At 49.4% G+C, this 288,358-nt stretch overlaps 1 protein-coding gene across 1 annotated transcript; it reads right to left on the bottom strand.

Moving 5' to 3' along the window:
- Positions 1–53,794: 53,794 nt before the first annotated feature.
- LOC138514773 (NXPE family member 1-like) lies at positions 53,795–266,076 on the bottom strand. The gene is made up of 4 exons (XM_069630150.1): positions 265,642–266,076; positions 256,146–256,227; positions 203,133–203,351; positions 53,795–54,330 (listed from the first exon to the last, which is right to left on the bottom strand). Exons 1-4 carry the CDS (start codon positions 266,074–266,076, stop codon positions 53,795–53,797), a joined length of 1,272 nt encoding a protein of 423 aa, XP_069486251.1.
- Positions 266,077–288,358: the final 22,282 nt, after the last annotated feature.

The following is a 288,358-nucleotide window of genomic DNA, read 5'->3' as shown; positions in this document are numbered from 1 at the left end:
GCACAACCCGCTTATCAATTGGGGAACAGGACAGGTACATTTAGAATCCGACATCTGTCAAAATGATTGCCTCACAGTACCCGAGGGACTGGTAACACCATCACAGGCCTTAGGGGCTATTGCTCATGTTACGCTAAATGATGTTGAGGTGCCCGAACCAACCCCACATATGGTAGGCGCCATTGATGCCGGCATACCCGCAGTCTATCTCGATTAACGCAAGGTGTTCGATAAAGGAACTGATAAAGGAACTGCTGAAAGTCTACCTCCTCATCGGTTGTATGACTGTCCTATAGATCTCGTTCCCGACTCCACGATACCTAGTGGACGTATCTACTCCCTCTCTCACTCCGAAGATATCTTGGACACCTACGTCATCATCTATCTGGATGACATTCTCATATTTTCACACACACTAGAGGAACATGTGTCACACGTAAGAGAAGTGCTCCAAAATCCGAGCTGCCTTGGACTGGCCAGTACCAGTGAATCTCAAGCCCTGCAATCATTTCTTGGATTTGTCAATTTTTATAGGCGTTTCATCTTTAGTTTCTCTTCTATTGCTGCACCCCTTACAGCCTTGACTAGTCCTCTTGTCCCGTTTGTATGGTCGGCAGAGCACCAAAGAGCCTTTGAAGCACTTAAGTCCGCGTTTACCGCAGCCCCGGTCCTCCAGCATGCGGACCCAGAGCTACCATTCGTGGTGGAAGCAGATGCCTCCTCGTTTGCTTTAGGGGAGGTGTTATCTCAGGCGTGCCGGTCCTCTGGTCGTTTACATCCCGTGGCCTTTCATTCCTGCAAATTTACTATCACAGAATCACATTACACCGTCACAGAAAAGGAGCACCTGGTGGTAAAGGATGCTTTCCAAGTTTGGAGACACCATCTCTTAGGGGCTAAACATCAGACCACAGTGTTTACCGATCATTGTACTTGCAAGACCTGGCTTCTCTCAAATGCATCAATAGCCGACAGGTAAGATGGCACCTGTTTTTTGCTGCATAAGATTTCCAGATAAAACATAGACCAGGTGTAGCACATGGAAAGGCTGATGCACTGTCCCATTCCCCTGGGGGGGGGTTTCCTTCGGTTTTTCCTGAGACCTTACTAGAACAGAAGAATGTGGTTTGTCTTTGCACCCCTCCGTTGTCTTTGCTCGCCTCTATTCGTCTATGGGTTTCCCAACACCCAAACCACCTGTCAGATTGGGATCCTGTGTACCACGATGGCCTACCTTTCGTTCAAGATAGGTTGGTTTTGCCCACGATTGACTCACGTAACCTTGCACTAGAATGGTCCCATGATGCCCTATGACGAAGGTCATAAACCTTGTGGCGTAGCGCCTCTCGATACCTGCTGCTTGGCGCATACACCCGGTGTTCCATACCTCGTTGCTCAAGCCTTGTCCTGGTCCGACCCGTATTGTGACTCCTCCAGCTCCGTTCAGTGCAATCCTGGGGTCCCGTGTCTGTAGGGGTCGATTGCAATACCTGGTTGACTGGTCGGGGTATGGTCCTGAGCATAGGGCCTGTGTTCCCGCTGGTAATGTCCGTGCCCCTCGTCTTGTTTCACGTTTCCACCGTGATCACCCGTCCAGCCCACGGGGTCGTGGGCCTTTGGGGGGGTTCTGTCATTGTTAGGTAGAATTCTCATTCTATGGCTAATTTCCCTTACATATAGAGTACCCCAGCAGCTTTGCTGGATTTGAAGGGTTTGCTTTTTTCTCCTGCTAAGAGTGTGATTTTTGCTATGTGTGTTCTAGGCTAATTTTTGTGTTTAATGCCAATGGGGTTTCTTTCACCTCCATAGGAACCATCTTTATACACATGTGTTACACAGCACCCTCAGTGCAGGGACACAGGGGTGTCGTAGCGACCCCCAAACATAGACTCCAAACCCTGGGACTGACCACTGTCTCCCAGGGCATGTAAAGTCTCCATTGACTTAACTAGTCAATTTTTATGAACTAACCCAGTACAAACCATCTTACTATGGAGGTACTGGGAAGGGTTAATAGTTTTAACCTGGTGTTCATTTTCGAGAGGGTCCCGTACAGTCCCTATCTCAAAAGTTTCTTGCTGGTGGCAGTGGTTACTACCGTAAATATTTGACCGCAAATATTTCCCTATGGGATTTTCCCATTGTTCGAGGCTACCACTTTTACTGACAGCCTATAACATACCGCCAGTTTATTTTATTACTAACTTTACTCAGGTAGGTTTTATTTGCCATAACATTGATATAAATTCTTTCTCGTGTCTTTCTCTAAACTCCTAACCCTGGTCGGGGATCCTTTGTTCGTCCTTTTGGCGGGCTTCTGCCAAGAAGCCCTCCTTTCGGCACCACTGAGTCTGAGGTGGATCCGTTGTGGGGGAGAGGACCCCTGGACAGGGTTGCTGCAGCAACCCATGTCACACTCTAACCTGATATGCTGGAGGGTCACCCGCCAAGATGACCACTCCACTGTGTGAGTGACAGCTAGGCTGTATGAATGGGGATATTTTTGCATAAAAGCAGGGTCCTGAGGACTGGAAGAGCAAGACTTCGCCACTGGAACTAAGGAACTGAAGAGGAGAGAAGCCAAAGACATCTGCATTGACTGAACCACCGGTGAAGCCCTGCTGCAGTGTTTCACCACTTTTCTCCACACGACAAGAGGAGATCTTCATCTGAAAGAGCCTTCTTCCCTTGAGCTGGTGGGGCCAACCAGTTTGACCATTGCCTTCCCGGACTTGCCTTGGTCAAATCACCAGTGCCCTGCACTTGGAGGCTGGATAGCCAGGCAGCCATCCACCGGGGCCGCGATTTAAAGGAGCGTACCTTTTATTTCGTTTGGCAGCACCACGGCTGGTTTCATCCCTGGGTAGTGCAGTAACTCGAACCTTCCTCCACGGCGAGAGCCTCTCTTCCTCTGCTGGATCCCCCGAACTGCAGGAACTAACAGGAACAACCGCCACCGCAGGAGCCTCTTCTTCATTTTAAGGTACTTTGTTCCGCCAGGCCTCCCTTTTCGTGCGGTAGCGCTAAAGGTGTTTTACATCCTTTACCTACCTGTTGGGTTGGCCGCCCCTATAGTCTAACATTGTCTTTTGCCTCGCATCTACCTTTTCAAATCGTTAACCAAAGACTTGACTGCAGCTACAAGAAAATTTTGCTCCTAAACTCTTTGTCCTGTACCACTGACTCTGGCACAGACCTATTGATTCTGGCTGAATTTGTTAGAACAGCCTTCTCTAGATTGCTTCTCAACTAGAACTGTGTTGGTGCACCTAACTCTTATAACCACCTTTTCCTTCCCACTTTTAGAACTTGTGAAGTGCCATTTTGCTCCGTTTTCATTTAGTTATTCTATATGCTAAAGTACTGCCTTACCTAACTTGTTCACAAACTTATTGGGAAGTGTTGCTAGGGTGCCTAAGAATCAATTCCTGTATAACTTGTGTTTTCCCTCCCTTGTGAGAAATTGATAGAGTGCCATTTGTGTTGGTTTTCACTGTGCCGTTTTGCTCAGTTTTCACTCTTGCTCAAACTTGTCTACAATGTATCTAGTGTGTAAAATAAATATATATATCCTTTTTAATACAAAGCTTTGGTCAGCGTTTCCTTGTACCATAGTACTGTAGTCCTATTGTGTAAACCCTGAATACTGCTCATCTCCATCTTGAGATAAGTCTGACTGCTTAGAAACAGTTACCAACTAAATCCTTGTGGTACCAAAGGGGATTTATTGCTCATACCTGTAGTCTTAATCTTCTGTAGTGCTCCCTAAGGGGACTGCACAGGATTCTGCCTAACACTGGTGTACAGCGGTGAGGATAAAAGTATTGGATTTACATTTTAGTTTGCTGCTAGTACCTTGGTTCAATTAACCACAAAGCTAACAATCACAAAAAGTTTATTTTAGGCTAAGTCAAAGTATGGAAAGTTAAAGCCAGAAGGCCCTCCTTACTAATACTGCTGATTATTTACGCAATCTGTGTAGATAGAAAGGTCTTCCTGTTAAAGGCAAGAAATCAGAAATTATTGATAGACTGTTAGAAAAACAAAGTCTGGATAGTGGTGCTGTAGTGCCCACTACCCCAGCAATTGTAGCAAACATTGAGGATGATAATGTTGAAAATGTTATTGTAGAAGCAGATGAGGAAGAGGAGGATAACAATGTCACCCCCTCTGGAACTCTGCCTGCTCAGAGGCCTCAGCCTGTGGCTACTGGACCCTTATCAGGTCCCACCTTAAGTCCTGAATTTATCACTCTAGAAAAAATGAGACTTGAACTAGAATTCAAAAGAATTAGTGCCCAAACTGAACAGAGACATCAAGAACTAAGGCTCAAAGAATTAGAGCTCAATCACGAGCTTGAGATGAAGAAATTGTCTTTGGAAAATGCTTCTCTCCCCGAATCCTCTAGATCTTCCAGTCCAAAAAGACACTGGATGCCTAAAGAGATTGTGGGTATGTATGAACCTAAATTGGATGTGTTAGATTGGTTAGCTATGTTTGAATATAATCATGGGCTCCAGGATATCACAGGGAATCAGTTGATCCCCTGGTTATTCTCTAGGCTCCCCCCCGTTGCATCTGATGGGGTAATGGAGTTGGGGGAGGTGGATAGGATAGATTATGAATGTGTGAAGCTAGCTTTAATAGCTAGATTTGGCAAGACTCCTTCCAAGTACCTTAAGAGGTTTAGGACCCTCGAAAAGCATGATGGTACCCCTTCGGCTACTTGGGTGAATGAGTGTTTGAAAAACTTAGAGGGATGGATTATGTCATGATCTCTGCTTCCAAAAGATCAGGACTTGCCCGACTCCCTTGGAAGCAGACCCATAACCCCGGTTCCGAGTGCCAGCCAGTCCCAATTGGGACCTTTTGGACCCTGTCCTGGCGCCAGTGGCACCAGGCTCATAAAGATGCCCAGTCCCAGCGCTGGAAGCGCCGGGCTCATAATGCTTGGGTGGACTTCCCTGCAGCAGACCATGCTGCTTACTTACCTGCCAGTTGAACCCCTGATCCTCTTCTGTTTGGGACTACTTTTCCTGTTGGGTGGGGCAGGAGCCACTCCCTAGGTTCAGAACACTGGAACTCTTCTGGAAAGCAGGAACTCTTTTCTTACCTAGGCGTGGCTGTGGAAGGAGACACCTAAGCACTACAGGAGGCTATTTAAACCACACCCGATGGATGAATCTTGCTTTGTGTTATTCTGCATTCTCTGCAGCAGAAGGCTCATCGTGTCTTCTGCTTCTGATCCTGGGCCTAAGGGAACAAAGGCTTACCATCCTGGAATCCAGTCTTCAGCAGCACCTGTAAAGACAAAGAAAGAACAGGTTAGAACTACGGTGTTCAGTGGCAGCGCATCTCTTACCTGGTCCATCGGCTGTCACCAACGCCTCGCGCTGCATTCCGGCATCTGAAAGACAAAGGCTTACCTACTCTTTGCACGCTCCGGAGGCCTTCGGCGCTGCATCCCGCATCTGAAAGACAAAAGAAGGTGCGTTTAAAGACATTGGGCAACTTTATTACTCACGTGCCATTACTCCTTCCCACGCCGAATCCAGTGGGTATTCCAGCACCCTTCAGCTTCTCTAAAGCTCCGAACTTGTACCTGCAAGATAAAAGGGACAGTTAGTGCGCATCGTGAAGCAGGCTACAAGCGCTTACTTACGTGTTTCCAGGCGCTTCTATTCCTCACGCGGGTTCGATCCTCAACTCTCATCAGCCCGCCATCCGCCATCGCCGGAACCCTGCAAAACAAGAGATATCATTACAAAAGACTTTAAGACATTTGAAGTGCCCAGAACTTACCGTTCGTGCAGTTAACGACGGACAGCAGTCCTCTGAGGTCAAGAGGCCTGCACCCTTATCCAGTGAAGAAACTGGTTACGGCACCCTGCCCCGAGGCAGATGGAGAGCTCGGCGTTCACTTACCTAAGGTGAGGGCGTTAACCTTTGGGGTTCTACAGGAGAAGAGAAAGGGAAGAGGAGAGAGGCACCCAATAACCCCAGTTCATTAATCCCATATTTTCTATCTGCAGACATCTTACTCTTCAAGTCAGACATACAGTGCACAGAGGTCCAGCCCAAAGAGCCAACCGTGTGTTACACATCACCTTTGAAGATACGGCATTCACCCAGTCAAGACCGGCGCCTCTGCGGGAATCAGGTGAGCGTTACAGAACACAAAGCCTACCGCAAAACTCCCACCCAGGCGCTATGGAAACCTCGGATACCGACCAGCTAGCCCAGTTACATGGGGAACTAAGAGCAGAAGTGCATGCAGCCCGTCAGGAAACGAATGCTCTAAGAAGGGAACTGATTATTTCCAAGGAGCGAACAGACGATCTCGCTAGACAATTGCTACAGTCACAAGCCGGACAAACTCCGTTACCCGCATCAGGGGCAAATCTTCCTTCAACATCCTCTACGAACCCAGTGCAGATCAACCTACCTGGGAATGTACCTCTGGCTCCGCCCGAACGATTTTCTGGTGACCCAAAGAGGTTTGCAGTATTTATTAATCAGTGCCGGTTGCACTTCTTATGCCGGCCAGCAGCCTTTCCAACTGATCAAGCTAAGGTAGCTTTCGTGCTTTCGTACCTTAGTGGAAATGCGGCAGACTGGTCGATCCCTCTAGTTAATCAAGATGATCCGGTTCTCCATGATTTTCAAGCTTTTCAGCTCAGTATGGATAAACTGTTTGCAAGACATTCACAGGGGCAGGCCTTGGACAATGAGCTCCTTTCATTGCGACAGGGTAATCAAGACCTTTTGGCTTATATTGCGTCTTTCAACAGACTGATAGTGGAAACTCGATGGCCTGAGGACAAAAGGATTACGCTGTTTTATAGAGGTCTACGTGGAGAGCTCAAAGATGTGTTAGCCCAAGTAGTGAATCCCCCGCAAGACTGTTCGGACTATATTGACTTAGTCGTTCAAATTGACCACAGACTGCAGAACAGGAAGGCCGATCGTTCCAAGTTTGATGCTCGAGTATTTTCCAAACCACCAACTCCTACCAAAGGAGTAGACTCCGGGGAACCCATGCAAATAGGGGGCCTGAAAAGACCACTAACACAAAAGGAGCGGGAAAGGAGAAAACAGCTTGCTTCAATTATGCCTCTATTGCGGAAACTCGGGGCACTTTCTTCGAGACTGTCCGGTGAAACCAGCCAAGAAGGCAGTAGGAGCTGCAGTTACCAGGGTCACAAACTCTGAGCAGGGAAACGACCTCGCCCGACAAGAATAGAGGTCCTCTTGCCGAGCGTTAAAACCAGTTCAGTGACCTCGCATTTCGTGATACCTATGGTCCTCATTAGCCCTGAACATCCGGATCGATTACATGCGATTGAAGCTTACGTCGACAGCGGTGCCATCGGCAATTATGTGGATCATGAAATGGTTTTGAGGATGAATCTGACTCTTTGTCCAAAGGCTGTAAAGGACGTCATTACTACGGTGGATGGTACGGAGATAGCCTCCGGACCAGTAACGCATACCACCCAAGAAGTGACGCTAGTAAGTCAAGATGGACACCATGAGAAGATCGTGTTCGATGTGATCAAGGCCCCTCAGTTCCAGATTATTCTAGGAATCCCTTGGTTAGAGAAGCACAATCCTCAGATCGATTGGCGAGCAAGAACGGTTCAGTTTCCAGAATGTGTCTCTACTTGTCACCCTCGACCTGGTGTTGCACTGGCAGCAATTTCCTCGGAGGCTACCCAGTTACCTCCTGAATACCTAGAATTCCAAGATGTTTTCCGGAAGGATCAGGCTAACTCTCTACCTCCTCATAGGTCTTATGACTGCCAGATAGACCTGATACCTGGATCTACTCCTCCTTGTAGTAGAATTTATGCCCTCACCGAGCCTGAGAATCTTCACCTCCGACAATACCTGGATCAATACCTAGCGAATGGGTTTATTCGTCCTTCCAAGTCTCCTGCTTCCTCAGCTTTGTTCTTCGTTCCAAAAAAAGAAGGGGACCTTAGAACTTGTATAGATTATCGCGCCCTGAACCAGATCACCGTTAAGAATAGATATCCGTTACCTTTGATCCCTGAACTCCTGGACCAAGTCAGAAAAGCATGCATATATACAAAGCTGGATCATAGAGGAGCCTACCACTTGGTACGAGTAAAAGAGGGCGATGAATGGAAGACGGCCTTCCACACCAAGTATGGGCTATTTGAATATCAGATCATTCCCTTCGGACTTTGCAATGCCCCGGCCGCCTTTCAATATTTTATGAACGATGTCCTCAGAGAGCTCATAGATGTGTGTGTTGTTGTTTACATTGACGACATCCTCGTTTATTCTTCATCGGAAACTGAACATCAGAAACACGTGAAAATGGTCCTCGAGAGATTGCGTCAACACAAACTTTTCGCTAAGTTGGAAAAATGTGTTTTCAACGTGACTGAAGTTGAATTCTTGGGATTCATATTATCACCTAGCGGAGTGCGTATGGATTCAAAGAAGGTCGATGCAATTCTCAAATGGCCATCGCCATCCTCCGTAAAAAGTTTTTAAAGCATGTTAGGCTTCGCTAACTTTTACCGCAGGTTTATCCCCGAATTCTCTCGAATAGTCCAGCCCATCACCGCCTTGTTAAAGAAAAACAAACGTTTTGAATGGTCTACCGAGGCGGAACAAGCTTTCCAGAATTTGAAGACTAGATTTATCTCAGCACCGATCTTAAAACATCCTCGCCCAGAACTCCCCTACATCGTTGAAACTGATGCTTCGAGCCTTGCCATGGGGGCAGTTCTATCACAAAAGGACCCAGTAACCAATCAGTTGCATCCCGTGGCATTTTGGTCCCGCAAATTCTCGCCTCCTGAAATCAATTACACTATTACTGATAAGGAACTTCTAGCTATCTAGTCCGCCTTTAAGGCTTGGCGGCATTATCTTCTGGGGGCCCGACACACCGTTACTGTGATTACAGATCACCGAAACCTGCAATATTTGAAAACCGCAAAAGCTCAATCCTCTAGGCAACTCCGTTGGGCACTATTCTTTGCCGAGTTTGACTTCATAATTACCTATCGACCTGGTACAAAAAACGGTAAAGCTGATGCCCTTTCTCGGATGGGAGTGGAAGAACATTTGATCAATCCTAAACCTGTACCTATCATTCCCGAACAAAGAATCCTAGGTGTAATCGCCACACAATCCATAGAGGAAGTTAAGGATAAAGCCAGGCTACTGGTAACTCCAGCAGACATACAGAATTGGCATCTGCAGGGAAAGGACTTTACGGTGAAGGACAACCTATTATATTTCCAAGAACGGTTATACCTGCCCAGCACAGATTTACAGAAAAAGGTAATCTCTTGTTATCACGATTCTTTAATGGAAGGACATCCCGGTATGACCAAGACCTCGGAAAAGATCAAGCGCTACTTCTGGTGGCCGTCTTGGAAAAAAGATATCAGAGACTTTATAATGTCCTGTGGAGTATGCGCCCAAAACAAGAGTCAAAAGGAAAAACCAGCCGGCCTCTTACGCCCTATTGACATCCCGCCTCGCCCTTGGCATACGCTTTCTATGGACTTCATCACCGATCTACCTCCATGCTCCGGATACAATACGATCCTAGTAATCGTGGACCTATTCTCCAAGATGGCGCATTTCATTCCACTCAAAGGCTTACCAACAGCAGCAACTCTGGCCCGAGAATTTCTCGAAAACATCGTCCGACTGCACGGTTTTCCTTCAGTTCTAATTTCGGATCGAGGTAGTCAATTTATTTCTCATTTTTGGCGAAGTTGCTGTCGGTCGGCTCAAATTGATGTGAGACTTTCGACCAGCCACCACCCTCAAACCGACGGACAAACCGAGAGGACCAATCAAACTCTGGAACAGTATTTGCGCTGCATGCTACAACAAACTGAAAAAACTTGGAAAGATATCCTTTGGATAGCCGAATATGCCTACAATAACTCTGTCCACTCGGGAACTGGGAAGACCCCGTTTTTTCTTTTATACGGTAGTCACCCTCGAACCTCGGAGTTGGATCCACTCCAAGATCTTGGAACACCAGCAGTAGACCACCTGCATTCTACAATCACCCAAGCCTTTAAGGAAGCCGTTTCTCACCTTCAAAGGGCTAAAGAACAATACAAGAAAGGAGCAGACCAACATCGGAAGGAAGCCCCCCAATATCAAGAAGGAGATCAAGTCTGGTCCACCAAATATCTACCTCTAAAAGGACCATGCACATTCAACCGAAGATACCTTGGTCCCTATTCCATCACTACCATAGTAAATCCAGTAGCGGTCAAGTTGGACTTGCCCCCTCACATGAAGATACATCCGGTCTTCCACGTCTCTCTATTAAAACCCGTGCAACCTCAAACCCGACTAACTACATCTCCAAAACCTATTCTAGTTGATGGAGAACTCGAGTTTGAAGTCAAAAGCATCCTGGATTCCAAGATCTCCAAATCTAAACTATTTTACCTGATTGACTGGAAAGGCTACGGTCCCCAAGAAAGATCCTGGGAACCTGCAGAATAGGTCCACGCGCCTCGTCTAATCAAAAGATTTCATCGAATATTTCCTAACAAGCCCAAACCCCCGGAGAAGCCTGGTTTGGGAGGGGCCTTGAGGGGGGGTGCTGTCATGATCTCTGCTTCCAAAAGATCAGGACTTGCCCGACTCCCTTGGAAGCAGACCCATAACCCCGGTTCCCAGTGCCAGCCCTTTTGGACCCTGTCCTGGCGCCAGTGGCACCAGGCTCATAAAGATGCCCAGTCCCAGCGCTGGAAGCACCGGGCTCATAATGCTTGGGTGGACTTACCTGCAGCAGACCATGCTGCTTACTTACCTGCCAGTTGAACCCCTGATCCTCTTCTGTTTGGGACTACTTTTCCTGTTGGGTGGGGCAGGAGCCACTCCCTAGGTTCAGAACACTGGAACTCTTCTGGAAAGCAGGAACTCTTTTCTTACCTAGGCGTGGCTGTGGAAGGAGACACCTAAGCACTACAGGAGGCTATTTAAACCACACCCGATGGATGAATCTTGCTTTGTGTTATTCTGCATTCTCTGCAGCAGAACGCTCATCGTGTCTTCTGCTTCTGATCCTGGGCCTAAGGGAACAAAGGCTTACCATCCTGGAATCCAGTCTTCAGCAGCACCTGTAAAGACAAAGAAAGAACAGGTTAGCACTACGGTCTTCAGTGGCAGCGCATCTCTTACCTGGTCCATCGGGCTGTCACCAACGCTTCGCGCTGCATTCCGGCATCAGAAAGACAAAGGCTTACCTACTCTTCGCACGCTCCGGAGGCCTTCGGCGCTGCATCCCGCATCTGAAAGACAAAAGAAGGTGCGTTTAAAGACATTGGGCAACTTTATTACTCACGTGCCATTACTCCTTCCCACGCCGAATCCAGTGGGTATTCCAGCACCCTTCAGCTTCTCTAAAGCTCCGAACTTGTACCTGCAAGATAAAAGGGACAGTTAGTGCGCATCGTGAAGCAGGCTACAAGCGCTTACTTACGTGCTTCCAGGCGCTTCTATTCCTCACGCGGGTTCGATCCTCAACTCTCATCAGCCCGCCATCCGCCATCGCCGGAACCCTGCAAAACAAGAGATATCATTACAAAAGACTTTTAAGACATTTGAAGTGCCCAGAACTTACCGTTCGTGCAGTTAACGACGGACAGCAGTCCTCTGAGGTCAAGAGGCCTGCACCCTTATCCAGTGAAGAAACTGGTTACGGCACCCTGCCCCGAGGCAGATGGAGAGCTCGGCGTTCACTTACCTAAGGTGAGGGCGTTAACCTTTGGGGTTCTACAGGAGAAGAGAAAGGGAAGAGGAGAGAGGCACCCAATAACCCCAGTTCATTAATCCCATATTTTCTATCTGCAGACATCTTACTCTTCAAGTCAGACATACAGTGCACAGAGGTCCAGCCCAAAGAGCCAACCGTGTGTTACACATCACCTTTGAAGATACGGCATTCACCCAGTCAAGACCGGCGCCTCTGCGGGAATCAGGTGAGCGTTACAGATTAAGGGTTACAGAGTTAACACTTAAGAAGGAATGCGAAATCTTGTAATGTTGGAGTCTATCTATGATGCCTGCTCCCCTGAGCTCAGACAGCACTTGGTTGATTCAAAAGAACTAGATTCTAAGAAACTGGCTAAGGCTGCTGACGTGTGGGTTGCCAACAGGGCTACTCACAAGGATTCAGGGGTCACTCAGAAAAAGGATGAGGGAAAACAGCCTAAGAAAGACAACAAAGAGAATTCAAATAATTCCAATTCCAAAGAGGCCCCCAAACAAAATTCTAAGGGTAAGCCCCAAGGGAAACCTAATCAGGCTAGTGTACCTTCTGGTTCCAGACTCGAAGGAGGTCAGAACAAGCCACCATTCATAAAGACATTTGGGAAATGTTATGTTTGTGGCTCTACTGATCATGTGAAAGGGGATCCCAGATGTAAGGGTAAACCTTCAGTGGTCCACACTGTCTCCTTAGCCTTCGCTCCAGAGGAGGAAGTCCAAATGGCAAGTGGAAACTTTCAACTACTAGCTGAAGACCCCATCAGAGTCTCAGCTAGTGTATCTTTAGTATCCCTAGGGTTGTGAGAACAACAGAATTTAGATGTGTATAATTCTATCCCTCCTAATACTAAAGAGTATTATAAATACAGTGGGCCTCATTACACGGTAGGCGATAGGGATTTAACGTTACCGGTAATGGAATACCGGTAACATTAAATCCCCATGCCAATTACGACCCGGCTCACCGCTATTAGCGGACCCGCTAAGTGCGGTGCCACTAATAGCGGCCAGTCCGCGTGTGCGCGACCCTTCATCCCGTAAATAATGCCATGCCGCTAATAGCACACTATCACAAGCCAAGCGGACATGCCAATAGCGGCATGGTAAAGCCCCCAAAATCCCTAACCGCCATGGCGCTAATACCGGCATCGCGAACCACCCGTTAAGAGAACGAAGAAGTGTTCCCACCTGCCACAGGTGGACACAATCAGCACAGGTGGAGGTAATGGAGACTGTGGCAGCACAAAAGGAGCACACCACACCCCTTCACACACCCCTTCCCACACCAAGATGGTCCCAATACTAGCAGCGTTACATGGCTGGAGGACATGATTACAGTGCAGCAGCAACAACAACAGGCAGCATAGAGGAGACGCAGGAGGAGGAGGAGGAGGAGGGCAAGACAGGCACAGCAAGCACCACCACGGCACCTAGTCATACCACAGAGGCAGCCACCAATTCCCCGGATCAGAGCCAGTCCATTTAACCTAACACCTGAGCAGATACACACCTTGTACCGTCTGGACCGGGACACCATCACCAGCATCGTGGACATGATACATGATGACATTGTGAGCCTCATAGACATCAGAACTGCCATCCCCCCTCTACTGAAGGTGGTGACCGTGCTCCACTTCCTGGCCACAGGCACCTACAGTGGGGCACATGCATGGCATCTCACAACCAGTATTCTCCCGCAAGTTGAACCAGGTATTCGATGCCCTCCTGAGGCATGCACCTGAACACATATTCATGCCATGGACTGCCCAGGAGATTGTAAACACCAAATGTCGGAATTGAAACAATGTTATGCCTCCTATCGCAACAATTGTATGTGTATTGGCCTACGCCAAGTTGTCTAAACATCATATGCGAACAAACTCCATGGCAAGGTTTTGACCTTAGAGAAAGTAATGTAAGTCGCCATCTTGGATTAAACCGCCATTTTAGGTTCTCTTGTTATATGGAAGTCACCCTGAACATCAAAATGGAGGCCGAATGACATTCTGAGTAAGATTCTGGCCGTTGTGACCTCCGTACACACGAATAATTAATATGCCTGCAGGCCACTTGTCGGGGTCGCGAACTGAGACCTTGTCCTACTGTTGACCTATGTGTAAATGTACAACTATATCAGCGAAACTAATCAAAATGCATATATTATAGGATTGGCCTGGCAAGGAATCCATAGGCCCGACTCCTAGAATGGTTAACTCGCGAGAGGGTTGGCCAATGGCTGGATAAAGAGTATAAAAGACCCAAGTATTCCAATGTACGGTCTCTCTCACTAACGCATTGAACTCTCGTTGAAGTTCGATATGTTACTCTGAGAGCCGAATAGCAATCCGTTTGTCAATTGACTTTGGTAACTGTTGTAGATTTTAAATAAAGCACTTGTATGTACTTTGTAACCTGTGTTGGTGTGTTTCTTTCTGGGCTTCCCGGCCTCATATTATTATTATGTTTTCACAGTTGGCGCCCGAATAGGGACCCTCAAGATTGATGCCGGATCATTGAAGGTTGACGCAGACTATCGAACCGGGATCGGACGGTGTGATACTGCGGGCCCGACCGAACGAGACGCGATACCTCAGCAGCGCTGCACGATCCGATCCTTGGACGATAGTCATGTGGTCTGACACGGCATCTTGACCAGGGTCCATTTTTTCGAGGCGGGCAGATTTGTCGAAACCACCAAACACAGGGTAAAATTTGCTAGGTAAGTTCTTTGGTAAACCGTACGGTCCTCCTTAGGTTTGGTCAGGTGCAGTCGTGACCCGGCTCTTAATTTAACCCTGACAATTTGAATTTGGCGTATTTTATCTGCAGACACAATTACTGACCAGGTAACACCAATTTTTTGTGAAATGCCTGGGAAATTGTCTAGCTGCTTTAAGGCTCTGTTCCGCAGCGATCGACAATCTTTGGAATTTAGCTGCCCGGCACCACAGGAGGGGTCGCCGGCATGTACTATGTACTGTAAGTATGGCATTGGAAGTATAGTATTTAATGATATTTGGCACAGACAAACGAGACATGCCTCCGAATTTCAGTGGCCAATCAATGGTAGTTTCGAGATCCCCCGTATTGAATACCTAGAATCGGTCTTGCTAAAAAAGAAGGCCAGACCTGCAGCATTTGATGTTTTGCAGAATTGGAAAAAAGAAGCGTTGCAGCAGCTTAAAAGTAGGGATAAACATGCATGCCGTCATAAAACAAATGCCGAAAAGGCGTCGTTATATGATAAGGAAAAACATTCGGAGTCAGTTAAAAATATGGAAAGGGCTTTCTCACTCGGTATCCAGAAATGTATCCCTCTAAAGATTTCCATGTTTCTGAAGAATTTATTGAAAAATTGTTAAACGAACGCAGGCCTGGTGCCTCTGCGCCACCTCTGTATGATCCTCTCCCAGGTGCTCTGCCCATTCCTGCTGTTGTTCCTGCTGTTATTCCTGTTCCCCCTGTACAACCCATTGTTCCTATTCCTCTAGTTGTTGTTCCTCCACCTATCCCGCCACCCCTTCCTCTTGCGCCGATAGTTGCACCCTCATTGAATTTGCCCACACCTCCGCTCCCGAGTGGTTCTGTATTGACTGAAGTTGATTGGGGTGCGGGGTCAAAGATTGTCACTCGAAATACTGTTTCTGCAGACAAGAAACAGGAATTATTTGCATGGGCTAAGCACTGTATGGAGAAAGGTGATCAAGTCAACGTTTTTTTCCAAATTATCAAATATGGACAATTTTCCAGAGAAAAATGTTTTTATCGAAGATTTGGGGACTCATTTATGTGTAATGTTGGGTAGATTACATAATTCGGATCTCCCACAAGGGGTGAGGGATCTAAATACTTTAGCACTTTCGAGGGATACAGAGGAGAAAGTACATGGTCATGTTGAGAGATTGTTTGAGTATAGGAGGGACTTTGAAAAATTGCGGGATGAGGATGATGAAGACGACAGCATGTATGTGCAGAAACGGTTCCTTCCGTGTCATAGATCGGCACCTGAGGAAGTATGAATTTGTACCAAAGATGCGATTCGATGGATCTCGGATTCATCGATACCGCCAGATGAAGTATATGACACGTAGAGTCAGTATACAGTAGAAATGCAGAGGAAGGTGATTCAGGTAATGGTACAATACCTGCAGGAAGAATGTGTAAGGAGGAAGGTTAGTTGTCCTATAGAGTTATTGGGAATTTGTAAAAGGTCTTTTTCGCCCGATACTTCTTTGACTGCCTTAGCGCTCGACCTGGCTCTGTTGCTTGGTAAGCAGGCAGAGTTACCTATATCTCAGTTGCCTATGAGAGAGGTTCCTCCGACATTTGTCCCAAAGGTTGAGATTCCCGCTAACGCTGGGACTGGTGCACCCACTGTGGATATCCCTGCACATTATGTATCACAATTTGTTCACATCCCGTTTTCACAACAGGAAGTGAACACTATTAGACAATCAATTCCCGATATCAGTAAAAACCCGACAGGGTTTTACAAAGAGATAGAGTCCGTTTTGCAGTCCTCTGTGTTCACCTTAAGTGATATTGACTTGCTATTCCCTGTACTCCTGCCCGTAGATTTATGGAAGCAGGTTCAGACAATAGACGATGTGCCAGGGTTGGGAGATACGTGGGCTAACATGACTAGGTTTGATGGGGAAAGCCAGCTGGTGAGAAACCACCTCAGGTAATACTTACTTTGCCTGATAGAATTGTCGCAAAGTTGAAAACTATAATTCCAGAGAAAATAATTATTTGGGACAAGCTTACGGCCTGTGTTCAAGGAAAAACTGAAGGTGCCACTGAATTCTTTAATAGATTCAAACAGGTATTCTCTGACTTCAGTGGACAGGACTTGGGCACAGAGTCTGGGAAAAGGTTGTGGACAAATTTGTACGTGGATTGTTGCCCGACATACAGTCATGTCCTCTGAGATCACTTGGCAGGCGAAATCCCAATCTGAAGTTTTGCACATGGCTCAGTATTATGAGAACCGTGTTAATAATGAAAAAGAGAAAATAGAGAAGAGGAAAGGAGATTTGAAGACTAAAGTATTGTTACAACAAATTGTTAGAAATCCCAGAGGAGGTACTTCACAGATCAGAGGTCAGTATGTCCCAAAAGGAAACGCTCCTTTGGGTCCTGTGAATGTTAATCAATATGCCTATTGCCGCCAGGAAGGTCATTGGCGAGCACAGTGCCCCGTCCTTCGACAAAGGTCAAACAATGCGTTTGGGAGTATGGGTAGACGACCTAGAGGTCGCCCCGGAGTGGGGGGCCCTGATAGAGGTCAGTTCTCGCAAGATCCTCAGCAACCTTTTTCACTGGAAAATCAGACTTTAAGTGTGGACACGAGAAACATATTTGATCACCCTTCTGCTGCCTATCTTTCTGAAGAGCTCCCTTCCGATGACATTTTTTTTCGTTAGGACTGCCCGAAGCAGGGTTTGGAACCTTCACCTATTCCCGTTAATCAGAAAGGTCCCTACGTTGAATTGTTAGTGGGGAATAGGAAACATCAGTTTTTGATAGACACTGGAGCACAGAAGTGCTCCATTGATCATTCCCGGGTTCCAAACATTCCACTGGCAGGGCAAACAAATGTTTCTGTAGGGTTTTCTGGTATACCAATTGCTTGCCCGGTTTCTTCGCCGGTGTCTGTTTCTTTGGGTCCCTTCACGGACCAATGTCCCTTCCTCCTGACTTCGAACTGTGGAGAGAATTTGCTGGGGTTAAATTTGTTGAAGAAACTAAATGCAGTAATTCATTGTTCCTCTGATGGAGTACGACTGACGGTTTCACCACAGCAACTTCCCAATTCTTAGTTTTTGATTCGACCATTGCCTCCTGAGTTTAGTGTTGTTCCAGAATGTTTATGGGCGGTTGACGACAATGATGTCGGGGTGCTACAGATTGAGCCCGTTAAAATAGTTTTGAAGCATGGAGTTAAACTACCACGCATTCCGCAATATAAAATATCAGTTGAGGGCGAGCGGGCTTTGAAGTGCATTGTCTCCGATTTTGTGCATCGAGGGGTGATTGAAGAGATTGCAGGTAGTTTATGTAACAGCCCGATTTTGCCTGTATACAAGAAAGGCGACAATGCAATCCCATACCGTTTCATAATTGATCTTCGTGCTATTAACAAAGTTGTCGCCCCACAATTTCCAATTGTGCCTGATGTAACAACGATACTAACAATGATCCCTGCTACAGCTACGCACTTTAGTGTTGTGGATCTAAAGAATGCTTTCTTTAGTATTCCGATACACAAGGAGAGTAGATATTTGTTCGCGTTCACCTTAGGGGGACGTTCATTCACATTTACTCGTGCACCTCAAGGGTATACTGAAAGTCCAAGCATTTATAGTAGAGCTTTGAAAGAGCAGCTTGATACCCTTGAATTGCCACCTACTTGTACACTGCTCCAGTATGTCGATGACTTGCTTTTGGCCGCAGATTCTGAAAGTGCTTGTAAAGAAGGCACTGTACTGTTGCTTGTTCATCTAGCTAAAAATGGTCATAAAGCTTCGCTCAAAAAATTTCAATATTGTTGTCAGGAGGTCGCCTATTTAGGCGACCTCCTGTCAAAGGAGGGGAGAAGATTGACACCTGAAAGAATAAAACACATTTCTGGCATGTCTGTTCCAAATACACAGAAAGAAGTCAGAGCCTTAATAGGTATGGCTTCTTACTGTAGGTTGTGGATCCCGAACTTCTCACTAGAGATAAAACCGATGTTGGCTTTGACGAAGAAGGGCATTTCTTTGCCGCTGCCATGGAAATCAGAACATCAACGATCATTTGAGCTTCTCAAAACCGCGTTATGCTCTGCACCGGTTCTGGGTACTCCAAATTATGACAAGGCCTTTGTGTTGTGTGTGCATGAATGTGATGGATGTGCTTTGGCTGTGTTAACACAGGAACACGGAGGGAAGAATAGGCCGTGCGGCTACTACTCCTCCGCCCTTGATCCTGTAGCATGCGCTTTGCCAAGATGTTTGCGTAAAACAGAGTGAGGGAATGGTCCTAGGCCATGATTTAATTTTGATGGTACCTCACTCTGTAGATGTCCTATTGAACAAGACTCAAACGCAACACCTCACCTCTGCCCGGCTGACAAGGTATGAATTAATTCTGTTTGCCCCTCACATTCAAATTAAAAGGTGTTGTGTTCTTAATCCAGCTGAACTTCTACCTTTCCCGCAAAATACTGTTTGCGGTGACGAAGAATTGCATGACTGCCTGTATACCACTGAACAGGAAACGAAGGGCAGGATAGATCTTATAGATACTCCTTTGGGCAATGCAGAAGGGGAGCTGTTTTGTGATGGCTCCTGCTCCAAACTCCCAGATGGTACATCTACAGCTGCCTATGCAGTTACTACATTGAGTACGGTTGTTGAAACTAAGAGAATTCCGCATAACTCTGCGCAGGCCGCAGAGATTATAGCGTTGACCCGAGCTTGTGAACTCTCCGAAGAGCATACAGTAAACATATATACTGATAGCCAGTACGCCTTTGGGGTGGCTCACAACTTTGGGAGGCTCTGGTCGGAAAGAGGGTTCCTAACCTCACATGGGACCAAGATCCAGCATGGTCCCCTGATAGTGCAATTGCTTTCGGCACTCTCACTCCCTAGGCAGTTAGCGATCATGAAACGTGCAGCACATCGTAAGGTCATAGATGATGTGGGAAAAGGGAACGCTTTTGCTGACCAGATAGCCAGGCAAACGGCCACAGACCTTAGCGCAGACATGTATGCTCTAAGGGAAACAAAAGATGCCTATGTAATAGATGAGGGTATCGGGTCTGTGCGAGATATTCAAACTGATGCTACAATAGAAGAATCTAAAAGGTGGGCCGAAGGGATGGGGAAACTGGATGACGATGGGTGTTGGGTAAATACATCTGAAGGAAAATGGTTGCTCCCTGATTCATATGTGCTGGCAATGGTTACGATGGCACACGGTCCTATGCATGTGTGTGCTCAACAGATCACGAAAATGCTAGAACAAGTCTGGGTGAATGATAACATTTTGAAGACTGCACAGCGACATGTTCAGAATTGTATGATTTGTTTACAGCACAATGTGGGGAAGGGGACAGTAACTCCAAGGGGTAGCTTTGGGCCCCCTTCTGTTCCCTTCGAGGTCATCCACTTTGATTTTATTGAGATGGAACGGTGTAACAATCTAAAATATGTTCTTGTGATTATTTGTGCTTTTAGTAAATGGGTTGAGACTTTCCCCGTTAAGGATGCTACTGCCATGACCACTGCAAAGACTATGGTAAAAGAATTCTTTCCACGATTTGGGCTTCCAAGGGTAATTTGGTCCGACAATGGTCCCCATTTTGTTGCAGCAGTAATTTTGCAGATATGCACAGCGTTACACATTGAAAAGCGATTTCACTCGGCTAGACATCCTCAAAGTGCTGGGTTGGTAAAGAGACATAACGGTATCTTAATGAATAAGCTTGCAAAAACGTGTGCCGGCACCAAATTGAAATGGCCAGATGCCTTACCTATTGTTTTGTTAGCCATGCGTACCACACCTCAAACTAAGACTGGGCTTTCTCCATTTGAGGTAGTGATGGGGAGACCTGCTAACATTTGGGGTCTTCTGAAGCCTAAAGCATTGAGTGAGGTAGAAAATGTATTGCTTGTAGACTACTGTAACCAGTTGACTAAAAATCTGTATCTCATTTATCATCAGGTCCAATCAGCTTTACCTGTACGGTTTACGGGCCCAGGACACAATATTCAGCATGGAAGTTGGGTCCTAGTGAAGGCCTAGGAAAGGTCTTCCTGTCTCGCGCCTCGCTGGCGGGGACCCCACCAGGTACTGTTGGTCACCCAAACAGCAGTGCGGGTGGCTGGAAAGAAGCACTGGATCCACGCGACGCATGTCAAGAAACTTCCTCACCCGACGCCACACGTTACAGAAGAAGCAGAACCCCTCGCTGATGCTACAATCTCTGATCCTGGAGTAGCAAACAGTGCTGTGAGTGCGTCGGAGAATTTCTCTGAGCCCGTGGAGCTTGGGGAACAGTCCATTTCATCTCCGCACTCTTTGAAAAAGTCACTTCCGGAAAACACTGTTTCAAGTTCTGCGACTTCCGTCGCCTCCGATACGTTGCTTCCCTCAGGAAGTGACGGTACCTTATTTTCGGATCAAACAGCATTGGGTACCACCAGGTACGACCTTTGACGAAGAAAATAGAACTACGGCACGGGTTTTGCCTGTGCATCTGGAAAGAAAAAGTAATTGAGAGTTTTTTCTCTTGTAAAAGGAAGTTTTTGTTGAAAAAAGGGATTCTGCTGGCTAGGGTTGGGGAAGGACTAAGAAGTCACGCGACCGTAGTGTCGCCAGCAACGAACATTGGGGTCGTCGATTGAGAAACTACGATGCCTGCCACCTCCACCGCTGCTGTTCGCATTGGACTTGTAAATAAGGGGGTGACCAACTCGGACAACGAACAATGTGCCTGGGCCCCGAAAACGTATTGCTGTGTTGTGATAATAGTAATTGGAATTTGTATAGTTACTGCTGTGGGACTTTGGTACTTCGAAGAAATTTACCCTCTAAAACCTTTACTGCCAATTGAAATTGTACCTACTGCTTTGACTCCCTCTGTACACCTTCACACTCTGTCACCTAGAGACTGCCAGCATAGACGAAAGTACCATAATAACACTCTAATGATAATAATGAATTCGACGCATGCCATTTTTAATAAGAGTAATTGCTGGATTTGTACCCATTTACCGCAACATGGGAACAATGGGCTAGGATGGTATATTCACCCTTTACCTTTAACGACTGCTTGCTATGCCTCTCTTAGAGCACTATTCTTTGGCCGTTGGAATGCTAGCATCTCATGGAACTTTGATGGAACTAATTTAAATGATTTTGAAAAACGTGAATTGACTCCCCTGGGATGCTCTCTTTTTGCAAATAGAAGTAAACCTAATGTTGCTTCTATCAGGCCATCTGATAAACTATCTCTTCCTTTTCAAACTCTAATTTCCTTTAAAATGGCTCCGATAGGCAATAAGGACGCTGTGCCTCCTTCCTACTCTATTAATCATAGCCCTGATTCAGTCCCCTTCTGTGTACAAAGAAATGGCACTCGGTCAATGGGAGATTTTGAAGGTTGTGTGAACATTGTAAATTTGACCGGAGAGAACAGGCCTCTGTATGTAGGGGGGCCTTTCTATTTCGCTTGTGGTAGTTCAGCATTTCCCTGGTTGCCCAAGGATTGGCAGGGAACCTGTTATTTAGGAATCCTGTTACCTGGGGTATTTATAGCTAGTACATTGGAAGTTTCTAAGGCTCGCCCACGGCGGGACGAGAACGGAGATACCCCTGGGCAAATATTGGGAGATATAGCAAAATCAGTTGTGCCATTTTAGGGACAGATAGCAAATTCTGAAAATATGAGGGGACTAGCAAGGGTACTGGAGAGAACCATCAACCGGACCATGGATATACTCTACAATATGACACTAGAACAAAAAGCAATAAAATTGGTAGCGCTCCAAAATCGGATGGCATTAGATGTCATCCTGGCAGAACGTGGTGGAGTATGCAAATTAGTGGGGTCCGCTTGTTCTGTTTTCGTACCAGATTCCTCACCGACAATTTTCAAAGCAATACAGAACTTGCACATCCTTAGTTCTGAATTGCATGTCCCTGTGGGAGATTGGAATATTAGCGCCTGGTTCTGGGATTCTCTACGATCCTGGGGTTGGAAGGTGCTTTCTGTTATCCTGGTTATTTTGCGAATCCTGCTATTCCTTTGTTGCTGTTTCCAATGTCTACCGAGTGTATGTGCAATGCTAGGGGGATGTTGTGCTCAAGCAGTGAGCGCAGTAGGGCACAAAATGTATGCCCCAGATACAGCATCTAAAGAGTTTGTGTTAAAAGAAGTTCTGATGAACGACCTAATAGCTATAGACATTACAGATAATGATTCAGGATGTATGGACGACAATGCATGGAGTTATTTACAAAGATATTAGAAATGATATTAGCACTTGGCATAGGCCAAAAGGAGGGTTTGTCAAATTGAAACAATGTTATACCTCCTATCGCAACAATTGTATGTGTATTGGCCTACGCCAAGTTGTCTAAACATCATATGCGAGTAAACTCCATGGCAAGGTCTTGACCTTAGAGAAAGTAATGTAAGTCGCCATCTTGGATTAAACCGCCATTTTAGGTTCTCTTGTTATATGGAAGTCACCCTGAACATCAAAATGGAGGCCGAATGACATTCTGAGTAAGATTCTGGCCGTTGTGACCTCCGTACACACGAATAATTAATATGCCTGCAGGCCACTTGTCGGGGTCGCGAACTGAGACCTTGTCCTACTGTTGACCTATGTGTAAATGTACAACTATATCAGCGAAACTAATCAAAATGCATATATTATAGGATTGACCTGGCAAGGAACCCTTAGGCCCGACTCCTAGAATGGTTAACTCGAGAGAGGGTTGGCCAAGGGCTGGATAAAGAGTATAAAAGACCCAAGTATTCCAATGTACGGTCTCTCTCACTAACTCATTGAACTCTCGTTGAAGTTCGATATGTTACTCTGAGAGCCGAATAGCTATCCGTTTGTCAATTGACTTTGGTAACTGTTGTAGCTTTTAAATAAAGCACTTGTATGTACTTTGTAACCTGTGTTGGTGTGTTTCTTTCTGGGCTTCCCGGCCTTATATTATTTTTATGTTTTCACACAAAGTTGGCTTCTATTCACTGGCAGGCATCCCAAGTTGCATTGGGGCCATCGACTGTACCCATGTGGAATTGGTGGTCCCACATCACAATGAGGTTATCTACCAAAACAGGAAGCAATTCCATTCCATCAATGTCCAAATGGTATGTGACGCAAACAAGATAATCACACATTGTTGTGCCCGATTTCCCGGATCAACCCATGATTCCATGGTCCTGCGGAACTCAACCATCCCACGCTACATGGAGCGACAAACCGCACAACATTCGTGGCTACTTGGTGAGTAGCAGGGCAAGCACATGGCAGTGTGATTGGGGGAGGGAGATACATACTCCAACTGGGTGTGATTGGGGGGGAGATACATACTCCAACTGGGTGTGATTGGGGGGGAGAGATACATACTCCAACAGGGTGTGATTGTGGGGGGGAATACATACTCCAACTGGGTGTAGCTTGTCGTCCGTAGGACAAATGCACATACACATGTACGCCAATGTCCATCTGGGAAGGCCGCAATCTACCTGAGATGAACCGACATGCAAGTATAAGCTACACAACATAGTGAAAAATCTAGGTCTAGAAACATCAAACATCCATCCACATCCACATTGCACAACATTCAACACCACAAAATACACAAGTCTCCTACATGCCGTCGAGACAGTCATACAGAATCAGCGCTGCACAAACACAATGATGCAATGTGCCCTTGAGTGCATGCAAAGGGATCACCCCTACCCATAGCATTGTACCACACACCTATAGCACCACTGAAGTGATGCCTCTCAGCATGGCAACATAAATGTTTGAATGGCAGTACACTAGCAGCGTGGTACTAATTCTGCCTGGGATAAGGGACACGTAAGATCGGGCCTCACCCAGGACATGTTAATTACTTTAGGAGGCATCAATGGGGCATGTTAACTTGCAGAGTCAAGCTCAACCTTGCACATTGCAGTCACACAGATCGTCTGCATGCATGCTGTTAATTGTGGACTTCAATCACAATGCAAAGTCAATTTGTGTGATATGAACAGGCCGCTCTTGAGGTGAACAGTAACCAGACCCCATTCGTCCCCTCATACAGGTGATGCCGGCTATCCCCTGAAGAGGTGGCTGCTTACCCCTGTACGGAACCCACAGAACAGGCACGAAGAGGACTACAATCGTGCACATACCCGTACCCGCATCGTGATCGAGCAGACTTTTGGCCTTTTGAAAACACGGTTTAGGTGCATAAGCAGGTCTGGTGGCGCTCTCCTGTATGGCCATGAGAAGGTGGCCAAGATCACCATGGCATGTGTCATGCTGCACAATATGTGTATCAGACGGAATGTGCCACTGCCCCGTGACGTGGAAATGGAAGCACCTGATGAGGATGATGATGGTGATGAGGACGGAGTTGACGGGGATGCAGGTCATGCAAGATGGGATGGCCAGGAGGGACGTGCTCTGAGACAGTGTCTGATCAACCAAATATTCTGAGTTACATTTTTTCTTTTTTGTAGGAATGGATATGGGTAGTAATGCACTGGTGTCTGTTTGGAAGCGCACAATGGACCCTGTCGCCAATAAAGTACGCATACACAATGAAGAAGTCCAAGCCTGTGTATGGATCAAACACCAGTGTATTAAGAAATGTAAAGATGTAAGAGTGCATGTCCCCAAACATCCCACCACCCTCCCCCCCTCCCCCCACAACAACCCAAAAACACCCTTCCCCCCTCCCCCCACAACAGCCCAAAAACACCCTTCCCCCCACCCCCCACAACAGTTCCTTATGTGTCTGGGACAATGTTGTCGTCCAGCTATCCGTGTGAGGACCTCCCTAAGTTGCACAATCTCCCCACACAGCCTGTTTGTACAGGCCTCCATCACCTCCCTGGAGTGCCTGGCTGTCTCGGTAATCTCCGCCCTGAGACGGGCAGCCTCCTCCACATGCTGCCCAACCAGCACAGTTATGTCCTCTTGGCGCTGGCTGATGCTGGCCAGGTTGAGGGCACTCTTGCGTTCTGGTGGTGTGGCTGCTGCGCCTTCTGATGCAACCAGGACAACAGGTGAAGCCACCGGTGGGCTACTGAAACCTCCCATGTTGTCCTCGCCAGGGACACTGGACCCAGGTGTCTGCTGTGGCGATGGCTCGGGGGTTCCAGGGTTCCAGGGGGGGTTGGGGTGTGCATCTCCATGTGGAAATCTGTCGTATCCTCCACATCTGAGAGTGGTGCAGTGGCTGCCGCCTCTCCTGTGGAACTAGTTGCAGCTGAGGGTGGGCCCTCCGTGGCTGGGATCTGTGGTGGTGGGTTCACCTCAGGAGGTGGGGCTGTTGTTGGTGGTGTGGACAGTTGCATCTTGGCAGTGGCGCTCCACGGATGTTTGCCACTCTGCATGTGGACTCTTCTACCTTTGCCCCTTGATGTCGTGGGGGTGTCCTCTGTGTCCTGTGCCCTTGATTTTTACTCTCAGGGGGTGCCTGAGATGCAATGCCAGTATCCTCACTGTCTGTATGTGAGCCTGTTAGGGACAAAGAGGGGGATAGCATTGGTTACGGTTCTATGTACTTAATGCAGTATACGTTAATAATGCAGTTGTGGGCATTTGGACTTCATTGCTAAGGATGCAGGTGATGTGTCAGTTCAGTGGCTCATCCATTCATGGTTGTGTGTGGCACTTGTCTCTGGTGATGTGTGCATGTGTGTGTGTTTGGGTTTGACACTGACATGGCCAGGGTTGTATACATGTATGGATGTTTGGGCATCCATGAGGTGATTCTGGGCTCACATTTGGGGGGACCTGAAGATTCACAGTGCATACTTTCATGTGTACACTCATCTCAATCTGAAGTGGTTGCCACGCCGACCTCCATTCTCCCGACTCCCTCAATGGATTCCACTCCAAGGAGGTTGGCGCAGGTCTCTTCCCACTCCTTTAATTTAATGGGCAAATCAGATCCATCTGCTGTGGCAATGTTGTGGTTTGCAGACAGGATTCTTCTGACCCGGAGGCGGAGATCATCCCACCGCTTTCTGCACTCACGCACATTGCGGGTGGTGGTGCCCACAGCACTCACTTTCAAGGCAACCTCTACCCAGATTGCCTTCTTTCGTATAAGGGTCTCCTGACGCATGTCGATCGCAAAGACCACAGCGGCATTAGCAGCAAGGGTCTGTCTGAGCATTGTTAGCTCCTCCGTGGTAAACTTTTCCTTGCGCTGCCGGTCCGTGTTTTTTTTTAACAGCCTTAGGCATGTCGAGGGTGTCCCTGTGGATTTCCAATTGCAAACAACTCAAATCAGGTCCAGGGGGCAGAGGATGGCAATGGATTGTGTTTTTAAAGATGGCCGCCGTGCTCCTTCCCGTTCCTGTGCGATGACGCTATTTCCGGTTCCGCAATTTAACCATCACCGCTGATAGCGGTGACCGCTATTTGCATGTAGCGTGAGGGCGGGGGTGCTATCTGCACTTTCGTCGAAGCCGGTAAGGGACTTTTTGGGGACTTTAGCGGCATGGCGGTAGGGCCATTACCGGCATGGCGCTATGCTCGTGTCCGCGTACTTGTAATGGTACGCTATTAGCACCCTCTTGCAAGGGCGGACACGTTAATAGCGCCATGCCGGTAATTTGCGATTTTTACCGCACAACGTGTAATGAGGCCCAGTGTCCAAGGAAATGGTTAGGAGACCCCTGCCATTAGAGACACTGGGGCCAGCATAACTGTGGTGGATGAATCTTTTTTCAAGGTGGAGAATGTTGCTAGGGCACCCAAACACCTCACCAAGTTAGCTGGATGGTCTGTGCAGATGCTTCCCCAATTACCAGCTCTCATCCAGTGCAATGACATGACTGTGAGGATACCTGTTAGTGTGCAATCTGAAGTGCCTGGAAGGGTTTTTTTAGGTAATAACCTTAAGGAACTGGGGATAGTGTCAAGTATTCCCAGACCTCCGGGCAAAAGATTGCAGGAGCTCACCAGACCTGCAAGGGAGAGGACCTTGACGGGCTCTCCTGAGGAGATGATAGAAAAAGAAATCACTCCTACTCCACTGGAGTTACTAACTGCTATTTCAAAACAACCAGCAGCAAAGGGGAAACCCAAGACTTCCAAAAAGAAACCAGCAGAAAACACTCCAGTGCTTCCAACCAGGAAATCTCCTAGGTTATCAAAAATCACACCTGTGATTCCTCCTCCAGCTGAAGCTGAGAGTGCGGTACACCCCTGTGTGGTTGAACTAGAGCCTGAGGACTCAGATCTAGTAGAAGGCCAGGAACTCATTGGAGATCTTGACCCTGTGGACCATCCTGAGCTGCAGTCTTTACTGGCAGAAGGTGGCCCCAACAGGGCAGACTTCAGTAGGGGACAAATAGAATGTCTAACTCTGGAAGGTCTTCGCCACCAGGCAGCTTCTCAGCTTGAAGGGCAAGAGCCTGGGAAGTATAGGTTACACTGGGAAGATGGCCTCTTCTATAGTGAACCGACAGAGTCAATCCCTGGAGACTACAAAAGACTTGTAGTGCCCCAAGAAAACAGACTCCAATTCTTGCAACTAGACCATGAGATACCTTTGGGTGGTCACTTGAGTTTCAAGAAGACCAAGGAATGGCTCTCTCTACTTGTGTTGGCCTAAAATGGGGGCTGAGATAGATAAGTATTGCAAGAGTTGCCACAATTGCCAAACATCTGGTAAAAGTGGCTCCAAGAACGTGGCACCCCTAGTGCCTCTCCCTGTGGTGGGAGTCCCATTTGAGAGGGTAGGAATCCACCTTGTTGGTCCCCTTGATCCTCCAACATCTTCAGGCAACAGGTTTATCCTTGTTGTAGTAGACCATGCTACTAGGTACCCTGAAGCAATTGCTATGAGAACTGTTACAGCTCAGGCTGCAGCTAAGGCCCTCCTTGGTATTTTTACTAGGGTTGGGTTTCCCTAAGGAGTTAATATCCGACAGGGGGTCAAATTTTATGTCCCACTACATGAAGGCCATGTGGAAAAACTGTGGAATTACCTACAAGTTCTCAACAGCATACCACCCACAGACAAATGGATTGGTAGAAATGTTTAACAGGACCATGAAGAGCATGATAGGAGCTTTAGAGGATCCCCTTAAGAAAAAGTAGAATCTCCTACTGCCATGCCTTATCTTTGCATATGGAGAAGTCCCTCAGGAGGGAGTGGGTTACAGTCCCTTTGAAAACGTGGGATCTCCTACTGCCATGCCTTATCTTTGCATATGGAGAAGTCCCTCAGGAGGGAGTCGGTTACAGTCCCTTTGAACTTCTCTATTGCCATCTGGTCAGAGGTGCATTGGCCCTGATCAAGGAGGGGTTGGAGAGTGTTCCTTCCCCCAAACCAGTCAGAGTTACTGACTACATGATAGGACTCCGGAGGAGAATGTCACACATGATGCCTGAAAGCAGGTCAGGCTCTGGTGAAGCATTGGCATGACCAGAAGGCCAACATGGTTGAGTTTGCTCAAGACCAGCTAGTTCTTGTTATGGTACCAACAATGGGGCCCTTCAAGTTGTGGGAAAACCTGGAGAGGTGAACTATCTGGTGGATTTAGGCAACCCTAAGGAGGCTCCTAGAGTCTTTCACACCAACCATCTAAAAGCTTATGTCTCGAGACCAGAACTGGGAGCTTTGCTTCTAGCTTCAGCTCAGGAGGAGGAGAGTGAACCTCTACCTGACCTCCTCAGAGGCAAACATTTGGATGAGAAAGTAGAAGGAGTTAATCTCTCTTTTAATCTGACACCTGAGAAACAAGAGGTATGCAAAGTTTTGTTAAATCAATTTGCCCCTCTGTTTTCTCTAACACTAGGTTCGACCCCTTGGGGCCAGCATGATATCAATACTGGTGAACGTTTACCTGTCAAATGCAGGGGTTACAGGATGTCAGAGAATGTAAGAACTCACTTCAAAGGAGAGGTCAAAAAGATGCTTGATCTCGGGGTAATAGAGCCAACTACTAGTCCATGATCTAGCCCAGTTGTGCTAGTACCAAAAGCAGGATCCAAGGAGTTGAGATTCTGTGTGGACTATAGAGCTCTAAATGCAGTCACTAAGACTGATGCCCATCCTTTGCCAAGGACAGATGAGCCGGTGGATAGACTTGGTTCAGCCAAATTCCTCAGCACATTTCATCTCATGTCAGGCTATTGGCAAATAGCCCTGACAGACCATGCCAAGGAGAAAACTGCATTCTCTACCCCAGTTGGCTTGTACCAGTTTATGGTTATGCCTTTTGGACTAAAGAATGCACCTGCCACATTACAAAGGATGGTTAATCAGGTTCTGAATGGGATGGAGGACATCTGCATGGCATACTTGGATGACATTGCAGTGTTCAGCCCTACTTGGAAAGAACATGTTGACCACCTAGGATATGTTTTGCAGGATCTTGAACAGGCCCATCTGACCATAAAGGCAAGCAAATGTCAAATTGATTGGAGTAAAGTGGTCCACCTTTGGCATGAAGTAGGAGGAGGTGAAATAAAGCCTTTGCTCAGCAATATTTAAGATGTGCAAAATTGGACAACCCCTTCTACTCAAACCCAAGTGAGAGCCTTCCTAGGCCTCACTGGGTACTACAGGAATTTTATTGAGAACTATGGATCTATAGCTTCTCCTCTGAATCTAATCTCCTCTCCAAAATTCCCTAAAAAGGTCAAATGGAATGAAGAGTGCAATCAGGCCTTTGAAAGCCTGAAGAAAGCCCTTTGTCAAGCTCCCGTTCTCAGAGCTCCTGACTACCACCAACCCTTCATAGTGCAGACAGATGCTTCTAATATAGGTATAGGTGCAGTCCTCAGTCAACTGAATGAGAAAGGTAGGGAGCACCCCATTTGCTTCATCAGTAGGAAACTGAAGGAACCTGACACAAGGTGGGCAACTATTGAGAGAGAATGTTTTGCCATTCTGTGGTCTTTGAAGAAGTTTAGGCCATACATATATGGATATACTTTCATTATTCAAACAGACCACCAAACCTTGAGAAGGTTGATGCAAATGAAAGGGGAAAACCCAAAACTGCTAAGATGGTCAATCCGCCTCCAAGGGTTTGATTTTACCATTGAGCACAGATCAGGATATCACCACCAACATGTTGATGGTCTCTCTAGGATATTTATAACCGACTAGAGGTGAGAGACTCATCCAGGAGTGGATTAGATCCTCCTGTCCCTTAGTCTGGGGGGGGGCGAGTGTTAGGGAGAATTCTCATTCTATGGCTAATTTCTCTTACCTATACAGTCCCCCAGCAGCTTTGCTGGATTTGAAGTTTTTTTTTTTCTCCTGCTAAGTGTGTGACTCTTTTTCCCACTTGTAGGCATTTTTGCTACGTGTGTTCTAGGCTAATTTTTGTGTTTAATGTCTATGGGGTTTATCTCACCCTCATAGGAACCATCTTTATACATATGTGTTACACAGCACCCTCAGTGGAGTGACACAGGGGTGTCGTAGCGACCCACAAACATAGACTCCATACCCTGGGACTGACTACTGTCTCCCAGGGCATGTAAAGTCCCCATTGACTTTACTAGTCCATTTTTATGAACTAAACCAATACCAACCATCTTACTCTGGAGGTACTGGGAAGGGTTAATAGTTATTCCCTGGTGTTCATTTTCGAGAGGGTCCCGTACAGTCCCTCTCTCAAATGTGTCTGGCTGGTGGCAGTGGTTACTACCGTAAATATTCAACCACAAATATTTCCCTATGGGATTTTCTCATTGTTCGAGGCTACCACTTTTACTGACAGCCTCTAACATACCGCCGGTTTATTTTCTTACTAACTTTACTCCGGTAGGTTTTATTTGCCAGAACTTTAATATAAATTCTTTCTCGTGTCTTTGTCTGAACTCCTAACCAAAGTCGGGGATCCTTTGTTCGTCCTTTTGGCGGGCTTCTGCCAAGAAGCCCTCCTTTCGGCACCACTGAGTCTGGGGTGGATCCGTTGTGTGGGAGGGGGAGTAGGACCCCTGGACAGGGTTGCCACAGCAACCCATGTCGCACTCTAACCTGACAGGATGGAGGGTCTCCCGCCAAGATGCCCACTCCACTGTGTGAGTGACAGGTAGGCTGTATGAATGGGGATCTTTTTGCATAAAAGCAGGGTCCTGAGGACTGGAAGAGCAAGATGTCGTCACTGGAACTAAGGAACCGAAGAGGAGAGAAGCCAAAGACATCTGCAACGACTGAACCACCGGTGAAGCCCTGCTGCAGCGTCTCACCACTTTTCTCCACACGACGAGAGGAGATCTTCATCTGAAAGAGCCTTCTTCCCTTGAGCTGGTGGGGCCAACCAGTTTGCCAATTGCCTTCCCGGACCTGCCTTGGTCGAATCGCCAGTGCCCTGCACTTGGAGGCCGGATAGCCAGGCAGCCATCCACCCGGACTGCGATTTAAAGGTGTGTACCTTTTATTTTTTTTGGCAGCACCGCGGCTGGTTTCATCCCTGGGTAGTGCAGTAACTCGAACCTTCCTCCACGATGAGAGCCTCTCTTCCTCTGCTGGATCCCCCGAACAGCAGGAACTAACAGGAACAACCGCCACCGCAGGAGCCTCTTCTTCATTTTAAGGTACTTTGTTCCGCCAGGCCTCCCTTTTTGTGCGGTAGTGCTAAAGGTGTTTTAAATCCTTTGCCTACCTGTTGGGTTGGCCACCCGTATCGTTTAACATTGTCTTACACCTTCTGCATCCACCTTTTCAAATCGTTAACCAAAGACTTGACTGCAGCTACAAGAACAGTTTGCTACTGGGCTCTTTGCCCTGTTCCACTGACTCTGGCACAGGCCTATTGACTCTGGCTGAATTTGTTAGAACTGCCTTCTCTAGATTGCTTCTCAACTAGAACAGTGTTGGTGCACCTAATTCTTATAACCACCCTTTCCTTCCCATTTTTAAAACTTGTGAAGTGAAATTTTGCTCGTTTTTCATTTAAGTATTCTATATGCTAAAGTACTGCCTTGCCTAACTTGTTCACAAACTTATTGGGAAGTGTTGCTAGGGTGCCTAAGAATCTATTCCTGTATAACTTGTGCTTTCCCACCCTTGTGAGAAATTGCTAGAGTGCCATTTGTGTTTGGTTTTCACTGTGCCGTTTTGCTCAGTTTTCACTCTTGCTCAAACGTGTCTACAATTTAATTAGGGAGTTGTGAATACTTTTCTTGACTGATTTTAACTTGCTTTATTAACTGTGATTAATGTGTTGAACTAGAAGTGTGTAAGATAAATATATATATCCTTTTTAATACAAAGCTTTGGTCAGAATTTCCTTGTAGTCCTATTGTGTAAACCCTGAATACTGCTCATCTCCCTCTTGAGATAAGTCTGACTGCTTAGCCACAGATACCAACTAAATCTTTGTGGTACAGACTGATACCAACGGGGATTTATTGCTCATATATGTAGCCTGAATCTTCTGTAGTGCTCCCTAAGGGAACTGCACAGGATTCTGCCTAACAGTCATGCACTCCGTCCCTCCGTCTACTGTTGTCCCTGTTGCTCAGGGTGGTAGCAGTTTGGTGTCCGTTGGCCTCGTTCATGGACTGGTGACAGCCATCATCTGCGGAAATCACTTTCGCATCAGACAGGACATTTACATCTGTTTCTTTACTGGCAACTTCCCTCGCGTATTTTTTCAGGCAGGGTCAGGCATCCTGTTGCTAAGCAGCCACGTTCAATTACGAGTCACGTGACACGGAAGGCCCGCTCACGTGACGTTGTTCCCATGGCGACTCTTCGATCACGGACTACGAACTACGGACTTCCTTTTGCCTTACCTTTTGAATTGTTGCCTCATGAACTGATCTCCTGTTACCTCGACCCACAGATAACTTGGATTCCTTTGTACTCATATCCTCGGATTTGTTGTTGTCTTCTGCTTTACCCGGATTAATCCGATTTTGGATCTGTTGCACAGACTTCTACTGGCTCCTCCCTTTTACCACGGTACTTCAAGATCCTTCTTCCTCCTATTCCTGATTACAACTCAAAACAGCTACAGGTACTTCCAGTGTTTGGTACTTTCAAATCCAGAGTGGTGACCAATCATCTACATCCTTCTGCTGTCGCTCTTACCATACACTGAGGGTACTACCATTAACGCCTACCACAGTACTTGCCCCTGAGGCCCTGGTTTTGTCAAAGTTGCACCCCTCCCACAACTAGGTAAGCTATTTCATATTGGCCTGTATTCAGTTGTCCCTATTGGTATTCCCTTACATTGGTGTTCTGTGTTAACTGCTCGTTTGCCTTACAATGGCCTGGGGTTTCCAGCGTTCCAGGGTTTACGGCGTTCCAGTACCTGTCACCGGTGGACTCAAAGATTGCACAGGGAGTTGTTTGATACCTTCCTGTGTGGTACTTGGGGACGGAGGCCTTTATAATCTACACGACTATCAAGTCTTGACAGATATCTACTGTGCACATCCAGTGATGGTGCCTGGGCCACACAGGGATATCCAGGGATATCTACTCTGCACATCCAATGATGGTGCCTGAGCCACACAGGGATATCTACTCTGCACATCCAGTGATGGTGCCTGGTCCACACAGGGATATCCAAGGATATCTACCGTGCACATCCATTGATGGTGCCTTGGCCACACAGGGATATCCAGGTATATCTACTGTGCACATCCAGCGATGGTGCCTGAGCCACACAGGGATATCTACTCTGCACATCCAGTGATGGTGCCTGGTCCACACAGGGATATCCAGGGATATCTACTGTGCACATCCTGTGATGGTGCCTGGGCCACACATGGATATCCAGTGATATCTACCGTGCACATCCAGTGATGGCACCTGGGCCACACAGGGATATACATTGATATCGACTGTGGGATATCTACTGTGCACATCCAGTGATGGTGGCTGGGCCACACAGGGATATCCAGGGATATCTACTGTGCATATCCAGTGATGGCGCCTGGGCCACACAGGGATATCCAGGGATATCTATCGTGTACATCCAGTGATGGTGCCTGGGCCACACAGGGATATCCAGGGATATCTACTGTGCACATCCAGTGATGGTGGCTGGGCCACACAAGGATATCCAGGGGTATCTATTGTGCAAATCCAGTGATGGAGCCTGGGCCACACCGGGATATCCAGGGATATCTACCGTGCACATCCAGTGGTGGTGCCTGGGCCACACAGGGATATCTACTGTGCACATCCAGTGATGGTGACTGGGCCACACAGGGATATATACTGTGCACATCCAGTGATGGTGACTTGGCCACACAGGGATATCTACTGTGCACATCCAGTGATGGTGCCTGGGCCACACAAGGATATCCAGGGATATCTACCATGCATATCCAGTGATGGTGCCTGGGCCACACAGGGATATCCAGGGATACCTACTGTGGGATATCTACCGTGCACATCCAGTGATGGTGCCAGGGCCACGCAGGGATATCCAGAGATATCTACCGTGCACATCCAGCGATGGTGCCTGGGCCACACAGGGTGGTGCCTGGTCCACCCAGGGATATCCAGGGATATCTACCGTGCACATCTAGTGATGGTGCCTGGGCCACACAGGGATATCCAGGGATATTTACCGTGCACATCCAGTGATGGTGCCTGGGCCACACAGGGATATCCAGGGATATCTACCGTGCACATCCAGTGATGGTGTCTGGGCCTCACAGAGATATCCAGGGATATCTACCGTGCACATCCAGTGATAGTGCCTGGGCCACACAGGGATATCCAGGGATATCTACTGAGCACATCCAGTGGAGGTACCTGGGCCACAGAGGGATATCCAGGGATATCTACCGTGCACATCCAGTGATGGTGCCTGGGCCGAACAGGGATATCCAGGGGTATCTACCGTGCACATCCAGTGATGGAGCCTGGGCCACACTGGGATATCCAGGGGTATCTACTGTGCACATCCAGTGATGGAGCCTGGCCCACACAGGTATATCCAGGGATATCTACCGTGCACATCCAGTGATGGTGCCTGGGCCACACAGGGATATCCAGGGATATCTACCGTGCACATCCAGTGATGGTGGCTGGGCCACACAGTGATATCCAGGGGTATCTACTGTGCACATCCAGTGATGGAGCCTGGCCCACACAGGGATTTCTAGGGATATCTACAGTGCACATCCATTGATGGTGCCTGGGCCACACAGGGATATCTACCCTGCACATCCAGTGATGGTGCCTGGGCCACACAGGGATCTCCAGGGATATCTACCGAGCACATCCAGTGATGGTGCCTGGGCCACAAAGGTAAATTCAGGGATATCTACTGTGCACATCCAGTGATGGTGCCTGGGCCACACAGGGATATCCAGGGATCTCTACAGTGCACATCCAGTGATGGTGCCTGGGCCACATAGGGATATCCAGGGATATCTACCGAGCACATCCAGTGATGGTGCCTGGGCCACACAGGGATATCTACTGTGCACATCCAGTGATGGTGCCTGGGCCACACAGGGATATCCAGGGATATCTACCGAGCACATCCAGTGATGGTGCCTGGGCCACACAGGGATATCCAATGATATCTACCGTGCACATCCAGTGATGGTGCCTGGGCCATACAGGGATATATAGGGATATCTACTGTGCACATCCAGTGATGGTGCCTGGGCCACACAGGGACATCCAGGGATATCTACCGTGCACATCCAGTGATGGCGCCTCGGCCACACAGGGATATCCAGGGATATCTACTGTGCACATCCAGTGATGGTGACTGGGCCACACAGGGATATATACTGTGCACATCCAGTGATGGTGCCTTGGCCACACAGGGATATCTACTGTGCACATCCAGTGATGGTGCCTGGGCCACAGAAGGATATCCAGGGATATCTACCATGCATATCCAGTGATGGTGCCTGGGCCACACAGGGATATCCAGGGATACCTTCTGTGGGATGTTCTACCGTGCACATCCAGTGATGGTGCCTGGGCCACGCCGGGATATCCAGAGATATCTACCGTGCACATCCAGCGATGGTGCCTGGGCCACACAAGGTGGTGCCTGGTCCACCCAGGGATATCCAGGGATATCTACCATGCACATCTAGTGATGGTGCCTGGGCCACACAGGGATATCCAGGGATATTTACTGTGCACATCCAGTGATGGTGCCTGGGCCACACAGGGATATCCAGGGATATCTACTGTGCACATCCAGTGATGGTGCCTGGGCCACACAGAGATATCCAGGGATATCTACTGTGCACATCCAGTGATGGTGCCTGGGCCACACAGGGATATCAAGGAATATTTACTGCGCACATCCAGTGCTGGTTCCCGGGCCACGCAGGGATATCCAGGGATATCTTCTGAGCACATCCAGTGGAGGTACCTGGGCCACACAGGGATATCCAGGGATATCTACTGTGCACATCCAGTGATGGTGCCTGGACCACACAGGGATATCCAGGGGTATCTACTGTGCACATCCAGTGATGGAGCCTGGGCCACACAGGGATATCCAGGGGTATCTACTGTGCACATCCAGTGATGGAGCCTGGGCCACACAGGTATATCCAGGGATATCTACCGTGCACATCCAGTGATGGTGCCTGGGCCACACAGGGATATCCAGGGATATCTACCGTTCACATCCCATGATGGTGGCTGGGCCACACAGGGATATCCAGGGGTGTCTACTGTGCACATCCAGTGATGGAGCCTGGGCCACACAGGGATTTCCAGGGATATCTACCGTGCACATCCAGTGATGGTGCCTGGCCCACACAGGGATATCTACCGTGCACATCCAGTGTTGGTGCCTGGGCCACACAGGGATATCCAGGGATATCTACCGAGCACATCCAGTGATGGTGCCTGGGCCACCCAGGGATATTCAGGGATCTCTACAGTGCACATCCAGTTATGGTGCCTGGGCCACACAGGGACATCCAGGGATATCTACCGAGCACATCCAGTGATGGTGCCTGGGCCACACAGGGATATCTACTGTGCACATCCAGTGATGGTGCCTGGGCCACACAGGGATATCCAGGGATATCTACCGAGCGCATCCAGTGATGGTGCCTGGGCCACACAGGGATATCCAATGATGTCTACCGTGCACATCCAGTGATGGTGCCTGGGCCACACAGGGATATCTACTGTGCACATCCAGTGATGGTGCCTTGGCCACACAGGGATATCCAGGGATATCTACTGTGCACATCCAGTGATGGCGCCTGGGACACACAGCGATATCCAGGGATATCTACCGTGCACATCCAGTGATGGCACCTGGGCCACACAGGGATGGCGCCTGGGCCACACAGGGATATACAGGGATATCTAATGTGGGATATCTACTGTGCACATCCAGTGATGGTGGCTGAGCCACATAGGGATATACAGGGATATCTACCATGCACATCCAATGATGGCGCTTGGGCCACACAGGGATATCTACCGTGCACATCCAGTGATGGCGCCTGGGCCTCACAGGGATATACAGGGATATCTAATGTGGGATATCTACTGTGCACATCCAGTGATGGTGGCTGAGCCACATAGGGATATACAGGGATATCTACCATGCACATCCAGTGATGGTGCCTGGGCCACACAGGGATATCCAGGGATAGCTACTGTGCACATCCAGTGATGGTGGCTGGGCCACACAGGGATATCCAGGGGTATCTACTGTGCTCATCCAGTGATGGTCCTGGGCCACGCAGGGATATCTACTGTGCACATCCAGTGATGGTGGCTGGGCCACACAGGGATATCCAGGGGTATCTACTGTGGACATCCAGTGATGGTGCCTGGGCCACACAGGGATATCTACTGTGCACATCCAGTGATGGTGCCTAGGTCACACAGGGATTTCCAGGGATATCTACTGTGCACATCCAGTGATGGTGCCTGGGCCGTACACGGATATCTACTGTGCACATCCAGTGATGGTGCCTGGGCCACACAGGGATATCCAGGGATATTTACCATGCACATCCAGTGATGGTGCCTGGGCCACACAGGGATATCCAGGGATACCTACTGTGGCATATCTACTGTGCACATCCAGTGATGGCGCCTGGGCCACGCTGGGATATCCAGGGGTATCTACTGTGCACATCCAGTGATGGAGCCTGGGCCACACAGGTATATCCAGGGATATCTACCGTGCACATCCAGTGATGGTGCCTGGGCCACACAGGGATATCCAGGGATATCTACCGTGCACATCCAGTGATGGTGGCTGGGCCACACAGGGATATCCAGGGGTATCTACTGTGCACATCCAGTGATGGAGCCTGGGCCACACAGGGATATCCAGGGATATCTACTGTGCACATCCACTGATGGTGCCTGGGCCACACAGGGATATCCAGGGATATCTAGCCTGCACATCCAGTGATGGTGGCTGGGCCACACAGGGATATCCAGGGGTATCTACTGTGCACATCCAGTGATGGAGCCTGGGCCACACAGGGATTTCCAGGGATATCTACCGGGCACATCCAGTGATGGTGCCTGGGCCACAAAGGGATATTTACCGTGCACATCCAGTGATGGTGCCTGGGCCGCACAGGGATATCCAGGGATATCTACCGAGCACATCCAGTGATGGTGCCTGGGCCACACAGAGATATTCAGGGATATCTACTGTGCACATCCAGTGATGGTGCCTGGGCCACACAGGGATATCCAGGGATCTCTACAGTGCACATCCAGTGATGGTGCCTGGGCCACACAGGGACATCCAGGGATATCTACCGAGCACATCCAGTGATGGTGCCTGGGCCACACAGGGATATCTACTGTGCACATCCAGTGATGGTGCCTGGGCCACACAGGAATATCCAGGGATATCTACCGAGCGCATCCAGTGATGGTGCCTGGGCCACACAGGGATATCCAATGATATCTACCGTGCACATCCAGTGATGGTGCCTGGGCCACACAGGGATATATAGGGATATCTACTGTGCACATCCAGTGATGGTGCCTGAGCCACACAGGGATATCCAGGGATATCTACTGTACACATCCAGTGATGGCGCCTGGGAGACACAGCGATATCCAGGGATATCTACCGTGCACATCCAGTGATGGCGCCTGGGCCACACAGGGATGGCGCCTGGGCCACACAGGGATATACAGGGATATCTAATGTGGGATATCTACTGTGCACATCCAGTTATGGTGGCTGGGCCACACAGGGATATCCAGGGATATCTACCATGCACATCCAGTGAAGGCGCTTGGGCCACACAGGGATATCTACGATGCACATCCAGTGATGGAGCCTGGTCCACACAGGGATATCCAGGGATACCTACCGAGCACATCCAGTGGTGGTGCCTGGGCCACGCAGTTATATCTACTGTGCACATCCAGTGATGGTGGCTGGGACACACAGGGATATCCAGGGGTATCTACTGTGCACATCCAGTGATGGTGCCTGGGCCACACAGGGATACCCAGGGATAGCTACTGTGCACATCCAGTGATGGCGCCTGGGCCACACAGGGATATCTAGGAATATCTACTGTGCTCATCCAGTGGTGGTGCCTGGGCCACGCAGGGATATCTACTGTGCACATCCAGTGATGGTGGCTGGGACACACAGGGATATCCAGGGGTATCTACTGTGCACATCCAGTGATGGTGCCTGGGCCACACAGGGATACCCAGGGATATCTACCATGCACATCCAGTGATGGCGCCTGGGCCACACAGGGATATCTAGGGATATCTACTGTGCACATCCAGTGATGGTGCCTGGGCCACACAGGGATATCTACTGTGCACATCCAGTGATGGTGACTGGGCCACACAGGGATATCTACTGTGCACATCCAGTGATGGTGCCTAGGTCACACAGGGATTTCCAGGGATATCTACTGTGCACATCCAGTGATGGTGCCTGGGCCGTACAGGGATATCTACTGTGCACATCCAGTGATGGTGCCTGGGCCACACAGGGATATCCAGGGATATTTACCATGCACATCCAGTGATGGTGCCTGGGCCACACAGGGATATCCAGGGATACCTACTGTGGCATATCTACTGTGCACATCCAGTGATGGCGCCTGGGCCACACAGGGATATCCAGAGATATCTACCGTGCATATCCGGCGATGGTGCCTGGGCCACACAGGGTGGTGCCTGGTCCACACAGGGATATCCAGGGATATCTACGTGCACATCTAGTGATGGTGCCTGGGCCACACAGGGATATCCAGGGATATTTACAGTGCACATCCAGTGATCGTGCCTGGGCCACACAGGGATATCCAGAGATATCTACCGTGCACATCCAGTGATGGTGCCTGGGCCACACAGGGATATCCAGGGATATTTACCAAGCACATGCAGTGATGGTGCCCGGGACACACAGGGATATCCTTGGATATATACTGTGCACATGCAGTGATGGTGCCCGGGCCACACAGGGATATCCAGGGATATTTACTGCGCACATCCAGTGATGGTGCCCTGGCCACACAGGGATATCCAGGGATATCTACTGAGCACATCCTGTGATGGTGCCCGGGACACACAGGGATATCCAGGGATATCTACCAAGCACATGCAGTGATGGTGCCCGGGACACACAAGGATATCCTGGGATATATACTGTGCACATGCAGTGATGGTGCCCGGGCCACACAGGAATATCCAGGGATATTTACTGTGCACATCCAGTGATGGTGCCTGGGCCACACAGGGATATCCAGGGATATCTACCAAGCGCATCCAGTGATGGTGCCTGGGCCACACAGGGATATCCAATGATATCTACCGTGCACATCCAGTGATGGTGCCTGGGCCACACAGGGATATATAGGGATATCTACTGTGCAGATCCAGTGATGGTGCCTGAGCCACACAGGGATATCCAGGGATATCTACTGTACACATCCAGTGATGGCGCCTGGGACACACAGCGATATCCAGGGATATCTACCGTGCACATCCAGTGATGGCGCCTGGGCCACACAGGGATGGCGCCTGGGCCACACAGGGATATACAGGGATATCTAATGTGGGATATCTACTGTGCACATCCAGTTATGGTGGCTGGGCCACACAGGGATATCCAGGGATATCTACCATGCACATCCAGTGAAGGCGCTTGGGCCACACAGGGATATCTACCATGCACATTCAGTGATGGAGCCTGGTCCACACAGGGATATCCAGGGATACCTACCGAGCACATCCAGTGATGGTGCCTGGGCCACACAGGGATATCCAGGGATAGCTACTGTGCACATCCAGTGATGGTGGCTGGGCCACACAGGGATATCCAGGGGTATCTACTGTGCTCATCCAGTGGTGGTGCCTGGGCCACGCAGGAATATCTACTGTGCACATCCAGTGATGGTGGCTGGGACACACAGGGATATCCAGGGGTATCTACTGTGCACATCCAGTGATGGTGCCTGGGCCACACAGGGATACCCAGGGATATCTACCATGCACATCCAGTGATGGCGCCTGGGCCACACAGGGATATCTAGGGATATCTACTGTGCACATCCAGTGATGGTGCCTGGGCCACACAGGGATATCTACTGTGCACATCCAGTGATGGTGACTGGGCCACACAGGGATATCTACTGTGCGCATCCAGTGATGGTGCCTAGGTCACACAGGGATTTCCAGGGATATCTACTGTGCACATCCAGTGATGGTGCCTGGTCCACACAGGGATATCTACCGTGCACATCTAGTGATGGTGCCTGGGCCACACAGGGATATCCAGGGATATTTACAGTGCACATCCAGTGATCGTGCCTGGGCCACACAGGGATATCCAGAGATATCTACCGTGCACATCCAGTGATGGTGGCTGGGCCACACAGGGATATCCAGGGGTATCTACTGTGCACATCCAGTGATGGAGCCTGGGCCACACAGGGATATCCAGGGATATCTACCGTGCACATCCAGTGATGGTGCCTGGGCCACACAGGGATATCCAGGGATATCTACCCTGCACATCCAGTGATGGTGGCTGGGCCACACAGGGATATCCAGGGGTATCTACTGTGCACATCCAGTGATGGAGCCTGGGCCACACAGGGATATCCAGGGATATCTACCGTGCACATCCAGTGATGGTGCCTGGGCCACAAAGGGATATTTACCGTGCACATCCAGTGATGGTGCCTGGGCCGCACAGGGATATCCAGGGATATCTACCGAGCACATCCAGTGATGGTGCCTGGGCCACACAGGGATATTCAGGGATATCTACCGTGCACATCCAGTGATGGTGCCTGGGCCACACAGGGATATATAGGGATATCTACTGTGCACATCCAGTGATGGTGCCTGAGCCACACAGGGATATCCAGGGATATCTACTGTACACATCCAGTGATGGCGCCTGGGACACACAGCGATATCCAGGGATATCTACCGTGCACATCCAGTGATGGCACCTGGGCCACACAGGGATGGCGCCTGGGCCACACAGGGATATACAGGGATATCTAATGTGGGATATCTACTGTGCACATCCAGTTATGGTGGCTGGGCCACACAGGGATATCCAGGGATATCTACCATGCACATCCAGTGAAGGCGCTTGGGCCACACAGGGATATCTACCATGCACATCCAGTGATGGAGCCTGGTCCACACAGGGATATCCAGGGATACCTACCGATCACATCCAGTGGTGGTGCCTGGGCCACGCAGGGATATCTACTGTGCACATCCAGTGATGGTGGCTGGGACACACAGGGATATCCAGGGGTATCTACTGTGCACATCCAGTGATGGTGCCTGGGCCACACAGGGATACCCAGGGATAGCTACTGTGCACATCCAGTGATGGCGCCTGGGCCACACAGGGATATCTAGGGATATCTACTGTGCTCATCCAGTGGTGGTGCCTGGGCCACGCAGGGATATCTACTGTGCACATCCAGTGATGGTGGCTGGGACACACAGGGATATCCAGGGGTATCTACTGTGCACATCCAGTGATGGTGCCTGGGCCACACAGGGATACCCAGGGATATCTACCATGCACATCCAGTGATGGCGCCTGGGCCACACAGGGATATCTAGGGATATCTACTGTGCACATCCAGTGATGGTGCCTGGGCCACACAGGGATATCTACTGTGCACATCCAGTGATGGTGACTGGGCCACACAGGGATATCTACTGTGCACATCCAGTGATGGTGCCTAGGTCACACAAGGATTTCCAGGGATATCTACTGTGCACATCCAGTGATGGTGCCTGGGCCACACAGGGATATCCAGGGATATTTACCATGCACATCCAGTGATGGTGCCTGGGCCACACAGGGATATCCAGGGATACCTACTGTGGCACATCTACTGTGCACATCCAGTGATGGCGCCTGGGCCACACAGGGATATCCAGAGATATCTACCGTGCATATCCGGCGATGGTGCCTGGGCCACACAGGGTGGTGCCTGGTCCACACAGGGATATCCAGGGATATCTACCGTGCACATCTAGTGATGGTGCCTGGGCCACAAAGGGATATCCAGGGATATTTACAGTGCACATCCAGTGATCGTGCCTGGGCCACACAGGGATATCCAGAGACATCTACCGTGCACATCCAGTGATGGTGCCTGGGCCACACAGGGATATCCAGGGATATTTACCAAGCACATGCAGTGATGGTGCCCGGGACACACAGGGATATCCTTGGATATATACTGTGCACATGCAGTGATGGTGCCCGGGCCACACAGGGATATCCAGGGATATTTACTGCGCACATCCAGTGATGGTGCCCTGGCCACACAGGGATATCCAGGGAAATCTACTGAGCACATCCTGTGATGGTGCCCGGGACACACAGGGATATCCAGGGATATCTACCAAGCACATGCAGTGATGGTGCCCGGGACACACAAGGATATCCTGGGATATATACTGTGCACATGCAGTGATGGTGCCCGGGCCACACAGGGATATCCAGGGATATTTACTGTGCACATCCAGTGATGGTGCCTGGGCCACACAGGGATATCCAGGGATATCTACCGGGCGCATCCAGTGATGGTGCCTGGGCCACACAGGGATATATAGGGATATCTACTGTGCACATCCAGTGATGGTGCCTGAGCCACACAGGGATATCCAGGGATATCTACTGTACACATCCAGTGATGGCGCATGGGACACACAGCGATATCCAGGGATATCTACCGTGCACATCCAGTGATGGCGCCTGGGCCACACAGGGATGGCGCCTGGGCCACACAGGGATATACAGGGATATCTAATGTGGGATATCTACTGTGCACATCCAGTTATGGTGGCTGGGCCACACAGGGATATCCAGGGATATCTACCATGCACATCCAGTGAAGGCGCTTGGGCCACACAGGGATATCTACCATGCACATCCAGTGATGGAGCCTGGTCCACACAGGGATATCCAGGGATACCTACCGAGCACATCCAGTGGTGGTGCCTGGGCCACGCAGGGATATCTACTGTGCACATCCAGTGATGGTGGCTGGGACACACAGGGATATCCAGGGGTATCTACTGTGCACATCCAGTGATGGTGCCTGGGCCACACAGGGATACCCAGGGATAGCTACTGTGCACATCCAGTGATGGTGCCTGGGCCACACAGGGATATCTAGGGATATCTACTGTGCTCATCCAGTGGTGGTGCCTGGGCCACGCAGGGATATCTACTGTGCACATCCAGTGATGATGGCTGGGACACACAGGGATATCCAGGGGTATCTACTGTGCACATCCAGTGATGGTGCCTGGGCCACACAGGGATACCCAGGGATATCTATCATGCACATCCAGTGATGGCGCCTGGGCCACACAGGGATATCTAGGGATATCTACTGTGCACATCCAGTGATGGTGCCTGGGCCACACAGGGATATCTACTGTGCACATCCAGTGATGGTGACTGGGCCACACAGGGATATCTACTGTGCACATCCAGTGATGGTGCCTAGGTCACACAGGGATTTCCAGGGATATCTACTGTGCACATCCAGTGATGGTGCCTGGGCCGTACAGGGATATCTACTGTGCACATCCAGTGATGGTGCCTGGGCCACACAGGGATATCCAGGGATATTTACCATGCACATCCAGTGATGGTGCCTGGGCCACACAGGGATATCCAGGGATACCTACTGTGGCATATCTACTGTGCATATCCAGTGATGGCGCCTGGGCCACACAGGGATATCCAGAGATATCTACCGTGCATATCCGGCGATGGTGCCTGGGCCACACAGGGTGGTGCCTGGTCCACACAGGGATATCCAGGGATATCTACCGTGCACATCTAGTGATGGTGCCTGGGCCACACAGGGATATCCAGGGATATTTACAGTGCACATCCAGTGATCGTGCCTGGGCCACACAGGGATATCCAGAGATATCTACCGTGCACATCCAGTGATGGTGCCTGGGCCACACAGGTATATCCAGGGATATTTACCAAGCACATGCAGTGATGGTGCCCGGGACACACAGGGATATCCTTGGATATATACTGTGCACATGCAGTGATGGTGCCCGGGCCACACAGGGATATCCAGGGATATTTACTGCGCACATCCAGTGATGGTGCCCTGGCCACACAGGGATATCCAGGGATATCTACTGAGCACATCCTGTGATGGTGCCCGGGACACACAGAGATATCCAGGGATATCTACCAAGCACATGCAGTGATGGTGCCCGGGACACACAAGGATATCCTGGGATTTATACTGTGCACATGCAGTGATGGTGCCCGGGCCACACAGGGATATCCAGGGATATTTACTGTGCACATCCAGTGATGGTGCCTGGGCCACACAGGGATATCCAGGGATATCTACCGAGCGCATCCAGTGATGGTGACTGGGCCACACAGGGATATCCAATGATATCTACCGTGCACATCCAGTGATGGTGCCTGGGCCACACAGGGATATATAGGGATATCTACTGTGCACATCCAGTGATGGTGCCTGAGCAACACAGGGATATCCAGGGATATCTACTGTACACATCCAGTTATGGCGCCTGGGACACACAGCGATATCCAGGGATATCTACCGTGCACATCCAGTGATGGCGCCTGGGCCACACAGGGATGGCGCCTGGGCCACACAGGGATATACAGGGATATCTAATGTGGGATATCTACTGTGCACATCCAGTTATGGTGGCTGGGCCACACAGGGATATCCAGGGATATCTACCATGCACATCTAGTGAAGGCGCTTGGGCCACACAGGGATATCTACCAAGCACATCCAGCGATGGAGCCTGGTCCACACAGGGATATCCAGGGATACCTACCGAGCACATCCAGTGATGGTGCCTGGGCCACACAGGGATATCCAGGGATAGCTACTATGCACATCCAGTGATGGTGGCTGGGCCACACAGGGATATCCAGGGGTATCTACTGTGCTCATCCAGTGGTGGTGCCTGGGCCACGCAGGGATATCTACTGTGCACATCCAGTGATGGTGGCTGGGACACACAGGGATATCCAGGGGTATCTACTGTGCACATCCAGTGATGGTGCCTGGGCCACACAGGGATACCCAGGAATATCTACCATGCACATCCAGTGATGGCGCCTTGGCCACACAGGGATATCTAGGGATATCTACTGTGCACATCCAGTGATGGTGCCTGGGCCACACAGGGATATCGACTGTGCACATCCAGTGATGGTGACTAGGCCACACAGGGATATCTACTGTGCACATCCAGTGATGGTGCCTAGGTCACACAGGGATTTCCAGGGATATCTACTGTGCACATCCAGTGATGGTGCCTGGGCCGTACAGGGATATCTACTGTGCACATCCAGTGATGGTGCCAGGGCCACACAGGGATATCCAGGGATATTTACCATGCACATCCAGTGATGGTGCCTGGGCCACACAGGGATATCCAGGGATACATACTGTGGCATATCTACTGTGCACATCCAGTGATGGCGCCTGGGCCACACAGGGATATCCAGAGATATCTACCGTGCATATCCGGCGATGGTGCCTGGGCCACACAGGGTGGTGCCTGGTCCACACAGGGATATCCAGGGATACCTACTGTGGCATATCTACTGTGCACATCCAGTGATGGCGCCTGGGCCACACAGGGATATCCAGAGATATCTACCGTGCATATCCGGCGATGGTGCCTGGGCCACACAGGGTGGTGCCTGGTCCACACAGGGATATCCAGGGATATCTACCGTGCACATCTAGTGATGGTGCCTGGGCCACACAGGGATATCCAGGGATATTTACAGTGCACATCCAGTGATCGTGCCTGGGCCACACAGGGATATCCAGAGACATCTACCGTGCACATCCAGTGATGGTGCCTGGGCCACACAGGGATATCCAGGGATATTTACCAAGCACATGCAGTGATGGTGCCCGGGACACACAGGGATATCCTTGGATATATACTGTGCACATGCAGTGATGGTGCCCGGGCCACACAGGGATATCCAGGGATATTTACTGCGCACATCCAGTGATGGTGCCCTGGCCACACAGGGATATCCAGGGATATCTACTGAGCACATCCTGTGATGGTGCCCGGGACACACAGGGATATCCAGGGATATCTACCAAGCACATGCAGTGATGGTGCCTGGGACACACAAGGATATCCTGGGATATATACTGTGCACATGCAGTGATGGTGCCCGGGCCACACAGGGATATCCAGGGATATTTACTGTGCACATCCAGTGATGGTGCCTGGGCCACACAGGGATATCCAGGGATATCTACCGAGCGCATCCAGTGATGGTGCCTGGGCCACACAGGGATATATAGGGATATCTACTGTGCACATCCAGTGATGGTGCCTGAGCCACACAGGGATATCCAGGGATATCTACTGTACACATCCAGTGATGGCGCCTGGGACACACAGCGATATCCAGGGATATCTACCGTGCACATCCAGTGATGGCGCCTGGGCCACACAGGGATGGCGCCTGGGCCACACAGGGATATACAGGGATATCTAATGTGGGATATCTACTGTGCACATCCAGTTATGGTGGCTGGGCCACAAAGGGATATCCAGGGATATCTACCATGCACATCCAGTGAAGGCGCTTGGGCCACACAGGGATATCTACCATGCACATCCAGTGATGGAGCCTGGTCCACACAGGGATATCCAGGGATACCTACCGAGCACATCCAGTGATGGTGCCTGGGCCACACAGGGATATCCAGGGATAGCTACTGTGCACATCCAGTGATGGTGGCTGGGCCACACAGGGATATCCAGGGGTATCTACTGTGCTCATCCAGTGGTGGTGCCTGGGCCACGCAGGGATATCTACTGTGCACATCCAGTGATGGTGCCTGGGCCACACAGGGATATCCAGGGATATTTACAGTGCACATCCAGTGATCGTGCCTGGGCCACACAGGGATATCCAGAGACATCTACCGTGCACATCCAGTGATGGTGCCTGGGCCACACAGGGATATCCAGGGATATTTACCAAGCACATGCAGTGATGGTGCCCGGGACACACAGGGATATCCTTGGATATATACTGTGCACATGCAGTGATGGTGCCCGGGCCACACAGGGATATCCAGGGATATTTACTGCGCACATCCAGTGATGGTGCCCTGGCCACACAGGGATATCCAGGGATATCTACTGAGCACATCCTGTGATGGTGCCCGGGACACACAGGGATATCCAGGGATATCTACCAAGCACATGCAGTGATGGTGCACGGGACACACAAGGATATCCTGGGATAAATACTGTGCACATGCAGTGATGGTGCCCGGGCCACACAGGGATATCCAGGAATATTTACTGTGCACATCCAGTGATGGTGCCTGAGCCACACAGGGATATCCAGGGATATCTACTGTACACATCCAGTGATGGCGCCTGGGACACACAGCGATATCCAGGGATATCTACCGTGCACATCCAGTGATGGCGCCTGGGCCACACAGGGATGGCGCCTGGGCCACACAGGGATATACAGGGATATCTAATGTGGAAAATCTACTGTGCACATCCAGTTATGGTGGCTGGGCCACACAGGGATATCCAGGGATATCTACCATGCACATCCAGTGAAGGCGCTTGGGCCACACGGATATCTACCATGCACATCCAGTGATGGAGCCTGGTCCACACAGGGATATCCAGGGATACCTACCGAGCACATCCAGTGATGGTGCCTGGGCCACACAGGGATATCCAGGGATAGCTACTGTGCACATCCAGTGATGGTGGCTGGGCCACACAGGGATATCCAGGGGTATCTACTGTGCTCATCCAGTGGTGGTGCCTGGGCCACGCAGGGATATCTACTGTGCACATCCAGTGACGGTGGCTGGGACACACAGGGATATCCAGGGGTATCTACTGTGCACATCCAGTGATGGTGCCTGGGCCACACAGGGATACCCAGGGATATCTACCATGCACATCCAGTGATGGCGCCTGGGCCACACAGGGATATCTAGGGATATCTACTGTGCACATCCAGTGATGGTGCCTGGGCCACACAGGGATATCTACTGTGCACATCCAGTGATGGTGACTGGGCCACACAGGGATATCTACTGTGCACATCCAGTGATGGTGCCTAGGTCACACAGGGATTTCCAGGGATATCTACTGTGCACATCCAGTGATGGTGCCTGGGCCGTACAGGGATATCTACTGTGCACATCCAGTGATGGTGCCTGGGCCACACAGGGATATCCAGGGATATTTACCATGCACATCCAGTGATGGTGCCTGGGCCACACAGGGATATCCAGGGATACCTACTGTGGCATATCTACTGTGCACATCCAGTGATGGCGCCTGGGCCACACAGGGATATCCAGAGATATCTACCGTGCATATCCGGCGATGGTGCCTGGGCCACACAGGGTGGTGCCTGGTCCACACAGGGATATCCAGGGATATCTACCGTGCACATCCAGTGATGGTGCCCTGGCCACACAGGGATATCCAGGGATATCTACTGAGCACATCCTGTGATGGTACCCGGGACACACAGGGATATCCAGGGATATTTACCAAGCACATGCAGTGATGGTGCCCGGGACACACAAGGATATCCTGGGATATATACTGTGCACATGCAGTGATGGTGCCCGGGCCACACAGGGATATCCAGGGATATCTACTGAGCACATCCTGTGATGGTTCCCAGGACACACAGGGATATCCAGTGATATCTACCGTGCACATCCAGTGATTCTGCTCAAGGGATCTGAAGATCTGCTGCAATGTTACTGTTGGAAGAGCTTGTCTGGGCTACACTGGTTAAAATGCAGGAGGTTGAAGATGGTGAGTTGCACTCTTGTTTTTTTCTTAACAAGAAAGACTTAGAAGTAAGTGCCCTGCCCCCTCTTCAATGCAGGGGGCACCTCTAAAAATCTTGTGAATCATGGATTTTGTCCAGCAGCTCTGGCGTTACCCGCTAAATGATTATAGTGGAGGAAGGAGGGCATGCCTGGGAGTGGCACAGGATTCAGGCATGAATTTCTGCCTCTTGCTCAGGTAGGGGTCAGAGATCCCTTCCTCCTCATTAACGTGTGCTGTAGCCTTCTGCCGCTCCGGGAGAAAGGCAAATGTAAAGCCACATGCATCTGTGCCATTAGTAGAGCCAGGCTTTCAGGTCCATCACTTTACAGATGGCGTGGCTATGCTTAATGTCCTTTCCTAAAGGCACAGTAGTGGGGACCGCCAGGTTCTTATCCATCTGGAGGTTCTCAGCTATCGCAAAAGACTATGGTTGGAATGTGACACCCTGGAACTCATGTGACGTGACCATGATCTTATTGTGACTGTTCAAGAGGTTGACTTTCTCACATCCCAGCAGCATTCCTAAGTACAAATGAGTAGGGATGGTAGTTGGCTCAGACTTAGAGGATAAAACAAGGGGCACACTGCCTTGGAGACTACTGAGTCCTCCAGCTTCAGGCGCATCATTACCATCTTGCTGTCCATGATGGAGTGAATTCCTCATACATGGATAGGACTGCCCCATCCTACTCCTTGTAGCAGGTATCTGGATCTGTGTCCTGTCCATATCTCCTGTTGCCATAGAGACAGCAGTATCTGAAGCCTGTGGGTAGGAGTGGGGGGAGCAGAAGGATCCATAGCCGAAGGGACTGACCTCATGAATACTCGAGAGGTCAACCTCACTTCAATGATCACAGACAGGAGCTAGTTCATATGATCAGTGCTCATCACCCTCACCAAGGTCCCTTCCACCATGTTCTCTGGAGGGATAACCCATCAAACCCAGGGGCCACAGGGTTTGAGCACCCATATGTGCCAGCTGTACCTGGGAGCACACAGGGGCCGGAAGGAAGGAGGAACTCCCTGGAGTGGCCAATTAACAAACTGGAGTATCTTTCTATGATGGTGTGATGGAAGCCATGTAGGCGCATATAAAGCCTCTCACTCTAAAGATAGGGGGTACCCCCCATGCAAGTAGGCAGACAAGTATGTTTTCAGCAAAGACCCCAGAGTGGAGTGGCACTGCCACTGGACCGTCAACGATCATGTCTTGAGCAAGGCGTGTCTGCCCTGGAACTGTTTAGGGTCTACAGATCTGTAGCACTGCCAAAGGTTTCCTCCATATAATTGGCCTGAGCAAGCCAGGGGCCCCCTCCTCAAAACCCTCAGTGAACCTTACTTTCAAAGGAGCCAGAATGGAAGCCATTGAAGGACAACCCTCTGTGCTCGGCGACTTGGAAAACCTGGCTGAGGCTTGCCTCGTTCTCTTGGGAGGTCCTTTCACATGGTCTGATATTTGGGAATGAGCCTTTCACCTGTGGAGGAGACCATGTCTTGGAAGCACCTGACTAGCTGCTTCCTAGACTTGGTCCTCCTGCATTCACTTTAGCACCCACCTCCAAAGAAAAACATCCTTCAGTCCTCTGATCGGTATTGGGCCTGTTATGTCCTGTAACCTTAGGTCTATTGGCAGCATTCACACCTGCATGTGCAGGAAGTGAGGAAGGACCCTGGTGGGCCTCGGGAGGGATGCCCAGTCAGAGCTTGAGATCTTGGTAAATGTAGAAGAAGAGGCACGCGGTTCACATGCAACCTTCTAGAAATCACCAGATGACAGTTGTCAACTGAAGCCCGTACAGTCCTCCCTGGACTGATCCACAAACACTCAAATGCTAAAGGAACCTCAAATCCTATTTATAGATGGCACACCACACGGAATCCAGAGTTAACACAGGAACAAAGCCAGAAGTAGTGGTGTATGCTGATAAAACAGGCCACAGGGTCTTGGTGGGTTTGATGAAAGAAGTCTACTCACGTTCTGCATCTATTAACTTGAAGGCCAATGGGCCATTGTCATTGAAGACCGCCACATGACGGTGAAGACTAAACTTTAACCACTCAAACTAAATTGGAGTTCCAAAAGGCTATTGATGCTGGGAACATAACAAAGGGGACACAGATTGTGGTGTCTGCATCAGAAAATTCACTGGACACTATTGGAATTATTTTAAAGAATGGCTCTTGAGACAAACATTTAAAAATAGACCTGCAAGGGAATTAATAGACTTATGGGCAAAGAATACTCCCAATGAAGAGCCCCAGAACAATTTGGAAAAAAGCATGGTGTCTGATGAAATGCACATTCTGCAGGAAATGTCTGACCTGCTTATTAGTCAGAAGGGACTGGTAAATGGAAGTCAATATGTGCTTCCATACAGAGGATGGGACTGTGCACACGTGGTGTCGTGCAGACTCACAGACTTCCATTTCTTGAGTAACATGGCGCAAGCAGGGCTCCCATCGCTGTAGCGAGAGTACAAATATCCCAGGATTTGTCAAGCAGGAGGACAGGGCATACCCATCATGCAGGTGCACGTGGCAAGGCGAAGTGTCACGTAAAACATGTTACAGTGAACAGGAAACAAAGCACTATATCATGAAAATGGTTCTATGCGATTTCCTTGAAATCAATTGGTTGAGGGACATTGCGCCTAATTTTATTTTTTGTTTGCCCCATTTCAATGCAAATGTAGTAGGGAAAAAAAACCTGCATCACCCTCCCTACCCGCACCTTTACTATTAAACATACCCACCCTCACACATACACATATTTAACAAATTCTTCCTCGACCAATTCTGCTTTGGAAATACCTCCCTATCCCTTGAAAGCAATGGTTTTTATCACTGTGAATCAGGTGTGCCGGCACGCTATAAATGTGCTGTCAGAATTTACAAAACCTGCTAACTAGACTATAAATGCACCAGAGTTTCAACAGAGGAAGGTTAGCAAGAGGCTAATCTCATTTTCAATGACGATTGGCGATGGGTGCACATCGTTTGTAGCAGCGGCGGTGGTCATGTCCCAGGCATCGATGGTGGCAATGTTTAGGCCCTTCATCAGTGAGTTCATGACCAGGTACTGAAAGTAGCCGTGCAAGTCACTGACCGCCTCAATGTGATTTGCGTGCCAGGCAGTGTTTTCAGTTTTTAGAATGACTTTTGTCGCTGGGCTCCTCAAGAGCAGGCGTTGTATGGCTTTGCGGATATTGATCACGCGGCGGATATAGATGTGCAGAGGGAAACCTTTGAAGTGTGTGCCGGCGGTGAAGATGATCACCGTGTTCTGATGGCCCCCAATACGGTCAATCTGTTCCGGGATGGTTGGGTTCTCCATGATTGAGTGGAAGTCCATGCTAACAAATGGATCCCCATGTCTCTGGAATCGAATTTGGATGTTCCTGTCTACGTCCACCTTCAGCAGTGACTTACTCCATCCCAAGCCGTACAGGTTAAGATCCTTCAAAGCTGGAAAGAGAAACAGAGACAAGATTAGAGACGTGGGGTTCATGGCACCAAAAGCCACCTGATGAGATACTGGCTTTAAACATAACAAGCACTGGCAAAGTCAACAGTTACAGATTTTCCAACAGCGTTGAAAGGTATTTATCATGCACTCCCATCATATGCCCAGGTAGTGAAACCATGTGCTAGCTGATGACAAATTATGGCCAAGTAGTACATCACTGGCCCTATCTTGCCCTGATCATGCATGCTTGAACTTTCCCAAAAGAACTTCACAGACACACAAACAACTGTGAAACACAATCAAGTGGTGGAGAAACCTTCAAACACCTCCCCCAAGCCTCTATGTATCGCCATGCAGATCTCAAGCATTAACGGAATTTCTGGGTACCAGGAGAGGTTCACGATAGTTTGAGGTGGTAAAAGGGAGGTTTGATGCACACTGCAAGTCCCAGGTTGAAGAGTAGCATGAAGAGGCCTGCTGAGACAGCTAAGCATGTATTTATTTAATCATTTATAGCAGCACGTATTCCCATGCCATGGGCATCTAGGCGCTAGGTACAGTGCTACAGTACAGTTGTAAAGTGGGTTGGTGGAACAGTGACCAATTGACATGGTTAGTTGAAGAGACAGGTTTTAAGTTTCTTCCTAAACAGGTGGTAGAGGGTTTATTTCACAAGTGGGAGGTCAGGGTTTTTTCAGAGGGTTGTAGCAGACACTGGGAAGCTAAATCTGCGTGCCTTTTTACGTTTGAATCTAGGTGTGATGATACACTGCCTGTAGGCTGATCTTTGGGCCCTCGCTGAGGGGTATCTCTTAAGTTTTTGGGAAAGGTATGAGGGGGCATCAATCGAAAAGCAGCGGTGGACAATGGAAAGGATCTTGAAAATAATTCTGTCTTTGACCGGGAGCCAGTGGGCAGACCTTCTAGCATATGAGATGTTATCGTGCTTGCCTGTGTCCAGTGTAGCCCACAGGGTGTTATTCTGCATTATTTGTAGCTTATTGAAGTTTTTTCTGAGTAGTGCGTTACAATAGTCTAATTTGGAGCCAATAAGGACTTGTGCAACCTCGAGCCGGTTCTGAAATGGTTTACTAGTGTTGATGACCTTTGTGGCATAGCCTGACAAGGAGACAATATGGTTGATCTGTCATACCATGTTCAGTGATGAGTCTAGGTAAGCACCCAGTATTTTTACTAACATGGCAACAGGGAGTTTGTGATCGTCAATGATGAAGGCATTGTATGCTTTGTCCAATTTGGCCAGGCGGGATGGGTGCCGATGAGGAGTTACTCAGCTTTCTCGCCATTAAGACAGAGATGGTGTGAGACCATCCTGGATAGCTTTGTAGATGGTGTTCACATTACAAGTATCCTGTATGTGATCGCAGGAGAGGGGGATGGGAATTTGAATGTCGTCAGGGTAGTTAGTGTATGAGATGCCTAACAAGTCATTATGGCCGAACATGGGTTTTGTGTAAACATTGTATAGGGTAGACGAGACACAAGAGCCTTTGGGCTCTCTGCAGGGAATAGTCATAGGTCTAGGGACAGCATTGCCGGGAAAGACTTGCAAATTTCAGTTGGACAGGAAGGACGCGATCCATATGGCAGCATCTATGGAAAAGTGGATTGGCAATGTGAGGAATGGCAGAGCGTCTGATAGTTCACAAGGTCGATGGCCGCAGAGAGGACAAGAAGCAAGATGGGACAGATGCCCAAGGTCATTGCCATCATCTAGTTGATTCTTGAGCTCTAGAACAGCTATTTCCGCCCCTTGTTTTAGATGGACACCCAATTCTGAGTACTCAGAATGTAACAGGATTTGAGGAAGTACTGGATTTGGAGGTAGGCAACTCTGTCAATAATTTTCAAGAGGAAAGGGACAGTGGATATGGGCCGGTCGTTGGTCGGGATTGCTGGGTAAAGGGTGGGCTTTTTGATTAGTTGAGAGGTCCAAGATTCTTTGAGGGAGTAGGGACACAGCAGGTGGTGAAGGAGGAGTTGATGATGATGGAGATGAGTGGGAGGAAGGGTTCTATGCATTCCTTTACAATGGAGGCTGGGCAGATTTTGCCTTTACAGCATGATGGTTTGAGACCCTTGATGATGGTGGAGAGGTCAGATGTGCTGATGGGTTGGAAGTGAAAGAGCGGGATGTCCTTTGGTGCTCCAAGCTGGAGAACGGGAGGCGGGGTGGCTTGTGTGCAAGATTGTTTCACTTTTATTATTGCTTAAAGGTGTGTTATTTTACCTGTAAAGGTATCTTGGATATCACTGCACCAGAATATGTCTTTCTGGACTGTGGAAGTGGGCGGTGGGGGCCTATAACTCTTGGATGATAGTTAACAGTTTGCGTGAGCTAGAGGACAGGTTGATGATTCTTTTTTTGTAGGGGGCAGCATTGGTGATATGAATCGATTGTACAATTGGGAGATTTTGTCAAAGTGGGCTTTATTTGCTCTGGTGGGGTCTTTGTGCCAAGCAGTTTCGGGTGCCCTTTTGTTTGCTTGGGTGGCCCGGAGATCAGTGGTGAACTATGAGTTGTGGTGTGGAGTGTTTATGGCTTTCCAGACTTTGAGCAGGGCCAAGGAGTTGACTGCTTTACTTAGCATTGTGTTATATTGGACCACCGGGATGGCAGTGTCCTAGGTGTGGGGGGAAGGAGTGATTGAGTAAGGGGAGGATCCGGGCACTTGCCAGGGGAAGAATGGTAGGGTGGAGGGATTTCAAATCTATACTTCGCAAGTTCAAATATGGGCAGATCTTCTTATGTTTTTTGGAAGTTAGAGAAGTACAGAGTTTCGGCTCTGGCCTCTGTGTACAAAACTGATTTGTAAACATTGCACCAGGAACGTTTAACAGTAGTTGTAGGGGGTACCAGAGCCTTTCTGTCCCATGTTAAATTCTGACAGGTGGTCCAACCCCATTTTTGGTCTTAGACCCACCCCTTATCCCTAGTACCGCCCCTTTGATATACCTTTTATATACATTTGATAAGAATCCCAATACATTTTATATCAATTTGTTTGAACCCCGAAAATGTTGATATATATTTTATACACACATTTTATTTACATTTTATTTAGTTTTAATTTACATTTTGATTCACATGTTATAATCATTGTTATATCAATTTTAACATACATTTTAATATACATCGTATATAATGCTATACATTATTAATGTACTTTTTATATACATGTTATGCACTTTATGTACATTTCAATATTATTTTTACATCAATTTTGATATACATTTTATGTAGATTTTATATACATTGTGGGATACATTTTATATACATTGTATATATAGTAAAAATAGATGACAGGAGGCCCGCCCATCTGTTTGATTGCACCCTGAAATAACCCCATATATTTAAAAAAAGGTTATACGCAAAGTGTGTTTCCCACACCTATACAAAAGCCTGAGCTGTTGGCTTTGGCAATGCGTGTCCTTGAAGGAACGCCTGGTCACTTCAACACCGACTATGCATTTAAACTAGCTTGAAGCAGCCCACGCCATGAAGCTTTGCCCTGCGCACGCCTACACAAAGGCCCAAACTGTCAGCTTTGGCGGCAACGCTTGCTCCTTGAGGTTGGCCTACACTGCCTCCACCATGGTCCACGTCCCCACCCCCATCTCAATAACCCCTTTGCTTTCAAATGGAATAGTGCTCTCACGACTTTCGCCCAAAAGCCTCCCGACTCCAGGACCAGGCAATCATCACAGCAGTATTCGATTCCCAGCTTCTGCACTTAAACACAGAGTGTGATATTGCGCAAAAGCCCCTTATCTCCAGGGTACCGCCATTCTTATCTCTTTCAAAACACAGCGAGCTGACAAGCAGGCTGTAAACGACCCCTAGGGACTACATTAAGCTGGGGGAGGACGCATAAATATATATATGTATATATATATATTCAGTAAAAAAACTTTGTTAAAGGGACGTTATGGTTAAGTTGCTCTACTAAAAACCTTTGAAATTCAGTAAAAAAACATTGTTAAAAGGACGTTATGGTTCCAAGTAAAACTGAAAACCCCCTGAAATTCCCCAGTTATGGTAAACTAAGCAACCATAACTCGCGCCACCACCGTGCACTGCTAAGACTAACACCCAGGACATAAAAGATGACATCACAAATGTCATAGATGACATCACTGATGACATCATATGTCTGGCTCACACTTTTTTCCTTTACTGATATATCTAGGCCAGTAACAGTCAGGAACTAAAAATTCACTATACTATAGTACAAAGTACTATATTTGTAGACTTATACTTCAAATACGTTCTTACAGTAATTCACTTAGGGTCCACTCAAAGCATATGAAACATATACAAAGGTCAAAACACTGACTTGTAAGACAGCAATGCTTTCTATGTATGAAGATGATTAGTAAGGTTATCAACACTCTCTTATGGTCTGTTGTTTATTTATTACTGTACTTTCCCTGGATGTGCTCATATTTGGACACGTTGCACTTACACTACTTTTCTTAGGGTCTAGTCACAATATGTCATAGTTATATATAGGGGAAGTAGTAGCTTTGAAGCAGAGCAATCATTTCTGTGCATGAAGATAATCAGTTAGGTTATGAAGATTGTCTGGTACTACTGCTGTTTTTTTGTTTACTTCACTTTCCCTGTATATGCTCGATTTGTATGTGTTGTTGTCTGTTTGTGTTTTGTGTGCAGTAATGCAATAATGGATTAAGTGGGTTCGATTAGGTACTTAATAAATGTTTCACCGTATGCAAGACTCTAATAAGAAAGCATTTATAATTTCAGTATTTAACATGGCAAGGTTATTAATATTGCATCTCCATCATGTCTGCTGCACACTATGCCTATGTTACTACACGTGTACCTTAGTATATTGGAAAAAACGTCATAATACAATGCTATTTGGATTAATGCATTCCTTAATGCATTCCTTAATGCACTACGTACCTCATGATATTTATTCCAATGATCCTTGACACTTTTTTATTAACATTAAAATAAGAATCCCTTGTACAGAATTTTCATGAAAGGTAAATGCACATGTGATGTCATCAGTGATGTTATCAATGACATTTGTGATGTCTACTTTGATGTCCTGGGTGTTAGTCTTAGCAGTGCAGGGTGGTGGTACGAGTTATGGTTGCTTAGCTTACCATAACTGGCGAATTTCAGGGGTTTTTCGGATTTACTTGGAACCATAACGTCCTTTTAACAACGTTTTTTTACTAAATTTCATATGTTTTTAGTAGCGCAATTTAACCATAACGTCCCTTTAACAAAGCTTTTTTACTGAATTTCATAGGTTTTTAGTAGCACAACTTAACCATAAGTTCTCTTTAACACAGTTTTTTTACTAAATATACATTTTCATAGTGTAAATTTGATAGATGTTTACTAGGGTTCCCTTACTTTATATTCAAGTAACATAGAACATACCGAACACCCCGCTAATGATTTTGATGTCCGCGGACGGTCTCGGACAACATCAACACTACCCAAACACTCAGGGGTATCTAAAATTGTTCTATCATACCATATAAACACTACGCAAGTTCAAAAAGCAGTACATATACACATTATATATATTAATAAATAAGCAGTGGAACCTACATATTTAACACATCAACCATCCATTGAAGTGCGATATGTAATATAATGTATTATACCATAACAAAACAGATATACATCCAACATAATTACCTCACAGAAACTGCAGAGCTAGAAGCAACAGTAGACATACACAACACAACAAATACAACATACCAGAAACTAGTAAGTAAACTTCATTTTTATATATATTGCTCTACTTTTTGTATGAGGTACAGTATATTTTTGTTTTTCACACAGAAATGTGCAGTACTTTGGAGTGGCTGGAAGAACATTTTCCACATGAGGAAATGTCTGAAGACAGTGATAATAATGGTAGTGACTTGTCTATACAATGAAATTAATAATCATTACCTAATCTGTACTTAACATTTATATGTTTATTTTTTACAGACCGTACAAACATTGAAAATGTTACTCCAAAAGACATATTGGAAAAGACTCTCGAACGCATTGAACAGAAAGTAGACATGCTTAAGGAAAATGTCAATAGTATGAAACAGTTCGTCGAGGACCACATAAAAGAAAAAAATAAGTACCATTGTCCCACCTGTACCTGTGCCCCCTCTCCATGTCCTAGTGAACTATCCCCAAACGGTGAACAACAAGATAAACGTTTTGATGAGACTTCCATCCCTTTATCCCCTCTCATCCATCCTCTCCAAACCCCTAATTCCACAGTTTTTGTATCAGTTTCTGCTTCCCCCTCTCTTTCATAATTTGTGTATATGTATATTCACTATAAAAAAACTTTGTTGAGGGGACGTTATGGTTAAGTTGCCATACCAAGAACCCGTGCAGTTCACTAAAAAAAATTATTTCAACCTCCCCTTTATGGTTCACATTAAAACTGAAAACCCCCTGAAATTCGACATTTATGGTAACCTAAGCCCCCGAACCTGCCACCGCCCCTGTGCACTGCTAACACTAACACCCAGACCATAAAAGATGTCATCTCAAATATCACTGATGACATCACTGACGACATCACATATTTATTCCCTTTGTTTTCGTTCCCTCCCATACATATATATGTACATTCAGTAAAAAAACTTTGTTAAAGGAATGTTATACTTCACAGTGAAACCAAAAAACACTGCTCATTCCCCCATTATGGTAAGCTAAGCAACCATAACTCGCACCATCTACGCGCATTGCTAAGACTAACACCCAGGACATCAAAGATGACATCACACACATCATTGATGACATAACGTCATAAAAAAAGGATGCCTCCATCGTAATCACTTCACAGAAACTCAGCAGCCTGGAACGACAGTGGACGGATGCAGTAGGACGAAGGGAGATTACAGCAAAAGAGTGAGTGGAGGTCATTTTTTTGTATGTGTGTGTTTTCTTTGGTATGTGGTGCAGAAATAATAATTTCGTTCTGTTGTTTTGACTCAGAAATGGCTAGTACTTTGGAGTGGCTGGAGGAATATTTTCCGTATGGGGAAATGTCTGAAGACAGCGACAATAATGGTACACATTGCTCTGCATATGCAAAATAATGACCAGTATTTTATAGGCATTTAACATATGTATATTCTTTTTTAACAGACCAGGAAAGAAAAGAAGAAAGGGCAACAAACGAGACAGAAGAAGATAGGATAAAAAGGATTGAGCAGAAAATTGACATATTGAACGAGAATTTTAATAGTTTACGGGAGTTTGTGGAGGACTGTGTGAGAGGAAAAGTTCGGTACCATTGCCCCACCTGCACCTGCCCTGCTTCTCCATTCCGTAGTGAACCATCCCCAAACCTTGAAGAGGAAAATAGATGTTTTGACGAAATATCCATCCCTTCTTCCCCTCACAAATCTTCTCCTCATAGCCAGCCCGTGTTGAATCCTAATTCCCCCATATTTGTGCCAGTGTCCGCTTCCCCCGCTATTTCTTTGGAGTGAAGTGTGTGTGTGTGTGTTTGGAATGTTTTTGTACTGTAGTGTAGTGAAAGAGTGTGAGTAAACATTTTATTTTTTTAAAGTCTTAAAATGTTCGCGCGCGCCTGTTCGACCTATCTGTAAGGAATGGAATGTAGGTGCTGTAAAGGCAGTAAACCTACGCTTACTAATGTCAAGTAAGATGGACTTAATGTTTGACCGCACCATCTGTTGAAGTTGTGCGTACATAAACAGAAAGGGGCATCCTAAGGACATTATACCTCGCCGTACCGCTTGTAAATGAGAAACGTGTTCATAGAACACACCAGATGTCCGGGATGGCTGTAAATGAGCAAAATGGGAGTGTGTGAAGGACAGTATACCTGTCTGTTTCGGGCACAGCCAAAATGGCTGCGTCCATAGAACAGGCACGGTGGCCGCCAAGATCGTAGGCAAACAAAATGGAGTTGTCCTAAGGAGACTGGAACTGTCTGTACAGTGAACATATCATGTATGCACATGCGCCGTACAATCGTAAGTATAGCGAACATCGCGCCTGTCCCTAACTGTCTGTCTCACTTGTGTCCCACTTTGAATTAGTTTGAGAACCCGAACACTGTCCGTAGGACACTTGCGCGCATGCGCCCGTTTGGTACTGTGCATTTGCTGTCTAGCGGACTCCCATTTCTGGCGCAGATGTGTTCAGGATGTCATCTTGTGTGCTTCTGCAACAGTACAAAAGAACTTGTAGACACAAGGCAAAGTATTGTAGAGTGTAAAAATATAATTTCACATATCCCAGACAATAGCTGACCTGAGGACTTAGTGTGTAAAAATGTTGTACTGCTTTGCAGTGATGAAGACGGTCAAGAGGCGCACCCCTCCACCCCTACAAATGGCCACACCCCGAGCGCATCTTCATTGTCCTTCTAGCTACAGCAGATTGAGGTGTACTGCCTTTACTGCTGTAGTGACCAAAAGGAAACTAATCAGTATGGCTGCCATGGCTGCTGTTGGTTTATTAGCCTCTGCACCACCCACAAACCCGCCACCACCACCACCCCCCAAGGGCCTGCAGAGAGATATATGGGTGAGGATGTAGAGAGCGAGGAAGAAGAGGAGGAAGAGAATGAAGTGGAGGAACTCTGCACTAGGTGCACTCGGCGGGAGTCGTGGGTGTGGCGGTTGTTTTCCGTTTATGGGAACGTACCAAAAGCACATGCAAACCTGGTGAAGTGTAACCAGTGTGAGGTGGTACTGAGTCACGGGAGACTTGGTTCGCACAGCATTGGTACGACAACCATGAAGCAACACCTCACTTTGTTCCACACTGCGGACATTCGCAAGGTGGTGCCTTGTGAAGAGCGTAGTCGATTGAGTTCCTCCACAGCATCCTCCTTGTCCGATCCTCCCACCACAAGAGACACTCCTGTGGGGGAGCGCCTCCCTCTAGCTGCCTCACAAGCCATTTGCAATGCTGTTGACCCTTACCTTTCAAAGGTGACAATAGTGTGTACGTATGGTGATGCAGTACTCTGCAGGGGGGAGAGTTTTCAAAGTGGTCTTGAGGCTACGGTCACAGAGCACCAGAAGATCTGCTCCTTACCTAAATAAAACTCAACCTCTATCTTTCTCTGTTCACTCATGCCCTTTCTTATCCCCGTGGCTGGTGTCCCTTCCTTACCCTCCTTTGGCCTCTTCCCCTAGTGTGTCGTGTGCTGTGAAGCAATAAACGTGAAAACAACAAAAATTACAGAAAAGGCTCTTTTCAGAGCCACCTTTCTCAGTTTAAAGATAGAACTATGAAGTGATGGTCGTACACCCCCGTGGAGTGGTGGAAAAGTTAACGGACAGTCGTAGGGGAAAAAATGGAGGGTGTAAGCGGAGCTAACACAATGAAGTGTACGCTGGGAGAAAGTGGTGGCTCTGAAAAGAGCCTTTCGGTGGTGTGTTGTGTGGGTCAAAAACTGTGGATTGGAGAAAACGGATTGTCAGATAGGTTAGTGTGAATTCAAAAGAGGTCGCAATGCATTTTGTACATTGCAAAGAAAAATCTGATTGCCAGCATATATGAGGTGGACTCCATCTCTGCGGAAAATGAAAGAGCTTTGAAACAAAATGTTTTCATTGTGGAAGGAGGGAATGCCAACATCTCTTAAAAAGGCACAAACAGCCTTATTCACATTGCGTCTCGCTTGCTACGTTTGTGGACCAAAAGCAGAAGAATGCAGCCATATTTGTCTTTGTGTAATACGGGAAAAAAGTATTTGACAATTTGGAAACATGTCCATGAGCTTCGCAAGTCCTTCCTTCATTGCAAATTGCAAAGAAATTCCAGAGACATGGCCTAAACTGTTTCCTCTGAAATTAATTATAAGTATATCTCGAGGACGCTCTGTCAGTAAAGTAACACAGAGAGGTACCAAGTCCAGCCATCTCATGCCACGCACGCCATGCCAGTGCACATCCAAATGAGGAAATCCGAGATCTGCAGATAAACTGCAGCTTTCTGCATGCACCTTCAACCAATGTATCCATGAGTCTCCCAAAATCCAGATAATCTGTTTTCGAGCATGGAAAGCCATGGCTGTGTGGTGTCCTGTCAGGGAGAATATGGTATTACTAAAGTGCGTCGTTCAGAACCCACCTTATGAATTTTATGGACCAATCCCTAGCTCCGCTCATTCTCATTTACATGCATCTCCACCCCTGAATCCCCGTTGGTGATATGCGCTGGCTGCAAATTACCGCCATTTTCACAGACATGTATAGGATCAGAGCGTGACGACGGTACATTAAAGTGTTATTCCCCTTTTTCCCCTTTAAGGTGGACTCTGAAAAGAGCAGCTTATTTTTTATTTTTGGCCAGATACCGTAGAGACATCTGTTATTTTATTTATTTTTTTGTCCTTGCTTTACTCCTACAACCATTACAGAACCTTCTCTAAAGCAAGTCTTACGTTCCAAAAGAACATCGCATTTCCCAAAGAAGATAGCACAACACCATCTGCTTCAAAATAATCTGCATTGCTTGAAGCAATGTTATCATGGCTGCAGAAATACATACCAGCTCGTAACATGAATGCATGCATGCCGCGATTAATGATACACTTCCAATACTTTGATTTGGACGAAAAACAGAATTGTTGTCCCATTTTACTCTAGGAAGTAAAGCAGAAAAAATTACTTTAGTTGTTGGGAAGATGGTCATGCGTGCTTCAACCAACTGTCAAACCTGCCAACAAAGTACGTGAACTCACGTATCCCAAATGGGAAGCACCATAGTGCAAAATTACCACACAAGGAGTGGTCATTGTACGCATGTCTCTGCAAACTTGCAGAATTGCCGCAGCATTGGCATCAGTGTCATTGCTCCACACCAACTCAACTCCTCTCACATCGAAATGGTGTGCCACATGCCTACTGTCGGCTTAGTGTTGTAAGCCAAGCACAAAAATGTCTCCAAGCACCAAAACCCTGACCCTCTCCACCTCTGCCATATTCAGTGTACGCACCGTCTTTCAACATAAAAAAGTAATGTGAACATCTGATTGGCTGATACCTACAGTCCCATTTCCATGCAGGATTTGCTGTAGAAACCCGTATGTGACACGCCCTACCTGCGGACAAGCATTGCCTACGTGCGACACATAACTCTTACGCAGTCCTTCCACCCTTTCCACAGCGGTAGCAAGTGGAGTCCCTCTTTGGACACAACTAAGCAGTCACACAACCATCCACCAATCACATTGAACATCGCTAATTCTAACTCTGTCAACAACATTGCGCACTTCAAAATTACTGTCGATGATTCTGAATGGAAGTCGCATATCATTGCAAAGCACTTACTTCACAAGCTACTGTGCAAGTATTGTGAATTTCTACGTACAGCTCCATGCATGTGCACACACATGAGTATAGAATACAGGTATGTATATTGTAATCAGAGAACATGTGCAACCCTTATGATTTAATTTAGACAAATTAATGCCGCTAAATGTGCATAGGCAATACATACCAACGCTCCTCCTTTTAAGTGCAAGATGTTCGATTTATCAATGACAAACCACACGACTGCTTACTGTCTTCCGCATAACCTATACAAACGTTGCAAGGATGCCTATTTAGGGCGGAACTCAATTTTGTATGTGAAAATGTCGGAGTTGTGTACTGTGTACGGCCAACAGTAATGCTACTTGCAATGTAATCGTATGACAAATGTAAGTGCTCCTGGTGCTGTGGTGACATCCCCCTATGAGGGTCTCCCGATTTCTCAGCATCGTGCTTTTAATTTGCTAGTAGAACATTTTTCCCCATCTACTACTATGCCCTATCGCTTATAAACCTCTCTCCTATACATAGGAGACCGTGTAAAAAACAAGGCATTTCCATAAACTTAAAATTGTTAGCAATTTTGAAGGACTTTCAAGTACCATATTGCAAATACCATGCAAAGACTGCACAGAGTGAAGTGAAATGCATACATGCACACATGCACTGGGTTGAAATATGAAAGTAGAATGCTGTGACGAAAGAAGCACAAATAATGTCATCAGTGCTGTAAACACACAAAGTAATTGATTTTGTTTTTTTGCACCACAGACTACTCTCCTGAGAATTAACAGCATGTACACTGCAGACGGCATATCCGAAGAAACCTGGTTATTTTGAAAAAATAAGTAAGTACAGTACTACATTTATATTGTAACTACTCCTCAAAGAGGATGTGTGGGTTATTTGTTTAATTTGGGCACCAAAGCAAACATTGATTTCTAAACCATTCTACCTACAAATATCCATTTATTGAACAAAGAATAACAGGCAGAATGGCTCACAAATCCCTGTGTGTTTGGAACGTAATCCTTAGAAGGTTAGATTTAGAAAATAAGTTGCTGTTGCAAGTTTATGGTATTTTGTTTATTAATAATGGTTCTCGTCACAAGTAGCCCACTTTGAACTCTCATCTGAAGCACATTGTAGTAGTATACAAACAGTAAAGCAGCCTTACCAAATCATTGCAAGAGTCCAATGCACAATGACACACCATGACAAAGAGCTTCCCCATCAGACCAAAGTATACTTTTTTTTCAACAGACACCAAAGCATACCTACCAAAAAGCAACTCTGTAGAAAGGAACGCAAAAGTAGAGTAAATAAAAATAAAAGTGCCTAATGTAAGCATCCACCTGTGGTAGAGTTTGTAGAGAATGTTGGAACAAACCAGCTAATGCAGTTGGTTAACAAAACAAAGGAAGTCTCAACTACCGAAACTTTACATCCTCCATCAAAATGTGTCACAAAACACAAAAATGTTGTCAAAAAAATGACTACCAGTAAAGCTAGCAATGCTCCTAATAATCCTGATAGTGTAACAAGAACGCATAGTAAAAAAAAGTATTTTATCAAAAATGTTTCATCACAGAGTCCTGCAGAATCTACTAAGAAGAGGACCAAAATCATCCTCACCCCTTAAAACCTACCATAGAAAGTTAATCCTACAAGCTCTCGTGGACACTGCAATCCTTCTCAAAAGGAAGTTGTTTATATTAGTGTTAAATAGAATGAAAGCACTAACAAAACTAAGTACTAAACTACAAAAGAAACTCAGTAGTAAACGAAATGTGAACAAAAATAATTTCTTACATGTTTGTGGTGGTGAATGGAGTCACTCAACAACCACAAAACCATATTTTAATGAAGAAGCATACAAACAAAATCAAACAAACACAATTGCAATCCATAGCAGTGGACGAGAGTATGAGAAAATCAATACTACCATCATGGAACAAGAAACACTGCTTACAAATGTATTCCCTGAAAACTCAGAATTACCTCTCGATTCAGCAGAACCACACCGTCCAGTATACAAATGGCCGTGCACATCAATGTGTACCATTCCAAACAAAGCGTTCAAATCTTTACGTCAGTTCCTCAATCAATATGTAAAAGGTAAAGACAAAAGTAAAATGAAAGTGCTGCAAAATATGGATATTTGTCCAGTGCGGAAAGACACAGGACTAAAAGGACATTCATTAGCCTGCATTTCTGGGCCTATTTGCAAAAGCACCTTCCATTATATCAAAAGAATATCAATACATCATTCCAATGTAAGAAATCTAGTGTATAAAATATACTATGCAAAAAGTCCAGCTTCAGAATTAGGCAACTTAAATACCACTCTTCTGCATGGTACACCCAAATACTTACAAGAAGAAATTGACCGTATTCAGAGAAAGTATTTTGGAAGTAAGAGCCACTTACAAAATGCAACAGTTTTAGAACATAGTAGCATCAATTCTGCACATAGCAACCTTCTATTACACACATACAGAAAAGAAATAGAAAAGTTTGAAAGGTCATCAGCTGAAGTACCAAACCATGTGTGTGTGTGTTGCCGCAGAACGTTTTACAAAAGGAACACAAAAAATGAGGACATAGCATACAAAATAGAAGACAATGAAGATTCTAAATGGTTTGAATTAGCTCTCTACCTTTTAGCCGAAAACAAATATGAACTAACTGAACGCCTAATATGTTGCAGTTACTGTACTACAAACTTAGACAACAACCACACTCCTTCACGTGCTATTACAAATCATTTGGAATTGTTTCCATTACCAAAAATCCTGCAACATCTCAATTTGTACGAGAGCATAATAATTCAAATAGTTCACCCATTTCAAGCAATTATACGCCTTCATCCAAAAACAGCAAAATTACCTTCCTCTGAATTGGTGAAAGGCATTCGTGGCAAAGTAGTTTATTTGCCATTAGATCTAACGGAAAATGTACACACTCTAGGAGTGGAACGTTCAATAGAGCATTCTTTAATAGTCTACGTAAATGGAATACCAACAAAGGACAAAAAAATTTGGCAACCACTAGTGGACTTACACAAAGTTAGAAAAGCATTGCAATATCTAAAAGACAATAATGAGTACTACAAGGAAATACATATTGATGCAAGCTTAAAGCAAACAACTGAAATAATTCAAGAGCCATCAGAAACTGGACAATTCGAACTTCTGGATCCTGCTACAGTATCCGCTCTTTTGGACCATTACACAATTCATCCATTGCATTCCAATGAAAGCATAGATGATGCACTAGAAACTTACCAAATGCGACAAACCAAAGGGTCACCAATGAGTATATGGGAAAAAAGTATGGAAGCACATGCTTTTCCACTGCTATTTCCTACTGGCAAAGGTGGAAGATACGATGATTTACCCACTCAGATTTGGGCATCAGAATACCGTTCATTACAAATGTATTCGCAAGATCCCAGATTTAGACAAAATGTGGAATACATATTCCACCTACTCTATGAAAGTGAATTAGCAACACTATGTTACGGAGATGCACACATTCTTAAATCTGGTATCCACTTTCAAAATATGTCAGCTACGCAGTTAATACAAAAAGTACAGGAACAAGATAAGGTTTTACAATCAAGTATAACAAATTTGTTTACAAACTTGCATGGTACAAGGGTATACTGGTTCTGATGGCATGGAGACGTGCGTTGTATGATCAGAAACCTTGGACCACCGACTTGGTTTGTTACGCTAATTTGTGCCGAATATGCATGGGAAGATTTACATGAGTTCCTACGCATAGCAAACAGCAACAAAAACAACATAGATATATTAACACCTGGAGAACTTTGCTCTCTAGATCCAGTTAATGTGTCAAGATATTTCCATCATCGATTCATTGCCATGCTACACTTTATTAGCAATAAAACTGTTCCTCCCCTTGGAGAAGTCCAACACTTCTTTTGGAGAAAAGAATATCAAGCGAGAGGAGCACCACATATTCACATGCTGATATGGATCAAAGGTGCACCAAAATTTGGTCATGACAGTGACAGCACTGTTTTGCAGTTTATTCAAAAATATGTCACTTGTGAAATCCCTTCTCAACAGACACATAGTGAGCTGCATGGGCAGATTTTACAATTTCAAAGTCACAAATGTGGCAAATATTGTTGCCGCAAATACAAAAACAAAGGTAGATACTACACCAAATGCCACTTTGGTTTCCCCAGACCAGTTACAGAAAGAGGTGACGTAAACAACTTCATGTCTTCAGTTCGACATAGTGTTAAAGGTAAATCACCTAAGAACATGTATTACTAAAAAGAAGGGAAGAATCAAAATATATCAATGATTACAATGCAATCATTGCCCTCTTATGGAATGCAAACATAGATGTGCAGTACATTGCAGACAATTCAACTCCTGTTGCACGATATGTTACAGCCTACTTAACAAAAGCAGAAAAAAACAGAGCTTTAAGACCTCTGGGATGACCTAGCATCAGTCACAACATTGTCACAGAAATTGTACAGCCTAGGCATAAAAATGGTCTCTCATAGAGAATGTGGCGCCTATGAAGCAGCAGATCGTTTAACCGGTACTGCTTTGTATGGAAAATCAGACAACATAGTATGGCTCAGTCTTGGTCCTGCAAAATCTAGAAAAAGAGTGCTAAAATCATATGAGTACATAGAAACAATTGCCAGAAATGATCCCAACAGCCAAGACATTCTAAAAAGCAATTTACTGGACACATACTATCCAAACAGGAGTATCACTCTTGAAAGCATGTGTCTATACCACATAACTCAAAAGTATGCATAAAAAAATAATTTAAAACCCGATGAAAGCAAACGTGGATATAGAGTGACCGATTGTGAAGGGAGCTTAGTGAAACTTACCAAACAAAGCTTAATTAATCATATACAATTGTCATAAAAACTCCTCAACAGGAAGAACTATATTACATGTCTGTGCTACAACTTTTTAAACCATGGAGAAAAGAAGAAGAGATACTAAATAACTATAACTGCTATGAAGACACTTTCAAAGCAAATGAAAGCACTATCACCGATGTAAACTTTACGCAGTACAAAACAATGTTGCACAATGAACAGCAACACAAAAAAGAACTCCAGGCCCAACTAGATAAGGAAACTTCTGACAGTAGTCAACCTTCTGTAACAGGAAGCCAAGAACCACTAGGACAGCCACTAATAGCAAATGAGGCAGAATTAGCTATGACAGAAGTAGTGACACCATGTTTCACTATGAAGAAGATACAGAAGACTTAACTGTACTACAATCAAAACTTAACAAAGACCAGAGCACCATTTTTGAAGAAGTAACAAAAGAAATTGCACATGGTGTAGAACACGGAAATAAAGAATGTACTTGCCAAAAATACTAACCTATACTGCTATACGTCAGTGGTGAAGCTGGTTCAGGCAAAACATTCTTAATCAAAATCATCAGCAAGTTCCTTCAACAATTGACAAACAACAAACTGTCAGCTGTTGTAACTGCCCCCACAGGTTTAGCTGCCTACAACATAGGCGGTGTCACTTTACACCGATTACTACTCCTTCCAGTAGAACACCAAAACAAATTAGACTATTACAAACTTTCTTCAGAAGCTGCAATGGAACTACGCAGAGTATTAAAATGAATGAAAATGCTACTAATAAATGAAGTGAGCATGGTCTCCAACCTAATGTTGGCTTTGATTCACCTCAGATTGCAAGAAGTTCTTAAAACAAACTACGAAGAACTCTTTGGAGGAAAACACATTATTGTTTTCGGAGATCTTCTTCAATTGACACCAGTGAAAGGTGAACCTATTTGTAAAACCTTAGGACACAAACTCTGCCATAAAACTGTTGGCAGCATAGGAAATGTCAACCTTTGGCAACATTTCCAATACAGAGAATTAACAGAAAACATGTGGCAATCTGCAGACCTCACTTACACCAACATTTTAAAAAGTATTAGAGTTGGTGTACTATCTCAAGAAGCACAAGCAATATTAAAACCCGGCACTTCCATGCACTTTACGCGATAACTCATGTGCTACTGATGTTATGGAACAAGTAGCACAAGAAAATCTCAATTGTAAGTCCTTAAGGCCAACTCTTGCAAGCCGCTCCAAATTTAATGAAACAATGTTGAAAAAAGAAATGCAACCAATAATAGAAATTTGCTCCACAGACAAACTGGACGTACATGGTATGACACTACCCATGTGTCAACAAGCCACAGCAAGACTAAATACCTTAGAAAATTCTATCTCCAACACAGCTGGGTTGGAGAAAATATTAAAATTATCCTTAAACTGTAGAGTAATGCTTAAACGTAACTTTGACGTGGAGCAAGGACTAGTTAATGGAGCACTGAGTACAGTTGTTGGCTTTCAAACATACCCACATGACAACAACATTCAGTTTGTCAATATTCTCTTTGACAAAGTTTCAGAAGTAAAAACGATAGGGCGCTCAACAGCTCGATTCCTTCTCTTCAAAGACATGTATGTACGCAGAGAACAATTTTCTCGAACTCTTGCATATGCAGTCACCATTCATAAATCCCAAGGTCTTATCCTAGACAAAGCTTTAATAGATATTGGTAACACAGTCTTTAAAGAAGGCATGAGCTACTTAGCACTATAACGCTTACGTACACTTGAGGGTCTATTTCTAATCAACTTTGATGCAAGTAAAGTAAATGCTGATATTCCTTGCATTTTAGAATACAATAGATTATGTTCAATATACACCCCCCATCTAAAAACATATCCTGTTCCACAAAAAGGAAAACGTTGTAAAAGAAAACAAATTCAAACAGAAATGCAACAGGATCTGACTGCAAATCCTCCAAAGAAAGTAAAAGAAGCTAATACTTCATCAATTACAACAACCAAAGAAGAACCTATTACTCAAAGTAACTCAGCTACTTCTTCAAAAAAGCAACACACACTCCGAAAAAATGACTTGGACACAGAACTATCTGGTCCATTCAAATTTTCAAATATAACTGGTGTAACTTGCTACGCAAATGTAGCAATGAATATTCTATTTCAATTGCCACCAATTGTTGAGAACATTTACTTACACAGTACAGATCAATTGTGTTTGCAAATGTTAGTCCTTCATAGAAACGCAACAAACAATTATGACAACACGTATAGTGTTCACGGAATAAGACAAGAATTGGTCTACTGTGCTGGAATGGTGAAATTCACTATACACTCACAAGAAGATCCACAAGAATTTCTAATGTACTTACTACAAGTACTGGAAAACAAAAACATACTTATAAATGAAATCTTCCAGATTACATACATGTGGAAACATACATGCACTCTCTGCAACAATGTGGCACAGGAACAAATCCCCAATGAGCGCTTTGTGTATGTATCCATACCTAATTGTGAATCCGTTCCATTTCAGCAACTTGTACAAAACGCAAACCATGGCAGATTATGTACTACCTGCAATTCAGATAATCGTTCCACCTTACTAATACAAACACATAGTAACTATGTAATACTAAGGCTTCTACGTTAGAATGCAGAAAGTACCTAGAACAACTGCAAGCTGACTGGATTCACACACGGTCAAGTATCACTTGGTAAGAAAACCTTCACAACAATAGGTATAATCTACCACGCAGGAGCCACAACCAATGCAGGTCACTACACTGCATATCTTAAAAAGAAATGTGGATGGTTCGAATGTAATGATAGTACCATTACTCTAAAGCAGAGATTACCAGCAAATCTTACAAACGCTTATTTAAACTTCTTAAAACCAAAATTTTATAACTAATCTGTACTTCCACATTAACAAAAATTCAATTAAAAAACTATAAACAGTTAGAATACACCAACAGGTATCTAACTTGCCCAAGATTCTATAACAACCAAACAGATAAATGAGTACCACTAAATGATAACAAAAAATAGACAGTTAGAATGCGCTAACAGGTATCTAACCTGCTTCAAAAATCTGCAACAAGCCAAAAGTTAGAACATTAGCCAGAAACAACAAGTGAACACTGAAAACAAACAAACAAATTGTCAAAACCTTAAGGGATGATGGGGGATCGACCCCCTCTCCCGAACCACAGAAGCCGAATGGATCGACCCTCCCACTGTGGTTGGCACGGGCGTCTGAATATTATATCACAGAGAACCACGTGGCAGCCAATGGGGGGAAGATGGAGTTAGGGAAAGGGTGTGGATTGACAAAGGAAAGATGGGGAGACAACATACACTTCACAATTGTCTAACATAACAAACTACTAATACCACAAAGTCTGTACTCCTAATCCTGATCCCTAACCTATCTCAGACTTTTCATAGAATTCCCAAACCTCCTACCGAAACCTGATTTTGCATATCACATAGAACATGAATGATTAGCACAGATAGCAACAATGACATCACCCCACAATGACAGCAAGCTGGATGACACAAACAAGGAAGCTGCTTCCATTATGAATTGAACGTGAACACATGGCCCGTTGAGCTAGCAAAGCAACAAGCAACATGAAACATAGCAGAGACCGCGACAAGACTCTGCCCCTCTGCACAGGCATAGAGAAATAACATGAACTCCTGTACCACATCTCAAGATTACATAATTCTCATTATAATCATCACGGTTGTGTGGTTTCTCCGGGGAGTATTCAATTATACTCAACAATGTTCCTGCCCCTAGGGAGAGTCTTATTGCCACATCATTAACCAAAATGCCCAGAAAAGACGAGCGCGTGGCTCGTGTAACTTAATTCGCAAACTAGCTTCCATTCAGCCAGGCTCCAACAGAACGTAGACACCCTTGTGTCATATTAAACAACCATAAAGTAGGAACACACTTTCTGTGTGTCTCGTAAGCACACCCGGACCTCCCGGAATGACGCTGTCAGCCCGCCGTGTGCTGGACGCTCACCGCCGCGGCAGGAAGCGGGCTACAAAGCTCCAAAGTCACCGCTTGCCCAGTTCAGCTACTCGTTACAGCCGGCAAAGAATTCCCCAGTGCTGAATGCAGAGCAGCTCCGCTCACCGCTCGGAATGTTAAGTACCCGCCTGCATGCCTGCTTCCTCTCCTGCTGGCTCCTGAAGAAACGCGGTGGACGCCCGTGCTGCACAATCAACAATTATCAGCACCAGTGCATGGGCGACCAACGGTTTAGTACACACCTCAATTACCAGCAGCTGGTGAATGGCGCGAGGAGTTCTGAACTACCTCCCCGCCCCTCAGCCTACTGGGAAATGTAGTTTCCTTGCATTATTTCTTATGATACGGTCGCCGACACAAATAGACTGTACCATAACAAAAAAAGTTTTTTTTTTAATCCGACATGGGCCCAATGATTTGAAAAACAAACACAGAAACTGAGCAAAATGCACATACACTGGTTTGTAAACTAAATATGAGAGTCGAAAAAAAGCTGAAATGTCTATTATGCAATGTAATAAATCTTTATAAAATACAAACACTAACATGCTCTTTTCTTTTATCACAGAAATTGAAAAAGAATATTTCCTCCAGGTACCAAACTCATGTAAAAAATATATTGAATCTGAACAAATAAAACAGTAAGTATAATTTCAAACACTTGACAGATATTCGAATCTATAGGTGTGATCTATGGCTCTGATATAGTGCGGTGGTTGTGGCCAGGGCCTAGAGTCTTGGGTGTATAGCCTACGGCCTACGGCCTGTGGCCATGTACCCAAGACTCTAGGCCCTGGCCACAACCACTGCAGCATATCCCACCCATGGTGGCTTATAAGTCAGTATCACACCCATAGATTGAAACATTTTAACAACGGCATATACTCAATTTTAAAGTCTGCTGACACCACATGTGTCCTTAGAACAGTTTCAACTTGCCTGCGCACAGCACGGACGGGAATACTATCCTTGGCAACCCTCATTTTCAGTAATTACGAACATCCCAGACAGTGCAAGAATAGCTTATACATCAGTAGCACCTGCTGCCTAAACAAATACAGTATTTTACCCATCTCTTCCTCCCTAAACCTCCCCAAGCACTCTTGCACATCAAAACACTCCCCAAAACTGCATTTTGCCTCTGTTCACCACCGCGCTGTCAGCGGATCCAAGATGGCGGGCATAACAACCTGACGCACATCACACCTCACTCCAGCCAATCAGCGGTCACTGATGACATCACATGTGAAAATAATATTCCTAAAAAGTCCCTACCTACAAGGGGTTCTTTCTATTATGTTGGTAGCAAGATGTCAGGGGTGATTGTGTAATGTTACACATGTAATAACTAGCTCACAAATCTAGACTTAATACACACTTGTGCTACAACAAACAATACATATGACGACCCAATGCATATAACTGAGTGGAACATACAGGGAAACAGAAGTAGGGTAGAAGGAACTAGCAGCATCCGAAATTTATCTTTCTGTATACAAATTAATTGTGTGTTTGAGGCCTGCTATTGCCCATGCATGTGCATCATGAGCTGACACCAGACCCTAAGGAAAGTACTTTAAGAACACACGACAAGGGTAACGTTTTGCTATACAGCACCTTTTCAATTTTCATATTGCGCTGGTCAGTGAATAAAACCACCTAGCCTACATTTTTCAATGCACCAAAATAAGTGAGGCAAACATGAGATGTCATCAGTGATGTCATCAATGATATTTGTGATGTCATCTTTGATGTCCTGGGTGTTAGTCTTAGCAATGCACGTAGATGGTGCGAGTTATGGTTGCTTAGCTTACTATAATGGGGGAATGTGCAGTGGTGTTTGGTTGCACTGTGAACAATAGAACTATGAAGTGAAGGCCGTAGACCCCTGTCGAGTTCAGCAAAAGTTCACAGACAGTCGTACAGGGGAAAAAGGGAGGGTGCAAGCAGAGCAAACGCAATAAAGTGTACGTTGGGAGTAAGTGGCGGCTCTGAAAAGAGCCTTTTGGTGGTGTGTTGTGTGGGTCAAAAACAGTGGATTGGGGAAAACGGAGTGTCAGATAGGTTAGTGTGATTGCAAAAGAGGGCGCAATGCATTTTGTAAATTGTGAAGAAACATCTGATTGCCAGCATATGTGAGGTGGACTCCATCTCTGCGGAAAACGAAACTGCTATGAAACAAAATGTTTTCATTGTGGAAAGAGGACATGCCAACATCTCTTAAAAAGGCAAACACAGCCTTATTCACATTGCGTCTCGCTTTCTCAATTTGTGGATCAAATGCAGAAGAACGCAACCATACTTGTCTTTGGGCAATACGGGAAAAAAGTATTTGACAATTTGGAATGTTGACATGTTCATGAGCTTCGCGAGTCCTTCCTTAATGGCAAATTACAAAGAAATTCCAGATACATGGCCTAAACTGTTTCCTCCACAATGAATGATCAGTATATCTGGAGGACGCTCTGTCTGTAAAGTAACACAAAGAGATACCAAGTCCGGCCATCTCATGCCACGCACGCCATGCCAGTGCACTTCCGCATCTGGAAATACGAGATTTGTAGATAAACTGCAGCTTTCTGCATGCACCTTCAACCAATGTATCCATGAGTCTACCACAATCCAGATAATCTGTTTTTGAGCATGGAAAGCCATGGCTGTGTGGTGTCCTGTGAGGGAGAGGGCGGTCTTACTAAAGTATGTCGGTCAGAACACACCTACTGAACTTTATGGACCAATCCCTAGCTCCACTCATTCTCATTTACATGCGGCTCCACCCTTCAATCCCCGGTGGTGATATGTGCTGGCTGATAACTACCGCCATGTTCGCGGACATGTACAGGATCAGAGCATGACGACGGTACATTAAAGTACTATTCCCATTTTTCCCCTTTAAGGTAGGCTCTGAAAAGAGCCGTTTTTATTTTATTTTTGGCCACATATCGTACCACATGTGGTATTTTACGTATTTTTTTGTATTTTTTCTCCTTGCTTTACTCTTGCAAACATTACAGAACCTTCTCTAAAGTAAGCCTTATGTTCCAAAAGAACATTGCATTTCCCAAAGAATATAGCGCAACACCATCTCCTTCCAAGTAATGCGCATTGCTTGGAGCAATGTTATTGTGGCTACAAAAAAACATACCAACTCGTAGTATGAATGCGCGAATGATGATGCACCTCCTGATACTTTGATCTGGACAGAAAACAGAAGTGTTGTTCCATTGTACTCTCGGGGGTAAAGCAGAAAAAATTACTTTCGATGTTGGGAAGATGGTCATGAGTGCTTCAACCGACTGTGCCAAATCTGCCAACAAAGTACGTGAAGTCAGGTATCCCAAGTGGCAAGCACCGTAGTGCAAAATTACCACATGAGGAGTGGTCATTCTACGCATGTCTCTGCAACTTGCAGAATTGCCGCAGCATTGGCATCAGTGTCAGCGCTCCGCACCACCTCCACTCCTCGCACATCGAAATGGTGTGCCACAGAAACATGGTTACATGAAGCAGCAGGACCTTACCTCACTCTTGCTATTCCCGACAACTATTCCATTCTCAGAGTGGACAGACCTAATGCTCGCGGAGGTGGTGTAGCAATTATATTCAAATCCTCTCTCGACCTCAGACCGATCACTTCCCCATCGCTAAATTCTTGTGAGCACCTCACCATCAAAGTACAAACTACCCCTAAGAGTACAATTACTCTGCAACTAATATACAGGCCCCCAGGCCCCACAGGCTCCTTCGAGGAAGACATTACCACTCTCATAGCAGAGAATTCCAAGCCCCATTCCCAAAATATTATTCTAGGAGACTTTAATCTAGGGTATAATGACCCTAACGACACTCCAGCCGCCTCTTTGGCTAACACCCTATCCGAGCACAACTTCACTCAAATCATTACACTACCTACCCACCAGAAAGGTAGAACCATTGACTGGGTCGCAGCCCATAACTGCAATATCACCTGCAAAGCCCCACAACCTCTTGTATGGACTGACCACTCCCTCATAATATTCGACATCAACCTAAACAATCCTAACCCCAAGCAGCGCCCCCTCGCACCAGCCTGCCTGACTAGAAACAAACGCAACATCACTGCGGAGACCCTCACTCCTCTGATCCTCCTCCTCCTCAACACACTCCCAGCCACAGCTGACCTTAACCTTCGAGTCAACACTTACAATGATGCCCTAACTAGCGCCATTGATGCCGTTGCCCCACTAAAGCTACACAAAGGTAAACCTAGAGCCCATTTGAACCCTTGGTACACACCGGGACTCAAAACTCTTAGAAAAAAGAAAGCCAAGATGGAAACCCTATGGAAAACTAACCCCTCAGCAGAAAACAAATCCAACCTCATGACCATTTCCTCCCACTACAAGAAAGAGATAATCCGCACCAAAAAGGAAGCCTACAATGTTAGAATAAATAATGCCCAATCCTCTGCTAAAGAGCTATTCACCATCCTGAAGGAATTAGAAAATCCCAACCCTCTGACCGATACTTGTGTGAAGGACAAGCCATGGTGCACCAGCATCCAAAATGCCCTGGCTAACAAAATCACTGGTCTTCAAAACAAAATTGAGTCCAAAAGACTACGGGCCTCATTACGACCCAGGCGTTAAGGGTTTAACGGTGCCAACACCTTTTTACGAGGTCCCTTTGCGGGTTGTACTTTAATGCCTGCTTTAAGCAGGCGCTAAAAAATGAACCCGCAAAGGGACTTTGGAGGTAATTACGGCACCTTAATTTATGGTGCCGTAATTACCGCCTTCCCCATTCCCATTGAGCCCTATGGGCCAAAAATGGGAATGGGGAAAGGGCAATGGTGAATGGGGAATTACCGCCCGCCAACCTTGGAATGGGGCGGTAATCCCGCCATTGGAATGGCGGAATCCGGCATCGACCATGGTGCTAATAGCACCATGGTCGAGCGCCTGGGTCGTAATGAGGCCCTACAACTCTCAAACAGTAACGCCTTCATACCTAGCACACCCACCCTGACCAGCAACACTTCTGGCTTCACTTTCAAAATGATCACTATACCCGAAATTCATCTCCAAACTAGTAAACCTATCCTTCTCAACCAACTCTGTACCTAACAACTTGAAACAATCATGGGTTCTCCCCCTTCTAAAGAAATAATCTATCAACCCTGCCATTCCCACCAACTACAGGCCCATCACCACGGTCCCCTTCCTGCTAAAAATCCTCGACAGAGTTGCCTACCTGCAAATTCAAGATTATTTAGAGTCCAATCAACTGCTAGGCCTGCGTCAATCTGGCTTTCGTCCTCAACACGGAACAGAAACTGCCCTTGTTGACCTCAAAAGTCAGATTGATGACATCAAGGACAAAAACAAAGCAGCTATCCTACTCCTCCTAGACCTCTCAGCAGCCTTCGACTTGGTTGACCACAAAATACTCTGCAACTACCTCTCTTCTGCTGCCCACTTCTCCCCCTCAGCTGTCATGTGGATACAATCCTTCCTAGCCAACAGAACCATGAGAGTCTTCTCATCTGTGGCTGCAGCAGACCCCATCCCCTGCGGTGTCCTACAAGGGTCCTGCGTCTCCCCCACCCTCTATAACATCTTTACAAAACCTCTCTTTGATAAGATGGACCATCTGGGTGTCACCTACACCAACTACGCAGAAGACACCCAGATACTCCTCACCATCACTGGCAACTACAATACAGACGCCACCAGGATTAACTAAATCTTCGCCATCGTTCAGGCATGGATGGCCACACACGGCCTCTGCCTGAATGATGAGAAGACCGAGCTCCTTCTAGCCGGATCCCCTAATAACTTACAGAAACTTAGTCCTGATTACTCCAACTTTATCATAGATGGCAACATCATCCCAGTCGTGAAAAATGTGAAAACCCTAGGCTTCTACCTCGACGCCAATACCAACCTCTCCAAACAAGTTAATATGACCACCTCAGCCACCGCCTACACTGGAAAACTAATTAGGGCCTGCAGACCTTTTCTATCCACGAACAGCTGCCTCATTCTGGCTAGGGCCCTCATACATTAGAAGCTTGACTATTGCAATAACCTCTACCTTGCTAAATATTCCCAGGAGAGAGCACATCTCCCACATAAGAATATCCTGCAAATGGCTATCCGTTCAACAAAAAATCGACTTAAAAACCCTCTGCCTTACCTAAACTCACCTTAAAACCAAACACAAGAATCACTAGATCCTCTAATACTCTCTGCCTCACCGTGCCCAGATTCACCACCAAAAGAGCTGGGGGCTCGAGTTTCACTGTCCTTGCCCCTCAACTTTGGAACACCTTGCCGCTGAATATTAAATTGTCCAAAACCTTCCAATTGTTCAGAAAATTAGTCATTAGTTGGCTTCTGGAGAAGGCAACCCTCAGATAGACTAAGCCTATTACTAACTGTATATATTGTACATACCCTGAAATCTAACTACCTGCTTATGTACTGCATGTGGCATATTACCGCCACAATTGTATAATTGCAATCATTTTCTATATATACTGTAATACTGTAACCATGTAACCTGTCCTTAAGCGCCCATTTACCCCTGGGTCTGGAGCGCTATACTAAATAAAATAAACAAACAAACAAACAAACATGCCTACACTCGGCATAGTGTTGTAAGCCTTGCACAAAATGTCTCCAAGCAGCAAAACCCTGACCCTCTCCACCTCTGCCATGTTCAGTGTGCGCACCGTCTTTTGACACAAAAGAGTAATGTGAACATCTGATTGGCTGATGCCTACAGTCGTTTTTCCATGCAGGATTTGCTGTAGAAACCTGTATGTGACACGCCCTACCAGCGGACAAGCGTTGCCTACGTGCAGCATATAACCCTTACCCAGTCCTTCCACCCTTTCTACAGCGGTACCAAAGCGAGTCCCTCATTGGACACAACTAAGCGGGTGCACAATCATCCACCAATCACATAGAACATCGCTAATTTTAACTCTGTCATCAACATTGCGCACTTCAAAATTACTGTCGGTGATTCTGAATGGAAATCGCATACCATTCCAAAGCACCTACTTCACAAGCTACTGTGCAAGGATTGCGAATTTCTACGTACAGCTCCATACATGTCCACATGCATCAGTATAGAGTACAGGTATGTACATTTTATTCAGAGTACATGGGGAAGCCTTATGATTTAAAATAGACAAAATAATGCCGGTAAATGTCCATAGGGAACACATAACGCTCCCCCTTGTAAAGTGCAAGATTGCCTATTTGTCATTAACAAATCGCACGACTGCTTACTGTCTTCTGCATAACCTGTACATACGTTGCAAGCATGCCTATTTCGGCATAGCTCTCAACCATTTTTGTCTTAAAGGCGGGTGAAATCAGCCGATTTTGTTTTTGGCGGGTGAGAAGCCCATTGGAATGAATGGCCGTGCAGGAGGCTTGGCGGGTGAGTCTGCCCTTTACAAGGCGGGTGACAGCCGCCAAAAGCGTGTGAGTTGAGAAATATAATTTAGGGCAGACCTCAATTTTGTATGTGAAAATGTCGGAGTTGTGTACTCTGTACTGCCTACAGTAATGCTACTTGCAATGTGATCGTATGAGAATAGTAAGAACTCCCGATTCTGTGCTGACATGTCCTTAGGAGGGTCTCCCGATTTTTCGACATCATGCTTTTCATTAACAAGTACAAAATGTTTGCCCATCTAGTACTTTGCCCTATCGCTTAGATAACCTCTCTACTATGCATACTACACTTTGTAAAGAACAAGGCATTTGCAAACCCTTAAAAAATGTAGTTATTTTGAAGGACTTTCAAGTACCATATTGAAAGTAGTATGCAAAGACTGCACAGAGAGAAGTGCAATGTGCACGTGGACTGGGTTGAAATATGAAAGTTCAATCCTCTGACGAAAGAAGTACAAGTAAAGTCTGCAGTATCATGACCGCTGCAAACACACAAAGTAATTCATATCATTTTTTTAATTCGCAGTGAAGACTACTCTCCTGAGAATCAACAGCATCTACACTGCAGACGACATATCCGAAGAAACCTGGTCATCTTGCACAAAGAAGTAAGTACGGTACAACCTTCATATTGTAACTACTCCTCAAACAGGATGCATGGGTTATTTGTTTATTTTGGGCACCAAAGCAAGCATTCATTTGTAAACCATTCTACCTACAAATATCCATTTATTGAACAAAGAATAACAGGTAGAATGGCTGACAAATCCCTGTGTGTTTGGGAAAGATGAAGGAAACAGGATATAACAACGACACAAATGAATGAGTATCAAAAATCTGTAGGAACAAATGCACAGTTAGAATACAACTACAGGTATCTAACTGTTGTTAAAAATGGGCAGGAAGGCAACAAACATAACATTGATCAGAAAAATGAAGAAAACACTGAAAGGAAAAAATGAAGTACTTAGTTCCATAAGAAATTGAGTTGTTTTTTTAATCCGACAAGGATTTTTTTCCCCAGACCCAAGGACTAGAATAGCAAACACAGAAACTGAGCGCAATGCACAGTACACTGGTTTGTAAACTAAATATGAGGGTCTAAAAAAAAAAGTTAACTGTCTATTATCCAATGTGGTCAATTTGGAAAAACTGCAAACACTAACACACCTTTTTCTTTCATCACAGAAATGTAAAAAATGATACTTCCGCCAAGTACCATAACCACTTTAAAAAAAGTTTATGGATTTTGAACAAATTAAGGAGTAAGTATATTGGCAGACATTTTCTACACATGGGAATCTACTCGCCTAATCTATGGTACTAATATGCTGCAGTGCCTGTAGGCTGCCCTTTCATCTGCAGTGAGTAACCTACCACCTACGCCTTACAACCAAGTTTCAAGGAGTACAGTTCCTATCCACAACCATCGCTGCATATGTAAAACATGGTCCTTGTAAATTAGCTGCTTATAAATTTACTTTTCGGACCATCTTCTACAGCCATGAAGTGAAGACACTAGGGCATCAACACAACGACCACAATCCACCACACCCATATTAATTTGTAACTCCACTGCTTATGACTTCAGTCTTGCATGCATGGGCTTTAGCCATGCACTCAAGAGTGCAGGGTCTCCCCATAACCACCTCAGTGATGTGTGGTAGTGGGGGGTTTTCTATAGGTGTGTTATCCTTCAGTACCTCTGCCCAGAGGCTTCACTCCTAGGTGTAAGTCTGTAGATCTTACATGGGATGGGCGTGCAGTGTCATCCAAGTCTAGTACTTACCACTTTGTTCTTGACTGCACGCACTCCCCACAACTTTCCAATCAAAACGCAACACTACGGGTGTGTGCAGGGGAGGCACATGTGGTGGTGGTTGTGGCCAGTGCCTACAGTCTTGTAAGTAAGGCCATTGGTCTTCGGCCGACGGCCATGCATCCAAGACTCAAGGCCCTGGCCACAACCACCGTAGCATGTGCCACCAATGGCGGCGTACTAATGAATATAATGATAGCCATTAGAAAAAATAATGCTTTCATGGCATGTTATCAATTTCTCGGTTCCCTAACACCACACGTGTCCTTACAAATCTAACAGCTCCCCCTTGGCTGAAATACTGGCCTTATTGGACCCCTCATTTTCTGTGCGTACAAGGAGGCCACAGGACACACGTTATTAAGTAGGTATAAGTGCATTATTGGGTGCATGGCCTTCAGCCATGCACCCAAGAGTGCAGGATCTCCCCACAACCACCTCTTTGTTCTTGGGTGCATGGCCTTTGGCCATGCACCCAACACTGCACGCACTCTCCACAACTTGCCAACGAAAATGCAACACAAGGGGTGTATGCATGGGTGCCACATGCGGCGGTGGTTGTGGCCAGGGCCTACAGTCTTGGAAGTAAGGCCTTCTCACAGGCTCAATCTGCAAAACACTGACATCATTGCTGTCAATTGCCCATAAACTCTCTGGTACATCACTGAATTCTGGCGGCAAAGGTCTAGTCAAGAATTGAGAGACAGAAAGTTTCTGTGGTGAAATAGTCAAACGCACTCCGTCAGAAGAACAATGAATTACCGCATTTAATTATTTCAACAGATTCAACCCCAGCAAATTCTCTCCACAATCTAAAGTCAACAGAAAAGGACAGTGGTCCGTAAAGGGACCCAAAGAAATAGGTACCGGCAAAGAAACTGGACAGACAACTGGTGTGCCAGTAAACACTACAGAAACATTTGTTTGCCCTGACAGTGGAATGTTTGGAACCCGAGAATGATCAATGGAACACTTCTGTGCTCCAGTGTCTATCAAAAACTGATGATTCCTATTTCCCACTACTATTTCAACATAGGGACCTTTCTGATTAACGGGAATAGGTGTAGGTTCCAAACCCTGCTTCGGGCAATCCTAACGAAACAAAATATCATTAAAAGGAAGCTCTTCAGATAGATATGCAGCAGAAGGATGATCACATATGTTTCTAGTATCCACACTCAGAGTCTGATTATCCTGTGAAAAAGGTTGCTGAGAATCCTGCACAAACTGACCTTTACCAGAGCCCCCTACACCCAGGCGACCTCTGGATCGTCTACCCATATTTCCAAATGTGTTATTCGACCTTTGTCGAAGGACGGGGCATTGTGCACGCCAATGACCCTCTTGTCGACAATAGGCACACTGGTTAATGTTCACAGGACCCAAGGGCATATTCCCTTGTGGAACTTACTGACCTATAATCTGCGCACTACCCCCTATGGGGCCAGTAACAATTTGCTGTAATAATACTTTAGTCTTTAAATCACCTTTTCGCTTCTCAACTCTATCTTTTTCATTATTGACACAATTCTCGTAGTACTGAGCCATGTGCAGTACTGCTGATTGGGACTTCGCCTGCCAAGTGCTCTCAGAAGACATAATTTGTGTCTGGATGTCAGGTAGCAATCCACGCACAAATTTGTCCACAAATAATCTTTTCGCAGACTCTGTGCCTAAGTCTTGTCCGCTGAAAACTGAGAATACCTGTTCGAACCGATTAAAGAACTCGGTAGTACCCTCAGACTTCCCTTGGACACAGGCCGTAAACTTGTCCCAGATAATCCTCTTTTCTGGAATTATGGTTTTCAATTTTGCAATGATTCTATCAGGCAAAGTTAGTATCACCTGGGGTGGTCTCTCACCAGCTGGCCTTTCTCCATCGAGTCTAGTTATGTTAGCCTATCCTCACCCCTTGTTCCAGCATGCTGTTGCAGGGGCAGTGTAGAGCACCCCAGTTCAACCTTGCGCTTTGCACTTAAGAAACTACAGACTGGGCTCTATAACTCCCTGTAGCACCAGTTGTACGCAGAAACCTTGCACCCTGACCAAATTACCTACTTCGAGTCACAGTCACTCTAAACCTTCTCCAAACATCCTACCACACAGTTCCGAAGTTACGCCTATTAAGGGCGCGCTAATCAATGCAGATTTTATTAAGACCAAGACTTTGATTTTATCGTCATAACAGAGACCAGGCTCCACGCAGCCTCCGGACCACTCCTCTTGCTCTTCATACCAATGGATTACTCTATCACTCGATGTGACCGTAATACCTCTCAAGCTAGAGGGGGCAGAGTTGCCTTTATCCATAAAAATTCACTTGGTCTTAGAGCAATGCCAAGCCAAAAGCTTCCTTCATCTGAGATACTTTCAGTCAAGCTTCCTATCTCTCCTACATCTCATATACAGACCGCCTGGCCGACAACTTCCTTTGGGGAAGGTATCACATCCCTACTATTAGAGAATTCAAAAACTAAATCTTAAATTTCTTACTGGGCGACTTTAACTTGGGATTCCAAGATCCGAACAACCCTATTGCGGCTGATCTTGAGAACACTTTAACTGACCTGGGGTTAACTGACCACATTTTTTAACCTACCCACATCAAAGGGCGGATACTCGATTGGTTAGTCGACTCCATCTGCAACATTAGCCTTCAGACCAATGTACCATGCACGTGGTCAGACCATAATACTGTTATCTTCAACATAGAAGCTATTCAATGCCCCAAACAATCTATTGCTCCGGCCATGCCTACTAGAAATAAAATGGATATAACAAGAGACAAACTTCCACTGATTCTTCCCTCCCTGAGCAAAGCAGCGCTTCATGCTCTGACCCCTCAATGATTCTTGCAAAAACATATAATCATGTTATGCTCACAGCACTGAACTCAATCGCCCCAATCAAACTTTGGAAATCTAAACCCCGTGCACACCTGAACGCATGGTTCACACCACTTCTGAGAGTGCTCAAGAAATAAAAACGTAATGCCGAAGCCCGGTGGAAAAGTCATCCTTAGGATGCCCATAAGGATGGTTTCATCATAGCTTCCATTAACTACAAAGAGGTCATCTTCCAGGCCAAAAAAGACATCTTCAACAAACGTATAACACAAGCAGAATCTAACACTAAAGAATTATTTAAGATTCTGAAGGAACTTGAATCACCTGCTACCCCCCCTGATTCCTGCATTAAAGACAGCAAATGGTGCTCTAACATACAGAAAGCACTTTTGGACAAAATTGCCAACCTCCAAACTAAAATCAAAGCTAAGCAAAATTGTCTACAGACTGACAGGGTAATTCATAGAAATTCGCACAAAAGTGGCGCACGCGACTGGTACGTGTATTTCAGGGGTGCGCATGAAGTTCCACACGCGATTCCATCAGGGTACATGTATTTCAGGGGTGCGCGGGAAGTTCCACACGCGATTGGCCCCGTGTGAGAAGGGTACGTGTATTGCAGGGGTGCGTGGGAAGTTCCACACGCGATATCATGTCCAACTCATGTCCCCCTGCACCCCCACACCCCAGCAGTGCAGGGGCAGCCTCCACCAGGCCCCCACTCATGTCTACCACCACCCCCACCCCCCAGCCAACAGGGGCAGCCTCCACCAGGCCCCCACTCATGTCCCCCTGTACCCCCACCCCCCAGCAGTGCAGGGGCAGCCTCCACCAGGCCCCCGCTCATGTCCCCCTGCACCCCCACCCCCCAGCAGTGCAGGGGCAGCCTCCACCAGGCCCCCACTCATGTCCCCCTGCACCCCCACCCCCCAGCAGTGCAGGGGCAGCCTCCACCAGGCCCCCACTCATGTCTACCACCACCCCCACCCCCCAGCCACCAGGGGCAGCCTCCACCAGGCCCCCACTCATGTCCCCCTGCACCCCCACCCCCCAGCAGTGCAGGGGCAGCCTCCACCAGGCCCCCACCCATGTCCCCCTGCACCCCCACCCCCCAGCAGTGCAGGGGCAGCCTCCACCAGGCCCCCACCCATGTCTACCACCACCCCCACCCCCAGCCACCAGGGGCAGCCTCCACTAGGCCCCCACCCATGTCTACCACCACCCCCACCCCCCAGCAGTGCAGGGGCAGCCTCCACCAGGCCCCTCCCATGTCCCCCTGCACCCCCACCCCCCAGCAGTGCAGGGGCAGCCTCCACCAGGCCCCCACCCATGTCTACCACCACCCCACCCCCCAGCCACCAGGGGCAGCCTCCACCAGGCCCCCACCCATGTCTACCACCACCCCACCCCCCAGCACTGTGGGGCACCTGCCAGCAGGCCCCCACCCATGTTCAACTCATGTTCCCCAGCCAACATGTCATCACAATCTAGATCCTTGGTCCCTATGGTCAGCCTCCAAATGCAAAACACCCACCCGAGTATTGCATCCACCCACTCATAATTGGCAATTACATGACAGAACACCAATTGCAAGTTCCGAAACAAACACATTTCCCTCACATACACCCAATGGGTGTCAGTGAATCTCAAAAGCCGTATCATGATATGCATTAAACCAATGAGATGATACTACACATTGAAGTTTGATAAAAAAATATGTATTGAAGGAAACATAAATAGAATCAAAAATAAAGAAACAGAGATGGGAATGTACAAAAATGAAAAGAAGCATGTCCGTGAAAAAAAGCAAAACCAAAAATCAAAATCCAAAGTAATGGTGTCCAAAGTCACTGTCCAGAAAACAAAATCCAATGGGAAATAAAATAGAAAGCCATTGCTCCATGGTTAAAATGTGAAAGAAAAATACAATCCAACAGTGAACTATGTACATACGAACAAGCCAGGGTCCATTATCCCAACAAAAGAAAGGAAACCTATCTAACTACACTAACTAATAAAATAAACTATATACAAAAATGTGGCCAATGTCCGAAAGGTCCAAAATAAATCCTAAAAAAATGAAACCTAACACTACCTACATAACTATGTACAAGGGCAGCGGGCTAGTTTGACGGCTCACTTGTGGATGTCCCGGGCCAGGGCATCATCGAACTCCTGCTCAATGTCCCGGAGGCGGTCCTCCTCCATGGCCCTGAGGGTCCGCAGGGCCGTCGACGTGTCCACCTACAAACCCCTGCAGATTGCCTTGAGGCACTCGGCCCGCCTCAGGGCCCTCCGCATGGAATTCTCCACCCTGACCATTGTGAGCCGTGCCTCTTCCGCCCGCTGCCGCTCCGCATCTATGGCGTGGCCCAACCGCTGCCACACGGAAGACACTCTCTGTTCTGGGTCCTCCTGCCCTCCAGCCGATGCCTGCCCCTCCGATGTTGAAGGCCCCGAGCCTTCATGGCTCCCAGCACGTTGCTGCTGCTGCTGTGCCTCTGCCCGTGCACTGCCTCCTGCTGCCTGCACATCCTCCGCCGGCTGGGGTGCAGTCGTTGATGTGGCCGCCCCTGCTGGACGTCCGACTCCCGACTGTGGCAGGGATGCCTCCTCCACCAGCCTGGCCACACCGTCAGAGGCAGCTCCACAGGGCACCCAGGTGACTGATGGGTGGGAAGATGGCACGCAGGACGACTGGCACGTAGGGGGTTCAGTTGAGGAGGGGGTCGTAGCAAGCCCCATCATACGGAGGAATCCGGCCTGGGTGACCTATCCCAGAAGGCTGACGTGGTCAATGAGCCATTCGAGATGACGTGCAGTCTCCTCATGAAAAGACTGCAGGTCACCTCTCATGGCCCGTTGACGCAACGCCACACCACTCAGAACAGGCTCAACCCGGACCCGGATAGCCACGTCCGCAGGCAGAGGAAGGCCAGTTGTCGTGAGCTCATCCCCTGCCTGAAAATGGGTCTGGACGTAGGCATCCCTGCTGGTGCAAGATGATGCAGGGACAGGATCAGGGACAGGATTGCACACAGGCACCTCCGCGGCGGTCTGTGCTGCCTCCTGTCCCTGGTCCTGCACTGCACCACTAGCACCAGTGGCATCCCCACCTCCAGACCCCGTCTCTGTTGCTTGCGCGGCCTCCTCCTCCACCAAACCCCCCACCAACCTGGATGACTCCGTGCCATCTTCCCCCGTTGGGCCCTGTGGGGTCCCAGCTGCCCCTTCTGCTGCCGAGGAGTCCAACTCCAACCTCCGCCTCTTGGACCTCCCCCCGGCAGCTGCGGCCTGGGACGCAGCACCGGACTCCTCACTCCCCGACGAGATGGCAACATGGGAGGGGAGCCGGGCCTTGCGTCTCCGGTTGGCGGTGGGATCCCCGCCGCTGTGCTCCACAGCACCTTCTCCGCCCTCTTCATCAGTTGACGCTGCAGACAGGGAGAAATAAAACACAGGCATCAGGGCACTGTACAATGGACACATACACACATGACAGTTGCACATGAGTGGCATTGGCAAACCTCAGACATGTCATCACAATCCCCAACACACACGTCATTTCAACTCGCACACATGAACCATATCACAGCCATATCGCAACTGCCAGCACCATCCATACACATACGACAGCATGAGCAGGCAAAGGTGAGCCAGACATCACATGCAACACAGGAAGTGCACCACACATGTACACACACCACCACACTTGCATGCATGTGTACACCTCTGCCAAGTGTCGCAGTGTTCAGATGGGCATCCATGTCACATCTGCCCATCAGGCTTCCACATACCACTGTCACATGCATCCATGTTGCATCACTGTTGCACCCTTGTCAAATACACACACATGCACATGTACACAGTGCTGATACATGCAGCTGAAAACAACATACATGTGTGACATCACGGACATGTCTACTTACATACACATTCATCCAAACATGTGTGCCCACACAACTGCATTTGGCATGCAAGCCTACACACACAAGCACCATCCATGTCTCACACATTCCAGCCCTCGCATGTGTTAGCCCCACGGCCCTGTACACCCCCACCCATACTCGACCACATACAAACAGATGTGCAACCTGCACACTACTGAAAAATCACCACACGCACAGCTCACAATCAGGATGCATGTACACTTACCGCTCGACTCCAGACGGGTCTGCCTCTCAAGGACCTGGACGTGGAGCGCTGGGGATATGGGTTCCAGGACCCTCATCTGTTCTTCCGACAAGTGGCCCCGGCGCCCCTTGGCATCCGCTGCCTTCAAGAGGCGCCGGGCCATGTTCAGGGTCCTGGACCTGAAGTCCTCCCAGCGCTTCTTGACATGTTGGAAGTCGCGGACTGCCACCCCCTCCGCGTTGATGGCAGTCACAATGTCAGTCCAGATCCGAGTCCGTCCTTCCTTGTCGGCGCGGGAACTTCCGTAGAGGGCATCATACTGCCCCAGGACTTGCTCCACCAGGACACCAACTTCGGTGGCACTGAAGCTGGTGCCCCTCTTCCTCTCTGGCCGGGGGTTGTCAGTGGTCTCAGATGGTGTTTGCCCCGACATGGCAACCCCAGAGGCAGGAGTGGGTGGGCAACTGGGTCCTGGGGCTGGGCTGTGGAGCGATGGAATCCCAGTCGGGAGTCTTCGGTTCCAGCAGGGGTGGTCACAGCAACAGCACCCCTGGCTGATGTGCAGGCAGCAAATGGCAGGGCACGTGGGCAGAAGGCAGTCAGGCAGCAGCAGATGGCAGGTGGGAGCGTGCTCGGGGCTCTGGGGGGCAGTAGTTCGGCCTTCTGGGCAGGAGCGTGGTCTTCCGTGTGCTTACGCGTGGCCAGCTTGATACGGAGTGATTTGGCATGTGAAAATCCTGCACGTCTGCGTGTAAATCGAGGAAAGGCCCTTAGCGCGTATGCACGTCAGCACGCATGTGCGATTTCATTGGACCAAAGGCCCTTAGCGCGTGAGCGCGTCTGTGACGTGAGGCGCGCGGGTGTTTCCCTCATTACACGTGATGACAGAGCACACGTGGATTTCCACCAATCGCGTGTGGAACTTCCTGCGCACCCCAGAAATACACGTACCCAGGCCAATCGCGTGTACGCTCACTTCCCTCCGATTACACGCGATGACACTCGAACGTGCAGTTTTAGCACGTGTGCTCGCATATGCGATTTCATTGGCCCGAAGGCCACCATGCGCAGCTGTGACGTCACGCGCATGGCTGTAGAGAATGGCGCGTGTAAAAATGAAGAGATACACGTCCGAGTGTCAAAGCGCGTAGTTGGTGGAAATGGCCTCATTGCATATGCGCGTCTGTGACGTGTGTATAAAAGGTACGTGTAGAACGCCATTTCCTTGTACGTGTTTTTCGTGGAGAGCGAGTAGGTGAAATCTGTACTTCTTGTCGGTTCACACGCGATTTACTTCACGGCGTTTCCAGTTCGTACTCCCTGTTACCTCTGACAGCTTTTTCTCTTTTCCTCTTTTTCCTGGGCCTGTTTCCTCAAACAGCTTCCCTACTACTGTTGTCCTGTCTCCTCAGACAGCATACAATTCTTCTTTTGGCGGGGGTGTTGCCAACGCGCACACGCGCATATTTTTCACGCTTTTGTTCCTGGCGGACGGTGAGTCGCGCATGTATCTAACATCTGCGCTTGCCCCGTGTGTCGCGTACCCCTTCAGAGGTCATTCTAGGCTGCGTGTGATGCGCATACGTTCATTCTTGTGTTCCTGGGTGCCACAGCGTAGTGCAGGTTTATTTTTCCACGCACGTGGTCTAGGAGGGGTTGCGTGCACCTTACTTCGCTTTTTTGGGGTGCCTGTGCGTTGCGTGACCCGTCATCTTTCCCCAGGGGTGACATACAGCCTTGCTAGAGCACTAGGGTATGATTACCATCTGGTACCCAACCCCTTTGACCCCCAATTGCCCAGGACAATAGTTCACATCGACTCCCATACGCACAATGACATCAGTGCCGTGGCTGGGAGGCGAACAAGCCGTAAGGGTGGCAAAGGTGGCCGAGCCCCAAGTGGTGGCCGTGGTGGATCCGATAGGGGACGTGGCCATGACTTGCAGGGTGCCCCTAGCCCCCCATGTGTGGAGGAGCAGTCAGGGACACCCATGCCCCCCCCTGGTTGAGGTTACCGTGGCTGACACCATCCATGCTCAGCCCTTGTTGGACCAGCCCACTGTGGAACCAGCCCTGGCACAGGGTGACTCCATGGCTGACTTCCAGGTCAGCAGGTCTAGGCTACGTGCGCCGGTGAACGTTGGTGTCATCAGGCCACGTGGATCAGGGGCAGCTAGGTCATCTGCTGCCCCGCGTAGGCAGGCTGGGGAGGCTGCAGGGGCAGCTGCGGCTCCATCCACCCCACCTCTCACACACCCATCCAGGACAGTTTCGGTCCAAGTCCATTATGCTGACATTCCCCCTGACACCATCACACTTGAGATAATGCCTGCACCAACTCCCATGCTGAGTGTGCAATCCCACACTCCTGCCCCTAGTGTCCAGAGCGGCGCAGGACACTCCGGATCCCCACCACCTTCCAAGCGGAAGAGGAAGAGTGCTCGTCCAGTAGAGGCTGATGCCCCAGACACGGCTACACAGTCCGGCCCGTCAAGGAAGCCCAGCTTCAATGAGGCCGAACTGAATGCACTTGTAGAGTATGTGTCCGCACATGACCGCGAAATGGTGATTGTTGCAGGATCCAAGACCACACCTGCACAACGTAAGGCACACTGGCAGACCATTGCGGACATCATAAGTGCCCTTGGAATCGTGAGGTGCACAGCTAATGAATACTACAAGCACTGGAATGACCTGAAGCGCAGGGCAAAGAATAAGCTGGCCGCAAGTCATGCCGCAACTCTAGTGTCTGGAGGTGGGTCTCCAGCAGACGACATAGAACTCACTCCACATGAGCAGGTTGCTTGGACCTACGTCACGGAGGAACAGATCCAAGGCGTGGGAGAAGTGGCAGATTACGAGGCATTGGCCCTCATTACGACCCTGGCGGTAAGGGGTTTGCGCCAGCGTTAGCTGCGCCGACCCCTTACCGCCAACTACGAGTTCCCAAAGCGCCATGGTCATTTTTCCGCCCGTTTTTTGCGGGCGGAGAAATCCATGGCGCTATGGGACCTTGGTGTTAATTACGCCACCGTAATTTACGGTGGCGTAATTAACTCCTTCCCCACTCCCATTATACCCTATGGGGCCGAAATGGGAATGGGGAAGGGTAAATGGGTCAATGGGGACTTACCGCCCCGCCCACCTCGGAATGGGGCGGTAAGTCCACCATCCGCCATGGCGTAAACGGACTTTACGCCATGGCCGGAAAGTCCGTCGATGGCGGAAAAAATCCGCCAGGGTCGTAATGAGGGCCATTGTCCGGTGAGTGCACATGCATGTGTGTGTCATCCATGTGCATGGTGTGTGTGGGAGGGCTTCTGTTTGGGTGCCAGGGGAGGGTGTGTGTGCCTGAGTGGATCGGCTCACCCATGTGCCTCTTCCTAAACATTCTTGGCAACAGCATTTGGGTATAGCAGCATCCCTTTGGCCAACATTAGACATCCAGCCCAACACCACGCCAGTTGCCCTTGGAGTGTCATCTTGCCACTACACTGTTGCTTATTTACCTCTGTTTATTCAGGCAGATTGTTTGCATACCACCACTTTTACTCGGGATTTCTCAGTCCTATTGTCACATGTCTGACATGGCTATGGTACAGTGGACTGGCTCAGTTTCGTGGACATGATTAGTTTGGACATGTCCCTGTGCTATAGGACCATTTTTGACTGGCAGCTGCATGTTAAACATTTGAACCATTACAATGAAAATAATCAATCATATGAACAAACTGGACTGAATGAACAATTGGTGACCTCCTCTCCCTCTTCACTTCATGGCTAGGGTACATGCCATCTGTGTGATGGCATGTGTATTTGACCTGCCAATCACTGGCCAATGTGTGATGCCACTGCTAGGCAGCATGCAGCAAATGTGTTCATCTTCCATCTTGGTGTCATCAATGTGTGCCATCTGCCTCCCCATCACACGCAGTGACGGTGCATGCATGGGAGTGTTTTAGTCATGTGGGACATGTCAATCAAGTACTGTTTCTGTAGCCTCTCAGCCCTCATTGTGTGCCATAGTGCTAATGCCTGTTTCCATTTGTTTTCTTTTATGTCTTTGCAGGGGAAGACGCACCTGATACTGCTGGGGTTGTGGAGATGGTGCAGACCCAGGAGGGGTCTGAGGGTCGACCGACCACCAGTGAGGGACGTGGTGTGGTGGTGGGTGAGAACCCACAACTGCTGCAGGTCGTGCTCTCAAGGGGTGTCTCTGGCTGCACCACCCCCGAGCTGTACTCAGGTGTTGATTCGGATGATGAGACCTACGTGCCGTCGCAGGTGAGTGTTCCTGGGAGGGATTCTGTTCTGTCCGACCCACCTGCACCAGGGTTAGAACCCTCAATGGGGATGTCAGTGTTGGCAGGTACGCCTTTGGTGGTTACGAATGCAGGGTCACACTCCGCGACATCTGATCCTGTTCCTGGGCCAGCAGATCAGAGGGGGAATGCAGTCCTGCAGCCTCAGGCAGTGCCGGCACAGCATGGCGCAGTTCGCCTTGCCCCAGACAGGTGTGGTGCCCGCCGACGTGGTGGCCGTACGCCACCTGGCAATACCGCATGGGAGCAATCCATTTACGGTATGGCAACCCAACAGGCAGCATCATCAGAGATGATGGCTCAGGCCATGGATAGGGTGGCCACTTCCATTGTCCCCCCCGAAAGGCTGATGGAGCGACTACAGCAGGCAACCGACTCCATCTGCCAGTCACACAGGGAGGACATGTTGGCGTCCGACAGGGACAGGCGGGCGGCACTGGCGACTCTGCAGGAAGCCATCTCCATAGAGTCCCAGGGCCACAGGGAAGCCCTGAGGCTGGAACTCCTTCACCTCAGGACGACTCTTGTTGAGTTTGAGGCTTCAACAAACCGAAGGACAGAACATCAGCTGCAGCGTCTCACCCGTACGCTCTCAGCTGAGATGCAGGCAACTAGGGCGGAGGTCCGGGCATCCCGTGAGTTGTTGCATGGGGACCTCCGCACACTCATCCTCCAGAACGAGACCTACCACACCCGCATGCTTGCAGCCATGGAGGAACAGACTAGGGCTTTGCGTGGGCTGCCTCCCATAGTGCCACCACCTCCGGATGCAGCTGCAGAGGGTGAGGATAGCGACAGCAGTGATACTCCCACAATAGGGTAGCCGTGTAGGCCATGAGCCCATGGAGGTGTTTTTTTTTCGCAAGATCCACACAGGTGGGTTTTGGTGTGCACCCTGTCCTCGGACCTCCTGGGTGGCCTCCCCAACCCCCCCGGGCCCATTAATGGCCATTTTTGATTTTTATTTGTTCTTTTTTTCTTGGGACAGTGTGTTGCCTTGTGTGGCTCCCGTGGGCATACGCTGCATTGTGGCTGGGCACATGCAGGCTTGTCATGGATTTGGTTCAGATGCTTGGGTTTTTGTCACACACACCCCTCCTGCTTCCCGTTTCCATGGGCTTGCAAAGGGTGTGCCCAAGTGACATTGACGTACATGGTGACATTGGACTCCCATGAGCTGTGTGGGCAGTCTGTAGTCAATACTGTGTATACATTCATAGTGCATATTGTTGTTGTATTGTACACTGCGTGGTATATTGATATGTGCCTCTGCATCCATCTCATCCTCCATATTTTCAGGTCCATTCCTCATGTCTTCACAATGCGGTCCACCTTGGAACTGGAGTCCATGTTGTAAGCAGTGCACCTACACTCTTGCGTGGCGCTAACACTGTATACATGCAAGTGTTCGGAGGGCTGTCATCATCAGGTGGTGAGGCTAGCTAATTTTTAAGTCTGTAATGTCATGTTTATTGTAGGTTGGAGGTTGTGTAGGTGATTGGTATTCTTGGTAAGTATTTGGTAATGTGGGTTGTAGGTCCTGCATTACTGTGAGCATTTCATGTGTGGACATGTTTCCATTAGGGACACTGTAGCTGCTGACACTTGGGGCATGTTGTGGGGATTCATTTCTTTCCTCTCACATTGCATGATATGCCATGGTGTGTTGTGTGGCCGTGCCAGGGAGGGAGTGGGTGACATGGCACTGTTTTCATGTAGTATTTTGCAAGTGGGTATTCATTTCTGCAGCATGGAAGTGTCTTTTCATGACACTGCATTGGTGGTGTTTGTGTAGGTAGGGATGCACACATTGTGACACTTCCACATGAACAATCTCAGGCTACTATGGTTCTGACAGTTGACAGTCCCTTTGTTCGTCTTAATTGTCAGGTCGAGTCATCATTGCTTATCAGATGGTATGTGCCAGGCCTGTGTGCACTCTACTGGGGTGTGATTTCTATGTGAAGTAATTAGCCACCAGCTGCGTACGGGCTGCCTCACCCCGTGCCCTCTCCCCTCCCATGCGCAGTGGGCGTGCATGTGGTTGGGGATGTGGGGGCACCACCATATCCACGGCCAGGCCCCGGCATGTTGCAACATTGTGCAGGACACATTCTGCCACTATGATCCTGCGCACTACTGGGGGCGCATATAACAGCTGCCCGCCAGAACGGTCAAGGGAGCGAAAGCGTGACTTGAGCACTCCGAATGTGCGCTCCACTATGCCCCGGGTTGCAATATGGGCTGTGTTGTATCTTACCTCTGGAGGCGTGATGGGGTTCCGAATTGGCGTCATCATGTGGGTGATCAGAGGGTAGGCACTGTCCCCTGGTGAGGAGGTGATGGGTATCATTAGTGGGGTAGTGACATAACTCTGCATCTGACATGCATGCATGTGCAGTGGCATTCATACTCACCAAGCAGCCATGAATCGCCATGCCTCCCAGCTTCTAGCTCCCGGCTTAGGGTAGACATTCGGTAAATGAAGCTGTCGTGGGTGGACCCTGGATAGTTGGCATATACTGAGGTGATGATTCCCTTGCCATCACATACTACCTGCACGTTGATGGAATGCCAGTGCTTGCGGTTCCTATAGATGTGCTCAGATGCCCTGGGGGGACGTAGTGCCACATGGGTGCAGTCAATGGCACCTAGCACTTTTGGAAATTGCGCCACACCGTAGAAATCGAGGGTGGCAGCCTGCCTTTCTGCAGGTGTCCTGGGCAGGTATATGTGCCTACGGACTGATGGGCGTGCAGTGATGATGTTCAAGACCTGGTGTAGGCAGCGTGACTGCGTGGCCTGTGACACCCCACCCACTATGTCACTTGTCAGCTGAAATGATCCTGTGGCCAAGAAGTGCAGTACATTGAGGACCTTCTCCAGGGGGCTGAGTGCTTGGGAGCACAGGGTGGGTGATGTGAGGTCATCCTCCCACTCACTGACCAGGTCCAGTATTATGTGTGGGGGAAACCTGTACCTCCCATATACCTGGTCATCAGGCATCCCAAAAAGGCTGGTTCTGGCAGTGAAAATTCGGGCCCTCACTATCCTCCTCCTTCTTTGGTAACCCACGGCCACTGCTGCTAGGAATGGTATATTCATCCTGGCGTATGAGCTTGTTTGTTGTTTGCGCGCACTTTTATGCTGCGTGGGTCGACGTACGCCTGTTTCATGCTGGCGTACGTGTCTCAGGATTGGACCATTTTTCTGCACGTCGTAGGCGAACGTGTGAATCTTCCCACCCACCCCAGGAATACACGTAGCACGCTCTCACAGGCACAGTCGCGGGTAAATATTCCCGCCCACCCCTGGAATACATGTAACCCACTCTCACAGGCCCAATCGCGTGTGGAAGTTCATGCACACCCCGAAGTACACGTACCCAGGCCAATCGCGTGTGGGACTTCCCGCGCACCCCGAAGTACACGTACAATCGCGTGTGGAACTTCCCGCGCACCCCATAGTACATGTACCCAGGCAAATCGCGTGTGGAAGTTCACGCGCACCCCGAAGTACACGTACCCAGGCTAATCGCGTGTGGAACTTCCCGCGCAGCCCGAGGTACACATACCCAGGCCAATCGCGTGTGGAACTTCCCGCGCACCCCGAAGTACACATACCCAGGCAAATCGCACTGCTGGGGGGTGGGGGTGGTGGGAGACATGAGTGGGGGCCTGGTGGAGGCTGCCCCTGCACTGCTGGGGGGTGGGGGTAATAGGGGACATGAGTGGGGGCCTGGTGGAGGCTGCCCCTGCACTGCTGGGGGGTGGGGGTGGTGGGAGACATGAGTGGGGGCCTGGTGGAGGCTGCCCCTGGTGGCTGTGGGATGGGGGTGGTGGGAGACATGAGTGGGGGCCTGGTGGAGGCTGCCCCTGCACTGCTGGGGGGTGGGGGTGGTGGGAGACATGAGTGGGGGCCTGGTGGAGGCTGCCCCTGGTGGCTGGGGGGTGGGGTGGTGGGAAACATGAGTGGGGGCCTGGTGGAGGCTGCCCCTGGTGGCTGGGGGGTGGGGGTGGTGGGAGACATGAGTGGGGGCCTGGTGGAGGCTGCCCCTGCACTGCTGGGGGGTGGGGGTGGTGGGAGACATGAGTGGGGGCCTGGTGGAGGCTGCCCCTGGTGGCTGGGGGGTGGGGGTGGTGGGAGACATGAGTGGGGGCCTGGTGGAGGCTGCCTCTGGTGGCTGGGGGGTGGGGGTGGTGGGAGACATGGTTGGGGGCTTGGTGGAGGCTGCCCCTGCACTGCTGGGGGGTGGGGGTGGTGGGAGACATGAGTGGGGGCCTGGTGGAGGCTGCCCCTGGTGGCTGGGGGCTGGGGGTGGTGGGAGACATGAGTGGGGGCCTGGTGGAGGCTGCCCCTGCACTGCTGGGGGGTGGGGGTGGTGGGAGACATGAGTGGGGGCTTGGTGGAGGCTGCCCCTGGTGGCTGGGGGGTGGGGGTGGTGGGAGACATGAGTGGGGGCCTGGTGGAGGCTGCCTCTGGTGGCTGGGGGGTGGGGGTGGTGGGAGACATGGTTGGGGGCCTGGTGGAGGCTGCCCCTGCACTGCTGGGGGGTGGGGGTGGTGGGAGACATGAGTGGGGGCCTGGTGGAGGCTGCCCCTGGTGGCTGGGGGGTGGGGTGGTGGGAAACATGAGTGGGGGCTTGGTGGAGGCTGCCCCTGGTGGCTGGGGTGTGAGGGTGGTGGGAGACATGAGTTAGACATGAGTGGGGGCCTGGTGGAGGCTGCCCCTGGTGGCTGGGGGGTGGGGGTGGTGGTAGACATGGGTGGGGGCCTGGTGGAGGCTGCTCGTGGGGTTTGGACAAACTATGGAACTTATAGGCGCTGGTAGGGTATGGTAGTCCTATATCCGTTGGTTAAGTAGAAATTATTGGTGAAGGATGAGGCAGATTAGTTTTGAATTTCGCACGTGATTTGTTTTATTTCTATTCGTTGAACCGCACTAATACAATTCTTAGTCAGTTTCAACACATGGATAGCTTTACACAGCCACAGCCGACGCGCGTTTCAACCTTAGTCTTTATCAAGGCCTTTGAGTTGTATCATATGCTTCAAGAGAATGGTGTGCTGGTCCTACCCATGCTGGGGTGCCAGAGGACTGGATAGTCGAGCTGTGCCGGCTGGCATGAATCAGCTATCTCGTCACGTTCGCTATCCTGGTGGAGGCTGCCCCTGCACTGCTGGGGAGTGGGGGTAATAGGGGACATGAGTGGGGGCCTGGTGGAGGCTGCCCTGGTGGCTGTGGGATGGGGGTGGTGGGAGACATGGTTGGGGGCCTGGTGGAGGCTGCCCCTGCACTGCTGGGGGGTGGGGGTGGTGGGAGACATGAGTGGGGGCCTGGTGGAGGCTGCCCCTGGTGGCTGTGGGATGGGGGTGGTGGGAGACATGAGTGGGGGCCTGGTGCATGCTGCCCCTGTACTGCTGGGGGGTGGGGGTGGTGGGAGACATGAGTGGGGGCCTGGTGGAGGCTGCCCCTGGTGGCTGGGGGGTGGGGGTGGTGGGAGACATGAGTGGGGGCCTGGTTGAGGCTGCCCCTGGTGGCTGGGGGGTGGGGGTGGTGGGAGACATGAGTGGGGGCCTGGTGGAGGCTGCCCCTGCACTGCTGGGGGGTGGGGGTGGTGGGAGACATGAGTGGGGGCCTGGTGGAGGCTGCCCCTGGTGGCTGGGGGGTGGGGGTGGTGGGAGACATGAGTGGGGGCCTGGTGGAGGCTGCCCCTGCACTGCTGGGGGGTGGGGGTGGTGGGAGACATGAGTGGGGGCTTGGTGGAGGCTGCCCCTGGTGTCTGGGGGGTGAGGGTGGTGGGAGACATGAGTTGGACATGAGTGGGGGCCTGGTGGAGGCTGCCCCTGGTGGCTGGGGGTGGGGGTGGTGGTAGACATGAGTGGGGGCCTGGTGGAGGCTGCCCCTGCACTGCTGGGGGGGTGGGGGTGGTGGGAGACATGAGTGGGGGCCTGGTGGAGGGTGCCCCTGGTGGCTGGGGGGTGGGGGTGGTGGGAGACATGAGTGGGGGCTTGGTGGAGGCTGCCCCTGGTGGCTGGGGGGTGAGGGTGGTGGGAGACATGAGTGGGGGCCTGGTGGAGGCTGCCCCTGCACTGCTGGGGGGTGGGGTGGTGGGAGACATGAGTGGGGGCCTGGTGGAGGCTGCCCCTGGTGGCTGTGGGATGGGGTGGTGGGAGACATGAGTGGGGGCCTGGTGGATGCTGCCCCTGTACTGCTGGGGGGTGGGGGTGGTGGGAGACATGAGTGGGGGCCTGGTGGAGGGTGCCCCTGGTGGCTGGGGGGTGGGGGTGGTGGGAGACATGAGTGGGGGCTTGGTGGAGGCTGCCCTTGGTGGCTGGGGGGTGAGGGTGGTGGGAGACATGAGTGGGGGCCTGGTGGAGGCTGCCCCTGCACTGCTGGGGAGTGGGGGTAATAGGGGACATGAGTGGGGGCCTGGTGGAGGCTGCCCCTGGTGGCTGTGGGATGGGGGTGGTGGGAGACATGAGTGGGGGCCTGGTGGAGGCTGCCCCTGCACTGCTGGGGGGTGGGGGTGGTGGGAGACATGAGTGGGGGCCTGGTGGAGGCTGCCCCTGGTGGCTGTGGGATGGGGGTGGTGGGAGACATGAGTGGGGGCCTGGTGGATGCTGCCCCTGTACTGCTGGGGGGTGGGGGTGGTGGGAGACATGAGTGGGGGCCTGGTGGAGGCTGCCCCTGGTGGCTGGGGGGTGGGGGTGGTGGGAGACATGAGTGGGGGCCTGGTTGAGGCTGCCCCTGGTGGCTGGGGGGTGGGGGTGGTGGGAGACATGAGTGGGGGCCTGGTGGAGGCTGCCCCTGCACTGCTGGGGGGTGGGGGTGGTGGGAGACATGAGTGGGGGCCTGGTGGAGGCTGCCCCTGGTGGCTGGGGGGTGGGGGTGGTGGGAGACATGAGTGGGGGCCTGGTGGAGGCTGCCCCTGCACTGCTGGGGGGTGGGGGTGGTGGGAGACATGAGTGGGGGCTTGGTGGAGGCTGCCCCTGGTGTCTGGGGGGTGAGGGTGGTGGGAGACATGAGTTGGACATGAGTGGGGGCCTGGTGGAGGCTGCCCCTGGTGGCTGGGGGTGGGGGTGGTGGTAGACATGAGTGTGGGCCTGGTGGAGGCTGCCCCTGCACTGCTGGGGGGGTGGGGGTGGTGGGAGACATGAGTGGGGGCCTGGTGGAGGGTGCCCCTGGTGGCTGGGGGGTGGGGGTGGTGGGAGACATGAGTGGGGGCTTGGTGGAGGCTGCCCCTGGTGGCTGGGGGGTGAGGGTGGTGGGAGACATGAGTTGGACATGAGAGGGGGCCTGGTGGAGGCTGCCCCTGGTGGCTGGGGGTGGGGGTGGTGGTAGACATGAGTGGGGGCCTGGTGCAGGCTGCCCCTGCACTGCGGGGGGGGTGGGGGTAATAGGGGACATGAGTGGGGGCCTGGTGGAGGCTGCCCCTGCACTGCTGGGGGGTGGGGGTGGTGGGAGACATGAGTGGGGGCCTGGTGGAGGCTGCCCCTGGTGGCTGTGGGATGGGGGTGGTGGGAGACATGAGTGGGGGCCTGGTGGAGGCTGCCCCTGCACTGCTGGGGGGTGGGGGTGGTGGGAGACATGAGTGGGGGCCTGGTGGTGGCTTCCCCTGGTGGCTGGGGGGTGGGGGTGGTGGGAGACATGAGTGGGGGCCTGGTGGAGGCTGCCCCTGCACTGCTGGGGGTCGGGGGTGGTGGTAGACATGAGTGGGGGCCTGGTGGAGGCTGCCCCTGGTGGCTGGGGGGTGGGGGTGGTGGGAGACATGAGTGGGGGCCTGGTGGAGGCTGCCCCTGCACTGCTGGGGGGTGGGGGTGGTGGGAGACATGAGTGGGTGCCTGGTGGAGGCTGCCCCTGCACTGCGGGGGGATGGGGGTAATAGGGGACATGAGTGGGGGCCTGGTGGAGGCTGCCCCTGCACTGCTGGTGGGTGGGGGTGTTGGGAGACATGAGTGGGGGCCTGGTGGAGGCTGCCCCTGGTGGCTGTGGGATGGGGGTGGTGGGAGACATGAGTGGGGGCCTGGTGGAGGCTTCCCCTGCACTGCTGGGGGGTGGGGGTGGTGGGAGACATGAGTGGGGGCCTGGTGGTGGCTTCCCCTGGTGGCTGGGGGGTGGGGGTGGTGGGAGACATGAGTGGGGCCTGGTGGAGGCTGCCCCTGCACTGCTGGGGGGTGGGGGTGGTGGGAGACATGAGTGGGGGCCTGGTGGTGGCTGCCCCTGCACTGCGGGGCGGTGGGGGTAATAGGGGACATGAGTGGGGGCCTGGTGGAGGCTGCCCCTGCACTGCTGGGGAGTGGGGGTGGTGGGAGACACGAGTGGGGGCCTGGTGGAGGCTGCCCCTGCACTGCGGTGGGATGGGGGTGGTGGGAGACATGAGTGGGAGCCTGGTGGAGGCTGCCCCTGCGCTGCTGGGGGGTGGGGGTGGTGGGAGACATGAGTGGGGGCCTGGTGGAGGCTGCCCCTGGTGGCTGGGGGGTGGGGGTGGTGGGAGACATGAGTGGGGGCCTGGTGGAGGCTGCCCCTGCACTGCTGGGGGGTGGGGGTGGTGGGAGACATGAGTGGGGGCTTGGTGGAGGCTGCCCCTGGTGTCTGGGGGGTGAGGGTGGTGGGAGACATGAGTTGGACATGAGTGGGGGCCTGGTGGAGGCTGCCCCTGGTGGCTGGGGGTGGGGGTGGTGGTAGACATGAGTGTGGGCCTGGTGGAGGCTGCCCCTGCACTGCTGGGGGGGTGGGGGTGGTGGGAGACATGAGTGGGGGCCTGGTGGAGGGTGCCCCTGGTGGCTGGGGGGTGGGGGTGGTGGGAGACATGAGTGGGGGCCTGGTGGAGGCTGCCCCTGCACTGCTGGGGGGTGGGGGTGGTGGGAGACATGAGTGGGGGCTTGGTGGAGGCTGCCCCTGGTGTCTGGGGGGTGAGGGTGGTGGGAGACATGAGTTGGACATGAGTGGGGGCCTGGTGGAGGCTGCCCCTGGTGGCTGGGGGTGGGGGTGGTGGTAGACATGAGTGTGGGCCTGGTGGAGGCTGCCCCTGCACTGCTGGGGGGGTGGGGGTGGTGGGAGACATGAGTGGGGGCCTGGTGGAGGGTGCCCCTGGTGGCTGGGGGGTGGGGGTGGTGGGAGACATGAGTGGGGGCTTGGTGGAGGCTGCCCCTGGTGGCTGGGGGGTGAGGGTGGTGGGAGACATGAGTTGGACATGAGAGGGGGCCTGGTGGAGGCTGCCCCTGGTGGCTGGGGGTGGGGGTGGTGGTAGACATGAGTGGGGGCCTGGTGCAGGCTGCCCCTGCACTGCGGGGGGGGTGGGGGTAATAGGGGACATGAGTGGGGGCCTGGTGGAGGCTGCCCCTGCACTGCTGGGGGGTGGGGGTGGTGGGAGACATGAGTGGGGGCCTGGTGGAGGCTGCCCCTGGTGGCTGTGGGATGGGGGTGGTGGGAGACATGAGTGGGGGCCTGGTGGAGGCTGCCCCTGCACTGCTGGGGGGTGGGGGTGGTGGGAGACATGAGTGGGGGCCTGGTGGTGGCTTCCCCTGGTGGCTGGGGGGTGGGGGTGGTGGGAGACATGAGTGGGGGCCTGGTGGAGGCTGCCCCTGCACTGCTGGGGGTCGGGGGTGGTGGTAGACATGAGTGGGGGCCTGGTGGAGGCTGCCCCTGGTGGCTGGGGGGTGGGGGTGGTGGGAGACATGAGTGGGGGCCTGGTGGAGGCTGCCCCTGCGCTGCTGGGGGGTGGGGGTGGTGGGAGACATGAGTGGGGGCTTGGTGGAGGCTGCCCCTGGTGTCTGGGGGGTGAGGGTGGTGGGAGACATGAGTTGGACATGAGTGGGGGCCTGGTGGAGGCTGCCCCTGGTGGCTGGGGGTGGGGGTGGTGGTAGACATGAGTGTGGGCCTGGTGGAGGCTGCCCCTGCACTGCTGGGGGGCTGGGGGTGGTGGGAGACATGAGTGGGGGCCTGGTGGAGGGTGCCCCTGGTGGCTGGGGGGTGGGGGTGGTGGGAGACATGAGTGGGGGCCTGGTGGAGGCTGCCCCTGCACTGCTGGGGGGTGGGGGTGGTGGGAGACATGAGTGGGGGCTTGGTGGAGGCTGCCCCTGGTGTCTGGGGGGTGAGGGTGGTGGGAGACATGAGTTGGACATGAGTGGGGGCCTGGTGGAGGCTGCCCCTGGTGGCTGGGGGTGGGGGTGGTGGTAGACATGAGTGTGGGCCTGGTGGAGGCTGCCCCTGCACTGCTGGGGGGGTGGGGGTGGTGGGAGACATGAGTGGGGGCCTGGTGGAGGGTGCCCCTGGTGGCTGGGGGGTGGGGGTGGTGGGAGACATGAGTGGGGGCTTGGTGGAGGCTGCCCCTGGTGGCTGGGGGGTGAGGGTGGTGGGAGACATGAGTTGGACATGAGAGGGGGCCTGGTGGAGGCTGCCCCTGGTGGCTGGGGGTGGGGGTGGTGGTAGACATGAGTGGGGGCCTGGTGCAGGCTGCCCCTGCACTGCGGGGGGGGTGGGGGTAATAGGGGACATGAGTGGGGGCCTGGTGGAGGCTGCCCCTGCACTGCTGGGGGGTGGGGGTGGTGGGAGACATGAGTGGGGGCCTGGTGGAGGCTGCCCCTGGTGGCTGTGGGATGGGGGTGGTGGGAGACATGAGTGGGGGCCTGGTGGAGGCTGCCCCTGCACTGCTGGGGGGTGGTGGGAGACATGAGTGGGGGCCTGGTGGTGGCTTCCCCTGGTGGCTGGGGGGTGGGGGTGGTGGGAGACATGAGTGGGGGCCTGGTGGAGGCTGCCCCTGCACTGCTGGGGGTCGGGGGTGGTGGTAGACATGAGTGGGGGCCTGGTGGAGGCTGCCCCTGGTGGCTGGGGGGTGGGGGTGGTGGGAGACATGAGTGGGGGCCTGGTGGAGGCTGCCCCTGCACTGCTGGGGGGTGGGGGTGGTGGGAGACATGAGTGGGTGCCTGGTGGAGGCTGCCCCTGCACTGCGGGGGGATGGGGGTAATAGGGGACATGAGTGGGGGCCTGGTGGAGGCTGCCCCTGCACTGCTGGTGGGTGGGGGTGTTGGGAGACATGAGTGGGGGCCTGGTGGAGGCTGCCCCTGGTGGCTGTGGGATGGGGGTGGTGGGAGACATGAGTGGGGGCCTGGTGGAGGCTTCCCCTGCACTGCTGGGGGTGGGGGTGGTGGGAGACATGAGTGGGGGCCTGGTGGTGGCTTCCCCTGGTGGCTGGGGGGTGGGGGTGGTGGGAGACATGAGTGGGGCCTGGTGGAGGCTGCCCCTGCACTGCTGGGGGGTGGGGGTGGTGGGAGACATGAGTGGGGGCCTGGTGGTGGCTGCCCCTGCACTGCGGGGCGGTGGGGGTAATAGGGGACATGAGTGGGGGCCTGGTGGAGGCTGCCCCTGCACTGCTGGGGAGTGGGGGTGGTGGGAGACACGAGTGGGGGCCTGGTGGAGGCTGCCCCTGCACTGCGGTGGGATGGGGGTGGTGGGAGACATGAGTGGGAGCCTGGTGGAGGCTGCCCCTGCGCTGCTGGGGGGTGGGGGTGGTGGGAGACATGAGTGGGGGCCTGGTGGAGGCTGCCCCTGGTGGCTGTGGGATGGGGTGGTGGGAGACATGAGTGGGGGCCTGGTGGAGGCTGCCCCTGCACTGCTGGCGGGTGGGGGTGGTGGGAGACATGAGTGGGGGCCTGGTGGAGGCTGCCCCTGGTGGCTGGGGGGTGGGGGTTGTGGGAGACATGAGTGGGGGCCTAGTGGAGGCTGCCCCTGCACTGCTGGGGGGTGGGGGTGGTGGGAGACATGAGTGGGGGCCTGGTGGAGGCTGCCCCTGGTGGCTGTGGGGTGGGGGTGGTGGGAGACATGAGTGGGGGCCTGGTGGAGGCTGCCCCTGCACTGCTGGCGGGTGGGGGTGGTGGGAGACATGAGTGGGGGCCTGGTGGAGGCTGCCCCTGCACTGCTGGGGGGTGGGGGTAATAGGGGACATGAGTGGGGGCCTGGTAGAGGCTGCCCCTGGTTGCTGGGGGGTGGGGGTGGTGGTAGACATGAGTGGGGGCCTGGTGGAGTCTGCCCCTGCACTGCTGGGGGGTGGGGGTGGTGGGAGACATGAGTGGGGGCCTGGTGGAGGCTGCCCCTGGTGCTGTGGGATGGGGGTGGTGGGAGACATGAGTGGGGGCCTGGTGGAGGCTGCCCCTGCACTGCTGGTGGGTGGGGGTTTTAGGGGACATGAGTGGGGGCCTGGTGGAGGCTGCCCCTGGTGGCTGGGGGGTGGGAGTGGTGGTAGACATGAGTGGGGGCCTGGTGGAGGCTGCCCCTGCACTGCTGGGGGGATGGGGGTAATAGGGGACATGAGTGGGGGCCTGGTGGAGGCTGCCCCTGCACTGCTGGGGGGGTGGGGGTGGTGGGAGACATGAGTGGGGGCCTGGTGGAGGGTGCCCCTGGTGGCTGGGGGGTGGGGGTGGTGGGAGACATGAGTGGGGGCTTGGTGGAGGCTGCCCCTGGTGGCTGGGGGGTGAGGGTGGTGGGAGACATGAGTTGGACATGAGAGGGGGCCTGGTGGAGGCTGCCCCTGGTGGCTGGGGGGTGGGGGTGGTGGTAGACATGAGTGGGGGCCTGGTGCAGGCTGCCCCTGCACTGCGGGGGGGGTGGGGGTAATAGGGGACATGAGTGGGGGCCTGGTGGAGGCTGCCCCTGCACTGCTGGGGGGTGGGGGTGGTGGGAGACATGAGTGGGGGCCTGGTGGAGGCTGCCCCTGGTGGCTGTGGGATGGGGGTGGTGGGAGACATGAGTGGGGGCCTGGTGGAGGCTGCCCCTGCACTGCTGGGGGGTGGGGGTGGTGGGAGACATGAGTGGGGGCCTGGTGGTGGCTTCCCCTGGTGGCTGGGGGGTGGGGGTGGTGGGTGACATGAGTGGGGGCCTGGTGGAGGCTGCCCCTGCACTGCTGGGGGTCGGGGGTGGTGGTAGACATGAGTGGGGGCCTGGTGGAGGCTGCCCCTGGTGGCTGGGGGGTGGGGGTGGTGGGAGACATGAGTGGGGGCCTGGTGGAGGCTGCCCCTGCACTGCTGGGGGGTGGGGGTGGTGGGAGACATGAGTGGGTGCCTGGTGGAGGCTGCCCCTGCACTGCGGGGGGATGGGGGTAATAGGGGACATGAGTGGGGGCCTGGTGGAGGCTGCCCCTGCACTGCTGGTGGGTGGGGGTGGTGGGAGACATGAGTGGGGGCCTGGTGGAGGCTGCCCCTGGTGGCTGTGGGATGGGGGTGGTGGGAGACATGAGTGGGGGCCTGGTGGAGGCTTCCCCTGCACTGCTGGGGGGTGGGGGTGGTGGGAGACATGAGTGGGGGCCTGGTGGTGGCTTCCCCTGGTGGCTGGGGGGTGGGGGTGGTGGGAGACATGAGTGGGGGCCTGGTGGAGGCTGCCCCTGCACTGCTGGGGGGTGGGGGTGGTGGGAGACATGAGTGGGGGCCTTGTGGTGGCTGCCCCTGCACTGCGGGGCGGTGGGGGTAATAGGGGACATGAGTGGGGGCCTGGTGGAGGCTGCCCCTGCACTGCTGGGGAGTGGGGGTGGTGGGAGACATGAGTGGGGGCCTGGTGGAGGCTGCCCCTGCACTGCGGTGGGATGGGGGTGGTGGGAGACATGAGTGGGAGCCTGGTGGAGGCTGCCCCTGCGCTGCTGGGGGGTGGGGGTGGTGGGAGACATGAGTGGGGGCCTGGTGGAGGCTGCCCCTGGTGGCTGTGGGATGGGGGTGGTGGGAGACATGAGTGGGGTCCTGGTGGAGGCTGCCCCTGCACTGCTGGGGGGTGGGGGTGGTGGGAGACATGAGTGGGGGCCTGGTGGAGGCTGCCCCTGGTGGATGGGGGGTGGGGGTTGTGGGAGACATGAGTGGGGGCCTAGTGGAGGCTGCCCCTGCACTGCTGGGGGGTGGGGGTGGTGGGAGACATGAGTGGGGGCCTGGTGGAGGCTGCCCCTGGTGGCTGTGGGGTGGGGGTGGTGGGAGACATGAGTGGGGGCCTGGTGGAGGCTGCCCCTGCACTGCTGGCGGGTGGGGGTGGTGGGAGACATGAGTGGGGGCCTGGTGGAGGCTGCCCCTGCACTGCTGGGGGGTGGGGGTAATAGGGGACATGAGTGGGGGCCTGGTAGAGGGTGCCCCTGGTTGCTGGGGGGTGGGGGTGGTGGTAGACATGAGTGGGGGCCTGGTGGAGGCTGCCCCTGCACTGCTGGGGGGTGGGGGTGGTGGGAGACATGAGTGGGGGCCTGGTGGAGGCTGCCCCTGGTGCTGTGGGATGGGGGTGGTGGGAGACATGAGTGGGGGCCTGGTGGAGGCTGCCCCTGCACTGCTGGTGGGTGGGGGTTTTAGGGGACATGAGTGGGGGCCTGGTGGAGGCTGCCCCTGGTGGCTGGGGGGTGGGAGTGGTGGTAGACATGAGTGGGGGCCTGGTGGAGGCTGCCCCTGCACTGCTGGGGGGTGGGGGTGGTGGGAGACATGAGTGGGGGCCTGGTGGAGGCTGCCCCTAGTGGCTGTGGGATGGGGGTGGTGGGAGACATGAGTGGGGGCCTGGTGGAGGCTGCCCCTGCACTGCTGGGGGGTGGGGGTAATAGGGGACATGAGTGGGGGCCTGGTGGAGGCTGCCCCTGGTGGCTGGGGGGTGCGGGTGGTGGGAGACATGTGTTGGTGATCACTAGTGCAAGGTGACATGTGGGTTGGCTGGTGGGCATGGCCATGGTGGATGGGTTGCCTGTGGGACATGAGCAGGGGTGCAGGGTAGTACCCTGTGGTGTGGGCTGCCTGTAGGGGCCGTGGAGGGTGTAGAGGGAACACCTGGGGGGACCCACATGGCCAAATCACGTGTAGCATTCCCCGGCACCACCGAAATACACGTACCCTGCAGAAATCGCGTGTGAATCTTCCGCGCACATCGGAATACACGTACCCAGGCCAATCGCGTGTGGAACTTCCCGCGCACCCCCACCTACCCAGGCCAATCGCGTGTGGAACTTCCCGCGCACCCCGAAGTACACGTACCCAGGCTAATCGCGTGTGGAACTTCCCGCGCACCCAGGAACACACGCACACGCTATTTTTCACACAGCGGGTGCCCGTGTTTGTCGGGGCCCCTTTGCACCTCATTTGTCCGAGAGGGCCACTGTATGGGCCATTCATCATGGCTGTATATGGGTGCTTTTTGTTAGCGCACATTTTGGCGCACATTTTTTTCAGTCGCAGGGGCGCTACCGCCTGCTTTCTTGTGGCGTACTTGTTAGGCCCTGTGCGCGTCTTTGACCGTGCGCTGGTTTGCCCTATTCGATTCCATGAATATGGGTTGTAGGCGAGCGTGTGGGCGTTCCGCGCACTTGCCTCCTGTACTTCCCCCGTGACGCCCATATTTTCACGCGTTGTTCCCCATTCCGAGTGTTACGCCCCGTGTTCCGCCTACTTTTGTGATGTGCGCCGCGCTATGTGCGATTTCACAGTGGCCGTGGCGCACGCTGTTGGATGACCTGTGCGCCGGCGTGGCGGGGCACATTTTTAGCGCACATCCAATGTTTTTCTCGCGCACGGACTTCCATGAATCGCTGTGCGCTGGTTTTCCTGCGATTTTTGCACTTGCACTGCGATTTTCGCACTTTTCCTGCAATTCGCACGTTTTGGCACCTCTGGGCGGGAATTTTCGGCGCACATTAATTCCATGAATCAACCCCTGAAAAGCAACTCAATACTTCTACGTCTGTAATCCCAGAGGCCACTCCTAGCATCAAACCTTTCAGCTTCTCCTGACTCTCTATCTCTGAAGTTGAATGTATCATTAATAAAATCAAACCTTCTAATTGTCAAGGCGATTCGTGCCCAGCCCCCATTATCGAGGAGGTCTCCCACGAGCTAGCCCCATTCATTACTGCCTTCATAAATTCATCCTTCAAAACAGGTATAGTAATGGACAACCTTAAAGAAGGCTGGGTCATCCCTCTGCTTAAAAAAACCCTCCCTTTATCCCAGCTTAACTACCAACTACAGGCCTATTACCACCGTCCCATTCATGCTCAAAATATTGGACCGTGCAGCCTACCTTCAGATCCAGGACTATCTGGAAGCTAACAATCTTCTTGGTCTAAGGCAATCTGGCTTCCGTCCCAGGCATGGGACGGAAACCACCCTTATAGCACTAAAAACACAGATTGAGGTATTGAAAGACAATGGGAAAATAGCCTTGCTATTACTACTTGATCTTTCAGCTGCCTTTGATTTGGTGAATCACCACATCCTTTGCCAGCACCTCATATCAGCTGCTCACTTTTCAGATACTGCCACCGCCTGGATTAGATCCTTCTTAAGCAACAGATCCATGTGGGTTTTCTCTCCGTCAGCATCCGCTTAGCCTGCCCCCATTAACTGTGGCATTCCTCAAGGGTCCTGTGTGTCGCCAACACTTTATAATGTATTTACCAAACCTTTGTTTGATGCTCTTGACTATCTGGGTGTCTCGTACACCAACTATGCAGACGACACCCAGATACTCATCCCCATCACGGGTGACCACGCAGTGGACACCAAAGCCCTGCATGACGTCTACTAGGTTATTCAGGCTTGGATGGCGCAACATGAGCTTTGCCTCAATGATGACAAGACGGAACTACTTATTCTGGGTTCACAACAACGTCTCAATAAACTTGATCCTTGCTTCAAGTCCTTCATCAGTGATGGCAACGTCATCAAGGTCTCTAAGGACACCAAAACCTTAGGAATCTACCTCGATTCTACACTTTCACTATGCAGACAAACGAATGCTGTCAGTTCAGAATCTGCATATACATGTAAACTTATCGCTGCATGTAGACCATTTTAGACTACCCCAAACTGCATTACTTTGGCTAGAACAGTTGTCATGTTCAAGATTGAATATGGTAGCGCTCTTTACCTAGGGACTAGTCAATCTAACCTCAACAAACTGCAAGTCATTCAGAATAACGCCATTAGAGCAGCAGTAAACGTATCTAGAACTCATCATATTTCAAACCACAAGCGCCATCTACATTGGCTCCCTGTTAAGCATAGAATATCCTTGAAAACACTTGCCCCGGCTTACAAGTGTCTCACCTACCAGGCATCCATTACTTAGCCAACCGAATCACACCACACACTTCCACCCACCCATGAGAGCTGGCCAAGCCCACAGTTTACACCTCCCTAGGTTTAAACTACAAAAAGCGGGTGGCGCCAGCTTCCCGGTCCTTGCCTCTAAGCTATGGAATACTCTTCCTAATGCTATTAGAGCCGAGCCTTCCTTCCAAGCCTTCAACAATAAAACTAAAGGATGGCTCACAGCACAAAACATCTGAGTCATTTGATGTCACACTACGGCCTCTGCCTCTCTGTCTTTCACCTTAGAACGCTTCTGTATATAGATAACGCGTGTACTCCTCTTTGCATCCTCACCTTGTATGTAAATAATTTAACTTCTTGTGCATATTTTCTTGTTGGAACATTCTGTATTCCAATGCCCTATTGACTAGAGGAACTATTTGCATAACCCTTGTGCCTGTACATGCAGCATAATGTTCTATACTGTATATATTTGTGTCCTACCAGAGCTTTACCTACTCGCATGTCTATTGTAAGCTGGCAGAGTCTCCTTCTCCATGTATGTAATTGTAACATTGCCTCCTCTGATATGCGGCCAGATGCCCTCGGGCCCGGTGCAATATAAAAATAAACAAAATACAAATAGAAATACAGTTCCTATCCCCACCCCTTGTTCCAGCATGCTGTTACAGTGGCAGTGGAGAGCGACCCAGTTCCTATCCCCAGCCCTTGTTCCAGCATGTTGTTACAGTGGCAGTGGAGAGTGCCCCAGTTCCTATCCCCACCCCTTGTTCCAGCATGTTGTTACAGTGGCAGTGGAGAGTGCCCCAGTTCCTATCCCCACCCCTTGTTCCAGCATGCTGTTACAGCGGCAGTGGAGTGCGCCCCAGTTCCTATCCCCACCCCTTGTTCCAGCATGTTGTTACAGTGGCAGTGGAGAGTGCCCCAGTTCCTATCCCCACCCCTTGTTCCAGTATGCTGTTGCAGGGGCAGTGGAGAGCACCCCAGTTCCTATCCCCACCCCTTGCACCAGCATGCTGTTCGGTGGCAGTGGAGAGCAGCCCAGTTCCTATCCCCACCCCTTCCACCAGCATGCTGTTACGGTGGCAGTGGAGAGCACCCCAGTTCCAATCCCCACCCCTTGTTCCAGCATGCTGATACAGTGGCAGTGGAGAATGCTCCAGTTCCCATCCCCACCTCTTGCGCCAGCATGCTGTTACGTTGGCAGTGGAGAGCACCCCAGTTCCTTTCTCAGCCCCTTGTTCCAGCATGCTGTTACAGTGGCAGTGGAGTGCGCCCCAGTTCCTATCCCCACCCCTTGTTCCAGCATGCTGTTACAGTGGCAGTGGAGTGCGCCCCAGTTCCTATCCCCAGCCCTTGCGCCAGAATGCTGTTACAGTGGCAGTGGAGAGTGCCCCAGTTCCTATCCCCACCCCTTGTGCCAACATTCTGTTGCAGGGGCAGTCGAGAGCACCCCTGTTCCTATCCCCACCCCTTTTTCCAGAATGCTGTTACGGTGGCAGTGGAGAGCGACCCAGTTCCTATCCCCACCCCTTGTTCCAACATTCTGTTGCAGGGGCAGTCGAGAGCACCCCTGTTCCTATCCCCACCCCTTTTTCCAGAATGCTGTTACGGTGGCAGTGGAGAGCGACCCAGTTCCTATCCCCACCCCTTGTTCCAACATTCTGTTGCAGGGGCAGTCGAGAGCACCCCTGTTCCTATCCCCACCCCTTTTTCCAGAATGCTGTTACGGTGGCAGTGAAGAGCGCCCCAGTTCCTATCCCCACCCCTTGTTCCAGCATGTTGTTACAGTGGCAGTGGAGAGTGCCCCAGTTCCTATCCCCACCCCTTGTTCCAGTATGCTGTTGCAGGGGCAGTGGAGAGCACCCCAGTTCCTATCCCCAAACCTTGTTCCAGCATGCTGTTACAGTGGCAGTGGAGAGTGCCCCAGTTCCTATCCCCACCCCTTGATCCAGTATGCTGTTGCAGGAGCAGTGGAGAGCACCCCAGTTCCTATCCCCACCCCTTGCACCAGCATGCTGTTACGGTGGCAGTGGAGAGCACCCAAGTTCCAATCCCCACCCCTTGTTCCAGCATGCTGATACAGTGGCAGTGGAGAGCGCCGCAGTTCCTATCCTCACCCCTTGTTCCAGGATACTGTTACAGTGGCAGTGGAGAATGCTCCAGTTCCCATCCCCACCTCTTGCGCCAGCATGCTGTTACGTTGGCAGTGGAGAGCACCCCAGTTCCTTTCTCAGCCCCTTGTTCCAGCATGTTGTTACAGTGGCAGTGGAGAGCACCCCAGTACCAGTCCCCACCCCTTGTTCCAGCATGCTGATACAGTGGCAATGGAGAGCGCCGCAGTTCCTATCCTCACCCCTCGTTCCAGGATACTGTTACGGTGGCAGTGGAGAGCGCCCCAGGTCCTATCCCCACCCCTTGTTCCAGCATGCTGTTGCAGGGGCAGTGGAGAGCACCCCAGTTCCTATCATAACCCCTTGTTCCAGCATGCTGTTATAGTGGCAGTGGACAGCACTCCATTTCCTATCCTCACCCACTGTTCCAGCATGCTGTTAAGGTGGCAGTGGAGAGTGCCTCAGTTTCTATCCCAACCCCTTGCTCGAGAATGCTGTTACAGTGGAAGTGGAGAGCACCCTAGTTCCAATCCCCACCCCTTGTTCCAGCATGCTGATACAGTGGCAGTGGAGAGCACCCCAGTTTCTATCCACACCCCTTGTTCCAGCATGTTGTTACAGTGGCAGTGTAGAGCACCCCAGTTCCTATCCCCACCCCTTGTTCCAACATTCTGTTACAGGGGCAGTGGAGAGCACCCCTGTTAGTATCCCCACCCCTTGTTCCAGCATGTGGTTATGGTGGCAGTGGAGAGCTCCCCAGTTCCAATCCCCACCCCTTGTTCCAGCATGCTGATACAGTGGCAGTGGAGACCACCCAGTTCCTATCCTCACCCCTTGTTCCAGTATGCTGTTACAGTGGCAGTGGAGAATGCGCCAGTTCCTATCACCACCATTTGCGCCAGCATGCTGTTACGGTGGCAGTTGAGAGCACCCCAGTTCCTATCCCAGCCCCTTGTTCCAGCATGTTGTTACAGTGGCAGTAGAGAGCACCCTAGTTCCTATCCCAATCCCTTGCTCCAGCATGCTGTTGCAGGGGCAGTGGAGAGCACCCCAGTTCCTATCCCAACCCCTTGTTCCAGCATGTTGTTACGGTGGCAGCGTAGAGCACCCCAGTTCCTATCCCCACCCCTTGCACCAGCATGCTGTTACAGTGGCAGTGGAGAGCGCCCCAGTTCCTATCCCCACCCCTTGTTCCAGCATGCTGTTAAAGTGGCATTGGAGAGTGCCCCAGTTCCTATCCCCCTGTCATGATGCCTACCCCCGGGGAACCAGACCAGGTCCAGCAACCCCGGAAGCAGGCATCAAGTTATTTTGAGCAAGCCCAAAAACCCCTGTTAGGGGCTGTTTGGGTGCGGTCCTGGCGCATATGGCACCAGGCTCATATGGCGAGTCAGTTCTGGCGCCATAGGGGCCAGGCTCATAGAGTAGAACTTACCTGATGCAGACCATGCTGCAAACTTACCTGATGCAGACCATGCCGCAGAGCTCCAAGCCAAATGAGGCTTGGGAGGGACTGTTAGGAAATATTTCGTAATTGTGGGTAATGTTCCTTCCATGTGGCAACCCCTAAACTTTTTGCTGTTGTTTTCACCATGATCTAGACTTTGCCAGAGAAGTGCACCCTTCTGCCGCACTCCTCTGGGCTTTCGCTCCATTCTTACGGGGAAACTGACATGCCCTTAAGACAGTCAGTACCGGGAATCGCAGTTTTCCGTAGTTTCTTTATCATGTTGCGGCTTTCGTGCAACATGACACAAGAGGGCACTGTAAGCTAAGTTACTGCTCTCTTGGGTCTCTAGCCTTCTACAGGCCCTAGATACTCTTTTTGGATTGTAACTGATCAGTGCAAGTGAATCACGGACGGGAATGGTGGCAGCGATCGTTTCTTGTGTTTTGAGCTCCTTTTGGCGTTTTAAGCGCGTTTCTCGCGCTTAGCCCAAAATGGTGGCCTGGCTCCCAAAATGGCCAGACCACGAGGCTCCTTTGTCCTGTCCGCTGACCGTCTTGCTCCCTTCACCTTCCCCAGGTCGAGCCGACCCGGGGCCTTCCTTATTTGGGCATGTACTTTCCCGCGAAACACAGATGCTTTCGCGGGCTTCTACAGGCCTTGTGTGTGCCTCCAGGATGTGAGCTGGGATGTCTGGTTCCAATACACATCCTGGGTGCCAGAGAGTCTAGGGTGGTGTGAATGCCTGGGACCACCGTGGTCCGTGATAGGTCCACGTATGGTGTGAGTGTTGATGAGCGGATCTCCCATTGGGTCCCCTCCGTTTTGGCGCGAAGGGAACCGTGGATAAGAGGGGGCTGTAAACGCCACGACCATGTCGATCTCCTGAGTTCTCACGAACAAAGGAATACAGGAGCCAAGTATCCTGCAACCACGAGGCTGAACCGAGGAATCGCTGGTGACCCGCTGAAGGACTGCTCCTCTGCACTGCTGTCGCCTTGTGAAACCCTTTTTACCTCTGATCGAACCAGAAGGCCTGTACTGGTACTTCGACCCTTGGAATAGCGGGGACAGCTATTCTCGGCATCTTCACCATCTCCTGCACGTAAGCCTTCGGAAGTGTCTCTGGGCCATCCAGCAGACTGACCAGCCTACACAGGATTCTTGCTCTGTAACCGCCGCCAGGTTGTGTTGTATATCGAGTCCTTGTCACTCTCACACGATTCGTACACTTGGCATTCCCAGGTCTGAAGGGAGTAGTGTACATTTGGCTGAGATACACACGGCCGCTCCATTGCCCTGCTGGTAACAAACTGTGCGGGTTCACTTCGTTTGGGACATCTTTAACTCAACTCTGCTGCTGCAGAATCGACACAACGACGAGACGTCCCCTGCTCTTCTGAACCTGCCAGCACTGAAACTGACGCGGAGAAGCCTGGGTCTGCTTGCATCGGGGACCGGTGAGTAGCATAGCTAGGAACTGGTCGCCCTCCTGCAGGAGCCCATAGCTTTTCCCTGCTGTGTCAAAACAGCACGCCTTTCCGTACTCGCGCTCTGCTTCTGCCCACAGTGGAGGCTGTGCTTGAGTCGCGGAACTCTGTTCTTCTTCATTTGTGCACCAAACTGAACTGCCTGATTCCCTCGAAGAGACTCCCCTTTTTGCCCGTTGGCACCAGCGTGTGCAGGTACTTTTGAGCACAAGGCTCCACTCTTCGTAGGGCTTGGACTTCCTTTTAGTTAGGTGCCTCTGAAGGCGGACTGGGCCTAATCATTATTTTGCACTGCCTGTTTTCCTCCCCTTCTAGGTGGACTACACATTTCGTGCATCTAACGCTTTAGACTCGTTTGTATTTGTATATATATTGTATTGGTTTGGTATGTGTTGGTTTACTAGAGTTGTATTGTGATTTCTCACTACGGTCATTGTTTTAAAGGCCTTGGAATAAATGTGTATATATTTTTAATATAACACCTGTTTGGAGTAGTTTGTAAGTGTCCTTGCTTTGTGTGCTCATTGCGGGCTTTCAGTCACCCTCACCCCTCTTGAGACCTAGTCTTGACCGCCGCGATCGCTACCCTGATTGGTCTGGCTTGTCCAGAGGTTACCCTGTTCCAATTAATTAGGTTGGCCTTCTGAACTTCTGCGCCACCAGGACAGAGTTCAGAAATCCGTCTTAACAGGGACTATTTTACCTAGGGACTATTTTTTACTCGGGTGGGGCTGCGGAGGAATACTTACCTGGGACTACTTTGGTGGCTATTTAAACCACGCCCGAAGAGCAGCACACGCTTCGCGTTATTCTGCATCCAGCAGTGCAACGCTCACCGTGTCTGCAAGCCTGCATCCAGTCTTCTGCCACGCCCGCCTCGAGTCTGCAGCTCCTAGAAAAAGAGAGGAACAGAAGGAGAAGAGATTAGAATAAGAGTAAAACCTTTGATCCTTACCTGAATTCCAGATCCACCGCGCCTTCGAGCTGGAAGAAAGAAGCATTTTACGCGCGCCAACTCGCCTACTGCAGCGCCGCGCTGAACTCCCCGGTCTTCGCAGCATCCTCACGATTCACCGCATCCTTCTGCACGTTCCCGCCGCACTCTGGCACCTACGGGGCACACAAGAACAGCAAAGGTGAGCCAAGGGAATAGAAAAGCAGAAAGGATATGTGCAGAGAATATATATTTGAAAAAATGTATCAATATGTATTTAAAGTGATACCAACAATTTGGGCCATGGTGAATCAATCGCAAATAATTAAACACTAAACATTTTAATACAACAAAACAGCAGCAACCATATGCCTAAAATTGACTAAAACACTCATTCAAACACAACTCATCATACCGTGACATGCATCCAAAAAGCTAAAAAACGAAGGAATCATGCTAAAAACCTATGAGGACATGCATGTCACGGTATGATGAGTTGTGTTTGAATGAGTGCACTATGAATGGCAAGTATGTGTGACGTTGTTTTAGCCAATTTTAGGCATATGGTTGCTGCTGTATTGTTGTATTAAAATGTTTAGTGTTTAATTATTTGTGATTTATTCACCAATGCCCAAATTGTTGGTATCACTTTAAATAAATTTTGATACATTTTTTCAAATATATATTCTCTGGACATATCCTTTCTGCTTTTCTATGTCATTATAATACTCTGGTCCAGAGGCTAGAGTTTTCCTGCTCTCTTCAGTTTTTTGACCCAAGGGAATAAACAGAGGCAATAGTAACTACCCCCATGGACTTACCTGATTACCGCCGGGGGTACTATTCCTCTTCACGGGTCAGCGCAGTCTCTATTGCATCCTTGCCGTACCCCGGCCCCTAAGGGGAACAAAAGGACAACAAGGTGAGATAAAGGGACAAACAAGGGGAACTCTTCTCACCACAATAGACATACCTAATTGTACCACCGGAGGCATTATTCTCCGAACTTCATATTTTCTCTCCACACCCGAATAAGGGAGCAAGCCACAGGTTACACTCTGGCCTTATTTTATTGAACTGTGTAGGATAAGCCAAATCCTTACCTGAACTTCGTCAGCTACCACGAGGAACTCTTCGCTGGGGTCAAGCTGCAAACTGCAAGGAATCGGACAAGAGTGAATGTCAGAAATGTGAACTCTTACGAACTACATACTTTTCGGAGTCAATATTGTTCTGGAACTCACCAATTCCTTCGAGCCAGTGAAGCAACTGGTTATCAACGCACCCCTGCACTCAATGCAGGATGGAGAGCTCATCTTTTCAAACCATCAGGTGAGACTATAAGAGGGGACATCAAAGGTGATCTGTGGGGAGAACAGCGGGGATGGGGGGATTTACGCTCAACTCCACGGGTGGTTAATTCCCTTTCTCCATTTGCAGAACAATATTCCTTTGGGCCAAGCAAACGAAGCTAGGTGGGCCAGTCCAGTCCGTCATCTCGGCCCTACGCGTCACATTGGTGGAGACCACAGCTGTCCAGTTCAGATCGACGCCTCTGTGGGAGCCAGGTGAGCGTAACAGAACGCGAAGCCTACCCACAAATTCCTACCTGGGCCTTATGGATACCTCAGAGACTGACCAATTATCCCAATAACTAGGGGAACTGAGGGCTGAAGTGCATTCCGCCCGTCAAGAAACCAATGCTCTTAGGAGAGAACTGATTTTGTTAAAGGAGCAAACTGATGACCTTGCTAGGCAACTATTGCAAAGCCAGGCTGGACAAGCACCCCTACCTGGTTCCGGGGGAAATCCAGCTCCTGTGTTATCGAGTAACCCTGTGCAAATAAACCTACCAGGAAATATTCCATCAGCTCCACCCGAACGCTTTGCCGGAGATCCCAAAAGGTTTGCCGTGTTTTTGAACCAATGCCGCTTGCACTTTTTATGCAGACCTGGAGCCTTCCCAAACGATCAAGCCAAGGTAGCCTTTGTATTGTCATATCTCAGCGGCAGTGCAGCTGATTGGTCAATTCCACTAGTTACTCAGGATGACCCAATTTTTCGGGATTTTCAGGGCTTTCAAACTAGCATGGAAAGACTATTTGCCCGGCACTCCCAAGGACAGGCCCTGGATAACGAACTTTTGTTCCTACGACAGGGTAACCAGGACCTTCTATCCTACATCGCGACCTTTAATAGGTTGATAGTGGAAACTGGATGGCCTGAGGTAAAACGAATCACGTTATTTCATCGAGGGCTTTGAGGAGAACTCTAGGATGTCTTGGCTCAAGTCGTGAACCCACCTCAAGACTGCGCTGAATATATAGGCTTAGTGGTCTAGTTAGATCACAGACTTCAGAACAGAAAGGATAATCGAGCTAAATTGGAGAATCGGGTATTGGTCAAAACCAACGCTAAGCCCAAAGGAGCAGATGCTTCAGAACCCATGCAAATCGGAGGGGTTAAAGGACCCTTAACCCAGAAGGAAAGAGAAAGGAGACAGCAAATGCAATTGTGTCTATATTGTGGAACTTCTGGGCATTTTCTACAGGATTGCCCTGTAAAACAACCCAAGAAGGTGGTAGGAGCTGCTGATAAAAGCCATATGGAGTCAGACTCGGGAAACGACCACGCCCGACAAGCGTAGAGATCCGCTTGCCGAGCTTGAAGAAGGATACTCAGACCTCGCATTTCATCATACCAATGGTCCTCGTAGATCCAGGGCAGCCATCACGTATGCACGCAGTAAGGGCATACATTGATAGCGGGGCCATAGGAAACTATGTGGACTATGAATTGGCTTCCAGGATGAATCTACCTCTCTTCCGAAAAAACCACTTCAGATGTCATCACCACAGTCGATGGAACTGAAATTGCCTCTGGGCCTGTAACTCATTCCACCGCAGAGATGACACTATTGGGTCAATATGGGCATCGAGAGACTATTGTGTTTGATCTAATCAAAGCCCCACAGTTCCAAATAATACTGGGGATACCTTGGTTGGAAACACATAATCCTTGTGTTGATTGGCGAGAGAAGAGAATAACCTTCCCGGATTGTGCACAAACCTGTTACCCAAAGAAAAATCAGGGCGCAGGCCTGGCCACAGTAACCACAGCAGTCATGCCACTACCTCCAGAATACCAAGAATTCCAGGATGTCTTCCAAAAGGAACAGGAAAACACCTTACCTCCTCACAGATCGTACGATTGTCAAATCAATCTCATACCCAGTGCACAACCCCCTTGTAGCAGGATTTATGCCCTTACGAAACCTGAGAACCTTCACCTACGACAATACTTAGACCAGTACCTTGCCAATGGCTTTATTCGCCCATCCAAGTCCCCTGCATCTTCAGCTTTGTTCTTCGTGCCCAAAAAGGAAGGTGACCTCAGAACGTGCATAGACTACCGCACATTGAACCAGATAACTGTTAAGAACCGATACCCATTGCCTCTGATCCCTGAACTACTAGACCAAGTGAAGGACGCTTGTATATACACTAAATTAGATTTACGGGGGGCATACCATCTGGTACGTGTAAAAGAGGGCGACGAATGGAAGACTGCTTTCCGCACTAAGTATGGGTTATTTGAATACCAGGTGATGCCTTTCGGGTTGTGCAATGCACCAGCAGCCTTCCAATACTTCATGAACGATGTCCTTCGTGAACTCATTGACGTTTGTGTTGTCGTGTATATCGATGATATTCTAGTATACTCCTCTTCAGAATCTGACCATGTGAAGCACGTCCGAGCAGTCCTTGAGAAATTGCGCCAGCACAAACTATATGCAAAACTAGAAAAATGCGTTTTTCAAGCCACAGAAGTTGAATTCCTTGGGTTTATCCTGACCCCAAAGGGAGTCCGAATGGACTCACGAAAGGTGGACGCAATCCTTAAGTGGCCATCACCAAGTTCAGTTAAAGCAGTACAAAGCATGCTCGGCTTTGCCAATGTCTACCGCAGATTCATCCCAGATTTTTCACATGTCGTACATCCCATCACAGCACTCTTGCGAAAAAATAAACGCTTTATGTGGACTGAAGAAGCTGAAAATGCCTTCCAAGAGATGAAAGCGAAATTCATGTCTGCACCTGTGTTAAAGCACCCGCGCCCTGAACTTCCATACATAGTGGAAACTGATGCATCCAGTCTAGCCATGGGAGCTGTCCTGTCTCAAAAGGACCCTGAAACTGGCCAGCTTCACCCAGTAGCATTTTGGTCCAGAAAGTTCTTGGCATTAGCCATTAAATCTGCCTTCAAGGCTTGGTGGCACTATCTTCTCAGTGCCAGGCATACCATTACTGTGATCACCGATCACCAGAACTTACAGTATTTAAAAACAGCCAAGGCCCAATCGTCACGTCAACTCCGATGGACATTGTTCTTTGCCGAGTTCGATTTCGTGATAACCTATCGACCAGGTTGTAAGAATGGTAAAGCAGAAGCCTTATTCCGAATAGGGATGGGAGAGGCAGAAGTGAACCCAGAACCAGTACCTATAATTTCAGAACAAAGGATTCTTGGCATGACTACTCTACAGACACTAGAGGACATTCAGGTAAAGATCCAGCAAGTCTTTGATCCTACAGCCCTGCAGAACTGGGTAAAGAAATGCCCGGACTACTCTGTCACGAATGATCTGCCTTCTTACCAAGGACGGCTATTTCTGGCACACAAGGAACTACAAGAGCTAGTCATTTCCCGTTATCATGATACCCTAATGGAGGGGCACCCAGGTATTGCAAAAACTGAAGCTAAAATTAAAAGACAATTCTGGTGGGCCACCTGGCGAAAGGATATTAAATCATTGTGATGTCTTGTGACATTTGCGCCCAAAACAAAAGTCAAAAGAAAAAACCAGCTGGACTCTTACAACCTTTATACATTCCGCCTACACCATGGCACACCTTATCGTTAGACTTTATTACCGATCTACCTCCTTGTAATGGGTTTAACACCATTCTAGTTATTTTGGATCTTTTTTCCAAGATGGCCCACTTTATTCCTTTAAAAGGACTACCTTCAGCCTCAATCCTGGCCAAAGAATTCCTCGAAAACATTGTTCGCATACATGGATTTCCGTCCGTGTTGGTCTCTGACCGGGGCAGTCAATTCATTTCACATTTTTGGAAGAAATGTTGTCAATTGGTGCAAATCGACGTGAGATTATCAACCAGTCACCACCCCCAGACCGATGGTCAAACGGAGAGGACCAACCAGACTCTTGAACAATACCTGCGTTGTATGTTACATCAGATAGAGAGTAATTGGAAGGACATTCTTTGGATCGCCGAATATGCATACAATAATTCAGTAAATTCTGGAACTGGACAAAGCCCCTTTTATACCCTATATGGGCACCACCCTCGGACCTCAAACCTTGACTCACCCCAACACTTAGAAATGCCCGCAGTGGACCATCTACACGCTACGATTACACAAGCCTTTAAGGAGGCAACTGCAAATTTAAAACAGGCGAAGGAGAAATACAAGAAAGATGCTGATCGGCATAGAAGTGATACTCCACAGTACCAGATAGGGGAACAAGTATGGTTGGCCACAAAACACATACCTCTCAAGGGAACGCGGACCTTTAACCCTAGATATTTGGGACCTTACTCTATTAAGGCCATTATCAACCCGGTGGCCGTCAAGTTGGACTTACCTGCCAATATGCGAATTCACCTCGTCTTTCATGTGTCACTTTTGAAGCCAGTGCAACCAGGAACAAGACTAACCAAGCCACCAGACCCCAACTTTATAAACGGGGAACCCGAATTTGAAGTTAAGAACATCCTGGACTCCAAGATAGTGAAGTCAAAACTTTTTTATTTAATCGACAGGAAAGGTTACGGACCACAGGAAAGGTCTTGGGAACCTAGTGACCACGTGCATGCACCTCGATTGGTGAAAAGATTCCACCGAAATTTCCCAGACAAACCAAAACCACGGGGAAGAACGACTTTAGGAGGGGCCTTGGGGGGGAGTGCTGTCATGATGCCTACCCCCGGGGAACCAGACGAGGTCCAGCAACCCCGGAAGCAGGCATCAAGTTATTTTGAGCAAGCCCAAAAACCCCTGTTAGGGGCTGTTTGGGTGTGGTCCTGGCGCCTATGGCGCCAGGCTCATAGAGTAGAACTTACCTGATGCAGACCATGCTGCAAGCTTACCTGATGCAGACCATGCTGCAGAGCTCCAAGCCAAATGAGGCTTGGAAGGGACTATTTTACCTAGGGACTATTTTTTACTCGGGTGGGGCTGGGGAGGAATACTTACCTGGGACTACTTTGGTGGCTATTTAAACCACGCCCGAAGAGCAGCACATGCTTCGCGTTATTCTGCATCCACTAACGTAACGCTCACCGTGTCTGCAAGCCTGCATCCAGTCTTCTGCCACGCCCGCCTCGAGTCTGCAGCTCCTAGAAAAAGAGAAGAACAGAAAGAGAAGAGATTAGAATAAGAGTAAAACCTTCGATCCTTACCTGAATTCCAGATCCACCGCGCCTTCGAGCTGGAAGAAAGAAGCATTTTACGCGTGCCGCTTCGCCTGCTGCAGCGCCGCGCTGAACTCACTGGCCTTTGCAGCATCCTCACGATCCACCGCATCCTTCTGCACGTTCCCGCCGCACTCTGGCACCTACGGGGAACACAAGAACAGCAAAGGTGAGCCAAGGGAATAAACAGAGGCAATAGTAACTACCCCCATAGACTTACCTGATTACCACCGGGGGTACTATTCCTCTTCACGGGTCGGCGCAGTCTCCATTGCATCCTCGCCGTACCCCGACCCCTAAGGGGAACAAAAGGACAACAAGGTGAGATAAAGGGACAAACAAGGGGAACTCTTCTCACCACAATAGACTTACCTAATTTTACCGCCGGAGGCATTATTCTCCGAACTTCATATTTTCTCTCAACACCTGAATAAGGGAGCAAGCAACAGGTTACATTCTGGCCTTATTTTATTGAACTGTGTAGGATAAGCCAAATCCTTACCTGAACTTCGTCAGCTACCACGAGGAACTCTTCGCTGGGGTCAAGCTGCAAACTGCAAGGAATCGGACAAGAGTGAAAGTCAGACATGTGAACTCTTACGAACTACATACTTTTCGGAGTCAATATTGTTCTGGAACTCACCAATTCCTTCGAGCCAGTGAAGCAACTGGTTATCAACGCGCCCCTGCGCTCAATGCAGGATGGAGAGCTCATCTTTTCAAACCATCAGGTGAGACTATAAGAGGGGACATCAAAGGTGATCTGTGGGGAGAACAGCAGGGGTGGGGGGATTTACGCTCAACTCCACGGGTGGTTAATTCCCTTTCTCCATTTGCAGAATATTCCTACGGGCCAAGCAAACGAAGCTAGGTGGGCCAGTCCCGTCTGTCATCTCGGCCATACGCGTCACATTGGTGGAGACCGCAGCTGTCCAGTTCAGATCAACGCCTCTGTGGGAGCCAGGTGAGCGTACCACCCCCGCCCCCTTGTTCCAGCATGCTGTTACGTTGGCAGTGGAGAGCGCCCAGATCCTATCCCCACCCCTTGTTCCAGCATCCAGTTACGGTGGCAGTGTAGAGTGCCCCAGTTCCTACCCCCCTTGTTCCAGCATGCTGTTACAGTGGCAGTGGAGAGCGCCCCAGTTCCTATCCCCACCCCTTGTTCCAGCATGCTGTTACAGTGGCAGTGGAGAGTGCCCCAGTTCCTATTCCCACCCACTTGTTCTAGCATGCTGTTATAGTGGCAGTGGACAGCACTCCAGTTCCTATCCTCACCCACTGTTCCAGCATGTTGTTACAGTGGCAGTGGAGATTGCCTCAGTTACTATCGCCACCGCTTGATAGAGAATGCTGTTACAATGGCAGTGGAGAGCACCCGAGTTCCAATCCCCACCCCTTGTTCCAGCATGCTGATACAGTGGTAGTGGAGAGCACCCCAGTTCCTATCCACACCCCTTGTTCCAGCATGTTGTTACAGTGGCAGTGTAGAGCACCCCAGTTCCTATCCCCACCCCTTGTTCCAACATTCTGTTGCAGGGGCAGTGGAGAGCACCCCTGTTCCTATCCCCACCCCTTGTTCCAGCATGCTGTTATGGTGGCAGTGGAGAGCGCCCAGTTCCTATCCCCAGCCCTTGTGCCAGCATGCTGTTACGGTGGCAGTGGAGAGTGTCCCAGTTCTTATCCCCACCCCTTGTTCCAGTATGCTGTTGCAGGAGCAGTGGAGAGCACCCCAGTTCCTATCCCCACCCCTTGCACCATCATGCTGTTACGGTGGCAATGGAGAGCGCCCTAGTTCCTATCCCCACCCCTTGCACCAGCATGCTGTTACAGTGGAAGTGGAGAACACCCCAGTTCCTATCCCCACCCCTTCTTTCAGCATGCTGTTATGGTGGCAGTGGAGAGCGCCCCAGTTCCAATCCCCACCCCTTGTTCCAGCATGCTGATACAGTGGCAGTGGAGAGCGCCCAGTTCCTATCCTCACCCATTGTTCCAGGATGCTGTTACAGTGGCAGTGGAGAATGCGCCAGTTCCTATCCCCACCATTTGTGCCAGCATGCTGTTACGGTGGCAGTGGAGAGCACACCAGTTCCTATCCCAGCACCTTGTTCCAGCATGTTGTTACAGTGGCAGTGGAGAGCACCCCAGTTCCTATCCCCACCCCTTGTGCCAGCATGCTGTTACGGTGGCAGAGTAGAGCACCCCAGTTCCTATCCCCACCCCTTGCACCAGCATGCTGTTATGGTTCTAGTGGAGAACGCCCCAGTTCCTATCCCCGACCCTTGTTCCAGCATGCTGTTACAGGGGCAGTGGAGAGTGCCCCAGTTCCTATCACCACCCCTTGCACCAGCATGCTGTTACGGTGGCAGTGGAGAGCGCCCCTGTTCCTATCCCCACCCCTTGTTACAGCAGGTTGTTACAGTGGCAGTGGAGAGCACCCCAGTTCCTATCCCCACCCCTTGCACCAGCATCCTGTTACAGTGGCAGTGGAGAGCGCCCCAGTTCCTATCCCCACCCCTTGTTCCAGCATGCTGTTACAGTGCCAGTGGAGAGTGCCCCAGTTCCTATCCCCACCCCCTTGTTCTAGCATGCTGTTATAGTGGCAGTGGACAGCACTACAGTTCCTATCCTCACCCACTGTTCCAGCATGTTGTTACAGTGGCAGTGGAGAGTGCCTCAGTTGCTATCGCCACCCCTTGATAGAGAATGCTGTCACAATGGCAGTGGAGAGCACCCTAGTTCCAATCCCCACCCCTTGTTCCAGCATGCTGATACAGTGGCAGTGGAGAGCACCCCAGTTCCTATCCACACCCCTTGTTCCAGCATGTTGTTACAGTGGCAGTGTAGAGCACCCCAGTTCCTATCCCCACCCCTTGTTCCAACATTCTGTTGCAGGGGCAGTGGAGAGCACCCCTGTACCTATCCCCACCCCTTGTTCCAGCATGCTGTTATGGTGGCAGTGGAGAGTGCCCAGTTCCTATCACCAGCCCTTGTGCCAGCATGCTGTTCCGGTGGCAGTGGAGAGTTCCCAGTTCCTATCCCCACCCCTTGTTCCAGTATGCTGTTGCAGGGGCAGTGGAGAGCACCCCAGTTCCTATCCCCACCCCTTGCACCATCATGCTGTTACAGTGGCAGTGGAGAGCGCCCTAGTTCCTATCCCCACCCCTTGTGCCAGCATGCTGTTACAGTGGGAGTGGAGAGCACCCCAGTTCCTATCCCCACCCCTTCTTTCAGCATGCTGTTATGGTGGCAGTGGAGAGTGCCCCAGTTCCAATCCCCACCCCTTGTTCCAGCATGCTGATACAGTGGTAGTGGAGAGCGCCCAGTTCCTATCCTCACCCCTTGTTCCAGGATGCTGTTACAGTAGCAGTGGAGAATGCGCCAGTTCCTATCCCCACCAATTGCGCCAGCATGCTTTTACGGTGGCAGTGGAGAGCACACCAGTTCCTATCCCAGCACCTTGTTGCAGCATGTTGTTACAGTGGCAGTGGAGAGCACCCCAGTTCCTATCGCCACCCCTTGTGCCAGCATGCTGTTACGGTGGCAGAGTAGAGCACCCCAGTTCCTATCCCCACCCCTTGCACCAGCATGCTGTTACGGTTGTAGTGGAGAACGCCCCAGTTCCTATCCCCGACCCTTGTTCCAGCATGCTGTTACAGGGGCAGTGGAGAGTGCCCCAGTTCCTATCCCCACCCCTTGTTCCAGCATGCTGTTGCAGGGGCAGTGAAGAGCACCCCAGTTACTATCCCCATCCCATGTTCCAGCATGCTGTGGCAGGGGCAGTGGAGAGCACCCTTCTTCCTATCACCACCCCTTGCACCAGCATGCTGTTACGGTGGCAGTGGAGAGCGCCCCTGTTCCTATCCCCACCCCTTGTTCCAGCATGCTGTTAAAGTGACATTGTAGAGTGCCCCAGTTCCTATCCCCACCCCTTGTTTCAGCATGTTGTTACAGTGGCAGTGGAGAGCACCCCAGTTCCTATCCCCGACCCTTGTTCCAGCATGCTGTTACAGGGGCAGTGGAGAGTGCCCCAGTTCCTATCACCACCCCTTGCACCAGCATGCTGTTACGGTGGCAGTGGAGAGCGCCCCTGTTCCTATCCCCACCCCTTGTTACAGCAGGTTGTTACAGTGGCAGTGGAGAGCACCCCAGTTCCTATCCCCACCCCTTGCACCAGCATCCTGTTACGGTGGCAGTGGAGAGCGCCCCAGTTCCTATCCCCACCCCTTGTTCCAGCATGCTGTTACAGTGCCAGTGGTTAGTGCCCCAGTTCCTATCCCCACCCCCTTGTTCTAGCATGCTGTTATAGTGGCAGTGGACAGCACTACAGTTCCTATCCTCACCCACTGTTCCAGCATGTTGTTACAGTGGCAGTGGAGAGTGCCTCAGTTGCTATCGCCACCCCTTGATAGAGAATGCTGTCACAATGGCAGTGGAGAGCACCCTAGTTCCAATCCCCACCCCTTGTTCCAGCATGCTGATACAGTGGCAGTGGAGAGCACCCCAGTTCCTATCCACACCCCTTGTTCCAGCATGTTGTTACAGTGGCAGTGTAGAGCACCCCAGTTCCTATCCCCACCCCTTGTTCCAACATTCTGTTGCAGGGGCAGTGGAGAGCACCCCTGTACCTATCCCCACCCCTTGTTCCAGCATGCTGTTATGGTGGCAGTGGAGAGTGCCCAGTTCCTATCACCAGCCCTTGTGCCAGCATGCTGTTCCGGTGGCAGTGGAGAGTTCCCAGTTCCTATCCCCACCCCTTGTTCCAGTATGCTGTTGCAGGGGCAGTGGAGAGCACCCCAGTTCCTATCCCCACCCCTTGCACCATCATGGTGTTACAGTGGCAGTGGAGAGCGCCCTAGTTCCTATCCCCACCCCTTGTGCCAGCATGCTGTTACAGTGGGAGTGGAGAGCACCCCAGTTCCTATCCCCACCCCTTCTTTCAGCATGCTGTTATGGTGGCAGTGGAGAGAGCCCCAGTTCCAATCCCCACCCCTTGTTCCAGCATGCTGATACAGTGGCAGTGGAGAGCGCCCAGTTCCTATCCTCACCCCTTGTTCCAGGATGCTGTTACAGTAGCAGTGGAGAATGCGCCAGTTCCTATCCCCACCAATTGCGCCAGCATGCTTTTACGGTGGCAGTGGAGAGCACACCAGTTCCTATCCCAGCACCTTGTTGCAGCATGTTGTTACAGTGGCAGTGGAGAGCACCCCAGTTCCTATCGCCACCCCTTGTGCCAGCATGCTGTTACGGTGGCAGAGTAGAGCACCCCAGTTCCTATCCCCACCCCTTGCACCAGCATGCTGTTACGGTTGTAGTGGAGAACGCCCCAGTTCCTATCCCCGACCCTTGTTCCAGCATGCTGTTACAGGGGCAGTGGAGAGTGCCCCAGTTCCTATCCCCACCCCTTGTTCCAGCATGCTGTTGCAGGGGCAGTGAAGAGCACCCCAGTTACTATCCCCATCCCATGTTCCAGCATGCTGTGGCAGGGGCAGTGGAGAGCACCCTTCTTCCTATCACCACCCCTTGCACCAGCATGCTGTTACGGTGGCAGTGGAGAGCGCCCCTGTTCCTATCCCCACCCCTTGTTCCAGCATGCTGTTAAAGTGACATTGTAGAGTGCCCCAGTTCCTATCCCCACCCCTTGTTTCAGCATGTTGTTACAGTGGCAGTGGAGAGCACCCCAGTTCCTATCCCCACCCATGGCACCAGCATCCTGTTACGGTGGCAGTGGATAGCGCCCCAGTTCCTATCCCCGCCCCTTGTTCCAGCATGCTGTTACAGTGGCAGTGGAGAGTGCCCCAGTTCCTATCCCCTCCCCCTTGTTCTAGCATGCTGTTATAGTGGCAGTGGACAGCACTGCAATTCCTATCCTCACCCACTGTTCCAGCATGTTGTTACAGTGACAGTGGAGAGTGCCTCAGTTGCTATCGCCACCCCTTGATAGAGAATGCTGTTACAATGGCAGTGGAGAGCACCCTAGTTCCAATCCCCACCCCTTGTTCCAGCATGCTGTTATGGTGGCAGTGAAGAGAGCCCTTGCCCTATCTCCACCGCTTGTTCCAGCATGCTGTTACAGTGGAAGAGGAGAGTGCCCCAGTTCCTATCCCAACCCCCTTGTTCCAGCATGCTGTTATAGTGGCAGTGGAGAGCACTCCAGTTCCTATCCTCACCCACTATTCCAGCATGCTGTTATGGTGGCAGTGGCGAGTGCCTCAGTTGCTATCCCCACCCCTTGCTCGAGAATGCTGTTACAGTGGCAGTGGAGAGCACCCTAGTTCCAGTCCCCACCCCTTGTTCCAGCATGCTGATACAGTGGCAGTGTAGAGCTCCCCTGTTCCTATCCCCACCCCTTGTTCCAACATTCTGTTGCAGGGGCAGTGGAAGCACCCCTGTTTCTATCCCCACCCCTTGTTCCAGTATGCTGTTACAGTGGCAGTGGAGTGCGCCCCAGTTCCTATCCCCAGCCCTTGCGCCAGCATGCTGTTACGGTGACAGTGGAGAGCGCCCCAGTTCCTATCCCCACCCCTTGTTCCAGCATGCTGTTACAGTGGCAGTGGAGAGTGCCCCAGTTCCTATACCCACCCCTTGTTCCAGTATGCTGTTGCAGCGGCAGTGGAGAGCACCCCAGTTCTGATCCCCACTCCTTGCACCATCATGCTGGTACAGTGGCAGTGGAGAGCACCCTAGTTCCTACCCCAACCCTTGCCAGCATGCTGCAACAGTGGCAGTGGAGAGCACCCCAGTTCCTATCCCCACCCCTTGTTCCAGCATGCTGATACAGTGGCAGTGGAGAGCGGCTCAGTTCTTATCCTCACCCCTTGTTCCAGGATGCTGTTACAGTGGCAGTGGAGAATGCGTCAGTTCCTATACCCACCTCTTGCGCAAGCATGCTGTTACTGTGGCAGTGGAGAGCACCCCAGTTCCTATCCCAGCCCCTTGTTCCAGCATGTTATTACAGTGGCAGTGGAGAGCACCCCAGTTCCTATCCCCACCCCTTGCGCTGGCATGCTGTAATGGTGGCAGTGTAGAGCACCCCAGTTCCTATGCCCACCACTTGTACCAGCATGCTGTTACGGTGGCAGTGGAGAGCGCCCCAGTTCCTATCTCCAACCCTTGTTCCAGCATGCTGTTACAGTGGCAGTGGAGAGTGCCCCAATTCCTATCCCCACCCCTTGTTCCAGCATGCTGTTGCAGGGGCAGTGGAGAGCACCCCAGTTCCTATCCCAACCCCTTGTTCAAGCATGTTGTTACAGTGGCAGTGTAAAACACCCCAGTTCCTATCCCCACCCCTTGTTCAAACATTCTCTTGCAGGGGCAGTGGAGAGCTCCTCTCTTCCTATCCCCACCCCATGTTCCAGCATGCTGTTACGGTGGCAGTGGAAAGCACCCAAGTTCCTATCCCCAGCACTTGCGCCAGCATGCTGTTACGGCGGCAGTGGAGAGCACCCCAGTTCCTATCCCCACCCCTTGTTCAAGCGTGCTGTTACAGTGGCAGTGGAGCTTGCCCCAGTTCCTATCCCCACCCCTTGTTCCATTATGCTGGTACGGTGGCAGTGGAGAGCGCCCTAGTTCCTATCCCCCCCCTTGCGCCAACATGCTGTTACAGTGGCAGTGGAGAGCACCCCAGTTCCTATCCCCACCCCTAATTTCAGCATGCTGTTATGGTGGCAGTGGAGGGCGCCCCAGTTCCATTCCCCACCCCTTGTTCCAGCATGCTGATACAGTGGTAGTGGAGAGCGCCCAGTTCCTATCCTCACCCCTTGTTCCAGGATGCTGATACAGTGGCAGTGGAGAATGCACCAGTTCCTATCCCCACCTCTTGTGCCAGCATGTTGTTACGGTGGCAGTGGAGAGCGCCCCTGTTCCTATCCCCACTCCTTGTTGCAGCAGATTGTTACAGTGGCAGTGGAGAGCACCCCAGTTCCTATCCCCACCCCTTGCACCAGCATCCTTTTACGGTGGCAGTGGAGAGCGCCCCAGTTCCTATCCCCACCCCTTGTTCCAGCATGCTGTTACAGTGGCAGTGGAGAGTGCCTCAGTTGCTATCGCCACCCCTTGATAGAGAATGCTGTCACAATGGCAGTGGAGAGCACCCTAGTTCCAATCCCCACCCCTTGTTCCAGCATGCTGATACAGTGGCAGTGGAGAGCACCCCAGTTCCTATCCACACCCCTTGTTCCAGCATGTTGTTACAGTGGCAGTGTAGAGCACCCCAGTTCCTATCCCCACCCCTTGTTCCAACATTCTGTTGCAGGGGCAGTGGAGAGCACCCCTGTACCTATCCCCACCCTTTGTTCCAGCATGCTGTTATGGTGGCAGTGGAGAGTGCCCAGTTCCTATCACCAGCCCTTGTGCCTGCATGCTGTTCCGGTGGCAGTGGAGAGTTCCCAGTTCCTATCCCCACCCCTTGTTCCAGTATGCTGTTGCAGGGGCAGTGGAGAGCACCCCAGTTCCTATCCCCACCCCTTGCACCATCATGCTGTTACAGTGGCAGTGGAGAGCGCCCTAGTTCCTATCCCCACCCCTTGTGCCAGCATGCTGTTACAGTGGGAGTGGAGAGCACCCCAGTTCCTATCCCCACCCCTTCTTTCAGCATGCTGTTATGGTGGCAGTGGAGAGCGCCCCAGTTCCAATCCCCGGCCCTTGTTCCAGCATGCTGATACAGTGGCAGTGGAGAGCGCCCAGTTCCTATCCTCACCCCTTGTTTCAGGATGCTGTTACAGTAGCAGTGGAGAATGCGCCAGTTCCTATCCCCACCAATTGCGCCAGCATGCTTTTACGGTGGCAGTGGAGAGCACACCAGTTCCTATCCCAGCACCTTGTTGCAGCATGTTGTTACAGTGGCAGTGGAGAGCACCCCAGTTCCTATCGCCACCCCTTGTGCCAGCATGCTGTTACGGTGGCAGAGTAGAGCACCCCAGTTCCTATCCCCACCCCTTGCACCAGCATGCTGTTACGGTTGTAGTGGAGAACGCCCCAGTTCCTATCCCCGACCCTTGTTCCAGCATGCTGTTACAGGGGCAGTGGAGAGTGCCCCAGTTCCTATCCCCACCCCTTGTTCCAGCATGCTGTTGTAGGGGCAGTGGAGAGCACCCCAGTTCCAATCCCCATCCCATGTTCCAGCATGCTGTGGCAGGGGCAGTGGAGAGCACCCTTCTTCCTATCACCACCCCTTGCACCAGCATGCTGTTACGGTGGCAGTGGAGAGCGCCCCTGTTCCTATCCCCACCCCTTGTTCCAGCATGCTGTTAAAGTGACATTGTAGAGTGCCCCAGTTCCTATCCCCACCCCTTGTTTCAGCATGTTGTTACAGTGGCAGTGGAGAGCACCCCAGTTCCTATCCCCACCCATGGCACCAGCATCTTGTTACGGTGGCAGTGGATAGCGCCCCAGTTCCTATCCCCGCCCCTTGTTCCAGCATGCTGTTACAGTGGCAGTGGAGAGTGCCCCAGTTCCTATCCCCTCCCCCTTGTTCTAGCATGCTGTTATAGTGGCAGTGGACAGCACTGCAGTTCCTATCCTCACCCACTGTTCCAGCATGTTGTTACAGTGACAGTGGAGAGTGCCTCAGTTGCTATCGCCACCCCTTGATAGAGAATGCTGTTACAATGGCAGTGGAGAGCACCCTAGTTCCAATCCCCACCCCTTGTTCCAGCATGCTGTTATGGTGGCAGTGAAGAGAGCCCTTGCCCTATCTCCACCGCTTGTTCCAGCATGCTGTTACAGTGGAAGAGGAGAGTGCCCCAGTTCCTATCCCAACCCCCTTGTTCCAGCATGCTGTTATAGTGGCAGTGGAGAGCACTCCAGTTCCTATCCTCACCCACTATTCCAGCATGCTGTTATGGTGGCAGTGGCGAGTGCCTCAGTTGCTATCCCCACCCCTTGCTCGAGAATGCTGTTACAGTGGCAGTGGAGAGCACCCTAGTTCCAGTCCCCACCCCTTGTTCCCGCATGCTGATACAGTGGCAGTGTAGAGCTCCCCTGTTCCTATCCCCACCCCTTGTTCCAACATTCTGTTGCAGGGGCAGTGGAAGCACCCCTGTTTCTATCCCCACCCCTTGTTCCAGTATGCTGTTACAGTGGCAGTGGAGTGCGCCCCAGTTCCTATCCCCAGCCGTTGCGCCAGCATGCTGTTACGGTGACAGTGGAGAGCGCCCCAGTTCCTATCCCCACCCCTTGTTCTGTTCCAGCATGCTGTTACAGTGGCAGTGGAGAGTGCCCCAGTTCCTATACCCACCCCTTGTTCCAGTATGCTGTTGCAGCGGCAGTGGAGAGCACCCCAGTTCTGATCCCCACTCCTTGCACCATCATGCTGGTACAGTGGCAGTGGAGAGCACCCTAGTTCCTACCCCAACCCTTGCCAGCATGCTGCAACAGTGGCAGTGGAGAGCACCCCAGTTCCTATCCCCACCCCTTGTTCCAGCATGCTGATACAGTGGCAGTGGAGAGCGGCTCAGTTCTTATCCTCACCCCTTGTTCCAGGATGCTGTTACAGTGGCAGTGGAGAATGCGTCAGTTCCTATACCCACCTCTTGCGCCAGCATGCTGTTACTGTGGCAGTGGAGAGCACCCCAGTTCCTATCCCAGCCCCTTGTTCCAGCATGTTATTACAGTGGCAGTGGAGAGCACCCCAGTTCCTATCCCCACCCCTTGCGCTGGCATGCTGTAATGGTGGCAGTGTAGAGCACCCCAGTTCCTATGCCCACCACTTGTACCAGCATGCTGTTACGGTGGCAGTGGAGAGCGCCCCAGTTCCTATCTCCAACCCTTGTTCCAGCATGCTGTTACAGTGGCAGTGGAGAGTGCCCCAATTCCTATCCGCACCCCTTGTTCCAGCATGCTGTTGCAGGGGCAGTGGAGAGCACCCCAGTTCCTATCCCAACTCCTTGTTCAAGCATGTTGTTACAGTGGAAGTGTAAAACACCCCAGTTCCTATCCCCACCCCTTGTTCAAACATTCTCTTGCAGGGGCAGTGGAGAGCTCCTCTCTTCCTATCCCCAGCACTTGCGCCAGCATGCTGTTACGGTGGCAGTGGAGAGCACCCCAGTTCCTATCCCCACCCCTTGTTCAAGCGTGCTGTTACAGTGGCAGTGGAGCTTGCCCCAGTTCCTATCCCCACCCCTTGTTCCATTATGCTGGTACGGTGGCAGTGGAGAGCGCCCTAGTTCCTATCCCCCCCTTGCGCCAACATGCTGTTACAGTGGCAGTGGAGAGCACCCCAGTTCCTATCCCCACCCCTAATTTCAGCATGCTGTTATGGTGGCAGTGGAGGGCGCCCCAGTTCCATTCCCCACCCCTTGTTCCAGCATGCTGATACAGTGGTAGTGGAGAGCGCCCAGTTCCTATCCTCACCCCTTGTTCCAGGATGCTGATACAGTGGCAGTGGAGAATGCACCAGTTCCTATCCCCACCTCTTGTGCCAGCATGTTGTTACGGTGGCAGTGGAGAGCGCCCCTGTTCCTATCCCCACCCCTTGTTGCAGCAGGTTGTTACAGTGGCAGTGGAGAGCACCCCAGTTCCTATCCCCACCCCTTGTACCAGCATCCTGTTACGGTGGCAGTGGAGAGCGCCCCAGTTCCTATCCCCACCCCTTGTTCCAGCATGCTGTTACAGTGGCAGTGGAGAGTGCCCCAGTTCCTATCCCCACCCCCTTGTTCTAGCATGCTGTTATAGTGGCAGTGGACAGCACTACAGTTCCTATCCTCACCCACTGTTCCAGCATGTTGTTACAGTGACAGTGGAGAGTGCCTCAGTTGCTATCGCCACCCCTTGATAGAGAATGCTGTTACAATGGCAGTGGAGAGCACCCTAGTTCCAATCCCCACCCCTTGTTCCAGCATGCTGTTATGGTGGCAGTGAAGAGAGCCCTTGCCCTATCTCCACCGCTTGTTCCAGCATGCTGTTACAGTGGAAGAGGAGAGTGCCCCAGTTCCTATCCCAACCCCCTTGTTCCAGCATGCTGTTATAGTGGCAGTGGAGAGCACTCCAGTTCCTATCCTCACCCACTATTCCAGCATGCTGTTATGGTGGCAGTGGCGAGTGCCTCAGTTGCTATCCCCACCCCTTGCTCGAGAATGCTGTTACAGTGGCAGTGGAGAGCACCCTAGTTCCAGTCCCCACCCCTTGTTCCCGCATGCTGATACAGTGGCAGTGTAGAGCTCCCCTGTTCCTATCCCCACCCCTTGTTCCAACATTCTGTTGCAGGGGCAGTGGAAGCACCCCTGTTTCTATCCCCACCCCTTGTTCCAGTATGCTGTTACAGTGGCAGTGGAGTGCGCCCCAGTTCCTATCCCCAGCCCTTGCGCCAGCATGCTGTTACGGTGACAGTGGAGAGCGCCCCAGTTCCTATCCCCACCCCTTGTTCTGTTCCAGCATGCTGTTACAGTGGCAGTGGAGAGTGCCCCAGTTCCTATACCCACCCCTTGTTCCAGTATGCTGTTGCAGCGGCAGTGGAGAGCACCCCAGTTCTGATCCCCACTCCTTGCACCATCATGCTGGTACAGTGGCAGTGGAGAGCACCCTAGTTCCTACCCCAACCCTTGCCAGCATGCTGCAACAGTGGCAGTGGAGAGCACCCCAGTTCCTATCCCCACCCCTTGTTCCAGCATGCTGATACAGTGGCAGTGGAGAGCGGCTCAGTTCTTATCCTCACCCCTTGTTCCAGGATGCTGTTACAGTGGCAGTGGAGAATGCGTCAGTTCCTATACCCACCTCTTGCGCCAGCATGCTGTTACTGTGGCAGTGGAGAGCACCCCAGTTCCTATCCCAGCCCCTTGTTCCAGCATGTTATTACAGTGGCAGTGGAGAGCACCCCAGTTCCTATCCCCACCCCTTGCGCTGGCATGCTGTAATGGTGGCAGTGTAGAGCACCCCAGTTCCTATGCCCACCACTTGTACCAGCATGCTGTTACGGTGGCAGTGGAGAGCGCCCCAGTTCCTATCTCCAACCCTTGTTCCAGCATGCTGTTACAGTGGCAGTGGAGAGTGCCCCAATTCCTATCCCCACCCCTTGTTCCAGCATGCTGTTGCAGGGGCAGTGGAGAGCACCCCAGTTCCTATCCCAACTCCTTGTTCAAGCATGTTGTTACAGTGGAAGTGTAAAACACCCCAGTTCCTATCCCCACCCCTTGTTCAAACATTCTCTTGCAGGGGCAGTGGAGAGCTCCTCTCTTCCTATCCCCAGCACTTGCGCCAGCATGCTGTTACGGTGGCAGTGGAGAGCACCCCAGTTCCTATCCCCACCCCTTGTTCAAGCGTGCTGTTACAGTGGCAGTGGAGCTTGCCCCAGTTCCTATCCCCACCCCTTGTTCCATTATGCTGGTACGGTGGCAGTGGAGAGCGCCCTAGTTCCTATCCCCCCCTTGCGCCAACATGCTGTTATAGTGGCAGTGGAGAGCACCCCAGTTCCTATCCCCACCCCTAATTTCAGCATGCTGTTATGGTGGCAGGGGAGGGCGCCCCAGTTCCATTCCCCACCCCTTGTTCCAGCATGCTGATACAGTGGTAGTGGAGAGCGCCCAGTTCCTATCCTCACCCCTTGTTCCAGGATGCTGATACAGTGGCAGTGGAGAATGCACCAGTTCCTATCCCCACCTCTTGTGCCAGCATGTTGTTACGGTGGCAGTGGAGAGCGCCCCTGTTCCTATCCCCACCCCTTGTTGCAGCAGGTTGTTACAGTGGCAGTGGAGAGCACCCCAGTTCCTATCCCCAACCCTTGTACCAGCATCCTGTTACGGTGGCAGTGGAGAGCGCCCCAGTTCCTATCCCCACCCCTTGTTCCAGCATGCTGTTACAGTGGCAGTGGAGAGTGCCCCAGTTCCTATCCCCACCCCCTTGTTCTAGCATGCTGTTATAGTGGCAGTGGACAGCACTACAGTTCCTATCCTCACCCACTGTTCCAGCATGTTGTTACAGTGGCAGTGGAGAGTGCCTCAGTTGCTATCGCCACCCCTTGATAGAGAATGCTGTCACAATGGCAGTGGAGAGCACCCTAGTTCCAATCCCCACCCCTTGTTCCAGCATGCTGATACAGTGGCAGTGGAGAGCACCCCAGTTCCTATCCACACCCCTTGTTCCAGCATGTTGTTACAGTGGCAGTGTAGAGCACCCCAGTTCCTATCCCCACCCCTTGTTCCAACATTCTGTTGCAGGGGCAGTGGAGAGCACCCCTGTACCTATCCCCAACCCTTGTTCCAGCATGCTGTTATGGTGGCAGCAGAGAGTGCCCAGTTCCTATCACCAGCCCTTGTGCCAGCATGCTGTTCCGGTGGCAGTGGAGAGTTCCCAGTTCCTATCCCCACCCCTTGTTCCAGTATGCTGTTGCAGGGGCAGTGGAGAGCACCCCAGTTCCTATCCCCACCCCTTGCACCATCATGCTGTTACAGTGGCAGTGGAGAGCGCCCTAGTTCCTATCCCCACCCCTTGTGCCAGCATGCTGTTACAGTGGGAGTGGAGAGCACCCCAGTTCCTATCCCCACCCCTTCTTTCAGCATGCTGTTATGGTGGCAGTGGAGAGCGCCCCAGTTCCAATCCCCGGCCCTTGTTCCAGCATGCTGATACAGTGGCAGTGGAGAGCGCCCAGTTCCTATCCTCACCCCTTGTTCCAGGATGCTGTTACAGTAGCAGTGGAGAATGCGCCAGTTCCTATCCCCACCAATTGCGCCAGCATGCTTTTACGGTGGCAGTGGAGAGCACACCAGTTCCTATCCCAGCACCTTGTTGCAGCATGTTGTTACAGTGGCAGTGGAGAGCACCCCAGTTCCTATCGCCACCCCTTGTGCCAGCATGCTGTTACGGTGGCAGAGTAGAGCACCCCAGTTCCTATCCCTACCCCTTGCACCAGCATGCTGTTACGGTTGTAGTGGAGAACGCCCCAGTTCCTATCCCCGACCCTTGTTCCAGCATGCTGTTACAGGGGCAGTGGAGAGTGCCCCAGTTCCTATACCCACCCCTTGTTCCAGCATGCTGTTGCAGGGGCAGTGGAGAGCACCCCAGTTCCTATCCCCATCCCATGTTGCAGCAGGTTGTTACAGTGGCAGTGGAGAGCACCCCAGTTCCTATCCCCACCCCTTGTACCAGCATCCTGTTACAGTGGCAGTGGAGAGCGCCCCAGTTCCTATCCCCACCCCTTGTTCCAGCATGCTGTTACAGTGGCAGTGGAGAGTGCCCCAGTTCCTATCCCCACCCCCTTGTTCTAGCATGCTGTTATAGTGGCAGTGGACAGCACTACAGTTCCTATCCTCACCCACTGTTCCAGCATGTTGTTACAGTGGCAGTGGAGAGTGCCTCAGTTGCTATCGCCACCCCTTGATAGAGAATGCTGTCACAATGGCAGTGGAGAGCACCCTAGTTCCAATCCCCACCCCTTGTTCCAGCATGCTGATACAGTGGCAGTGGAGAGCACCCCAGTTCCTATCCACACCCCTTGTTCCAGCATGTTGTTACAGTGGCAGTGTAGAGCACCCCAGTTCCTATCCCCACCCCTTGTTCCAACATTCTGTTGCAGGGGCAGTGGAGAGCACCCCTGTACCTATCCCCAACCCTTGTTCCAGCATGCTGTTATGGTGGCAGCGGAGAGTGCCCAGTTCCTATCACCAGCCCTTGTGCCAGCATGCTGTTCCGGTGGCAGTGGAGAGTTCCCAGTTCCTATCCCCACCCCTTGTTCCAGTATGCTGTTGCAGGGGCAGTGGAGAGCACCCCAGTTCCTATCCCCACCCCTTGCACCATCATGCTGTTACAGTGGCAGTGGAGAGCGCCCTAGTTCCTATCCCCACCCCTTGTGCCAGCATGCTGTTACAGTGGGAGTGGAGAGCACCCCAGTTCCTATCCCCACCCCTTCTTTCAGCATGCTGTTATGGTGGCAGTGGAGAGCGCCCCAGTTCCAATCCCCGGCCCTTGTTCCAGCATGCTGATACAGTGGCAGTGGAGAGCGCCCAGTTCCTATCCTCACCCCTTGTTCCAGGATGCTGTTACAGTAGCAGTGGAGAATGCGCCAGTTCCTATCCCCACCAATTGCGCCAGCATGCTTTTACGGTGGCAGTGGAGAGCACACCAGTTCCTATCCCAGCACCTTGTTGCAGCATGTTGTTACAGTGGCAGTGGAGAGCACCCCAGTTCCTATCGCCACCCCTTGTGCCAGCATGCTGTTACGGTGGCAGAGTAGAGCACCCCAGTTCCTATCCCTACCCCTTGCACCAGCATGCTGTTACGGTTGTAGTGGAGAACGCCCCAGTTCCTATCCCCGACCCTTGTTCCAGCATGCTGTTACAGGGGCAGTGGAGAGTGCCCCAGTTCCTATCCCCACCCCTTGTTCCAGCATGCTGTTGCAGGGGCAGTGGAGAGCACCCCAGTTCCTATCCCCATCCCATGTTCCAGCATGCTGTGGCAGGGGCAGTGGAGAGCACCCTTCTTCCTATCACCACCCCTTGCACCAGCATGCTGTTACAGTGGCAGTGGAGAGCGCCCCTGTTCCTATCCCCACCCCTTGTTCCAGCATGCTGTTAAAGTGACATTGTAGAGTGCCCCAGTTCCTATCCCCACCCCTTGTTTCAGCATGTTGTTACAGTGGCAGTGGAGAGCACCCCAGTTCTTATCCCCACCCATGGCACCAGCATCCTGTTACGGTGGCAGTGGATAGCGCCCCAGTTCCTATCCCCGCCCCTTGTTCCAGCATGCTGTTATAGTGGCAGTGGACAGCACTGCAGTTCCTATCCTCACCCACTGTTCCAGCATGTTGTTACAGTGACAGTGGAGAGTGCCTCAGTTGCTATCGCCACCCCTTGATAGAGAATGCTGTTACAATGGCAGTGGAGAGCACCCTAGTTCCAATCCCCACCCCTTGTTCCAGCATGCTGTTATGGTGGCAGTGAAGAGAGCCCTTGCCCTATCTCCACCGCTTGTTCCAGCATGCTGTTACAGTGGAAGAGGAGAGTGCCCCAGTTCCTATCCCAACCCCCTTGTTCCAGCATGCTGTTATAGTGGCAGTGGAGAGCACTCCAGTTCCTATCCTCACCCACTATTCCAGCATGCTGTTATGGTGGCAGTGGCGAGTGCCTCAGTTGCTATCCCCACCCCTTGCTCGAGAATGCTGTTACAGTGGCAGTGGAGAGCACCCTAGTTCCAGTCCCCAACCCTTGTTCCAGCATGCTGATACAGTGGCAGTGTAGAGCTCCCCTGTTCCTATCCCCACCCCTTGTTCCAACATTCTGTTGCAGGGGCAGTGGAAGCACCCCTGTTTCTATCCCCACCCCTTGTTCCAGTATGCTGTTACAGTGGCAGTGGAGTGCGCCCCAGTTCCTATCCCCAGCCCTTGCACCAGCATGCTGTTACGGTGACAGTGGAGAGCGCCCCAGTTCCTATCCCCACCCCTTGTTCCAGCATGCTGTTACAGTGGCAGTGGAGAGTGCCCCAGTTCCTATACCCACCCCTTGTTCCAGTATGCTGTTGCAGCGGCAGTGGAGAGCACCCCAGTTCTGATCCCCACTCCTTGCACCATCATGCTGGTACAGTGGCAGTGGAGAGCACCCTAGTTCCTACCCCAACCCTTGCCAGCATGCTGCAACAGTGGCAGTGGAGAGCACCCCAGTTCCTATCCCCACCCCTTGTTCCAGCATGCTGATACAGTGGTAGTGGAGAGCGGCTCAGTTCTTATCCTCACCCCTTGTTCCAGGATGCTGTTACAGTGGCAGTGGAGAATGTGTCAGTTCCTATACCCACCTCTTGCGCCAGCATGCTGTTACTGTGGCAGTGGAGAGCACCCCAGTTCCTATCCCAGCCCCTTGTTCCAGCATGTTATTACAGTGGCAGTGGAGAGCACCCCAGTTCCTAATCCCACCCCTTGCGCTGGCATGCTGTAATGGTGGCAGTGTAGAGCACCCCAGTTCCTATCCCCACCACTTGTACCAGCATGCTGTTACGGTGGCAGTGGAGAGCGCCCCAGTTCCTATCTCCAACCCTTGTTCCAGCATGCTGTTACAGTGGCAGTGGAGAGTGCCCCAATTCCTATCCCCACCCCTTGTTCCAGCATGCTGTTGCAGGGGCAGTGGAGAGCACCCCAGTTCCTATCCCAACCCCTTGTTCAAGCATGTTGTTACAGTGGCAGTGTAAAACACCCCAGTTCCTATCCCCACCCCTTGTTCAAACATTCTCTTGCAGGGGCAGTGGAGAGCTCCTCTCTTCCTATCCCCACCCCATGTTCCAGCATGCTGTTACGGTGGCAGTGGAAAGCACCCAAGTTCCTATCCCCAGCACTTGCGCCAGCATGCTGTTACGGTGGCAGTGGAGAGCACCCCAGTTCCTAGCCCCACCCCTTGTTCAAGCGTGCTGTAACAGTGGCAGTGGAGCTTGCCCCAGTTCCTATCCCCACCCCTTGTTCCATCATGCTGGTACGGTGGCAGTGGAGAGCGCCCTAGTTCCTATCCCCCCCTTGCGCCAACATGCTGTTACAGTGGCAGTGGAGAGCACCCTAGTTCCTATCCCCACCCCTAATTTCAGCATGATGTTATGGTGGCAGTGGAGGGCGCCCCAGTTCCATTCCCCACCCCTTGTTCCAGCATGCTGATACAGTGGTAGTGGAGAGCGCCCAGTTCCTATCCTCACCCCTTGTTCCAGGATGCTGATACAGTGGCAGTGGAGAATGCACCAGTTCCTATCCCCACCTCTTGTGCCAGCATGTTGTTACGGTGGCAGTGGAGAGCACCCCAGCTCCTATCTCAGCCCCTTGTTCCAGCATGTTATTACAGTGGCAGTGGAGAGCACCCCAGTTCCTATGCCCACCCCTTGCGCCAGCATGCTGTTATGGTGGCAGTGTAGAGCACCCCAGTTCCTATCCCCACCCCTTGCACCAGCATGATGTTACGGTGGCAGTGGAGAGCGCTCCAGTTCCTATTCCCAACCCTTGTTCCAGCATGCTGTTACATTGGCAGTGGAGAGTGCCCCAGTTCCTATCCCCACCCCTTGTTTCAGCATGCTGTTGCAGGGGCAGTGGAGAGCACCCCATTTCCTATCCCCACCCCTTGTTCTAGCATGCTGTTGCAGGGGCAGTGGAGAGCACCCCAGTTCCTATCCCCACCCCATGTTCCAGCATTTTGTTACGGTGGCAGTGTAGAGCACCCAGTTCCTATCCCCACCCCTTGCACCAGCTTGCTGTTATGGTGGCAGTCGAGAGCGCCCCAGTTCCTATTCCCACCCCTTGCTCGAGAATGCTTTTACAGTGGCAGTGGAGAGTGCCCCAGTTCCTATCCCCATCCTTTGTTCTACCATGCTGTTACAGTGGCAGTGGAGAGTGCAACAGTTCCTATCCCCACCCCTTATTCCAGCATGATGTTACAGGGTCAGTGAAGAGCTCCTCAATTCCTATCCCCACCCCTTGTTCCAGCATTCTGTCAAGGTGGCAGTGGAGAGTGCCCCAGTTCCTATCCCCACCCCTTGTTCCAGCATGCTGTCGTGGTGGCAGTGGAGAGTGCCCAGTTCCTATCCCCACCCCTTCCAGTATGCTGTTGCGGTGGCAGTGGAGAGTGCCCCAGATCCTATCCACACCCCTTGTTCCAGCATGCTGTTACATTGGCAGTAGAGAGTGCCTCAGTTTCTATCCCCACCCCTTGTTCCAGCATTCTGTCAAGGTGGCAGTGGAGAGTGCCCCAGTTCCTATCCCCACCCCTTGTTCCAGCATGCTGTCGTGGTGGCAGTGGAGAGTGCCCAGTTCCTATCCCCACCCCTTCCAGTATGCTGTTGCGGTGGCAGTGGAAAGTGCCCCAGATCCTATCCACACCCCTTGTTCCAGCATACTGTTACATTGGCAGTAGAGAGTGCCTCAGTTCCTATACCCATCCTTTGTTCCACCAAGATAGGGCAGCCCTCCAGCGCCACACGGTCCACATCCTATCATGTGAAAGTAACCCTCTGTCATCCAGCGGGGGAGAGGGAAGCAGCATATCAGCAACTGCACAGCTGCGTGAGAAGCCATTGTTAGGCGGAAACCTGTGCAGTTCCCTCTGGGACCACTGCAAAAGATTTAGGACTACAGGTGTTTGGCGGTGAACCCACTTGGTAGCAGTCTGTACCACACAGATTCACTTGGTAGCTGTGGCTGAGCAGTCAGACTTCCCTCAAGAAGAGTTGAGCAGTATGTGGAGTATACAAAATAGGGCAATTCTTCCCCGCAAGACAAGCAAACACGCAACAAGGCTTAGTGTAAAGATATTAAGGTATTTATTTATAACGGAACATCTATGAAAAACTCTATGGCACTTTCACGGCAAACAAATCAAACACAATTACTCTACGAAACGATCAATCCCCCTAGCAATATTTCGACAAGTCTAGGTTCTACCGGCACCACTTATTTACAGACAGAGGTGGATACCTCAACCTAGATGACACTCTAATATTGGTTAGGACGGGAGAGAAAAAGATAGGCAGGTTATGAAATCAACACAGTTCAATACTTCACGGGCAAGATGTACGGTAAGAAGGCAAGAACCACAATAGATCGTAAAGTTCAGAGGCCAGGCCCACTCGGAGAGAGGCAAGGCGATATGTCCCAAAAAGTCTCTAGTGGAGATGCATTAAAGTCTTTGTAGCAAATTGTTATCGGCAGATTGAACCAGTTCAGAACAATGAATGAGAAAAGCTTGGAGGCGACCCAACGGAACGGAGAGGATTAAGACACCTCACTCGAACCGATCGAAAGGGAAGCCAGGCGGACACGGTACCTTGTTGTGGAGGGCAGCTCCGGCAGGGGCAGTTGTTCCTGGTGGTGGATGCACATCGGGTCTTTGCCAAGAGTAGAGAGGTTCTCGTCGTCGAAGAAAAGTGAAGTCCGGTGCACCACCAGGGAAGAGACCAGCCGCGGAGTGCTCCGTCACAAGGCACCACCTTTTGGTCGCGGTACAGGGGTAGTGGCTATCCGGTTGCCGGGGTGCGTTGCACGGGCAATTCGACCACTGCGTCCTGAGGTGAAAAAAGCAAAGGGGACTGGTTGTTCCCACCAGTCCAGGGAAGAGACTCTCCGGCAGGGAGATCTCCTCTGTCGTCGGGAAGTGGTGAGTCGGTTCCGAAGGGCTCCACCGGAGGTGTCGTCGTGCAGGTCGGCTCAGCGTCACCCTCGTCGGATTCTTAGGTCCTGTGGCGACTTCTGAAGATCCAGTCCCAAAAGCCCTGCTTTTATGCAGAAAACCCCCATTCATTCAGCCTAGCTATCAATCAACACATGCTAAGTGGTGAGCGGGAAGGCTCACCACTTGGGCCAATCACTCCAGTGTGCGACCGGAGTTGGCAAGGCAACTCGGTCCAGGGTGCCTAAACCCCCTCCCACACCCTGTGGTAACCCAGACAGAATGGCACCACTTTGGAGGGTCTCTGTACAGAGCCCGCCAAAAGTGGAACAAAGGGCTCAACCTTTGGTTTACGAGTCACAGAGACGAACACAGACGCCATTTTAAAAACCGAGTTCTGGCAGAAAATACCAATCGATAAACTTATTTACGATAAGTAGACCGGTGGTACGTTAGAGATTAACGAGAAAAAGTATCAATCTCCAACAATGGGACGAATCCCATAGGGTTAGGTTCGGGGTCGAACATAACAAGTAGTTTCCACTGCCACCAGCCAAAACTCGACGAGGGGGGACGGGACAGTGCCCCCTCGAGTAACAGATCCAGGAGTAATCGAATTACCACTACTAGGACGTCCAAAATAAGGTGGTTTGTACTAGTTCTGTTAGTAAATTTAGGTCTAGTAAAGCCAATGGTGACTTTACATGCCCGGGGAGACAGTAGTCAGTCCCCGGGTATGGAGTCTATGGTGGAGGTCCGCTAGGACGCCCCAGTGCTACGGCACATAGGGTGAGGTGTAACACATATAGAAAAACATATGAGACCCTATGGAGTAAAAGACCCCATAGCCCATAGAACACATTGACATTCAAAGGAATTACACACATACATGTCCAAGAGTGGGAGAAAAAGAGGCTCACTCTTGGCAGGATGGAAAAAAAAAAACTCCCGAAATCCAGCAAAGCTGCTGGGGGACTCACTAGGTTAGGAAATTCAGCCTAAACAGAGAATTCTCCCTAACACTCGCACCCCCCAGACTAAGGGACAGGAGGATTTAATCCACTCCTGGATGAATCTCATACCTCTAGTCGATGACATACATCCTAGAGAGACCATCAGCATTTTGGTGGTGACATCCTGACCTGTGCTCAATGGTGAAATCAAACCCTTGCCGGAAGATCGACCATCTCAATAGTTTTGGGTTTTCCCCTTTCATTTGCATTAACCATCTCAAGGGTTGGTGGTCAGTCTGAATGACAAAAGTAGAACCATACAAGTATGGCCTAAACTTCTTCAGAGCCCACACGATAGCAAAGCACTCTCTTTCGATTGTTGCCCACCTTGTTTCAGGATCCTTCAGCTTGCGGCTGATGAAGCAAACGGGGTGCTCCCTACCTTTCCCATCCAGTTGACTGAGTACGGCACCTATTCCTACATTTGAAGCATCTGTCTGCACAATGAAGTGTTGGCGGTAATCAGGAGCTCTGAGTACTGGGGCTTGGCAAAGAGCCTTTTTCAGGTTTTCAAAAGCCTGATTGCACTCCTCGTTCCATCTAACCTTTTTAGGAAATTTGGGCGAGGAGATGACATTCAGTGGAGAAGCTATGGTCCCATAGTTCTCTATGAAGTTCCTGTAATACCCAGTGAGGCCTAGGAAGGCTCTCACCTGGGTTTGAGTAGTCGGTGTTGTCCAATTTTGCACAGCTTCAATTTTACTGAGCAAAGGCCTTATTTCTCCACCGCCTACCTCATGCCCAAGATAGACTACCTTACTCTGTCCAATTTGGCATTTGCTCGCCTTTATGGTCAGATTGGCTCGTCCAAGAGCCTGAAAAACATCTCTCAGGTGGGTTACATGTTCTTCCCAGGAATTGCTGAACACTGCAATGTCATCCAAGTATGCCATGCAGAAGTCCTCCATCCCATTCAGAACCTGGTTTACCATCCGTTGAAACATAGCAGGTGCATTCTTCAATCCGAAAGGCATTACCTTAAACTGGTATAAGCCAACGGGGGTAGAAAATGCAGTTTTCTCCTTGGCATGGTCTGTCAGGGCTATTTGCCAATAGCCTGACGTCAAGTCAAATGTGCTGAGGAACTTGGCGGCGCCAAGTTTATCCACCAACTCATCTGTTCTTGGCAAAGGGTGGGCATCAGTCTTGTTGACTGCATTAAGAGCTCTATAATCTACGCAGAATCTAAGTTCTTTAGATCCGGCCTTTGGTACTAACATAACTGGGCTAGACCATGGACTAGTAGAGGGCTCTATTACCCTGAGATCAAGCATCTTGCTGACCTCACCTTTGATGTGGGTTCGTACGTTTTCTGACATGCGGTATCCTCTGCTTTTGACTGGCAGACAGTCACCAGTGAGTATGTCGTGCTGGCCCCAAGGGGTCAAGCCTGGTGAAAGCGAGAACAGAGAGGCAAACTGATTCAACATAGATTTGCACTCTTCTTGTTGCTCAGGTGTCAGATTGGAGGAGAGATTTACTCCTTCAATTTTTTCATCTAAAGGTAAGCCTCTGAGGAGATCCGGAAGAGCTTCACTCTCTTCTTCTTCCTCGGATGACGCTAGAAGCAACGCTCCTACATCAGGTCGCGAGACATACGCTTTGAGTCGGTTGGTGTGAAAGACTGTCGGAGCCTCCTTGGGATTGCCCAAGTCCACCAGATAGTTAACCTCTCCGAGCTTACCCACGACTCGGAAGGGTCCCATCCACTTATCTTGCAAGGCCCTCTGCCTTGTTGGGATCATAACGAGAACGAGCTGGTCTTGAGCAAACTCAACCATGTTAGCTTTTTGATCGTGCCAGTGCTTGACCAATGCTTGTCCAGCTTTCAAGTTATCGCTTGCTTCCGTCATCATGTGTGACATTCTCCTCCGGAGACCGATCACGTAGTCAGTCACTCTGACTGGCTTGGGGGAAGGAGCACTCTCCAACCCCTCCTTAATCAAGGCCGATGGACCTCTGACGGGATGACCATAGAGTAGTTCGAAGGGCAAGCAACCTACACCCTCCTGAGGGACTTCTCTATAAGCAAAGAGAAGGCATGGCAGTAGAAGATCCCACTTACGCTTAAGGGGTTCCTCTAAAGCACCTATCATGCTCTTCATGGTTCGGTTGAACCGTTCTACCAACCCATTGGTTTGTGTGTGGTAAGCTGTTGAGAACTTGTAAGTAACTCCACAGGTTTTCCACATGGCTTTCATGTAGTTGGACATAAAGTTTGACCCCCTGTCAGAGATTACTTCCTTAGGAAACCCGACCCTAGTAAAAATACCAAGGAGGGCCTTAGCCAGAGCCAGAGCTGTAACAGTCCTCATAGGAATTGCATCAGGATACCTAGTAGCATAGTCTACTACAACAAGTATAAACCCGTTGGCTGAGGAGGTTAGAGGATCAAGGGGACCAACAATGTCAATCCCTACTCTCTCAAATGGGACTCCCACAACTGGGAGAGGCACTAAAGGTGCCACATTCTTGGAGCCAACCTTACCAGAGATCTGGCAGGTGTGGCAGCTCCTGCAGTGTTTTTCTACTTCGGCCCCCATCTTTGGCCAATAGAAGTAGAGAGAGAGCCTTTCCTTAGTCTTCTTGAAACTCAAGTGACCAGCCAAAGGAATCTCGTGGGCTAACTGCAAGAACTGTGGTCTTTTCTCTTGGGGTACTACAAGTCGTTTGTAGTCTCCAGGTGCAGACTCGGTCCGTTCACTGTAGAAGAGGCCATCTTCCCAGTGCAATCTGTATTTCCCAGGCTCTTGCCCTTCAGCCTGATCTTCTGCTTGGTGGCGAAGACCTTCCAGAGTTGGACATTCTCTCTGTCCCTTACTGAAGTCTGCCCTGCTGGGTCCACCTTCTGCCAGTAACGACTGCAGCTCAGGATGGTCAACAGGATCCAAATCTCCAATGAGTTCCTGGCCCTCCATTAGCTCTTCCTCAGAGTCTAATTCTACCACACAGGGTTGTACCTCCCTCTCAGCCTCGGCTGGAGGTGGAGTTACGGGTGTAACTTTGGACAACCGCGGGGAAGTCCGTGTTAGCTGCACTGGAATGCTGGCTGCTGGTTTCGGGATAGAAGCCTTAGGATTCCCTTTCGCTTCTGATTTCTTGGAGACAGCGGCCGACAATTCCAGTGGAGCAGGAGTGATTTCTTTCTTCATCATCTCCTGGAGAGTACCGCGCATGGTCCTCTCTCTTGCAGGTCTGGTTAGCTCCTGTAACCGTTTACTAAGAGGTCTGGGAGTATGCGATACAACTCTGAGAGTTTTCAAATCGTTACCCAACAGTATGCATCCTGGTACCTCACTCTGTATGCTGAGAGGTATCTTCACAGTCATGTCGTTACACTGGATGAGAACTGGTGATTGGGGAAGCATCTGCACAGGCCCTCCAGCTAACTTGGTGGGGCGTTTGGGTGCCTTAGCAACATCCTCAGCCTGAAAAAACGATTTATCCACCACAGTTATGCTGGCCCCAGTGTCCCTAATGGCAGGAGTCTCCTGACCATTCACCTGGACACTGTCCTTATAATACTCTTTAGTATTATCGGGGATAGAATTATAGACGTCTAAATTCTGTTGTTCCCACAACCCGAGAGATACTAAAGAAACGCTGGCTGAGACTCCAATGGGTTCGTCAGCCAGCAGTAGAAAGTTTCCACTTGCCATTTGGACTTCCTCCTCTGGAGCGAAGGCTAAGGAGACAAGCTGGACCCCTGAAGGTTTACCCTTACATCTGGGATCTCCTTTCACGTGATCAGTCGAGCCACAAACAAAGCATTTACCGAATGCTTTCTGGAATGGTGGCTTGTTCTGACCTCCTTCCGGTTTGGCACCAGAAGGCACACTATTCTGCTGTGGTTTTCCTTGTGGCTTACCCTTCTGGTTTTGTTTGGAGCCCTCTTTGGAATGTGAGTTATTAGAATTCTCTTTTGAGTCTTTTTTAGGCTGTTTTCCCTCATCCTTTTTCTGAGTTGCCCCAGAATCCTTATGAGTAGCCCGGTTGGCAACCCATAAGTCAGCAGCCTTAGCTAGCTCCCGGGAATCCAATTCCTTCGAATCAGCCAAGTGCTGTCTGAGCTCAGGAGAACAGCCATCATAAATCGACTCCAACATAAAAAGATTCCTCATACCCTCATAAGTGTTCACTTTGTAACCCTTAATCCATCCCTCTAAGTTCTTCAACCCTTCACTCACCCAAGTAGCCCAAGGGGTACCATCATGCTTTTTGAGGGTTCTAAACCTCCTAAGATACTGGGAAGGGGTCTTCCCGAATCTAGCTATTAAAGCTAGTTTCACACTTTCGTAGTCCGTCTTATCCGCCTCCCCCAACTCCATTACCACATCAGTCGCAACAGGAGGGAGCCTAGAGAACAACCAGGGAAGTAAAGCATTCCCGGTGATGTCCTGGAGCCCATGATTGTATTCTAACAGTTTCAGCCAATCCAACACATCCAATCTCGGTTCATACATACCCACTAATTCCTTCGGCATCCGGGGTCTTTTGGGACTGGAGCTCCTAGAGGAACCATAGGAGAGAGAAGCATTTTCCATAGACAACTTTTTCATCTCTAACTCGTGATTAAGTTCTATTTCCCTGAGTCTTAACTCAGCTTGCTTCTGCTCAGCCTGGGCATTCATCCGTCTGAACTCGAGCTCTTGGTTTCGTTCAGATTGAGCCAAGAACCGTTTTTATTCTAATTCGAGCTTCATTTTTTCAAGTTCAAAATAAGCAGGGTTACTCGTGGGACCTGGTATGGGCCCTGTAGGCACAGCTGGTAAGGCGGGTAGAGGAGCAGGGGAGACATTTTCGTTAGCCTCGCCGTCCTCGTCAGCCTCTTCATCGCTATCATTAGAATTATGATTTAGATCAACACCATTACTGTTATCTACATTTGATGGAGAGTTTGGTTCCTCTGAACCAGTACCCAGACTTTGGTTCGCCAGCAATCTCTCGATTAGTTCTAACTTCTTGCCTCTTACAGAAAGATTCTCTTGCCTACAGAGAGCTCGCAATATCTCAGTATTTTCACCTGACAAGGACTCTTGACCGTAAGTTTCCATCATAGACAAGTTTTTTGAAAGTTGCTTTTTGTGCAAAGTTTTGTGGTTACTCGATACAAATCCCACCGCTGTACACCAGTGTAAGGCGGAAACCTGTGCAGTTCCCTCTGGGACCACTGCAAAAGATTTAGGACTACAGGTGTTTGGCGGTGAACCCACTTGGTAGCAGTGTGTACCACACAGATTCACTTGGTAGCTGTGGCTGAGCAGTCAGACTTCCCTCAAGAAGAGTTGAGCAGTATGTGGAGTATACAAAATAGGGCAATTCTTCCCCGCAAGACAAGCAAACACGCAACAAGGCTTAGTGTAAAGATATTAAGGTATTTATTTATAACGGAACATCTATGAAAAACACTATGGCACTTTCACGGCAAACAAATCAAACACAATTACTCTACGAAACGATCAATCCCCCTAGCAATATTTCGACAAGTCTAGGTTCTACCGGCACCACTTATTTACAGACAGAGGTGGATACCTCAACCTAGATGACACTCTAATATTGGTTAGGACGGGAGAGAAAAAGATAGGCAGGTTATGAAATCAACACAGTTCAATACTTCACGGGCAAGATGTACGGTAAGAAGGAAAGAACCACAATAGATCGTAAAGTTCAGAGGCCAGGCCCACTCGGAGAGAGGCAAGGCGATATGTCCCAAAAAGTCTCTAGTGGAGATGCATTCAAGTCTTTGTAGCAAATTGTTATCGGCAGATTGAACCAGTTCAGAACAATGAATGAGAAAAGCTTGGAGGCGACCCAACGGAACAGAGAGGATTAAGACACCTCACTCGAACCGATCGAAAGGGAAGCCAGGCGGACACGGTACCTTGTTGTGGAGGGCAGCTCCGGCGGGGGCAGTTGTTCCTGGTGGTGGATGCACGTCGGGTCTTTGCCAAGAGTAGAGAGGTTCTCGTCGTCGAAGGAAAGTGAAGTCCGGAGCACCACCAGGGAAGAGACCAGCCGCGGAGTGCTCCGTCACAAGGCACCACCTTTTGGTCGCGGTACAGGGGTAGTGGCTATCCGGTTGCCGGGGTGCGTTGCACGGGCAATTCGACCACTGCGTCCTGAGGCGAAAAAAGCAAAGGGGACTGGTTGTTCCCACCAGTCAGGGGAAGAGACTCTCCGGCAGGGAGATCTCCTCTGTCGTCGGGAAGTGGTGAGTCGGTTCCGCAGGGCTCCACCGGAGGTGTCGTCGTGCAGGTCGGCTCAGCGTTACCCTCGTCGGATTCTTAGGTCCTGTGGCGACTTCTGAAGATCCAGTCCCAAAAGCCCTGCTTTTATGCAGAAAACCCCCATTCATTCAGCCTAGCTGTCAATCAACACATGCTAAGTGGTGAGCGGGAAGGCTCACCACTTGGGCCAATCACTCCAGAGTGCGACCGGAGTTGGCAAGGCAACTCGGTCCAGGGTGCCTAAACCCCCTCCCACACCCCTGTGGTAACCCAGACAGAATGGCACCACTTTGGAGGGTCTCTGTACAGAGCCCGCCAAAAGTGGAACAAAGGGCTCAACCTTTGGTTTAGGAGTCACAGAGACGAACACAGACGCCATTTTAAAAACCGAGTTCTGGCAGAAAATACCATCCGATAAACTTATTCACGATAAGTAGACCGGTGGTACGTTAGAGATTAACGAGAAAAAGTATCAATCTCCAACAATGGGACGAATCCCATAGGGTTAGGTTCGGGGTCGAACATAACAAGTAGTTTCCACTGCCACCAGCCAAAACTCGACGAGGGGGGACGGGACAGTGCCCCCTCGAGTAACAGATCCAGGAGTAATCGAATTACCCCTACTTGGACGTCCACAATAAGGTGGTTTGTACTAGTTCTGTTAGTAAATTTAGGTCTAGTAAAGCCAATGGTGACTTTACATGCCCGGGGAGACAGTAGTCAGTCCCCGGGTATGGAGTCTATGGTGGAGGTCCGCTAGGATGCCCCAGTGCTACGGCACATAGGGTGAGGTGTAACACACATAGAAAAACATATGAGACCCTATGGAGTAAAAGACCCCATAGCCCATAGAACACATTGACATTCAAAGGAATTACACACATACATGTCCAAGAGTGAGAGAAAAAGAGGCTCACTATTGGCAGGATGGAAAGAAAAATACTCCCGAAATCCAGCAAAGCTGCTGGGGGACTCACTAGGTTAGGAAATTCAGCCTAAACAGAGAATTCTCCCTAACACTCGCACCCCCCAGACTAAGGGACAGGAGGATTTAATCCACTCCTGGATGAATCTCATACCTCTAGTCGATGACATACATCCTAGAGAGACCATCAGCATTTTGGTGGTGACATCCTGACCTGTGCTCAATGGTGAAATCAAACCCTTGCCGGCAGATCGACCATCTCAATAGTTTTGGGTTTTCCCCTTTCATTTGCATTAACCATCTCAAGGGTTGGTGGTCAGTCTGAATGACAAAAGTAGAACCATACAAGTATGGCCTAAACTTCTTCAGAGCCCACACGATAGCAAAGCACTCTCTTTCGATTGTTGCCCACCTTGTTTCAGGATCCTTCAGCTTGCGGCTGATGAAGCAAACGGGGTGCTCCCTACCTTTCCCATCCAGTTGACTGAGTACTGCACCTATTCCTACATTTGAAGCATCTGTCTGCACAATGAAGTGTTGGCGGTAATCAGGAGCTCTGAGTACTGGGGCTTGGCAAAGAGCCTTTTTCAGGTTTTCAAAAGCCTGATTGCACTCCTCGTTCCATCTAACCTTTTTAGGAAATTTGGGCGAGGACATGACATTCAGTGGAGAAGCTATGGTCCCATAGTTCTCTATGAAGTTCCTGTAATACCCAGTGAGGCCTAGGAAGGCTCTCACTTGGGTTTGAGTAGTCGGTGTTGTCCAATTTTGCACAGCTTCAATTTTACTGAGCAAAGGCCTTATTTCTCCACCGCCTACCTCATGCCCAAGATAGACTACCTTACTCTGTCCAATTTGGCATTTGCTCGCCTTTATGGTCAGATTGGCTCGTCCAAGAGCCTGAAAAACATCTCTCAGGTGGGTTACATGTTCTTCCCAGGAATTGCTGAACACTGCAATGTCATCCAAGTATGCCATGCAGAAGTCCTCCATCCCATTCAGAACCTGGTTTACCATCCGTTGAAACATAGCAGGTGCATTCTTCAATCCGAAAGGCATTACCTTAAACTGGTATAAGCCAACGGGGTTAGAAAATGCAGTTTTCTCCTTGGCATGGTCTGTCAGGGCTATTTGCCAATAGCCTGACGTCAAGTCAAATGTGCTGAGGAACTTGGCGGCGCCAAGTTTATCCACCAACTCATCTGTTCTTGGCAAAGGGTGGGCATCAGTCTTGTTGACTGCATTAAGAGCTCTATAATCCACGCAGAATCTAAGTTCTTTAGATCCGGCCTTTGGTACTAACACAACTGGGCTAGACCATGGACTAGTAGAGGGCTCTATTACCCTGAGATCAAGCATCTTGCTGACCTCACCTTTGATGTGGGTTCGTACGTTTTCTGACATGCGGTATCCTCTGCTTTTGACTGGCAGACAGTCACCAGTGAGTATGTCGTGCTGGCCCCAAGGGGTCAAGCCTGGTGAAAGCGAGAACAGAGAGGCAAACTGATTCAACATAGATTTGCACTCTTCTTGTTGCTCGGGTGTCAGATTGGAGGAGAGATTTACTCCTTCAATTTTTTCATCTAAAGGTAAGCCTCTGAGGAGATCCGGAAGAGCTTCACTCTCTTCTTCTTCCTCGGATGACGCTAGAAGCAACGCTCCTACATCAGGTCGCGAGACATACGCTTTGAGTCGGTTGGTGTGAAAGACTGTCGGAGCCTCCTTGGGATTGCCCAAGTCCACCAGATAGTTAACCTCTCCGAGCTTACCCACGACTTGGAAGGGTCCCATCCACTTATCTTGCAAGGCTCTCTGCCTTGTTGGGATCATAACGAGAACAAGCTGGTCTTGAGCAAACTCAACCATGTTAGCTTTTTGATCGTGCCAGTGCTTGACCAATGCTTGTCCAGCTTTCAAGTTATCGCTTGCTTCCATCATCATGTGTGACATTCTCCTCCGGAGACCGATCGCGTAGTCAGTCACTCTGACTGGCTTGGGGGAAGGAGCACTCTCCAACCCCTCCTTAATCAGGGCCGATGGACCTCTGACGGGATGACCATAGAGTAGTTCGAAGGGCGAGTAACCTACACCCTCCTGAGGGACTTCTCTATAAGCAAAGAGAAGGCATGGCAGTAGAAGGTCCCACTTACGCTTAAGGCGTTCCTCTAAAGCACCTATCATGCTCTTCATGGTTCGGTTGAACCGTTCTACCAACCCATTGGTTTGTGGGTGGTAAGCTGTTGAGAACTTGTAAGTAACTCCACAGGATTTCCACATGGCTTTCATGTAGTTGGACATAAAGTTTGACCCCCTGCCAGAGATTACTTCCTTAGGAAACCCGACCCTAGTAAAAATACCAAGGAGGGCCTTAGCCAGAGCTAGAGCTGTAACAGTCCTCATAGGAATTGCCTCAGGATACCTAGTAGCATGGTCTACTACAACAAGTATAAACCCGTTGCCTGAGGAGGTTAGAGGATCAAGGGGACCAACAATGTCAATCCCTACTCTCTCAAATGGGACTCCCAGAACTGGGAGAGGCACTAAAGGTGCCACATTCTTGGAGCCAACCTTACCAGAGATCTGGCAGGTGTGGCAGCTCCTGCAGTGTTTTTCTACTTCGGCCCCCATCTTTGGCCAATAGAAGTAGAGAGAGAGCCTTTCCTTAGTCTTCTTGAAACTCAAGTGACCAGCCAAAGGAATCTCGTGGGCTAACTGCAAGAACTGTGGTCTGTTCTCTTGGGGTACTACAAGTCGTTTGTAGTCTCCAGGTGCAGACTCGGTCGGTTCACTGTAGAAAAGGCCATCTTCCCAGTGCAACCTGTATTTCCCAGGCTCTTGCCCTTCAGCCTGATCTTCTGCTTGGGGGCGAAGACCTTCCAGAGTTGGACATTCTCTCTGTCCCTTACTGAAGTCTGCCCTGCTGGGTCCACCTTCTGCCAGTAACGACTGCAGCTCAGGATGGTCAACAGGATCCAGATCTCCAATGAGTTCCTGGCCCTCCATTAGCTCTTCCTCAGAGTCTAATTCTACCACACAGGGTTGTACCTCCCTCTCAGCCTCGGCTGGAGGTGGAGTTATGGGTGTAACTTTGGACAACCGCGGGGAAGTCCGTGTTAGCTGCACTGGAATGCTGGCTGCTGGTTTCGGGATAGAAGCCTTAGGTTTCCCTTTCGCTTCTGATTTCTTGGAGACAGCGGCCGACAATTCCAGTGGAGCAGGAGTGATTTCTTTCTTCATCATCTCCTGGAGAGTACCGCGCATGGTCCTCTCTCTTGCAGGTCTGGTTAGCTCCTGTAACCATTTACTAGGAGGTCTGGGAGTATGCGATACAACTCCAAGAGTTTTCAAATCGTTACCCAACAGTACGCGTCCTGGTACCTCACTCTGTATGCTGACAGGTATCTTCACAGTCATGTCGTTACACTGGATGAGAACTGGTAATTGGGGAAGCATCTGCACAGGCCCTCCAGCTAACTTGGTGGGGCGTTTGGGTGCCTTAGCAACATCCTCAGCCTGAAAAAACGATTTATCCACCACAGTTATGCTGGCCCCAGTGTCCCTAATGGCAGGAGTCTCCTGACCATTCACCTGGACACTGTCCTTATAATACTCTTTAGTATTATCGGGGATAGAATTATAGACGTCTAAATTCTGTTGTTCCCACAACCCCAGAGATACTAAAGAAACGCTGGCTGAGACTCCAATGGGTTCGTCAGCCAGCAGTAGAAAGTTTCCACTTGCCATTTGGACTTCCTCCTTTGGAGCGATGGCTAAGGAGACAAGCTGGACCCCTGAAGGTTTACCCTTACATCTGGGATCTCCTTTCACGTGATCAGTCGAGCCACAAACAAAGCATTTACCGAATGCTTTCTGGAATGGTGGCTTGCTCTGACCTCCTTCCGGTTTGGCACCAGAAGGCACACTATTCTGCTGTGGTTTTCCTTGTGGCTTACCCTTCTGGTTTTGTTTGGAGCCCTCTTTGGAATGTGAGTTATTAGAATTCTCTTTTGAGTCTTTTTTAGGCTGTTTTCCCTCATCCTTTTTCTGAGTTGCCCCAGAATCCTTATGAGTAGCCCGGTTGGCAACCCATAAATCAGCAGCCTTAGCTAGCTCCCGGGAATCCAATTCCTTCGAATCAGCCAAGTGCTGTCTGAGCTCAGGAGAACAGGCATCATAAATCGACTCCAACATAAAAAGATTCCTCATACCCTCATAAGTGTTCACTTTGTAACCCTTAATCCATCCCTCTAAGTTCTTCAACCCTTCACTCACCCAGGTAGCCCAAGGGGTACCATCATGCTTTTTGAGGGTTCTAAACCTCCTAAAATACTGGGAAGGGGTCTTCCCGAATCTAGCTATTAAAGCTAGTTTCACACTTTCGTAGTCCGTCTTATCCGCCTCCCCCAACTCCATTACCACATCAGTCGCAACAGGAGGGAGCCTAGAGAACAACCAGGGAAGTAAAGCATTCCCGGTGATGTCCTGGAGCCCATGATTGTATTCTAACAGTTTCAGCCAATCCAACACATCCAATCTCGGTTCATACATACCCACTAATTTCTTCGGCATCCGGGGTCTTTTGGGACTGGAGCTCCTAGAGGAACCAGAGGAGAGAGAAGCATTTTCCATAGACAACTTTTTCATCTCTAACTCGTGATTAAGTTCTATTTCCCTGAGTCTTAACTCAGCTTGCTTCTGCTCAGCCTGGGCATTCATCCGTCTGAACTCGAGCTCTTGGTTTCGTTCAGATTGAGCCAAGAACCGTTTGTATTCTAATTCGAGCTTCATTTTTTCAAGTTCAAAATAAGCAGGGTTACTCGTGGGACCTGGTATGGGCCCTGTAGGCACAGCTGGTAAGGCGGGTAGAGGAGCAGGGGAGACATTTTCGTTAGCCTCGCCGTCCTCGTCAGCCTCTTCATCGCTATCATTAGAATTATGATTTAGATCAACACCATTACTGTTATCTACATTTGATGGAGAGTTTGGTTCCTCTGAACCAGTACCCAGACTTTGGTTCGCCAGCAATCTCTCGATTAGTTCTAACTTCTTGCCTCTTACAGAAAGATTCTCTTGCCTACAGAGAGCTCGCAAACTCTCAGTATTTTCACCTGACAAGGACTCTTGACCGTAAGTTTCCATCGTAGACAAGTTTTTTGAAAGTTGCTTTTTGTGCAAGATTTTGTGGTTACTCGATACAAATCCCACCGCTGTTCACCAGTGTAAGGCGGAAACCTGTGCAGTTCCCTCTGGGACCACTGCAAAAGATTTAGGACTACAGGTGTTTGGCGGTGAACCCACTTGGTAGCAGTCTGTACCACACAGATTCACTTGGTATCTGTGGCTGAGCAGTCAGACTTCCCTCAAGAAGAGTTGACCAGTATGTGGAGTATACAAAATAGGGCAATTCTTCCCCGCAAGACAAGCAAACACGCAACAAGGCTTAGTGTAAAGATATTAAGGTATTTATTTATAACGGAACATCTATGAAAAACACTATGGCACTTTCACGGCAAACAAATCAAACACAATTACTCTACGAAACGATCAATCCCCCTAGCAATATTTCGACAAGTCTAGGTTCTACCGGCACCACTTATTTACAGACAGAGGTGGATACCTCTAATATTGGTTAGGACGGGAGAAAAAGATAGGCAGGTTATGAAATCAACACAGTTCAATACTTCACGGGCAAGATGTACGGTAAGAAGGAAAGAACCACAATAGATCGTAAAGTTCAGAGGCCAGGCCCACTCGGAGAGAGGCAAGGCGATATGTCCCAAAAAGTCTCTAGTGGCGATGCATTCAAGTCTTTGTAGCAAATTGTTATCGGCAGATTGAACCAGTGCAGAACAATGAATGAGAAAAGCTTGGAGGCGACCCAACGGAACGGAGAGGATTAAGACACCTCACTCGAACCGATCGAAAGGGAAGCCAGGCGGACACGGCACCTTGTTGTGGAGGGCAGCTCCGGCGGGGGCAGTTGTTCCTGGTGGTGGATGCACGTCGGGTCTTTGCCAAGAGCAGAGAGGTTCTCGTCGTCGAAGAAAAGTGAAGTCCGGTGCACCACCAGGGAAGAGACCAGCCGCGGAGTGCTCCGTCACAAGGCACCAACTTTTGGTCGCGGTACAGGGGTAGTGGCTATCCGGTTGCTGGGGTGCGTTGCACGGGCAATTCGACCACTGCGTCCTGAGGTGAAAAAAGCAAAGGGGACTGGTTGTTCCCACCAGTCAGGGGAAGAGACTCTCCGGCAGGGAGATCTCCTCTGTCGTCGGGAAATGGTGAGTCGGTTCCGCAGGGCTCCACCGGAGGTGTCGTCGTGCAGGTCGGCTCAGCGTTACCCTCGTCGGATTCTTAGGTCCTGTGGCGACTTCTGAAGATCCAGTCCCAAAAGCCCTGCTTTTATGCAGAAAACCCCCATTCATTCAGCCTAGCTGTCAATCAACACATGCTAAGTGGTGAGCGGGAAGGCTCACCACTTGGGCCAATCACTCCAGAGTGCGACCGGAGTTGGCAAGGCAACTCGGTCCAGGGTGCCTAAACCCCCTCCCACACCCCTGTGGTAACCCAGACAGAATGGCACCACTTTGGAGGGTCTCTGTACAGAGCCCGCCAAAAGTGGAACAAAGGGCTCAACCTTTGGTTTAGGAGTCACAGAGACGAACACAGACGCCATTTTAAAAACCGAGTTCTGGCAGAAAATACCATCCGATAAACTTATTCACGATAAGTAGACCGGTGGTACGTTAGAGATTAATGAGAAAAAGTATCAATCTCCAACAATGGGACGAATCCCATAGGGTTAGGTTCGGGGTCGAACATAACAAGTAGTTTCCATTGCCACCAGCCAAAACTCGACGAGGGGGGACGGGACAGTGCCCCCTCGAGTAACAGATCCAGGAGTAATCGAATTACCCCTACTAGGACGTCCACAATAAGGTGGTTTGTACTAGTTCTGTTAGTAAATTTAGGTCTAGTAAAGCCAATGGTGACTTTACATGCCCGGGGAGACAGTAGTCAGTCCCCGGGTATGAAGTCTATGGTGGAGGTCCGCTAGGACGCCCCAGTGCTACGGCACATAGGGTGCGGTGTAACACACATAGAAAAACATATGAGACCCTATGGAGTAAAAGACCCCATAGCCCATAGAACACATTGACATTCAAAGGAATTACACACATACATGTCCAAGAGTGGGAGAAAAAGAGTCTCACTCTTGGCAGGATGGAAAAAAAAAAAACTCCCGAAATCCAGCAAAGCTGCTGGGGGACTCACTAGGTTAGGAAATTCAGCCTAAACAGAGAATTCTCCCTAACACTCGCACCCCCCAGACTAAGGGACAGGAGGATTAAATCCACTCCTGGATGAATCTCATACCTCTAGTCGATGACATACATCCTAGAGAGACCATCAGCATTTTGGTGGTGACATCCTGACCTGTGCTCAATGGTGAAATCAAACCCTTGCCGGAAGATCGACCATCTCAATAGTTTTGGGTTTTCCCCTTTCATTTGCATTAACCATCTCAAGGGTTGGTGGTCAGTCTGAATGACAAAAGTAGAACCATACAAGTATGGCCTAAACTTCTTCAGAGCCCACACGATAGCAAAGCACTCTCTTTCGATTGTTGCCCACCTTGTTTCAGGATCCTTCAGCTTGCGGCTGATGAAGCAAACGGGGTGCTCCCTACCTTTCCCATCCAGTTGAATGAGTACGGCACCTATTCCTACATTTGAAGCATCTGTCTGCACAATGAAGTGTTGGCGGTAATCAGGAGGTCTGAGTACTGGGGCTTGGCAAAGAGCCTTTTTCAGGTTTTCAAAAGCCTGATTGCACTCCTCGTTCCATCTAACCTTTTTAGGAAATGTGGGCGAGGAGATGACATTCAGTGGAGAAGCTATGGTCCCATAGTTCTCTATGAAATTCCTGTAATACCCAGTGAGGCCTAGGAAGGCTCTCACCTGGGTTTGAGTAGTCGGTGTTGTCCAATTTTGCACAGCTTCAATTTTACTGAGCAAAGGCCTTATTTCTCCACCGCCTACCTCATGCCCAAGATAGACTACCTTACTCTGTCCAATTTGGCATTTGCTCGCCTTTATGGTCAGATTGACTCGTCCAAGAGCCTGAAAAACATCTCTCAGGTGGGTTACATGTTCTTCCCAGGAATTGCTGAACACTGCAATGTCATCCAAGTATGCCATGCAGAAGTCCTCCATCCCATTCAGAACCTGGTTTACCATCCGTTGAAATGTAGCAGGTGCATTCTTCAATCCGAAAGGCATTACCTTAAACTGGTATAAGCCAACGGGGGTAGAAAATGCAGTTTTCTCCTTGGCATGGTCTGTCAGGGCTATTTGCCAATAGCCTGACGTCAAGTCAAATGTGCTGAGGAACTTGGCGGCGCCAAGTTTATCCACCAACTCATCTGTTCTTGGCAAAGGGTGGGCATCAGTGTTGTTGACTGCATTAAGAGCTCTATAATCCACGCAGAATCTAAGTTCTTTAGATCCGGCCTTTGGTACTAACACAACTGGGCTAGACCATGGACTAGTAGAGGGCTCTATTACCCCGAGATCAAGCATCTTGCTGACCTCACCTTTGATGTGGGTTCGTACGTTTTCTGACATGTGGTATCCTCTGCTTTTGACTGGCAGACAGTCACCAGTGAGTATGTCGTGCTGGCCCCAAGGGGTCAAGCCTGGTGAAAGCGAGAACAGAGAGGCAAACTGATTCAACATAGATTTGCACTCTTGTTGTTGCTCGGGTGTCAGATTGGAGGAGAGATTTACTCCTTCAATTTTTTCATCTAAAGGTAAGCCTCTGAGGAGATCCGGAAGAGCTTCACTCTCTTCTTCTTCCTCGGATGACGCTAGAAGCAATGCTCCTACATCAGGTCGCAAGACATACGCTTTGAGTCGGTTGGTGTGAAAGACTGTCGGAGCCTCCTTGGGATTGCCCAAGTCCACTAGATAGTTAACCTCTCCGAGCTTACCCACGACTCGGAAGGGTCCCATCCACTTATCTTGCAAGGCCCTCTGCCTTGTTGGGATCATAACGAGAACGAGCTGGTCTTGAGCGAACTCAACCATGTTAGCTTTTTGATCGTGCCAGTGCTTGACCAATGCTTGTCCAGCTTTCAAGTTATCGCTTGCTTCTGTCATCATGTGTGACATTCTCCTCCGGAGACCGATCACGTAGTCAGTCACTCTGACTGGCTTGGGGGGAAGGAGCACTCTCCAACCCCTCCTTAATCAGGGCCAATGGACCTCTGATGGGATGACCATAGAGTAGTTCGAAGGGCGAGTAACCTACGCCCTCCTGAGGGACTTCTCTATAAGCAAAGAGAAGGCATGGCAGTAGAAGGTCCCACTTACGCTTAAGGGGTTCCTCTAAAGCACCTATCATGCTCTTCATGGTTCGGTTGAACCGTTCTACCAACCCATTGGTTTGTGGGTGGTAAGCTGTTGAGAACTTGTAAGTAACTCCACAGGATTTCCACATGGCTTTCATGTAGTTGGACATAAAGTTTGACCCCCTGCCAGAGATTACTTCCTTAGGAAACCCGACCCTAGTAAAAATACCAAGGAGGGCCTTAGCCAGAGCCGGAGCTGTAACAGTCCTCATAGGAATTGCCTCAGGATACCTAGTAGCATGGTCTACTACAACAAGTATAAACCTGTTGCCTGAGGAGGTTGGAGGATCAAGGGGACCAACAATGTCAATCCCTACTCTCTCAAATGGGACTCCCACAACTGGGAGAGGCACTAAAGGTGCCACATTCTTGGAGCCAACCTTACCAGAGATCTGGCAGGTGTGGCAGCTCCTGCAGTGTTTTTCTACTTCAGCCCCCATCTTTGGCCATTAGAAGTAGAGAGAGAGCCTTTCCTTAGTCTTCTTGAAACTCAAGTGACCAGCCAAAGGAATCTCGTGGGCTAACTGCAAGAACTGTGGGCTGTTCTCTTGGGGTACTACAAGTCGTTTGTAGTCTCCAGGTGCAGACTCGGTCGGTTCACTGTAGAAGAGGCCATCTTCCCAGTGCAACCTGTATTTCCCAGGCTCTTGCCCTTCAGCCTGATCTTCTGCTTGGTGGCGAAGACCTTCCAGAATTGGACATTCTCTCTGTCCCTTACTGAAGTCTGCCCTGCTGGGTCCACCTTCTGCCAGTAACGACTGCAGCTCAGGATGGTCAACAGGATCCAGATCTCCAATGAGTTCCTGGCCCTCCATTAGCTCTTCCTCAGAGTCTAATTCTACCACACAGGGTTGTACCTCCCTCTCAGCCTCGGCTGGAGGTGGAGTTACGGGTGTAACTTTGGACAACCGCGGGGAAGTCCGTGTTAGCTGCACTGGAATGCTGGCTGCTGGTTTCGGGATAGAAGCCTTAGGTTTCCCTTTCGCTTCTGATTTCTTGGAGACAGCGGCCGACAATTCCAGTGGAGCAGGAGTGATTTCTTTCTTCATCATCTCCTGGAGAGTACCGCGCATGGTCCTCTCTCTTGCAGGTCTGGTTAGCTCCTGTAACCGTTTACTAGGAGGTCTGGGAGTATGCGATACAACTCCGAGAGTTTTCAAATCGTTACCCAACAGTACGCGTCCTGGTACCTCACTCTGTATGCTGACAGGTATCTTCACAGTCATGTCGTTACACTGGATGAGAACTGGTAATTGGGGAAGCATCTGCACAGGCCCTCCAGCTAACTTGGTGGGGCGTTTGGGTGCCTTAGCAACATCCTCAGCCTGAAAAAACGATTTATCCACCACAGTTATGCTTGCCCCAGTGTCCCTAATGGCAGAAGTCTCCTGACCATTCACCTGGACACTGTCCTTATAATACTCTTTAGTATTATCGGGGATAGGATTATAGACGTCTAAATTCTGTTGTTCCCACAACCCCAGAGATACTAAAGAAACGCTGGCTGAGACTCCAATGGGTTCGTCAGCCAGCAGTAGAAAGTTTCCACTTGCCATTTGGACTTCCTCCTCTGGAGCGAAGGCTAAGGAGACAAGCTGGACCCCTGAAGGTTTACCCTTACATCGGGGATCTCCTTTCACGTGATCAGTCGAGCCACAAACAAAGCATTTACCGAATGCTTTCTGGAATGGTGGCTTGTTCTGACCTCCTTCCGGTTTGGCACCAGAAGGCACACTATTCTGCTGTGGTTTTCCTTGTGGCTTACCCTTCTGGTTTTGTTTGGAGCCCTCTTTGGAATGTGAGTTATTAGAATTCTCTTTTGAGTCTTTTTTAGGCTGTTTTCCCTCATCCTTTTTCTGAGTTGCCCCAGAATCCTTATGAGTAGCCCGGTTGGCAACCCATAAGTCAGCAGCCTTAGCTAGCTCCCGGGAATCCAATTCCTTCGAATCAGCCAAGTGCTGTCTGAGCTCAGGAGAACAGGCATCATAAATAGACTCCAACATAAAAAGATTCCTCATACCCTCATAAGTGTTCACTTTGTAACCCTTAATCCATCCCTCTAAGTTCTTCAACCCTTCACTCACACAGGTAGCCCAAAGGGTACCATCATGCTTTTTGAGGGTTCTAAACCTCCTAAAATACTGGGAAGGGGTCTTCCCGAAGCTAGCTATTAAAGCTAGTTTCACACTTTCGTAGTCCGTCTTATCCGCCTCCCCCAACTCCATTACCACATCAGTCGCAACAGGAGGGAGCCTAGAGAACAACCAGGGAAGTAAAGCATTCCCGGTGATGTCCTGGAGCCCATGATTGTATTCTAACAGTTTCAGCCAATCCAACACATCCAATCTCGGTTCATACATACCCACTAATTCCTTCGGCATCCGGGGTCTTTTGGGACTGGAGCTCCTAAAGGAACCAGAGGAGAGAGAAGCATTTTCCATAGACAACTTTTTCATCTCTAACTCGTGATTAAGTTCTATTTCCCTGAGTCTTAACTCAGCTTGCTTCTGCTCAGCCTGGGCATTCATCCGTCTGAACTCGAGCTCTTGGTTTCGTTCAGATTGAGCCAAGAACCGTTTGTATTCTAATTCGAGCTTCATTTTTTCAAGTTCAAAATAAGCAGGGTTACTCGTGGGACCTGGTATGGGCCCTGTAGGCACAGCTTGTAAGGCGGGTAGAGGAGCAGGGGAGACATTTTCGTTAGCCTCGCCGTCCTCGTCAGCCTCTTCATCGCTATCATTAGAATTATGATTTAGATCAACACCATTACTGTTATCTACATTTGATGGAGAGTTTGGTTCCTCTGAACCAGTACCCAGACTTTGGTTCGCCAGCAATCTCTCGATTAGTTCTAACTTCTTGCCTCTTACAGAAAGATTCTCTTGCCTACAGAGAGCTCGCAAACTCTCAGTATTTTCACCTGACAAGGACTCTTGACCGTAAGTTTCCATCGTAGACAAGTTTTTTGAAAGTTGCTTTTTGTGCAAAGTTTTGTGGTTACTCGATACAAATCCCACCGCTGTACACCAGTGTAAGGCGGAAACCTGTGCAGTTCCCTCTGGGACCACTGCAAAAGATTTAGGACTACAGGTGTTTGGCGGTGAACCCACTTGGTAGCAGTCTGTACCACACAGATTCACTTGGTAGCTGTGGCTGAGCAGTCAGACTTCCCTCAAGAAGAGTTGAGCAGTATGTGGAGTATACAAAATAGGGCAATTCTTCCCCGCAAGACAAGCAAACACGCAACGAGGCTTAGTGTAAAGATATTAAGGTATTTATTTATAACGGAACATCTATGAAAAACACTATGGCACTTTCACGGCAAACAAATCAAACGCAATTACTCTACGAAACGATCAATCCCCCTAGCAATATTTCGACAAGTCTAGGTTCTACCGGCACCACTTATTTACAGACAGAGGTGGATACCTCAACCTAGATGACACTCTAATATTGGTTAGGACGGGAGAGAAAAAGATAGGCAGATTATGAAATCAACACAGTTCAATACTTCACGGGCAAGATGTACGGTAAGAAGGCAAGAACCACAATAGATCGTAAAATCCAGAGGCCAGGCCCACTCGGAGAGAGGCAAGGCGATATGTCCCAAAAAGTCTCTAGTGGAGATGCATTCAAGTCTTTGTAGCAAATTGTTATCGGCAGATTGAACCAGTTCAGGACAATGAATGAGAAAAGCTTGGAGGCGACCCAACGGAACGGAGAGGATTAAGACACCTCACTCGAACCGATCGAAAGGGAAGCCAGGCGGACACGGTACCTTGTTGTGGAGGGCAGCTCCGGCGGGGGCAGTTGTTCCTGGTGGTGGATGCACGTCGGGTCTTTGCCAAGAGTAGAGAGGTTCTCGTCGTCGAAGAAAAGTGAAGTCCGGTGCACCACCAGGGAAGAGACCAGCCGCGGAGTGCTCCGTCACAAGTCACCACCTTTTGGTCGCGGTACAGGGGTAGTGGCTATCCGGTTGCCGGGGTGCGTTGCACGGGCAATTCGACCACTGCGTCCTGAGGCGAAAAAAGCAAAGGGGACTGGTTGTTCCCACCAGTCAGGGGAAGAGACTCTCCGGCAGGGAGATCTCCTCTGTCGTCGGGAAGTGGTGAGTCGGTTCCGCAGGGCTCCACCGGAGGTGTCGTCGTGCAGGTCGGCTCAGCGTTACCCTTGTCGGATTCTTAGGTCCCGTGGCGACTTCTGAAGATCCAGTCCCAAAAGCCCTGCTTTTATGCAGAAAACCCCCATTCATTCAGCCTAGCTGTCAATCAACACATGCTAAGTGGTGAGCGGGAAGGCTCACCACTTGGGCCAATCACTCCAGAGTGCGACCGGAGTTGGCAAGGCAACTCGGTCCAGGGTGCCTAAACCCCCTCCCACACCCCTGTGGTAACCCAGACAGAATGGCACCACTTTGGAGGGTCTCTGTACAGAGCCCGCCAAAAGTGGAACAAAGGGCTCAACCTTTGGTTTAGGAGTCACAGAGACGAACACAGACGCCATTTTAAAAAACGAGTACTGGCAGAAAATACCATCCGATAAACTTATTTACGATAAGTATACCGGTGGTACGTTAGAGATTAACGAGAAAAAGTATCAATCTCCAACAATGGGACGAATCCCATAGGGTTAGGTTCGGGGTCGAACATAACAAGTAGTTTCCACTGCCACCAGCCAAAACTCGACGAGGGGGGACGGGACAGTGCCCCCTCGAGTAACAGATCCAGGAGTAATCTAATTACCCCTACTAGGACGTCCACAATAAGGTGGTTTGTACTAGTTCTGTTAGTAAATTTAGGTCTAGTAAAGCCAATGGTGACTTTACATGCCCGGGGAGACAGTAGTCAGTCCCCGGGTATGGAGTCTATGGTGGAGATCCGCTAGGACGCCCCAGTGCTATGGCACATAGGGTGCGGTGTAACACACATAGAAAAACATATGAGACCCTATGGAGTAAAAGACCCCATCGCCCATAGAACACATTGACATTCAAAGGAATTACACACATACATGTCCAAGAGTGGGAGAAAAAGAGTCTCACTCTTGGCAGGATGGAAAAAAAAAAACTCCCGAAATCCAGCAAAGCTGCTGGAGGACTCACTAGGTTAGGAAATTCAGCCTAAACAGAGAATTCTCCCTAACACTCGCACCCCCCAGACTAAGGGACAGGAGGATTTAATCCACTCCTGGATGAATCTCATACCTCTAGTCGATGACATACATCCTAGAGAGACCATCAGCATTTTGGTGGTGACATCCTGACCTGTGCTCAATGGTGAAATCAAACCCTTGCCGGCAGATCGACCATCTCAATAGTTTTGGGTTTTCCCCTTTCATTTGCATTAACCATCTCAAGGGTTGGTGGTCAGTCTGAATGACAAAAGTAGAACCATACAAGTATGGCCTAAACTTCTTCAGAGCCCACACAATAGCAAAGCACTCTCTTTCGATTGTTGCCCACCTTGTTTCAGGATCCTTCAGCTTGCGGCTGATGAAGCAAACGGGGTGCTCCCTACCTTTCCCATCCAGTTGACTGAGTACGGCACCTATTCCTACATTTGAAGCATCTGTCTGCACAATAAAGTGTTGGCGGTAATCAGGAGCTCTGAGTACTGGGGCTTGGCAAAGAGCCTTTTTCAGGTTTTCAAAAGCCTGATTGCACTCCTTGTTCCATCTAACCTTTTTAGGAAATTTGGACGAGGAGATGACATTCAGTGGAGAAGCTATGGTCCCATAGTTCTCTATGAAATTCCTGTAATACCCAGTGAGGCCTAGGAAGGCTCTCACCTGGGTTTGAGTAGTCGGTGTTGTCCAATTTTGCACAGCTTCAATTTTACTGAGCAAAGGCCTTATTTCTCCACCGCCTACCTCATGCCCAAGATAGACTACCTTACTCTGTCCAATTTGGCATTTGCTCGCCTTTATGGTCAGATTGGCTCGTCCAAGAGCCTGAAAAACATCTCTCAGGTGGGTTACATGTTCTTCCCAGGAATTGCTGAACACTGCAATGTCATCCAAGTATGCCATGCAGAAGTCCTCCATCCCATTCAGAACCTGGTTTACCATCCGTTGAAACGTAGCAGGTGCATTCTTCAATCCGAAAGGCATTACCTTAAACTGGTATAAGCCAACGGGGGTGGAAAATGCAGTTTTCTCCTTGGCATGGTCTGTCAGGGCTATTTGCCAATAGCCTGACGTCAAGTCAAATGTGCTGAGGAACTTGGCGGCGCCAAGTTTATCCACCAACTCATCTGTTCTTGGCAAAGGGTGGGCATCAGTCTTGTTGACTGCATTAAGAGCTCTATAATCCACGCAGAATCTAAGTTCTTTAGATCTGGCCTTTGGTACTAACACAACTGGGCTAGACCATGGACTAGTAGAGGGCTCTATTACCCCGAGATCAAGCATCTTGCTGACCTCACCTTTGATGTGGGTACGTACATTTTCTGACATGCGGTATCCTCTGCTTTTGACTGGCAGACAGTCACCAGTGAGTATGTCGTGCTGGCCCCAAGGGGTCAAGCCTGGTGAAAGCGAGAACAGAGAGGCAAACTGATTCAACATAGATTTGCACTCTTCTTGTTGTTCGGGTGTCAGATTGGAGGAGAGATTTACTCCTTCAATTTTTTCATCTAAAGGTAAGCGTCTGAGGAGATCCGGAAGAGCTTCACTCTCTTCTTCTTCCTCGGATGACGCTAGAAGCAACGCTCCTACATCAGGTCGCGAGACATACGCTTTGAGTCGGTTGGTATGAAAGACTGTCGGAGCCTCCTTGGGATTGCTCAAGTCCACCAGATAGTTAACCTCTCCGAGCTTACCCACGACTCGGAAGGGTCCCATCCACTTATCTTGCAAGGCCCTCTGCCTTGTTGGGATCATAACGAGAACGAGCTGGTCTTGAGCGAACTCAACCATGTTAGCTTTTTGATCGTGCCAGTGCTTGACCAATGCTTGTCCAGCTTTCAAGTTATCGCTTGCTTCCGTCATCATGTGTGACATTCTCCTCCGGAGACCGATCACGTAGTCAGTCACTCTGACTGGCTTGGGGGAAGGAGCCCTCTCCAACCCCTCCTTAATCAGGGCCAATGGACCTCTGACGGGATGACCATAGAGTAGTTCGAAGGGCGAGTAACCTACTCCCTCCTGAGGGACTTCTCTATAAGCAAAGAGAAGGCATGGCAGTAGAAGGTCCCACTTACGCTAAAGGGGTTCCTCTAAAGCACCTATCATGCTCTTCATGGTTCGGTTGAACCGTTCTACCAACCCATTGGTTTGTGGGTGGTAAGCTGTTGAGAACTTGTAAGTAACTCCACAGGTTTTCCACATGGCTTTCATGTAGTTGGACATAAAGTTTGACCCCCTGTCAGAGATTACTTCCTTAGGAAACCCGACCCTAGTAAAAATACCAAGGAGGGCCTTAGCCAGAGCCGGAGCTGTAACAGTCCTCATAGGAATTGCCTCAGGATACCTAGTAGCATGGTCTACTACAACAAGTATAAACCTGTTGCCTGAGGAGGTTGGAGGATCAAGGGGACCAACAATGTCAATCCCTACTCTCTCAAATGGGACTCCCACAACTCGGAGAGGCACTAAAGGTGCCACATTCTTGGAGCCAACCTTACCAGAGATCTGGCAGGTGTGGCAGCTCCTGCAGTGTTTTTCTACTTAAGCCCCAATCTTTGGCCAATAGAAGTAGAGAGAGAACCTTTCCTTAGTCTTCTTGAAACTCAAGTGACCAGCCAAAGGAATCTCGTGGGCTAACTGCAAGAACTGTGGTCTGTTCTCTTGGGGTACTACAAGTCGTTTGTAGTCTCCAGGTGCAGACTCGGTCGGTTCACTGTAGAAGAGGCCATCTTCCCAGTGCAACCTGTATTTCCCAGGCTCTTGCCCTTCAGCCTGATCTTCTGCTTGGTGGCGAAGACCTTCCAGAGTTGGACATTCTCTCTGTCCCTTACTGAAGTCTGCCCTGCTGGGTCCACCTTCTGCCAGTAACGACTGCAGCTCAGGATGGTCAACAGGATCCAGATCTCCAATGAGTTCCTGGCCCTCCATTAGCTCTTCCTCAGAGTCTAATTCTACCACACAGGGTTGTACCTCCCTCTCAGCCTCGGCTGGAGGTGGAGTTACGGGTGTAACTTTGGACAACCGCGGGGAAGTCCGTATTAGCTGCACTGGAATGCTGGCTGCTGGTTTCGGGATAGAAGCCTTAGGTTTCCCTTTCGCTTCTGATTTCTTGGAGACAGCGGCCTACAATTCCAGTGGAGCAGGAGTGATTTCTTTCTTCATCATCTCCTGGAGAGTACCGCGCATGGTCCTCTCTCTTGCAGGTCTGGTTAGCTCCTGTAACCATTTACTAGGAGGTCTGGGAGTATGCGATACAACTCCGAGAGTTTTCAAATCGTTACCCAACAGTACGCGTCCTGGTACCTCACTCTGTATGCTGACAGGTATCTTCACAGTCATGTTGTTACACTGGATGAGAACTGGTAATTGGGGAAGCATCTGCACAGGCCCTCCAGCTAACTTGGTGGGGCGTTTGGGTGCCTTAGCAACATCCTCAGCCTGAAAAAACGATTTATCCACCACAGTTATGCTAGCCCCAGTGTCCCTAATGGCAGGAGTCTCCTGACCATTCACCTGGACACTGTCCTTATAATACTCTTTAGTATTATCGGGGATAGAATTATAGACGTCTAAATTCTGTTGTTCCCACAACCCCAGAGATGCTAAAGAAACGCTGGCTGAGACTCCAATGGGTTCGTCAGCCAGCAGTTGAAAGTTTCCACTTGCCATTTGGACTTCCTCCTCTGGAGCGAAGGCTAAGGAGACAAGCTGGACCCCTGAAGGTTTACCCTTACATCTGGGATCTCCTTTCACGTGATCAGTCGAGCCACAAACAAAGCATTTACCGAATGCTTTCTGGAATGGTGGCTTGTTCTGACCTCCTTCCGGTTTGGCACCAGAAGGCACACTATTCTGCTGTGGTTTTCCTTGTGGCTTACCCTTCTGGTTTTGTTTGGAGCCCTCTTTGGAATGTGAGTTATTAGAATTCTCTTTTGAGTCTTTTTTAGGCTGTTTTCCCTCATCCTTTTACTGAGTTGCCCCAGAATCCTTATGAGTAGCCCGGTTGGCAACCCATAAGTCAGCAGCCTTAGCTAGCTCCCGGGAATCCAATTCCTTTGAATCAGCCAAGTGCTGTCTGAGCTCAGGAGAACAGGCATCATAAATCGACTCCAACATAAAAAGATTCCTCATACCCTCATAAGTGTTCACTTTGTAACCCTTAATCCATCCCTCTAAGTTCTTCAACCCTTCACTCACCCAGGTAGCCCAAGGGGTACCATCATGCTTTTTGAGGGTTCTAAACCTCCTAAGATACTGGGAAGGGGTCTTCCCGAATCTAGCTATTAAAGCTAGTTTCACACTTTCGTAATCCGTCTTATCTGCCTCCCCCAACTCCATTACCACATCAGTCGCAACAGGAGGGAGCCTAGAGAACAACCAGGGAAGTAAAGCATTCCCGGTGATGTCCTGGAGCCCATGATTGTATTCAAACAGTTTCAGCCAATCCAACACATCCAATCTCGGTTCATACATACCCACTAATTCCTTCGGCATCCAGGGTCTTTTGGGACTGGAGCTCCTAGAGGAACCAGAGGAGAGAGAAGCATTTTCCATAGACAACTTTTTCATCTCTAACTCGTGATTAAGTTCTATTTCCCTGAGTCTTAACTCAGCTTGCTTCTGCTCAGCCTGGGCATTCATCCGTCTGAACTCGAGCTCTTGGTTTCGTTCAGATTGAGCCAAGAACTGTTTGTATTCTAATTTGAGCTTCATTTTTTCAAGTTCAAAATAAGCAGGGTTACTCGTGGGACCTGGTATGGGCCCTGTAGGCACAGCTGGTAAGGCGGGTAGAGGAGCAGGGGAGACATTTTCGTTAGCCTCGCCGTCCTCGTCAGCCTCTTCATCGCTATCATTAGAATTATGATTTAGATCAACACCATTACTGTTATCTACATTTGCTGGAGAGTTTGGTTCCTCTGAACCAGTACCCAGACTTTGGTTCGTCAGCAATCTCTCGATTAGTTCTAACTTCTTGCCTCTTACAGAGAGATTCTCTTGCCTACAGAGAGCTCGCAAACTCTCAGTATTTTCACCTGACAAGGACTCTTGACCGTAAGTTTCCATCGTAGACATGTTTTTTGAAAGTTGCTTTTTGTGCAAAGTTTTGTGGTTACTCGATACAAATCCCACCGCTGTACACCAGTGTAAGGCGGAAACCTGTGCAGTTCCCTCTGGGACCACTGCAAAAGATTTAGGACTACAGGTGTTTGGCGGTGAACCCACTTGGGTGCAGTCTGTACCACACAGATTCACTTGGTAGCTGTGGCTGAGCAGTCAGACTTCCCTCAAGAAGAGTTGAGCAGTATGTGGAGTATACAAAATAGGGCAATTCTTCCCCGCAAGACAAGCAAACACGCAACGAGGCTTAGTGTAAAGATATTAAGGTGTTTATTTATAACGGAACATCTATGAAAAACACTATGGCACTTTCACGGCAAACAAATCAAACACAATTACTCTACGAAACGATCAATCCCCCTAGCAATATTTCGACAAGTCTAGGTTCTACCGGCACCACTTATTTACAGACAGAGGTGGATACCTCAACCTAGATGACACTCTAATATTGGTTAGGACGGGAGAGAAAAAGATAGGCAGGTTATGAAATCAACACAGTTCAATACTTCACGGGCAAGATGTACGGTAAGAAGGAAAGAACCACAATAGATCGTAAAGTTCAGAGGCCAGGCCCACTCGGAGAGAGGCAAGGCGATATGTCCCAAAAAGTCTCTAGTAGAGATGCATTCAAGTCTTTGTAGCAAATTGTTATCGGCAGATTGAACCAGTTCAGAACAATGAATGAGAAAAGCTTGGAGGCGACCCAATGGAACGGAGAGGATTAAGACACCTCACTCGAACCGATCAAAAGGGAAGCCAGGCGGACACGGTACCTTGTTGTGGAGGGCAGCTCCGGCGGGGGCAGTTGTTCCTGGTGGTGGATGCACGTCGGGTCTTTGCCAAGAGTAGAGAGGTTCTCGTCGTCGAAGAAAAGTGAAGTCCGGTGCACCACCAGGGAAGAGACCAGCCGCGGAGTGCTCCGTCACAAGGCACCACCTTTTGGTCGTGGTACAGGGGTAGTGGCTATCCGGTTGCCAGGGTGCGTTGCACGGGCAATTCGACCACTGCGTTCTGAGGCGAAAAAAGCAAAGGGGACTGGTTGTTCCCACCAGTCAGGGGAAGAGACTCTCCGGCAGGGAGATCTCCTCTGTCGTCGGGAAGTGGTGAGTCGGTTCCACAGGGCTCCACCAGAGGTGTCGTCGTGCAGGTCGGCTCAGCGTTACCCTCGTCGGATTCTTAGGTCCTGTGGCGACTTCTGAAGATCCAGTCCCAAAAGCCCTGCTTTTATGCAGAAAACCCCCATTCATTCAGCCTAGCTGTCAATCAACACATGCTAAGTGGTGAGCGGGAAGGCTCACCACTTGGGCCAATCACTCCAGAGTGCGACCGGAGTTGGCAAGGCAACTCGGTCCAGGGTGCCTAAACCCCCTCCCACACCCCTGTGGTAACCCAGACAGAATGGCACCACTTTGGAGGGTCTCTGTACAGAGCCCGCCAAAAGTGGAACAAAGGGCTCAACCTTTGGTTTAGGAGTCACAGAGACGAACACAGACGCCATTTTAAAAACCGAGTTCTGGCAGAAAATACCATCCGATAAACTTATTTACGATAAGTAGACCGCTGGTACGTTAGAGATTAACGAGAAAAAGTATCAATCTCCAACAATGGGACGAATCCCATAGGGTTAGGTTCGGGGTCGAACATAACAAGTAGTTTCCACTGCCATCAGCCAAAACTCGACGAGGGGGGACGGGACAGTGCCCCCTCGAGTAAGAGATCCAGGAGTAATTGAATTACCCCTACTAGGACGTCCACAATAAGGTGGTTTGTACTAGTTCTGTTAGTAAATGTAGGTCTAGTAAAGCCAATGGTGACTTTACATGCCCGGGGAGACAGTAGTCAGTCCCCGGGTATGGAGTCTATGGTGGAGGTCCGCTAGGACGCCCCAGTGCTACGGCACATAGGGTGCGGTGTAACACACATAGAAAAACATATGAGACCCTATGGAGTAAAAGACCCCATAGCCCATAGAACACATTGACATTCAAAGGAATTACACACATACATGTCCAAGAGTGGGAGAAAAAGAGTCTCACTCTTGGCAGGATGGAAAAAAAAAAACCTCCCGAAATCCAGCAAAGCTGCTGGGGGACTCACTAGGTTAGGAAATTCAGCCTAAACAGAGAATTCTCCCTAACACTCGCACTCCCCAGACTAAGGGACAGGAGGATTTAATCCACTCCTGGATGAATCTCATACCTCTAGTCGATGACATACATCCTAGAGAGACCATCAGCATTTTGGTGGTGACATCGTGACCTGTGCTCAATGGTGAAATCAAACCCTTGCCGGAAGATCGACCATCTCAATAGTTTTGGGTTTTCCCCTTTCATTTGCATTAACCATCTCAAGGGTTGGTGGTCAGTCTGAATGACAAAAGTAGAACCATACAAGTATGGCCTAAACTTCTTCAGAGCCCACACGATAGCAAAGCACTCTCTTTCGATTGTTGCCCACCTTGTTTCAGGATCCTTCAGCTTGCGGCTGATGAAGCAACGGGGTGCTCCCTACCTTTCCCATCCAGTTGACTGAGTACGGCACCTATTCCTACATTTGAAGCATCTGTCTGCACAATGAAGTGTTGGCGGTAATCAGGAGGTCTGAGTACTGGGGCTTGGCAAAGAGCCTTTTTCAGGTTTTCAAAAGCCTGATTGCACTCCTCGTTCCATCTAACCTTTTTAGGAAATGTGGGCGAGGAGATGACATTGAGTGGAGAAGCTATGGTCCCATAGTTCTCTATGAAATTCCTGTAATACCCAGTGAGGCCTAGGAAGGCTCTCACCTGGGTTTGAGTAGTCGGTGTTGTCAATTTTGCACAGATTCAATTTTACTGAGCAAAGGCCTTATTTCTCCACCGCCTACCTCATGCCCAAGATAGACTACCTTACTCTGTCCAATTTGGCATTTGCTCGCCTTTATGGTCAGATTGGCTCGTCCAAGAGCCTGAAAAACATCTCTCAGGTGGGTTACATGTTCTTCCCAGGAATTGCTGAACACTGCGATGTCATCCAAGTATGCCATGCAGAAGTCCTCCATCCCATTCAGAACCTGGTTTACCATCCGTTGAAACGTAGCAGGTGCATTCTTCAATCCAAAAGGCATTACCTTAAACTGGTATAAGCCAACGGGGGTAGAAAATGCAGTTTTCTCCTTGGCATGGTCTGTCAGGGCTATTTGCCAATAGACTGACGTCAAGTCAAATGTGCTGAGGAACTTGGCGGCGCCAAATTTATCCACCAACTCATCTGTTCTTGGCAAAGGGTGGGCATCAGTCTTGTTGACTGCATTAAGAGCTCTATAATCCACGCAGAATCTAAGTTCTTTAGATCCGGCCTTTGGTACTAACACAACTGGGCTAGACCATGGACTAGTAGAGGGCTCTATTACCCCGTGATCAAGCATCTTGCTGACCTCACCTTTGATGTGGGTTCGTACGTTTTCTGACATGCGGTATCCTCTGCTTTTGACTGGCAGACAGTCACCAGTGAGTATGTCGTCCTGGCCCCAAGGGGTCAAGCCTGGTGAAAGCGAGAACAGAGAGGCAAACTGATTCAACATAGATTTGCACTCTTCTTGTTGCTCGGGTGTCAGATTGGAGGAGAGATTTACTCCTTCAATTTTTTCATCTAAAGGTAAGCCTCTGAGGAAATCCGGAAGAGCTTCACTCTCTTCTTCTTCCTCGGATGATGCTAGAAGCAACGCTCCTACATCAGGTCGCGAGACATACGCTTTCAGTCGGTTGGTGTGAAAGACTGTCGGAGCCTCCTTGGGATTGCCCAAGTCCACCAGATAGTTAACCTCTCCGAGCTTACCCACGACTCGGAAGGGTCCCATCCACTTATCTTGCAAGGCCCTCTGCCTTGTTGGGATCATAACGAGAACGAGCTGGTCTTGAGCGAACTCAACCATGTTAGCTTTTTGATCGTGCCAGTGCTTGACCATTGCTTGTCCAGCTTTCAAGTTATCGCTTGCTTCCGTCATCATGTGTGACATTCTCCTCCGGAGACCGATCACGTAGTCAGTCACTCTGACTGGCTTGGGGGAAGGAGCACTCTCCAACCCCTCCTTAATCAGGGCCAATGGACCTCTGACGGGATGACCATAGAGTAGTTCGAAGGGCGAGTAACCTACGCCCTCCTGAGGGACTTCTCTATAAGCAAAGAGAAGGCATGGCAGTAGAAGGTCCCACTTACGCTAAAGGGGTTCCTCTAAAGCACCTATCATGCTCTTCATGGTTCGGTTGAACCGTTCTACCAACCCATTGGTTTGTGGGTGGTAAGCTGTTGAGAACTTGTAAGTAACTCCACAGGTTTTCCACATGGCTTTCATGTAGTTGGACATAAAGTTTGACCCCCTGTCAGAGATTACTTCCTTAGGAAACCCGACCCTAGTAAAAATACCAAGGAGGGCCTTAGCCAGAGCCGGAGCTGTAACAGTCCTCATAGGAATTGCCTCAGGATACCTAGTAGCATGGTCTACTACAACAAGTATAAACCTGTTGCCTGAGGAGGTTGGAGGATCAAGGGGACCAACAATGTCAATCCCTACTCTCTCAAATGGGACTCCCACAACTGGGAGAGGCACTAAAGGTGCCACATTCTTGGAGCCAACCTTACCAGAGATCTGGCAGGTGTGGCAGCTCCTGCAGTGTTTTTCTACTTAGGCCCCAATCTTTGGCCAATAGAAGTAGAGAGAGAACCTTTCCTTAGTCTTCTTGAAACTCAAGTGACCAGCCAAAGGAATCTCGTGGGCTAACTGCAAGAACTGTGGTCTGTTCTCTTGGGGTACTACAAGTCGTTTGTAGTCTCCAGGTGCAGACTCGGTCGGTTCACTGTAGAAGAGGCCATCTTCCCAGTGCAACCTGTATTTCCCAGGCTCTTGCCCTTCAGCCTGATCTTCTGCTTGGTGGCGAAGACCTTCCAGAGTTGGACATTCTCTCTGTCCCTTACTGAAGTCTGCCCTGCTGGGTCCACCTTCTGCCAGTAACGACTGCAGCTCAGGATGGTCAACAGGATCCAGATCTCCAATGAGTTCCTGGCCCTCCATTAGCTCTTCCTCAGAGTCTAATTCTACCACACAGGGTTGTACCTCCCTCTCAGCCTCGGCTGGAGGTGGAGTTACGGGTGTAACTTTGGACAACCGCGGGGAAGTCCGTGTTAGCTGCACTGGAATGCTGGCTGCTGGTTTCGGGATAGAAGCCTTAGGTTTCCCTTTCGCTTCTGATTTCTTGGAGACAGCGGCCGACAATTCCAGTGGAGCAGGAGTGATTTCTTTCTTCATCATCTCCTGGAGAGTACTGCGCATGGTCCTCTCTCTTGCAGGTCTGGTTAGCTCCTGTAACCGTTTACTAGGAGGTCTGGGAGTATGTGATACAACTCTGAGAGTTTTCAAATCGTTACCCAACAGTACGCGTCCTGGTACGTCACTCTGTATGCTGACAGGTATCTTCACAGTCATGTCGTTACACTGGATGAGAACTGGTAATTGGGGAAGCATCTGCACAGGCCCTCCAGCTAACTTGGTGGGGCGTTTGGGTGCCTTAGCAACATCCTCAGCCTGAAAAAACGATTTATCCACCACAGTTATGCTGGCCCCATTGTCCCTAATGGCAGGAGTCTCCTGACCATTCACCTGGACACTGTCCTTATAATACTCTTTAGTATTATCGGGGATAGAATTATAGACGTCTAAATTCTGTTGTTCCCACAACCCCAGAGATACTAAAGAAACGCTGGCTGAGACTCCAATGGGTTCGTAGCCAGCAGTAGAAAGTTTCCACTTGCCATTTGGACTTCCTCCTCTGGAGCGAAGGCTAAGGAGACAAGCTGGACCCCTGAAGGTTTACCCTTACATCTGGGATCTCCTTTCACGTGATCAGTCGAGCCACAAACAAAGCATTTACCGAATGCTTTCTGGAATGGTGGCTTGTTCTGACCTCCTTCCGGTTTGGCACCAGAAGGCACACTATTCTGCTGTGGTTTTCCTTGTGGCTTACCCTTCTGGTTTTGTTTGGAGCCCTCTTTGGAATGTGAGTTATTAGAATTCTCTTTTGAGTCTTTTTTAGGCTGTTTTCCCTCATCCTTTTTCTGAGTTGCCCCAGAATCCTTATGAGTAGCCCGGTTGGCAACCCATAAGTCAGCAGCCTTAGCTAGCTCCCGGGAATCCAATTCCTTCGAATCAGCCAAGTGCTGTCTGAGCTCAGGAGAACAGGCATCATAAATCGACTCCAACATAAAAAGATTCCTAATACCCTCATAAGTGTTCACTTTGTAACCCTTAATCCATCCCTCTAAGTTCTTCAACCCTTCACTCACCCAGGTAGCCCAAGGGGTACCATCATGCTTTTTGAGGGTTCTAAACCTCCTAAGATACTGGGAAGGGGTCTTCCCGAATCTAGCTATTAAAGCTAGTTTCACACTTTCGTAATCCGTCTTATCCGCCTCCCCCAACTCCATTACCACATCAGTCGCAACAGGAGGGAGCCTAGAGAACAACCAGGGAAGTAAAGCATTCCCGGTGATGTCCTGGAGCCCATGATTGTATTCAAACAGTTTCAGCCAATCCAACACATCCAATCTCGGTTCATACATACCCACTAATTCCTTCGGCATCCGGGGTCTTTTGGGACTGGAGCTCCTAGAGGAACCAGAGGAGAGAGAAGCATTTTCCATAGACAACTTTTTCATCTCTAACTCGTGATTAAGTTCTATTTCCCTGAGTCTTAACTCAGCTTGCTTCTGCTCAGCCTGGGCATTCATCCGTCTGAACTCGAGCTCTTGGTTTCGTTCAGATTGAGCCAAGAACCGTTTGTATGCTAATTCGAGCTTCATTTTTTCAAGTTCAAAATAAGCAGGGTTACTCGTGGGACCTGGTTTGGGCCCTGTAGGCACAGCTGGTAAGGCGGGTAGAGGAGCAGGGGAGACATTTTCGTTAGCCTCGCCGTCCTCGTCAGCCTCTTCATCGCTATTATTAGAATTATGATTTAGATCAACACCATTACTGTTATCTACATTTGCTGGAGAGTTTGGTTCCTCTGAACCAGTACCCAGACTTTGGTTCGCCAGCAATCTCTCGATTAGTTCTAACTTCTTGCCTCTTACAGAAAGATTCTCTTGCCTACAGAGAGCTCGCAAACTCTCAGTATTTTCACCTGACAAGGACTCTTGACCGTAAGTTTCCATCGTAGACATGTTTTTTGAAAGTTGCTTTTTGTGCAAAGTTTTGTGGTTACTCGATACAAATCCCACCGCTGTACACCAGTGTAAGGCGGAAACCTGTGCAGTTCCCTCTGGGACCAGTGCAAAAGATTTAGGACTACAGGTGTTTGGCGGTGAACCCACTTGGTAGCAGTCTGTACCACACAGATTCACTTGGTAGCTGTGGCTGAGCAGTCAGACTTCCCTCAAGAAGAGTTGAGCAGTATGTGGAGTATACAAAATAGGGCAATTCTTCCCCGCAAGACAAGCAAACACGCAACGAGGCTTAGTGTAAAGATATTAAGGTGTTTATTTATAACGGAACATCTATGAAAAACACTATGGCACTTTCACGGCAAACAAATCAAACACAATTACTCTACGAAACGATCAATCCCCCTAGCAATATTTCGACAAGTCTAGGTTCTACCGGCACCACTTATTTACAGACAGAGGTGGATACCTCAACCTAGATGACACTCTAATATTGGTTAGGACGGGAGAGAAAAAGATAGGCAGGTTATGAAATCAACACAGTTCAATACTTCACGGGCAAGATGTACGGTAAGAAGGAAAGAACCACAATAGATCGTAAAGTTCAGAGGCCAGGCCCACTCGGAGAGAGGCAAGGCGATATGTCCCAAAAAGTCTCTAGTGGAGATGCATTCAAGTCTTTGTAGCAAATTGTTATCGGCAGATTGAACCAGTTCAGAACATTGAATGAGAAAAGCTTGGAGGCGACCCAACGGAACGGAGAGGATTAAGACACCTCACTCGAACCGATCGAAAGGGAAGCCAGGCGGACACGGTACCTTGTTGTGGAGGGCAGCTCCGGCGGGGGCAGTTGTTCCTGGTGGTGGATGCACGTCGGGTCTTTGCCAAGAGTAGAGAGGTTCTCGTCGTCGAAGAAAAGTGAAGTCCGGTGCACCACCAGGGAAGAGACCAGCCGCGGAGTGCTCCGTCACAAGGCACCACCTTTTGGTCGCGGTACAGGGGTAGTGGCTATCCGGTTTCCAGGGTGCGTTGCACGGGCAATTCGACCACTGCGTTCTGAGGCGAAAAAAGCAAAGGGGACTGTTCCCACCAGTCAGGGGAAGAGACTCTCCGGCAGGGAGATCTCCTCTGTCGTCGGGAAGTGGTGAGTCGGTTCCGCAGGGCTCCACCGGAGGTGTCGTCGTGCAGGTCGGCTCAGCGTTACCCTCGTCGGATTCTTAGGTCCTGTGGCGACTTCTGAAGATCCAGTCCCAAAAGCCCTGCTTTTATGCAGAAAACCCCCATTCATTCAGCCTAGCTGTCAATCAACACATGCTAAGTGGTGAGCGGGAAGGCTCACTACTTGGGCCAATCACTCCAGAGTGCGACCGGAGTTGGCAAGGCAACTCGGTCCAGGGTGCCTAAACCCCCTCCCACACCCCTGTGGTAACCCAGACAGAATGGCACCACTTTGGAGGGTCTCTGTACAGAGCCCGCCAAAAGTGGAACAAAGGGCTCAAACTTTGGTTTAGGAGTCACAGAGACGAACACAGACGCCATTTTAAAAACCGAGTTCTGGCAGAAAATACCATCCGATAAACTTATTTACGATAAGTAGACCGGTGGTACGTTAGAGATTAACGAGAAAAAGTATCAATCTCCAACAATGGGACGAATCCCATAGGGTTGGGTTCGGGGTCGAACATAACAAGTAGTTTCCACTGCCACCAGCCAAAACTCGACGAGGGGGGGCGGGACAGTGCCCCCTCGAGTAACAGATCCAGGAGTAATCGAATTACCCCTACTAGGACGTCCACAATAAGGTGGTTTGTACTAGTTCTGTTAGTAAATTTAGGTCTAGTAAAGCCAATGGTGACTTTACATGCCCGGGGAGACAGTAGTCAGTCCCCGGGTATGGAGTCTATGGTGGAGGTCCGCTAGGACGCCCCAGTGCTACGGCACATAGGGTGCGGTGTAACACACATAGAAAAACATATGAGACCCTATGGAGTAAAAGACCCCATAGCCCATAGAACACATTGACATTCAAAGGAATTACACACATACATGTCCAAGAGTGGGGGAAAAAGAGTCTCACTCTTGGCAGGATGGAAAAAAAAAAACCTCCCGAAATCCAGCAAATCTGCTGGGGGACTCACTAGGTTAGGAAATTCAGCCTAAACAGAGAATTCTCCCTAACACTCGCACCCCCCAGACTAAGGGACAGGAGGATTTAATCCACTCCTGGATGAATCTCATACCTCTAGTCGATGACATACATCCTAGATAGAGAGACCATCAGCATTTTGGTGGTGACATCCTGACCTGTGCTCAATGGTGAAATCAAGCCTTTGCCGGCAGATCGACCATCTCAATAGTTTTGGGTTTTCCCCTTTCATTTGCATTAACCATCTCAAGGGTTGGTGGTCAGTCTGAATGACAAAAGTAGAACCATACAAGTATGGCCTAAACTTCTTCAGAGCCCACACAATAGCAAAGCACTCTCTTTCGATTGTTGCCCACCTTGTTTCAGGATCCTTCAGCTTGCGGCTGATGAAGCAAACGGGGTGCTCCCTACCTTTCCCATCCAGTTGACTGAGTGTGGCACCTATTCCTACATTTGAAGCATCTGTCTGCACAATGAAGTGTTGGCGGTAATCAGGAGCTCTGAGTACTGGGGCTTGGCAAAGAGCCTTTTTCAGGTTTTCAAAAGCCTGATTGCACTCCTCGTTCCATCTAACCTTTTGAGGAAATTTGGGCGAGGAGATGACATTCAGTGGAGAAGCTATGGTCCCATAGTTCTCTATGAAATTCCTGTAATACCCAGTGAGGCCTAGGAAGGCTCTCACCTGGGTTTGAGTAGTCGGTGTTGTCCAATTTTGCACAGCTTCAATTTTACTGAGCAAAGGCCTTATTTCTCCACCGCCTACCTCATGCCCAAGATAGACTACCTTACTCTGTCCAATTTGGCATTTGCTCGCCTTTATGGTCAGATTGGCTCGTCCAAGAGCCTGAAAAACATCTCTCAGGTGGCTTACATGTTCTTCCCAGGAATTGCTGAACACTGCGATGTCATCCAAGTATGCCATGCAGAAGTCCTCCATCCCATTCAGAACCTGGTTTACCATCCGTTGAAACGTAGCAGGTGCATTCTTCAATCCGAAAGGCATTACCTTAAACTGGTATAAGCCAACGGGGGTAGAAAATGCAGTTTTCTCCTTGGCATGGTCTGTCAGGGCTATTTGCCAATAGCCTGACGTCAAGTCAAATGTGCTGAGGAACTTGGCGGCGCCAAGTTTATCCACCAACTCATCTGTTCTTGGCAAAGGGTGGGCATCAGTCTTTTTGACTGCATTAAGAGCTCTATAATCCACGCAGAATCTAAGTTCTTTAGATCCGGCCTTTGGTACTAACACAACTGGGCTAGACCATGGACTAGTAGAGGGCTCTATTACCCCGAGATCAAGCATCTTGCTGACCTCACCTTTGATGTGGGTTCGTACGTTTTCTGACATGCGGTATCCTCTGCTTTTGACTGGCAGACAGTCACCAGTGAGTATGTCGTGCTGGCCCCAAGGGGTCAAGCCTGGTGAAAGCGAGAACAGAGAGGCAAACTGATTCAACATAGATTTGCACTCTTCTTGTTGCTCGGGTGTCAGATTGGAGGAGAGATTTACTCCTTCAATTTTTTCATCTAAAGGTAAGCCTCTGAGGAGATCCGGAAGAGCTTCACTCTCTTTTTCTTCCTCGGATGAAGCTAGAAGCAATGCTCCTACATCAGGTCGCGAAACATACGCTTTGAGTCGGTTGGTGTGAAAGACTGTCGGATCCTCCTTGGGATTGCCCAAGTCCACCAGATAGTTAACCTCTCCGAGCTTACCCACGACTCGGAAGGGTCCCATCCACTTATCTTGCCAGGCCCTCTGCCCGTTTGGGATCATAACGAGAACGAGCTGGTCTTGAGCGAACTCAACCATGTTAGCTTTTTGATCATGCCAGTGCTTGACCAATGCTTGTCCAGCTTTCAAGTTATCGCTTGCTTCCGTCATCATGTGTGACATTCTCCTCCGGAGACCGAGCACGTAGTGAGTCACTCTGACTGGCTTGGGGGAAGGAGCACTCTCCAACCCCTCCTTAATCAGGGCCAATGGATCTCTGACGGGATGACCATAGAGTAGTTCGAAGGGCGAGTAACCTACGCCCTCCTGAGGGACTTCTCTATAAGCAAAGAGAAGGCATGGCAGTAGAAGGTCCCACTTACGCTTAAGGGGTTCCTCTAAAGCACCTATCATGCTCTTCATGGTTCGGTTGAACCGTTCTACCAACCCATTGGTTTGTGGGTGGTAAGCTGTTGAGAACTTGTAAGTAACTCCACAGGTTTTCCACATGGCTTTCATGTAGTTGGACATAAAGGTTGACCCCCTGTCAGAGATTACTTCCTTAGGAAACCCGACCCTAGTAAAAATACCAAGGAGGGCCTTAGCCAGAGCCGGAGCTGTAACAGTCCTCATAGGAATTGCCTCAGGATACCTAGTAGCATGGTCTACTACAACAAGTATAAACCTGTTGCCTGAGGAGGTTGGAGGATCAAGGGGACCAACAATGTCAATCCCTACTCTCTCAAATGGGACTCCCACAACTGGGAGAGGCACTAAAGGTGCCACATTCTTGGAGCCAACCTTACCAGAGATCTGGCAGGTGTGGCAGCTCCTGCAGTGTTTTTCTACTTCGGCCCCCATCTTTGGCCAATAGAAGTAGAGAGAGAGCCTTTCCTTAGTCTTCTTGAAACTCAAGTGACCAGCCAAAGGAATCTCGTGGGCTAACTGCAAGAACTGTGGTCTGTTCTCTTGGGGTACTACAAGTCGTTTGTAATCTCCAGGTGCAGACTCGGTCGGTTCACTGTAGAAGAGGCCATATTCCCAGTGCAACCTGTATTTCCCAGGCTCTTGCCCTTCAGCCTGATCTTCTGCTTGGTGGCGAAGACCTTCCAGAGTTGGACATTCTCTCTGTCCCTTACTGAAGTCTGCCCTGCTGGGTCCACCTTCTGCCAGTAACGACTGCAGCTCAGGATGGTCAACAGGATCCAGATCTCCAATGAGTTCCTGGCCCTCCATTAGCTCTTCCTCAGAGTCTAATTCTACCACACAGGGTTGTACCTCCCTCTCAGCCTCGGCTGGAGGTGGAGTTATGGGTGTAACTTTGGACAACCGCGGGGAAGTCCGTGTTAGCTGCACTGGAATGTTGGCTGCTGGTTTCGAGATAGAAGCCTTAGGTTTCCGTTTCGCTTCTGATTTCTTGGAGACAGCGGCCGACAATTCCAGTGGTGCAGGAGTGATTTCTTTCTTCATCATCTCCTGGAGAGTACTGCGCATGGTCCTCTCTCTTGCAGGTCTGGTTAGCTCCTGTAACCGTTTACTAGGAGGTCTGGGAGTATGTGATACAACTCGGAGAGTTTTCAAATCGTTACCCAACAGTACGCGTCCTGGTACGTCACTCTGTATGCTGACAGGTATCTTCACAGTCATGTCGTTACACTGGATGAGAACTGGTAATTGGGGAAGCATCTGCACAGGCCCTCCAGCTAACTTGGTGGGGCGTTTGGGTGCCTTAGCAACATCCTCAGCCTGAAAAAACGATTTATCCACCACAGTTATGCTGGCCCCATTGTCCCTAATGGCAGGAGTCTCCTGACCATTCACCTGGACACTGTCCTTATAATACTCTTTAGTATTATCGGGGATAGAATTATAGACGTCTAAATTCTGTTGTTCCCACAACCCCAGAGATACTAAAGAAACGCTGGCTGAGACTCCAATGGGTTCGTAGCCAGCAGTAGAAAGTTTCCACTTGCCATTTGGACTTCCTCCTCTGGAGCGAAGGCTAAGGAGACAAGCTGGACCCCTGAAGGTTTACCCTTACATCTGGGATCTCCTTTCACGTGATCAGTCGAGCCACAAACAAAGCATTTACCGAATGCTTTCTGGAATGGTGGCTTGTTCTGACCTCCTTCCGGTTTGGCACCAGAAGGCACACTATTCTGATGTGGTTTTCCTTGTGGCTTACCCTTCTGGTTTTGTTTGGAGCCCTCTTTGGAATGTGAGTTATTAGAATTCTCTTTTGAGTCTTTTTTAGGCTGTTTTCCCTCATCCTTTTTCTGAGTTGCCCCAGAATCCTTATGAGTAGCCCGGTTGGCAACCCATAAGTCAGCAGCCTTAGCTAGCTCCCGGGAATCCAATTCCTTCGAATCAGCCAAGTGCTGTCTGAGCTCAGGAGAACAGGCATCATAAATCGACTCCAACATAAAAAGATTCCTCATACCCTCATAAGTGTTCACTTTGTAACCCTTAATCCATCCCTCTAAGTTCTTCAACCCTTCACTCACCCAGGTAGCCCAAGGGGTACCATCATGCTTTTTGAGGGTTCTAAACCTCCTAAGATACTGGGAAGGGGTCTTCCCGAATCTAGCTATTAAAGCTAGTTTCACACTTTCGTAATCCGTCTTATCCGCCTCCCCCAACTCCATTACCACATCAGTCGCAACAGGAGGGAGCCTAGAGAACAACCAGGGAAGTAAAGCATTCCCGGTGATGTCCTGGAGCCCATGATTGTATTCAAACAGTTTCAGCCAATCCAACACATCCAATCTCGGTTCATACATACCCACTAATTCCTTCGGCATCCGGGGTCTTTTGGGACTGGAGCTCCTAGAGGAACCAGAGGAGAGAGAAGCATTTTCCATAGACAACTTTTTCATCTCTAACTCGTGATTAAGTTCTATTTCCCTGAGTCTTAACTCAGCTTGCTTCTGCTCAGCCTGGGCATTCATCCGTCTGAACTCGAGCTCTTGGTTTCGTTCAGATTGAGCCAAGAACCGTTTGTATGCTAATTCGAGCTTCATTTTTTCAAGTTCAAAATAAGCAGGGTTACTCGTGGGACCTGGTTTGGGCCCTGTAGGCACAGCTGGTAAGGCGGGTAGAGGAGCAGGGGAGACATTTTCGTTAGCCTCGCCGTCCTCGTCAGCCTCTTCATCGCTATTATTAGAATTATGATTTAGATCAACACCATTACTGTTATCTACATTTGCTGGAGAGTTTGGTTCCTCTGAACCAGTACCCAGACTTTGGTTCGCCAGCAATCTCTCGATTAGTTCTAACTTCTTGCCTCTTACAGAAAGATTCTCTTGCCTACAGAGAGCTCGCAAACTCTCAGTATTTTCACCTGACAAGGACTCTTGACCGTAAGTTTCCATCGTAGACATGTTTTTTGAAAGTTGCTTTTTGTGCAAAGTTTTGTGGTTACTCGATACAAATCCCACCGCTGTACACCAGTGTAAGGCGGAAACCTGTGCAGTTCCCTCTGGGACCACTGCAAAAGATTTAGGACTACAGGTGTTTGGCGGTGAACCCACTTGGTAGCAGTCTGTACCACACAGATTCACTTGGTAGCTGTGGCTGAGCAGTCAGACTTCCCTCAAGAAGAGTTGAGCAGTATGTGGAGTATACAAAATAGGGCAATTCTTCCCCGCAAGACAAGCAAACACGCAACGAGGCTTAGTGTAAAGATATTAAGGTATTTATTTATAACGGAACATCTATGAAAAACACTATGGCACTTTCACGGCAAACAAATCAAACACAATTACTCTACGAAACGATCAATCCCCCTAGCAATATTTCAACAAGTCTAGGTTCTACCGGCACCACTTATTTACAGACAGAGGTGGATACCTCAACCTAGATGACACTCTAATATTGGTTAGGACGGGAGAGAAAAAGATAGGCAGATTATGAAATCAACACAGTTCAATACTTCACGGGCAAGATGTACGGTAAGAAGGCAAGAACCACAATAGATCGTAAAGTTCAGAGGCCAGGCCCACTCGGAGAGAGGCAAGGCGATATGTCCCAAAAAGTCTCTAGTGGAGATGCATTCAAGTCTTTGTAGCAAATTGTTATCGGCAGATTGAACCAGTTCAGAACAATGAATGAGAAAAGCTTGGAGGCGACCCAATGGAACGGAGAGGATTAAGACACCTCACTCGAACCGATCAAAAGGGAAGCCAGGCGGACACAGTACCTTGTTGTGGAGGGCAGCTCCGGCGGGGGCAGTTGTTCCTGGTGGTGGATGCACGTCGGGTCTTTGCCAAGAGTAGAGAGGTTCTCATCGTGAAGAAAAGTGAAGTCCGGTGCACCACCAGGGAAGAGACCAGCCGCGGAGTGCTCCGTCAAAGGCACCACCTTTTGGTCGCGGTACAGGGGTAGTGGCTATCCGGTTGCCGGGGTGCGTTGCACGGGCAATTCGACCACTGCCTCCTGAGGCGAAAAAAGCAAAGGGGACTGGTTGTTCCCACCAGTCAGGGGAAGAGACTCTCCGGCAGGGAGATCTCCTCTGTCGTCGGGAAGTGGAGAGTCGGTTCCGCAGGGCTCCACCGGAGGTGTCGTCGTGCAGGTCGGCTCAGCGTTACCCTCGTTGGATTCTTATGTCCTGTGGCGACTTCTGAAGATCCAGTCCCAAAAGCCCTGCTTTTATGCAGAAAACCCCCATTCATTCAGCCTAGCTGTCAATCAACACATGCTAAGTGGTGAGCGGGAAGGCTCACCACTTGGGCCAATCTCTCCAGAGTGCGACCGGAGTTGGCAAGGAAACTCGGTCCAGGGTGCCTAAACCCCCTCCCACACCCCTGTGGTAACCCAGACAGAATGGCACCATTTTGGAGGGTCTCTGTACAGAACCCGCCAAAAGTGGAACAAAGGGCTCAACCTTTGGTTTAGGAGTCACAGAGACGAACACAGATGCCATTTTAAAAACCGAGTTCTGGCAGAAAATACCATCCGATAAACTTATTTACGATAAGTAGACCGGTGGTATGTTAGAGATTAACGAGAAAAAGTATCAATCTCCAACAATGGTACGAATCCCATAGGGTTAGGTTCGGGGTCGAACATAACAAGTAGTTTCCACTGCCACTAGCCAAAACTCAACGAGGGGGACGGGACAGTTCCCCCTCGAGTAACAGATCCAGGAGTAATCTAATTACCCCTACTAGGACGTCCACAATAAGGTGGTTTGTACTAGTTCTGTTAGTAAATTTAGGTCTAGTAAAGCCAATGGTGACTTTACATGCCCGGGGAGACAGTAATCAGTCCCTGGGTATGGAGTCTGGGTAGGATATGATATGATATGATATGGCATTTGTAACGCGCCTATACACAAGTGTTTCAAGGCGCGAAAATGCCCCAGTGCTACGGCACATAGGGTGCGGTGTAACACACATAGAAAAACATATGAGACCCTATGGAGTAAAAGACCCCATAGCCCATAGAACACATGACATTCAAAGTAATTACACACATACATGTCCAAGAGTGGGAGAAAAAGAGTCTCACTCTTGGCAGGATGGAAAAAAAACAAACTCCCGAAATCCAGCAAAGCTGCTGGGGGACTCACTAGGTTAGGAAATTCAGCCTAAACAGAGAATTCTCCCTAACAGCCATATAACCCTCCCCAGAGCTTGTGGCAACCAAACAACAGTTTGCTCTAGAGACCCCTAGGGACTAAACAGGGCTCTGACCCCCAAACAGACTTCCGTAGGGGTGCCCAGAACAAAACGAACAGAACAAAAAGAACAGAACAAAACGCCTTAACACGAACTTGAACGCCTCAGGCTGCAATAATTATTGCACGGCAGGCAGGCAGGCAAGGAGAAAGGGGGTTGGGGCTTACCCCACTATTTACCAATTTTGCTGATTGTGTTATCTCGTGGGTAGGGAAGCCGGGGTCAGGGTGGCCCGGGAAGGTGAACCAAACACAGGAGTAGGGGGAACTTAAAGAGATGGATAGGAATATTTTTTGGGGGGCAGTCAGAGGGGAAGGAGGAGACGACAGACCAAGAGACCAGCAGGAGGAAGGAAGAAAAAGTGCTGTGTGGAGGTGATGTCTGGAGCAGCTGAGATGGTGGTTGGTGAGTGCAAGTGGTACTACCATGTGCATGAGAGGATAACACGTGTGGCGAGGAGGGAAAGTGTAGGGAGTGTTTGTGAAGTGCGGGTGTGAGTGAAAGAAGGGTGGTTGAGTAGAGAGGTGGGTGGAGTAATAGTGTGTGGAGGAGGGAATAGTATTGTGGAGGAGGGAATAGTAGAGGGCAGGAAGGAGTAGTACAGGCGAGGAGGTAGTAGAGGTGCAGAGGAGGGAGTAGGATTGTGGAGGAGTGAATAGTAGTGTGGAATAGTAGAGGGCAGGAAGGAGTAGTAGAGTCGAGGAGGTAGTAGAGGTGCATAGGAGGGAGTAGGAGTGTGGAGGAGGGCACAGTAGTGTGGACGAGGGAATAGTAGAGGGCAGGAAGGAGTAGTAGAGGTGCAGAGGAGGGAGTAGGAGTGTGGAGGAGGGAATAGTAGTGTAGAAGAGGGAATAGTAGAGGGCAGGAAGGAGTAGTAGAGTCGAGGAGGTAGTAGAGGTGCAGAGGAGGGAGTAGGAGTGTGGAGGAGGGAATAGTAGTGTAGAAGAAGGAATATTAGAGGGCAGAAAGGAGGAGTAGAGTCGAGGAGGGTGTGCAGTTAAAATGTCGAATCAATAATTTCGAATGCATTAATTTCGAGAAAAAAAATGTGGAAAAAAAATGTTGAATATTAATTTTTTTATTTTATATGTTTTTTTTCGGGGTTGGCTAGTAAAAAAAGGGTATTAAAAAAAAAACAGGGGTTTCGGGGAAACCCCCCATAAAAAATTTTTTAAAAAGAATTCGACATTTTTTTTTCAACATTATTGATTCAAAATGAATGCATTCAAAATTATTGAATTTGAAAATATCACTATAAACTGTTGAGGAGGTAGTAGAGGTGCAGAGGAGAGAGTAGGAGTGTGGAGGAGGGAATACTAGTGTGGAGGAGGGAATAGTAGAGGGCAGGAAGGAGTAGTAGAGTCGAGGAGGTAGTAGAGGTGCAGTGGAGGGAGTAGGAGTGTGGAGGAGGGCATAGTAGTGTAGAGGAGGGAATAGTAGAGGGCAGGAAGGAGTAGTAGAGTCAAGGAGGTGGTAGAGGTGCAGAGGAGGGAGTAGGAGTGTGGAGGAGGGTAAAGTAGTATAGAGGAGGGAATAGTAGAGGGCAGGAAGGAGTAGTAGAGTCGAGGAGGTAGCAGAGGTACAGAGGAGGGAGTAGGAGTTTGGAGGAGGGAATAGTAGTGTGGAGGAGGGAATAGTAGAGTGCACAGAGGAGTAGTAGAGTGGAGGAGGTAGTAGAAGTGCAGTGGAGGGAGTAGGAGTGCAGAGGAGGATGCAGTAATATCAGGAGGAATCAGTATTATCAAAGGGTGAAGGCAAGGCTTAGAAAGAACAAGAGCCATCAGAGGGACAGCGGAGGGAGTAGGAGTTTGGAGGAGGCAATAGTAGTGTGGGGGAGGGAATAGTAGATGGCAGGAAGGAGTAGTAGAGTGGAGGAGGTAGTAGAGGTACAGAGAAGGGAGTAGGAGTGCGGAGGAGGATGCAGTAATATCAGGAGGAATCAGTATTATCAAAGGGTGAAGGCAAGGCTTAGAAAGAACAAGAGCCATCAGAGGGACAGCGGAGGGAGTAGGAGTGTGGAGGAAGGAATAGTAATGTGGAGGAGGGGGTAGTAGAGGGCAGGAAGGAGTAGTAGAGTGGAGGAGGTAGTAGAGGTGCAGAGGAGGGAGTAGGAGTGAAAGAGGGTGGAGTTAGCAGGAGGAGAGTAGCCAGGTAGTACTTATGTATGTGACTGTATTTGTTAAGTGCAAACCAAGGCTATAAGGGATCTGGGCGCTGACAGCCAACAAACAAATCCCTACAATCCCAACAATCCCTACAATCTCTACAATCTCTACAATCTCTACAATCCCTACTATCACTACAATCGTGCCACAGTCAGAACAGAAAAGTTTTAAAAACATTTCCAAAGTGGAGATGGTCAGATATCCCTCGCAAATGAATTACAAAAGCGCGGGATTTCCAAATGTTTTGAGAAGCAGATTGCAGGACCTGTGAGGAGCATAATTCTTAGCTTAGCTTGCTGAAAGGTAGGGCCAGAAAGAAAGGTGGCCCGATGTGTAATACAATGAACCTTACATTGAATACGACTTCTCAGCCGTGAGAGGGGGAGGAGTGCAAGGGCACGCTAGAAAGGAGACTGAATCGGACAGAGTGCCTGTATGGCTAAATGCAATACCCGTATCAGATGTCTAACACTTGGATAGAGTAGCGATAGATATGAATAAGTCCCTGAGGGCATCATGATAGAGAAGGCTGAACTGAAGCTTCCAGCCCTTTAAGACGAGGTAGCAATACCTTTGAGATGAATTGGGATGCAGATGTTACTCAAACATCAATAATCGAAACGGCTCAGTTAGTTGGCAAAAGGAAAGCTTTTTTAATATCAATTATCTAAAACAGGTAGTACAACGGACATCAACAGACGTCTCAGTGTAAGATCTCTCAATGCATTCTTTTATAGCAAAAAATCGTCACTGATGACATTAACCTGCGTATTACTAATGTCATCCTACGTAGCAAACTACAAAAACCTATTGAAGAAAGTGATAGGTTCAGAGCGAACATCTTAGTATACGTTCCACACTAGTCTAATAAAGTGATAGGCTTATTAACATCAGGTGGGGCAACTAAGCCCTCCCCTTAAACAGGTCACTACCAACGCCACTAAATACGCAACGTCCCATTGGCTACACAAACTATAGGACCCTTAATCACGCGCCCCCCTATCATTGCTTGGCACTCTAACCTCTGTCAGTACTTTTCCACCTACGTTAGCAGTACACAGGCTGGTCTTCCAGGTCCTGGTGAGCTAGTCTCAACCATAGCTTCCCACCAATTAGCATATTCATCTATAATCACCTCAGTGGATTGCTGTCAATTAAGTCCTTGAACTTGTCTTTGGGAGTGTTCCTTCGATCTGGAGAATTCAGGGGAGTGAAGGCACGGTCTGCTCTCATGCGTAGGTGTGACCATCGTGTTCATTCAACTTCATCCTTCCACTTGACTTAAGACTACAAAATCGAGCCCTAGTGTATTTAAAATACTATTTTCTAATAGACCTCTGACGTCTTCCTTGTTTTTGTCCATGTTCTGAGCAAGAGTTTGATTCTTTCACACGATTTGTAGCCAATGTCTGCTCACCACAGCCTGATAAGACCTTGGCTTCTTGGCTCATCCATTCTCGCCTTTCTGAGATCTGCTTCTGTAATTCAATTGCTTTTTTAACTGCGGAAAGATCTATACTTTACTCCCTTTAATATATGTATACGTTGGCGCATACCGCAATCTATTCACTATAAAGCTAGCCTCAAGAATACTTTGTCTGCTTGCATTTCTTTGCATCTGTACACGTGTAAAAAGGCTTGATATCTTCATCAGTTCTGTAGCATAAGCTTCTTCATCTTGATCCCTAGATGTCACTTATCTTCGAAACCTTCTTGATGCCTTATAGAATATCTGCATTCTCTTGTCTCTGCATCTCTTCTATGTACGTCAGCTCGGCTTTGCGTGACGTCACCATTCTACCCTTCCATTTATTGGTCCTGCTTCTTCCGGGATTTCATTCAAATGGCCATCATACTGTCTCGTATGTAGGTATGGTTTTCTCGATGGGAACCTTGCTTCCAGGATTCTCTTCGGTATCAGTATTTTCACTGGTACTCCACGTGTCTCACACTGTGGTTCCCAACATACAGGCAATATGGGCAAGGTGGTTGAGGTGGGGGTACTTAGCTCCTTCTCTACAAGGTGTTCAGCCTTTAGGTCATCAGACTTAGAACTATTAAGGACTTAGACAGTAAGGATAAATGGGCAGTATATACTAATCCAGGCAGTAGGGGTGCCTGGGTTAGGGAGGATTGGTGCATTCTTGATGAGCGAGAGAGGGATGGTCATAGGGCCCCTTGAATTGTAAATTAAAGACATTGAACCGTCTCAATGTGCTTTTTTTTAGTCAACTGTGACAAAGTGAAGTATCAAATTGCATCACCCCATGACTATGACCCAAAATACTAGTAGACTTTTCCCCTCTCATTTCAGAAACCGAACACATCAGTAGGGCGAACACCTATGTGGAGGAGAGCCATCAGCACCCAACATAGAGACTTGTGAATGCTCCTGTGGGGATAGAAACCCTCCCAGGAGGGTGAACACCTATGTGGAGGAGAGCCATCAGCACCCAACACAGAGACCTGTGAATGCTCCTGCAGGGATAGACACCCTCCCAGGAGGGTGAACACACATGTGTAGGAGAGCCATCAGCACCCAACATAGAGACCTGTGAACGCTCCTGCGGGGATGGAAACCCTCCCAGGAGGGTGAACACCTATGTGGAGGTGAGCCATCAGCACCCAACATAGAGACCTGTGAATGCTCCTGCGGAGATGGAAACCCTCCCAGGAGTGTGAACACACATGTGTAGGAGAACCATCAGCAACCAACATAGAGACCTGTGAATGCTCCTGCAGAGAAAGAAACCCTGTGCAGAGAGAGACCAAGTTTACACAGAAGCCAATGTACGCCAGCGCTATGCCATCAGTGGTGCAGGAAGGGGAAAACAGAGACAGGAACTAGAGCACCTACATCGCAGTCCCCGAAACTGCACTCCACACGCCGTCCCAAGACTCCTGAGGTGGTGTCCAGAGGGGGGGCTTCTGGACCACAAGGGACTTCGAACAGAGCGACAGCCGCTCACATAGACTGTACTTACCTCACAGAGAACTAGTCCTTGGTTCCCTAAAATGGACATGAACGCTGTGCAACGCAGGCCGCTATTCCCCCAGCACAGCAGCCCCATGCAGAAAATGGTGGGACATAATTTGCATTTTAAAGCATTTTGTAATTCTGCTCCCTCATGGGCGGGGAAGACGCAGCCATATTGGCCAGGGTTAGAGGACCAATCAGAGCAAAGCGAGGGGTCAAAAGAGAAAATACAATACAGGAAGTTGTTGGTTGTTCAGGTGAGGTCAGAGAAGATGGAGGTGGAAGACCAAGAGACCAACAGACGGACCAACAATGGAGTGGAATGTGGAGATGATGTTGAGAGCAGCTTAGGCATTAGTTAGTAAGTGCAAGTGATACTGTGCTGTGAGTGCGCATGAAAGAGCAGCAAGCGTGTTTAAGAGAGCAAGTACAGAGAGTGAATGCAAGTGTTTGTGTGAGTGAAAGGTGGGTGTTGTTGAGAAAGTCTCTGAGGGAGGTTAGACAGATAAGGCGCTCTGTCTTTAGGTCTTCACGTCTAGTACAAGTGGGAACATAGACAGCAGGGTTTGAACCTGTGGTATAGACCAATCCTGGGTGTAGGGATGCCTGGTATAGGCAGGATCGGCGCTCATTGAAGACTACTCCTGGGTGTAGGGATGCCTGGGATAGGCAGGATCGGCGCTCTTTGGAGACTACTCCTGGGTGTCGGGTTCACAGGATAGGCAGGATCGGCGCTCTTTAGAGACTACTCCTGGGTGTCGGGTTGCCGGGGATAGGCAGGATCGGCGCTCTTTAGAGACTACTCCTGTGTGTAGGGATGCATGGGATAGGCAGGATCGGCGCTCTTTGGAGACTACTCCTGTGTGTAGGGATGCATGGGATAGGCAGGATCGGCGCTCTTTGGAGACTACTCCTGGGTGTATGGATGCATGGGATAGGCAGGATCGGCGCTCTTTGGAGACTACTCCTGGGTGTAGCGATGCACGGGATTGGCAGGATCGGCGCTCTTTGGAGACTACTCCTGGGTGTAGGGATGCCTGGGATAGGCAGGATCAGCGCTCTTTAGAGACTCCTTCTGGGTGTCAGGATGCCTGGGATAGGCAGGATCGGTGCTCTTTGGAGACTATTCCTGGGTGTCGGGATGCCTGGGATAGGCAGGGTCGGTGCTCTTTGGAGACTATTCCTGGGTGTCGGGATGCCTGGGATAGGCAGGATCGGTACTCTTTGGAAACTACTCCTGGGTGTCGGGAGGCCTGGGATAGGCAGGATCGGCACTCTTTGGAAACTACTCCTGGGTGTCGGGATTTCTGGGATAGTCAGGATCGGCACTCTTTGGAGACTACTCCAGGGTGTCGGGGTGCACGGGATAGGCAGGATCGGCACTCTTTGGAGACTACTCCTTGGTGTAGGGATGCCTGGGATGGGCAGGATCGGCGCTCTTTAGAGACTACTCCTGGGTGTCGGGATGCCTGGGATAGGCAGGATTGGCGCTCTTTGGAGACTACTCCTGGTGTCGGGATGCATGGGATAGGCAGGATCGGCACTCTTTGGAGACTACTCCTGGATGTAGGGATGCCTGGGATAGGCAGGATCGGCGCTCTTTAGAGACTACTCCTGGGTGTAGGGATGCATGGGATAGGCAGGATCGGCACTCTTTGGAGACTACTCCTGGGTGTAGGGATGCCTGGGATAGGCAGGGTTGGCACTCTTTAGACACTACTCCTGGGTGTAGGGATGCCTGGGATAGGCAGGGTTGGCACTCTTTAGAGACTACTCCTCGGTGTAGGGATGCCTGGGATAGGCAGGATCGGCGCTCTTTAGACACTACTCATGGGTGTAAGGATGCCTGGGATAGGCAGGGTTGGCACTCTTTAGACACTACTCCTGGGTATAGGGATGCCTGGGATAGGCAGGGTTGGCACTCTTTAGAGACTACTCCTCGGTGTAGGGATGCCTGGGATAGGCAGGATCGGCGCTCTTTAGAGACTACTCCTGGGTGTAGGGATGCATGGGATAGGCAGGATTGGTGCTCTTTAGAGACTACTCCTGGGTGTCGGGATGCCTGGGATAGGCAGGATCGGCGCTCTTTGGAGACTACTCCTGGGTGTCGGGATGCACAGGATAGGCAGGATCGGCGCTCTTTAGAGACTCTGCCTGGATGGAGGGATGCATGGGATAGGCAGGATTGGCGCTCTTTAGAGACTACTCCTGGTGTCGGGATGCACGGGATAGGCAGGATCAGTGCTTTTTAGAGACTCCGCCTGGATGGAGGGATGCATGGGATAGGCAGGATCGGCGCTCTTTGGAGACTACTCCTGGGTGTAGGGATGCCTGGGATAGACAGGATCGGCGCTCTTTAGAGACTACTCGTGGGTGTCGGGATGCCTGGGATAGACAGCATCGGCGCTCTTTAGAGACTACTCCTGGGTGTCGGGATGGACGGGATAGGCAGGATCGGCGCTCTTTAGAGACTACTCCTGGGTGTCGGGTTGCATGGGATAGGCAGGATTGGCGCACTTTAGAGACTACTCCTGGGTGTCGGGATGGATGGGATAGGCAGGATTGGCGCTCTTTGGTGACTACTCCTGGGTGTAGGGATGCCTGGGATAGACAGGATCGGTGCTCTTTAGAGACTACTCCTGGGTGTCGGGATGGACGGGATAGGCAGGATCGGCGCTCTTTAGAGACTACTCCTGGGTGTCGGGATGCATGGGATAGGCAGGATCGGCGCTCTTAAGAGACTACTCCTGGGTGTCGGGATGCCTGGGATAGGCAGGATCAGCGCTCTTTAGAGACTCCTTCTGAGTGTCAGGATGCCTGGGATAGGCAGGATCGGTGCTCTTTAGAGACTACTCCTGGGTGGCGGGATGGCTGGGATAGGCAGGATCGGCGCTCTTTAGAGACTACTCCTGGGTGTAGGGATGCCTGGGATAGACAGGATCGGCTGACAATACAATAAATTAGTTCCCAAGCACATTGTTTTTCATGGTGTATGAGCCTGGCGCCATAGGCGCCAGGACTGGCCCCATGAGGGCTTTTGAAGAGGATACCAGGCTCTAGGGGCCCAAGTCCTGACTCCACCTGGCCAATGGGTTTGCCAGAGGGGGTTTTGGGCGAGGGTCGTGACACCTGCACAACATTTGCACCACACCGCAGCAATTCAATGAAAGTAACATATTATTCCTACTAATATTTCCAAGACCCTATAACCTTTTCCCCTACTAATATTCAATGCAATGCAGCCTTTGCTTATGAGTGCACAACACGGGTGCATTGGGGTAAGGATAGAATGTAAGGATGTTTAAACTGGCTCTATTGTTCACTTTGTAGGGAAAGAGGAAATAGCACCAGATACATGTAGCATTTTTATTCAGCGCTGCAGCTTGATTCTTGATCAAAGGCACAAAGGAAATCATGTGCTATTTAATGGGCTGATTTGTCAAGGGGAGGTTCTCTTTGAATGACACATGAGTTTCAGAAAAAGTCTTGAAGCAGAAAGGGCTGGGTCACTCACTCACTCACTCACTGGCAAAGCGAGCAGACAGACTGGGAGAGAGTTAGTTCCTGGCCAGACTGACTCTCTTGTGTATGCCGGCAGCGCTGCAGGCCGATTATCTTGTGGACTGTCTGTCTCTCTCCTGGGTTGGCAGTCATCAGAAGAGTTGCAGTCTTGAGCACCCTTATCTGTGGTTGACCCTGTGTTAGGCAGAATCCTGTGCAGTGCCCTTACGGACCACTACACACAATTAAGACTACAGGTGGCAATACATGTTTTACCTTTGGTACAAGCCCGTACTACTATGTTAAAGTGGTAGGAGTAGCGGAGCAACCAGGCTTATCTCAAGAGTATATGAGCAGTAGCAGAGATTACACAAAGGACCACAATTACTGTGACCCAAGCAAAACACTGACTCAAGGTTGCAGGTAAAAATATAAGTACATTTATTTTTAAACCAAACCACACGTAAAATACACTACAACTAACCAATTCACTTTGTACGGTATAACTTCAAGGTAAGTATCCTGTGTTTTAGCGGACCGGTGTTGTGAAACAAAAGACGTTACCAGGATTACACTTGCGATCACTTTTTGACAGTAATGACATTTTGGTCTTACTAAAGAAACGCGTATCCGCGGCAAGAAATGTTACCAGGGCAAAAACACACTTAGCACCTGAGATACCCAGAGAGAGTTGGGGGCAAAAATCATAGGCAGTACTTTTGTCAAGGCAGACAGAACCAGAGAACACTCTTAGGCAGAAATTCAAGAGTCAATAGGCCGGAGCCAGTGTCAAGTGGAACTGGGTCCCTGTTGTCGAGGATCACACAGTCGGATAGTTCACGATTCAACGCAGCCAGGAGTACTTAGATATTGTCAACAGAGGAAGAAAAAGTTATAAGAAGGAGGGAAGACAAGGGCAAACCTTGGAGGCAAAGATAAGGGATTCACCCTAATTCCTCGAGCAGAACACAGTACCTTATTCAATGAAGAGGCTGGTGCCACGGCAGTTGTTCCTGGTAGTTTCCTGCAGACCCACGGTTCCTGGAGCTTCGATCCGAAAGAGGACGTCTGGAGGGGTCTGCACCACACAGGGCTGAAGCCGGCAGCAGCGACGGTGAATAAAAGGTGTGCTCCTTAAAAACAGGAGAGGCTCTTCAGATGGCTATCCGGTCCGCTACAGCAGTGTGCAGCGATTTCGACCACGAAGAGGATCCTCTGACTGTAGAAGATGAGCTGGTTATCCCCACCAAGCTCAAGGGAAGAAGACTCCGGACTGGATCTTCTCTGGTCGTCGAAGGGTAGATAGCTCAGGACTGCAGCAGGGCTTCACCGGGACGGGATAGTTGCAGCAGTCGACTTCTTCTCCGCTTCTCTTCGGTTCCTTGTAGTTCCAGTGGCAACTCTGACTTCTAGCCCAAGAGAACTGCCTTTTATGCAAGAATCCCCCATTCACACAGCCTGGCTGTCAATCACGCAGCAGGGGGGTTGTCCGGCCCGGACAACCAACTCAGCCAATCATGGCAAAGTGCGACTCAGGTTTCCTAGGATACCCTGTGCAGGGGGTGACTACACCCCTCCCTCACATTCAGCCCACCTAGACACCCAGGTGCCTAGAGGAGGGCTTCTTGGCAGAAGCCCACCAAAAGACAGTGAACAAAGAAGGCAAACCTGGTTTGCCGCACAAAGTAAAACAAAAGAAGGACTTTAAGAAAAAGAAATAGCGAACAAACCCGACCGGAGCCAAAAGAAAAAGTATTTGATCAAGCGGGTTTAAGTTCGAGGCTAATATAATAGCCTACAACAATACCACATTTATTTAGTATAATCACGGTAGAAAAGTTAGGGTAGATACCACTGCCACCAGCCAAGTCTAAATGTTAAAAGAGCGAAAAAATGCTCTAGGAGGTACAGATAAAAAGGGCTAAGGATTAACCCTTTCCAGTACTCCATGTAAGATGGGATATACTGGATCTGTGGTTAAATGACTAAGTAAAGTTAATGGCAACTTTACCCTTTTCTGGGGGACAGTAGTCAGCCTCAGAAATGGAGTCGGTGGGACGTCCAAAAGACAACCCTGTGTCACTGCACTGAAGGTGCTGTGTAACACACAAAAGAAGGAGGCTACTGAAGTGGTGTACTCCAGAGTCCACAATCACAAAAACAGATGAATTACACATGGCAAAACACAATTAAGAGTGGGAAAAAGGGGTACACTCTTACTAAGTGGAAAAACAAACTCCAGAAATCCAGCAAAGCTGCTGGGGGACTCACTTGGTGAGAGAAATTAGCCATAGAATGAGAACTCTTTCAAACACTCTGTGTGGTGTGGCTTGCAGAAAGGCTGGGAAGGATTTTGTGGGTTACTTCCAGGCTGGTTCGGGGAATATCGCCAGCTGAATCTGGGTAATTATGGAGTAATTGAAGAGCGTGTTCAGTGGATGATTGATAAAAAGCAGCGTAGGGGAAATAAGTCATTTCATTTTTAGGCACTGCATAGTAACATTTGAAACGTGTATGTAAAACTGTGTTCAAATTTCTCCAAGTTTTGCTGCAATAATACTCAGAGGGACAGAGGTTGTGCCAACTTTGTTGTGGAATTCAAGGTCAATGTTGACAGAACTCTGCACATTATCGCAAACAGAGTCTTTTGAAATTCATTGCAGGAAAGACTTTAATTATGTTTGAATTACAATGTGGATACACATGCCATTCTGTGTCACTTGCATATTTCTAATTTTTGATATAGTATAACAATTCGTAAAGGTGACTTAGCCTCTGCATTATCATGATGTGTCTGAATAAATGTGCTAGTGCATAGGCTGGGGTCCAACTGGTGGTAAGCTCATTTTATGGCAGGCGGTAATTCAGATTACCACATGTGGTAAAACATAAGATAAATCATTTTTTTTAGTAGTTTAGCTTTTCAGAATTGTTATGCGTGTGTGTGAGAAGAACTATTTCGTGATGTGAAAGGATCAATGTATTTTGAAACACAGCAAAAGGGCAGAAGTGGCATTGTACTTAAGATATCGCAAGCAGATAGGAGTGTACTAAGTTCAGTAATTGCTTTCTGTTAGTGTCCCTGGAAAAATAATTATTAGGCAACATTTTGAAGTTAGTCTCGCCACTAAAAAGATGCCCCAATATATTAGCAAGAGCTAACAAAATAACGCTAAGCCAAAATACCACAATATGCTAGATATAGCCCAAAAAAGATCTCTAAGACACCCCTAGCTGGACTCAGTTTCAGCAATCTCTTAAAGCTGTCCAGTATGTTAGATTAGGTCATTGCCAATTAACTCAGTGCAGGGGCCACATTGGACAACAGGCAGGGCTCATACAAAAAGCAGTCAGAAGTGTCATGTCATCACTCTAGCATCACTCATCCCTCCCACAACCCGCAGATAAACCTAAAGCGAGGTAAACCCAAACCTGAAACCTAGCACTCAGGCTGCTCTCTGATGGAATGGTATTACCCACCAGATACCCAATGCCAGAGTTCAGACCTGCACTGTGCCAGTCACTGCACGCACTACTCGCTTTACAGACTACCTTAGCAACACCTAGCCTCATTGGACTGCACGCACTACTCGCTTTACAACCTACCTTAGAAACATCTAGCCTCATTGGACTGCACGCACTAGTCGCTTTACAGCCTACCTTAGCAACACCTAGCCTCATAGGACAGTACGCACTACTTACTTTACAGCCTACCTTAGCAACATCTAGCCTCATTGAACACAAAGGCATAACCCCCAATGTATATTGTATGTAACATTTATATCTTACAAACTTCATTAATTTCAAGATGACAATTGTATGACTAACAACATTGAGCCACACACACTAGCCACAGTCACACAATTGCATTGTGAGTTTGGAGTACCCTTCTGACACATCCTTGAACTAGTCACAACATAAAGGCACGATTCACTCAGACACCCACTGCTGTTAACCACACTCTAGAGCTGTGCAATGGCTGCACGTATGCTGCAAAGTCATACCAATGACAGCGGTGTGCTACAGAAAATACCTTTGGCATTGGCAAACTCATGAAAATGGAAGAGGTGGGGAGCTATATACCCACATTACCTGGACAGCCTGTGCAACCTGCGTTGTGCATGAGGGTGGGCCACACACGGCTCCAGCACACATGAGCATGTGACTTACTGCTGACCTACTTGGGAGGGTTTTGTTGACGTAGGTTATCCACTGGATAAGGGTGGAGTCTCCGATGAAGTGCAGGGACTTCCCCTTAAGGCATCCATTGATCTCAGCCTCCGCGGTGTATCTGGTCATGCTGCAGGAGATGGGGTGCCAGACGTTCTGCAGAAAGTAACCTCCAGGAAACTGAACCTCCATCCCTGTTTTACACTTCTCCTTCACAGGGGCAGTCTCATCTGCAAAGTCAAGTGTAAAGGAAAAGTTATGAAGAATCGAATCTGGGTGTCCTGATCAAACCACTTTGCAATCCCAATTACACTCACTCTACCATAGACAAATCCCCAACCTACCACACAACGCCCCCCAGACAAATCAAACACACTCTAGTCACGGCCTTAGCACCACTCATACCAACCCGCCTCCCCTGTCACACATCCCTCAACTCTCCACAACAATTAGAACACCATCAGCACACAAGCACGCAAACTACAAGAAGAACTGCAGTCCCAGAACACAATCCCTGCCACCAGAACACCACTCAAACACTGCCACATCAAATAAAACCAGCCATACGCCATGCCAAAGCCAACCATTTCCTCCAAGACGTCCAATCTTTATTTATTTCTATTGTATTTTGTTGGGCATTTGTTGGGCACTTATACATCAAAGAATTGCATTTCAAAGTCCCCACAGAGCAAAGTGAAGGGAACAAGGGAAAGCAGGTCAATGGAATATGATAACAGTGATGAGCACAATGCAATAGCAGTCCTACTAGGCCTAGTGAACATTTAGAGCGTGCAAGTGCAGAGAGAGGGAAGGGTCAGGGTAGGGGGTAAGTGCTGGAGGTTCCACAGAGGGGGGAAGTGCAAGAGAGCCACTTGCAAAGTTAACGGGTAAGTGTCAGGTAATGATCACTTGGTGGAAGAGGGCTCACCAGCCAATACAGTAAGTGCATGCCTGTAATACATCACAGGCCAGTTGATGTCCAAAGGCAAGTGCAGGGGAGGACAAATGCTGCAGGCAATTGGACAGTAGGCTAGGACCCATAAGGACACATAAGGGGCCAGGCCACCAATCACAGCGACTGTGGGGGTTTAGCATGGGAGGGAGAGATGGAAGGAGGAGGAGAAGAGGAAGGTCTTGATGTGCTTGCAGAACTTGAGCAGTTCCGGCTCAAGATGGAGAGAAAGGGGTAGGCTGTTCCAGAAGAGGGAGTCAGCCAAGGAAAGAAAACGGCCACCCGCTCTCTGCTTAGAGAAGTGATTGACAAGCAGATAGTTGGAGCCGGAGGATGGGAAGGATCTGGAAGGAGAGTATTTGGTGAGAGAAAGTTGCAGATGGCATGGTCCCTGGCCCCAGACAGCCGTGTGGATGATGCAAAGGGATTTAAATGTGATCCTTGCAGCAGCCAGGATCAAGTGAGAGATTTTAGGGCTGGATTCATCTGGAGAGATCTGCCACCAATCTTCCACAGAACACTATTCAACATTGTTGATAGGTAAGATTTTCATATTTATGAGAAATCTTCCTGACCTGTGTCAACCCCAGAACCTTTTGCTTGGACTTGGTAATTATTTTACCTTGTACCTATTAGAGTGAGAATCTTTCTCCCACTCAGCTAGTCTTTTACTCTCTTTATGGGTTACCTTTGTATGTCGCTCCATAGTGTGTGAATGGAGTTATAGTTTCCTATAACCTTTGGGCTTAGGCTGGGTTGCCTCTTAGGGCTTCCATTTGTAATTTCTATTATCATTATTTGGATGAACTACTGTTCCCAAGAGGTAAAGAGTGATTGTCATCCCCTTTACATTTTATATAGTGAGCCTGCACACCCCTTATGTGGAGTGCTGGGGGGATTCAATGTATTCCCTTTCTTACTTACCTGGTAAGATTTGTTTTACAATCGCAAGTTTCCTTGAATGGCTGGTGGAAGTGTAACTACTTTTATGACGTTTAGTCATTATTGCTCGCAGGCTGTTAAATTAGCCTCAGCAATGCACATAAGGCCCACCTGTATGCTAGAATGGGATACTTCTTTTTTTGCCATTTCTCGTATGCTTGTTCTTTCTGAGGTCTTCTGATGCCTTTCTAGGCAGGAATGACCTGAGTGGAAGTTTTGTCTTTGGCGGTAATCCTTTGGATTCCCTGCCGAGGCTCCAGAGTGTCTATGAAGGTTAGAAGTGAGGGAGGAGTCCAAAACTCTGCAGCCCTGTGTCTTCCACCTTGCCCGAAAGGAACCCAGTCCCACGGGGGGGATGGCTGTCCTGATTGGACAACCAGACCACCCCTTACTGTAAACTGCAGTGAGAGTTTGCATAAGCTGGGCTAAATGTCACACTTTCACAGACCGTGATAACCTTCACCCGCCCATCTCCAACACTTGGGACAGGGCGCTTGTCATGAGGACCTGCAGGAAGCTTGTCTCCAAGCTGAACACCTGGTATGATTCTGATCTAGCCTCTCTGAAACGCAACTGCAGAGTTTCTGAGCGGAAGTGGCAGGCCTCAAGCACATTCTGCACCAACGTCAATACAGGCTCTCCATCCCCTAGAAGAAAATAGCCTACATTGAAGCCTGCATCTCTGGGGCCACTACCAACCTGAGCAAACTGTTTAAAATTTGCAAGGAATCTCCAATTCTACTGCAGTCACCACTTCTCCCCTTCCTTCTCTTGTCGAATGAGAAATCATATCGTGCCTCCTATATTGAATATATTGTCCTAAGCCAAGTCGCTTTACGAGGAGATCCGCGTAGCAAGGTCTTGACCTTAGATCAGTATTAGCCGCCTATTTAGGTTTATCCGCCTTTTTAGATTTCCACTCTAAAGTCACCCCGTGTTCTAAGATGGTGGACAGTGTTGTTCTGCTTGTAACATGGTTGACCTCTGCATGTGAGTTAATGTATAAACTGCCCGCAGGCCAAATGTTAGGGTCATGTACTGAGACCTTGTCCTTCGTTGACCTGTGTATAAAGGATTACCTGTGCCAATGATACTAATCCATGAATATATATAGTGCACAATACTGTTCGAGCTTCTAATGTGAACACTTGTTTGACTAAATTGTCCAAGATATGTGCGAAGGCCCAATGTGAAATCCAAAGACACACTGTAGCTATTGTAACTTGTTGGCGAATGTATTAAGGATAATCCGTAAATGTATAGATGCATAAATTAGAAGCAAACTCGGCACGAACCCTAGATCCGAGATTCATTAACTTGCAACTGGGCTGGACATCATGTTTTGGACTGTATAAAAGGTGCGACTATTCTGATGTACAATCCCACTCACTGCACACACCAAATAGGGCTGGTATTTGCTGTGCTGTACTGAGGGGCTGATAGCTATCTGTTGTTTTGTCCTTTGAGAACTGTTCAGTTACTTTGAATAAAGATCTGTGTATCTTTATAACCTGCGTTGGTGCATTTCCTTTTTTGGTACTCAGCCTCGATATCTTCTTTTGCTTTTACACTCTGACCCTCTACACTGCACTTGCTTCTCGCTTCTTAACCAAAACTCAGGACATCCTGCCCTCGCTCTACTCTTCACCCCCTCTCCATCACCCACTCTCAGGCCTCCCTTGGCCCCCCTCTTCCCTTTCCTCCTACTCTCCTCTATCTTGCCTATACCACTGGATGATATATCTAGACAAGCCCTCTCTATGAAAGTCTCCTCCTAACAGGTTCTCCCCTGCTTCTCCAGAACTATCTAGGACAACATTTCCTTCCTTGCTCCAGCCTTGGCTAATAAGTGGAGGGAAGCTTGAAGGAGAGCTGCATGTCATCTGCATATCATTGGAAGTGAGAAGATAAGGCAGAGATCAAATGGCTAGCGGGGCAAGGTAGATGTACAAGAGCCACAGTGAGAGGATAGACCCCTGAGGGACACCACAGGTGGACAGTGTGATGGGGAGAGAGAAGTGCCCATTTGAATCTGGGAAAGCTGTTCAGAGAGGAAGAAGGTAAACCAGTCCAGTGGCAGGTCTGTGGGCATCACAGAGCCATTTATAAGGGTGGCATGATTGACCATATCAAAAGCAGAGGACAGGTCAAGAAGGATCAGAATGTAAGGAGAGTTGGGATCGAGATTAGAGAGCAAGTCTTCACCAGTGTTAAGGAGAGTGGTTTCCATGCCTCGGGCAGCTCTGAAGCCAGACTGGTGGTCGTGTAGACAACCAACAGATCCAGTCTGGTGGATAAGCTGGAAGAGGGCCAGCTTTTCAAAGAGATTGACCAACAGGGCAGCAGGACCTCTGCCATGACGCAATGACCAAGTGCCATGAGGACAGTAGCAGGGCTCATAGGTTTAGGCTAACAGGCAAGAGGGTACCATATAGCACACAGCAATGCTTGTTAGCTTTTCACATGCTATAGGCAGTGGCTGTGTTACACTTTTGCTTTTGGCCTGCATTGGGGCACATAACATTGCATTGCTTGCATGTGCTGCATTTCATAGAGACGATGCAGCACATCACTGTTCATGTAGCACATTGCCCCATGCCTGTGCATGACCTGCAGCACACTGCAGGCCAGCTTAGCAACCACTGCTTGCCTGCACAACATGATTGCAGAAAATGCATAGTGCTTGGTGTCACATTCCCGCATTCATAGACAACACACAGCACAGTTTGGGACACACCTGCCCACTGGCCAGCTCATGACATTACATTTTGAGTTACGTGGCAGCTGCACAGAAGCTGCATGTAACACTACAACACTTTCATAATCTGGCGCAGCACACACACATACACACGCACACACACCTCACCATGTTATATCTTCTCGTATGAAAGGCATGCCCGCCATTTTGCTTTTGGTAGTGTGAAGCACATGACACAGCATTATTTTATCTTTGTGCCTGTAGGGATCCTGGGCGCTATGAGCAAGAGCTCTGCCATTTTGAATAGGCCTCAGTGAGAGGCATTAAGCTGCTATTATAGTGTAGCAGCCCATAGTTGCTAGCTGAGACCACTTGATTGTATTTCGTCTTGCCCTGCAAACAAGCTGAGAGCTCAAGGGCAGGTGGGGAGGGGTGTGAGGTAGTTGACAGCATTTACTGCAAGTGAAGCGTTTCTCAAGGGGCTACTGCCTGGCTCCAGACAACAAGTGTTGCCTCATCAGATTGGGAAAGAATACATCATGTTTTTGAAGGTCACAGCGAGGGTTCTCAGGCAGCCATAGTATGAAATGTGCAGAATAAAATGGATACATTGGAAGAAATGATGATCCAGGAGCGGTGTTCAGAAGACCATTCATTACAGGGAGGGTACCAGAAGATGGTGACCAGGACTGACAACATGTCACAAGATAGGGATCTACACAGTGAGCAGGTGCAGATTCTGGAAATGGGGAATTGATAAAGGAGGCATGTACCATGTTGGTTCATTGCCTATTGGCCAATCTCGGCGGTACGCCAAGGCCCCAATTGGTGAGGTAGCATGGCCCAATTAAAATGAAGCCAAGATGGGATTTGTGAATTGTCTGGGCTGATCAAGAGGTGTGTGACTATGTTGAGGTGGTGGTGTTTTTCCTGCGATGAAATTGTAACTGCCAATAGTTTTAGACCAATGTATAGTGTTCTTTAGGCGGCTCTTGACGACCAGCCAATGATGATATTAGGATGATGGCTTTTTTTTACGCTTCTTTCAAGATATGCTAAAGTTCTGTTTGTGGCTATTAAACCTTGTGCCAGCAAAGGGCATGTCAAAGTTGGCTTGTTCCGCTCTTCCCGGGCGTGATGCACACATACATGTTGTGTTTTTTCGTGCATGTGGTGCACTCCTTTTTGAGTTCTTGTGGAATGTTTTCCCCTGATTTTGGACCTGAGTTGACAGCACCCCTATCTCTAAAGCATGACAGTGAAATGTCTGTCAGAAGTGATGTTCGGAAGAAACATCTGGATACAGATTTTTATTTTTATTTAATTTCAATTTTTACATTTAAAGCGGCGCACAAAACCCTCAGGCATATAGGCGTTAGTAAGTGCAAATTGACATTCTACATAGTTCAAGACCACGCATAATGGTTGAATCATGCAAGTGGTTTTGAAGTCATAAGGGGTAATTCACAGAATAATTGTGCACCGAAATTTGTGGCGCAAGCTGGCGCAAGCATGAAAAATCAAGCGCACGTGTGCGAATCGCATGCGTGAGATTCATGGAAGGTCCTGCGCATGTTTTTCCCGGGATGTGCGCCAAATCCGCGCTTACCTTACACGTCACTGTGACTGTCCAAACGCATACAACTTCTCGCGCACACACCTAAAAAGGTGGCGGAACACAGGGAATGGGGAACAACGCGTGAAAATGTAGGCGTAATTGTGGAAGTACCACTGGGAAACACATGCAACGCCCACACGCTAGTGAACAACACGTATTCATGGAATCGAATAGGGAAAGCCCAAGCACGTCAAAACACACGCACAAATACGTCCGCCACATGAAAGCAGGCGGAAGCGCCCCGTGCAGCATAAAAGTGCACGCAAACAACAAACAAGCATATACAGCTACGATGAATGTCCCATTCCTCGCAGCAGTGAACGTGGGACACCGCAGGAGGAGGAGAATAGCCAGGCCCCGCATTTTTTTGGCCAGGACCAGCCTTTTTGGGAAGCCTGATGACCAGGTCTATGGCAGGTATAGGTTTCCACCTCATATCATCCTAGACCTGGTCACTGAGTGGGAGGAAGAACTCACATCACCCACCCTGTGCTCCCAAGCCTTGAGCCCCTTGGAGAAGGTGCTCAATGTACTGCATTTTTTGGCCACTGGGTCATTTTAGCAGACAACTGCCATAGTGGGGGGCGTCTCACAGCCCACGCAGTCACGTTGTCTACACCAGGTGTTGGCAATCATCACTGCGCGCCCCTCAGTCCGCAGGCACATATACAGGCCCAGAACACCCGCAGAAAGGCAGGCCATGTTCCTGGACTTCTACAGGGTGGCACACTTCCCCAAAGTGCTTGGTGCCATAGATTGCACCCATGTGGCCCTACGTCCACCTAGGGCCACTGAAAACATCTACCGCAACCGCACGTACTGGCATTCCATGAACGTGCAGGTTGTATGCGATGCCAAGGGAATCATCACCTCTATCTATGCAAACTATCTAGGGTCCACCCATGACAGTTTCATATACAGAATGTCCGCCCTGAGCCGGGCCCTGGAAGCTGGGAAGCATGGCGACACATGCCTCATAGGTGAGTACAAATGCCTGTGCACATGCATGCATGTCACACACAGACAAATACACAAGCCCAACTAAAGACAACCATTATCACCTTACCAGGGGACAGCGCCTACCCTCTGAGCACCTACATGATGACGCCAATACGGAACCCCACCACACCACCCCAGGTAAGATACAACGCAGCCCATATTACAACCAGGGCCATAGTGGAGTGCACATTCGGAGTGCTAAAGTCACGCTTCCGCTCCCTCGACTGCTCTGGCGGACAGCTACTATATGCACCCCCAGTAGTGTGCAGGATCATTGCGGCAGCATGTGTCCTGCACAACGTTGCAACACGGCGGGGCGTACCGGTGGACATTGTGGTGCCCCCACATCCCCAACCACACGCATGGCCACTGCGCATGGGAGGGGAAAGGGCCTGTGGCGAGGCAGACCATACCCAGCTTGTGGCCACATTTTTCACCTAAACTCCAACCCCTGTGGAGTGCACACAGGCCTGGCACATACCAGGTGACAATCGATGATGAGAAAGGGACAGTTAACTCTCACAACCTTACCACACTGAGAATGTGTCCACGGAAGTGCCACATTGTGTGCATCCCTAGCTACTTAAACACAGCCAATCCCATGTGACCAAAAGGAACACATGCAAGGTGCATATGCCACCCACCCCCCTGCAAAACCGGACATGAAAGTACTGGTATGCCACCCAAACCCTCCCAACCCCCATGACCCGCGTCTGCCACACCATACCATGGTATGCAACGGTAAAACATCAAACCATATGCACAACACATGACACAATAGTCATGAAGTGCCACGTGACGAAAACCTCACACCCTGAAAACTGTGTACAAATGCATGCCACCAGTGGTGCAAGCAACAACAGTCAGAATACTTGTTTCCATGCACATTGGACAATAGCAAATTGGCATTACAAACACTGTGTGCTGCGTGTGTGTCCCCTGCAACACACCGTGCACTGGACAGCAAAGTGAGTGTGCATTGCTTTGGGGAAACCCCTTGAGCATCATGAAAAATAAGTACAATCAACAAAATAGTAGCCAGAGATGCATGCACACGATCAATGAACATGGATTGTAGGGACACAGCATGCCTGAGAAGGCAATCTGGGTGCACGTTTGTGCATGGTGTCGCCGTAGTAGGTGTGGGGTGGCGTTGCCTAAGTGTGTGTGCCAGTAGGGACATGCATCAAATACATGCATGTGAAAGGAAGTGAGCCTCAGTGTCCTCTACACAGCACATGTGAACATTGCACTCAAGGACCCCCCCGTGTGTTAAACTACACTATTCCCCTGACACTTCCAAATGAAACCCAACATAGGATCAGCCATTGACCAGCAGAACATATCATGTACAGAGTACCCCACATCGACAATGGCAGACAGTGAGCAATCACTGATTCATTGAAAATCCTTATAGGGCCTACACACAAAGTTCATCAAAGCGCCTCAAGGAGGGAGGGAACAAGGGAGAATAACAGTACCTTCCTACAAGTCCTTCAAACAGTCCAGAATGTGAAAATGAACAATCAAATCAAAGTACATAGTACAAGTGCTTGTAACAATAAGGGAGAGTCTAGGGAGGCAATGTGGGAAAACAAAACTAGCATCATCATTGCTATGCATGACGGCAATAGTTGCAGTGCAGGAGCCACATAAGGAGGGGGGGTAAGGGAAGAGGAGGGAAGAGATGAGGAGAGTAACAAAACAAGTGACAAACTATGGAAGGTTGATTAATTATCAAGATAGTGCTGGGGAGGGGGAGAAGAAACACAGAAGGGAAAGGGGGAACAGATGACCTGTAATCAGTGGTGGCGGGACTGATGATAAAAGTAAGTACCAAAATAAAACTCAAAAAGCTGAAAGTTTGGGGGTGGATGGACAGTGGCAGAGGGGGAAGTGTCTGTAAAGACCAAGGAGCTATGTATCACCATGCCCGACGCAATTGGTGTAGTGCCAGAAAAAGACAGACAGAGGACAAGGAGGAGGGGAAAGGGTGGTGGAAAGGGAGAGGGAGGAGAGAAGGGAGGAGGGGGCCAAGGTGTAAGGACAGGAAGGGGGAGAGTGGGAAAGAAAGCACACACAGGGGGCAGAGGGAAAGAAGACGGTGCAGAAGGGGAGGGGGTGTGATGGTGAAGGGGGAGACAGAGGGAGACTGATGGGGGGCAGGTAGAGACTGGCAGGGGGCAAGGGAGACAGGGGGAGACTGGCAGGGGGCAGGTGGAGCCAGGCGAGGGGCAGAGGAGACAGGGGGAGACTGGCAGGGGGCAGGTGGAGACAGGTGGGGGGCAGGGGAAACAGGGGGACAATCAAGGGACCCAGAAGGGTGGTGGACAGGGGTAGACAGGGCCACCATTGTGGGCCTTTGGTAGTGGAGGCAGGCTCCAGCCTCCTGGTTGGCCGGACTGTCACAAGGGCCATGTGCAACCAATGGGAAGGGGGGAGCAGGTCCAGGCCACAAACATGACAGTCAAGTCAAAAGCAATGCAGCCATATTTCAAATGGCACAACAAAACACCACACCAGGCAGGGCTGCAAGATGGCCAAAGCAGGCCAAGCAAGGAATTGGTGGTCGTTCAAAGGCATGGTGACAAGGATAACTCGGCGTGCAGCGTTCATGTGGCATATCAAAATCACTATAGGGCAAGTGTCCCAATGCAACATTGTCAGCACACAGACCCCTCCCACCATCAGTGTGTGTTGCGCAGCCAAAGGGTGCATGGTACTGCCTACAGCAGGAAGTGCATGAACATAGACAGTCAATTCATAAAAAAATCGTAAGCAACATGATGAAATGCACAGTCAACAGAATACTCACCAAAATGAAGTGCAGACATGCATTGGAGAAGCCATCCGGAATACCCACTAGGGGTGTACGCACAAGTAGGACTGCAGGCTGGCCACAGATATGACGGAAGCCCAATGCCCCTGTGTGAGATGCAGTCACACCGAGCCATCCTTGTGAGCCCATGGAAAGGGGAAGCAGGAGTAGCATATGTGTCAGGGCCCCAAGCAAAACACATACCGAGACAAGCCTGAATGGGCCCAGTTGGAATACCCAGTGGATGCCTTCAAATGCTACAAAGCACCACACTGTCACATGAATGCACAAAAGACCAAAAAATATATACAATAATAATTATTTGCAGGAAAAAAAAAAAGAGTATTATTGCAGGAAAAAAAATGCCCACATATGACTCGGGGGTGGGAGAGGCACCCGGGGGGTGGGGGAGGCACCCAGTAGGGGAGAGGTACAGGGTGCACCTCAACACCCATATGTGTAGATGTTTTTTTTAAACTCACTGGGCTCAGCGCCTGCAGCCCGACCTATGTGGGAGATAGGTTGTCGTTGTCACCCTCTGTATGGAAATCAGAAGGTGGATGCAGCACGGTTGCCTAACCATGCCTATACGCGCCTTGCCCCTCAGCGGCAGCAAGCATGTGGGTATGTGGGTCTGGTAAGCCAGGTCCTCCATGGCAATGACACGTAGGTCAGCATGCATTACCTGTCACACGTGTCACGCGTGCTTCCTCCTGCAAGGACTCAAGTGTAAGACAGAGTTCTGCCTGCATGGCCTCACATGACAAACGGTGCGGCTCTCAGCTTGCATGGAGTTCAGCTGAGATGGTTCTTTCAAGCGGCACCATCCTGTCTTCTGCCCACCTACTCTCGTTCATCCAGAGCGTAGCCAGAGTAGATCGGAGGGATTGGTGTTCAACCCTCAGGGCCTCACGGTGTGCCTCTGCTTGAGCATCAAGTGCTTGATGCAGAACCACCATTTCAGCCTGGCGCACCACTTGCCTTTCCGGTGGAAGGATGGAACGGGCCACACTTTCCATACCTTGAGCCATCATCTCAACTGCTCCGCCCTGTTGCTGTGCTATGGCAATAATGGCATGCTCCCACTCAGTTGACCCTGGTGGCACACGGCCACCACGTTGCCGGACACCACAACTGCTGTGCCCAAGGAGCCGTGGTCCTTGCTGGGTTGGTGCCGCCCGTGGCTGCAGGACTGCATCTCTTCATCAACCTGATGCCCCAGGAACATGGCCAACTGGTGTGGAGTGTGACCCTTTGAAGTTTAGTTTATTTGTACCCTGCACCCGTAACCACCACAGGCGGACATTCCAACCCCACCTGGCCCCCTACTGCAGGTGTCGCGGACAGAAGATCATCCAACACAGGATCACTTACTGGTGACGACACATCATGATGCAGATCCGGCTCAACATAGTGGTCAGAGGATACATCAGAGCCTGACTCAGAATAAGCTCTGGACACGATGGCCTGGAGCATCAGTGGGTTCTCGTGGGCTGCCACCCTACGACCACCACTGGTGCCTGGTTGTTGATGTGAACTGACCACCGTGTCTGGGATGACATCTTCATCCGCTGCCTCCAGTGCGTCATCACCTGTAACATAAACAAAATAAACATGAACACGCATGTCAGTAGCACATACCACACACATACAGATCACAACATTGGCAGCCAACACATGAAGCACCCATGTCACACGCAACTCAAACCCCAACATGCATCCAGTGGCATAGCAATGCAAGGGTATCCCAAAAGCAGAAAGGGATGTGTGCAAAATGTGAAGGCAACACATGTATAGCATGTTTCACATCACCTCCATCATACACAACCTCTAGCAGGCACATATCCAAAGCAGAAATGAGAGATGGCAACAAAGAGATGGCACGTAGCATAAGCATGGGGGAACATACAAATAGCCACAGCTGGCAATTAAACCAAACACACCATCACACATGTAACATGCATGTTCATGTGCAGCACTCAACTACCATCGACTATGCAGAGTACATGTGTCACAGGAGGCACCTACGCTAGTGCGTTTCTATACAGTGAAAGGCAGGACATGGGTACATACATGGCAGGTCACTATCACACAGCAGCATTGTGTGTTGGCATGTTGAAGGGCTGAACTTGGCACAGGAGTGGGTGTGTGCGGTGCAGTGCATATGTAGCCCCTCAACTTCCAACATCAACACGTACATAGTGATGTCAATCTCCAAACATGACGGCAGTGTAAGGGCAATTGCAGCCATCATGTGCAAATGGCATGCACTATGTACCGTGAAACACCCACCCTCTGAGCAATAGCAGGGAGGCACTGCATGGCAATGAAAGGTTCACCACAGAACTGTGCATTGGCAGACAGTGTTGGCATGCGTCTATTGCATCTCGTCAGTCAAATGTTACTACAGCCAATGAGAAGTGGACATGATGCAGGACAGATGAGGAACCATCAGTAGTACACCCATGCATGCAGAAGACACAACACCAGTTTAACATAGGCAGGGGGGCCTCTAACAGGGGGAGCCATGTGCACGACACAGATGTGGACACCCTGAAGTCGTGCGTGATGACACACAGACCCACAGTGAGCATGAAATGGCTGTCCAAATAACATGACACTTGGATCATCCTGGAGACATACTACAATGAGCAGGCGGTCAAGGACACCTAGCAGCATACATGCATACATGGAATGCACATGGAGCATGATTGTGCACACATGTGCACGGGGAGTGACTGCCATCAGCACAGTCAGAGTGAGACACACTGCAGCAAGGACAAAGGATGTATATGACATCTCATCAAGATTACCCTCATACACAACTGGCTCAGAGCGCAACCAAGCAAAGGGAAGGGAACAAGGGAGAAAAGAAAATGTAAACAACGATCTTACTGGGCACAGTGACATTGAGAACACGCAAGTGCATGGAGAAGGGAAAAAGGGGTAAAGTCCCTGGAAGGGAGAAGTCGAAAGTGGCGAACAGAGGAGACTAAACAATGAAAATGAAGTCTTATGATAGAATAGGCATTGAAAAGGTGGTAGTGCAGCCAGCAAGTGGCAATTGCAAGATCATTTGGATAGTGCAAATCTGATAAGTGCAGAAGAAGAGTGGGGGACTGTATGGGTTCACGTACAGGACCCATGGCAATGGGAGGCCTGGAGGCAGTGCAGCAGGGAGGAAGGGTGAGCAGGTACATGGGCCCGAAGGACAGGGGGTGTCCAGGTGCACAGTGCCAAGAGAGAAAACAGTTCAGCTGGGGAGAAGAGGGGCTAATGCAGGAGCAAATAGGAAGGTCTTGAGGTGCTTCCGGAAGCAGAGATGTTTATCCTCAAGTTTCAACGTGACAGGTAGGCTGTTCCAAAGGGAGGTCCCAGCCGTAGACACAGATCTGCCCCCAGCTTTTTTCTTTGATAAACGACTGACCCGGAGGGAGTCTGAGGTAGAGGAGCAAAGGACTCGAGAGGGGAGGTATTGGCAGAGGGATAGTTGATGGTATCTTGGACCCAGGCCCCAGGAATCCTTGTGCACAAAGCAGAGGGTCTAAATTTTAATCCTTGCATCCACTGGTGGCCGATGAAGGGATTTCAGAGCTGGAGAGATGGGATCCAAGGACTTGAGGCCAAGGACAAATCTCTCAGTCCTGCACTGGATTAGTGGTAGAGGGCAGATAGTGGCAGCAGGTAGAATTTAGAAAGAGGCTGTCACAGTAGTCCAACCTTGAGACAACCAGAGCTTGAGAGGTGAACAAGAGGAAAGGCACAGCACCCCTGAGGAGTCTAAGCAAGAACTTAATATATCTCAAGAGACGTCAGAAATGTGTGCGGAGAAGGAATGTGTGGAGTCAAAGGTGACCCCAAGGTTGTTTGCCTTGCAGGTGGGGGTAGGAGGAGGTCGGAGGAGGTCCAAGGGAGGCAGGCCAGAGAGTGAGGGGAAAGGATGGTGAAGGTGTACCGATGAGGAGGATGCCAGTCTTGCTGGCATTTAGACAGAGATGGTTGGCAGTACACCAATTTCAAATGGCGATGAGGCTATCAAAAATGAGGGAGGGAGAAGAGATGGCCGAGGGCAGCCTAAAAATGAGTTGAGTGTCATCAGCGTAGTACAGGAAGTTGTAGCAGAAAATGAAAATGTAGTGGGCGAGAGCTGCCAGATTCTGTTTGGAAAGCCGGTCCGAGAGGTAAGACCCCTGGTGCACACCAGAGATGGAGAGGAAAGGAAGAACCCAAGTTGTAGCTGGGAGGGTCACACACACGAAACACACATGTCATTGAGTAACACGCATCAATACTCACCGGACGATGCATCATAATCCATCCTCTCTCCCACTCCATGGATTTATTCTTCCTGGATGAACTCTGCAGCGATCTCCTCATGCTGAGTGAGTACATCCTTCTCTAGTGCTGACCCACCACCAGTTACCTGAGACATTGAATAATTGGAGGCACGCTTTTGTTTTGCACAGCATCAGAGGTCATTCCAACGCTTGTAGCAGTCCTGTGCCGTGCGCACCTGGAATCCCATGGCTGTCACACCATCCGAAATATGCTGCCAGTGGACCCAATGCTGGGGAGGCATTGTATGGCACTGTGGGCCCACAAGCATATCGCGTTTGTGTGCCGACACGTAGTCCACAAGGAATTCCAGTTCCTGCTTGCCGAAAGGCTTCTTCCTCGACGTGCCGGAGGCCGGAGCCGTGTCTGGGGTCTCAGCCTCTTGCGCAGGAGCATGCTTCCTCCGTTTGTGCGGTGGTACTGACCCTGACTGGCCAATGTGGCCCTGATCAATGGGGGCAGTGGCGCTGGTGGGCTGGACCAAGGGAGTGCGTGTTTGAATGAGGACAGAAGGTCTGGCTTGGGTCTGACTCACTGCCAGGGTGGTGTTGGCTGCATCTGCACATGCAGTTACTACCACCCGGCTGCTTGGGGCAGCAGATATCATAACTGTCCCAGATACGTGTGCCCCGGTCACAGCTACACTGGACACACGTGACATGCACCTCCTGACAAGATGGAAATCTTCCTGGGAGTCCTCATCACGCAAGGCAACATGCACTGCCCGAGCCCGGGTGGTGGTCCCCACAGCTGCACCTGCAGCTACCACCACCGGTGGGCCCATGACAGCAGATGAAAGTTGCTGTTGGGTTATATGGGTGCCAGGTTGTGATGCAACAGCTGCATCTCCAGGAGCCACAGGGGGTGGTGGCATGTCTGCACCAGCACATGGCTGGGCATCCTGCCCCAGTGGGGCACCCCTGTCATTTCCCCCTCTGTAGCCACCCTGGCCACCCTGGACTCCCTGTCCCCCCTGGACTCCGTGCCCACGTGCCTGACCACGCCCAGCTCTGGGAGGATGCCCAGCTTTGCCGCCCTTAGCCTTTGGTGGCCTCCCAACCATGGCACAGATGGTAAATAGCCAACGGGAGGTGCACTCAACAATTGTCCTGGGCAATTGGGTTGAAAGGGGGCAGGGTACTGGATGGAATTGGTACCCCTGTGCTCCTGCAAGTCTGACTGTGACCCCTGGGGGAAAATTACGGGTCACACAACGCTCAGGCACCCCCAAAAAACAAAACAAAAAGATTAAAATGAAAAATAAAAGAAATTGCAAAAAAATAAAAAATAAAGTAAAACATCAAAAGAAAAACATGCACGCAACCCCGGAAGCCCACGTGCGTGGATTTAACCTCCAGCAGTACGGTGTGGCACCCAGGGGCACAAAAAACACATAAACATGGAACACGCTGGCTACTATGACCTCAAAAACGGTACGCGATGAACAGGGGGAACCACAGTTGGAAAAATAGCGCGCGCTACTCACCGCCTGCCTTGCGTGGAAAAGCATGTAGGCAACACCCCGCCAAAAGAAGAGGTACAAACCTCAAATGCTGTGAAGAGATGAGTGTGAATCCAGAAGAGCAAACAGACGCGTGGGTCTCCACGAACAGCATGTACAGTGGACTGCTTCCCTGCTGGACCTTTAAACCATGTTGACGGCAACGCCCATGCACGTAACGTTACTGGTGCGCTTACGCGCTAAGGCCCTCGAATTACATGCATTCACACTCAGACGTGCTGTTTTTGCACGTGCCAATTCACTATGCACCTGTACGAGGGAAACGCCTGCGTGCATCACATCACTTACATGCTAAGGCCCTTTCCTCGAATTACACGCTGACGTGCTGATTCTTCACGTGAAAATTCACTCTGCTTCAAGCTGGCCACGCGACAACACACGGAAGACCACGCTCCTGCCCAGAAGACCATTTTCCTGCCCCCCAGAGTCCCGGGGAGCCTGCTACAAGCCATCTGCTGCTGCCTGACTGCCTGCTGCCAACAGTGCCCTGCCATTTGATGCCTGCACATCAGCCATCTGCAGGGGTTCAGTTGCTGTGACCACCCCTGCTGGAACAGAAGACTCCCGACTGGTGTTCCATCGCTGCACAGCCTAGCCCCAGGACCCAGTTGCCCACCCACACCTGCCTCGGGGGTTGCCATGTCCAACGCAATACCATCCGACACCAGTGACAACCCCCCAGCAGAGAGGCAGAGGGCTGCCAGCTTCAGTGAAAAGGAAGTTGGCGTCCTGTTGGAGCAAGTCCTGGGGCATTATGATGCCCTCCTCACACCATCGCGCGCCGACAAGGATGGACAGAAGAGGGTCTGGAAGGACATAGTGGGTGCCATCAACGCGGAGGGGGTGGCACACTGCGACATCAAACACGTCCAGAAGCGCTGGGAGGACTACAAGTCCAGGACCCTCAAGAAGGCCCGGCGCCTCTTGGACGCAGCAGATGCAGTGGGGCGCCGGGTCCACCTTACCACCCAGTAGATGAGGGTCCTGGAGCGCATTCGCCCAGTGCTTCACCACCAGATCCTCAGGATGCGGCCCGTCTGGAGTCGAGCGGTAAGTGCCCATGCATTCACATTTAAAACAGTGCATGTTGCAGTGTGGTGGTAGTTAGCTACATGGCTGTATGTGTAACATGGGTCATGTATGGATGTGTGTGTGCAGGGACATGATGGTGCTGCATGTTAGTCCAGTCAGGCGTGACCCACATGGATGGTGTATGTGTTACAATGCATCATGCGGAGCAGCATGCGGAATGCACACGTGTATGCATGCCTGTGTCTGTACTTGGACATGTTTGGGGTGTGAGAGATGGTGCTGCTGTCATGGACATGCATGGTGTACATGTTCATGTGTCTGAGTAGTGTGTGAGTGTCTGTTAAACGCAATGGATGCATCACACATGTCCGTGACGATGTGTTGATTCACTGATACAGCCCAGTCATCCTTGTATCCACTGCGTCTGGGGGTATACAGGGCCAGATGCATGACCCTCCGGTGATGTGTGTGCATGTGATCAGCATGTCCCATGATGCATGTGAGTTTCAGGCAACCATTGGATGTTTCTACGGTGCCTTGGACATGGATGCAAATATTTGTTGCATGTGCCATGCCTGTTTCTGCATGTGTGTTGCCTGCGCTGACCCATGTGTTGTGGAGGGACATGATGGAAGTGACGTTTGACAGTGCCACTCATGTGCTATTGCTTTGTGTCTAGTTGACTAATGTACAGTACCGTGATGCTTGTGTTCAATATCGCCCTTTACACAGCGGCGAGTGAAGAAGAGGGCAGGGACGGCGCTGTGGAGGAAAGCGGCAGGGATATCTCCACCGGCCAGCGACGCAAGGCCCAGTCACCCTCCCAGGTAATTCTATAATCCGAGAGCAAGGGGACTGGTGCCGCGTCCACCACTACGGCTGCAGCGGAAGGGGTGGGTGAGCCCCCACATGGGCTCCCAATGTCAGAAGACCGTGCCGAGCCATCCAGGTTGATAGTGTGTACGGAGGAGGCCGCTTCAGAGCCGCACATGGGGCCTGGTGGGGGTGGTACCACTGGTGCAAGTGGTGCAGTCCAGGGGCAGGGGCAGGAGGCAGCATAGGTCGCCGGGGAGGGGCCTTTGCATATCACTGTCCCTGACACTGTGACTGCATCACCATGCACCAGCAGGGATGCCCTGTCCCAGGCCCGTCTGCAGGTAAGGGGGAGGTCCACGTCATCTGGCACTCCTCTACCTGTGGACGTGGGGCACCGTGACAGGATTGAGTCCATCCTGATTGATGTTGTGTTGCGCACACGTGAAATTCATGATGACGTGCGTGCTTCCTGGGGGGACCACGCACATCATCACAAAGACATGTGTACCAACGTGGCCCAGTGGGGAGGGCTCATGATCGGGGTTTCCTCCATGTGTCGCTCTGTCTTGCGGCCCTCTCCTCCTCTGTGCACACTATACGCCAGTCATTCTCTGTGCCGGCTTCCGGCCCAGATGACACCAGGGCGCCCTGTGGACCTGCCCCAACCAACGCAGCCAGGCTGGTGGAAATCCCATCCCTGCCACAGTCGGGAGTCGGAGCTCCAGCACAGGTGGTCACCCCAGCAACTGGACCCCTGTCAGCGGGCGATGTGCAGGCTCATACAATCAGGGCACCTGCACGACAGCCCCGGGTGTTGCCATCTACCCGGAGGCAGTCGTGGTGGTGGCGGCAGACAGCAGAAAGGCGGCGACAGGCTTGGCGTAGGAGGCTTGTGGCCTCGGGGCCCTCTACATCATCGGGCATAATCCGAGGGGTGCGCAGGGAGTTTTACACGCAATTTTTCTGGCGCGAGCGGGGTATGCGTATTCCGAGGGGTGCGCAGGGAGTTTTACACGCGATTTCCATGGCACGAGCGGGGTACGTGTATTCCGAGAGGTGTGCAGGGAGTTTTACATGCGATTTCTCTGGCGCGAGCGGGGTATGCGTATTCCGAGGGGTGCGCAGGGAGTTTTACACACGATTTTGCTGGTGCATGCGGGGTATGCATATTCCTAGGGGAGCATGGGGAGTTTTACACATGATTTTGCTGGCGCGTGAGGGCTGAGTGGTGTTTTTAGCGCATTTTCATGGTTGGGGGGCTGTATGCTGGTCCACTGGCCTTTCCACCAATTATTGTAGGTGCACAGTCTGGCAGTAGCCGTATCTCATGGTATGGGGGCTACATCAGGTATGCCAATACGCAAAAGCGAAAATTAGGGTGGGTGCACAGTTCGGCAGTAGCCATATCTCATGGTACGGGGGCTACATCAGGAATGTAGGCTGTCACAACCTCGAACCGAGGCTATGGGTCTTGGGCACGATGGCCCCCACCTCAGTACTGTTCCAAGGTCAGAAAGATCCACACAAGTCTGCTACGGGTGCCTTGGTCACAATCCTGGTGCCGTTGGCACCAGGCACTCTTGACAAGTATGGTTCCCAATGGACAATGGGTGAACACGGCTGCCCCCGCGAGGATTGTCAAGGAACTGCAGCAAGCAGGCTAGCTTCAGGGCGGGGTCCGCCCCTAAGGCACCTGGGTTACCTGCCGGGTATTTGAACCTCGCATAGGTCCATTTGTCACGACAGGAGACCAATGCCTTGAGGAGAGAGCTAATTGTAACCAAGGAAAGGACAGACAACCTCAGCAGGCAGCTGCTCCAATCACAAGCCGGACAATCCCTGTTGCCTGGGGTCGCTCCCTCTACATCAACACCAATGAGTAGTCCAGTCCAAATCAACCTACCAGGAACAGTACCACTAGCCCCTCCGGAACGGTTCTCAGGTGATCCCCAACGTTATGTGACTTTCATGAACCAGTGTCGCCTCCATTTTCTGTGCAGGCCCGGGGCATTCCTAACCGACCAATCGTGGGTGGCCTTCGATCTCTCCTACCTCAGCGGGAGTGCAGCTGATTGGGCGGTGCCATTCACCAGTCGGGATGATCCCCTATTGCAGGACTTTGCTGGGTTTCAGCGGGAGTTGGAAAAGCTTTTTGCCCGACACCACCATGGACAGGCGTTAGATAACGAGCTTCTGTCCCTTCGACAAGGGAGCCAGGACCTGCTGACATACATTGCTACTTTCAATAGACTGGTGGTAGAAGCTGAATGGCTTGATGACAAGCAAACCACCCTGTTCCATCGGGGCCTTCGAGGAGAGCTGAAAGATGTGTTGGCTCAAGTGGTGGACCCACACCAGGATTGTGCGGAATTCTTTAACCTTGTAATGTAACTAGATCAAAGGCTCCAAGACCGAAAAAGCGATCGTGGCAAGCTTGATGTCCGTCCTGTGTTTGTGCGATCCAAAGACCAAGCTCCCTGAGGGTTTGAGGGTGCCATCAAACCCATGCAAATAGGAGGAGTCAGGCCGCCTATAACCAAAGTTGAACGGGAAAGAAGAAGAGAGTTGCAGTTGTGCTTGTATTATGGCAAGGCAGGCCACTTCCTAAAGGAGTGTCCAGTCAAGCCGCCCAGAAGAACGGTCGGGGCTACAGACAAGGAAAATCCAGTTGAGGAGCCGGAAAACTGCCAAGCCCAGCAATTGTAAGGGTCCAATTGTTGAGCGAGGAAATTCATCTACAGACCTCCCATTTTGCTCTGACAATAATCCTAATCACTCACCAGCAGCCATCGGTTATGCATTCAATGGAAGCCTATATTGAAAGTGGAGCCATGGGGAACTATATTGATCAGGATGTCACAGCAAAGATGGGGCTACCACTCTGCCCTAAGTCAACCACCGAGACGGTCACAACCGTAGATGGCACCGAGATCGCCTCGGGACCTGTGTCTGAATGCACCACAGAACTCACTCTCTTGTGTGAGGATGGAAATTGTGAAATCATCACCTTCGATTTGATCAAGGCACCTCAGTTCTGGCTAATCCTGCGAATGCCGTGGCTAGTCACACACAACCCACGGATCAACTGGCGTGCCCGTGAATTCGTTTTTGCCCATAGCTGCACGCACACTTGCTACCCTAAGGGTCGGAAGGGGAAGTATGCCAGGTCTCTGGTGCGTGAAGATGCGGTGAGCGTACTGGGGGGGTCGCTATGCTACCTGCACATTACCAAGATTTTTGGGACGTTTTCCAAAAAGAGCAAGCGCACACTCTCCCCACGCACAGACCCTAGGATTGCCAGATTGATCTGTTGCCTGGAGCCCGGATTCCGTGTGGGCGTATCTATGCGCTCACAGAACCAGAAAATCAACACTTGAAAACCTATCTAAAGCAATACCTGGCCAATGGTTTCATCTGCCCAGCTAAGTCTTCGGCCACGGCCCTGTTATAATTCGTACCAAAAAAAGAAGGGGACTTGAGAACCTGCATTGATTACCGTGCCCTGAACCAAATTACCATTAAAAACCGTTATTCTCTGCCACTGATCCCGGAGTTGTTAGACCAGGTAAAGGAAGCCCAGATCTATATTAAACTGGATCTTAGAGGAGCCTACCACCTAGTGCGCATTAAAGAAGGGGACAAGTGGAAGATGACATTCTGCACCAAGTACGGCCTATACGAATATCAGGTAATGCCGTTCGGCCATTGCAATGCCCCAGCCACATTACAATACTTCATGAATGATGTGCTAAGAGAACTTATTGATGTCTGTGCCTAGTGTACATTGATGACATCCTGGTATACTCAACATCGGAAAAAAGAACATGTAGGGCATGTACGGCCATCCTGACCAAGTTTCAACAACACCACCTCTGCGCCAAGCTAGAGAAGTGCTCGTTCCATGTTACAGAGGTGGAGTTTCTGGGTTTTGTCCTTTCGCCCAGGGGAATACGTATGGACGCTCATAAGGCTGATGCGGTACTCAATTGGCCAGCACCAAGTTCCGTCAAGGGTGTCCAGAGTATGCTGGGTTTCGCAAACTTCTACCACCGCTTCATTCCTGGGTTTTCCCAAATTGTGCACCCGTTACTTCACTCATAAGGAATTGCAACAAGACCTTTCGCTGGACAGAGGAGGCGGAGAAGGCGTTCCTGGAACTCAAAGCGAAGTTTACCACGGCCCCAATCTTGCGGCATCTACGTCCAGATCTTCCCTATATCGTAGAAACAGACGCATCCAGTATGGCGATGGGTGCAGTGCTGTCACAAAAAGACCAGCTCACAGGCCAACTGCATCCAGTGGCCTTTTGGTCACGAAGGTTCATGCCGCCGGAGCTCAACTATGCCATCACCGATAAGGAGCTGCTGGCCATTAAGGCAGCCTTCAAGGCTTGGCGACATTACCTGTTGGGGGCCAGACATACCTTCACAGTGATAACAGATCACTGAAATCTCCACAATCTGAAGGATGCTAAAGATCAGCCCTCCCGGCAGCTACATTGGGCTATTTTTTTTTGCCGAGTACGATTTGTAATCACATATTGGCCTGGGGGTAAGAATGGCAAAGCAGACACCCTTTCGTGCATGGGCACCGAGGAAAAAGCACTCGTGCCTCCCAATCCCTTGCCCATTATCCCTAATGACAGAATCCTAGGTATCACCACCACAATGACCCAGGACGAACTCTTATATGAAGTTCGGCAAGTACTAACTCATGAACAGCTTCAGGAATGGGATTCCAGAGGCGAACATTTCTCGGTTAAGGACCAGCTGCCATACTACAGGAACCGGTTGTTTGCACCAGTGAAGGAACTGCAAAAAAAGTTATATCTGAGTATCATGACTCTCTTATGGAGGGACATCCGGGAATTGCGAAGACCTTGGCCAAAGTGAAAAGGAGCTACTGGTAGCCAGCGTGGCACAAAGATGTAATCGAATTCGTTATGTCTTGTGGAATCTGTGCCCAGAATAAATCCTCCAAACAGAAACCCGCAGGACTTCTTTAACCTCTGGACATGCCACCGGCCCCGTGGCACACTATGGGCCTCATTACACGTTGTGCGGTAAAATCCGCAAATTACCGGCATGGCGCCCTTAACATGTCCTTCCCTCGTAGGAGTGCGCTAATAGCGTACCATTACGAGTACGCGGACACGAGCTTTGCGCCATGCCGGTAATGCCCCTCCAGCCTTGCCACTAATCTCCCCCAAAAGTCACTTACCGCCTTCCACGACAGTGCAGATATCGACTCCGCCTTGATGCATCGTGCAAATAGCGGTGACCGCTAATAGCGGTGACCGTTAAATACCGGAACCGGAAATAGCATCATCGCACAGGAACGGGAAAGAGCACGGCGGCCATCTTTAAAAACACAATCCATTGCCATCCTCTGCCCCCTGGACCTGTTAGTGTTACCTTGCGGCCTGAGACCCATTGCTACACTGTCACCATGCCCAAGGCATTAAAAAAAACAACAGACCGCCAGCAAAAGGAGAAGTTCTCCACCGAGGAGTTAGTGATGCTGACTCAAACCTTAGCGAACAATGCAGAAGTGGTCTTCGCAAATGACATGCGGCGGGAGACCCTCCTAAAGAAGAAAGCAATCTGGGCTGAAGTGGCAACAAAAGTGAGTGCTGTAGGCACCAGCACGCGCACTGTACGCGAGTGCAGAAAACGACGGGACGACCTGAGACTCCAGGTCAGGATGATCCTGGCCGAGAACCACAAGACTGCCACCGCTGGAGGATCAGGGTCACCGATCAAGCTGAAGGAGTGGGAGGAAACATGTGCAAACCTCATCGGGGTAGAATGTTATGAGGGAGTCGGGAGGATGGAGCACGGCGTGCCGGACACTTCTGATGGAGGTAAGTGCACTGATGCAAGCATGCAATGTGAATGTACAAGTCCCCACAAATGGCAGCCCTGGATCACTGCATGGATGGCCCGGCATCCACACATGCATCCCACCCTGCACATGTCAGCGCCAGACCCCAACACACACACATGCATACATCAACAGAGCCAAGTGCCACACACAACACTGCATGGATGAGGCACTGAAATGACACCTCACCTGCTTCCTCCACAATGAAGTTCAAACGGCCCCAAATGAATTCATGATGTAGCCTGCATTGAGTACATGCGACCATAACCAATGACATCCCCCTTCTTGTCCCCGACAGGGCCGCATACAGACAGCGAGGGAGCACCCCAGGCACCCCCTGTGCAAACGAAAAAAAGGCCACAGCCCAGCGAGGATGCACCAACAACATCAGGTGGAAAAAGGCCAGGCCCCTATTGCAGCGCCCAAAACAACTCCTGCGTGCCACTGCCAGTGCCATGCAAAACCCTATTGCCCCGCCTCTGGAGGTCCACTCCCCCCCAAATCACCGCCACCGACGGTCCACCCTCAGCTGCTGCCAGTTCGGCAGGGGAGGCAGCAGCCATTGCCCCATTGTCCGACATGGATGAGCCCACGGAAATCGATCTGCCTATGCACACCCCAAACCCTGCTGTAACCCCCGAGCAATCACCCCTACACACACCTTGCTCGCACGTCACCGTTCACGAGTCTATGGAGGCCTTCAGTAGCCCCACAGAGGTGGCATCTGCACACCAGCCAGCATCAGGATGCGCAGCAGACACACCACCAAAGCCACTTCCCCTGACCTGGCCAGCGTCATCCAGCGCCAGCAGGCTCTCACAGACCTTGTAGGTCAACATGTGGAGGAGGTTGCCCGTCTCAGGGCTGACCTCGGGGAGACATCCAGGCACTCCAGGGAGGGAATGGAGTCGTGCACAGACATGCTGTGTGGGGAGCTGATACGCGTCCGGGAGGTGCTAACACGCATCGCAGATGCTATGGAGCGCCAATTTCCACCAGGACAGTCTGCCACCTCTTCGACCACCAGTTCGCGGCAGACAAGCCCAATCAGACGCTCTACACGCACCACCAGCGCACCTCCAGCCAGCCCCCAAATGCTGGCCCTGGCAATGAACAATAGGGTATGAATGTCCATTGGCCTCTGTGCATGCCTGGACACATACATTGTTGGAGACTCATGAGGGACAGTTGGGGGGGGGTGTGATGGGACAGTTGGGGGGTGTGTGATGGGACAGTTGTGGGGTGTGGGGGGAAGGGTGTGATGGGACAGTTGTGGGGGGTGGGGGGAAGGGTGTGATGGGACAGTTGTGGGGGGTTAGGGGAAGGGTGTGATGGGACAGTTGGGGGGGGGGGGAGGGTGGCGGGATGGTTGGGGCCTTGCACATTTTCCTGTTTCTGTTCATTAATACACTGTTGTTTGAGCAAAACACAGGCCTTGACTCCTTCATTGTGTATGATCAATTTATTGATGGCAAGGTCCATTGTGAGCTAACAAACAGATACCAGTGCATCACCAGCCATATACAGGTGACAGTATGACTACATGTCACTCAGAATATTTGGTTAATCAAATGCTGCCTCACAGCACGTCCCTCCTGACCATCCCCTCTTGCATGACCTGCACCCCCTTCACCTCCATCCTCATCCCTGTCATCATCCTCATCAGGTGCCTCCATTTCAACGTGGGGGCAGTGGCACATTCCGTCTCATACACATATTGTGCAGCATGACACATGCCGTGGTGATCTTTGCCACCTTCTCATGGCCGTACAGGAGAGCGCCACCAGACCTGCTAATGCACCTGTTAGGCAGAAACCTGTGCAGTTCCCTCTGGGACCACTGCAAAAGATTTAAGACTACAGGTGTTGGCAGTAAACCCACTTGGTAGCAGTCTGCACCACACAGATTCACTGTGGTAGCTGTGGCTGAGCAGTCAGACTTCCCTCAAGAAGAGTTAGACAGTATACAGAGGATACACAATAGGTACAGAGGCACAGTAGTACAAGCAAACACTGACCAGAGCTAGGTGTAAAAGTATAAACTTATTTATTAAAGGCACACTCATAAATTACACCAGCACAGAAAAAGGTAAGAAAGTCAAAACATAGTTACTATTACTCATATGTACATCCCTAATCATTTGTTGGACAATTCTAAGTTAACACCACTTATTTCCAACCAGAGGTGCGCGCTTAACGTTAGATGGTACTCCAACAAGTTATTAAAAAGGGAGGGAAAAGGCAGAAATAAAGAGAGCAGCAAGGTAAAACACTTTTCACATTAGGTTAGAAAGGCAGTCAATTGTGGAACAAGGAGAATTAGTTTGGGGCCCGCTTTAGAGGGAGCCAGGCGAAAATATGCCCAAGATCACACAATGTCACAAGTCTTTGCAGGTGAGTAGAAAAGGTTTTACTACGTTTCCGAAAAGTTTAGTTAGGGTGTCCCAGGCTTACCCAGGTTCGAGAGCCGAGGGCTAAATCTACCCCGTACAATCGGTGGCAAGGGAAGCCGGGCGGCACACAGTACCTTTAAAAGTGGAAAGGATCCTCCAGCGGTGGTAGTCGTTCCTGGTAGTGGGTGCAAGTCGCGGCGTCGTCCAGAGGAAGAGCTGATCTCGACGTGGAGGAAAGCTGAAGGTCGTTGCACTACCAGGGATGAGGCCAGCCGTGGAGTTTTCCGGACACAAAGGATTTTACCCCTCTTTCGCGGTTGAGGTAAAAAGTGGTCTCCCGGTTGCCGGGGTGCTTGGCACAGGCAAGGCGGCCACGAGATGCTTCGGGACGGCGAAAAGAAGGCAGCAACTGGTTGTCCCCACCAGTTAAGGGAAGAAGACTCTCCGGCGGGAGATCTCCTCTGTCGTCGGGAAAAGTGGTGAGACGGTTCCGCAGGGCTCCACCAGTGGTGTCGTCTTGGCAGGTCGGCTCGGCTTCTCCCTCTTCGGCTTCTTAGGTCCTGTGGCGACTTCTGAAAAACCAGTCCCAAAAACCCTGCTTTTATGCAGCAAACCCCCATTCATACAGCCTAGCTGTCACTCAAACATGCTAAGTGGTGAGCGGGGTGGCTCACCACTTGGGCCAATCACACTAGAGTGCGACATGAGTTGGCAAGGCAACTCAGTCCAGGGTGCCTAAACCCCCTCCCACACCCCCTGTGGTACCCAGACAGAATGGCACCACTTTGGAGGGCTTCTGTGCAGAAGCCCGCCAAAAGTGGAACAAAGGCTCGACTCGGGTTCAGGGTTACTGAAGTGAACCTAGACGCCATTTTGGCGGCGAGTTCTGGCAAAAAATCCCAACCGGTGAATTTATATTAAATAAATAAACCGGCGGTATCTTTAACATTGCACCAAAAAGTGGTGCATCAAAACCAATGGGAAATCCCATTGGGAAATATTCCGGTGGAATATTTCCGTGGTATCCACTGCCACCAGCCAGAACTCGGCGAGGGGGGACGGGACAGTACCCCCTCGACAACAGACCCAGGGGCAATCTAATTGCCCCTACCAGTACTTCCACAGTAAGATGGTTTGTACTGGTTAAGTTCCTAAGTTAAGACTAGTAAAGTCAATGGTGACTTTACAGGCCCAGGGAGACAGTAGTCAGTCCCAGGGTGTGGAGTCTATGTTCGGGGGTCTCTATGACACCCCTGTGTTACTGCACTGAGGGTGCTGTGTAACACACATTCAACAAACAATGATGGCCTATGGGGAAAATTACCCCCTAGCCCATAAGCACATAGCACGTCACAGAAAACACTCTCAAGTCATGTCCAAGAGTGAGGGTAAAAGGAGAAAAAAATAAACCCCAAAAATCCAGCAAAGCTGCTGGGGGACTCACTAGGTTAGGAAATTCAGCCTAAACAGAGAATTCTCCCTAACACTCGCCCCCCCCAGACTAAGGGACAGGAGGATTTAATCCACTCCTGGATGAACCTCATACCTCTAGTCGATGACATACATCCTAGAGAGTCCATCAGCATTTTGATGGTGACACCCTGACCTGTGCTCAATGGTGAAATCAAACCCTTGGAGGCAGATTGACCATCTCAATAGTTTTGGATTTTCCCCTTTCATTTGCATTAACCATCTCAAGGGTTGGTGGTCAGTCTGAATGACAAAAGTAGAACCATACAAGTATGGCCTAAACTTCTTCAGTGCCCACACAATAGCAAAGCATTCTCTTTTGATTGTTGCCCACCTTGTTTCAGGATCCTTCAGTTTTCTACTGATGAAGCAAATGGGGTGTTCCCTACCCTTCTCATCCAGTTGGCTAAGAACTGCACCTATACCTACATTGGAAGCATCAGTTTGTACAATGAAAGTTTGGTGGTAGTCAGGAGCTCTGAGTACTGGAGCTTGGCAAAGAGCTTTCTTCAGGTTTTCAAAGGCCTGATTGCATTCCTCATTCCATTTGACCTTCCTAGGGAATTTTGGAGAGGAGATCACATTCAGAGGAGAAGCTATGGTCCCATAGTTCTCAATGAAATTCCTGTAGTACCCAGTGAGGCCTAAGAAGGCTCTCACCTGGGTCTGAGTAGTAGGTGTTGTCCAATTTTGCACAGCTTCAATCTTGCTGAGCAAAGGCCTTAATTCTCCACCTCCTACCTCATGTCCAAGGTAGACCACTTTACTCTGACCAATTTGGCATTTGCTTGCCTTTATGGTCAGATTGGCCTGCTCAAGAGCCTGCAAAACATGTCCTAAGTGGGTCACATGTTCCTCCCAGGAGTGGCTGAAGACTGCAATGTCATCCAAGTATGCCATGCAGAAGTCCTCCATCCCAGCTAGAACTTGGTTCACCATCCTTTGGAATGTTGCAGGTGCATTTTTCAGTCCAAAAGGCATAACCTTGAATTGGTATAGGCCAACTGGGGTAGAAAATGCAGTTTTCTCCTTGGCATGGTCTGTCAGGGCTATTTGCCAATAGCCTGACGTAAGGTCCAGTGTGCTGAGGTACTTGGCTGCACCAAGTTTATCCACCAACTCATCTGTCCTTGGCAAAGGGTGGGCATCAGTCTTGGTGACTGCATTAAGAGCTCTATAGTCCACACAGAATCTCAACTCTTTGGATCCTGCCTTTGGTACTAACACCACTGGGCTAGACCATGGACTAGTAGAGGGCTCTATTACCCTGAGATCAAGCATCTTCTTGACCTCACCTTTGATGTGGGTTCTGACATGTTCTGACATTCTATAACATCTGCTTTTGACTGGCAGACAGTCACCAGTGAGTATATCATGCTGTCCCCAAGGGGTCAAGCCTGGTGAAAGTGAGAACAGGGGGGCAAACTGATTTAACATAGCTTTGCACTCCTCCTGTTGCTCAGGGGTCAGATCTGAAGAGAGATTAACTCCTTCAACCTTTTCGTCCAAAGGTAAGCCTCTCAGGAGGTCAGGTAGAGCTTCACTCTCCTCCTCCTCTTCTGATGAAGCTAGAAGCAATGCTCCTACTTCTGGTCTAGAGACATAGACTTTGAGGCGGTTGGTGTGGAAGACTCTGGGAGCTTCCCTGGGTTTGCCCAGATCCACCAGATAGTTGACCTCTCCAGGTTTTCCCACAACCTTGAAGGGTCCCATCCATTTGTCTTGCAAGGCCCTCTGCCTTGTTTGGAGCATAACTAGAACTAGCTGGTCTTGAGTAAACTCAACCATGTTAGCCTTCTGATCATGCCAATGTTTGATCAGAGCTTGGCCAGCTTTCAAGTTGTCACTTGCTTCTGCCATCATGTGTGACATTCTCCTGCGGAGACCTATCACATAGTCAGTCACTCTGACTGGCTTGGGGGAAGGAGCACTCTCCAACCCCTCCTTAATCAGGGCCAAGGGGCCTCTGACGGGATGGCCATAGAGAAGTTCAAAGGGAGAATAACCTACTCCCTCCTGAGGGACTTCTCTATAAGCAAAGAGAAGGCATGGCAGTAGAAGGTCCCACTTCTTCTTAAGGGGTTCCTCTAAAGCACCTATCATGCTCTTCATGGTTCTGTTAAATCTTTCTACCAATCCGTTTGTCTGAGGGTGGTAGGCGGTTGAGAACTTGTAGGTGACTCCGCAGGTTTTCCACATGGCTTTCATGTAGTTGGACATAAAGTTTGACCCCCTGTCAGGGATCACCTCCTTAGGAAACCCAACCCTGGTAAAGATACCAAGGAGGGCCTTAGCCACAGCCTGAGCTGTAACAGTCCTCATAGGAATTGCCTCAGGGTACCTAGTAGCATGGTCTACTACAACAAGGATAAACCTGTTGCCTGAGGAGGTTGGGGGATCAAGGGGACCAACAATGTCAATCCCTACCCTCTCAAATGGGACTCCCACAACTGGGAGAGGCACTAAAGGTGCCACATTCTTGGAACCAACCTTACCAGAAGTCTGGCAGGTATGGCAGCTCCTGCAATATCTATCTACTTCAGCCCCCATCGTGGGCCAATAAAAGTAGAGGGAGAGCCTTTCCTTGGTCTTCTTGAAACTTAAGTGACCAGCCAAAGGAATCTCATGGGCTAGAGGCAAGAACTGTTGTCTGTTCTCCTGGGGCACTACCAGGCGTTGGTAGGCTCCAGATTCAGATTCGGTTGGTTCACTGTAGAAGAGGCCATCTTCCCAGTGTAACCTATACTTCCCAGGCTCTTGCCCATCAGCCTGAGAAGCTGCCTGTTGGCGGAGACCCTCCAGAGTTGGACATTCTCTTTGTCCCTTACGGAAAGCTGTCCTGCTGGGTCCACCTTCTGCCAGTAAAGACTGCAGCTCAGGATGGTCAGCCGGTTCCAGGTCTCCAATAAGTTCTGGGCCTCCTACTAGCTCTTCTTCAGAGTCTAGTTCAACCAAACAGGGTTGTACCTCCCTCTCAGCCTCAGCTGGAGGTGGAGTTACAGGTGTAACTTTGGACAACCTCGGGGAAGTCCTTGTTGGAAGCACTGGAGTGCTTGCTGTATGCTTTTTCCTAGGAGTCTTGGGTTGCCCCTTTGCTCCTGATCTGGTAGTTACTGCAGTAAGTTGCTCCAGTGGGAGAGGAGTGATTTCTGTCATCATCTCCTGAGATAAACCTCGCAGGGTTTTCTCTCTTGCAGGTTTTGTGAGCTCCTGTAACCTTTTACTAGGAGGTCTGGGGGTATGTGACACAACTCCAAGAGCTTTCAGGTCATTTCCCAACAGAACTCTTCCTGGCACTTCACCTTGTATACTGACAGGTATCTTCACAGCCATATCATTTCACTGAATGAGAACTGGTAACTGGGGACACATCTGCACAGGCCCTCCAGCTAACTTGGTGAGGCATTTGGGTGCCTTAGCAACATCCTATGCCTTGAAAAATGATTCATCCACCACAGTTATGCTGGCCCCAGTGTCCCTGATGGCAGGAGTCTCCTGACCATTCACGTGGACACTGTCCTTATAATACTCTTTAGTATTATCTGGGATAGAATTATATACATCTAAATTCTGTTGTTCCCACAACCCCAGAGAGACTAAAGAAACACTGGCTGAGACTCCAGTGGGTTCATCAGCCAGTAGTAGAAAGTTTCCACTTGCCATAGTGACTTCCTCCTCTGGAGCGAAGGCTAAGGAGACAAGCTGGACCCCTGAAGGTTTACCCTTACATCTGGGATCTCCTTTCACATGGTCAGTAGCCTTACAAACATAACAGGCCCCAAAGGTCCTTTGGAATGGAGGCTTGTTCTGACCTCCTTCTGGTTTAGCACCAGAAGGTATACTACTCTGCTGTGGTTTTCCAGGTGGCTTACCCTTATGGTTTGGTTTGGGGCCCTCTTTGGAATTAGAATTATTAGAATTCTCTTTGGAGTCTTTCTTAGGCTGTCTTCCCTCATCCTTCTTCTGAGTTACCCCAGAATCCTTGTGAGTAGCCCTGTTGGCAACCCACAAGTCAGCAGCCTTAGCTAGCTTCCTAGGATCTAATTCCCGTGAATCAGCCAAGTGCTGTCTGAGCTCAGGAGAGCAGGCATCATAAATTGACTCCATCATTACAAGATTTCTCATTCCTTCATAAGTGTTCACTTTGTAACCCTTAATCCATCCCTCTAAGTTTTTCAACCCTTCACACACCCAGGTAGCCCAAGGGGTACCATCATGCTTTTTGAGGCTCCTAAACCTCTTAAGATACTGGGAAGGGGTCTTCCCAAACCTAGCTATCAAACCTAGTTTCACACATTCATACTCTTTCCTATCCTCCTCCCCCAACTCCATTACCACATCAGTTGCAACAGGGGGAAGCCTAGAGAACAACCAGGTGAGTAACTCATTACCTGTGATGTTCTGGAGCCCATGATTATACTCAAACAGAGACAACCAATCCAACACATCCAACTTAGGCTCATACATACCAACCAATTCCTTAGGCATCCGGGGTCTTTTAGGACTGGTACTTCTAGAGGAGCCAGAGAGAGAAGCATTCTCAACAGACAATTTCTTCATTTCTAGCTCATGCTTGAGCTCCATTTCCCTTAGCCTTAGTTCTTGTTGCTTGTGTTCTGTTTGAGCACTAATTCTTCTATGCTCTAATTCTAGTTTCATTTTCTCTAGTTCAAAGTATTGAGGGTTAAATGTGGGACCTGGTAAAGGTCCAGTAGGTACAGCTGGTAGAGCAGACAGAGGCCTAGAGGGAACATCTTCAACAGTTTCATCCTCCCCTTCTGGTTCTGACCCAAGATCATCAATACTTTGTTCAATATCAATATCATTGCTGTTCTCTACATCTGCTGGAGTGATAGGTTCCTCTGAACCATCCTCCAGACTTTGGTTTTCTGTAACGCTCACCTGATTCCCGCAGAGGCGCCGGTCTTGACTGGGCGAGTACCGTATCTTCAAAGGTGATGTGTAACACACGGTTGGCTCTTTGGGCTGGACCTCTGTGCACTGTATGTCTGACTCGAAGAGTAAGATGTCTGCAGATAGAAAATATGGGATTAATGAACTGGGTTATTGGGTGTCTCTCTCTTCTTCCCTTTCTCTTCTCCTGTAGAACCCCAAAGGTTAACACTCTCACCTTAGGTAAGTGAACGCCGTGCTCTCCATCTGCCTCGGGGCAGGGTGCCGTAACCAGTTTCTTCACTGGATAAGGGTGCAGGCCTCTTGACTTCAGAGGACTGCTGTCCATCGTTTACTGCACGAACGGTAAGTTCTGAGTATTTCAAATGTCTTTAAAAGTCTTTTGTAATGATGTCTCTTGTTTTGCAGGGTTCCGGCGATGGCGGATGACGGGCCGAAGTGAGTTGAGGATGGAACCCGTGTGAGGAATAGAAGCGCCTGGAAGCACGTAAGTAAGCGCTTGTTGCCTGCTTCACGATGCGCACTAACTGTCCTTTTATCTTGCAGGTACAAGTTCGGAGCTGCTGAAGGGTGCCGGAATACCCACTGGGTTCGGCGTGGGAAGGAGTAATGGCACGTGAGTATTAAAGTTACCCAATGTCTTTAAACGCACCTTCTTTTGTCTTTCAGATGCGGGATGCAGCGCCGAAGGCCTCCGGAGCGTGCGAAGAGTTGGTAAGCTTTTGTCTTTCAGATGCCGGAATGCAGTGCGAAGACCTCCGGAGCACGCGAAGAGTAGGTAAGCCTTTGTCTTTCAGATGCCGGAATGCAGCGCGAGGCGTTGGTGACAGCCGATGGACCAGGTAAGAGATGCGCCGTCACTGAAGACCGTAGTGCTAACCTGTTCTTTCTTGTCTTTATAGGTGTTGCTGAAGACTGGATTCAGGATGGTAAGCCTTTTTCCCTTAGGCCCAGGATCAGATGCAGAAGACACAATGAGCGTTCTGCTGCAGAGGATGCAGAATAACGCAAAGCAAGATTCATCCATCGGGTGTGGTTTAAATAGCCTCCTGTAGTGCTTAGGTGTCTCCTTCCACAGCCTCGCCTAGATAAGAAAAGAGATCCTGCTTTCCAGAAGAGTTCCAGTGTTCTGAACCTAGGGAGTGGCTCCTGCCCCACCCAACAGGAAAAGTAGTCCCAAACAGAAGAGGATCAGAGGCTCAACTGGCAGGTAAGTAAGCAGCATGGTCTGCTGCAGGTAAGTCCACCCAAGCATTATGAGCCTGGCGCTTCCAGCGCTGGGACTGGGCATATTTATGAGCCTGGTGCCACTGGCGCCAGGACAGGGTCCAAAAGGTCCCAATTGGGACTGATTGGCACTCGGAACCTGGGTTATGGGTCTGCTTCCAAGGGAGTTGGGTAAGTCCTGACCTTTTGGAAGCAGAGATCATGACAGCACCCCCCCTCAAGGCCCCTCCCAAACCGGGCTTCTCAGGGGGTTTTGGCTTGTCAGGAAATGTTCGGTGAAATCTTTTGATTAGACGAGGAGCGTGGACATATTCTGCAGGTTCCCAGGATCTTTCTTGGGGGCCGTAGCCTTTCCAGTCAATTAGGTAAAATAGTTTAGATTTGGAGATCTTGGAGTCCAGAATGCTTTTGACTTCAAACTCAAGTTCTCCATCGACTAGGATAGGTTTTGGAGATTTAGTTAGTCGGGTTTGAGGTTGCACGGGTTTTAATAGAGAGACGTGGAAGACCGGATGTATCTTCATGTGAGGGGGCAAGTCCAACTTGACCGCTACTGGGTTTACTATGGTAGTGATGGAATAGGGACCAAGGTATCTTGGGTTGAATGTGCGTGGTCCTTTTAGAGGTAGATATTTGGTGGATAACCAGACTTGATCTCCTACTTGATATTGGGGGGCTTCCTTCCGATGTTGATCTGCTCCTTTCTTGTATTGTTCCTTAGCCCTTTGAAGGTGAGAAACGGCTTCCTTAAAGGCTTGGGTGATTGTAGAATGCAGGTAGTCTACTGCTGGTGTTCCAAGATCTTGGAGTGGATCCAACTCCGAGGTTCGAGGGTGACTGCCGTATAAAAGAAAAAACGGGGTTTTCCCAGTTCCCGAGTGGACAGAGTTATTGTAGGCATATTCGGCTATCCAAAGGATATTTTTCCAAGTTTTTTCAGTTTGTTGCAGCATGCAGCGTAAATACTGTTCCAGAGTTTGATTGGTCCTCTCGGTTTGTCCGTTGGTTTGAGGGTGGTGACTGGTCGATAGTCTCACATCAATTTGAGCCGACCGACAGCAACTTCGCCAAAAATGAGAAATAAATTGACTACCTCGATCCGAAATTAGAACTGAAGGAACACCGTGCAGTCGGACGATGTTTTTGAGAAATTCTCGGGCCAGAGTTGCGGCTGTTGGCAAGCCTTTGAGTGGAATGAAATGCGCCATCTTGGAGAATAAGTCCACGATTACTAGGATCGTATTGTACCCGGAGCATGGAGGTAGATCGGTGATGAAGTCCATAGAAAGCGTATGCCAAGGGCGAGGTGGGATGTCAATAGGGCGTAAGAGGCCGGCTGGTTTTTCCTTTTGACTCTTGTTTTGGGCGCATACTCCACAGGACATTATAAAGTCTCTGATATCTTTTTTCCAAGACGGCCACCAGAAGTAGCGCTTGATCTTTTCTGAGGTTTTGGCCATACCGGGATGTCCTTCCATTAAAGAATCGTGATAACAAGAGATTACCTTTTTCTGTAAATCTGTGCTGGGCAGGTATAATCGTTCTTGGAAATACAATAAGTTGTCCTTCACTGCAAAGTCCTTTCCCTGCAGATGCCAATTCTGTATGTCTGCTGGAGTTACAAGTTGCCTGGCTTTATCCTTAACTTCCTCTATGGATTGTGTGGCGATTACACCCAGAATTCTTTGTTCGGGAATGATAGGTACAGGTTTAGGGTTGATCAAGTGTTCTTCCACTCCCATCCGAGAAAGGGCATCAGCTTTACCGTTTTTTGTACCAGGTCGATAGGTAATTATGAAGTCAAACTCGGCAAAGAATAGTGCCCAACGGAGTTGTCTAGAGGATTGGGCTTTTGCGTTTTTCAAATATTGCAGGTTTCGGTGATCCGTAATCACAGTAACGGTGTGTCGAGCCCCCAGAAGATAATGCCGCCAAGCCTTAAAGGCAGACTTGATAGCCAGAAGTTCCTTATCAGTAATCGTGTAATTGATTTCAGGAGGCGAGAATTTGCGGGACCAAAATGCCACGGGATGCAACTGATTGGTTACTGGGTCCTTTTGTGATAGAACTGCCCCCATGGCAAGGCTCGAAGCATCAGTTTCAATGATGTAGGGGAGTTCGGGGCGAGGGTGTTTTAAAATTGGTGCAGAGATAAATTTAGTCTTCAAATTCTGGAAAGCTTGTTCCGCCTCGGTAGACCATTCAAAACGTTTGTTTTTCTTTAACAAGACGGTGATGGGCTGGACTATTCGGGAGAATTCGGGGATAAACCTGCGGTAAAAGTTAGCAAAGCCTAACATGTTTTGAACACCTTTTACGGAGGATGGTGATGGCCATTTGAGAATTGCATCGACCTTCTTTGAATCCATACGCACTCCGCTAGGTGATAATATGAATCCCAAGAATTCAACTTCAGTCACGTTGAAAACACATTTTTCCAACTTAGCGAAAAGTTTGTGTTGACGCAATCTCTCGAGGACCATTTTCACGTGTTTCCGATGTTCAGATTCCGATGAAGAATAAACGAGGATGTCGTCAATGTAAACAACAACACACACATCTATGAGCTCTCTGAGGACATCGTTCATAAAATATTGAAAGGCGGCCGGGGCATTGCAAAGTCCGAAGGGCATGACCTGATATTCAAATAGCCCATACTTGGTGCGGAAGGCCGTCTTCCATTCATCGCCCTCTTTTACTCGTACCAAGTGGTAGGCTCCTCTAAGATCCAGCTTTGTATATATGCATGCTTTTCTGACTTGGTCCAGGAGTTCAGGGATCAAAGGTAACGGATATCTATTCTTAACGGTGATCTGGTTCAGGGCGTGATAATCTATACAAGTTTTAAGGTCTCCTTCTTTTTTTGGAACGAAGAACAAAGCTGAAGAAGCAGGGGACTTGGAAGGACGAATAAACCCATTCGCTAGGTATTGATCCAGGTATTGTCGGAGGTGAAGGTTCTCAGGCTCGGGGAGGGCATAAATTCTACTACAAGGAGGAGTAGTGTAACGCTCACCTGATTCCCGCAGAGGCGCCGGTCTTGACTGTGTGAATGCTGTATCTTCAAAGGTGATGTGTAACACACGGTTGGCTCTTTGGGCTGGACCTCTGTGCACTGTATGTCTGACTCGAAGAGTAAGATGTCTTTGGTAAGTGAACGCCGAGCTCTCCATCTGCCTCGGGGCAGGGTGCCGTAACCAGTTTCTTCACTGGATAAGGGTGCAAGCCTCTTGACCTCAGAGGACTGCTGTCCGTCGTTAACTGCACGAACGGTAAGTTCTGGGCACTTCAAATGTCTTAAAAGTCTTTTGTAATGATATCTCTTGTTTTGCAGGGTTCCGGCGATGGCGGATGGCGGGCTGATGAGAGTTGAAGATCGAACCCGCGTGAGGAATAGAAGCGCCTGGAAGCACGTAAGTAAGCGCTTGTAGCCTGCTTCACGATGCGCACTAACTGTCCCTTTTATCTTGCAGGTACAAGTTCGGAGCTTTAGAGAAGCTGAAGGGTGCTGGAATACCCACTGGATTCGGCGTGGGAAGGAGTAATGGCACGTGAGTAATAAAGTTGCCCAATGTCTTTAAACGCACCTTCTTTGTCTTTCAGATGCGGGATGCAGCGCCGAAGGCCTCCGGAGCGTGCGAAGAGCTGGTAAGCTTTTGTCTTTCAGATGCCGGAATGCAGTGCGAAGACCTCCGGAGCATGCGAAGAGTAGGTAAGCCTTTGTCTTTCAGATGCCGGAATGCAGCGCGAGGCGTTGGTGACAGCCGATGGACCAGGTAAGAGATGCGCTGCCACTGAAGACCGTAGTGCTAACCTGTTCTTTCTTTGTCTTTACAGGTGCTGCTGAAGACTGTCTTTACAGGTGCTGCTGAAGACTGGATTCCAGGATGGTAAGCCTTTGTTCCCTTAGGCCCAGGATCAGAAGCAGAAGACATGATGAGCGTTCTGCTGCAGAGAATGCAGAATAACGCAAAGCAAGATTCATCCATCGGGTGTGGTTTAAATAGCCTCCTGTAGTGCTTAGGTGTCTCCTTCCACAGCCACGCCTAGGTAAGAAAAGAGTTCCTGCTTTCCAGAAGAGTTCCAGTGTTCTGAACCTAGGGAGTGGCTCCTGCCCCACCCAACACGAAAAGTAGTCCCAAACAGAAGAGGATCAGGGGTTCAACTGGCAGGTAAGTAAGCAGCATGGTCTGCTGCAGGTAAGTCCACCCAAGCATAATGAGCCCGGCGCTTCCAGCGCTGGGACTGGGCATCTTTATGAGCCTGGTGCCACTGGCGCCAGGACAGGGTCCAAAAGGTCCCAATTGGGACTGGCTGGCACTCGGAACCGGGGTTACGGGTCTGCTTCCACGGGAGTCAGGCAAGTCCTGATCTTTTGGAAGCAGAGATCATGACAGCACCCCCCCTCAAGGCCCCTCCCAAACCGGGCTTCTCCGGGGGTTTGGGCTTGTTAGGAAATGTTCGATGAAATCTTTTGATTAGACGAGGCGCGTGGACATATTCTGCAGGTTACCAGGATCTTTCTTGGGGACAGTAGCCTTTCCAGTCAATCAGGTAAAATAGTTTAGATTTGGAGATCTTGGAATCCAGGATGCTTTTGACTTCAAACTCGAGTTCTCCATCAACTAGAATAGGTTTTGGAGATGTAGTTAGTCGGGTTTGAGGTTGCACGGGTTTTAATAGAGAGACGTGGAAGACCGGATGTATCTTCATGTGAGGGGGCAAGTCCAACTTGACCGCTACTGGATTTACTATGGTAGTGATGGAATAGGGACCAAGGTATCTTGGGTTGAATGTGCGTGGTCCTTTTAGAGGTAGATATTATGTGGATAACCAGACTTGATCTCCTACTTGATATTGGGGGGCTTCCTTCCAATGTTGGTCTGCTCCTTTCTTGTATTGTTCTTTAGCCCTTTGAAGGTGAGAAACGGCTTCCTTAAAGGCTTGGGTGATTGTAGAATGCAGGTGGTCTACTGCTGGTGTTCCAAGATCTTGGAGTGGATCCAACTCCGAGGTTCGAGGGTGACTACTGTATAAAAGAAAAAACGGGGTCTTCCCAGTTCCCGAGTGGACAGAGTTATTGTAGGCATATTCGGCTATCCAAAGGATATCTTTCCAAGTTTTTTCAGTGTGTTGTAGCATGCAGCGCAAATACTGTTCCAGAGTTTGATTGGTCCTCTCGGTTTGTCCGTCGGTTTGAGTGTGGTGGCTGGTCGAAAGTCTCACATCAATTTGAGCCGACCGACAGCAACTTCGCCAAAAATGAGAAATAAATTGACTACCTTGATCCGAAATTAGAACTGAAGGAAAACCGTGCAGTCAGACGATGTTTTCGAGAAATTCTCGGGCCAGAGTTGCTGCTGTTGGTAAGCCTTTGAGTGGAATGAAATGCGCCATCTTGGAGAATAGGTCCACGATTACTAGGATCGTATTGTATCCGGAGCATGGAGGTAGATCGGTGATGAAGTCCATAGAAAGCGTATGCCAAGGGCGAGGCGGGATGTCAATAGGGCGTAAGAGGCCGGCTGGTTTTTCCTTTTGACTCTTGTTTTGGGCGCATACTCCACAGGACATTATAAAGTCTCTGATATCTTTTTTCCAAGACGGCCACCAGAAGTCGCGCTTGATCTTTTCCGAGGTCTTGGTCATACCGGGATGTCCTTCCATTAAAGATTCGTGATAACAAGAGATTACCTTTTTCTGTAAATCTGTGCTGGGCAGGTATAACCGTTCTTGGAAATGTAATAGGTTGTCCTTCACCGTAAAGTCCTTTCCCTGCAGATGCCAATTCTGTATGTCTGCTGGAGTTACCAGTAGCCTGGCTTTATCCTTAACTTCCTCTATGGATTGTGTGGCGATTACACCTAGAATTCTTTGTTCGGGAATGATAGGTACAGGTTTAGGATTGATCAAATGTTCTTCCACTCCCATCCGAGAAAGGGCATCAGTTTTACCGTTTTTTGTAACAGGTCGATAGTTAATTATGAAGTCAAACTCGGCAAAGAATAGTGCCCAACGGAGTTGCCTAGAGGATTGAGCTTTTGCGGTTTTCAAATATTGCAGGTTTCGGTGATCTGTAATCACAGTAACGGTGTGTCGGGCCCCCAGAAGATAATGCCGCCAAGCCTTAAAGGCGGACTTGATAGCTAGAAGTTCCTTATCAGTAATAGTGTAATTGATTTCAGGAGGCGAGAATTTGCGGGACCAAAATGCCACGGGATGCAACTGATTGGTTACTGGATCCTTTTGTGATAGAACTGCCCCCATGGCAAGGCTCGAAGCATCAGTTTCAACGATGTAGGGGAGTTCTGGGCGAGGATGTTTTAAGATCGGTGCAGAGATAAATCTAGTCTTCAAATTCTGGAAAGCTTGCTCCGCCTCGGTAGACCATTCAAAACGTTTGTTTTTCTTTAACAAGGCGGTGATGGGCTGGACTATTCGAGAGAATTCGGGGATAAACCTGCGGTAAAAGTTAGCGAAGCCTAACATGCTTTGAATACCTTTTACGGAGGATGGCGATGGCCATTTGAGAATTGCATCGACCTTCTTTGAATCCATACGCACTCCGCTAGGTGATAATATGAATCCCAAGAATTCAACTTCAGTCACGTTGAAAACACATTTTTCCAACTTAGCGAAAAGTTTGTGTTGACGCAATCTCTCGAGGACCATTTTCACGTGTTTCCGATGTTCAGTTTCCGATGAAGAATAAACGAGGATGTCGTCAATGTAAACAACAACACACACATCTATGAGCTCTCTGAGGACATCGTTCATAAAATATTGAAAGGCGGCCGGGGCATTGCAAAGTCCGAAGGGCATGACCTGATATTCAAATAGCCCATACTTGGTGCGGAAGGCCGTCTTCCATTCATCGCCCTCTTTTACTCGTACCAAGTGGTAGGCTCCTCTAAGATCCAGCTTTGTATATATGCATGCTTTTCTGACTTGGTCCAGGAGTTCAGGGATCAAAGGTAACGGATATCTATTCTTAACGGTGATCTGGTTCAGGGCGCGATAATCTATACAAGTTCTAAGGTCCCCTTCTTTTTTTGGAACGAAGAACAAAGCTGAGGAAGCAGGGGACTTGGAAGGACGAATAAACCCATTCGCTAGGTATTGATCCAGGTATTGTCGGAGGTGAAGATTCTCAGGCTCGGTGAGGGCATAAATTCTACTACAAGGAGGAGTAGATCCAGGTATCAGGTCTATCTGGCAGTCATAGGACCTATGAGGAGGTAGAGAGTTAGCCTGATCCTTCCGGAAAACATCTTGGAATTCTAGGTATTCAGGAGGTAACTGGGGAGCCTCCGAGGAAATTGCTGCCAGTGCAACACCAGGTCGAGGGTGAAAAGTAGAGACACATTCTGGAAACTGAACCGTTCTTGCTCGCCAATCGATCTGAGGATTGTGCTTCTCTAACCAAGGAATTCCTAGAATAATCTGGAACTGAGGGGCCTTGATCACATCGAACACGATCTTCTCATGGTGTCCATCTTGACTTACTAGCGTCACTTCTTGGGTGGTATGCGTTACTGGTCCGGAGGCTATCTCCGTACCATCCACCGTAGTAATGACGTCCTTTATAGCCTTTGGACAAAGAGTCAGATTCATCCTCAAAACCATTTCATGATCCACATAATTGCCGATGGCACCGCTGTCGACGTAAGCTTCAATCGCATGTAATCGATCCGGATGTTCAGGGCTAATGAGGACCATAGGTATCACGAAATGCGAGGTCACGGAACTGGTTTTAACGCTCGGCAAGAGGACCTCTATTCTTGTCGGGCGAGGTCGTTTCCCTGCTCAGAGTTTGTGACCCTGGTAACTGCAGCTCCTACTGCCTTCTTGGCTGATTTCACCGGACAGTCTCGAAGAAAGTGCCCTGAGTTTCCGCAATAGAGGCATAATTGCAGCTGTTTTCTCCTTTCCCGCTCCTTTTGTGTTAGTGGTCCTTTCAGGCCCCCTATTTGCATGGGTTCCCCGGAGTCTACTCCTTTGGTAGGAGTTGGTGGTTTGGAAAATACTCGAGCATCAAACTTGGAACGATCGGCCTTCCTGTTCTGCAGTCTGTGGTCAATTTGAACGACTAAGTCAATATAGTCCGAACAGTCTTGCGGGGGATTCACTACTTGGGCTAACACATCTTTGAGCTCTCCACGTAGACCTCTATAAAACAGCGTAATCCTTTTGTCCTCAGGCCATCGAGTTTCCACTATCAGTCTGTTGAAAGACGCAATATATGCCAAAAGGTCTTGATTACCCTGTTGCAATGAAAGGAGCTCATTGTCCAAGGCCTGCCCCTGAGTATGTCTTGCAAACAGTTTTTCCATACTGAGCTGAAAAGCTTGAAAATCATGGAGAACCGGATCATCTTGATTAACTAGAGGGATCGACCAGTCTGCCGCATTGCCACTAAGGTACGAAAGCACGAAAGCTACCTTAGCTTGATCAGTTGGGAAGGCTGCTGGCCGGCATAAGAAGTGCAACCGGCACTGATTAATAAATACTGCAAACCTCTTTGGGTCACCAGAAAATCGTTCGGGCGGAGCCAGAGGTACATTCCCAGTTAGGTTGATCTGCACTGGGTTCGTAGAGGATGTTGAAGGAAGATTTGCCCCTGATGCGGGTAACGGAGTTTGTCCGGCTTGTGACTGTGGCAATTGTCTAGCGAGATCGTCTGTTCGCTCCTTGGAAATAATCAGTTCCCTTCTTAGAGCATTCGTTTCCTGACGGGCTGCATGCACTTCTGCTCTTAGTTCCCCAAGTAACTGGGCTAGCTGGTCGGTATCCGAGGTTTCCATAGCGCCTGGGTGGGAGTTTTGCGATAGGCTTTGCGTTCTGTAACGCTCACCTGATTCCCGCAGAGGCGCCGGTCTTGACTGGGTGAATGCTGTATCTTCAAAGGTGATGTGTAACACACGGTTGGCTCTTTGGGCTGGACCTCTGTGCACTGTATGTCTGACTCGAAGAGTAAGATGTCTTAGGTAAGTGAACGCCGAGCTCTCCATCTGCCTCGGGGCAGGGTGCCGTAACCAGTTTCTTCACTGGATAAGGGTGCAGGCCTCTTGACCTCAGAGGACTGCTGTCCGTCGTTAACTGCACGAACGGTAAGTTCTGGGCACTTCAAATGTCTTAAAAGTCTTTTGTAATGATATCTCTTGTTTTGCAGGGTTCCGGCGATGGCGGATGGCGGGCTGATGAGAGTTGAGGATCGAACCCGCGTGAGGAATAGAAGCGCCTGGAAGCACCTAAGTAAGCGCTTGTAGCCTGCTTCACGATGCGCACTAACTGTCCCTTTTATCTTGCAGGTACAAGTTCGGAGCTTTAGAGAAGCTGAAGGGTGCTGGAATACCCACTGGATTCGGCGTGGGAAGGAGTAATGGCACGTGAGTAATAAAGTTGCCCAATGTCTTTAAACGCACCTTCTTTTGTCTTTCAGATGCGGGATGCAGCGCCGAAGGCCTCCGGAGCGTGCGAAGAGCTGGTAAGCTTTTGTCTTTCAGATGCCGGAATGCAGTGCGAAGACCTCCGGAGCATGCGAAGAGTAGGTAAGCCTTTGTCTTTCAGATGCCGGAATGCAGCGCGAGGCGTTGGTGACAGCCGCTGGACCAGGTAAGAGATGCGCTGCCACTGAAGACCGTAGTGCTAACCTGTTCTTTCTTTGTCTTTACAGGTGCTACTGAAGACTGTCTTTACAGGTGCTGCTGAAGACTGGATTCCAGGATGGTAAGCCTTTGTTCCCTTAGGCCCAGGATCAGAAGCAGAAGACACAATGAGCGTTCTGCTGCAGAGAATGCAGAATAACGCAAAGCAAGATTTATCCATCGGGTGTGGTTTAAATAGTCTCCTGTAGTGCTTAGGTGTCTTCTTCCACAGCCACGCCTAGGTAAGAAAAGAGTTCCTGCTTTCCAGAAGAGTTCCAGTGTTCTGAACCTAGGGAGTGGCTCCTGCCCCACCCAACAGGAAAAGTAGTCCCAAACAGAAGAGGATCAGGGGTTCAACTGGCAGGTAAGTAAGCAGCATGGTCTGCTGCAGGTAAGTCCACCCAAGCATTATGAGCCCGGCGCTTCCAGCGCTGGGACTGGGCATCTTTATTAGCCTGGTGCCACTGGCGCCAGGACTGGGTCCAAAAGGTCCCAATTGGGACTGGCTGGCACTCGGAACCGGGGTTACGGGTCTGCTTCCACGGGAGTCGGGCAAGTCTTGATCTTTTGGAAGCAGAGATCATGACAAGTAGATCCAGGTATCAGGTCTATCTGGCAGTCATAAGACCTATGAGGAGGTAGAGAGTTAGCCTGATCCTTCCGGAAAACATCTTGGAATTCTAGGTATTCGGGAGGTAACTGGGGAGTCTCCGAAGAAATTGCTGCCAGTGCAATACCAGGTGGAGGGTGACAAGTAGAGACACATTCTGGAAACTGAACCGTTCTTGCTCGCCAATCGATCTGAGGATTGTGTTTCTCTAACCAAGGTATTCCTAGAATAATCTGGAACTGAGGGGCCTTGATCACATCGAACACGATCTTCTCATGGTGTCCATCTTGACTTACTAGCGTCACTTCTTGAGTGGTATGCGTTACTGGTCCGGAGGCTATCTCCGTACCATCCACCGTAGTAATGACGTCCTTTACAGCCTTGGGACAAAGAGTTAGATTCATCCTCAAAACCATTTCATGATCCACATAATTGCCGATGGCACCGCTGTCGACGTAAGCTTCAATCGCATGTAATCGATCCGGATGATCAGGACTAATGAGGACCATAGGTATCACGAAATGCGAGGTCACGGAACTGGTTTTAACGCTCGGCAAGAGGACCTCTATTCTTGTCGGGCGAGGTCGTTTCCCTGCTCAGAGTTTGTGACCTTGGTAACTGCAGCTCCTACTGCCTTCTTGGCTGGTTTCACTGGACAGTCTCGAAGAAAGTGCCCTGAGTTTCCGCAATAGAGGCATAATTGCAACTGTTTTCTCCTTTCCCGCTCCTTTTGTGTTAGTGGTCCTTTCAGGCCCCCTATTTGCATGGGTTCCCCGGAGTCTACTCCTTTGGAAGGAGTTGGTGGTTTAGAAAATACTCGAGCATCAAACTTGGAACGATCGGCCTTCCTGTTCTGCAGTCTGTGATCTATTTGAACGACTAAGTCTATATAGTCCGAACAGTCTTGCGGGGGATTCACTACTTGGGCTAACACATCTTTGAGCTCTCCACGTAGACCTCTATAAAACAGCGTAATCCTTTTGTCCTCAGGCCATTGAGTTTCCACTATCAGTCTGTTGAAAGACGCAATATAAGCCAAAAGGTCTTGATTACCCTGTTGCAACGAAAGAAGCTCATTGTCCAAGGCCTGCCCTTGTGAATGTCTTGCGAACAGTTTTTCCATACTGAGCTGAAAAGCTTGAAAATCATGGAGAACCGGATCATCTTGATTAACTAGAGGGATCGACCAGTCTGACGCATTGCCACTAAGGTACGAAAGCACGAAAGCTACTTTAGCTTGATCAGTTGGAAAGGCTGCTGGCCGGCATAAGAAATGCAACCGGCACTGATTAATAAATACTGCAAACCTCTTTGGGTCACCAGAAAATCGTTCGGGCGGAGCCAGAGGTACATTCCCAGGTAGGGTGATCTGCACTGGATTCATAGAGGATGTTGAAGGAAGATTTGCCCCTGATGCGGGTAACGGGGTCTGTCCGGCTTGTGACTGTAGCAATTGTCTAGCGAGATCGTCTGTTCGCTCCTTGGAAATAATCAGTTCCCTTCTTAGAGCATTCGTTTCCTGACGGGCTGCATGCACTTCTGCTCTTAGTTCCCCAAGTAACTGGGCTAGCTGGTCGGTATCCAAGGTTTCCATAGCGCCTGGGCGGGAGTTTTGCGGTAGGCTTTGCGTTCTGTAACGCTCACCTGATTCCCGCAGAGGCGCCGGTCTTGACTGGGCGAGTACCGTATCTTCAAAGGTGATGTGTAACACACGGTTGGCTCTTTGGGCTGGACCTCTGTGCACTGTATGTCTGACTCGAAGAGTAAGATGTCTGCAGATAGAAAATATGGGATTAATGAACTGGGTTATTGGGTGTCTCTCTCTTCTTCCCTTTCTCTTCTCCTGTAGAACCCCAAAGGTTAACGCTCTCACCTTAGGTAAGTGAACGCCGTGCTCTCCATCTGCCTCGGGACAGGGTGCCGTAACCAGTTTCTTCACTGGATAAGGGTGCAGGCCTCTTGACTTCAGAGGACTGCTGTCCGTCGGTTACTGCACGAACGGTAAGTTCCGAGTATTTCAAATGTCTTTAAAAGTCTTTTGTAATGATGTCTCTTGTTTTGCAGGGTTCCGGCGATGGCGGATGACGGGCCGAAGTGAGTTGAGGATGGAACCCGTGTGAGGAATAGAAGCGCCTGGAAGCACGTAAGTAAGCGCTTGTTGCCTGCTTCACGATGCGCACTAACTGTCTTTTATCTTGCAGGTACAAGTTCGGAGCTGCTGAAGGGTGCCGGAATACCCACTGGGTTCGGCGTGGGAAGGAGTAATGGCACGTGAGTATTAAAGTTACCCAATGTCTTTAAACGCACCTTCTTTTGTCTTTCAGATGCGGGATGCAGCGCCAAAGGCCTCCGGAGCGTGCGAAGAGTTGGTAAGCTTTTGTCTTTCAGATGCCGGAATGCAGTGCGAAGACCTCCGGAGCACGCGAAGAGTAGGTAAGCCTTTGTCTTTCAGATGCCGGAATGCAGCGCGAGGCGTTGGTGACAGCCGATGGACCAGGTAAGAGATGCGCTGCCACTGAAGACCGTAGTGCTAACCTGTTCTTTCTTGTCTTTATAGGCGTTGCTGAAGACTGGATTCAGGATGGTAAGCCTTTTTCCCTTAGGTCCAGGATCAGATGCAGAAGACACGATGAGCGTTCTGCTGCAGAGGATGCAGAATAACGCAAAGCAAGATTCATCCATCGGGTGTGGTTTAAATAGCCTCCTGTAGTGCTTAGGTGTCTCCTTCCACAGCCTTGCCTAGATAAGAAAAGAGTTCCTGCTTTCCAGAAGAGTTCCAGTGTTCTGAACCTAGGGAGTGGCTCCTGCCCCACCCAACAGGAAAAGTAGTCCCAAACAGAAGAGGATCAGAGGCTCAACTGGCAGGTAAGTAAGCAGCATGGTCTGCTGCAGGTAAGTCCACCCAAGCATTATGAGCCCGGCGCTTCCAGCGTTGGGACTGGGCATCTTTATGAGCCTGGTGCCACTGGCGCCAGGACAGGGTCCAAAAGGTCCCAATTGGGACTGGCTGGCACTCGGAACCTAGGTTATGGGTCTGCTTCCAAGGGAGTTGGGTAAGTCCTGACCTTTTGGAAGCAGAGATCATGACATTTTCTAACAACCTTTCTATTAGCTCCATTTTCTTTCCTTTAGTCATGAGATTCTTATGCTTACAGAGAAGTCTTAGACAATCAGCAGTTTTTGTAGCAAGGGACTCTTGACTATAACTTTCCATAGTAGACAGGTTAAAAATGACTTTTTCTTTCTTGTGCTTGAGCTTTGTGGTTAGTTGCACTAAGGTATCTCAAAAGTACACTAAAGTGTATACTCAATACAAATCCCACCGCTGTACACCAGTGTTAGGCAGAAACCTGTGCAGTTCCCTCTGGGACCACTGCAAAAGATTTAAGACTACAGGTGTTGGCAGTAAACCCACTTGGTAGCAGTCTGTACCACACAGATTCACTGTGGTAGCTGTGGCTGAGCAGTCAGACTTCCCTCAAGAAGAGTTAGACAGTATACAGAGGATACACAATAGGTACAGAGGCACAGTAGTACAAGCAAACACTGACCAGAGCTAGGTGTAAAAGTATAAACTTATTTATTAAAGGCACACTCATAAATTACACTAGCACAGAAAAAGGTAAGAAAGTCAAAACATAGTTACTATTACTCATATGTACATCCCTAATCATTTGTTGGACAATTCTAAGTTAACACCACTTATTTCCAACCAGAGGTGAGCGCTTAACGTTAGATGGTACTCCAACAAGTTATTAAAAAGGGAGGGAAAAGGCAGAAATAAAGAGAGCAGCAAGGTAAAACACTTTTCACATGAGGTTAGAAAGGCAGTCAATTGTGGAACAAGGAGAATTAGTTCGGGCCCGCTTTAGAGGGAGCCAGGCGAAAATATGCCCAAGATCACACAATGTCACAAGTCTTTGCAGGTGAGTAGAAAAGGTTTTACTACATTTCCGAAAAATTTAGTTAGGGTGTCCCAGGCTTACCCAGGTTCGAGAGCCGAGGGCTAAATCTACCCCGTACAATCGGTGGCAAGGGAAGCCGGGCGGCACACAGTACCTTTAAAAGTGGAAAGGATCCTCCAGCGGTGGTAGTCGTTCCTGGTAGTGGGTGCAAGTCGTGGCGTCGTCCAGAGGAAGAGGTGATCTCGACGTGGAGGAAAGCTGAAGGTCGTTGCACTACCAGGGATGAGGCCAGCCGTGGAGTTTTCCGGACACAAAGGATTTTACCCCTCTTTCGCGGTTGAGGTAAAAAGTGGTATCCCGGTTGCCGGGGTGCTTGGCACAGGCAAGGCGGCCACGAGATGCTTCAGGACGGCGAAAAGAAGGCAGCAACTGGTTGTCCCCACCAGTTAAGGGAAGAAGACTCTCCGGCGGGAGATCTCCTCTGTCGTCGGGAAAAGTGGTGAGACGGTTCCGCAGGGCTCCACCGGTGGTGTCGTCTTGGCAGGTCGGCTCGGCTTCTCCCTCTTTGGCTTCTTAGGTCCTGTGGCGACTTCTGAAAAACCAGTCCCAAAAACCCTGCTTTTATGCAGCAAACCCCCATTCATACAGCCTAGCTGTCACTCAAACATGCTAAGTGGTGAGCGGGGTGGCTCACCACTTGGGCCAATCACACTAGAGTGCGACATGAGTTGGCAAGGCAACTCAGTCCAGGGTGCCTAAACCCTCTCCCACACTCCCTGTGGTACCCAGACAGAATGGCACCACTTTGGAGGGCTTCTGTGCAGAAGCCCGCCAAAAGTGGAACAAAGGCTCGACTCGGGTTCAGGGTTACTGAAGTGAACCTAGACGCAATTTTGGCGGCGAGTTCTGGCAAAAAATCCCAACCGGTGAATTTATATTAAATAAATAAACCGGCGGTATCTTTAACATTGCACCAAAAAGTGGTGCATCAAAACCAATGGGAAATCCCATTGGGAAATATTCCGGTGGAATATTTCCGTGGTATCCACTGCCACCAGCCAGAACTCGGCGAGGGGGGACAGGACAGTACCCCCTCGACAACAGACCCAGGGGCAATCTAATTGCCCCTACCAGTACTTCCACAGTAAGATGGTTTGTACTGGTTAAGTTCCTAAGTTAAGACTAGTAAAGTCAATGGTGACTTTACAGACCCAGGGAGACAGAAGTCAGTCCCAGGGTGTGGAGTCTATGTTCGGGGGTCTCTATGACACCCCTGTGTTACTGCACTGAGGGTGCTGTGTAACACACATTCAACAACCAATGATGGCCTATGGGGAAAAATACCCCATAGCCCATAAGCACATAGCAAGTCACAGAAACACTTTGAAGTCATGTCCAAGAGTGAGGGTAAAAGAGTCTCACTCTTGGCAGGAGAAAAAAAATAAACCCGAAAAATCCAGCAAAGCTGCTGGGGGACTCACTAGGTTAGGAAATTCAGCCTAAACAGAGAATTCTCCCTAACAGCACCTAAACCGTGACTTCCGCAGTCCAAATGTCTGCTCGATCACGAGGCGGGTACGGGTATGGGCACAATTGTATTCTTCTTCATGCCTGTTCTGTGGGTTCCGTACAGGTGTCAGGAGCCACCTCTTCAGGGGATAGCCGGCATCACCTACATGGGGGGAGGAATGGGTTCCTGTTACTTTTTGACACATGTGTGGCCTGTTCATGTCACATACTTTGGCCTATCATTTTGATTCATGTACACATTCAACTGCATCAATTAATATGGTCTGTGTGACTGCTTTGTGCAAAGGTGAGCACAAGCATGCAAGTAGACATGCCCCATTGATGCCTCCAACAGTGACTGCCATGTCCTGGGTGAGGCCAGGTCATTGGTGTCCCTGTGGGCAGGCACATTTGGTACCACACTGGTGGTGTACTGTCCTTCCGACATTGCTGTTGCCATGCTGAGAGGCAACGCTTCAGTGGTGCCATGGGTTTTTGGTGCACTGTCATAGCTAGGGGGTATACCTTTGCATGCATACAAGGGCACAATGCATTGTTGATGTTGTGCTGTAGGAATGCTGTATGACTATGTTGGCGGCATGGATGACATTTGTGTATTTCGTGGCGTGGAGTGTCGTGCAATGTGGATGAGGATTGATGTTTGATGTAACCAGATTTGGGTTGTCAGCTCTGTCGTGTGGCATATACTTGCATGTCCATTCATCCCAAGTATGTTGCTGCCCTCACAGATGCCCATTGTCGTACATCTGTACGTGCATTTGGGCGACGGACTACAGGCTACACCCAGTTGGAGTATCTATCTACCCCCCCAATGCACACCCAGTTGGAGTATCTATCTATCCCCCCCAATGCACACCCAGTTGGAGTATCTATCTACCCCCCCAATGCACACCCAGTTGGAGTATCTATCTACCCCCCCCAATTCAAACCCAGTTGGAGTATCTATCAATCCCCCCCCAATCACACTGCCATGTGCTTATCATGGAACTCACCAAGTAGCCACGAACGTTGTCCCATTTGTCGTTCCATGTAGCGGGGGATAGTTGAGTTCCGCAGGACCATGGAATCATGGGTAGATCCTGGAAATCGGGCACAGCAATGTGTGATTATCTTGTTTGCGTCACATACCATTTGGACATTGATGGAGTGGAATTGCTTCCTGTTTCGGTAGACTACTTCATTGTGATGTGGGACGACCAATTCCACATGTGTACAGTTGATGGCCCCAATGCAACTTGGGATGCCTGCCAGTGAATAGAAGCCAACTTTGGTGTTTGCAATCTCCTGGGCAGTCCGTGGCATGGATATGTGTTCGGGTGCATGCTTCAGGAGGGCATCGAGTACCTGGTTCAGTATGTGTGAGAATACTGGTTGGGAGATGCCATGCATCTGCCCCACTGTATGCTGGTAGGTTCCTGGGGCCAGGAAGTGGAGCACTGTCACCACCTTGAGTAGAGGGGGGATGGCAGTTCGGATATCTATGAGGCTCACAATGTCGTTGTGTATCATGTCCACGATGCTGGTGATGGTGTCCCGGTCCAGACGGTACAGGGTGTGTATCTGCTCAGGTGTTAGGTTAAATGGACTGGCTCTGATCCGGGGAATTGGTGGGTGCCTCTGTGGTATGATTAGGTGGCGTGGTGGTGCTTGCTGTGCCTGTCTGGCCCTCCTCCTCCTCCTGCCTCTCCTCTGTGCAGCCTGTTGTTGTAGCAGCAGCGCTGCAATCAGGTCCTCCAGGCCATGTAATGCTGCCAGTATTGGAACCATCTTGGTGTGGGAAGGGGTGTGGGAAGGGGTGTGGTGTGCTTCTTTTGAGCAGCCACAGTCTCCATTGCCTCCACCTGTGCTGATTTTGGCCACCTGTGGCAGGTGTTGACACTGCTTAGTTCTTTTAACGGGTGGTTCGCGATGGCGGTATTGCTGCCATGCTGGTAAGGGGTTTTGGGGTATTTACCATGGCGCTATTGCCATGTGCACTGGCCTTGTGATGGTGTGCTATTAGCGGCATGTCGCTATTTACGGGTTGGCGGGTCGCGCGCACGTGGACTGACCGCTATTAGTGGCACCGTAATTAGCGGTGATGCTAATGGCGGTGAGCCGGGTCGTAATCCGCATGGGCATTTAACGTTACCTGTATTCCATTACCGGTAACGTTAAATACCTACCGCCATCCGTGTAATGAGGCCCTATGTCTCTAGATTTTATTACGGACCTCCCTTCTTGTCACGGCTATGACACAATCCTGGTAGTCGTGGACCTATTCTCCAAAATGGCTCATTTTTTCCATTTAAGGGTTTGCCCAATGCTTCCGGCCTCGCCCGAATCTTCCTCGAACAGGTAGTACGCCTGCATGGATTCCCTTCGGCCCTAATATCTGACAGCGGAACTCAGTTCATGTCCAACTTCTGGAGAAAATGCTTCTCTCTAGCCCAGATAGAAATCTGACTGTCGACTAGTCACCACCTGCAAATGGACGGTCAAACTGAGAGAACGAATCAGACCCTTGAGCAGTATCTACGCTGCATGCTCCACCAAACCGAAGGGGATTGGAAGGACCTCTTATGGATTGCTGAATATGCTTACAATAACTCCTTGCACAGCAGCACTGGACAAACGCCATTCTTTACGGTTCACCACCCTCTACACGACCATCACACAGGCCTTCAAGAGAGGTCAAGAACATCTACAACAAGCCAAAGAACGCCAGACAAAATACGCAGATCAATATCTCAGCAAGGCTCCGGACTACCAGGTAGGGGATCAGGTGTGGTTAGCCTCAAAACACATACCTATTAAGGGGAAGCAGACCTTTCGCCCACGGTTTCTGGGACCGTCCCCAGTATGATCGGTCATCAACCCAGCTGCTGTAAGACTGTCATTACCTGCCCAAATGAAGATACACCCGGTGTTCCACGTGTCACTTCTAAAACCGGTGAAGTTGGGAACTCGACTTTCTACCCAACCAGGGCCTGTAATCATCCATGGAGAACCGAAGTATGAAGTAAAGGGCATCCTGGACTCTAAGTATGTGAGGACAAAACTCTACTATCTGGTGGATTCGAAAGGCTATGGCCCACAGGACAGACGTGGGAGCCCAGTGAGTACATCCATGCTCCGCGCCTGCTTCAACGTTTCCATCTAGAGCACCCAGATAAGCCAGGCCCGGACAGGAGGACCTCCGTGAGAGGGGCATTGGGGGGGAGTGCTGTCACGACCTTGAACCGAGGCTATGGGTCTTGGGCACCATGGCCCCCACCTCAGTACTGTTCCAAGGTCAAAAAGACCCACACAAGTCTGCTACGGGTGCCTTGGTCGCAATCCTGGCGCCGTTGGCACCAAGCGCACTTGACAAGTATGGTTCCCAATGGACAATGGGTGAACACGGCTGCCCCGCGAGGATTGTCAAGGAACTGCAGCAAGCAGGCTAGCTTCAGGGCGGGGTCCGCCCCTAAGGCACCTGGGATACCTGCCGGGTATTTAAACCACAGTGACCCGGGGCACGCGCTTCACGTTGTTCTGCTTGCAGCGTGACGTTCACCGAGCCCTGCTCTGCATCCTGGCCTGCTCGGGTGAACTACAGAAGAACATCGCTATTCTTACCTGCTCAGCTCCAGCTCTTCCATCCAGAAGAAGCCTTTGTGGACCTTTTCATCGCTCCTCTGTCACTTATTCAGGACTAAAGAGGCAAGTAGTAGAAACTTCTTACCATCTCACCTGGAAGGCCTCCGCCACTCCGTACATCTCTTTTGGCATTCTGTCCTTCACTCCATCGTCGCTTCCAGGAACTCTTCACGACCTTAGAAGAAACAAAGCACAGGTCAGCTAATTTACAAGGATGCTCTCAGCGCCGCAACTAGTGCATCCTTAGCTTCTCGAATTCTTTAGCCGTCCTCGGCTTTCTCCATCAGACTCTGCAAGACAAAAGAAGGTTATTCAAACAATTATCAACATAGACTTAATTCTACAAACACTAAAGACTTACCTGAAAAGGGGGAGTCGCAGCCGGTCTGGACTACAGGTTAACACCAGTGAAGTAACTCGGCGGACCAAGCCAACAACGACGCGCCCCTGCCTAGCTCGGCAGGACGGAGAGTGCGACATTATGAAAACCAAGGTGAGCAAAGTCCCAAGGGGAACCCACGCAAGGGAAGACTGGGAGGTGGGCCCTGGGAGACAAGAAGAGTCTCTAAAACACCCCTCCTATTTCCTAGGACTGATCCCAAGCTGAACAAAGTCTGAGAGAGTTGCTGAGAGCCCAGCGGTGTCCCAGACCAGTCCAGAGGCGTCTCTGTGGATACAAGGTGAGCGTTACAAGATACAAAAAAGACAAAATTACGGTAGGTGCAAAGACTGCACCTCATGTTATGGGGTTACATTCAGGGATGTCATTTAGGGGTCGCCAGTTGCGACCCCTGCGGTCTCCCTTGCTACCCCGAAAACAAAGTATCTTTTTAAAAAAACAAATGTTTATGCAAGCTCCTGGGCTGTGGCCAGCGCAATGTGGCTCTTTGCTTCTGGAGTGGCTGGCTTTATTGCTCAGGCCTCTTAAAAATGTTTACAAAAATGTTTCAAAAAGAACAAGGGTTCCACAACTGTAACACATTCAGCAGTCACCCTAAATAAGAAAGTATAGGAATACCAAAAAATGTGTCTTTCTGGAATTCTATACAATAATTGCTAGACTCATTAAAGGTTTATTTTAGGCACACTTCAGGGGGTGAGTCACTGATTTAGTGATTAAACACCTCAACTCAGCCTTTCATCCTTCTGAGGTCGATAAATGAGTACCAACACAGGTTGGGTAATATTGTATGTATATTTTTCTATATAAAGCCATTTTGCCATGGACTTCTGCTTGCATTCACAGTAATTTGGTAAAATGATCCTATACACATTGTATAACGATACATATGGCGATACATTCTAGTATGAAATGTATATAACATCACATTATAGTGATATCATAACCATATTTTTCATAGTGTACTTAGGAACAGTACTATGTGATGCCACTTCCTGTTTTGTCAAGGCGTGACAGGTCGTGCTCCAACGCTACCCGCAATATCACTTCAGGGTGGGGTCAAGTAACATCACTTGCTGTGATGTCATCAAAGGTCATGGGTTGTGTGATTTCACTTCCGCTACCCCAGGTATTTTTGTGAAATGATGTCCCTGACTACATCAGGTATGCAAATACCTCTTGTTAGGGTCTGTGGCAGGTAAGAAGAAGGACATAGGGCCTCATTACGAGTATGGAGGCAGCCATGCCGCTAAAAGCGGCATGGCTGCCTCCATACCGGGTTCCAGGTCCGGGTCCTGCAAAAGGGGATTCCGACCTTGGAGAGCCCAGTATCCCCATTCCCATTTGAGCCCCATGGGGCTCAATGGGAATGGGGAGGATGCTAACAACGGGTCCGTTAATGATGGGCCCGTTGTTAGCATACTGGACTGCTTACAGGACCCGCTAAGGGCGCCTGGTATGACCAGGCGTTCTTTAGCGTGTCCCGCAGCAGTCCTCGTAATAGGGCGGCCCGGAATGAACGGTGCCGGTCCCGTACCGGCGCCGTTCATTGCGTGACTGCCAGGGTCCTAATGAGGCCCATGGACTCTGACTTTCCATTTTACTGATATAGAATTAACTGAAAAGGGTGCACACTCCTAACTTTCCCTAAACCTTACCTAACAAAACTAACTGAGTTGCTCGTCAGTCATCAGTGAAAGTCCAAAACAAACTGAGTCCTCTGTCCAAAACTAACCTACTCTGACCCTGCCACTTTTTAGAATAACTAAGGAACAGGTGAATGACTCCCTTCCCCTGCTGTGTGGTTCTTCCAGCAGCTTCAATTCAGCAAGATATTTTCCAACAATTCTTGGTTATCATTTTCATCAAACTATACAGTTCTGATATAGGTCGTTTCAAAGTCTCAACTCTCTCTTTTACCTTATTATTCCTTAATTCCTTTTTGTCTTCCTCTTGTTTAACTTTAAAGACATTTATTCATCTTCTTTTAGAGAACAGGTATAGTTCATTCTCTTTTCCCAAACGTATAGTTTCCTCTTTCTTGACTGTCCACTCTTTATCTTGATTAGAACAAAGCTGTGAGTTCCTGTATTTCTTCCTACTATATTCAGGTAGTTCTGATATTTTCTCTGCACTACGAGGAGCAGAAACGGTCCCGTCATTATATCCACTCTCCTCTGGAATCCTTAATATTTCATCATGTCTGGGACCATTATTAGCATTTCAGTAATGGTTCTCACTTCCTTTGAATATTCTTAAGACTTTTTCGTGACCAGGATCAACTATGAGCGTTCCAGTAATTAGTCTAACCATCTTCATGTATTCTCGTGTGATTTGTATTGCGAGGTGCTGGGCGGGATACATTATAGTTCAAAACGAGGGTGGAGACCTTGGAGCCCGATGGTGTGGAGGGGAGTGAGTGAAATGTGTGTGTGAAGGTTAGAGTGCCCCAGAACCTCCTTTGTGTCCATCTTAAGGCTTGCCAAGTACACAGGATGAGTGATAAAATATTCGTATGGTAGGGGTATAATTAAATTGTTTTCTGACCTTCGACGTGAGAAGAAGATGAGCCCCGCAGCACCCAAGTGATGGAATTGGGACAGACTGGGCTGGGACCAATGGACCGCCATCCCTTATGGATAAAGGTGGTACATGTATAGGGTCCACTTAATCAGCCGTGTGGGTTTTTACTGTATGTTGTCGCGTCATCATGACGCTGTGCACCTTTAAACATTTCTGCTTCTAGCTCTCCTTGGCAGAACGGTCTTAGCAGAGTTATTTGCTATTGCTCACATCTGCATGTGAGATTAAAACTTGTTTTCCTTACAACTTGGGCCTTTCTTCCCTAGCGGGTTTTATTCTCTCTAGTGTGAGCGTTCCAGGAAATGTGGTTAAAGATTGCTCCATCATTTGATGGATATGGTGTGTTGCCAGCCTGCTAAAGAAGGAGCTTTGTGATATCCATATGGAGGCAAATGCCATGCTTCCGGCTGTCTCAAGGGACGTAGAGAGAGTGGAGCAAATGCCATGCTCCTGGCTATCCCAAGGGGCCTAGAGAGAGTGAAGCAAATGCCATGCTCCTGGCTATCTCAAGGGGCCTAGAGAGCGTGGAGCAAATGCCATGCTCCTGGCTATCTCAAGGGGCCTAGAGAGAGTGGAGCAAATGCCGTGCTCCTGGCTATCTCAAGGGGCCTAGAGAGAGCGGAGCAAATGCATGCTCCTGGCTATCTCAAGGGGTCTAGAGAGAGTGGAGCCAATGCCATGCTCCTGGCTATCCCAAGGGGCCTAGAGAGAGTGGAGCAAATGCAATACTCCTGGCCATCCCAAGGGGCGTAGAGAGAGTGGAGCAAATGCCATGTGCCTGGCTATCCCAAGAGACCTACAGAGAGTGAAGCAAATGCCATGTCCCTTGCTATCTCAGGGGGCCTAGAGAGATTGGAGCAAATGCCATGTTTCTGGCCATCCCAAGGGGCCTAGAGAGAGTGGAGGAAATGCCATGCTCCTGGCTATCTCAGGGGGCCTAGAGAGAGTGGAGCACATGCTCCTGGCTATCCCAAGGGGCCTAGAGAGAGTGGAGCACATGCTCCTGGCTATCCCAAGGGGCCTAGAGAGAGTGGAGCAAATGCCATGCTCCTGGCCATCCCAAGGGGCCTAGAGAGATTGGAGCAAATGCCATGCTTCTGGCCATCCCAAGGGGCCTAGAGAGATTGGAGCAAATGCCATGCTTCTGGCTATCTCAAGGAGCCTACAGAGAGTGGAGAAAATGCCATGCTCCTGGCTGTCTGAAGGGGCCTAGAGAGAGTGGAGCAAAGACCACGTCCCGGGCTGGCGCCTAGGCCCCGAACGGCCAGGTTCTATAGGTAGGATAACAGGGCGGCCCTGCAGGCACTTGTAACTCGGAGTGTGCTTTGACCCCTGGCTTCTCAGGCAGCAGTGCAACAGGCCAGAGAACCTGAGAGTTCTCAAGGCCTGCTCGGTGCCTTATGGGGAGGGCTAGAGTGGTGTCTGCCCCCCTTGGTCTGCAGCTAGCTTCCTCTTGGAAGTTATCCGCATAATCCCACCTTTCCCAGCCATCTCCACCTGGGCCGCAGTACCTTCTTCCATTACATGAGGGCCTCAGGGTGCTCTCAGCTTTCACATGAGAGCGGAGTCAGGTCACCAGAAGGGAAGAGGGATTTGGGGATGGGGAGGGGGGGTTATGCAGGGGCTTCCCAGCTGTAAATTGATATGTATGCTCATATAGGTACAATTTGAGCCGAAACAAAGAGCTATCAGTGAAATTCTAAAGTGGACTTGCTTTCTTTTGAATCATTCCCCCATTTAAATGTAAATGGCCCCCACAGAGCGGGGCAGTTGGTAGTTCGGGGCACTGGACCTTGAGTGGCACTACCGCATAGCGCCACTGCACTGGGGCACGGTGGGTGTTAAGCCTTTCAAGAATGTGAAGTGCAAATGAGCAGCCTTGCTATGGATGTCTGTTTTGGGGTTTACTCTGGAAGTCCTGATTATTCATGCGTATGAATGAGCTGGGAAATGCACTCGAGACTTTGACTTCACTGGTGACTGAGAGGCTTGGAGACATGGAAGGAGGGCATGATGAAGGTGGAGTAAACATGGCCAACTTTGGCTGAAAGGGTTGGATGGGCTGGGTCTCGCCTTTCTAAATGACCTGGTGGACCTACTACTCGGTCAAAATACTTCCGCCCTCTGGCTTGTGATTAATGAATTAGACTCCTCAGAATTTGACTTCCGCCCTCTGGCATGTGATTAATGAATTAGACTCCTCATAATTTGACTTCCGCCCTCTGGCGTGTGATTAATGAATTAGACTCCTCAGAATTTGACTTCTGTCCTCTGGCGTGTGATTAATGAATTAGACTCCTCAGAATTTGACTTCCGCCCTATGGCGTGTGATTAATGAATTAGACTCCTCAGAATTTGACTTCCACCCTCTAACGTGTGATTAATGAATTAGACGCCTCACAAGTTTACGCTGTGATAGAGGCTGATTGGGTGGCACGTTTTCAAGAGGAGCGGGTCTCTTTCGACCGCAGGCTCTTGAGGATATAAATATCTCAGGCTCAATGGAGTTTGGTTATGAGACATCTCTGGATGTTATTCATGGCCTCTGCTCTTCTCCAGCCCTAGCCCCTAATGGATGTTGGTTATGAGATATCTCTGGATGTTATTCATCGCCTCTGCTCTTCTCCATCCTCAGCCATAATGGGTTCTCAAGCATTTTGTTTAAATCAAATCCTGAAATGTGGGCCACCACCTTGTCCTCTCTGTTTCAGAATATTGTGAAACTTAAAATAAACCCTTAATCTTGGTCCACTGGGTACATTTTCACAATTTACAAAAAGGGTGTGAGATCCCACCCATTAAATTACAGGCCAATAGCATTATTGGATGCGGACAGTAAGGTTTTAGCCCTACCAATTCATTTGTTTCCTTTTAAGCGCTACTGCGCCTGGCGGCTGAATGGACGCCCTGGGAAAATAAGCAAACAATTGCTATCATTGGCTTCAACTCACTGGATTCAAAGTTTGTTTTAAAACTTTGTATTTTGTACATTCATTCCCGTTCTTCTGTAATGAAGAAGAAGATTAGGTCAGGCAGAAAGCCGCTCCTAACGCCTTAATAACTCCTTACCTAATGTCTTCACGACTGCAACTGAACATTCTTTGAAAGTGAATCCTTTCAAAACTAAAATAAAGCAGTGTTCAAGGTCCAGGAAAAAGAGTGACATGGTAACTTGGCGAAAGTTGATAGCCTGATTTATTTGGCTTTCTAACCTCATCCAGGACTAGTTGATGACAGTCTTTAAGGTAAGCCTTCATTTTATTTGTTTATCATGGCTCCTTGTGAAGCCAGTTGTTTACACTTCATTTTTATTTGTTTCGCCATTGGTTCATCGTTGATACTGGAGTTAATCACGACTCCCAGGTATCATGCCTGAGTCACGCACTTTAGAGTTTCTTGTCCGATTTTCCATTGGAATTTTCTTTTTGACTGCCCTTTACTACCTTTAAGATTTTTTAGTTTCAGGATTTCTGTTTTGGCCGTATTTATCTTCAGACCGTTGTTGGTATATACTTTTACAGCGCAGCACGTTTCTGCTGAACCCCCGCTGGTATTAAGTCCAACAGAACAATATCGTCTGCATATAACATCCAATTCAGCTGATTCCCATTGATCTTTGGAGTGAAGGATTGTACCTCGCTCAGGGTTCTTCCAATGTCAGCTATAAACACGTTGAACAAATTAGCACCCAGTGGACAACCCTGCTTCACTCCTTGTGCAGTTCTTAACAGAGATGATAAGCTTCCATTCTTGTCAATCTGAACAAGAGAGTGTACCCTTACTGTTAATATTTAGAGCCACAAGTGTTTTGGATGGACAGGTACTCAAGTTTAGAGCTGTCCACTGTTTTTATGTGGGAAAAGAGATTAGGTTTCCTAATTTAGAAATCCTATGATTAAATCAACCACTATTGGTAATCACCACCCACTGTATCAGTGTAGTACTAGGTGCTCTTAAACATGTATTTTTTTTTTAATTTATCAAAAACAATTTGATTTTAACAAAAACGTAGATGACTCTTCTTCTTATAAAACAAGACTTAGACAATCTGTTTAAAATTCTTTCTTTACACACTGTCATTTGCCGTCAGCTTTTTCATTGTCCTTCTCCTTTCTCTATCAACATGAAGACATGTTGCAAAATTTTTACCTTGGCAATTGACTAGGCAGTTTTTTCCCCACTTATTAGGTGTGGTCACCAGGTCTCTTCCTCACGAAGTGTAGAGGGTTCCAGGAGAGTTGCCAGATAAGATTGTCTAATGCCTTGTAGTACTGGACATGATGCAAGTAGATGTCGGACTGATTCCACAGCTTCTTTGCCTTTGCACAGCCTGCAGATATTTATGCCTCTAATGTGTAAGATCTCATTCGTCAGCAATAGATTTAACCTCGCTTTTATGAAGAGCTATCTCAACGGTCTGCTTGGACATTCTTTGTAAATTGCACCTGGATCGTTGTATTTCTTTTGTAGAGATGGCATATGGGCCAAAAGTTTGTTCTTTGCAGCTTTCTCTTGTGTGATGATCCAATCCAGTTCCTTTAGTTTTCTTTTTACTTTTAGTGGGTTTGACAACAGATCTTCATGCGAACAGGCAATAGATTTGAGTTGCTCTTTTTTCTTATTGCCCATGATGTTAACATTAGGAGCTGCCTGTTTTAATTTTGTTGGCCATCAAGTTGTACAGAATCGATGGCTCTGGAAGAAGGATTTTTCTGTACAGGGACATGCTGTTATTGTCCACCTCTGGTTTTAAGGAGATCAGCCCTAGTTCTTTTCTGATTGCTGATAAAGAGGTTGATTTGGGAACCGAGAGCAGTGATCTCCAGAAGAAACCTTCAATCTTTGGCCAGATTTTGTCTGGTAGCATAGGCATCGCTTCCACACTGTATGTCAAACATGGAATAACTTTTGTTTTGTAAAAGTTTAGTGCTGGTAGGAGCGAGAAGCACCCAAATTTATTGTCTAGCATTCGCGCTTGTGTGGTCATAGTGCGCGCTTTCGACCAGATGAAGCTTTGCATGCTGGTTTCTTGCTTGGTGTTATCAAGCATAACCCCCAAATACTTGAACTTTTGGACTGTTTCAATCAGTGTATTTTCCAAATGCCATGCTTTTTTAGAGACAGAATTGTTCTTTTTGCCCATGATAGTTACTTCGTTTTTCCTATCTTGATCTGGAGCTTGTTTTTGTCGATATACTCCGCTAGATTGGTCAATTGGCGTTTGAGGCCGATTGGAGTCTGGTCCATCACGGTGATGTCATCTGCATAGAGGATTCTTGGCATATGGATTTGTCCAACCTTCGGTGGGAATGCCTTCACGGCTTCCGTTGATTCCTTATAGTCACCAATAAAGGCAATAAATAGGGCCGGGGCCAGGGCATCCCTGCTTTACCCCCCTCTTTATTGGGATGCTTTCAGATAAGGTGCCATTTCCGTTTCGCTTTACCTGCATAGATGTTTTCGATTATAAAGCTTGTATCGGTCCCATGATATTGTTTGGGCAATTTGCCTCTAAAAGTTTATCCCAGAGTAGCTGTCTTTCAACCTTATCGAAAGCCTGGGTGAGGTCTATGAAGGCTACATAGATGTTAGAAGTCCCTTCGAATGACTTGCTCTTCAGAAGGCTGAGGATCAGGATGTTTATTGAAGCCCCTGAATTTTTCTGAAAACCGACCTGAAAAGGGTCATGTAGAGGAGCTGATTTAGCCCATTGATGGAATTCATGGAGCAATAGCATGCCAAAGACTTTCCGTATACAGTCTAAGAGCGCAATTGGGCTATAGTTGGATGGGTCCGCTGTCGCCCGTTTTAAAGATAGGGACCACCACGGATGTTGTCCAAGAACTTGGTACTGTTTTTGCCTTGGTGCAGTTTTCAAACACTTTGCTGATAAATGGTGCCCATTCGCCCGGGAATGTTTTGAGGTCCACGTTTGTCACTCCATCCACCCTGGCGCGCATGAGGCTTTCAGTTTCCGTATATTTGATTTTATGTCCTCTTCATTTGAAAAATTGCACCATGGAGTGTTGGATTCTTGGTCTGCTGATTGTGTCAGCTCTTCTGAGCCCTGAAAGAGTGCTGAGAAGTGCGCTTTCCACGTTTCTTCATGTACGCAATTTGCTTGCGACGGTGTTGGATGCGCCCCTGAAGTTTTAATAAGAGACCAGAATTCTCCCGTGTTTTTGCTCCCCAGTTTGTTTAACATCTCTTCCAAGTCTTTTTGATACACAGACATCCGGTGGTTTCTCAGCTATGCTCTATATGATTTGGCTTCCTTGCTTGCTTCTTCTAAAGCCATTGGGGTGTTGGTTTGTTTTGCTGTTCTTTTTAAACGTGTCACCAAGGCTCTTTTTGCCACTAGGATCTTGTCATATTGATGAATATTAGACTTAGTTCCAGGGAGTTCTTTCCTCGTCTTGTCTCTATACAGGCTCAGCAAAGGCTGGTAATCTGGAATTTCTGCTGATTTAGATCCATTTCTCTGCATTTTTTTTAATAGTTGGCATTTAAGGTTTTTATTCTTTCTGCTGTCAATTTGAGTCAGTTACCTTGAGCGTTGGATTCAATTTGCGATTCACAATAGAGGGGCGCGCGTTTTTGAATTACCCATGTTGCTTTCAGGAGATTGTGATCGCTGGCTTCTGTCTTAATGATTTCGAAGGATGTTGCCAGTTTTAGCAGGTTCTCTGATGCAAAGATGTAGTCAATAGTGGCGCTACAAGTATCGCTTTCCCAGGTTGGTATTCGGTTGGAATTAGGGAACGTCTTGTCCAAGTTGTGGCAACGGCGCAACGCCATTAGCTCTAACCATCTCTCCCCTCTTTTTTCAGCTGGGACCTTGGGTTGGTGTTTTGTGTCCACGGTGGAAGGACATCTAGCATTTAGGTCACCACATATTATCATGTGGTCCACTTTTAGCTCGGTGAGAATGTGATACAATGATTTTTCGATAATCTTCAGAAAATCTTTGTCTTGGATGTTAAGGGGGTTCCAGTACACAGAGATTATTGCCACTGTAGCCTTAGTGTTCTGGTGCAACATAGTCCAGCTAGTCAGTACTGTCAGATGGTTTAAAGATGCCGACACCATTTTCTGAATGCAGACCCCGCTTCCTGATCGAACGCCAGCAGGATCCCAGCCGATGGACGGCCCAATGCACCCTTTTTAGCAGCCATCATGGTGTGGTTTTTCCAATAACTACGTTTCCTGGAGCGCCAAAATGTCAAAATTGCCCAGATTTACGTCGCCCGTGATTCAGCAGATGTTGATAACCCCAAGTGTTCCATGAACCCATCTGCAAAGAGGTGAGAGGCTGTGTGTATTCCTTCGATCTCCCCTTTACTTGTACCTCCTTGCGGGTTGCTATTTCTTAGCGTATGCGGATAGTGTTTTGGGTAACCATGCCCATAGTTGTTTCACGGGAGAGAGGGCTGTTTCTGTTTTGGCCGACTGTTGTGTGTTTGTAACTGGTACCGGTGAGTTGGCTCGTGGTTTAAGAGATCTTGACACAGATGTCACCCTTTTCTCCCTTCTTTTCCAGGCTCTTGTCCGTGGTCTTCAAGGTGGTTATAGATCCCTTTAATGGGTCATTTCTGTCTCTTGTCACTTTGTTCCTTTGTTCACATGGCTCTGATGGAATTCTAGTTTCTTTAGTTCTTCTTTCAGAGGCCTTTGTCATGTATCGGGGTAGTCTTTGTGAGCTATATAGATCTTCAGTTTTGGACGCAAAGCGCGTTGATTTACTACTAGGGGTCTTCACCGATCCCTCATCTCTTCTGTCTTGTTTGGAGTTGGTGTCGGCTACAACGGATAGGTGAAAATCTTGTTGTAGAAGCTCTTCTAAGGCCTTATTGATTGAAGAGGGCATGGCTGCCACCTTTATGTGGATATAAGCCTTTGCCACTGATCCTCTATGGTACGGTTCTACCTTCGTGTAGTCATCCGCTCTCAAGCGTTTCAGTGTGGTGATGGTACTGAATATGTTTCTTATCGTCCTCCTGTTAAGCACCATCTTCTTGCGGTTTTTGTGCGACTGTTCTAGTTTCAGGGTTAAGATTTTCTGAACTAGCTCCTTCTTGCCCGGTTTATGTATACTTTCTTTATCCTTCGATGAAGATCTCCCGTTTCTACGTTTGTTCTCAATCAAATCGGTCTCTCTTTGCTGTTTACTTCGTGCATGTTCATAGTATGCCGATGAACCTGGCGTTTTGCCTTTTTTCAGATCAAGCTCTTTATTCTATTCATTTGGATTCTGTGTTCCCCTATTCTTTGGGGTTAACAGTGAGTTTGCCTGATTAAGGTGCTTTCTTTTTGCTGATTGACTGCTCTGGTGGTCTGATCGCTTGCTGCATTTTGTTGCTTTATCACTTTGAAGGTCTTCGGATTCATCTTGCGACTCGCTATGCGAATACTGGGAATAATTCATGGTGGAATGATCCGCTAAAAAGTCATTGGTTGTTCTTGCAGAGTTTATCACAAGTTTTCTCTGCTTTTTCTCCGCAATTGTTTCCTCAGTGTCATTTCTAGTTTGGAATATCTCTTTCTTTTTTTCCTTTTCTTTTTCTGTTTCCTTTGATGAATTTGTATTGCTTTCTGGTGTTGAGCACAAAGACTGCTCTGCCTTCTTGTATAGTTTTAATAAGACTTCCTTATTTGTCATTTTTGGCTTACCTATTTCTCTGTTCCCTTTTCTGGAGAACTTTCAATGTTTTCTTTTGTTGAGTTCTTTTGAGTGGTGGTTGCTTCCCTTTGGCTCTTGACCTGTGTAGTGCACTTCTTCGGAGAACTTGCCTTGAAGAAAAAGACCTCAGGTAAGTTAAGCTTCACACCTTTGTTGTTTTGGAGGGAGTTAAATATGCTGTAGTTGCTTCTGTTCAGGTCTTTGCAAGGGCCTGGTTTGCCTTGAAGTTTCTCCGTTTGCGTGGATTGCGAGATCTGCACCACCTTTCTTGGTGACTCGTTGTTTACATTGTGTGGTAATTTTGGTTGAGGTCACTGGTTCACTTCTCGTAGTTTGTGTTGAGTTTTCCTCTGCAGTTTCACCAGCTTTTTTTTTTTTTTGATCAATAGCTGTTATATACCCTTCTAGGTATATAAGCTTAGTGTGCATGTATATAAGCTTAGTGTGCATCATAGCCATCATTGTCACCTGATCTTTTAGACTTTCGTTTATGGTCTCGTAGAGTTTGCAGAAGGGTTTCAGTGCTATGGTAATCGAGACATTATTGTAGTCATATTAGGTTTGTTTATCAGTGTTTCCTTAGCCATTGGTGCCCATTGGTCTCCATAGCTCTGACGCCTTTGGGATGGAATTGTTGAGAAGTCGTGGGAGTTTGTCCTCGTAGGCGAATGATGTTTAGAGTGGTTTATCCCACTATTGCGTGGTTGCAGTCCAATATCTTCTAGAGTTCTTTCCCTCCTTTGTCTCTGTGGAGTCGCAGGTTCTCTTTGCTTATGCATTTCTTCCACAGGTTGTGGATGTTCGTTACTGCTCGGTGCTACTCCTATCGCAACAGTCTTTGGCTCTGCAGTTTCATTGCTACTACTTGTAGCCAGTTGGATATCGCTAGATGATGGATCTTGAGGAGTTGTTGGATACGTTAAACCATCTTCAGAACCGGTCTCTTTTAATGAGAGACCTTGGATGCTCCTGCTTTCCCTATTTGACGTCTCTTCTGAGATCACATCTGGAGGATTTACAGTCCCCCCATCTTCAGGACTCGTCTTTCTACCATTTGACATCTCTTCTGGGGACGCATCTTATGCATTTGTGAGCATAATAGGACTTTATTTATTGTCTTTTGGAGAAAAGTGAATTGCCATTATCGGCAATGGAGTGGCCGTACTCTGCTTTGCTGCAGTTTGTTTATGGATCAAAGGAGCGCTTGTTTTCCTCATTTTTGGTGCCGGTGGGGGTTATCTTGTTGCTTCAAGGATCTCAGCATCAGAGAGCTCGTCGAGATGTTCATGATTTCTCTTTCCCTAATTTTTGGGGGCAGAATTCGCAAAAGTGCGCTGTGTCGCCTTTTGAAAACATGTTCTAATCGAGGACACTTGCAGTTTTTTGTGTTTAGACAGTCGCCTGTGGGCTGCGTTTATTCTCCCTCCGCACCCAGGCACTTAAAGCCGATGTTTCTAGTATTGGCAAGTCTTTGTTATTGTTCTTCGATTTATCCTTGTTTCCGAATGCTGAGTTAAGTTTCTTTTGAAGGTGTTTTATACTAGCCACCTCGGGTGTCGGGGCTTGAGATTTTTGTTGCTCACCCTTCAGCTTCGCCCCTTCAGACTCACACTCCTGCAGTGCCACCGCATCTGGAAGGGCGACGCATCCGTTTCCAAACGCCCTCTGGGCCGCTCCGGAGCCGCTCGCTACTCCGTGCATGCCAGAGCCGCGCCCACTAGGCACGCAAGCAAGTTCGGGAGCGGTCGCGGAGGGCTGCAGTGATGGGATCTGTGCTTCAGAGATCTGAGGGCTCCCGCTGGTAAGTGTGGTCGGTGCAGCCTCTTTAATGTCAAGATGTATTTTCTGCTGTTTGTCCAGAGTCTCCGCCATTAGTGATTGTTTTGCTGGAACGTTCAAAGGAACGATAAGTTCTGGAGGGGGAAGTTCCTCATTAGTCACGGAAGTCTTCAGCGGATCAGCAGCGGGGTTCTTCCCCGGCGTCAGCCCTCCAGCTGCTGCCGGGGGGAATAAGCCCTCTGCCAGATTCCACTGACCCTCTTTTGGCACGGGTCTTTTATTTACTTCGACCTCTTCTTCCGCTTCATAGACAGGCTTCAGCTGGATTTCACTGAAGCCGTTCGTGGTGCCATTGATCTGAGCCGTGACTTGTAGTTTAGTGTGCGAGATCTCCATTCTGTGGCTGCCGGTTTGGACATAGCTTTGATGGCGCCGACTGAAATCTGTTTCTGGCCGTTTGCAGACCCACTGGCGTTTCTTTCATGTCCAGTAGCAGTTTTGAACTGCGTAAGCACCTTTTATCGCCCTCTTCGGTGTGTTGGTTCTCTGGAGTATTTGAGGTCGTAGTTGTAGCCATGTTTAGAGTCATGTCTAGCAGTCCTGCTGGCCTGACAAGGACTGCAAAGACTACTCCAACCTCAGCGACAAGCTCCACGGCTGCTCTGCAGTTCACAGGGGTATTTATGGGTCCTCCCATAAATGTTGAAGTAGAAAGCAGACTCAGAGCAGAAGCACAGGGAAAGAGGGCTGCCTGCAAAGAGTGCTCCAACCTCAGCGACAAGCTCTTCAAAGAATAATAAATGAAAATCTAAACAAGTAATTGTGGCAAAACCTCAAAATACAATTGTGACAAAATGCAATTATATTTTTGCAAGAATGGTGAAACATAGCATAGTGCACGTAATTATGTGCAGTTTACAGTAATGCGTCATATACGGAAAATAATGACAACACAAATAACAGTGAAACAATGCTTGTTAGTTCAATCACTGTCAAAGCAATTTTAGGGACTCAAGTGCACATTGAAAGTTCAGTAAGTCCACTGCACTACTGAGCCTGGTGTGGGTACTGAGTTGTCCCTAAGAAATCAATGTATTTTCAAAAAACAATCAATGTTGCAGGGTCATGGGGAAAAAGATATCTTTGCCTTGCCAACGTGGCAGAAGATTGTTGGACAAAAAATCTGAAGACAGGGAAACAAGTTGTCTTCAAATGTTCCCTGTACTCTTCACATTTTGGCGGTGGTAGAGTGTGGCAAGTCTGCCTTCATCAGGGCTCCTAATCTGGGACCCTGTGGCAGGTACAGAGGTACCTGGTGAGTGGGGTTGTAGTGCGGGTGCCCATAATTATTGAGCATTAATATTGTGAATCTATTCTCGCAGCGCCGGTCAATTATCTTACCTGCCGGTGCTGCAGTTCCCAAGTACTCAGATTCATCTCCACATAGGCTTGGTGTCAGGCAGCAAGGGTAGTCATATGGATACAAATAGGATGTTAGGTTCCCAATGGAATTCAAGTGCAGGTATTTCTATATGTGTTCAGAAAATGGAACTGGTTGAAGTAGGTTCCAATACCCCATATAGTAGAGTAGAGAACTAGGGTCAGCTCTATGTTGAGCTCTAGTTCCATGAGCAAATAAATGAGAGAATCACTTATGGGTACCTGGTGCCTGTGTGCGTCTGGATACCGTGTCACAATTTGGATGTCTCTGGCCGTAGACTTCAGGTGCTGGCTTATATCAGGTACTGGCTTAAATCCTTAGTATTGTCTCCTAGAAAGAATCAAAGGCAGGGTACCAGAACCCCATTTAAAACTGTGTGGCTTTGCTAAGACTAAGGTCACTAACCTAATATCTAGCCCTGGGTAGGGAGAGGTGTGGCAGAAGTATATTAGTATGCCATTGTTTGTCATGTTAAGCGGAAAATGGAGGGCGGGGAAGATTTTGTACAGGTAGTTGGTTACAGGAGAAGTGCAGAATAGCCCAAAAGACCCACAGGTCTACGTGAGCATAAACCCTCTTGTTTGTTGTTGTGCCTGTAGCATGTAACTCAAACAAATGGCACAATCTGGTTAATCTGTGCGTAAAGGAGGGTAGCATGCATGGTCAGCGTGTGTCAGCTAGAGCCGCGCGGAGTGGGAGCTGCCCGATGCTCGCATCTGGAGTGGGACATGTCATCATCACAGTTGTATATGTGTGGTAGTCACTGAGATTCCGTGTGCGCGTAGCTCGTGTCTGCAAACTAAGCATGAGCAGGTCCGAGAGGCGGGGCAAGCCATGGTAATGCTGTTGCCGTGTCTGTGCTGGCTCCTGCCAATGTCAACCCCTTTCAGTGTCCATCTGATTGTTGTATACCATAGTGTGTATCGTACATCGGCAATGTAGGTAATTATGAATTAAACAGGGGGGATGTCCATATACGTGCGCAATAAGTACATGTACTCCCGAGTGGTGCGGGATGCCCAATGTGTAGCTTCCTGAATATTATTATGTCAAGGCAGATTTTAATCTCTGTGTTGGAATATAATTCCTTGATTGCCATGATTAACCCTGATGGGCAGTGCTGGTCCTTCATCTTTTTCCACCACAGATCACGATCAACTGCATCAAAGGCGTGAGCCAAATCTACAAATGCAAGGTACACGTTTGTTTTTTTCCTTATTGCTTCCATTTTCAATAAATTAAGCATAAGGAGGTTTAATCCACAGCCCACGCCTTTGTCAAAGGATCCCAACATATTGATCCAAGCTACCAAGTTGAAGTTGTGTTGAAAAGATCTTTCCCACTATGCCTAAAAGTGCTATAGTCCTATCATTTTTAGGCTCTGTTCTTATTCCCTTTTTAAAAATGGGTACTATCATAGCGCTTTTCCAAGACCTCGGTATTGTGCACTCTTTCAATATGATCCGAAACAAGTTATCACAGAACACTACCCACTCCTCAGGATTTTGCTTTAACATGTAATTTGTTAAATCGTCCAGGCCAGGGTCCCTTGAAGAACTGATACACCTAATGTTCTCCTCAATGTCTTCTCTTGTAATCTCAATATTCCAGGAATCCATGTCTTCAAAATGTTGCACTATTGTCACTCCTTGTTTTTCGAACAAATTGGTGTGGTGATGGATGCACTGTTCTTCAGTTACCATGTTGCAGGTCAAGGCTTGTTGTGGAGCTCCTGTTCTGTTTATAATTGCCCAGAAGTCTCGTGATGGTTTTCGTGCCATACTTTGAAGCATTACTTCTGTGTCTCTTTGCTCCATAATAGACTTATGAGATTTTAGCCAATTATTGTATTTCATTCTGAATTTCTTTTCCTGTTTGAAATGATCAACCTGATTTGAGCGAATGAGTTTTGTAATGTTTTTCTGTAATTCGCTTATCTTGCATGCAATTTCCTGGTCAAAAATGTGTATCGGCTTAAATTTAAATTTTCCGGTGCCATGCCACTGCTCTTTATATTGTTCTAGTATGGCAACGTACTCCACATTATCTCTACCTTCATTACTAATATTTCAACCTGGTCCAATGTCAAATTTCTGTGACCACTTTTCTCTTTTTGGTATAATTAAAAGCGATTTTTTATCAAATTATGGTCACTCTGTGTCATGTTGATTACTTTCAGATGTAGAATTGTTTTAGCAAATGCTTCAGATATGACGAAGTAATCCAACACAGACTTGGGTCGCTCTCCTCCACGTCGCCTGTGGTGGAATATCACCTTGAGTGTTCCTATTTAGCATACTGATTTCCCTTGCTTCCGTCTCACTCATCCATTGTATCGTGATCTTGCGAGGTGTATTCTTTGTTTCACTGTTTTGTTTTTTCTCCTTCCATTTGTACACATTCCAAATTTAAATCACCACATATAATGATGTTTGGATTTTTCTCAGTTGACATTATATTGTCTATGATATCACACAACTCGTCGAGGAAAGTCCAAGTCCCGGTTGCTTTGCGTTGCCAATATATATTGACGATATTAAATCTTTGTCTCTTTCCTTCCAAGTCCAAAGTGGATTCTATCGTGGATATTTGAAAGTAAGGGGACACGTTACGGGAATCCAGTATGTGAAAACCAATCTTTTTTTAACCCGGGTGATTAATCCGGGCATTGTTTTATTGCTGGATTTAAAGCAATTTCGTAGTCCAATACACATGAAGTTATTGACAACCAGGTTTCTTGTAGGCAAAGTATGTCTAGATCTGTAAGAGCCGTCAAGGAGTTTTGGAATAAGTGGACAATGCCTCTAGTAGTCCAAGATCCTATTTGTATCACACTTTTATCAGTGGCTGTTGGACATTAGCTTGCCTTGTTCGTGTTTAGTGCTCCGGCGAGCCAGCTCCGATTTTCATCATCTTGTTTATTGACTGGGTTTTTTGCTTTTCTGTCACTGTTCTCTTCATCGTTGTTACAAGGAAATGTATTCTTTATTTGTTTTTTCTGTTTTGATGCAGACTCCCCAGATCTGTTATTTGGCTTTTCCTGCAAACTCTCACCTCCGAATGAACCTGTCATCTTTTTACCATATTTGACTTGAATTCCATTAAAGCCACCTGTTTGATTCGAGAGTGGTCTTTCCTCTTGCGCTTTTTGTTTAAATCTTGTTATAGTGTTTCCTTGGTTATTTTCAAGGTTACTCTCAGCTAGATCAAAGCCCAAGTAGTTTATACCCTCCAATCCATTTAAAATCGTATCCCTTATGTCTCCGGAATGAATATGAAGTAATACACGGTCAAATTGTGATTCTTTAATTAATTCAACTGTTTTGATATCTTGTTAAGATATTGACCCCAGAAGTGGAATGTTATGAAAGAGACAAAGGAGATTGTTCCTGTTTAGGGTTAGACCATCATCGGATGGGGAGGATCTTTCTAACAAGATACAATAATTGGAGATCATCTCATGCCTTTGATGGTTGTGTTTGTCACTCGACTGAGCCAACCTCCGGTTATCAACTCTCCAGTCATTCTCCATCACATGTTGAGTAGACCATTTCTCTTGTTTTGTCCTCCTAATAACGTTGCCAATACCTCTCTGAAGCTGTTCCAAACTCCATTATTCGGGACCAAATCTGACATCCCTTCCCCATCAAATTCTTTGCTTCAGTGGCTGCTCTCTTCTCATCTATTGTTTGGAAGCAATCGATCGTCTGTTGTCTGTCATCCATTTTAGGAAGAATTGATTTTATTTTGGGTTCAGGCGAGGGGGGCATGACACAGGTTCTTTTTGTGATGTTTAGTGTTTTTATTGGAGAGTCACCTGGTTTTAGAGATTCTCTCTCATCTTCCGAATCGCTGCACACAATTATCCTCTTCATGCCAATCAGATCCTCATCCTGGGCCTCATCCTCCTCTTCCGTCTCATAAGTGGATAGGTCCAGCAGTTCGGCCATAGCACCTTCTTCCTCCGCCTGGATTTCACCAAGGTCTTTCTCGTTTTGATCAGTTTTACTACTCTTTTTCACGTCTTTAAGTGTCGATTCCTGTGTTTTTTTTGGCTGAGTTTCTTTTTGTGATCACACCGAAAGGATGGTAACGTTCAAGGATTTTAGGTTTCTTAGAAAATTCCATGATTTATTCGCATTCATGTTCTTGCAGGCTGGTAGGTTTTTTGTTTTCGTTTTAAATTTTCCTTGTTTAGAATTAGCTTCCCTACTTTTTAGGGTGGTGGTACTTTTTTGTTTCTCGGCGATCACGTAGGTTTCCTTATTCTTTTTTTCGCTTTCTCTGTCACCATAGCCAATCCCCTCTGGGTTCTCTACCTGCCCTTCAGCATTTGCAGACGTCAATGGTTTCACTGGTAAATGATCAACCCTTTGTTCCATTTCGCTGATTATGTTTTGTTCAGTTATGTTCACAGTCAGGCTCAAATTATGACTTCTCGTTGTTTCCTTCAAATGTCTTCCATCTGTGTCAAGTTCTCAGGTCTTTGATCCCCAGGTAATCTTTCTTCCTCTACCCTTTTTTGCTGGTTATTTGTGGAGTGGTCTTCTTGAGGGTTAGGACATCCGCCAAGTTTATAGAGTGGACCAGTCCTCTCCTTTATGGAGGTGTCTCCAAGGCTCAGCTCCCGATTACGCCTTTCGAGGTGGACTCTTTTTAAGATCAACAATGCTTCACGGGTAACTTCCGCTAAAAGTCTTTTGTTGTCAGCATTATTTTTTAGTTGTTCTTTTAGTAGAGTGGATGATGTTTCAAGTTTTTGTAAGTCGTTATGCGTTTGGATTTTCATTTCCCTCAATTCCATTTCCATGCTCACCATTTTGTAATTCGTTAAGGCTATTAGTGTGTTTTGGTCTTTATAATTATCATTAAATTGCTCATACACTTTTGTAAATGGAGCCACTGATATCGAATTTGCTGATGATCTGATAGCCCTTAATTCTGTGCACACCCTTTCTGCCATCTCTCTGATTTATTTGGTTGTTTATTTCATTTGGTTTCAAGTTCTTCAGGGGTATGGATCTTCATTTTTTAAGATATGCCCTTTCAACAATGGATGAGTTAGACTTTGGATCATCTGATGACGAGATGGAATCTCTTGAGTTGGCATGAGTAGTCTCTTTCTTTTAATTTGTGTTTATTTTTATTTTTATTCAGTTTATTACAAACTTTTAAAAAGAATACAAAACCATATCATAACATCATTTAACATTTCTTTTCCCACTCCTATGTTTTCAAAATTACTGTTCTGACATCTTTTTTTTTGTTGATAAAACATTTTATTGTTTTATAACATAGTCACAATAATCACGAAAAAGAAAAAACAATCAATCAAGGACCAGCATGTCCAATCTTAACAGATATCAATACATGAATCACCAGTCGCCCGGGGCACTCCACCCTGCGTGCCCTGCCACTGTTCAGACTATGCCACCATTGTCCATGGGTGCTAAGGCCCTCCCTCTTCCCATGCCTCCCATATTTTCGAGGCTTTGGTGGGGCAGCCTCTTGCGTTGTATACTCGACGTTCTATCATAGTGCAAGTGTCCATGTCTAGTACCCATTGTTCCAGGGTCGGGGATTCTGGGACTCCCCACTTTTGTGCGATGTTGCGCTTCATCAGACCCGCTGCAGTGTTCAACAGTAGTCTTTCCCACTGTTAAAGTCACTCTCCATTGGTACACCCAGGATCAAAACCCTGGGATCTAGCTGCACGGTGCGCTTGAGTATCCTGGTCAGTTCATTGCAGCAAACGCTCCAGAAGGAACGAATTCGGGGGCATGCCCAGAGGATATGAAAAAAAGTTCCCTCCTCTTCTCCACACCGGAGGCAGTTCGGATTCGATGCTCTCTTCCAACCGTGTACCATCGTTCTAGGGTAGTACACTCTATGCAAGATTTTAAGTTGCACCAACCGGAGCCTAGAGGAGATAGCCACCTCCCGTGGGAACATTAGTACCTGAATCCAGTCTTCTGGGTCTATCTTACCTACATCCCTTTCCCACTTAATTCTCAAGCTCGTCAATTCAGGAGTAGCGAAGGATGTGATGGCGTTATATAGGATGGAGGTGCATTTGGTGGGGATGTACGCAGGTAACATGTTACGTTCAATCGGTGTGTAGTCCGGGACGTTAACATCAGTGGGGATGTGGGATTTCAGGGCGTGGGTCAGTTGCATGTAATGGTACCGTTCGGTATCCGGGAGTTGGAATTTTAATTGCAAATCGTCAAAGGAGGTTAATTTCCCATCCTTCAGGATGTCTTCTACTTTCAGGATCCCCGCCCTCACCCAGCTTGGCCACTGCTCAAGTTTCCCAATTTCCAGTAAGTTACAGTTGTGCCATAGGGGTTGTGCCGCGGTTATTTTATGTTTCCACCCTACAAACCCATGTGCCTGTCTCCACACCGTCGTGACGTGGGTCAACATTGTTGATCGGGGAGTTATCTGAGGGTTTTGGTATAGTAGGCGTAGCGGGTCTGTGTCATGCATGGCGGCCACTTCGGCCCGTATGTGGGGAAGGTCCCGGTCTCCGTGGAGCAGGTCATTGACTATGGCAAGCTGTGAAGCCCAGTAATAGGTTTGGAGGCGGGGAACCCCAATCCCGCCCTCCCAGATCGATCTCTGAAGTGTAGTCAGTGCTATGCGTGATTGACCCCCATCCCAAATGAGTTCCCTGAGGAGGGTCTACACTCGGTCAAATTCAGAGTTTGGAATCCTAAGTGGGGTGTTCTGCAGGACGTAGAGGAATCTCAGAAGCGCCATCATTTTAAAGAGTGCCGCTCTGCCCATGAGTGTCAGGGGAAGGAGTTTCCTATGGTGAACGTCCCTGGCAAGGCGGTCTATGATTGGTTGGAGATTGTGTGTAGCATATTTAGTAAGATCTGTTGTTATCCAGATGCCCAAATATCGGAAGCCATAATGCTCCCTCCGGTATGGGCAGTCCTGCGGGTTATCCGTCCCTCCTCCCTTTACCTGGTAATAAACGGATTTCCCCCAATTGATTCTTAATCCACTGAACTTCCCGTACTGGACAAGCAGCTGTGTCACTATGGGGCAGCTCCGGGCCGGGTCCCCTAGGTAAACCAGGAGATCATCTGCGTACAGGGAGGTGCGATCTTCATTTCCCTCCGGCCATTTTAATCCTGTCCAAGCATCACTCTGGCGGAGCCAAAGGGCAAGTGGCTCAATCGCGAGGGCGAAGAAGAGAGGGGAGAAGGGGCATCCCTGCCACGTGCCCCTGCCAAGGCGGAAGGGCCGGGAAGTCCACCCGTTAACCTTGACCTCAGCCTGAATGTTTGTATAGAGTAGTTTAACCCAGCCCAGGAAGCCCTCTCCAAACCCCATGCGTCTCATAATTTCCCAGAGGCTATCCCACCAAACCGAATCAAAGGCCTTTTCAAAATCGATTGCTAAGAGAGCTAGTAATGTGTCGATGATCGGCGCCCGTTCCAGCGCCAAGTGGAGCCGATGCAGGTTCATTCGCGTCGACTTGTGAGGCATAAAGCCACATTGATCCGGATGGACCAGAGTGTCAACCACCGCTTGCAGTCGGTTAGCCAGAAGTTTGGCGAGGACCTTGGCCTCCCCATTAATTAACGAGATCGGCCTATAGGAGGCGCATCTCTCCGGGGGCTTGTCGGGTTTAGGGATAACTACAATGGTAGCTTTGCACAAGTCTGGTGGGAGGGTGCCCTGTTCCCGGGCGCAGAGCAGCATTTTGTGGAGGGGGGGCGCAATGTTGTTCCCACCTAATTTCTGCAGATCTCAACTGGGAACCCGTTGGGGCCCGGTGCTTTCCCTGTTTGTAGTTGTGCTAGGGCCTCAGCAATTTCTTCCTAAGAGAGGTCAGAGCCTAATGCCGCTGTCTGTTGTGCTGACAGAGTGGGGAGTGTTATGTTGTCCAGCAGAGTTGGGTCCAGTGGGGAGGTTGGAGCCTGATATAATGTGGCATAGAATTGGGCAAAGGCTTCAGCAATCTCAGCGTCCGAATGGAGCGTCTCGTCCCGCGAGCTAACAATCTCCCAGACACAGCGTTGTCCCTCGTCCCTCCTCTCCAGCTAAGCCAACATTTTGCCAGCCTTGTCCCCCAACTCATATACCCTTGCCCTGGAATCCCAGTGGGCTTGTTTCGCATTGTCTAGCATTAGGTTTCGGAGGCGCTCAGTGGCGCGTTTAAGGGATCCCTGAGTCTCAGGGGTTGGGTCTAGGATGTGTTTGATCTCCCATTGGGCCACCTCCCCCTCAGCCTCCAACACCTTCCGGAGTCTTTCTTTCTTTTTGTTGGTTGTCCAGGAGATTATCTCACCCCGCAGTACGGTTTTATAGGCCTCCTATATTGTTACCGGATTATTTACCCCGGTGTCGTTGATCTGAAAATACTCAGTGGATGCTTCGGTAAGGCGATCCACCAGCTCGGGAAACCCAAGGTAGTAATTGTTCAATCTCCACGTTTTAGGGGGAATTAAACTATGCATTTGCAGTTCCACCAATAAAGGTGAATGGTCCGAGATTCCACGGGGAAGCAAATCTGCGGACAGTACCCTGTAAAGGTCGCCGTGTGGGAGAAAGAGGTAGTCCAGCCTGGAGAGGGAACCGTGGGCTCCCGAATGGATGGAGTAGCCCCTGTCCCCGGGGTGTAGGTTCCGCCACATGTCGCTAAGGCCCAAGGCTGATACAAAATTGAATAGCTTCGTGGGGGTGTTTGGACTACGCTGTCTGAGGTGGGTACGGTCCATGACGTTACACATAACATCGTCAAAGTCCCCGCCTAGGAACCATTTGTCGGGTTGATGTTTGCCCATGAGGGTAGTCATGTTGTCCAGTAACTCCTGCCCCAGGCCAGTTGGGGAATATATTGAAACAAAAGCCAGTGTCTCCCCCCACAGTGTTCCCAGAGCGAGGACATAGCGACCCCGGGGGTCCTGTTCTACGGTCCGCAAGGCGAACGGGATGCGCTTGTGTATGAGAATGAGAGTACCTCTGGATCCCATTGTGTATCCCGCGTGGAAGGCGGCCCTGTAGTTCGTTCTATGGAAAAGGGTGCAGTGTTATCCCGCAAGATGCGTTTCGGTTAAAAGGACCACGTCGGGGGAGTGTCTGTTGAGCACTTGCTTGACCAAGCGTCTTTTAATCGTGGAGCCCATCCCGTTCACGTTCCAGGTGAGCACTTTGAGCGATTTAAGGCGTTCAGTCAAGACGACTGGAAGTGGGATGGCGCCATCAAGCGTGAGTATTAGAGGTCTGTGTGGATATTCCAGAGGGTCGAGGACCCCGTACCTGGCGATATAATGTAACTCATGCCAAAAGTGAAGATTGGATTGTTGTATGAACATGCTGGAGCCCCAACTAACTAGGAAACATGAAATCCTGTGCAACATACACGGGTACAGCGGTCCTAACACCGCCAAAAACCTTTCCCAACTCAACCCACCCTCTCCCTCCCTATACTCCACCCCAACTCGAAGTACCTGTCGCCCAAACATTGCTGATACTCACAAAGGGTAGCGTATCAACTTGAGAGTCCCTTGAAGCAAACTAAAGATGTTGGGGGGGGCCCCCTGCACACGGGGGTAACAGACCGCCACGTGCCGCATCGTACATGTATAGATCGCCTTGTGTGCGCTGTTGGGATCTTCCGTGGTACGATCAGGGGAGTGTTTCGTACCTGCCGATGGGTTCCGGATCTCCTATGGGGGTCAGGGCGGGGGTCCATCCCCAGCGACCTCCAGCCGGTCTGGCGTCAGCGGGCGATTCGGGACCCGGCGCTGTTCCACCGGTGGTCTGGGATTCCTGGCCCTGTTGCTTCGGGGTGTCGACCAGTCCCCTTCAATGTGCTGCTCTGCCCAGCGCCACGCCTCCTCGGGGTCGCTGAAATGGACCGTTGTGCCCTTGTGATAGATTTTAAGTTGGGCAGGGAAGAGGAGGCCATATTTGACCCCCAATGATTGAAATTGTCTTTTCAGCTTTTCGAAGGATTGTCTTGCCCTCTTTACTTCCCTCGTGTAGTCGGGGAAGAAAGCAATCCTGGACCCGTTGAATGTGATCGTGCCTTTGGTTCATGCCATTTGTAGGAGTGCATCTCGATCCCTGTAATTCAATAACCTTGCTATCACGGTTCTTGGGGGGGGGGCGCCGGGCAGAGGTCTACCCATGGGCATGGGGTGTGCCCTCTCTATAGAAAAGAATTTTGAGAAAGATTCCAAATCAAACAGGTCCGCCAGCCACTGTTCAAGAAAAAGCTCCATGCATGCCCCTTCAGCCTTCTCAGGGATACCAAGTATACAAACGTTATTGCGCCTGGTCCTCCCTTCTCCCTCCTTGACTCGGGCTTCCAGAGTTTTAAGGTTGGCTGAGACTCCCTGGAGCTGTTGTTGCACACTATGCAGGCCATCCTCTGTGTTGGAAATACGCTGTTCTGCCTCCCCCGTGCGTGCTGACAGTTTCTGCAAATCGTGCCTAAGGAGGGATACATCTAGACTTATCCCGTCCATCTTCTGCTCCGTTGAGGTGCAGGACTCCGCAATAGCAGCCATAACGTCTCTTAGAGAAAGCATGTGTCCAGGGTCCGTGTCGCTGGCGGAGGGCTGCTGGGAGTCGGGCGTCGGCGATGGGGTTATGGTGTATTGATCAATTCTGTTTTGCATGATAGGCTTCTTAGTCCTTTCTTTCCCCATGTCCGCTGCCCGGCCCTGCAGACGGGTTCAAGCCACAGGAGTCCTGTCTTGTTGCTCTGAAGCGTGCTTTGTGCTGCTTGGGCTCCACTTGTCAGCCCGACGTCTATCCTGTGGAGTTTCGAAAATGCTGGGCAGGGGGGAATATAGTGTAATGTCAACCTCAGTTGTCGACCCCAGGTCGGTGACGGCCCGCACCGGCACACCACCATTTTCTGCAGCCGTGGTCAACTCACTCCCAATCACCCACGGTAGCCTGGCGCCTGGTTAATGTCACAGGAGGCCAAAGACGCTGTTACGCCACCTGCATCCCACTGGATTGCTCACATTGGCCGGGAGGCGCCGACTGGGGTCCAGGAGAGCGACGTCCTTCTCGTTGAGTGTATACCTCGTTTGGGAAGTGTGTCCAGATCTATCCCGCCGCACCCGCCCCCCGGGCCCGGCCAGGCTCGAAACACCGTTTTGGTACCCTCTGCCCGGGATCAACAGAGCAGAGCACGGACAGCCCCCGAGCCTCCCTCAGAGTGCGTTGTATACCAGAGCCGGGGCCGCAGGGCGCAGAGCAGCACGAGGTTTCCTCCCAGGCCTCTGTCGGCAGCTGGGTGCGTGCTCCAAGAGCGTGCCTGTCCACACGGTTGTTAGGATAGGAGTTTGCCAGTCAGTGCGTGTGAGGGCCCCAGGGCTGGGTATGTCAGTTTAAGCGGGCCGCGCTGAGATCCACTATTGTGCCCCCGCCACGCCGTGAACCTACTTCATGTCGGGCGATGAGACCTGTTTTAATTTGCCATCCGCTTTGGGCTCGGGGGGGACACGGCACTCCCGAGCAGTCGTAGCAATGCGTTCCACGCTGTGGTGCCGGCAGAATCACTGGCCCTTTGTCCATTCGCCTCGGAGGCTGTTGCTGCAGCTTGATCACACAGTGGCTAAGTGACCCGTGCGCCGCGCAGCCATGGCTATGGCTGGTCTCTCTGATCCCTCGGCGGCTGGCCGGGTGGGTCCGTGCTCATGTGTGGCGTGAATCACCCAGAGGGGCTTCCAGGAACTCCCAGGGGGGGGGACCCAGAGCCGCCCGTGCTGGCCACTGGTTCCTCCATGTCCGCCGGGTTCGCCCGGAGGCAGGTCACACGGCGGGACCGAGGACGGGTATAGTGGCCGGCGGGTGCCCGCACCACACTGGGCACGCAACGGGTGAGACTCGATGCCGGCACCAGGTCCCGAGACCGCTTCTTGATCCTGTTCTCGGATCTCCGTAGCTGTACTTCAGGTCGCGGCCATCTTGGATTCGATCGGGGGCAGTTTCGTGTAAGTGCGCCACTGCCCAGATCTCAGCCCCGGGGCTGATTTCAATGCCCGTTTTCGGCCCAGTTGTGCTCCGTATGATCTTCGCCCCTCCGGTATAATTCTGAACCGGATGGTTAAATGAAAGCGATCTGTTTCTCAGGATATTAGGCGGCGGCCGCGGGAGCCTGGAGAGCTCACGTCCTCATCGCTCCGCAGTTGGCCACGCCCCCCTGTTCTGACATCTTTGACATCACTTCCTCCCCATTTCAGTGAAATGGAGGAGTGTAGAATGTTGAGGCTCTACCCTACTTCCTAATCACCTGCTTGGTTAACATCCAATAGTCTCTTGTTAAGTTGTTCAAGGTATAATAACAATGCTACTGTCAGCTTTTTGTGTTCACTATTGTGCATTCTTGCTCACCACTCGTTGCTACTATAGGTGAATACTTTTTCCAGCTCTTTGCTTAAATAATATGTTCTTGAGTCTCTCAATCCACTGCAATTTAATACCAGATGTTTCAGCGTTTCGTCTTCATTGTTACAAAATCTACACGACTGATCATCTGACCCAGCTTCATGTCTCTTTCTTACTCCGTTGGATAGGTAATTCTAAAGTTGTACTTAGACCTTGTCTCATTCCTCTACTCAATCTATTTTGGGAACTCATAATTTGTAGTGAGGGACTTTAGTCTATTCGTCTTCGTTTTTTAGATCACTTTGTTTGTTTTTTTAAGTCACCGGAACTAACTTCATTCTGGTCAAGACTGCCTTTGCACAACGGACTAGGCATTTTAAGTGGTATAGACTTACTTCCTTGATTGCCCAGACTGGCCTCGTTATTACCACTTTGATTGATTTTTTCATTGAGAGTTACAAGGTCCCTAAGTAGCTGGTCTGCAACAGCCAACGAGTTGCACCGGTTGTTGGGAGTGTTAAATGTCCACACCCATCTGGGTCGGGACCTGTGCCCGTTCTTCTTGTGGTGTCAGTCGTGATTTCAACTACTGACGGAAATCGTGTGTTTGATCTTCGAGGACAAAGATGTCTTCAGATTCCCACAGCTCTTGTTGTTGAAAAGATGCGGCAACATTTTCCAATCTCTTCTCTCCTCGACTAAGCATTTGGTCACTCATCCCGGCTAGGATACTTACACTGGTATCAGAATTCATTACAGAATTCATCAAGCCGGATCTAATCTCTAGGTCCTTCCGTGCTCGATGGGGGCTTAGTTGCTCAGTCTCGGACACAGGTGCTTTGACAGGGTCTATGAGCTCTGTGCTTATCATTTCCGCGGCACTCTCATTTTTACAGCGTTCCATGCAGCGCCACGCAAATACTCGCAGTTGTGGAGGACTTCTCGTATTTGATGCCTGCAAACCCCTTTTTTCCTGCCAAGTGCCCCTTGTGTCTATTCGTGTTCCACAGGTTTGCAGTTCCAAGTGTGCTTTACAGTCTATTCCTGCTGTGCCTATACTTTCTATGATAACACTCTGATGATCAGACACGAGCGGAACAATCACGCCTGATATACCCGGTAAGCCTCCCATACAATTTTTACATTGTTCGTGGTTTGGCCGATTACAGGCAACAACACTCTCAGATACTCGGTTCAAGTCTAACACTTCTGCAGTTATTAATGTGTTTATGCTTATATTTGTGTTAGTGTTTCTTTTAGCAACCACCCCCTACTCGATATTTCACTGCACCCTTGTAAGCTATAACTTTTACTTACTTGTCCGTGAGAAAAAATGAAATCCAGATCTTTTGTATATTCCAACATACTCAAATCAAAGTAGACAGTTATGAAAAATAGCTGCAAAAAAAATTAGAACTATTTAAGTTTTATCCTACCTTACACAAATTGTTTCCAAATGTTCTTGTATCAACGTATCATACAAGTACATCATTTCGAAACCTATCAGTGAGAGGTGATGTGACTAGACCTCAAGTTGAAAAGAACACTCTGAAAAAAAAATTGCATTTCCTTGTCTTAACTGCCAACAATGCAGTAATGCAGTAATATTATTAGAGGTAATTTTATATCACATCCATATACTGGTAAAAAAGATCTGGTCAAATCAGTTTACTATATGTTTACTATATGCTACTCTGATATTGTAATGTAAGGCATCAAAAGGCCTTGTGATTTATATTATACAGGAATACAAATTGAAAACACATGGGACAGAACATAAGTCAAATATTAGAATGGCCAACCTTAAATCACCAATAGCAAGACATATTTGGGAATTTAAACACTCCATTTCGCAGATGAAATTTCCAATATTGAAATTAGTAAAGCAACACAGCAAGGGTGGTGATCTACATAAATGTTTGTTACAACAAGGAACATATTGGATTTGATACAATGAATAATCCAAAAGGTTTGATTGAGGATCTTGAATTAAATTGATTCCTACAATTTTTTCAAGGAATTTGTAAGAATTTTGTGATTAAAGAATTTCACACAAATTTACATTAATACTTTCAGTTGAACAATACTCTTGGAATTATCCATGTAAAATAATTATCTTTTCTCCTTATATATTTGTTTATCTGCTTTTTTTTATTCTTTGCTTCTCTGATAATGAGATAAGTTTACCCTGGGGTAGAGGGTTAGTCTAATGTGGTTTGAACTACTTTGCTATTGTGAGTTATCAGATCTATATGTACATAGATACAAATTAAATATTGCATACATTGTTACTTTGATAATATGAATTTTGACAAATAGTGTGAATCATCCTTTCAAGCATACCTGTAATGTATATGAGCTATCCAGGGATATGAACATTAAAATAATTCTTTAGCATTTATTGAACTACCTAAGTATTAAATAAGTTGTTTTATTGGTTGGAAGGCTACATTTAATTAAATCAGTGATTTTCCTTGACTGACATTGGTTTAGAAATTCAAATTTGGTAATATTATGAATGTAAATATTAATAAATGAATAGTTGAATGTTGATAACATCTTGAAATGTTTAAATGATTGTAAAATGTCAATAAGTGGTATTATGGGATACCGCCTAAACATATCATAATACTATGCTCTTTGAGGTTTTTCAAGAATGTTGTGTTGAAATGGTTGATTAGTACTAGAATTTGTTTAATATTTGTGACTCTGTTAGGTAATGCATTTTGGTCAGTGGATTTAGTATATTTAAAATTTAGCGGGATCCTTACTTAGTGCTCATCAATTGTGGATATTTTCCAATTGTCAGTATGTTCACTTTAGCACACTTTATTTTACCTATAGTATATATTCTTTGAATAATTAATTATTCTGATAAATACATGTTATTTGTTTTGGCATGTCATTCCTGTTAATCTGTAGTCCGCCAACAATCAATACAAACTACAAAATGTGGCATTATGGGTAGTGACCATTGTGTATTAAATTCCCACGTTTAGAATAAAATGTAAACATCGACATAGTGAAGGGTGAAACCTAAAACGTGTAAGTCACAAGGAATTTGCTATAGTATCTTTTTATGATTCATGTTTAGGGAATCCATTTGCTGCAACGTTGTTGGAGAGGGATTCATGATCTATGTTTAGGGAATCCATTTGGTGCAGCGTTGTTAGTGAGTGATTCATGATTGATGTTTAGAGACTCCATTTGGTGCCATGTTGTTGGCGAGGGATTCATGATTAATGTTTAGGGAATCCATTTGGTGCACCGTTGTTGGCGAGGGATTCATGATTGATGTTTAGGGAATCCATTTGGTGCAATGTTGTTGGCGAGGGATTCATGATTGATGTTTAGGGACTCCATTTGGTGCAATGTTGTTGGCGAGGGATTCATGATTAATGTTTAGGGAATCAATTTGGTGCACCGTTGTTGGCGAGGGATTCATGATTGATGTTCATCGAATCCATTTGGTGCAGCGTTGTTGGCGAGGGATTCATGATTGATATTTAGGGAACCCATTTGGTGCAGCGTGGGGATTCATGCAGATGTTATTTTATTTTCAGAGTCAGACTCAGATGATACATTATATTGCACTACAAACCCTACCGTTCGTTCAGAATACTTAGTAGAAGGTAAGAATTTAAATAATTACAGTATTTTATACTGCATATTATGGATGAATTTAAACAAACTGAACCCTAACAGAAAACACTATTTCATTTATCTTCTAATACAGTTCACAAATTAAACACTAGTATGACAGACCGTCTAGGAACATACTGCCTTACACATTGAACAGTCTTGGTCATGTGATGTAACACTGGATAAAAAGAACATTGTAAGTAAATGTATATTGCTCTCATAACATAAGTGATTAACGCACCCGTGTAAAGCCCCGTTAAGTCCCGCTTTGCCGTGGACTATCTTCCAGCGCTTACTTCTGTGGACCTTGTTTGCTGTCTGCACGGAAGACTATTCGAAGGACAACAAACCCCAACAGGTGAAAAAACAACTAAAGACCTTGTGGAGAACATTACTCATATGGAAAGCTGACTTCTAACATATTTTTCTTATTATATAGGCTTAACTGCATCAAGCACTGGGCAGAGCTATATAAGCTCAGGCGCGCGCGCACTGCGCGCGTGCACATCGTGTAAAGCCCCGTGAAGTCCCGCTTTGCCGCTTCGCCGCGGCGAAGCGGACAGCGAGCGAGGGCTAACTCAGTTTCTAACTTTAATTTAGCATTAATAGTTGCGTACCGAAGAGTGGTGGATTGTAAGCCCCTCTGCTGACCTATTTCGAGTTATTTACACGAGGTAAGAGAGAGTCGAAAATGTATTTTCTACGAACGGAAATGCCATGCCCTGAACGATTGCGTGTTCTTTTTGAATCAACATCCAAAGACAGTCCGGCTTCTACTCCAAAAGTGGCTCGTCCTTTTGTTAAGAGTGCGCATTGGGCCAAACGCTCGAGGAAGAAAAGAATACGACCCGATTTTATAATTGGTGACTTAAGAGAATTTGGATTTGCCTCCTCGCGCTCTCCGCGCCCTATGACTTGTATGTCAGAACTCACTAATTTGAGTGTTTCAAATGTTGAGGCTCAGCCTCTCCTTAATGATCAGTGTGAAGTACCGGTACAGCAACCATCATTGAGCTTACAGACTGTACGAGATATGAATGTTGGTATTGAGGTAGCTAAACAGCTATGTAATATCTCTTTGACAGATTCCATGATATTACAGAATGCTCGTTCAGGAACTGTTAGTCTGGTACCACCAAATAAGGGCACTTTTGATGACGTTGTAGATGATGCGATTATTGAGTTGGAATCATCGGACTCTTGTTTTTTGGCCAAGGAAGCTGAATCTGATCTGCCCAAATCTCCAGCATTGTTTGAAAATGGAAACATCCCAGAATCCGAAAGCTCTATTTCATTCATTCCTCCGACCCCTAGAAGAACAAATAGAACTTGCTCGGCTGTAAGCCCAGGCACCCCTTTTAGGGAAGCACCTCTGATAACTCTGGAAATAATGAATATGGCATTAACGTCTCTTG

Source organism: Ambystoma mexicanum, chromosome 12 (assembly GCF_040938575.1).
Source record: "Ambystoma mexicanum isolate Mex_15411 chromosome 12, UKY_AmexF1_1, whole genome shotgun sequence".
Lineage (NCBI taxonomy): Eukaryota > Metazoa > Chordata > Amphibia > Caudata > Ambystomatidae > Ambystoma > Ambystoma mexicanum.
This window is presented reverse-complemented; position numbering and strand designations above follow the sequence as displayed.

Excerpts from the sequence above, each read along its gene's own strand:
- LOC138514773 (XM_069630150.1), bottom strand. The coding sequence starts at position 266,076 with ATGTTGCACCAGAACACTAAGGCTACAGTGGCAATAATCTCTGTGTAC. Across the intron at positions 256,228-265,641 it reads ATCTCCTGAAAGCAACATGG|GTCGTGAAGAGTTCCTGGAA; the intron begins GTAATTCAAAAA and ends GTTTCTTCTAAG. Across the intron at positions 203,352-256,145 it reads GAGTGGCGGAGGCCTTCCAG|ATGAGACTGCCCCTGTGAAG; the intron begins GTGAGATGGTAA and ends TTGACTTTGCAG.